This window comes from Saccoglossus kowalevskii, chromosome 7 (assembly GCF_978046115.1).
Source record: "Saccoglossus kowalevskii chromosome 7, keSacKowa6.1, whole genome shotgun sequence".
Lineage (NCBI taxonomy): Eukaryota > Metazoa > Hemichordata > Enteropneusta > Harrimaniidae > Saccoglossus > Saccoglossus kowalevskii.
This window is the reverse complement of record NC_140647.1, coordinates 30684998-30928790: the sequence shown is the minus strand read 5'-3', so window position 1 is coordinate 30928790 and position 243793 is coordinate 30684998. Positions and strand designations below refer to the sequence as shown.

Genomic DNA, 243793 nt, shown 5'->3' with positions numbered 1-243793 from the left:
GTAGGTGTTTCAAACAACTATCTACACACCCCTGTCAGTATTTTTGCAAGTACCCCCCTCCCGGGGTTCTTACGCGGTCTCATTCCTCCATTCCTGAACTTGAATCTACTCTTTTTAACAATTCCCACAAAAAATGCAATAACTTGATGGGAAAAACCCAACTCGCTGCTGAAAATGTTTTGCTTGTCACGGTTATTAACATAAACAGAGAGTCAATGCGAAGCTACAAGATCCTAACACCTAACAGTCAGACCTATCAGAAAGGGGATTGTTTTCAACTGTATAACTTGAAATTCTTCATTGTTCGACTCAACTGATACATAGACCACTTTATATCATATCATCTGTTACTTCGTGCCACAAATTTAATTTTGGTTCAGCAGCATTACCGGTTCATGCAAACAAAAAATGCCAAATACCAGGGGGGGATTGGCACGAGAGGGCGCCATCCGATCTGAATGGAACGTTTCGACGTCAGTCGTCCGTAGCCCATCGTCAAAGCAACAACGTCCCGTTTACGAACAGATGAAATAATTTCATCAATTTCTTTACAGAATAATCCTCAACAAAACTTAGAAACATTTCATAGACAACTACAGGCTCCAAAATTATTGTCTATTGAAAAACAATTCAACCGACAACCAGTTTGACGCCACAATTTCTTGCTGGAGCCCGTGTTCTACGCGTGATTTTATTGCGTTCAAAACTGTTCCATTTCAAACTGCGCATGCACACACACTGTGGTTTCTCGAAATGCATACTAATTAGGTAACTTGTCACTGATAAAAGTCACCGAAAACATTTTGAGCAATTTTGAGCAATAGTACTAGAGTGAAATTTAAACGTGCCTCTGCATTCTCCATGAATTTCGTAACTTGCTATGATCATGGTAAAGAGAAAATCTATGCTTACTTTCAACAGTTAGCTGGAGTCTGATCGAAAACGTGTCTCAAAAAATACCTTTACATCATTTTTCCGATTATTTTTTCAGCTCGTAACGATAGAATCAGTCAATTTAAAACTAACATGTATGCTATTGGAAAGCATTTTGGCACAATATTACTGAAAAAACGAGTTTTTCATTGCTCATGAATATTAATTTATGCAAATGAGACGATTATTTCAACCAATCGTGTCATGCAACTCCCCCCTGCCAAATACATAGTTCTCTTGATTTTTAATTTATACACGTGAATACAGAATACTTATAAACTATGTTCTAATTGGCTGAAGGCTTATACATCTTTTCCGTCTCATACTGCTATTTACAGGTGCGTTGTGTTCACCACATGTGCGTCGTAAGTGAGTGTCATTGACCGTCGACGCATGTGATTACCCGTTTATAGACGTTGTAAATATCTACCTGTCCCGAGCTTCAGCGTACTGTCTTCCTAACAGCTTCGTCATCAGCCCAGCTGTATAATAACAAATTGAAGGTAAAGACGAAGTCAGACGAGAACTTGGTTTTTGTTTGAATAATCTTCCTAACATTGACGCTGGGGAATTTCAGTTTGAAAGTGGTTGAACATTTTCGAGCTTAGAAACACTTGCAGCGCGTGTTCGAATTTCGTTTAAAAAAGCGATATATTTTACACGTGTTGTACACGTCGCATGGGACCCATGTTCAACAATGACATGCGTCGTTAAAATGAATTGTTGCCAAACACAAGTTTTGCACGAGTATAACAATGGAAATCCTATTGAATATAATCATGGAGAAATATAATCGCGTTGGAACGTTTGCAAATTCCACCGTTTTCGGGAAATTTAAATTCGGGCGTTGTCTGCATGTGAGATAAGGTGTGATTTAGGCTACACAACCATGTTATTTGTACCTTTTCCTCTGAAATATACTCCAAAGGGTTTCTGATTTGGGGATGAACTTTTAGTCGAGAGTGTTTGACTGTTCCTACGTCTTGCGCCCTCCAGTGACGAAGCTTTTATATGATGCAAATACATAGCAGTGAAGGAAGTTCACAACGTTGAAGCATATATACAAGGCAGAATTTGACATATTCAAAAAACCTGTAAACAAAGTATTCTGATTGGTCAGACTGTTGTGTAACCAATCAGGACCAATTATTACGTAGTTTCGCATTGTCTAAAATATTGAGTCTGTTAACTTGCGTTTAGCAAAGAAATTTTGAGCCTTTTTTTGTAAAATCCGGTTTACAGAACAAATTACTCGTATACAAATGAGATAAATTGAAACACCAAATTGAAATATTACTCTATAACGCGTTCCATCTTTAAAGCCATCCATGGCAATGTGCCACCACTTTTATATTTAGGTGACGGCATCAGCTGTCACGAAGTAACTGAAACTCAATAAATGTGAACTTGTTTCTTACGTTTATAGCCCTTCCGTTTACATTAGCACCATAGCAATATTTTTAGTATAATTTGTATATGACGTTGTCAAAGTGTTTTGTTATTTTCTATATGAAGGTATCAGTTTCTTGTATAAGCTTGTGCTGTGGTATTGACATTCCCAATTCCTCTGAATTTGTTTTCCAAATAATTGTTGCTTCGTTTCAGAGAAGGCGAGATACAAGATGAAGTCGGGTATATTATGGATGTCTCTCTTGTCGTGGTTGATCTACACGCCTTGTTACGAGACAAGACAAACAGAGGCACCACTGTATACACACGGCGGTGTACATCACAGCGTGGAAGGTGACGTGTTTATAGTTCAGCTCAAGGTATATGACCACTTCAAATAGTGGGAGAGCTTCCTTTTCAACGAATCGATTCATTCACTTTTGAAAACTCTACATGTGGTCTTGAAGTTACCACAGCAATTGAATTATCTCACTAAAACACCAATATAATAATATTTTTTGCATCTTTAGAAATATTTTCTATCAGTACAGTAGCAATAAAAGTATGACAAAGTATAATAGTAATAATGAAATAATGAAGAAAGAGAACATGTAATTATGTTAAGTATAAAAGTAAAATGGAATGTGTTAAATGTTTTACTAATACTACTAATAATATTAATTAATTTCAAAACTATCAACTATCCTTTTTCGAAAGGCTTTGTAAATAAACTGCGAAACCTTTTTTGTAACACTGCGCATGCCCTCTTAGTTTAGTTTCACTAAAGCTTGATGTCACCGAATTAGTAGCAATTTTCGATAAAGGACATTAGTCCCAGAAAATTTCAGCGCGACAACGACATTGTAGAATGATCTTATCGACCCCGCTTAGTAGTTTTTTTTTTTAATAGAAAATTTACTTGCAGGAGAGCTGTAACGAAAAATGTGTGATGGATTTTATACGTGACGTCACATCAGCTGCTGAAGAAAAGGATATGTTGGTGGAGCTGCAACACCTCTCCCTCTCAATGGGGACAATGTCCATAATCCTCTCACAGAAAGCCCTAACAATGGTACGTACTATATAAAGTTGTATCGAAATCCTAACGCTTGTATTGTTTTTTTTAATTTTCTATTACTGTAAAACATGTTGAAAAAGCGGCATGCAGTTTTAGCGAATTGTGGTAAAATGACGTAATAGCGAAATGTCGATTTAGCGAATCTCTCGCTTTTGTAGATTTCTTTGTTTGGCGGCCATTTTGAATTTATAATACAGTCAATTAGCGACATCTTGAATTAGCGAATCAGTTATCTCACTAAATTCGCGAAAAAGACATGTTTTACAGTATATTGTTTAGTATTTCGTTTTATTTTTATCCCATAACAATTATTCTGGGTTATTTCTGTGTAGCAAAACATAAAATGAATAATTAAAATTTAATATAAAAATAATAAATAAATAATATTTTAAGGAGTTCCTTAGGATGCACTCACCAATCCAAGCCTACCAATTCAGTGTAGTCCCTCCATTTTAATTGCAAATGCCTCTCTTTAGGACACGTATCTAGAAAAAATATACAATTACATTTGGGGGTGCTCGAGTGTCGAGGTTCAGGTTAGGGGGTGGAGGGCCTTAAAGAACTTAAAAAAAGTATGATGGTATTTTAGTAAAAAATGATATATCAACTGTCATTTTGAAGGATCTGGATAGCATTTCGCGGTCACGTGACGTATCTATAATATAGAATCTTGCAAGAATAATGAAATGAGTGTTTATTCTCTAAAACTGTAGGTTCGATGGTTGGATGAAGTCGAATATGTGGAAGAAGATCAAGTAGTTCAGATCTTTGATGGCCAAGCCATCATTGGATAACTTTTCTTCATTTGCACTCGATCTACCATTATGGTACAATAGAAAATATATACTTCTCATATGTGTATATTTTTGTTACTTCTGCACTCTCTGATTTTTTTATCAAAAAGTGTCGACATTTTCCGTCTCATTTCATTACGGGGACAAGCAAACATTGACAATTTTTCATCCATCATTTTCAGAAATTTGTGTAAATAAGTATAATTTGTATTGACGAAATATAACAATAAATGGGAATTTCGATCCCAAATTACGTGCTAAATTGTTTTAAGTGATTTCTACAAAATACAGTTTCTAGTTACCCACAGCTAATGGATGCGTGTTCTTCCTTACTGGTGATACGTTGATGTCAGTGAAGAAAGCGTAATTACTAATCTAAATTCCGAAATGAATTATTTTTCCCCGCCAAGAGTTTGAAAGCATTTCTATACATCGCATGTCCCTGCGACTGTACACATCGTGGACATATCACCATCATGCATATAATGAGCAATGTAATAAACACATTTAATTGACTATTTTGATGTATTGGACAATTTCACTGGGTTTTAAACTCATGAATTTGGCAGGGGATCAAATAATTCAATTGTTCACGTGCATTTAAATAAAAAACAGTGAATCGTTAGTACATTGACAGCACGCCCTTTATCTACCTACAATCTACGCTCAGGCTGCTCATGGTTTTCAGGGTTGTAGTAATCAACCTCCTCCAAATGGCTTCCCACCACGCAGTACAATTGTATGATTGCCAATGTTGCCTTGATGCATTCTCGCTTAATCGTATATTGGTCACGTCATATTCCAGAGTTACCTTCACGCAGCCTAGTTTTAACTTTCGTAGTCTAGGTTACACGCGCTCTCTGAATTTTTAAACGACATTCCAGATTTCATTTCCGATTTTTCAAGCAACGTTCTGACTTAACGGACAACTTTTCCGACCTTCCATCGTAACATTTCCACACACAATTTCATTGAGTTTGAAAACAACTTTCTCCTCATTTCAATCCGCCATTAATTTTTTTGCTGCTTTACATGCAGTGTTCAAATCCCATGAACGTTCCAGACATTTCGTTCATCTTTTCCACCTTTCCAGACGACTTTCCCAATCAGTCAAATCAACCTCTGCTGGTTTACATGAAAAGCCCCGGGAATCAAGATTCGTCAGCATTCCCTGCAATCCTTCCACCTATATTTTCTTACTTTTCTTTGAACTTTCCTTTCAGCAACTGTGCCTATATTCCGTGCAACCTTTTCGATTCTTGGATAGCTTTTTAGAATTTACATTTTTCGACTTTGCATGGGCGGCATGTGACATAAACCACTTTCTTGTCATGCGGTGATGTGGCAAACACTTCTTACCAGAAATTGAAGAGCCTCTACTCTACACACAATGGGCTTTTCCTTTGAGAAAGATAGTGTCTGTGGTTGAGTAGTGAATCCCTTTTATGCATAGTGGTCACTGCAAAAGTGTTGAGGAATTAATTCCCCTTCCACTTTCATGAGGTAGACAATAGTTGTGAAGTTGCATCTTGGTAACATTTTCCGTCTTGAATTGGTGATAGAAGTGCCTCTATATCAAGCTGAACCCCTTCCTGCAAATTGATGCGATTCGGAATTAGGTTCTTTGTGCCCGTTGGTTCATCGTATGCGCCTTTCATCCGATGCACCTGTCGGTCGAGGTAGGATAAGAGATGTCCTGACCACTATGTAGTTGGCACGTGGTTGTAGGGGTCGGCTCTCTGTCTCCATATAGGTGCCGTGCGCGTCTGGGCCATGTTGCATGCAACAGCAGGCCCTCACAGACGCTTCCACTTCCAGAAGCAAATTCCACTGAACTCGTTGATGCATGTTGAGACAAACGTGTAGCGAATGTTCTGATTTTGAAATAGTGTGCCTATATTCAATCCCAGATAAGATGCGATTTCCCAGCCTTAGGTAAGGTTGACTGAGTGCATCGTTATGTTTAGGCACAGTCCCTCTGCACTGTGGTTAGGGTAAGTATCCTTCAGGTTTTACCCCACCAGAAAAACATTTGATTTGATACACTATCTCATGACTTATCTTCAATGAATTTAGTTGAACCTAGTTGTTCAAATGAGGCAGATTCAGAACTGTTCTCGGGCTTTTGGCTGATGCTTCCATTGTACAAAATGTTAACGAGGGAATTGATAACACCCAAACTTAAGTGTCTTTTTGATTAAATCATAGACCTTAAATGTATCTACAAATGTACCAGTTAATCGTCTAGTATGCGTTTGAAAATGCCATACAGAATACCACGCATAAAATACATAGGATTACAAGTAAGAGGAACACTAAAAAACAGAATGGTTACTTGCTTCCAATGATTGTAGAAAGACGCGACAAATCAAAGACTTGCGTATACTAAATTTGCATTCAAACCTTTACGTTTTTGGCAATTTGCTGACATTGCAAGCAAAATAAAAGAATACCTTTTAAAAACAAGAAATGCGTGATTAATAAAATGCAGATTTAATGTAAATCAATGTAATCGAGACGTGTAATGTATAGAACAATTCTGTGACCAGTCGTTTATCTACATAATACCTATACCTATGCACAGATGAAGCTATGTGTGTGTATGTATGCTCGTAAAAATAGCTAGTGCCTTGAAACTTTACACACGTGTTCACCCATGTGACCTGAAAGACTGCAAGGTCACCATCACTGAGGGTTTATTTGCATTCCAGGTGCATTATTAGTCACTGTAACACATCAATATCATGTTTATTATGAATACTGTACATTGTCACATTTCTGCTGTCGCATACACTTACTATTTCATAATTAGGAAGTACTCAATTAGACGAAAGTCGTATTCACTGATATAATATTGAGTAATTTTTCCTGACACTGGAAATTAAAGTGATTGACAATATACTTTGAAGCATGGTGAACTATCTGCATCAAGCAGTCAAGACAACTTTGGCGTAGTGATAAATGGGTGTAATGGTGAAACAAGAATATCTAAAACTAGACAGCGCTGTGAGATGCAAACCTCTGCCTGATTTAATGTTTTAATAATCTCAAAACCATTCACATTTTGTGTACAAAAACAATACTACGTACAAATGAAATGAAAGAAATTTACATAATTAATTACTGTTCTTCAAATTGTTATTAGCAACTGAATACGGGTCAAGTTTTAACTTTCATCAAAAAAGCTGATGTTTTCTACATTTGTATAACTAGCAAAAATTCAAGATGGATGCCAAGGAAGAAAAATTCACACGCCACTTAAATGATAAAATATTCACTTTGCATGGCAAAAGTGAGAATAAAAGTTCTGAAATAATACAATAGTTTATCCAAGCACAATTTGGCATGAAAATCCTGGTTGAAATGAACAATTGTGACCAAAATATACAAGAATAATAAAATTATATGAAAACGAGCAGCTCTCGGCTGAGATAGCTCAGTTGTCAGCAATTCACATTTCAATTTGAAAATTGAAGATATCACAAAATGAACAAATCTGAGGTCAATGTACCTATATGTATAATATCAGGACTGAATAACCATTTATGGTTAGGTTACGTTTGAAAACAGTACTAAGAAGTTCAACTGAAATCACATATAGCATTGCCGACAGAAAACACGCTTGTCTGACGCCACGTGACATTTTTGATTCTCCACAGGCACATTCCTTAACATTCTTTGCGGTAATTAAGTAGTACATTTTAATAAGATACATTCAAACCCAGACTTAATACAGGACACATTGGCAATGGTGGCACAGCTATTTTTGAATCACCAAACTCTTGAAAGTACTATTTAATTCTGTTGTATTCATTGTACTTTACTGTAACAAGCCGTAGCCCAAAGTGAAAATTGAATTGAATGAAAAGAGAAACGTACAGATTAGGTTGATGTGCAATGTGCTTGTCATTTCAATGCTAGATAAATAAAATCAGCAATATTATTGGAATACGGGTAAGAGTAGAACAGAAAAGAGATATAAACTTCTAATGAGACTGGTAGGTTAAATAATACCATGGTATATACAACACGCGTAAGATTTCATACTATGAACATAAAAAAATAACTGAAATTGTAGGGACTATGGAAATGTCAACCAAGTTCAATTTTGGTGTAACTAGCAAATTACCTTTCAAGATATGGGGTGAAATTTGACTGATTTCGACGTAGTTTCTACAAAACTTTTACGATATTCACCATTTACGACAATTCAATCAACTTTTACGACTTCCCAGCCAACACTTGTGTATTTCCAGTGATCATTTACGACAAAAATAATTTAAGCTTTCCAGTAAGCGTTAACTACACTGACATACTTTCTATCTCTTTCGAAACTCTCTAACTAAACTCTCGTGACTTGTAACCTACATATACGGATTATCCAGGCAACTTCCAACTTTTATGATACACCTAGTAAATTTTACGACAATTCAACATTTTTGACATTTCATTCGAAACGTTCCAATTTCCATGAGACCGTCTAGTCCTTTTTTATTTCTCAACAATCAAACCTTTCGGCTTTATACACAGAAATTAACCGTTCCAACCAACTTTTTACGGCTTTCCACCATTTTCAGTGGCTTCCCCGGAATTTATTAATATTTTGCACATTTTCAAATTTCCGTAGTAATCAAAGTCAATTTTATTATCAAGCCTGTTGCTAATCCTATAGCTCAATGAACATTGCCAAAATTCAAAATGAGGGCGCACTACATTTGACCGGAGTACTTTGAACAGCAAATTTCGTATAACTGTGTTCTTGAAACGACGTTTCATCCTATAATTGAACAAATATAATTAAAAAAATAAATGTTTAAAAATATTAATATAAGCACAAAAGTAGACAAAAATAAATGAATAATACAGGAATAACAAAATTTAGAACGAAGAAAAGGCTAATACGATCTTAATTTAATCAAATTGCGTTACGCCCAGTTCTGAGTGAGGGCGCCGTTCCCAAGTCGGCACTTCAGAGCACTTGCCTATTGTCGTACGTATCCATGTGAGGCATTGGTATGAAATAATATGTCTCCTAGGTATGTCCTTTGACCCGAGGATATTGTGGGCGTCTGTATTTTACCTAAACAACAAAACAATAAAACTGCCGATAGTGGTTGAAGTAGTATTGTTCACTTCTACAAATATGTGAGTGTTTATCTATATGCACACAGGAAGGTGGATACGCCTAGAGCCGCGCCTTTCATTGAAGGTATTTGTTTTCGTACTCTCGTCTTTTTCATACACTTATTTGACCGTACATTTTGCGTTCTCTAAGCTATGCTTCGACGTCATCTCTATTTATTTCACTTAGATGTCGTACACGGTCAAAGTACACTGTTCCCATTATCATATACCTGCAATTGCTGGATGGACGCCATAACTTAATCATCTCGGAGTGGAAACACGAGGTTTTACGTCGCATATGAACATCACTTACTTATCCACAGAATCTTATATGTATGGTATAGCGCGTTATTATGAAGTCGACGATGTTGCGGCAATGGCGGACAGGCGTTTTCTGTGCCGTTCTCGTGCTTATTTCGTTGTCAGGTAAGGCGATATAAATTAACTGAGCATCGTATTATTCAACCACGTCATTTGAGATTCAACTCGTATTTATTTATATATACTAGTAGTAGGGATTTTTTGCGTAATTGCGTATTTTAGGAAGCCACATCTATACAGCTGTGCTACTATTTTTTTACGGGGAAAAGGCAATTTTCGTCGAACTTTTATTACAGCTATTTCATAGCACAATAGCACAGGGTTTTTTTGCGTTATTTCCTGTGTATCTATCTGAATATCGCGGAGACAATATAGTTGTTTATGTACCACTTTGTGTAGAACAAAGATTCACAAATTCAAATTTATACGTTTGAAAAATCACAGAAAGGGGCCAACTAACCGGAAAGTATGATCTTTGCATGCAATTGTATTGGGATCTAGACTTCATCGTACTAGTATATGACAGCATCGTGAGTTGAACACTCGTTACGAGTAATTACGTGAAATATTAGTGCTCGAAACGATACCTACACTGTACGCGGGGATTGACTTTACGGCAGCACTTTTTTGACAATATACTTATATAATCTTTGTACTTCAGAATATTCTATATGTATTTATGTAACATATGGGCGGTAGTAGTGGTGGTGGTGGGGGTTGGGGGAAGTCGAAATCTAACTAAGCCAAATTTAAATTGTAGAGAATGTAAGCAGGTGATGGCAAACGTAGTCTTAGTAAGTGTGCATGAATATACTTCCCCTCCATTACCCATTACATAAATGTACTGTGTTAGCAATGTACAAATTAAGACCAACATGAAATGAACCATACAACAGCAACAACTATGACAACAAGATGGATGGACATAAATACGCAATGTGTGTGTAATCGACAGCTATTGATAAACATAACGGTAAATTGCACAGTGACAGTGTGAAGTAAAATAAACGAATCGCCTATGCCTGCAGGCCACTGAATACATACGTCTCAATTACTTGCCGTCTTTCTATAAATGTCAATTAAATGAAAACTCGATATTCTTGATGTTTAGTTACGTGTTCTGTATCTTAAATCAGTTTCTTTCAAATATCTGCATCCCGACCGTGAGTGACAAAGGCACGCCGTTTGGATGGTATTGAAATGAATAACATAAGTTATACTTACAAACTGGACAAGCACATGACACTAAATAAATTAAAAATACCAAAAATAATGAAATGAGACGAATTTTGGTCGTATCGTGTAGAGGTTATATCGTTTATCTTGCTTAATATAAAACTAGCAAAATTCTATTCGGAAATAGTCAAGGATCGCGTTATGACATTTCCTAGAAACCATGAATCTCCTTACACGAAGAACGTATTATACCCTAGGACAAACACTAAGGGATTAACTTCGTTATGATATCGTTATCGAAGCATATGAATCGGGGGTTTGGTTTTAGTTGTCCGGCCCATTACAATACACCCTTTTCTTTCGATGTACAGAGAATTTCAGAAAAGTGTGTAGGTTTCGTCTTATCCTTGTTATTCACTGAACAAGGTAGCACGTATCGTGTTATAAATGACGCCATAACTTCACAGTTGTAATACACGCCATGCTCCATATACCATGGAGGCAAAAACTTCTTTTTTTTTTACCTCCATGCATATACAAACTGTACAGATCAAACATAATAAATACATTGTTTATATATTTCAGTGACTGTCGTGGAAGGTCTTAATTGTTACGTGTGCTCTTACAGTCTGACAGCAGAAGGTGAAATTGGTACAAGCTGCAGGGACGACCCTCCAGCCACCGGTAAACTGTACACATGCCCCAGCGACGACGACGTGTGTGCGGTAAGTGTTTCTACGTCGATCTAGTATATATTAGTAGTTACAAAGCTCAGTTTGTTTTTGAATTCATCTACTAGTATATAACTACGAGGCAGCGGGTTACAAACGAGCAAAACGTTTACTTTCGTAAAATCTCTAAGCGCCATAGTCGCCCGGCATAGTCGTCGCGAGGATCGCCACGTGGTGTTCGATATGGTACCCATACGACGTATAAAACAGATTGGTTTGGGTACAAACATCTAATTATCTGTACTTTATATAAATAAATAACCCTCTCTATTGTAGAAATAATATACCTTTTTACAACATGTTTTGAAGCCATTAGCAATGACACGTTCTTGTTCAATTTACGTACGCGATATTGATTCCATTAAAATGTATTCAGTTTAAAGCTAAATTATATGTGTTTTTACTCATAATCGCCGACTTATTGAAATTTGCAAACTTTTATACCGAAATAGAACACAACCAGAGAGCGAGTGTGACAGGTTGTCATGACGACGTGGAGTAATTGGACAACAAGTCTATTAGTATCGTTGGTATTGTCCCCAATACGACGAATATTGACTAAAGATCTCTTTATTTAAAGTCGAGTAATAATGTGTTGTGCAGTTTGAACTGTGCTACCCTGTTTGTAAGATATGCAAATTGATATATAACGGTTTTGTACAATTTGGAACGATCTCGACTTTTGTGGATTGCTGTCAAGAAGTCATGTGAAGCATAGATGTGAACGAAGAAAAAATGGGGGGGGGTATTGGAACAATCTTTTGAATATTTAACATTATAGTGTTCCACGGATTGTTGGCGATTTTTTTAAAATGGTCCATCGCTAGAGACATTATCGCTACGGAGAAAACATAAATTCATTGTTTCCGTTCTTTGCCTTTTATTTAATGGAAGATTTCGCAGAGGGAAATATCAATGATTTGTGTTAATTTCACAGTTATTCTAATTTAGAATCATCTAATCATAAATACTTATAGATTTCACTGGCATTCATTTGATACAATCAGTCAGGTAATGGGCGCAGTGCAATGACATCATTTGAGAACGCTCCAATGTTATTTCATCGCTCAACAAAAATCTATGTTTCTGTTTGAATTGTGAAATTTATAAAAATGAAGGAAATGAATAGTAATACTATTTATTAGTTTTAATGAAAACAGTGCGTGTGTTCATAACGACAATTGCTGCTCTGCGAAATACTAGTATACATTGTATTTTATATAAACCCCGATATTTTCTCCTTTTTTTGGATGATATTCCCCAATGCCTTGTCCCTCGCAACCCTCAGATCAATCAATAATTAATTTCTTAATTAATAAATTAATTTCTATTTATTTTTAAATTTACATGCTCACAGCTGAGAGTCTCCAAAATCAACGGTCATCTTACTGAATTGAGACGGTACTGCTCCATGAACTGTATCAGTGCGGACGAGGAATGCAATGAAGAGGACTACCAGACAGACTTTGACACAATGCATGATGGGATATGTTACCGTTGCTGTGAGGAACATGGATGCAATGGCAGATGGGCTGATACAGCCAGCAGCGTATCGGCAGCAAAACTTGTAATACTAATATCGGTAACCATGGCAACATTCCTGAGCTGATGAACAGTGATTTTGAAATGAAACAAATTTCACCTTTATAGTGTTAATTTGTCAGATATTTGAAAGTTTGAGTCTGAGGAATATTGGGAGGGCACTATTTGAAAAGAGTGAAAACCATAAAACACGTAGCTGTAGCAAAGTTCAAAAATATTGATCCACCATCCTCACCCCCCATGCTTTTAATGGTCGATCCCTTACTGGGTTACAATGAAAAGGAAACACACATCAGTGTTGTACCGGACATTAACATGATGTGCAATTCAAATTGATTTTATATTGTTCATTACAAATACAATTTCTAAATACGTCTGAATAGATACAAACATTTCTGCCCATTTCCTAGACAGGCGTAGTTTTCAGACATTTCCTGTTCTTAAACGAAAAAATATTGGCCTTATTTAAACATTGTGAAATGTACAGCAATTTCTTTTTAGTTTTCATATTGTGTTCGAAATATACAGTGTTTTGACAAGTACTCATTAGTTAAAGTTGAAAACAGCCTGACAAAGTAGGTTGTTATTACGCCCTCTGACGATGGTTAACATGTTGACGTAGAGGGCGCTAATCACATAAATTTACCAGACGAGGTAGAAGAAACTGGAAAACTATTTTTTAATTTCTAAGATGACAAATATTTATGGTTTTTGTTAAAATATATTGTTATATGCAAATTTTGATTTTATATTTCAGAACAGATTATTGAGAAATATATAGAAGTTAAATTTTTTATGTAAATTTTACAAATGTTTTAATATATTTCTGATGACAATAAAATTGAAATCATTTTAAATTGTGTTACTTCAGTCAGTGGAAAGTTTACATTCAAGTTGATGTGCATTTGCATATATAGTTTCTATTGAGCTGAAGACATAACTGCTAACTGTAAGCATGTACACATAGTTCGTAACTTTTCACCACCACTTCCCTCTTTTCATAAAAATTCACAAAATAGTCCCGTTTATAGTCTGCACTTTCCATCAGACGATTGGTACAAAAATAGCCAATTTTTTTGAGTAAAAACCGAAAATTGAGTCAGGTTTTGTCTGTTGGTTCCAAACGTGGGATTCATTTCAAGAAATATTGAAGAATATACCAGTAAGAAAAAATCACGGAAAAATGTGGGTGAGAAATTCAGAGGTTGAAAAAGTCAAGTACAATATCAAAATAAAAATTGACAAATACTTTCAAAGTATTGCACACATCCCTTTCCTTACCAGGTTAACTTGCAGTGTAGCTCTCTATATTTCTCAAGGTAGAAGCCAACTCATAAACGCAAATACCGGGCTACCCAGAATTTAATCATTTTCCAATAAATAGTACTTAAGGACATAAGAATATTTACTTTAAAAAGGTTGAGGGTCATTAGCCTAAATTTTAACGAAATAATGACTGTATTTTGTGTAGATAGTGGCCATTTATTCAGCATTACAACACATTTACCATAGCTTCCTATGGCAGAGATATGGCATACCTTAAATTGTAAGCTGGTGATACAGACTGAAAAAATCATATAACGTACTGTGAATGATGGAGTACTTTTTGTGTTTCTGAATTATTAAAAAAAAAAAGTGTTGAAAAATGCAATTTTTTTTCTTTAACATACTCTATGGAATTGCTCAAAACTAGTAATTTTGAGAGATACGAGGACAATTTTTGCAAAAACACACTAAATAATTCAGAGAGTCATGTCAGGTAATTTATTTGAGTTGTGGGGATGACAGTGAAATAAGACAAGTAGGACATATCTAATTATGTGATTTTTATTTCACCTCAAAAATAAAATCTTGACAGTTGTAAAACTTCATGGCGAGAATACAATAAATCAAATGAAAGCAGTCAAATTAATACAAACTTGATATCCCAAATTCAATTTTGCAACAGTCGTGCAACATCGGGTGTTCAATACAAATGCACCCCTTTTCTTTTTTGCTGAGCATAATATATTTTTTTCTGTCTGCACTTTATAAAAATGTCATCTGTGTTTACTTTTCCCATGATGCAACATGCTGAACATAAACACTTGAGGTACTAAGAACTGAAACACTGATAAATTGTTACATGTGTTAATCAGTCTAAATTCATTTCAACATGAAAATAAACAGTAACATTTTTCTGTGTGTATTTTTTTATTCTCAGATATTGTACAAATCAATTAATTTAACTGAAATGAATAAGACACTTACCCCGACAAATACAAAGCTTCAAATTGACTAATGTCATATCTGCTTTTCTGAAGCTTCTTGAAATTAAGAAAAACTTATTTGTGTTTCAGGATATACACTAATGACAATAAATTCCTAATTGTACTACTGTAAAACCTTCTAAATTAGGAAAAAGTAAATCCTTTTTCATTTAGATAATAAACTAAATAATTGAACGGAGAAAAAAATGTTAATGCCAACAGCCATATTATTCTGAAAATACAACATCAATATGATGTGAACCAATTCACCTGTAATCAAAATCAGATACACAGTCTGGAATAATTTACACAGCGTATAAACAAAATAAACAAATGCAAACTATAGAGGGCAGTATATACATTTTTTGCAAGAAACTTTCATAATAGTTAAACAATAAGTAATTGCTTTAAAGACAATTATAATTTGTACAATATTGTTATTGTAAGTAATATATATTTATGTTACAATATATATTTACCAACAAATTTTCTTTAGGTATCTAATTTTCAACTCTGTGTAAAGGAGTACAGTATCCATAAAGAAACAATAGAGGAAGCATTTACTGTTAGACAATTTAAACATAATTTTGTTGATCAAATCCTGCTTTCTCCGAGAACTGTCACCATCAATATCACATGTATATTTTCACCAGATTTCTGAGCTGCTTATTTATTTGTAGGAATTTGCACGATGTTTGGGAAGAAACTCAAAACCACTGGGAACAGGACCAAGTAACATCTCACTGAAAAAAAGAAAATATTGAATATTAAAAAGATAAAAATATGAAAAGTATATTAATATGTGATACCTACAAAGTGTAAAAAAAATGAACGCCCCCCCTCTTTACATCTGCCTAGATTTTTGTCCAAACTGAGGCAGGATCAAACTGAATATTTGGTTGAATAATTCAAGCAGTCCGACCCAGTTATGAGTTGCCAACCCATGCACACTACTGACTAGAAAGAAACATTCTATTGTTGAACTTAGTGATTGAAACTGAATATGCTGTATTAGTTTTAACTACAAACACTGACTTGAACATATTATCGATGGTTTATCATTTACTGTTTATTTGTATACCATCTGAGCTTTTTTTATCTGTTTATTTGGGTAATCCTTTTTTATAATTAGAATTATAAAATTGAGTTACCAATTAAGGAATTGTTCATTTGAGTAGTTTCGGAGTACGACATTGTCACCATTCCTCAAATTAATGCCAAATTGTTATTTAAGAACCAGCTTTCCAATTTGACTTTTGTTTTTGATTTTTTGATTGGACTGGGCCAAGAATAAGTGACTTTGCAATATACCAAGTACTTTAATATAAATTATTTTCGTTTGCAATTAATTTTCCCTACTTTCGTTGAAGGAATGATTCGATGAAAATAAAATCCAGCGAATATATCTTTTTTCCTATATTTTACATTCAATTCATCAAAACACCCAAAAAAGTCCTTTCAGCAAAAATTAATTCTAGCTAAAATACAGTTTTTTACAGTAACACTTGAACTCATGAATGACCTATTGCCATTAATTTTCTCAGTGAGAAATAAATGTGATTGTAGAAAGCATGAAACAAATTTATACACATACAAATACATAGTTACCATAGTTACCTGATTTTGACCCAATCACCACAATTTGGGCTGGCCATTAATGTCTCAAGATCATCCCTGCCGAAATAACATGGCGGGCGCTGATTAATTTTCTGGGGGATGCTCTCTAATATACCAACGGGAATGTAGCGATATAAAAATGACAACCATTCCAGGAGAAATCTGCGAGTTCTGTCAACTCCCTGTGAAATAAAAATTTAAACAATTATATCTTAAAAATTAATAATACATATTGTTGAGTACAACTACAATTTTATTTAATTTCACACCGGTTGATCAATAACATGAAAATGTTGAAACTGAAAAATAAAATTTCAAATTTTTTTTAAAAACAAAAATAGTTCTTCTTAAGAGATTTCTACATCTAACTAAATTTATTTTCTTTCCAACAATGCGATTATTGTCAATAGAAGTCTTGCAATATTGAGATTTAGATGTACACACCTGTTGATCTGATCCCCAGTGTTCAAGTCCATAATTTGTGAAGTCTCTAAGAATATCAAATCTCTCAGAAGAGGAGATGTCCCAATGTCTGTTGAGGAAGTAAAAAAAAAAAACTATGAAAACTAGTACAGATGTTGGTATAGTTTTTGTAATTCCTTTGCAAATTTTCCAATAGACTAAATTCTATCAGAACCAAAATTTAATTTTTAATAAAAAACAGGTAATATTCTTGAGTAGAAGATTACATGCTGCATGTGTATGATAATTGATTGGTTTCAGCTTAAAATCATCAGTAAGGGTTTAATTGGCTAAACTCAGGGGTTTCATTAAGAGCCGGCCGCCAGCCATATGGCCTGCTATAAGCCCAAATTGGCTGCCTACTTTCTGGTCTCCCCTTGACCGCCTACGGCGGTCGCACTGCTGAGAGCCTTTTTATTTTTTGCCTGTTGTTACAGGATGATGGCCTGTTATTAAATGTATTTGTGAAACCCCTGTAAACTTATGTTTGTTTTCTGTGTGTGTCTGTAACCAAGGTTTTCGCACTTATTTTTTAATGCCATCATTTTTTTGCACCAACAATTTTTGTTGTTGTAAAAGCTATTACAAGTTTAGATTGTCATGCAAGGGTGTTAAATCTGATGAGATATCTTCTTTGTACCTTTGTTCTTTGATTTCAGTGAAGACCCATGGTTTAATTAAAGCACCCCTAGCAATCATGACACCTGACACGCCAGTATGTTGTCTTTGTCTGTTAGCATCTTCATAAGAAAGGATATCGCCATTACCTAACAAATACACAATTAAACATTAGATTTGCATCTCATGTTTCGCAATTCACTTCAACATACTGCATTATACAATAATATGCAAAAAAAATCAGATACATTTTTTTGATAATTTAGCATTGCTATTTTTAGGTTTTGTTAAAATATTTATTTGTTAATACATTACAGCATTGAAATGTGTCAATATCCAAAAGAGGATACGATTTCAATAAAGACATTACATTGAATAGCAATCATAGCTCGAGTCTCTGTCAGTGATCTGTTTTTAATCACCTATGTGGCTTTTCAACACATAACTATGTCATTATTTCTTTGATTTTACATCATAAATACAGCTAATACATTACTGTTTCCCTAAAACTAGAAGGCATGTGCAGAAATGTAGCCGAGTCATGACATCACAATCACGGGATAGCAACAAGTGCATTCTGGGTAAATTACGTCATCGGGGAGAACCCTGAGGTTTTCTGCGCACATGTTTCAATTATCCATGTCAGCTCAGCACAATGAGAAAGTATCAAAAAAAGAATTAAAAAAAACAATTTTGCAAAATCAGATCTTTTCTTAGAGTTTACTAGAACTAACTTGACTCAATATTCTAATACTCACCATATAGCGGCATTGGCTTAGCTATCTCTGCACATTTGGAGATATAATCCCAGTCTGCTATTTTAGTGTAACGTTGTTCACGTGAACGACCATGGAGCTAAAAACAATGCAAGTATACAAGTTACAAGTGAGGAAGATGCATGGACATGCAACTGATAAGTGCACAGCAGGATAATCATTTCCAGTTTCCATTCCATTTCCAAAATTTTGTGCTTTCAATAAAGGGCTGTTGCACTCTATTTGTACTCACCGTTACCATGGAAACTCCCCAATCTCGTAGTCTGGGTAAGACTTTATGTGCTGTAAAGTTGTTGTCTTGGATACCAGCTCTCATTTTGACAGTGATCGGTATATCCATCACCTGTGTAGTTTTGAAAAAGAAGAGAAAACGAGTAATTGCATTTCATAGTCCCAGGAGTTATATATCAAGTTTGCTCCAAAATGCATTCACTAAAACAAAATGGCCACCAGTTGGCCATTTTTTTTAGTACAATCTGACAATCAAAGTGTTGTGCATTATCGTGCTATAAAGTCTGATGTACCTACCAAACTTGAACAAAATCTGTCCATGAACGACTGAGATCCAGATACTAAATTGAAAAAAATGCAATGAATTTTTAACATTACAACTGCAATTTGATCACATATATGATGTATATTTAAGGTTTGAACAAAATGACTTGCATCAAGATCCCATAATGTCTGATGTTTGAACAAAATCCATTTATATGTATAAACAAAAAAATATAAAATGGCTGCCAATTTGACATCTTGAATCTTATCATGATACAATTACATGTGCTTATGTGCGACATGGTGTCAAACATGTATATTATCGGTATGTTTGAAAATAATTCGTCAAAGCATGTTAGATAAGGCCCTGGGAACAGCATACATTAAAAGAAAAGTAGCTTCCAGCATGGACCCTCTAACAGAGTTAGAGGGTCTATGCTTCCAGTCAGCCATTTTTAATCCAATCTGAGAAACAAAATGACATGAATCAAGGCCACATAATGTCCAATGTTTGTACCAAGTTTGAACAAAGTCAGAGATCCAGTTCCAATTCTGATGAATATTTAGCACAAAAATAACCGCCATTTGGTCATCTTGAAAAGGTTTATGAAATGAATGGACATGCATATGGCACTTAAGTCATTGGGTGTATTTGTAAAGTTTGAATGTGATCAGACCAGCCATGTCTGAGATGGAGACACTCACACATATATGGACACATGCACACACACATAAGTCCCCATTTTCAGACTTTCAGACATAACTTCATTCTTTCATATTGATTTCAAAACCCTGGCCATTAAAGCAGATTTGGTTAAGCCAATGGTGAAAGGTCACTGTGTATAAAACCAAATTTAACATGGCTGCCAATACAGATTAAATTCTCAAAATACATACAAGACCAAGTGTAAATTAATCATAATTTTAGAATAAATATAACCATTGTGTATTGATCATTTTTTATCAAACTGCAGTCAATGCTGCTAAGTTTAATTTCCGGAATACAGTTAAATATGCAAACATTCTTGTTGTGAAGGCAAAATCATCACCCTGGAGATGAATGGTTCCCTGCTTGAACTTTGACCTTCACAAGTGTGATGCACCATGGGAATACCACAATAACCACTCTCGCTTCACTCGCTATAAAACCAGGGATATCTATTTTAAGCATGCAAATTTGTATGCAAATTCTAAAATAAAAATATAATACATACTGATGACATTCCTGTTATTATGTGTTCAAATCTGCTGAGTCTACCCATGAGGGCGCAACCACCACCCTGTGAAAAAGGAGGGGAAATCATAAAAAGCTTGTCTACCAGCAAAAACATGCATGGATGGCAGGACACCTGGAATTATTCAACAAATTAACCTTATCACATGCATAGGATTGTATGTAGACTCAATTTCCAGTCTGTCCCCTGCAGTGTTTTCGCTATGACTGGGAACATAGTATATGTAAAACCATTGGGAAAGTATGCTAGTATTCATGCAGGGAGGGCAGGTAGCAAAATTGTTGAACATCATGGAAGCGCTTTACTAGCATTTATGCGCCGTGTCAACAGCATATATTTAAATGAAGCTAGTCGGACTAAACGTATACATTTGTCATAACAGGTAGTTACAATCTCGATGAATTATAAATGGCAAGAGCGTTATGTTTTAGTAAGAGATAATTTACCTTCTTAAACACCAGATCTATTGGACATCCCACATTGACATCAATAAAATCAATATCCATCTTGTCATTAAGAATCTCAGCACATTTAGTCATTGTATCCGGGAAAGAACCACATAGCTAAAGAAAGGAATATTATTATAGGTATTAACCTTTTCACCACCAGACTTTTTCACCCAATTTTTTTTGCACTTTGTTCTTATACTATTCCATATTTTTGGCAATGAACCCAAATTTTGCAGCCAAGAGTAAATTTTGCTATTTTTCCCCCAATCTTCTGAAGGAAAGTGCAGACTATAAACGGGACTATTTTGTGAATTTGCGGTGAAAAGCGGGAACTGGTGGTGAAAAAACACATATAAGTAAACATTACATGATAAAAACAAATAAACATTATTGGTACATCAGTGCCTTCATTATCAATCTCTGCAATCCCCACCCCATACCACCATCATTGCGTCTTCCAACCGACATAAATTTCTCTTACCTGAACACCAAATAAATCCTCAGTATGGTGTCTTTTGACCAAAGCCCACTCAGACAGCTGACCTTGCAATAGATTGGTGCACATAGCCATTTCACCACATGTGATATCGGCTCCATATCGTTTACATATACGTCTGAATGGTAGGTTTCCAACCTGATTATCATTATCAGAAAATAATAAAAGTGGTAATGAGTAGATAATGAAAAATATGACAAGCACATCATAGCTTAGGTAAAGTTGAATCTCTTTGAAGTTTCAAAAGCGCATTGAGTATATTTAGTGGCAACAGAATCACAAGTTTCCTATAACTAAGAGGAAATGAAAGGGTTGTATCTCGTAATTATTGACCATACATGCATTTTGTTGATATGAACATGTCCATAACACTGAAATGTCAGATATTACCGGACCCTAAATAATTCATCACAGGGTGATAAAATGTTAAATATTGTTTTAAGATAATAACTTACTGTCGTCAACGGAGCTAAGTAAAGTTTATTGGAAAAGTCAATTTTCTTTTTCTCGCATATTCTCATCTTTACATCTTTATCTGGAATTGATTCTGAGAGACTTGGAGATGAGTTAACATGCATGTTATCCGTCTTGTTCTTTAAATCAACTTTGGGTTGTGATTCAACAGTAGTCTCTAAACTGCCAACAGGTCCTGCATCAGTTACACCCATAATGCCCTCTTCATTTTGTCCTGCGGCTGTAGTGGTTCCGTCAGACTTAACTTCATTGCTTTTATTCAAAGTTAGGTTTTCAACACTCAGACGCTTTTCTATACTATCTTTCAAAATAGAATGATTTTTTCCTTTCATATTCATCAGAGTATCTATAACCTTGCCAGCTTTTTCATACTTGTATTTTTTCTTCCACAGTAACCTTTGCAAATCTTTAGAAAGGACATTTTTGCTTGGAACATAGTCCTTAAATTTGTCATTGTCAATTAAATTTGTGTAGTCCTCACCGAGATGACTGGTACCAAAACGACACATAAGACTATAAAAACATTTTCCATAAGTCTCAAATGCATAACATTTGTCCCCAATATCAGGTGGTTTTGTAGTCATGAATTCTTTAACATTGTGCTCAAAGCGACATTTTTCACCGAAAGTGCAAACTTTTTCTGTAAGTATGCTAGGGCAGAGTCTGTCTGAGCAGTCTATTTTCTTGTCTCGAGGACGGTGTTTGTTTTGACCACGCGATTTTTCATGCTTTACTTTTTTCAAAGGCGGCTCATCAGTTTCATTATCCTTATTCGTCTTTTCCGTTTTCTCAGCATCTTTCTTCGTTCCTTCTGATTTTTCACGAGATAGTTTGATTTTTTCCCAATCAATGAATCTATAATCAAACCAAATAAACAGGTGATGGAAGTTTGTGTGCAGAATAAGCTCTTAAATCGTGAATTTAAATTCTGACTAAAAATGATTTATTAAACCCTTCAAGAGGGGTATATTTCATGTTACGTCACAAACCATCCAGTACGAGATGTTATAACATAATGAGTAATTTCAAGCTTTGTCTCCACAAAGGCTTTTATTTCTGAGCAACACCGTGAAATGAAATGAAATAGAAACAAGCAGCCTGAGATAGCTCAGCTGTTGGCAATGCACATTTCAATTGAAAATATCACAAAATGAACAAATCTGAGATCGGTTCACATGAGGTACTTATATGTAATATCAAAGCCATCAAACTAGCAGTTTTCAACAAGAAGTCAAAAATGGCACTTTTTACCAAAAATATTCACCAAAATTAGAGAATTTAAGATATCATCATGAAGTGAACAAATCTGAGAAAGGTCCACCTGAGGTATATGTATACTATCAAAGAAATTGGAATTGTGGTTTTCAACAAGAACTCGAAAATATCACTTTTTACCAAAAAATAACAAAAATATTCATCAAATTAGAGAATTGAATATATCTTCATGAAATGAACAAATTTGAGAGAGGTCCATCTGAGGTATCTATATGCATAATATCAAAGCGAATGGACTTGTGGTTTTCAACAAGAACTCGAAAATATCACTTTTTACCAAAAATTACAAAAATATTCACCAAAATTACAGAATTTAAGATATCATCATAACATGAACAAATCTGAGAGAGGTCTACCCAAAGTACATATACACCAAGTATCAAAGCATTGTAGTTCTCAGGAAAAACGTCGAAAAAAGTAAAATGTTGACACAGATGGACGACGACAGACAACGGTGAACAATCACTCAGGTTATAGAATATTATACATGTTAATTTTGTTATAATATGAATACATCACAGATGTGTTGGTAACTTTTGACAATCACATGTTAAATTCATTATTAGTCTCAATAATGATACTACTTTTAGTATCAATGTGGGTTCTGATAGCAAAATGGATATATAATAACAGCAACTTTGGCTACAATTTGAGCAACAAAGTGAAGTTCTAGCAATTCTATCCCTTTCCAAGACTGTTTCAAATGACGACATCCATATTCCTAAGTTCCTCAAATCTTGATGTTGATTACAGCATGGGAATAAACGTTGTGATTGGTGGAGCCATCCCAGCCATATACCTATTTTTATGTGTTGGCAATGTGCAATTATGGGAACAGCTCACATTAAGACAAAATTATTTTTTCAAATTAAATCAGATTTTGAGTGAAGTAACTATGGAAGTAAGCAATTAAACTACTTAAAATAAGTGAATATTGTCAGTTTGCTCAATGATTCATATTTGGTGCAATATGATGTTGGAACTGTAAATGTGAAAGAAAAGACAACACATGAATATTAATCAATCAGAGCCCTAGTAGGTTTTCCTTCCTGAATTTGTAACCACTGTATGTCGCCTAGTTTTTTGGTATTCTTTCTTCAATCAGTTGTTGGATAGTGATAAGTTTTTTCCCCCAGCCCGCACAAATTTTCGGAAATGTCCTGTGATGGCGCTATAACGTCCACGATGTTTCACATTGGCACTGACAGATGAAAACTTACTTGTCTTTTATTTTTGCCAATCCATCATTCTCGGTGGCTGCTACATTTTGCTGTCGCTGTTCCGTCAATTGTACTACGCTTGCACTACAACAACCGTCTGTGTTTGCTGTTGGTGGAGCTGCTGCTGCTGGACTTCTTTCGACTTCAAGTTCTTTCTCCATTTCGTCTTGGTGCAAACCACCCAGGCCACAACAAGCATCAAAACGAACACGAAGTTACAATATAAAATATATTCCTCCGTTGAAATATCTTTGAAAAACTCTGGAACTGCCATTCAAGTAGTAAACAACACTGTCATTAGCAGCGTAAAACAACCTCAGCCACGTACCAATAGCACGCACCAGTTGCAACTCACCATTAATCTGCAGTAAAATGTCGCAAACACGAATTGTGTAAGTGGTGGTGTCGTAAACTTGCAACACTTCTAAATTTACGTCATCGTTTTTTTGTAGAATTCATGCAATACTCGCTACATGTATAAAATATTCATATTACAATCACGCTCTAACAGTTATGTAAACATAGTACCGTAAACAAGTGAGTTCCGTTTTGCGCAGGTCATTCGCCCCTGTGCAGCTGATAGTCACCTGACACAACCACCCACAACTCACCGACATTTCATGTTCATTTCAATTTCTTCCCAGTTCTTCGATAATCTGCTTTGCCGTTTTGCGTATTCAGTGACCGTTTGGTAAGTAATATTTTTCTAACGCATCATCATTGTTCTAAAAAGTCAACTGAATTGGGCACAGATCTAGAAGCAGTACCTACACACGAATTGGTGACGTCATAAAATACATGACCTTCAATCGGGGTCGTTTCCTCGGTATATACGAATTGGTATATACAAATTACAATAAAGATACTTAAGACATTACACATAAGGTAAAACAAATCACGTGACAATATAATGATAATAACGGTAATAAATCCTAGCTTAACAGTTGAACAGAACGCTCATATAGTCAGTCGGGTGACGCCGAGGGTCACGAACTGTGTTGCAAAATGGCCGTGTGGTTGAAACTGGGTCATGGCATGACGGGTGAGGAAGACATCATTAAACACTCAAAATCACAATAAAACGGGGAAGTGGTTGCATATTACGGCGTAGCTAACATGGAAAATAAAAAAACGCCCAATACAAACGACATGGGTTCGAATCACTCTAGATACACACTCACCAGAACCGAAGCAATCAGAAACCAGCAATCGTTTTGGCTTTTCCGTTCAACTCATCGGAACACTGGACACCACTTAACGACCAACGTCGTGGCGTGGTACACAAGCGTGCCATCAAAATAAAACAAAATTAGCTTGAAAAGACAGTGGGTTCGAGTCCCGCTCAGAGCTACCGTAAAAACGTAAATCAAATAAACTGAAATCTCTCAAACCGTAAACAAGTAAACAAAGAACGTCGCAAAAAAATAATAAACCTCACAAAACTCCACCATACAAAACTGAATGAATAAATAATAAAATAACTAACGTCTTAAACTGGACGACGCGCAATTTGTTCAACAGTTTCCAGATTGTGACAAGAGATAAACAAGACCCAAGTCAAGGTAAGTTTTGTTAAAGTGTCGATGGCGTTCCCTATATTACGAAAACAATTCAGGCAACAGACGAATATCTTCTGTGGTGTTGTGGAATTTATACCGTGTCTGCGGAATTGTTGATTGAGGGTTCGAAGCCAGCAGTTAACATTTTGTTAGAAAGTTTCACAATTAAATCAAATATCCAATGATACCAGTATATTTATTTCATTATTTTAACAACTTGCAATGGTGGAAGTTGGTCAAACACGAGTTCTTACACCTAAATAAGTATCAAATATTTGTTGACACATTTATTCTCTCAACCTTGTAGAGGTGGAAATTAATTAAACAACAGGTATTTACTCACAAATATAATGGTCAATATTTGTCCATACATTCATTCTGTCAATTTAAGAACTTGTAATTGTTGGAATTAATCAAATGAGAGTTGTCTACACCAAAATAAGTTTCAAATACTTGTCCATACATTTATTCTCTCAATTTAACAACTTGTAATGGTGTAAAATAATTAAACGAGAGTTGTCTACACCAAAATAAGTCTAAAATATTTGTCCGCACATTTATTCTCTCCATTTAACAACTTGTAATGGTGTAAAATAATTAAACAAGAGCTGTCTACACCAAAATAAGTCTAAAATATTTGTCCGCACATTTATTCTCTTAATTTAACAACTTGTAATGGTGTAAAATAATTAAACGAGAGCTGTCTACACCAAAATAAGTCTAAAATATTTGTCCATACATTTATTCTCTCACATTAACAACTTGTAATGGTGTAAAATAATTAAACGAGAGTTGTCTACACCAAAATAAGTCTAAAATATTTGTCCGCACATTTATTCTCTCAATTTAACAACTTGTAATGGTGTAAAATAATTAAACGAGAGCTGTCTACACCAAAATAAGTCTAAATTATTTGTCCGCACATTTATTCTTTCAATTTAACAACCTGTAATTGTGGGAATTAATCAAACGCGAGTTGTTTACACCAAACTAAGTATTAAATATTTGCTGAGACATTTATTCTCTCAATTTAACAACTTGTAATGGTGTAAAATAATTAAACGAGAGTTGTCTACACCAAAATTAATCTCAAATATTTGTCCACACATTTATTGTCACAATTTAACCACTTGTTAATAGTGGAAATTACTTAAATGCGACTTGTTTAATCAGTTGACATCAATGCAACTTACTGTAAATGGGGTAATTATTCACTGGGTTTTAATTTAGCTTATTTCGCTGACTGGAAAATGCGTTAAATTAAAACACAGTGAATGTGTACAATTTAGCATAGAACACATTATCTAAATGACGAAACCGTGAATTTAAAACCCACTTAATATGCCTGAAATGGTAAATCAGTGAAAATTAAACCCAATGAAAATTAGTCATTTTACAGTACCCGCAGACAGTGCACAACAGAGTTGCATTATTGAGCAATTATAAACAGGAACGTGTCTTGGCATTAGGGTTAGGGTCGGGTCAGGTATGGGCAACGGAATTATTAACAGGAACGTGTCTTGACATTAGAGTTAGGGTCGGGTCAGGTATGGGCAACGCAAATGCCAAACACCCAATTGGCAAGATGTACACTAACGGGTTATGGCATGCATATAGTTTACACAAATAAAAACACAAAATTGGCAATTTTTTGGACAATTGTAACTCAATAATAGAAATATGTTGTATTTCTATATATATACACACTATATAGTCTTATCAAATGCAAACACATCCAGTTAATCCATTGTGGTCTTGTGGGTCAGTTCTTTACATAGTGATCAGGAGGACCTGGGTTCAATTCCCTTGCCTGCCCATCTTTTTCTCGCAAACACCATTTGGCAATAAAGCTAAATATGACAACAAATTATTTAATTTGCATGACCACCCACATAGCTCAGTTGATTTGTACTATGTCAGCAATGTGAGCGATCGCTGGTTCGAATCCAGTATGTTTAGTTAGATTTTTGAATGCTAGTGAAGACAGTGCTATTATGAATAGGACTTAAATCCTAACTCCTGTGTGAAGACACTCGTGGTACAGTGGACAAGACAGTGCGCTGGGAACTCAAAGATCGCAAGTTCGAATCACGGATTGGACACTCCTACAAAAGACATGAAAGACTTTAAAAACATAAACAGCGGATTCAAAAACTCAAGTCAGGAAAACAGAACACAAGAATACTACCCCACATGGAAGCCAGTCGAAATCGTCGAAGAACGAACACAGTCGAAGAACGAACACAGTTGACAGCTGTAGGTCACGTGCAACAACAGACACGACGAGCATGGCTGCTCTCCAAATGGGTCCCTTCTTTTGTATTGACCCCCTAAGGATTGCTAATCCCCCTTTCTAACTCTTCCCCCAAAAATAATATATCGCCCCTTTTAAAATGTATTGAGCCACAAATTAATGAATATTCATGAGCACAGAAACTGCAACGTCATGAATAAATTAGCATAATTTTAAAAAAATTTGCATAAAGTGTAGGTACTCCTTCTGGAGCTCTGCCCTGAATTGTACTACTTTTGTTACATTTTTTTAGTATGTCTCTTTTACGTTTGTAAATTTTTACTAATAAATGAACACAAATAAAACATGGATTCAAGACACTAAAAGTAGTATATGATTTTCGTTATTTTATTGTGAAAAATAAACCTTTCAATAAGCTGGAGTCTTTTCAACAAGTTTTAGTAGCTTTTCAATACTTCGTCCAGACATCCAAAAGTACTTTGTTAAACACTATATATCTTTTTTTTCACCAGCAAAATTTTAAGATATTGATATATATCCATTCCATAGAAAACAATGGTAAAATGTCCTAAAACATACAAAACATGCTATTTTCACTCTATTTTGTACATCGGTTTTGTCTGAACACTGTATGGTATAATGACCCTATATTTGAATTACAATTTTTTCATTCTCGTGTAATATCAAATATGTAAAAATTTCAATATTTTTACTTTTGTGTAGTGTTCTACCTTAAAGTCAAATTCCAAAACAGATTTAACATGTCCGATGCTATTTGTTTTTAAACATTTCTAAACTTTTCTTGTTTTCTTCATGACAGTCATAGTGCGACGCAAATTAATGATGATCCTGTCGCTATTAAATCCTACTGTTTTGATGATTGTACTAAGTTTTCGCAGCTTTGAAGCCAATGCGAGGACACCACTAAGTACCATTTTCACAGAGAACTACCCTCACCATGTTAGTGACGGGGAAGATCCTGGAAAACCACTCTTTCTGACTCCTTATCTTGAAGCTGGAAAAATAGAAGAAGGTAGTGCTTCATTGTATTTTAATAGTTTTAATTTAATATATATTAAATTTTTTGCAATTCGCAATAAGTTATGTGATGACCATAGAATCTGCAATAACACAAAGATGTTAGTGCATTGCTGTCAGTCTCATTGCTGTTAATCTCAAAATGTTATATTTAAATTAAAGTACTTACTGACATGGTAATACAGATGAACATGCCTGCTTTCAAACTTTTTTTCTTGGTTACCTGATGTCAGTTTATCTCATTCAATGTTTTTTTAAGATAAATTTTTTTGTCTTGTTTTTCAGCTCGTAATCTTAGTTTAGCAGGCAAGTTAGCAGGTGCTGAAGGCACTGATAGTTACACAGGTAAGTCAATTTAAATTGTGTTGTGCATGAGAGAATGAGTTGGTCAGTGAGTGAGTGAATGAATGAACTATGATTGAGTGTCAATCAGTCAATGACAAAAATTGTAAGTGAAAGCACAAGTGACTCAATGAGTTAGTGAGTGAATAGGTGAGTGTGTGAAAGCATGAGTGAATTAATTAGTGAATGAAATCATGAGTGAATAAATGAGTTAGTGAGTGAAATCATGAGTGAATAAATGAGTTAGTGAGTGAAATCATGAGTGAATAAATTAGTTAGTGAGTGAAATCATGTGTGAATCAATGAGTTAGTGAGTGAAATCATGAGTGAATCAATGAACAGTGAATCAACGAGTTAGTGAGTGAAATCATGAATGAATCAATGAACAGTGAGCGAAATCACGAGTGAATCAATGAGTCTGTGAGTGAATCAATGAGTTAGCAAGTGAAATTATGAATGAATCAATGAGTTAGTTAGTGAAACCTTGAGTGAATCAATGAACCCGTGAGTGAAATCACGAGTGACTCAATGAGTCCATGAGTGGGACAATGAGTCAGTGAGTGAACCAATGAGTAAATCAATGAGTTAGTGAGTGAGTCATGAGTGAACCAATGAGTTAGTGAGTGAAATCATGAGTAAATCAATGAGTTAGTGAGTGAAATCATGAGTAAATCAATGAGTTAGTGAGTGAAATCATGAGTGAATCAATGAACTAGTGAGTGAAATCACAGGTGAATCAATGAACTAGTGAGTGAAATCACAGGTGAATCAATGAACCGGTGAGTGAAGTCACAGTTGAATCAATGAGTTAGTGAGATCATGAGTAAATCAATGAGTTAGTTAATGAATCATGAGTGAATCAATGAGTTAGTGAGTGAAATCATGAGTGCATAAATGAGTTAGTGAGTGAAATCATGAGTGCATAAATGAGTTAGTGAGCGAAATCATGAGTGAATCAATGAATTAGTGAGTGAAATCACACAAGTGAATCAATGAACCGGTGAGTGAAATCGCAGGTGAATCAATGAGTTGGTGAGTGAAATCACAGGTGAATCAATGAGTTGGTGAGTGAATCAATGAGTTAGTGAGTTCTCATTTGACATTAGTTTAGTGTAGTGCTCATGCCTAAATTAGAACATGCTTGAACAGCTCACATCACTGCACACATTCATAAAATATGTAATTGTCATTCAAATTTAGAAATATTGATGTTTATATATTAACCCGCTTTAGCAGACTTCACTGTGAGAAAATGAATTGAATCAGTGAATGTATTGTTATTAATTTCAAATAATGGACGCCTATCTGATATCTGTGATGTTTCATTGCTAGGTTTTCTCACTGTCAACAAGAAGTACAATAGCAATATGTTTTTTTGGTTTGTACCAGCCAAGGTAGGAACATGCAAATAATCACAGATACATTAACATTCTGTATGCAATGAGATGATACCAAACACCATTATACATTATTAGTGTATACCGTTATATCATAGAATTATAAAAACAGTTGAAAAAGTATTGTTTAAATACAAATAAACACCAGTGAGCAGTTTTTAAATGAATTTGAAAACATGTTTTGTCTCTCTATGTTGTGGAATCATACCTTACTGGGAGCGAACTTTTTACACAATGCTATAATTACATAAATCTTAAATACCATTTAAGATTGTAACAAAGGCTAAAGTCATCACTGCCAAATAGAATCAAATGAAATTTATATTGCCAAATAATTTTGATCTCTCCCAAGAAATGAAAGATGTTTATTGGCATGACAAACATTTCTATTTTAGGTTGATTCAAAGAATGCTCCTGTTTTGCTGTGGTTGCAAGGTGGCCCTGGTGGCTCTTCACTCTTTGGCTTGTTTGTTGAGAATGGACCATTTAAAATATCAAAAGACTTCAAATGTGAGTAATTTGTGGTTATTCCACAACGAGTCACATCACAGTATACAATTTTTTTCCTAATTTTTCTATCTAACTTGAGTCTTAATATCACAATTATGATGTTTCCAATTTGTTAAATTCTGATACGAGTTTGAAATCATTTCTTCGAAATGAACAGGGCGATTTAATCAAAACTGTAACAGGATCATGCATATTGGGATAAAAGTGCATATCATATTTTTTTCTGTCAAGATTAAAAAAATAGTAGCCATTTTGTTTTCACTTAGGTTTATGCTAATTCCTAGTTGTTGGTCTATAGCTCTTAATAAATAATAATAATAATAACTTTATTTAATTAAGCGCAACAATTCCAACATATGAAGATCAAAGGCGCTGATACAATAAACAATCAGTCAAATATTAAAAGCACATTTAAATAAGTGCGTTTTCAGTCTGGATTTAAAAATGTCTACTGAAGGACTAGAACGAACAGACAGAGGTAATTCATTAAAAAGTTTAGGACCTAAATTTTCAAAAGCACGGTCTTTGTATAACACCTTGGACTTTTTACTACACACCTGACGAGTTTTAATAAGAAACTTCGATTCAGATCTTAAACTACGACTAGGTACATAAAATTCGATTAATTCACATAGATAATTTGGGGCAAAACCATACAAAGATTTATACACTAGTAAAAGTAATTTGAAATTGATTCTTTGTACAACTGGTAACCAATGAAGTTTAATAAAAATGTCTGTAATGTGGTCATATTTTCGAGCACGAGTGACAAGGCGTGCTGCTGCATTTTGTACACGAATAAGAGGTTTTATCTTAGTTACAGGGAGACCAGACCATAATGAATTACAGCTGTCTAAGCGAGAAGATATGAATGCATGTACCAACTTTTCAGTATCAGATTGGGATAATGATTTACGAATACGATTAATATTTCTTAGATGGGAATATCCAGATCTACAAATAGTAGAAATGTGTGTTTCCATAGATAGCTGCGAATCAAACAAGACACCTAAGTTTCTAGCACTTGACGAAGCACTAACCAATTCTTCACCAATTGCGATACTAGACAAAGGACACGAGTCTTGTGAGAATCTCCGAGACGAAATGCACACAAATTCAGTTTTCGACACATTCAAAAGTAGGAAATTACAAGACATCCAATCGCTAACATCTTGAATACATGTCTGAAGTATCACCCGGGCGCGAATTTGATCATCTTCAGAAACCGATAAATAAATCTGTGTGTCATCGGCGTAAAAATGATATTTTACGCCGTGACGTCGCAATAACTCGCCCAATGTCCGCATGTACATTGAGAACAATAATGGCCCTAAGACGGAGCCCTGTGGAACACCGGTTTCTAATATAGACGTCATATCAGAAAATACATTTCCAATTTTCACTTTTTGAATGCGGTTACTCAAATATGACTCAAACCATTTGATGATGAGACCATTTAAACCAAAATTTGATCTCAACCTATCGATGAGAATCCTGTGATTCACAGTATCAAAAGCGGCTGAAAGATCCAAAAGTACGAGAGCAACTGAATTCTTAGAATTATCAATACTGCATAGTACATCATTAGCGACCCGCAAAAGAGCCGTTTCAGTGCTATGTGCGGTCCGATACGCTGATTGAAACTCTTCATACAACGAATAATTCTCTAAATGTTGTTTCACTCTGGATGCAACGACACGTTCAAGGACTTTAGATATAAAAGACAAATTAGAAATCGGTCGATAATTTTTCAGCATGTTTGAATCCAACGATGCTTTCTTGAGCAGAGGTTTAATCAGCGCACATTTCATTTTCTCAGGAACACTTCCAGTGCGAAGTGATTCATTTATGATATCTGTTATAGGTGAAAGCAGGATAGAAAGGATCTTTTCATCTTTTAATATATTAGTGGGTAAACAGTCCAAATCGCACGAAGCCGACGACGATTTTTTTATAATTTTAATTATTTCATCCTCCGTGGCTGGTTCAAAACATTTCAATTCATCACCAGAGAACTTGTGCAGTTCGTTAAAACGGTTTCCATTCAATAAATTTAGATTTAGTCCTTGATTGATTTTCTTAATCTTATCCACGAAAAACATGCTAAAACGATTTGCTAAATTTATTTTGTTATCGTGAATCGGCAACGCATTCAAATTAGCTCTTCTTGATCATGGCAAAATACTTATAGTAACAGACGACCATTTCCTGATTTTTTAGCTGTTTCACAGCTGTTTGTGTTACGCAAGTCTATGGGAGAAACCATAGCTCTTCTGTGTCAATAAAAATACTATCTAAAAAAAAACTGTTTCAGTTCTCAAACGTTGTTTGTCATCGCTATTTCATGCTTGTCCTGAAGTGTGTTGTTACACATTTACAGTAATCCAAAATTGTACACAAACAAAATGAAACCACAAGAACATAATCAAGTCACATTAACAATAATTTGTTTGTGGTCTGAATTGTCTTGGGATAGCTTTGTGACCTGGTAGCAAAATGGTTCAACCCATGGAGCGAAATGGTTCAACCCATGGAGCAAAATGGTTCAACCCAGGTAGTAAAATGGTTCAACCCATGGAGCAAAATGGTTCAACCCAGGTAGTAAAATGGTTCAACCCAGTTAGCATAATGGCTTTAAAACCTTTTTTGCTAGTAGCAAACATCATGAGATAAACTACAGGTAAAATCACATGGGTCAGTTTCAGAAAATGTTTCACTTATTTTGTTTTTCAGTGAGTATGAGACCTGTCACCTGGCAGACAAAGTATTCTATGCTGTATATAGATAACCCTGTAAGATATTGTTTTCTACCTTCCACCTCTGTTTCATATTGTAATAGCTTTCACCCCTATGTTTCAAAGAAGTCGTATGACCAAGTCATCCAAAACAATACCAATTCATGTCTGGTCTATATCTTAAGCTTTTATCAGTGTATTAAATGACTTCCTCATGTTTGTGAAAATATTACATTGTCGTTTGAAAGTTGACACAGTCAACAGTAGATAATAAATTGTATGTCATGTGACATATGCCATATTTTGTAATACTGTAATATACTTTATTTTCGCTTGGAATTAATTTTAGCTATTTTCGCTGAAGGGATGATTCAGTGAAAATAAAATCCAACGAGTATACATTTTTTCCTATATTTTACATTCAACTCAGTCAAAAGTCATTGTCAAAACACCCAAAATGTCTTTACAGCGAAAATTAATTCCAGCTAAAATAAAGTATTTTACAGTATGCTATCACTGGTATGTTGAACTGTCTGTAGTGCTTGATAAGCAATGAGATGCATGGCATAGGATGGCATGGCTATACAATTATGTGTCAGCTGGGTCAGAAACTGAATAATGAACTCTGACATCTACTGCACCCTTATCTTGTAAAGCATTTACTTGTCAGCTGTATTCACCACTCTCACCTTTCATTTCTTTATCTATCTACTATTCTGTCACTTTCAGGTTGGCACTGGGTTTAGTTTCACTGATAACGACAGTGGGTACGCTAGAAACGAAACTGATGTTGCTAACGATTTGTACAGGTATGCCAAGCGAATGTCATATCATAAAATATTAACTAAAAACTGATTCCTTTGTAATATCATAAATTTATTACCAATTGAACAAATTCCTTCCCGTTTTATTCTGTCAGTTTTGTAACTGTACATACTGTCAACAATTGTTTTGATGCATAAATTATCACAGTCTGATTTTTGAATTTCACTAAAAGTCCCATTTACCCCCCTCCCCCCTCCATTGTTTCAAATTCATGAATATTTGTTTGTCATATTAATAAAGCCATCCATTTCACACTTTAGTTGTTGGCTTAGCTAACTTTATTTAAATGTATTTCTTTATAGTGCTTTAACCCAGTTCTTTCAGATTTACTATGAATATCAAGACAATGAATTCTATGCAACTGGAGAGGTATGTGGATATTTTAAAGTGACAATAGCTGTAATTCTCAATTTGTTTTCTCAAATAAACACATTTCCTGTGTCATTAGTGTAGAAACGATTACTGTGAAATGTGGACAATGGAAGAATAGCATATAGGATATATATTTACATTGTCGATTAACTCACTTGCATATCACCAGCAAGTGAAATCAAAGAAAGCTTAGAAAGAACTCCCGTGTGCTGAGAGTATTGAAGACACATTAAAAATTAATTCAAAATTACTTGTACATGAGATATTGATAGAAAAGCTGAAAACTAATTATGTACATCCGGTAACTAATATGAACAGAACAGAACAAAAAAATTATGAATTATTATGCTAATTAGAGAATTAATATGAACAAATTTTAACCCAAAATTAATCAGGCCTGTCTATTGTCCTAGAGCATTTATGTACCAAATTTTATTCAAATGTGATGATCAGTAATTGAGATATCAGTGTTAATTAATTATGTTAATTAGGAGATTAATAAGCATAAATATTTACCAAAAACTGATTGGGTTTCTGCATAGTTCTCTTTAAAAGTTTCATTAAAATTCAATTTGTGGTTCTTTATATATCAGTGGAACATTATGCAAATTAGGTAATTAATATCCAATTAAAACTAATTAGGTCTCTGCATAATCCTAGAAGATCTATGTAGCAAGTCTCATTGAAATATGATGATTACTACTTGATATATCAAAAGCTGAAAATTAATTAATTATGCTAATTAGGTAATTAATATCTACTGATATTACCCAAAAAACTATCAGGTCTGTGCAGTGTCCTATGACATCTATGTACCAAATTTCATTGAAATGTGATGATTACTACTTGAAATATCAAAAGCTGAAATATAATTAATTATGCTAATTAGGTAATTAATATGTACTCGTATTACCCTAAAAACTATCAGGTCTGTGCAGTGTCCTATGACATCTATGTACCAAGTGTCATTGAAATGTGATGATTAGTACTTGAAATATCAAAAGCTGAAAATTAATTAATTATGCAAATTAGGTAATTAATATGTACTCATATTACCCTAAAAACTATCAGGTCTGTGCAGTGTCCTATGACATCTATGTACCAAGTTTCATTGAAATGTGACAATTACTACTTGAAATATCAAAAGCTGAAAATTAATTAATTATGCTAATTAGGTAATTAATATCTACTGATATTACCCTAAAAACTTTCAGGTTTGTGCAGTGTCCTATGACATCTATGTACCAAGTTTTATTGAAATGTGATGATTAGTACTTGAGATATCAGTGGAAAAGCCGAAAATTGATTAATCATTATGCAAATTAGGTAATTAATATTGCACAGATTTTTACCCAAAACTAATCAAATCTGCGCATTAGTTTGGAGCATCTGTGTGCCAAGTTTCATCAAAATCCAATGAGTGGTTCTTTAGTGGAACAGTGGAACAGTCATGAAACAGCCAAAAATCAGCTAATTATCATGCAAATTAGGTAATTAATATGCATGGATTTTTACCAAAACCTAATCAAATCTGCGCATTGGCCCAGAGCATCTATGCACCAAGTTTCATCAAAAACTGATGTATGGTTCTTGAGATATCAGTGGAACAGACGGACACACATACACACACACACACACATACACACATACAGACACACTAACTGCAAAGACTCCCTTTTTGTGCTTCGCACACGGGAGTCAAAAATTCAGTTTTGTTAAACAAATCTCAGGGATTACGATACTAAGATGACAACTACCGGTGACCCTGGGCAAAATGTCAAATACATCACCAGCCTCTCAAGCCTCTCTCTGAAAGGCTCTCATCTTTATATGGTAAAACCATTGTAAATATACAGTAAAAAAAAATTCAAAATCACAGATCTTGCCATTTTAATTTTGTACAACAAGTGGTCAGTGCTGTAGCACTAATTTTATAATATACACATGTGTCAGGGGTATAATGCTACAAGATCTATTATGTATCACTGAAATTCTTGGAGGTGGACATCTGGGCATTATCACCGAGTGACAACCATCAGTGAAAAAAAAAACTCTCAGAAATCTGTACTTTGGTAAAGTTGTTGAGACTCTCCTGAACAGTGAAACAAGATTACCCCTACATGTGCAACATATATAAATTTGGTTGCTCAGGTTTGAGTCAAAGTTGAGTTTGTGCCATCTTCTCGACTTTAGCTGTTTTCACGGGCTCTTCGAGCAGCTTGCAGAGCCCGTAAAAATACACAGTAGAGTGTGGCATATCTTAGCAACTTGGAGAATAGGCCTTTTTTTAGCAGTAATTGTACACTTGATGGAAATATTAAAACAAATATATGAGGTATTTATTTTGTGAAAAGTTATAAATGTGACATTAATCTAATTGGATGTTGACAATGTAATCTTCTTATAGTCTTATGCAGGTAAATATGTTCCTGCAATATGTTATAAAATCCATATAGAAAATCCATATTCCAGATTCAGGATCAATTTGAAAGGAATGGCCATTGGGGATGGACTCATAGATCCAGAGAATGTGAGTACAATTCATTAACCTTTTCACAACCAGACTTTCTCTCCCAAATTATTCTGCACTTTTTTCTTATATTCTTCAATATTTCTGGAATAGAACCCCAATTGTGTCAATTTTTGTTTTTTATGAGTAGGCTTCTACTTTGAAAAATATAGTATCACACTGCAAGATAACAGGGCAAGAATGTGTGCAATAATTGGAGAGAGGCACTTTAGTATTTGTAATATTCCCCACACTTTTTTTCAGTTATTTTGATATTGTACTCAACCTTATCAACACCTGACTTTCTCGCCAAAATTTTTCTATAATTTTTGCTTACTAGTATATTCTTCAATATTTCTCGAAATGATTCCCAATTTTGGAGCCAACAGATAAAACCTGAGTCAATTTTCAGTTTTTACACCAAAAAATTGGCCATGTTTTGTCCCAATCTACTGAAGAAAATGCAGGCTATAAACAGGACTATTTTGTGAATTTGTGATGAAAAGGTTAATGTACCGGTATATAAAATGTGATTAATGCTTCAATAAATGACACAAGACACAAGGTTTTGGCAAAAGTGGAAGGGGGAGCGAATTGCTGACGCAGGCGTCGCAGCGAACAGCTCCATGATGCGACTCGCCTGTGAATTGCATCATGACGCTGAGCGCGTGGTACCTGGTTGCAACCTTCCACCAGCAGAGACTGTACAGGCGGGCGTCATGGCTGGCGTCCCCCAGGCGGGAGCCTGCAGATAGACTCACAACCCCAGGAGGATGGACAGCGTGGGTACCCGTGTAAAGTCTGCTTGGTCTGTGGTGGAAACCCCCTTACCTGTTTATTGCTAAGGTTGTTCATGAGCAGATAAACATGAGTTACACTTGAGTGAGATCGGTAGTGGTATAGAAAGTGGTTATATAGAGACCTTTGCATGAATGGGTGGGTGGGAGGTCTGCTGAGACGATGTGTATCGTACGGTGCGGCAAAACGAACTGATGCTTGAAGAGGATGCGAGCACAGATAAGCAAATGAACAGTCTGGCGTTAATTAATGTAAATCCGTCTGAAGGACGAAATGTGAGCAAATATTGCATGAAGTACAATGTGGCATGGGAGGTGTCAAAATATGAAAGGGGGATGCCAGCTTGGTCAATGCATGTCATAATTGAGCATTAACACAGATTATAAATTATATTCATAATCATACTATAAATATAAAAATATTATCATGTATTCACTTTCTCATAAATCCGATACATGGTTTGTATAGCTGCCACCAATTGTTCTCTTGATGTTGAGGATTGTATATTATGTATTGGATGAGATTTGGAATAAAATATTCCATAATGGAACTTCCTACAGATGTTCCCTGCCTATGGCGATGCTATTTTCAATATTGGTCAAATTGATGAGATTCAGAGAGATCATTTTAATAATCAGACCAACATTGCCAGCAAATACATACAAGATGAACAGTGGACGAAGTGTTTTATGGTAAGTGTGACAATAGACAATAGTTGCATATTCACTGATTTTAAAAACTAATGATAATTTTATTTGTAACCAGAATTAGAATCATCTTGAAAAATTTTGGAAATAGATTATTTTTTTTTACTGAATTAAACTTATTTATTAAATTATCTACAAATTTGAAGAGAATTACTTTAGCTGAGTAGTCTACCTCCTTAGAGTTTGTTATTGTTATAGCGCCCTCTTGACACTTCTTTCACAAATCTTTTGTTTTGTGTACCTACCCTTGTTTAGCATGTTTAGCTAATATCCCTTGTTTAGCATGTGTCATCATAAATAACCAAATTGTTGGTTGAAAATGCAATGTACCTTCCAGTAAGAAATGACACTTACATTATGAATGGTTTGATGGATGGATCCATAGATAAAAAATGTTTTTGATAGATGGCAGTTGTAGTCTTTTCTGCTAGCGTTTTAAAACACTAGTTTGAGCAACGTTATTTCGCAATTTCGATCTTTAGAATACCTGGGATGATGTATCAAGGTCTAAAGTAACCGTTTTATCAATTTTTGAAAAATCAAGAAAAAAGTGAAAATGTCCCTTCTTGCTACCTTAATTGCAGTTGCAAATCACTGAAGGTAAAGAGAAGAGTGTATTACTATCCTTATTTCTGTATAACTGTAGTTCACCATATTGTATACTATTTAATCTGTAGATATTTGATGTGTTATTAAATGGAGATGTAAGCAAACAACCATCATATTATTACAATGCCAGTGGAGTACATGATTACTACAACTTTCTCAGAACTGAAGTAAGTGATTTTCAAATATTTTCTATTTCTCAATTATATTCTTTTAAACCAGGACATCTATTTGTTGATTCAGTTGTAATTGCATGCATGCTTGAATGGATTTGGTTGAAATATAGCACCTATTTTCTTTGAGGAAAGCCTGGTGAAACATGAGTGTCTAATCAGAGACCTTAGAAAACAAAAGCTCTCTAAGGTCTATGGTCTAATTTACTTAACTGTCGGCAACATTGTGCATTCAAATATTTGTTTATGAATGATGTGCTGTGAAATGCACATACTTTTGTCAATAATATAATCACCAACATTTTGTTGAGTTGTTCGGTACTCAATACCCTGCGATCAAGAATATATCTGTCATGTCATGTTTGTTTGTGGCACATAGTTATAAACTTGTTTGAACCAAACTTTGCATAATATGATCAGAATTGTGTGTTAAATACTTAAAGAGTCGTCACATGCGCATGTTCAAATTTTGTGTAAACAAAGAAAGAATTTTCGTGCGTTGAATATGCGTTGCTACGGAACCCATATCAATCATGACGAAGAGCCGCAACAACAGTTTTTCCTCTAATTAAAACATACTCTGGAAGGCAAGAATGAAGATCTAAAATGTAGACAATATTACATACGTTTGTATTGATGGTAATTATGCATACATTTTTAGGCTCCCAAGGAGTTTGGTTATTATAATACCTATCTATCCATGGGTGGTGTACGTAAAGCAATTCATGTGGGTAATCTGACTTACAATGACGGTAGCAAAGTGGAACAGAACTTAATTGAAGACATATGTAAATCAGTCAAACCATGGCTTATAGAATTATTGAACAGTGACTATAAGGTAAGCATCAGTGTAAGTTACACAGAATTTATGCTAAGAGTTATTTTATTTTTGGTATGTATGCTTGGTTAATGTTAAGTTTTTGCTATTTTGTAAGTATTGCTTGAATTTGTATAGTTACCTACCGGGTATAGTCCGACTTTACTACGGTAGAGCAGATTTCTACTAAATTCTCTAAGGCTATTGCTTGAATTTTTCTTTTGTATTTTATGACTTTTTATTGGGTAATCTTAAATGTTTACATTCCAGAGTTTTATAAATGTTACATTTCTATATATTTGTTTTCAGTTTGCTTTTCTCCAATTTATTATAAATTGTATTTGTAGGTTACATTTTTTGAAATGTTGTAGCATTGTAGCATTTTGTTGTTTGTTTTTGCAATAGCATTGGTATACTTTCTTTACATATGGTAGCAAACCCTTAAAGTTGAACTATTGCTTAGATTTGTATTGTAGTTATCTATGGTCAGATTTCACTAGAGCAGATTTCTACAAATTTGAGTAGTTTATATTTAATAATAATAACTTTATTACGCAACTGAACCATCTGTGGGGTTTAGTACAGTAAAAAATGATTACAAAAGACAAATAAAATAAGACACACTAAAACACTAAAATTAAAATACACTGAAATTCAACAAAAGAAAGAAATACAAATTAGAAAATCTCTGAAAAATTAAACAGCAGCAAGGTTCTCCCAGACCACAGTGAGTTACATATTTAACTTTAGAAAATTGGATTTTTTAAATAATATGATAAAGCCATATTATTTCCCATTATTTTCACGAAGCTTTCCATTCTGGACAACTCATTAATTTTTATTTTAAAATACTTCAAGACATGTTTTCTCTCTACTTCATAGAAATTGCAATCTAAGATGAAATGCATTTTATCTTCAATTTGATCTGAATTGCATTTTTTGCAAGTTCTTTCATTTTCTGGGGTTTTTGGTTTCCTCTATCTTCCCAATTCAATTCCAAGGTTGTGGTCACTGAGTCTGAACTTTGCTAACACTCTACGTTGCCTGAAGTTTTTCATTTCATATAGATAGTTTTCCAATTCAATGTGATGGCTTAAGTGATTTTATGTCATTAAAGGCACAACATCTGTGCCATGGGACACTAGTGTGGGAAGGCATCTGAGGTGATTACCTAAAATGCTCATTACATAGGACAGTAAGTAAGTGAACAGGTGATTTCTTTTGTCCTTAAATGAATAAAAAAAGTTAGTTCTATGTAAAATGACCCCTAATGGTCACAGATCCTGACATTTTCTGGAGGTATAGTTGTCATATAACTGCAATCATTTCTCAATGTTTTCTAGTTGAACTGCTTTTGAGCTGTAATGTTAAGTTGGAATTTGAAATAAATGACATTTTCTTTCTGCCAAAGGTGCTGCTCTATAGTGGACAACTGGACATTATTGTCTCTGCTCCATTGACAGAGCGTTTTCTATGGATGTTACCATGGAAACATCTGTCGGATTACCAGAAAGCTGATCGCAAAGTGTGGAAAGTACAGAAAACAGACACAGAAGTGGCTGGATATGTCAGGGCTGTTGGTCCTGGAAATGGCAATTTTTTCCAGGTAAATATATACAATTGATGTCTTGAGTGAAATTAAATTTATTTTAACAGACATGTAAAAAAATCTTTTCTTTATTGTATCCTTGACTTTACCTGCACTTCTTGAACTGAATATATACTCCAGTCCAGTAATGCTTGTCAATCAAGTAACCTCAATCATTTGTAAAACTGACTACCTTGCTGCATAGAGGATTTCTGAATATACAACGAAGCACATAGTTGCGTGAAATTAGTTTGGAACTGTCGGTCCGTTTGATTGATTGTGTGTGTGTGTGACACCTGGTGCCGTCGATTGCTCATTGGCCGGTATAACTGTAACAACAAACAATCAGCGACGAAAAGGCGGAGGTTAATGAGACAAACCATTTTACTTAGGAGTGGTAACTGTGATCTCATTTGTGCCGAACAAACCCGGAATGTGACAATTTCGACAATTTTCGAAACATGCCGATAACTGAATTCTGTAATAAGCTGGAGCTGCCTGGCACCCCGGTCTGGCAACCCAGTCTGGCACCCATTTGAGTTCAGGAAGTGGATGTTTCTCTGAACACGCGTTGTGCGTGTATAGTCATCGTTGTTGTGAAAAGCATTTGTGTGTGTGTGTGTGATAAAAAGGTGTTTAGAGCATCCACCACTGTCTTGAATCAGCTTTGAAAATTTTCCGTATTCTATATACTCCTCCGTTGAGGAAATTACACCAGCTGACACTAGATCATTCTTCAGTGCAACAAGATATCTGTTCGTTTAGCTTAGAAACTGTACAAAACGGTACTTTTTAGGGCCACCACATTCTCCAGAAAGAGATATACCGTGTTTTAACGAGTGTAACAGTTTGATTTAGCTGTGGGTCCGCTGTTCTTTTTGTGTTGACGTTTAGTCTTTGTGGTGTTTTTTTATTTGGTGTCATCAAATTTGTTATTTTCAGACATTAAGATTTTTATCGACACAGAAGAGCTATGCCCCCCTATAAACTAGCCTAACACAAATGTGCGTCACCAATACAACATTTACTGTCACCTATTTATATTACGTGCAGTGGACGGTTGGGCGTTATGTTTGCTACAATGTATTTGTGTATCATAAATGTCAACTAACAACTCAACTAACCAAAACATAACAGTTTACAAAGCCTGTCGCCGACACTGGGACACGTTTCGATCTGACTATTTTCACGCAATTGTGATGTTTTAGACTCATTGAGCAAAGCAAAACAAATGGTTGAAATTCCTTATTTTCAGTTTCTACTTTAGGGAAGCCTATACCTTCGTTAAGACCTGAAGGGACTTGTCTTTGACCATATTTATATTCTCCAACTGCCCATGAAACTTTAAAACATTGCTGTCACACATAAGTGGTTGACCAGGCGGTGATGTTGTTACACTCACACTCTAAGTTTTGTGTGCAATGCGCCAGTGTGGGAGGGGGTGACTCTCTGTGTTCTCAAAATATGAAGGAACAGATTGCAACTTCCATTTCCATGCTTGCATTCAACCAAAAATTGGTTCAGATTGAGAGACTGTTGATCTTTTCCAACTGACTGACATCTATGAAAACATGTGTGCATGTTTCAAGATCATGGCACACCAGTACGTGCACCAGTCGGGTGTACAACAAGCCAACATAAACATGTTATATTAAATACCTATTAAACATACTAATTGTATTTCGTATTAAAAATAATGAACTCCCAACAGTGTCATATTGGATTCAGAGACTATTCTATGCTTGCCTGTGGAATTGATCTAACACAAATGTACTTGTTTTGTAGGTGATTGTACGAGGAGCTGGTCACTTGGCACCGTTTGACCAACCAGAAAGAGTCTTGAATATGCTGAACAGATTTATTGAAGGAAACTCATGGAAATAAATAAGCTTAATAATTATGAGTCTCAGTAATTTAAAATTATGTTCAACAAAGTATTTGCTTATGCACCAGTCATTGTCGAAAGTGTTAGCCATGTAAACCTGAGTTATGGGATTTGAATGCCACATTTTATACTGAAAATAAGTTAGATTCACAAGAATAACACCTTCTAATGGTGGGTTTCACATAACAATTCTTAGGAGCCATTACATGGTCACACAGTATGGATTCCAAGCACATCAACATGTGGGCCAAATGCATGCAGCCAGTCTTGGTTACCACCACACTCTTTAAAATCTCACACTCATACTTCAAGTTTTCCATGTAACCATGGTGTATTTTTGTACAGGCAGACATACAACTACAAATCTCTCAATACTTTCTGTTAATCAAATATTGAGACATTTACTAAAAAAAAAATTTTTTTGCTATTTACCAAGTGTAATTATTTTTGCAACAAGGCAATGAAGTTGCAATATCAGGAGAAGCTAGGAATCAATGCTAAATTGTTCGAGTTACGCAAATCACCACGCTCAAATTGTAACCATGTTAGATTAACAAAACTTTGAGTTACGGGCAACATAGATTTATTGTTTGGTTTAACGTTCTAATTTACGAGTTGCGTTAAACAAAATCAAAAATTAATGCCCATAACTAACAATTCAGCATCTCTTTCTGAGATCTCTAGAATGTAGCAGTACAGGGGGAAATAATTACATGATCCTAAAATAACACTTAACAGCAATTTCAAACAGCTAATCCCACCAAAGTTCAATCTAAAAACAATTATTGTGATTGAATCAAACCTCACTGTGATGAGTAGACAACTTATTTAAGACAACTTATTTAAGACAACTTATTTAACCTGCTGTATATTATGCTCAGTACAAAGACTAGAAGACCACATGACAACTTGGTAGTCAGGTATTTTTTATCAATTTGTCTGTTAATTATAGTAAGCATTCAGCCAATGGTACTTGCTCAGTAACAATATCACAAATTTTCAACATGGGAGGGGGGACTTATAAGTTACTACTATAACCTGAAAGCTTAGATATACCATATTTGTCATAGCTTAGAGATCGAGTATAGGCTGTCATGGTAGCATGCTTGGAAACTTTTAGTGAATATTTGTATCATAGATCATTTTGTCGCTGGCTTAATATTAGTAATCACCAAAAATCACCTTGCTGAATGCCAAATAGTCAATTTCATTTTTACAAAATCCTCATGGGATCAAAACAACTTCACACCATCACAAAAAAATTCTAATTTACAATAATCATTCATAAAGACAAGAATATGTTCAGCATTATTTATTTCATTGTAAACTGCATCAATATGATGAAGTAGCACTTTCCACAAACCTTTACTGACCACTTCAAAAAAAAAAAAAAATACTGATTTGAAAAATCGAAATTGGGAATTCACACTCCAGTACTATTCTAGCTGACAACATGTGGAAAACCTCTAATATATTAAATACAAACTTGTAATTGGCATTCTTATTTGTTTTAGGAAATCCCCACTTCTGTAATGACATAAAATTCAATACAAATCATCTGCCCCAGTTCCCAAATGAATTATTCAGAGAGAAAATCTACCGCCATTACAATTTTGCCTAGATAGTTTACTCTATCTGCAATTTTGTTTCAATATAATTAATACTAGGTTTGGCAAGGCTCTAGAAAGATCTATGAATTGCATTTAGAAGCATGTACATTCGGCACAAACAAACATGCGTTTAATACAGGTATGAAAATAGTCATTTTAAGCAAATTACAAATGAGCATTTCTATTAAGATTTGATATTGGTTAGGGGGAAAAAATGCACACATGGTTGTAGATGAAAGAATGATTATCATAATCACATTTTGTTTTTGATAATTATTAGGGATTAACACTCCAAATCATCTACCTTAATGAAATCAAATACATTTGATTGAGGTGAAAATTTATAATAATACGAATCAAATGACAATTCACTGGAATTTCCCAATAAAGTTAAATACAAATTCCTGCTTTGATTCTAAAACTATCAGTTCATCGGAAGGTAATACAAATGTGGGGATGAAATAGCTAAATTTGGCAAAAACTGCGACTCAAAATAAAAGATCCAATACATTTTCCTCTTGTAATTCTAAATTGATTGTAGTTTGTGAAACAAAAGTAAAACTCCATTAAATTGTATGAACGTACATGTACAACAGTAAAAAATATAAACATTGCATCTTCATTGCACGAGACAATTAAGATTCATAACTTGTTATCAGGTATGCTAATTACCCGTGCCTAATAACTAGACATGAAAAAAATAATAAACAAGTTCTCATAGCTCATGTGTTTGAGGGCGCCCTACCACTGGGAACACATCTGGAGCAAAAATTGCGTTTCTAACTGGAAATACTGCCGAGTCAATTTACTTATTTGTTTTCATGGATGATTTTCCCATCTTGCAACATAAAAATAATACAACTGTTAAAATATTTAAAAAAAACAACTAGGCAACAGATACACAAAAAATGGTGGGAATAGAAATTATTTCTCGTGAAAACCACATAGAACATATGCGGGACGGGAGCAAAAACACAGTATGGATTTAAGTGCAAATAAGTGAATTAGTTTATTTTTCAACACTAGGTATAAAATATCCAAACTTTAGCACTGAAAGGAAGCATATTTGGCAATTCCTATTTTTTTAGGTGACTCCCTGTTCTAGTAAATCTGGTCATCTTTATTTTCAAATTGCTTTGTATTAAATCAAAATAATACAATCGTTTTAACACATTATCAAATACATGTACGTGTTCAATGTTGAAAGCTGTATTGGCAAAGCATGGGGCTTTAGAGTACGACCAGTTTCCACGAAACACCACAGCCTAGAAAACTGACAGGTAGGATGTGTCATCACTCGACAGGATTATCCACGCTGCATCAGTGGCTCAGATTCTTCGCCCGCTTTTCTTTTTTTCAATTCGCTTTGTTAGATGGGCATTGGCTGTTTCAAGTGCCTCGACTTGATCGTTGGCTGCCCTTAGCTATATCACGACACCACACAGGGATGGGTACACATACAAAAGTAAGAAAAAGTGGAAAGAGAAAGGTGAATATAACATCAGTAGGAAATTGTGGGAGTGTAGCTATTAGTGGAATAAATATAAAGGGTTGATGGCGGGGGTTTAATGACACAATTATGTTAGATAAAAAATATATAAACTTTATGATTAGAAGAACAGCCAGAACACCTGGGAATAGCTATAAAAATAAAATGGAAGAAATCCGCTGGAATTGGCTGTACAAGTAATTCCATTTGCTAAATTAGAAATATTGCCTAATGGATGAAATAAAATTATGGTGACAAATATTAAAAAAAAAAAGGTGAGTGGGTTCAGGGCTACCATTCTCAGCTTCTACTTGTTTATCTGGATTGTGAAAAGCCATCTCATGTGCTATGTAAACCAATTACAAATTATTGAATATGGATTGAGTAATTTATGTCATCAATCTCCTGATATTGGAGTTTGTATTATTTGCACCGTTGGAAAACAGCAATATCCCAAGATAATCTCAAAGCCTTAATGGAGAACTGCACATAAGATTGGCATTCCACCTCCATTGCACAATGCATGCTTCCCACAGCTACATGTATATCCAAGAACTACAGCTGTATCATACAACCATGCCTGCATCTAACTGCATTGCACATAACAGTTAGCTTGTGTGTGTCAATCACAACAAATATATCATTCAGTTTGTCTAAAATATCAACCTGGTCACAAATCCAAGGGCTTGATTTATGCAAGCGAAGGGTTGTTTCAGAGCAAAGCTTGGTTCCGTGCGCTTCGACTTTTCAGGCTTTCAACACGTTTACTAAGGCGACTATTGTCTAATTCCAGTTCCATTATTCGTTCCTGCACTTTCTTCAGCTGTAGTAAGGTAATGGTAATAGTAGAATGACTAGAGTTATTACAGAAAAGAGATTGTAATGCATTGTTGCATTGATGAGAGAAAACCAGTTTGTTTCTGCATCTCATATTTTACCAGTGTCACAAGTATATCCTTGTCTTTACTGCAATACAATTGAATGAGAACAAACTGGTTTCCTCAGAATATGAAGAAAGAATGAAGGCAGGCAGATACAAAAATTGAACTGGCAATTCTAAAGTGAACAACACAACACCATGGTACCTCACCAGCCTAGATTACAAAAAAAAAAATAAATAAAAAATAAGCAGTGTTTAATGAATGAATACCGGGGTACTACTGGTACAAACACACACACATTCATATCTACAACTAGTGGTGCACTATGAACATAGAATTGTATTGCACATATACACATTTATTTTATAATGCATGTATATTAGCTTACAGCATGGGAGGGGACTACTATTACATAAGTGCAACATATCTATGCATGATTCTACAGGTTGACATATTCTAGCACTTTTTTTTTATTATAACCTCACACTGAATTCAGGAAAATTAATGAGAAATTCTCATTGACAGTTTTCCTACAAAAGTACCAGGATGTGTGACCTGTAGGGGTCACCACAGATGTGTTCAGAGCAAACATTAGTCAATAGTTATACATGACCCCTATCAAACTAACTGAAAACATTTAGAGAAGACCTTGTCAAGTACAAGTTTTTCCAGACAAGCTGATGAAGATGTCAATTTCTAACATAGTAATCTTTTTTCTCCCCTCAATTTACTGCCCACGCCATATTGTTACGAAACGACAACATTGCCAATATAATGTGCATCTTGAGATCCTTACATGATAAGAACTGCTCAGTTCAAACCATTTTCACGAGGGTGCGCCATTCGGCTATAAAATGCACTCATTTATGAACCAATGACTGTATCCTGACATTTCATACTGTATCAGTACATACATTTTTCTTTGTATAATTTTACTGAATGAAATAAATTAAAAGGCAATCGCATCGTGATCCTCAATACTCAATGTGTCAGAGTCCCTCACTATTAGTTTGACTTCTCTTATTGAGATTGGTTTAATCCAACTTTTTCTAATCATGTAACAATCCTAAGATGCACATAGCAAACTAGTCAGCAATTTAGCTGGCAATTTTGCTGTTCTGGTGTTATGGCAGTAACAGTAATACCAAATATCACCTAAGATTTGAACAGTGGTCATGTGCCAATTGATCATTGTGATTAATACATAATTAACAATGAATATCATTACAGACATAAACATAAAATAAAACAATATGATATGCAATTAAGACTTATCCATGTGACAAGTTACAATGAATTAATTAGATTTCTACTGGCAAGAATCCCTCACCAATAAGTTGAATCCTAACCCTGTCCCTCCCATGCACATTCCTCCAATTTTAATTTAATATGCCTCTCTTTTTAAGGACACATATAAGGAGGGCATATATAACTAAATTGGGGGGAGGTGCAATGTTAGAGTTAGGGTTCAGTTTAGAGGTGGAGGTTCCAGTCAGACATCTTTGCGCTGATTGTAACAATGTATTGTCTTTGTACAAGACGGGGGTAATACATTTCTGAGAAACAGGAGTGCATGAATGAATAACTACATGGACGACCACAATCATGGACGAGTGCAAGTTTCTTCTCCATGAAAAGTAAAAACAACTTGGCAGAAGAACTGAATACAGTGACTTTACCTCTCTTTGAAGTTTCCGTTTTTCTGCTTTCAATTCATCTTCTGTTTTTTCAGCATTTTCTGCTGCTATTTTGTATCGCTTCACTTGACTTTCTAGCCTAATAATCTGCAATGAATCACACACAAATATAATTACACATGTTCCACATTTCGGACAATTTTTAAGAATAGGAATGAAGTCAGCCATTTTGAGCAATGCATTCTGGGAGAAATGCAAATATTTTCAAGACCAACTTCCAAATATGGAAGCAGTTGTTTTTTCTACTACCGGTACTTCTGATTGGTGGATTGGAAATTATCCACTTGGTATGATCAGTTGTCCTGGTAACTTACATTGCCTTCTAGAGTTGATTTATCTTGTTCAGTTTTTTGTAATCGCATTTTATATTCATTGACTTGTTTACCAGTTTCCCCTGCAGACAAAAACAGAAATAGCATGACGATGTGATACTGTTATACGTTAAATTTTGTCACAAACAACTTTAAAGCAGTTTGTACTCACTCTGTAATTCCAGTAACTCTAAATCTGGACCATTCATGGGAGATAGTGGAGTATTGCGCAGTCTATCGCCTTGATTATTTTTACTCTTTTCTTCTTCAAGTTCAGCTTTTAATTTTTTAATCTACAAGTGAGAACAACGTATCCTTGAGTGAAGTTGTAAAAACAGATTTTCCCTATACTGTTCAACATAATTTAATTAAGCCACAACCCATGGTCTGGTACATAATGAAACCAATATTACACGAATGCCCTGTTGTGAGAAAGCATAAATTTATCAAAGAAAGCTTAGAAAGAACTCCCGTGTGCTGAGAGAATTGGAGACACATTCAAAATTAATTCAAAATTACTTGAACTTGAGATGTTGATGGAAACGCAGAAAACTAATTATGCAAATTAGGTTACTAATATGAACAGATTTAAGTGTAAAACTAATAAGGTCTGCACAATGTAACAAGTTTCATTGAAATGTGATTAGAACCAAAATAATATTAATTATTATGCTAATTAGAGAATTAATATGAACAGATTTTAATCCAAAATTAAGCAGACTGTCTATTGTCCTAGAGCACTTATGTACCAAGTTTTATTCAAATGTGATGATCAATATTTGAGATATCAGTATTAATTAATTATGTTAATTAGGTGATTAAGAAGCATAAATATTTACCAAAAACTAATATGGTGTATAGTCATAGGTTCATTGAAATGTGATGGGTAGTCTTTAAAAGTTTCATTGAAATCCAATGAGTGGCTTTTAGACATCACTGCAACAGCCATAGAACAGCAAAAAATTAACTAATTATGCAAATTAGGTAATTAATAGGTACAATTATTTATCCCAAAATTAATCAGGTCTCTGCAGTCCTAGAATATCTATGTAACAAGTCTCAATGAAATGTGATGATTAGTACTTGAGATATCAGGTGAAAAGCTGAAAATTAACTAATTATGCTAATAAGGTGATTAATATGCACAAATATTTACCCAAAAACTAATTAGGTCTCTGCACAGTCCTCAAGTAACTATGTACCAAGTTTCATTGAAATATGATCATTACTACTTGAAATATCAAAAGCTGAAAATTAATTAATTATGCAAATTAGGTAATTAATATGTACTGATATTACCCTAAAAACTATCAGGTCTGTGCAGTGTCATATGACATCTATGTCCCAAGTTTTATTGACATGTTATGATTAGTACTTGAGATATCAGTGGAAAAGCCGAAAATTGATTAATCATTATGTAAATTAGGTAATTAATAATATTAACAGATTTTTACCCAAAAATAATCAAATCTGCGCATTAGTTCAGAGCATCCATGTGCCAAGTTTCATTGAAATCCAATGAGTTGTTCTTAAAAAATCAGTGAAACAGTCATAAGAACAGCTTAAAATCAGTTAATTATCATGCAAATTAGGTAATTAATATTTATAGATTTTTACCCAAAACTAGTCAAATCGGCGTATTGGTTCAGAGCATCCATGTGCCAAGTTTCATCAAAATCCAATGAGTGGTTCTTCAAATATCAGTGGAACAGTCATGGAACAGCTTGAAATTAGGTAATTAATATTCATAGATTTTTACCCAAAACTAATCAAATCTGCGAACTAGTTCAGAGCATCCATGTGCCAAGTTTCATCAAAATCCAATGAGTGGTTCTTCAGATATCAGTGGAACAGTCTTGGAACAGCTAAAAATCAGCTAATTACCATGCAAATTAGGTAATTAATATTCATAGATTTTTACGAAAACCTAATCAACTCTGCGCATCATCCCAGAGCATCTATGTACCAAGTTTCACGAAAATTTGATTAGTGGTTCTTGAGATAACGGTGGAACAAAAAAAGTGACATACATACATACATACATACAGACATACAGACATACAGACAGGGTAACTGCAAAGACTCCCTATTGTGCTTCGTACACGGGAGTCAAAACTTCTGACAAAATTTGTTGATTTGGTCCTATTTCAATGGAGCATTCAAGCCTCATCCCCAAAGACATACATTCTTGCCATTCCCCTGAAGGAGAAGTGGTCGTTGATATTGGTCCCATAAATGATGTACCGTATATAGCACTTTTACTGTCACCACAATAATAATCCACAATGACAGTAAAATGACATTGTTCACACAAAGTTGCATGTAGTATGCATTGACCTTTATTTTCAAATTTAATCATTTAATTGAGCAAGGAGAGCACGTATTAAATTTTGCAAATTGGCAAGGTTTCCTAATCACCAGTACGTAAAAACCACTGCAATACAGGAGACTGAAACACAGAAATAAGTACTGTGGAATACTTTATTTTCGCTGAAAAGGCTTTTTGGGCATTTTGTATGCTATTTATTTTCACTGATTTTTGATGAGCTTAATGTGAAATATAGGAAAGAAAGTATATTCGCTGGATTTTATTTTCACAAAATCATTCCTTCAGTGAAAATAGCGAAAATAAATTCCAAGCGAAAATAAAGTATTCGACAGTAATAAACATCCTTTAAGTATAATTTTACGAGACTGTCACAGTTGCATAATAATCACAGATTGATACGAGACAAATCCAAGATAATTACCTGCTCTAAAATTTCCTCTTTTTCTTCAACAAGTTTTTTAAGTTTAAAATCTATACTGCCATCTCCTAATTTTTCTAATAACTGGGCCCCATCAGGCGTGACCAGTGCAGCAGGGCTTAATACTGGGTCTTCTCCATCTAAGACATCAACGTCTTCCTCTGTAGTTTCTCCTCCAACCAACACTAAACCATACTCCTGTAACAGCATGAATATTTCATGGTCAGTATATACTTAAAGTTGCAGCATTCCCTTTTTGCAAATTTATGAGGCACCATTCAATGACCAATTTATACAACATCAAAAATTGTGAATGGGTGATAGAGAAATTAACTGTAGAATATGAATTTAGGTGATCCTCTTAAATTCACCTTCAGAAACTTAGTTAGTTGACTAGGAAAGTAAAGCCAGGATATCTACTTATAGCATATCAAATGATACTAACTCAGGCATGGCTGAGAAACGGTTGATGATATGTTCAAATGTTGACTACCGTTAAAATCCTATTATAAACCGCATACCTAATAGTAACCGCACCCTCGATTTCGGCTTCAGTATTAAAGAGTTCTCAAAAAAAATTGAAAACATGAAAAGTATCTATTACTAACCACACTCCCAATTCAACAAGACCGTGACCGACTTTGTTTCAACCAGCTGGTACATTGTTCCTAATCCTATTCATTTGTTTGTTTATATAGTACCTATATACATGTATGTAATATCAAAGCAATTGGACTTGCGGTTTTCAACAAGAAGTCGAAAATATCACTTTTTACCAAAAATGACAAAAATATTCACCAAAATTAGAGAATTAAAGATATCATTACAAAATGAACAAATCTGAGAGAGGTCCACATGTAGTACCCATATATGTAATATCAAAGCAATTGGACTTGCGGTTTTCAACAAGAAGTCGAAAATATCATTTTTTACCAAAAATGACAAAAATATTCATGAAAATTAGAGAATTAAAGATATCATTACAAAATGAACAAATCTGAGAGAGGTCCACATGTAGTACTTATATATCTAATATCAAAGCAATTGGACTTGCGGTTTTTAACAAGAAGTCAAAAATATCACTTTTTACCAAAAATTACAAAAATATTCACCAAAATTAGAAAATTAAAGATATCATTACAAAATGAACAAATCTGAGAGAGGTCCACATGTAGTACCTATATATGTAATATCAAAGCAATTGGACTTGCGGTTTTCAACAAGAAGTCGAAAATATCATTTTTTACCAAAAATGACAAAAATATTCATGAAAATTAGTGAATTAAAGATATCATTACAAAATGAACAAATCTGAGAGAGGTCCACATGTAGTACTTATATATCTAATATCAAAGCAATTGAACTTGCGGTTTTTAACAAGAAGTTGAAAATATCACTTTTTACCAAAAATGACAAAAATATTCACCAAAATTAGAGAATTGAAGATATCATCATGAAATGAACAAATCTAAGAGAGGTCTACCCAAGGTACATATACACCAAGTATCAAAGCATTCAGGCTTGTAGTTTTCAAGAAGAAGTCGAAAAAGTAAAACATTGACACGGACGACGGACAATCACTCATATGATAAGCTCCACTCGACAAAGTCGACAGCGAAGCTAAAAAAAGTCATGTCGTTTTCCCATGGAAATCAAAGCCAAAAGATTGCACTACATTATTGGTAAATCGCTTCTGGGTTTCGTTCACCACGAAGTCGGTGACCTGTCATTAACATATTTAAATGAACTAAGGTAATTTGAACACGTGGGCACCATCCAGCATTTTGATTGGTTAATTGACCTACCCGGTCAAGTAATGTCTCGTGTGCATTCAAACTACATAGCGGAAGTCGTGTCGCATCGATCGTTTACATGTGACCGAAATAATTCGCTTACTGTGAAACTAAGTTGAATTTTACTTGCATTTGACAACAATTCAACGAATTTATTTTTCGTGCGTTATTATAATCACTACTGAGTAATAATCAACAATTTCAACAGTTCGAAAACAAGTAAGTTATTCACTTGTGAGCCGAAGCATGGCCGGATTGCGTTACCGCACCCACGGTACCATACTTTTTTAGTGCCGTACCATGATCATTTTCTACTAAGCAATGTAATAATGTTTGTTTTTATTTGAAACTCCTGTCAGAATATACTTTCCGTTACGAAGAAAATTAAACAAGCAGCCTGTCGGCTGAGATAGCTCCGCTGTTAGCAATGCACATGGCAATTAAAGAACAGAAGATATCATTAGAAAATGAACAAATCTGAGAGAGGTCCACATGTAGTACCTATATGTATAATATATCAAAGCAATTGGATTTGCGGTTTTCAACAAGAAGTCGAAAATATCACTTTTTACCAAAAATTACAAAAATATTCATCAAAATTAGAGAATTAAAGATATCATTATGAAATGAACAAATCTGAGAGAGGTCCACATGTAGTACCTATATATGTAATATCAAAGCAATTGGACTTGCGATTTTCAACAAGAAGTCGAAAATATCACTTTTTACCAAAAATTACAAAAATATTCACCGAAATTAGAGAATTAAAGATATCATTACAAAATGAACAAATCTGAGAGAGGTCCACATGTAGTACCTATATATGTAATATCAAAGCAATTGGACTTGCGGTTTTCAACAAGAAGTCGAAAATATCACTTTTTACCAAAAATTACAAAAATATTCACCGAAATTAGAGAATTAAAGATATCATTACAAAATGAACAAATCTGAGAGAGGTCGACATGTAGTACCTATATATGTAATATCAAAGCAATTGGACTTGCGGTTTTCAACAAGAAGTCGAAAATATCACTTTTTACCAAAAATTACAAAAATATTCACCAAAATTAGAGAATTAAAGATATCATTACAAAATGAACAAATCTGAGAGAGGTCCACATGTAGTACCTATATATGTAATATCAAAGCAATTGCACTTGCGGTTTTCAACAAGAAGTCGAAAATATCACTTTTTACCAAAAATTACAAAAATATTCACCAAAATTAGAGAATTGAAGATATCATTACATCAAAGAAAGCTTAGAAAGAACTCCCATGTGCTGAGAGTATTGGAGACACATTAAATATAATTCGAAATTACTTAGCTGAAAACTAATTATGCAAATCAGAAAATTAATATGACCAGATTTGAGTGTAAAACTAATGAGGTCTGCGCAATGTAACAGAAAATCTATGTCTCCAAGTTTAATTGAAATGTGATTAGAACCAAAAAATTATGAATTATTATGCTTATTAGGGAATTAATATGAACAGATTTTTACCCCAAACTAATTAGGTTTGTACATTGTCCTAGAGCATCTTTGTACTAAGTTTCATTGAAATGGAATAATTAGTACCGTGAAAACTCCAAAATTTCGACCCCTCTAAAAATTCGATCGCCTATTTATTTGCCGGGGTTCGGTGTTTTATTTACCTCCAAATTTTCGACTCCACTAAGAATTGCCGACTCATTCTTATTCGAAAATTGCGACCAGTTTTAGTTTTCCCCCAAACGAAAAAAAAACCGATGTGAGCGTTCAAACGGGACCTTCCTCGAAGGCATGAATCCGGGTTTCTGATTGACTGAGAGATTTTTATTTTATTGGTAACGAAAATATATTCTAAATAAACGAAGTTTCAAATAAAAACGAACACAAAAATCTCGGCATGCTGTGTTTCTGAATTGTTGATTATTACTGTACTCAGTAGTGATTATAATAATGTACACAAAATAAATTTGTTGAATGGTTATGAAATACAAATAAAAGTCAACTTAGTTTCATCGTAAGCGAATGATTCCGGTCTCGAATAAACGTTTGATGCTGTAGGATATCCGCCATGTTCTCTTAGGTCAAATAGGTCAAATCGCTAATTAACCAATCAAAAAGCTGGATGATGCCAACGTGTTCAAATTACCATAGCTTATTTAAATATGTTAATGTTATTGAACGCAATGCGGAAGAGATTGGTGTTGTAGTACGATATTTTGGCTTGGATTTTGATGCGAAAACGGCATGATTTTTTTTAAATAAAAAAATTAGTTGTTTTTAAAAAATAAACTGGTCATCTGAAGAATAATTTAACATTGTTCACAGTGATAACAGCTCATTCTCGAAAGGAAGCTTACCCGCTCACGCTAGTCACGATAAAAATCATACACGTGTACTCTTGAATAGACAGACGTCAATGACTACGGTAAAACTTACTCTATTTTAGCCGGCAGGATTGATTGAAATGTCCAAAAAATGACGCCAAAATACACCTTAAAAGTCCCATTTTATTTTCTTAAATCCCATTTTATTTTTTAATCCAAGGGCGAATTTACGGCAGAATTTGGTCCCTCAAATAAGGGACACGTGAGCTTTGATTCTAACCGGATACATTGCACTGGGTCGGGGAGATAGTTTGCTAAACTTCCATGTATCTTTTGTCCAATGGGTACCTGTACTTCGAACATTCGCAAGTTTTCCTAGGTAGTGCGAGACAGCTTTGTCTTTTGACCTATTAGTTTTGTGCTGACCTCTTCTCCGCGTCTTGATGTTTTGTTTTGCTTGTCATAATACTCACTGATTGATGACTTTGTTTAGATTTTGAGTTACAACTCGGCCACGACCTTTGCTTTTACCGTGAAACATGAGGAAGTTTACGTCAATTGACGGACATTGCATTTTTTAAAAACTAATGAAGCACACTGTCTATCATCCCCATTTTTTCATTTGCTGATTTCTATTCTGAAAAATTCGACCGTCCGAAAATGCACCTTAATTTTGACTCTAAAAACACGTCACATTTCTAACACCAATTATTTAAAACCGGTCGAAATTTTGGAGTTTTTACGGTGCTTTAGATATCAGTGTGAAAGCTTAAAATTGGTTAATTATGCAAATTAGGTAATTAATATGTACAGATTTTAACCCACAATTATTCAGGTCTGTCTATTGTCCTACAGCATCCATGTACATTCATTGATATGTGATGTATAGTACCTGAGATATCAGTGTGAAAGTTGGTTAATTATGCAAATTAGGTGATTAATATGCACAAATATTTACCGGAAACTAATTGGGTCTGCATAATTCTAGATTCATTGAAATGTGATGATTAGTACTTTAGATATCAGTAGAAAAGCTGAAAATTAATTATGCAAATTAGGTAATTAATATGCACAATTATTTACCCTAAAACTAATCAGGTCTCTGCATAGTCCTAAAGGATCTATGTACCAAGTTTCATTGAAATGCGATGATTAGTACTTGAGATACCCGTGGAAAAGCTGAAAATTAACTAATTATGCAAATTAGGTGATTAATATGCACAAATATTTATCGAAAACAATCAATCTCTGCATAGTCCTTGAGTATGTAAGTACCAAGTTTCATTGAAATGTAATGCTAACTACTTATATCAAATGCTGAAAATTAATTAATTATGCAAATTAGGTAATTAATATGTACTGATATTACCATAAAAACTATCAGGTCTGTGCAGTGTCGTATGACATCTATGTACCAAGTTTCATTGAAATGTGATGATTAGTACTTGAGATATCAGTGGAAAAACCGAAAATTGACTAATCATTATGCAAATTAGGTAATTAGTATCCACGGATTATTACCAAAAACTAATCAAAACCTAGCATTAGTTCAGAGCATCTATGTACCAAGTTTCATCAAAATCCAATGAGTGGTTGTTTAGATATCAGTGGAACAGTCATGGAACCACTAAAAAATAGCTAATTATCATGCAAATTAGGTAATTAATATGCACGGATTTTTACCAAAAATTAATCAAATCTGCGCATATGTTCAGAGCATCTATGTACCAAGTTTCATCAAAATCCAATGAGTGGTTCTTTAGATATCAGTGGAACAGTCATAGAACAGCTAAAAAATAGCTAATTATCATGCAAATTAGGTAATTAACGAGCATGGATTTATACCAAAACCTAATCAAATCTGCGCATTGGCCCAGAGCATCTATGCACCAAGTTTCTTCAAAAACCGATGTATGGTTCTTGAGATAGCAGTGGAACAGTCGGACACACATACACACACACATACACACACACACATACACACATACACACATACAGACACACTAACTGCAAAGACTCCCATTTTGTGCTTCGCACATGGGAGTCAAAAATGAACAATCTGAGAGAGGTCGACATGTAGTACCTATATATGTAATATCAAAGCAATTGGACTTGCGGTTTTCAACAAGAAGTCGAAAATATCACTTTTTACCAAAAATGACAAAAATATTCACCAAAATTAGAGAATTAAAGATATCATTACAAAATGAACAAATCTGAGAGAGGTCCACATGTAGTACCTATATATGTAATATCAAAGCAATTGCACTTGCGGTTTTCAACAAGAAGTCGAAAATATCACTTTTTACTAAAAATGACAAAAATATTCACCAAAATTAGAGAATTGAAGATATCATCATGAAATGAACAAATCTGAGAGAGGTCTACCCAAGGTACATATACACCAAGTATCAAAGCATTCAGGCTTGTAGTTTTCAAGAAGAAGTCGAAAAAGTAAAACATTGACACGGACGACGACGACGGACAATCACTCATATGATAAGCTCCGCTCGACAAAGTCGACAGCGGAGCTAAAAAATAAATGCATATTACATTAAATATACCGAGTATTTTTTTTTATTATGTGAACAGTTTTTTTGTGACGTGACGCTTATCACTCTTCCCTGACATCTAAATTGGAGTTAGCTTTATTCAAAAGATTGTACGGTGTATTGTTTGTTTTGTGCAAGTGATGGGGAGTGGGGAAAAAATGACCATGCCCATTTAGTGATTGCAATATGTCCCTAATATAAACCGCACCCCGAACTTGAGCTGATGATCCCAATTTTTTATTTGATACATTGTAATATAAACCGCGGTTTATAATAGGATTTTAACAGTATTTGTTGTTTTGGGGACCAAAACAAAATACAAATCAAGATGTACATATGTGTATACCATTGTGACTTGTCATTGTACCAACTGTTGCCCAGGTCAGGGCATATCCGAAAAATGACAATACACAGAGCTCAAAATGAAAGTCCCTGTTCCTGACTATGCTCTGACAATTTTTATCATCAGAGTCTACTATATTTTGGCAAGAGGAATACTTTTATATGTACAATGTATTCAATTGTACAATGAGAAACAGGGTCCAACTAGTGAAATGGAGTAAAAAAGAAAAAGAAACATGTATTGCTATCAGCATATGATTATGAAATGCCCACATTTTAACAAATTTTCATACTATTGAGAAATAAAATATTAAAATATTCAATTCAAACTCCTGGAATTTCTACAACTACAGGAAATATGATGATGCCATGGAGAATTGCTGAAAAAAGAGACTATACAACCTAATACCATCAAATAGACTATGACCAGCTATCAACATGTACACTCTGGTTTACACACCTCTATAAGGTCATCTCTTTGTTTCAACATTTCTTTACATACTGATACATCATATGTTAATTTCATCTTCTCACGTTTGCATAATTCTAAATCCTGCAAACAAATGAAACATTATGATAAGAAAGAATGAGAATTAAACAAATTATTCAAAGTGAAAAATATTAAATGAGCAAATGTTCACAAGTGAGAAATGCAGTCTTGCCATACAGGTCAAATTCTCATAGTACATTCCCATTCCCAATACAATACAATCCCAGTACATTTCCCCTAAATTAATCACAGTACATTCCCTATGTTCTCAAAGTAAATTCCCAATAACTCACCCTTTGTTCTCACAGTACATTCCTAATAACTCACCCTTTGTTCTCACAGTACATTCCCAATAACTCACCCTTTGTTCTCACAGTACATTCCCAATAACTCACCCTATGTTCTCACAGTACATTCCTAATAACTCACCCTATGTTCTCACAGTACATTCCCAATAACTCACCCTATGTTCTCACAGTACATTCCCAATAACTCACCCTATGTTCTCACAGTTTATTTCCAATAACTCACCCTATGTTCTCACAGTACATTCCCAATAACTCACCCTATGTTCTCACAGTACATTCCTAATAACTCACCCTATGTTCTCACAGTACATTCCCAATAACTCACCCTATGTTCTCACAGTACATTCCTAATAACTCACCCTATGTTCTCACAGTACATTCCCAATAACTCACCCTATGTTCTCACAGTACATTCCTAATAACTCACCCTATGTTCTCACAGTACATTCCTAATAACTCACCCTATGTTCTCAAAGTAAATTCCCAATAACTCACCTATGTTCTCAAAGTAAATTCCCAATAACTCACCCTATGTTCTCACAGTTTATTTCCAATAACTCACCCTATGTTCTCACAGTACATTCCCAATAACTCACCCTATGTTCTCACAGTACATTCCCAATAACTCACCCTATGTTCTCACAGTACATTCCCAATAACTCACCCTATGTTCTCACAGTACATTCCTAATAACTCACCCTATGTTCTCACAGTTTATTTCCAATAACTCACCGTATGTTCTCACAGTACATTCCCAATAACTCACCCTATGTTCTCACAGTACATTCCTAATAACTCACCCTATGTTCTCACAGTATATTCCCAATAACTCACCCTATGTTCTCACAGTACATTCCCAATAACTCACCCTATGTTCTCACAGTACATTCCCAATAACTCACCCTATGTTCTCACAGTACATTCCCAATAACTCACCCTATGTTTTTCCCTGGCTTCTCTCTGTAACTCCTGCATACATTCCTCCTGTTCTTCAAGAACATCTTTTAAAGTGTCCACTTGGTAAATAAGAGCTGCTTTCTGATTGTCCAGCTGTGCATTTGTCATCATAGCTTTCTTATATTTGTCCTCTAGTTCATAAAGTGCATCCTAAGGGGAGCAAATAAAAAAACTGAGAACTCTTTTCTGGAGCTTTGCGCAACTTTAACCTATTTGAACACTAAAGTCAGCTTTTGTCACCTATCCCAAGTAAAACCTGCCTAAATGTTTGCATTTTTTTCATAAAAACTATAGACTAAACTTGTAACTTTTTGGGGGAATATGTCTATTTGGTCCAAAATTAACAAAGGAGTTACAGAAAAAAATGCAATATTGCACACATTAAATTTTTGGTGAGAAAAATTGAGAAAATTCTTAGGGTTAAGAGTGTCCATGCAAACATAGCAATTTGCTGACATTGATAATATAATAAGTGAGTACCCTATATAAACTGGTTTCTTAGCAGCCATTAAAACTCTGCAAAAGGCAAAATACTTGCATCTATTTGTTAGTGAAAGCAGCACATTTACCATATTTATCCGATAAACCATCCATTCAAAACTTCACCCATGGACGATGTTTTGGCAAGGTGAGTGATCTTTTGATTGCACATAAAACATATAGTGTAGAGAAAAGTTTCAGAAATATGCCGTAAACACATTTCAATCTTTCCTGCGCTTAAATGAGAGTCTAATTTTTTTTTGTAGTCACTCTCGCCGATTCAAGAATATGATGAATAATGAGTGTGAATAGATGTATTCTGTATAACAATGAGCTGTTATCACAGTTGTTGAATAAGCAAAAATCCTAATTTCTTGTTTTCAAAATGTGATAAAAAACATAGTTGAACTCTGGTGACCTTGCCCTTTGTTATATAACATTATTTCCTTTATCATAGTTTGTTTCAATATGAATATGCATTGTCATAATTAATTTTGAATACAGACAACTTTTGGGAAACCGAATGTCCTTGATAGATGTAAATATCTTACAAAAACAGTACATTTGTTTTAATTATTATGACGACGACAACGCCAGATAGAAATTTGTCCCTTAATATACCTTTCCCTTACATCTTTGATGGTACGAGCAATGTCAAAATGTGCCAAAAGATCACCATGGCCCAAAAATATAACCCCTTCTTCAGGACAAATACAGTAATGGTAAGTTTATGACAGTGGTTGAGTGAACAATACAGGAAGCTACATAGCTAGTCAGCAGTAGTAATGTAAAATACTTTATTTGCGATTGGAATTTATTTTCGCTATTTTTGCTGAAGGGATGATTCAGTGAAAATAAAATCCAGAGAATATACTTTTTTTCCTATATTTCACATTCAACTGATCAAAAATCAGTGAAAATAAAAAGCTGTTTCAGTGAAAATTAACTCCAACGAAAATAAAGTATTCCACAGTATATACTTGTACACCTAGCCATTAGTAATATCAATACATCTGTTTCACGTAAATTGAGTGAAGAATTAGCTCTGTGCATTTTTGATCACCTTAATGTTATTGTAAGATGGACACAATCAAAGCAGGGATGTGAAAACAGTTACCTGTTCAGATTTTCTCTCAAACTTGAAAATGAAAAAATTGCAAAAGAAGAGAAAGAAAAACGAAGCACCAGATTACTGAGATGGAAATCCAGTGCTGTGACAGGAAGTATGAATACAAATAACATGAAGTCAACGCATCACACAGTACAAATCATGTCCCATTACAGTCATACATGTACAAGATGAGAATATACCATAGAGATTATTTAAGTTTGCTTATATTGTATGCTATTGTGTTTCATCATCAATATTGTCCAAAAAACAGTAACAATTATCCTTATCAATGATAGATAAAGATATGCAATCTCATAACCATTCTTAGTGATATGAGACGAGGACCTTATTGAAATCATACAAAACAATCTGGTATGGAAACTCAGATTTCCATTTCACATCACATTTTTACTTATCAATCGCATCATACAATATAAACGTTGAAAAACAACGGAAAGGTATGATTATGGAAAAAGAAATGAGTTAATGACATTCCAATTTTGCTATATTTTCAGTGTACAGTAGAACGTCGATTATCCGGACTGTCGGGGGGACATGCTTTAGAACGATTGACATAATAAATTGTTGTAAAAATCCAGGTTGGATACTGTGATCATCGGACGTAAACACTTCGACGATGTGAACCATCAAACAGCCCGCCGACTGTGGTCATTGGTTGCCGTTGTCTGCTGATAAACCATCAAAGAGGCACACCAAGGGGTTGTCGTTTCGTCTCTCTTTTTCACTGCACTATTAAACTGGCGTCGCTTCTGTGGCAAGACATCCCAGAAGTTATTTTCTTTCTTTTTTTATTCCGAAAAGGATGTGACTTCTAATACTGGACATTAAAATTAAAAATCAGAAAAAACATGGGATCGGCTCATTGCCGCGTTTCTTTGACGGCAGTGGAACCCCGTACAATTTTCCCGGGAAACGTATCCGAACTGCGATGACTTACAATTTGGTAAAGTTTAGGATCTGACTGTAAACAGTGGAGAAGACATTTGATGAAGTTTGTGTTTTTAGGACATTTTTTATTTACAGTGGAACACTGGTGTGGCGTAATAGGCTTGTCTGAATTTAGAAAATTATTGGATACTGTAATTCGTTTCATTGTTTGCGCTGACACTGTAAACAATAAACGTACACGTGAAAGACGTCGGATTACATGTTGATAACAGCTTTATTGAAAGTGTTGCACCAGGAAATCACACAAGACGACTGTAGTTTTTATTGTTCACAGTTGACTTTTGTATTATACGGAACACAGCCAGACCTGCATACAAACTTTGGGGGACACACAGTAGGTTCGGATAACCGAACATTTCGGATAATCGACGTCCGGATAATCGACGTTCCACTGTATGTCATTCTTTACATATTATACCTTCGACCATATACTGTAAAATACTTCACTTAGCTGGAATTAATTTTTCGCTGAAAAGACTTTTTGGATCTTGTATTGAGTTCGAAATATAGAAAAAATGTATATTTGCTGGATTTTATTTTAACTGGATCATCACTTCAGCAAAAATAAATTCCAAGTAAACAAAGTATTCTACAGTTTGTAATAATGTACTTTTCATTTAAACATTTTCAGTTACAGTGGAATCATGGTCACTTCTTATTTTCTAAAGGTGCACCACTTTCTCACTGTAAACTTTAAGTTTAGTTTTCAAAATACTGTAAAATCTGTAATAGAAGCAGCGACTTCTATTAAAATGGTATAATGCAACAGAAGGGATGCGGCTTCAATTAGAGCATGTACACATATGAGAAATGAGAAATTTTTGGTTCTCAAATGTTTTCTATTAGGGATGTGGCTTCTAATATAGATATTACAGAACTCTTAATTTCCAATAAACATGAGCATATGTGGAAACTGTTTTATTGACATCCATTCTTATCTAACCTTCAAATCATCTGATGTAATTTCCTGTATGTTTTCTTCATTGTCTCGTTGTGACGTCCCACTGCTGAGACTGCTCTGTGAAGACGTCATCATAGATCTGGCATTAATTATTGCTGTAGGTTGCTGAAGATAAAAGAACAAAATGATGTGATAGAGAAAAATAAACATGACGTGAACATAATCAGTGGACAGGCACAGTATGATATTGTCATGTAATCTCTAAATGTACCCCTATTTGAAATGCCACAGCTAAAAGAACAAAAACGCGGTATAACTATCAGAGTTAATCAATGAATATAAAGCTACTTAACACTTTTACTGGTGGTGTTAACATTCTTATAAAAGCTGAAAGCTGGCCTTATGTTATATTTGAAATGACCACCAAGACTGAGAGCAGTTATAGCACAAACAATACAAAAATGGGAAAGGCACATGTTGCATACAACAAAATTATCATTGCATCATTTCAAGTCTAGTGTGAATATGACTTTCAGTACATTTAACCTATTCACCACCAGTTCCCGCTTTTTATCACAAACTCACAAAATAGTTCTCTTTACAGTCTTGATTTGAGACAAAAATAGCAAAATTTTTGGAGGAAGAACTAAAAATTGACGCAAATGTTGCCTGTTGGCTCCAAAATTAGGGTTCATTTCTAGAAATATTGAAGAATATACAAGAAAAACATGCAAACAAATTTGGTGAAAAGGACGTCATAGAGTAATATGGACATGACGTAATTATAATCAGTGGACAGGCACAGTATGATATTGTCATGTAAGCTCTAAATGTACCCTCATTTGAACTGCCACAGCTGGAAGAACATAAATGCTATATAACTACCAAGAAAAGTCAAAAGATAGTGTTGTCCAGTTCACACTCCTTGCATGGTAGTAACTTTGATTATTACATCCATATTTATCACCATAGCAACTACTATTGATACTACCCTCATGACAGTTTCAACATAATTACCTTGGCAATATTTTTGACACCAACAAATTTTTCATCACTGATCTGTGCAAATTCTTCATCCATTTTCTTCTCGGCCTGAAAGAGATAATCCACATCACCGGTATTTATTTTTTGATATAAATCACTACTAACAACAAGTAAAATGAGCTCTAGAAGTACCAACACTTGGCATTCGGTGACCATTACAGTTTTGAAAGAATGGGTGCAGAAAACATATGCGACAGCAACATTTTATGAAGGTATCTTCTGCAAATAAATATATCAACCAAGCTCCTCTATTTAAGAATGAACATAGTTATTAGAACACTGAATAGTTAAATAATCTTGATATTGTACTTTTCTGTGATTTTACTGTCATTTTTTTATGATTCACAAGGGAGTTTACTGCATGGATAAAGCCATTGCTAGATTACTTCAATGTCAAAACAAAAACATGTTACAAACATCACAGTTCCATTTTTAACAAGTTTTCCACCTGTTGCCACCTTAAATTACTTCCTATGAGTGGCTTTGCAATCTTAGTAATGAAAAGTTCCTAAATCACATTACATTTTGTAATAATATATCATTAATTTTGCACAAAGTTGTTTGATTTAGACAAACAAAACAATGGTAATTCCTTAGACAAACAGTGGTACTGTAGTACTACATGTGCAATACAATATTCGTCTGTATCTAAGTTTTTAGGATGTTGTATAGGTTGTTTTAGTAGCAAACTTAGTAACTTTTTAGACAATCTTCAAATCACAGATCAATTACCTGTACTAACTTGTTTTCCCTGTTGCTATATAACAAAATATTAGATAAATTTGTGTCTCAAAAGTGTGTTAGCCATCATCATTAATACTGTAAAATACTTTATTTTAGCTGGAATTAATTTTTGCTGAAAAGACTTTTTTGGTGTTTTGTATGGAATTTATTTTCACTGATTTTTGACAAGTTAAATGTAAAATATAGGAAAAAAAGTATTTTCACTGAATCATCCTTCAGCAAAAAATAGCGTAAATTAGTATTTTACAATAATTCTCCATCTTCCATAATACATTTAATATGAACAGCATGTGAAGCAGCTTTAACATAGACAAATCATTCTACACGCTGACCACCCAACCAGTACACTAAGATTCCCCTTTCAATAGGACTCATGGGAATAGGCGCATCAGCTGGAGATCAAATCAAATTTAATCTATGACCTATGACAGTAAAGGTGTTATAAGTACACAAATAAATGACAACAAGTCTATAATGCTGGTACCAGTATTGTTACTGATAGCAAGGGACAATATAGCCATTACGTGTCTTACAGGAATCATAAATACATGTAAATAGTTAAAATTGTCTCTTTATACGAGACAAAGTTCATGAGTTCAACTATAGTGGGAGCACATGTTAGTGAACTAGAATAAAAATTACTACTTTTGTTAAATGTATGATTATTAGTTTCAGACTCACAGAATGGTAATGTTTTGTCTGAACATAGGTATTTTAGGACACAAGTGTTGTAACATGTACCATATTTGCTCTATCAGAAGCACACCTCCAATGTTTCCATCGCAAAATAACCGATTGTAATATGACATATTTTAGACACATGTCAGACATTTACATAAACTGCTAGTGCTATTCATGTAGAAAATACTGTATTATTAAAACCCAGCTGATAGTTAATTAACTGATGGAACTGTTGTGACTAGAAAGGACAGTTCAGACATTGCTTCAGGCCAAGGTTCATTTCAAATCAATAGCAAGAAAGAAAAAATTCAGTTTCCCACAATACACGACTGATTCTTCTGATTTCCTACAAAAAGTTTCCAAAAGCTGAATGTTTTTAATGAGTTCATCAATTTGAAATCTAATCAATATAATTAAAGGAATGAATGCACTAAAATAGATGAAATGTTAACGATTGTTGAATAAAACAAACGAGAAAAGAGAGAATCAACACGCAATACTCACCTCTTTTTGCTGTCGTTCCAGTTCCTTCATCCTGATTTCCCTGGCTTCAGCCCTCGCCGATCGCCTCGCGGCGAGTCTGGCCTCCGCCTGAAAATTCACCAGACCATACAGCATGTTACAAAGAAGTACGAACGTCACAATGACATGAGAGGGAATCACCAAGTAGTAAGAGATGAGATGATGATGATGGTCTATATATAAATACATGTACCAGTAAATAATGCAGGTAGGAGAAACAATACATAGATGTCATGGGGGCAGACCTAGGGTCCTCCATCAAATTAGAAATTGAAGCATATAATTTGCATAACAACAGAGCTTTGTATATTACATTGACCAAGGAGGAACCCTGCTGACATGACACCATGTTGAGTTTCTTCTAATGCCAAATAAGGTTAATAAAACTTGATGCTGTCTATAATATATAGCCCAAAGGTGCAGGATAGTAATCATTGCAAGCATCAATTAAGAGTTGACTTGAAATGAACACATACATAGTCCAGCAATCAGCATTATGCATGACCAATTAAGGTCCTGGCACTTAAATAAGAATTACCGGTACTGTTAAACCATTTATTTTCACTGACATTTAATTTCACTATTTAGCATATTCCCTGTGATTTAATTTCACAAATTTGTTATTTTACATGTAGATTTAATTTCAGGGATTTTATTTTTCAGTGAAAATAGCAAAATCAAAACCCAGTCAATAATTAATGCATTTACAGTACTCAATTATTTCTTTCAATGAAATTCAGGCAGTTGTTAATGTACTAGTAGTTCAAATAAGAGGTAGAAATAACTGGTGTTATACATGTATATCCACAGAAATGGCTAACTGGCAGTTCTGTGAAAATGAAAGCCCCACTAAACCAAATAATATTGTTCACTGGTGAATTTTATTATTTTTTACATCAACTGACTATACATATACATATACATGCACTGGTTCTTGCCATCTTCAAAAACTACATGTATTGTTATGATTACTTTTGTTATTAAGATATCAAAACCACCCAACCCTCATACATTGTAACCTTTGAACCCTTCATCAGAGTGTGACACAGGGAATCTATCCTTTAGTGAAACTTAAATCCAGATATTTGCAGTGAAGTGTTGAACTACATGGTCAAGTGAAACATTTATTCGTCATGTTACACTAACCCTGCTGCCACTGATCACATTATGTACCCTTTCATTTTAACAATACACATAATAAGCCCACAAACAGGTGGTTCATATGAGTGCATTAGTCCAAAGGTTAATTACGGGGTCAAAGGACAAATTGATTCACTGTGCTATAAATAGAATTTTTTTTTATATGGTTATAGGTGAAAATAACAATGTTATTGTCAAATTGTTAAGATACTGTAAAACCATTCATTTTCACTGATATTTCATGAATTTATCAAGAAAACAATGAGTTTTATTGTTATTTTACATCAGTGAAAACAGTGAAATTAAAACCCAGTGAATAATTAATGCTTTTACAGTAGTCATGAATTTGGGTTTGACCTGCAGGCGACCTTTGGGTCACAAGAATTCAATTTACATTTGTCCTGACATTCATTTACTAGCCTCAGTTATGTCCCATGGGATGGGCCGAGCTTAGTATTCTGATTTGACTGATTATTCAACGACAGCAACTGTCAATCGTTCCTTGTATGCAGAAAGTTGACGGCTGCGCTTGCCTCTTGTTTATGTGTATAGTTACTGATCTGATCTGAGCTATGTATAATAAACAATTCATTTCTGATGATGAGGCAGTGGGAATCAAATTCAAGTCAAATATGCAGAGTCTTCAAGAGTGACATTGTCCATGTGGCAATGTTCAAAATATATATTCACAGACATAAACCATGTTGCGTAGAATATATAAATACGACAAGCGTGAATTCTCAGACCGAGGTGAAATAAAACACATCCGTTCACGTATTTTACTTATTACCTTTCATAGGCAACAGCTGCTTTGAACATACTATTTTTTCATTCTACAGGGAAATCGTAAGTTTAGAGTCATATATTGTTGCTATCATTGCTAGTAACCAGGGTTTTTTTTGCTTCTTATATATATCAATTGGTGTTTTCAAACCATAAAATAAAATATTTGATTTAAAAATACAAAGTCATAACATTAACATGCGCAACAAATTATACAATGTATTCAAGATCCCTATTACATTTCCTGTTTATATGACTAATTTTCATATCCGGTCGCAGTTGCTGTAAACTCGTTAGCCTATATTTTGTCGCTATCTTTATTTCAAGGATGACAGAGCGAAAGTAACCTACTTGTTTTACAATCAAGTTTTCTGGTTCTTCGATTCAGCAAAAATTACATAGTGTGTGGTCAACCCTTATGGCAACCCATGGAGTAATCTAGAAAATGTTTACTAAATGCAAAGTCTTAGAAGAAGTTTGTGATTTTTGGTTGGCAAATAATCAACAACACGACTAAAGTTCATTTCATGTTCAGCCTATCATGTCACATACTGGTATTTCTTGAAATTATGTATGTAAATAGGTACATTGTGTGGGGATACTGAGTAGCAAATGTTTATAACCACTGTTTCAGCTATAGTGAACCTTGTATGTATGTAAAACTGGAATGAGAATGTTGATCGACCATACACCAGCATACGAACAGGTGTTCAAGAAAAGGTACATCAAGTGCACTTATAACCACAGGCAAAATTGTTGGGATCGGCTTATGAATGCCGTTTATTGATTTCAAACCAAATTATGGGCGTTCATGACTTAAAATAATATACCATACATAACAATAACATTTTCAGACACATTACATAATATTCTGCCTGGTTTTGATTCCTGCCCCTTGTTGCAAAAAGGCTCATCCATGTTTACCTTTTGTAATGCATCCTATTGTAAACAGAAACAAACAACTGGTGTTTATTTCACCTCGTATGATAATCAGACATTTTCAAAATGAAGTGGGCGTACACAATGACAGCAAATTTAAATCTCCACGGTTTTGTAACACATTTTATTGGCAAAAGAAAATGGTTGTGCTGTCAAATTGACTGCTATTTTTATTTATGGCTTCCCTGAACATTCATGGTGCCATTCACGTCTGAAAAATATAAAATATATAATGCAATGAATCACTGTTTCTCGTGTTTTTGTGGAGCTTACATTCACTGTTGTTGCTGTGGGTGAGGGCGACTTCATTTGAATAGTGACTCCGACAGCACATGTTTATATACCATGTCGGTCTTTAACATTCTGTTGTTTCCATGCATTTCTGATTTGTTACCATTTATAATGGTTTGTTATCTGAAGTGTTAAAATGTCAGCTCAAAGTTTCTGCAAAGATTTTGTACAAAATGTGTCTGAGAATATCCTATAAATTAACAAGGACAGGCAAAATACTACGTACAGGCATGGTGGTAATAAGATGGTACAGGTAATAACACAAAATGGCCACCAATAGGCAATCTTGAATCAAATTGGCAAAAAAAAAATGTGCATCAGTAAATCGAATAATAATCAAATCAAGTTTGAACAAAATTAGCCAAGGTACATCTGAAAATACTGTTGGGGAAAGCACCACACATGGCAGAAGACAGAAATGTAAACATATTTATCCAGTAATCAACACATTTCCAGCTTAGAACTTGTATACATGCAGTGTTCTCCCCACATAGAACAAAGCATGGCGGCACCGCCATGCTTGGCGACCCGGCCGCCACGCTTGAGCTCGGACCGCCATGCTTACAACTTCACCACCATGCTAATAGGATGCATTGTTTACATCCATTTGACCCGCTCACACGTAGCACTGCATAAATTATCACCTTCTACGCCACGGCGGTTTGAACTTGCCGGGGCAAATTAAACAGTCCCATTGTTAAACACGTGTGAAGTACAGACGCTGTCAATGGGGAACAAATTGTCACTCAAGTTGCAAACACCGAGATGCTATTTGACACAACATGTAAAGGAAAAAAAGGTGATGCCGCCCGGCTAAAACGTACAATCACCGCTAGCACAGCACAAAAACGGAAGCGTGTAGAAACACGAAAACGGCGCGAGGCTGGTTTTGATGAGTCGTCGAAAAAGACATTTCCCTGGTTAAGGTCAATTGTTCAGGTAAAATTTCGTAATTTTAGAAATAAAATGCCAGTGTGTGTATGTTTTGCCGATCGTAAGAACACCGAACATGGTAGGCCTACACCGATTTCAATCAACATCTTAGACACGAGGCTGGTATAGACACGACATGAAAAAAAAAAAACATCACTCGTTACTGTCAACTTTTTTTAGATTATTTATGGATATCTTCATAGATTAATGGGTACGCGTATGTTATAATTTGTCCAAGCAAAAAATAAATCGAATTTTGTAATCTTCCGGTCACATGTTGACCTGTGTAGGTATTTCCAAGATGGCGGCTTGTCAACGTCTTGTGAACGACAGCTGCTATCATCACGCGCTATGATCGATGGAATCCCGATTTGTATACATAATTCTATCGTTACGTTTTAATTTTAATTGAATAGTGACCTCATGTTTTTTTCCCCGAAATTCCCGAGTCTCCGTGTCGTTGACCTGGCAAAACCAACATGTAAACAACATGTTTTGCAGACGAAATGCTATCCATATGGCACTGGGTTCCCGATCGTGGCACAATTCAATCGTTATGTTTACATTTATTTGAACCTCAATCCTCATTGTTGTTTTTTTATTATTTTTCATTTTTTTCCCACTAGGAATGTTGTGCAGTTAATGCTCAAAGCACAACATGATTGCAAAGAGTGGATCTTCTTTATGGAACAAAGTCCCGTGCACGTCTATGACGAGTTTAACTACAGTAAGGCAGCCAATGTTTGGAGCACAACAAAGTCAGAAGGAATAGTTTAGACTAAGTTTTATGGAACAGTTCACATTAAATGACGATCTTGTCAAATTATGGTACATTATGTAAAGTATTATGTAATTTAAATAAAGTCTCTCATACATTTTAATACTGTCTTGTATGTTTGTTTTTGTGAAAGTGAATCCTGAAAAGTATGCAAATTAGTATGCAAATTAGCATGCAAATTAGACCGCCATGCTTGCCTCCGAGCCTGGGGAGAACACTGACATGTACTGGTTAATATAGGAAGTATAGTGTACGCATAAAGTCAGGAGATGATATTATCCACAAACAGGAATTTGTAGTAATTTTGATCTTTTTCAAACCACTTTGCAGTTAGATGAGCTTTATTATTAATTAATTGTTCAAATTCTTGTAATTTTGAATCTACCGGTAGTTATTGATGCCAGATACACAGGGTAGCATTTCAGGATCATTTCTTACTTTTTTAATTAAATATTTGCTATCACTTTATGACCTGTGATTTTAGGACATGAGTGGCAGCCCTTGAAGCTGGACATCATGACAAGTGGAGACATGTAGTTGATGCTGATATATAATACTATTATTGTTATGACAACTCAGTATTTTCACCACCAATTGCCTCCTTTCATCACAAATTCACAAAATAGTCTCATTTATAGTTTGCACTTTCCTTAAGAAGATTGGGACAAAAATAGTCTAATTTTTTGAGTAAAAACTGAAAATTGACTCAAATTTTATCTGTTAGCTCCAAAATTAGGGTAAATTTCCAGAAATATTGAAAAATATGAGAAAAAAGAATGGAATACAGTTACCACTATGGATCAAGAAGCGGATTGGAATTTTTTAAGAAATTAAAGCATAAAACAGACATTTTTACAAGTATTTGTAAACAACACAAACTATGAAGAATCTTGTATAGAATACTTTATTTTCGCTTGGAATTTATTTTCGCTATTTTCGCTGAAGGGATGATTCCGTGAAAATAAAATCCAGCGAATATACTTGTTTTCCTATCTTTCACATTAAACTCATCAAAAATCAGTGAAAATAAATTCCACACAAAACACCCAAAAAGCCTTTTCAGCGAAAATAAATTCCAGCGAACATAAAGTATTCCACAGTATACACATTTGATCGCACATAAATTATCATACCAATATCAAGTATGATTTAAATAAAATGACACCCAGAAAATTCTTGAACTAAAAATATATATCTGAACACCAGAGCCGTATAAATTACTACCGGTATTCAGAAATAAAAAGCACACATATACCATGAATGAACGGGTATTTGTTTAGTGATCGCATATAGTGTTACCAGTAGGTGTGATAACAAAGTGACCATTCAGAGATATTACTTTACAAACTAAACAACTTCAATGTTGTATTATTAATCTCAATATGAAAAGAAAAAACTAAACTATGAGGCTATAAGTTTTCACAACAACAGAGCACTGTGTACCTTTGCTTGCAAGGGTCTTGTCCCAGGTCAAACGTACTTTATTTTCCAGTGACACGATCTCGGGCAATCCAAACGATCAATATGACTGGTAGTACCAACCATGGGTACCTGGTAATTTACAATCGATTTGAATAAAAAAGGTGTCACTTAACACAAAGGGCTATGTTTCTGTATAGTAAACATATCTCACAATATATATATATATCACCACACGTACAAAGTGTATACTGTACACTGTATACAGTGTACCTGAAAGAGCAATGGTAAAAACCGCGAGAACTTAATTTTCATCTTAGTCATCTTTTTTAAGTTGAAGGAACTTCTGCATCATGCTTTGATTAATTTCTTTAATTCCAGGATAATACAGACCATGGCATCACTTGTGTATCAGGTGACACTGAGCTATAATAATACACATGTGGTGTACTTACACACAGGGCACTGTAATACCATACACCACAGATATGACCTTCTTCAACATAAAATACAGACTTGCATCTATTTATAATCTAGTATGATGGAATTGTTTTACACAGTACCCCAATGTAACAGCATAATGCACACATTACTATTTTCAAATTTAATTATTGTTATGATAATAAAGTTTTACATGATATTATACTTTAAATGGTGTAATTTTAATTTCTTGGGTGCCACACATTTTTTATCACAGAATATTAAAATTTGTTATAAGTGCCCTCTCTCTCCTTCCCCAATATTTTAAAAGTTGTTTGTTTCCAAAAAAAAAGACCTGAAATGGGGAAAAATTATTTACACTATTTGGAAATTTCAACCCAGAACAAATCGTGCATATTACAACTGGTACATTGCACAGGTGGAAGAATGAGAAAACGTTGTTCATACCCAGGGAGTTAAATCCTGGTCAGCTATGAACATAAATAAACTCATTTCACACTCATGGGACCATACATCAATAAACATAACAGAACATGGAAGTCTATCCTATCAAAGGTCATTAATATAGGGGCACCACAGTCATGATACAATTCAAGCAAGATCACATGCCAGATAATGCCACACTTTTACAAGTAATCCACCAAGCAGATTAACTTCCTACTATAGCTCAAGATGAAGTTCATTCCATTACCATGAAAACTAATTCAAATGAAAACTATTTCAACAAAAAATTACACAACAATTCCACTTGTTATACAATAATATAGCAAATAATGAAGAATATTATGTACATACATGTACAAGGAAGTGAAAATAGATGTACTGTGTACATTTCACACTGCAATAGTTTCAGTTGTGCATATTTTATTTGAAACCAAGCTCCTGGCTTCACATTTACCGTAAGCACAGTTTGTTTTTAACATTTTAGAATTGTTTTACTCATTTTGTTTGTTCAGATTGTATTCCTGTTTGTTGGAGTTTATGCGACATGTATTGTGCATGTATTCAAAATATCCTACCCCATCCTATCCTTAGTTATTTCCTGGAAGCTCATCTTCACTATGGGAATGTGCATCATAAGATTGTGTATGTTTTGTAATCATTTTTAACAGTGCCTTTATTACTCTACTTCCTAGCCTCATAATTCATGGCCATTCTTAGTTGTTTTTTTACATGACTCCCAACTTCTACACATTATTTCTACTCTACACTGACAACCTAGAAAGGACTCAAATAAAATCCAAGCAGCCTCTCGGCTGAGATAGCTCGCTGTTAGCAATGCACATATCAATTAGAAAATTGAAGATGTCATCACAAAATGAACAAATCTGAGAAAGGGTCACCTGAGGTACCTATATGTATAATATCAAAGCAATCAGACTTGCCGTTTTCAACAAGAAGTCGAAAATATAACTTTTTACTAAAAATGACAAAAATATTCATCAAAATTAGTGAATTAAAGATAACTCTAAGTGAGGTCAACACCAACAAAATAAGCAATCAGACTTGTAATTTTCAAGAAGAAGTCGAAAAAGTTGACACAGACGATGACAAACAATCATATGATAAGCTCTGCTCGACAACGTTGACAGTGGAGCTAAAAAAAAGGGAGATTTAAAAGCTACATGACTCTGACCCTGCCCAACACAAATCAGCTACTGGTAGTATTTAAGGATAAAACCAGGCTTAGAAATCTACTGATAAAAGAAAACCAACTTGGAGGTTTAATATTCATTAGTGCGTCGCAAAGCAATATATTAAGCAAACAGGTAACGATCACGACAACAGTTAACGACAAAATGGTAGTATTCAAATGTGGATTGGCAAGAGGTATCAGGTTTGGACTAGTATGGGTCAAAGAACCCACACAGTACACAGGTTATGTGTACACAGGACAGCAAAGAGTCATACTAATGACAGACATCATAAATCAAAATATCATCACTTGGATTACGTAACATACTGCATAAATCACCAGATATAATTACACAACAAACTATGAAATAGGTTAATATTAAACAAGTCGATCTGTTTTACTGCGTTTAGACAAATTACTACTATCAAGCTAGGTCATTCATTATTGTTAGATGGCTATACAGTCCAGCACAACTGTTTTGTCCTCGGTTAAAAAAATACGAGAAAACACCTACCACCAGAAGACAGACAATGGCCCCCATCAGTAAAATCTCTTGTATTACACGTAACCTCTACATGATTCAAATCAAAATATGTAAACCTGATCCCAGAGATAAAAAGTCTACTGGCGCTTCCTTATGTTTCAACAGTGGTAGTCGCATAGTCTTAATATAGAATCTCAGTGTGAGTGCTAGGGGCTGGTCATTTCTGTACTATGCCGAGTATGCATTCATGTAAATGTGTCTAGTGTTGAATGTTTCAGCCATGACATTTGAATTAGGTGGAATTTACATTGCATCAAGGATGATTAGGATTTTAAAATATCAATATTAAATAAGTGAATATTTCTTTAATTTCTAATATATCATATATTCATTACATATTACATGCATAGTGGTTGTAAATGTCATCCAATATAGAATACGTAGACATGCTATATGACACGAAATGTACAATGTTTACATACCAGTATATCATGCGATGTAAATCTTGGATTTACAGACTGCTTTGTGGGAAGTGGAATACTTCATGGCACAGTCAAGTAAAAATATTAAGTACTTATTATTAATGTGTTAAAATATAAACTTGTAACTTTAGTAAAAACATAAAATTTTAGGATGGCCTTGGTATTTCTGTAACAATTACTGGGGTAGTTTTAGGATAGTTTGATTTTCAAAAATCCTGAAAACATCATTGAAGTCTATCATACATTGTATGTGTACAAAAATGGCTGTACGTAAATGGCAGTCATGAAAACTACACGTACATGAGTGCGGGCATCAACAGGGCTGGATGTCAAAGGCGGGCATCAACAGGGCTGGATGTCAAAGGCGGGCATCAACAGGGCTGGATGTCAAAGGCGGGCATCAACAGGGCTGGATGTCAAAGACGGGCATCGACAGGGCTGGATGTCAAAGACGGGCATCGACAGGGCTGGATGTCAAAGGCGGGCATCGACAGAGCTGGATGTCAAAGGCGGGCATCAACAGAGCTGGATGTCAAAGGCAGGCATCAACAGAGCTGGATGTCAAAAGCGGGCATCAACAGGGCTGGATGTCAAAGACGGGCATTGACAGGGCTGGATGTCAAAGGCGGGCATCAACAGAGCTGGATGTCAAAGGCGGGCATCAACAGAGCTGGATGACAAAGGCGGGCATCAACAGAGCAGAATGTCAAAGGCGGGCATCAACAGGGCTGGATGTCAAAGGCGGGCATCAACAGGACTGGATGTCAAAGGTGGGCATCAACAGGACTGGATGTCAAAGGTGGGCATCAACAGGACTGGATGTCAAAGGCGGGCATCAACAGAGCTGGATGTCAAAGGCGGGCATCAACAGAGCTGGATGTCAAAGGTGGGCATCAACAGGGCTGGATGTCAAAGACGGGCATCGACAGGGCTGGATGTCAAAGACGGGCATCGACAGGGCTGGATGTCAAAGACGGGCATCGACAGGGCTGGATGTCAAAGACGGGCAACAACAGAGCTGGATGTCAAAGACGGGCATCAACAGGACTGGATGTCAAAGGTGAGCATCAACAGGACTGGATGTCAAAGGTGGGCATCGACAGGACTGGATGTCAAAGACGGGCATCGACAGGGCAGGATGTCAAAGGCGGGCATCAACAGGGCTGGATGTCAAAGGTTAGCATCAACAGGGCTGGATGTCAAAGGCAGGCATCAATACGGCAGAATGTCAAAGGTGGGCATCAACAGGGCTGACATAAAGGTGGACAGCAAAAGGATTGTCAAAGGTGGGGCATCAACAGGGCAGAATGTCCAAGGTGGGCATCAACAGGGCTGACATAAAGGTGGACAGCAAAAGGATTGTCAAAGGTGGGGCATCAACAGGGCTGACATAAAGGTGGACAGCAAAAGGATTGTCAAAGGTTGGCATCAACAGGACTGGATGTCAAAGGCAGGCCATCAATAAGGCAGAATGTCAAAGGCTTGCATCAACAGGGCTAGATGTCAAAGGTGGACATCAACAGAGATGGATGTCAAAGGTGGGCATCAACAGGGCTGGATGTCAAAGGCGGGCATCAACAGGGCTGGATGTCAAAGGCGGGCATCAACAGGGCTGGATGTCAAAGGCGGGCATCAAAGAAGCAGAATGTCAAAGGTGGGCATCAACAGGGCTGGATGTCAAAGGCAGGCATCAACAGGGCTGGATGTCAAAGACGGGCATCGACAGGGCTGGAAATAAAGGTGGACAGCAAAAGGACTGTCAAAGGTGGGGCATCAACAGGGCAGAATGTCAAAGGTTGGTGGCATCAACAGGACTGGATGTCAAAGGCAGGCCATCAATAAGGCAGAATGTCAAAGGCTTGCATCAACAGGGCTAGATGTCAAAGGTGGGTATCAACAGAGATGGATGTCAAAGGCGGGCATCAACAGGGCAGAATGTCAAAGGTTGGCATCAACAGGGCAGAATGTCAAAGGTTGGCATCAACAGGACTGGATGTCAAAGGCAGGCCATCAATAGGGCAGAATGTCAAAAGCTTGCATCAACAGGGCAGAATGTCAAAGGCTTGCATCAACAGGGCAGAATGTCAAAGGTGGGCAATAACAGGGCTGGATGTCAAAGGCAGGCATCAACAGGGCTGGATGTCAAAGGCAGGCATCAATATGGCAGAATGTCAAAGGTGGGCATCAACAGGGCTGGACATAAAAGGTGGACAGCAAAAGGACTGAATGTCAAAGGTGGGGCATCAACAGGACTGGATGTCAAAGGTTAGCATCAACAGGGCTGGATGTCAAAGGTTAGCATCAACAGGGCTGGATGTCAAAGGTTAGCATCAACAGGGCTGGATGTCAAAGGTTAGCATCAACAGGGCTGGATGTCAAAGGCAGGCATCAATACGGCAGAATGTCAAAGGTGGGCATCAACAGGGCTGGACATAAAAGGTAGACAGCAAAAGGACTGAATGTCAAAGGTGGGGCATCAACAGGGCAGAATGTCCAAGGTGGGCATCAACAGGGCTGACATAAAGGTGGACAGCAAAAGGATTGTCAAAGGTGGGGCATCAACAGGGCAGAATGTCCAAGGTGGGCATCAACAGAGATGGATGTCAAAGGTGGGCATCAACAGGACTGGATGTCAAAGACGGGCATCAACAGGGCTGACATAAAGGTGGACAGCAAAAGGACTGAATGTCAAAGGTGGGGCATCAACAGGGCAGAATGTCCAAGGTGGGCATCAACAGGGCTGACATAAAGGTGGACAGCAAAAGGATTGTCAAAGGTGGGGCATCAACAGGGCAGAATGTCCAAGGTGGGCATCAGCAGGGCTGGATGTCAAAGGCGGGCATCAACAGGGCTGGATGTCAAAGGCGGGCATCAACAGGGCTGGATGTCAAAGGTGGGGCATCAACAGGGCAGAATGTCAAAGGTTGGCATCAGCAGGGCTGGATGTCAAAGGCAGGCCATCAATAAGGCAGAATGTCAAAGGCTTGCATCAACAGGGCTAGATGTCAAAGGTGGGCATCAACAGAGATGGATGTCAAAGGCGGGCATCAACAGGGCAGAATGTCAAAGGTGGGCATCAACAGGGCTGAATGTCAAAGGCAAAAGTGAGAGATACAAGTGCAATGATATAGTGAACTGCATCCATGTGTGAAAATACATGTAGGTACAACTTTAGAAACTGACCATGCGACTCAAATTAAGAGAAATATTATCAGTTCTTTGATGCACAGTCTCAGTGGGATTAGAATGTTGATTAATTTTTCAAATCACAATATTTCATTTCTGCCAATAGCCCAAGGCATACAGCTGCTGGCTTAGAGACAAGGTTTACAGATAAACATACAGCGCTACATTCACATCTAGTTTATTCTTTCTCTTAGTTGATACGACAACAATGAACAGAGAATTAGTGTGTACACTACTGAAGGTGTATGTAGAATCAACTCTGAATCCAATATGGCACTGTTGGGAATTCATCATTGTTATTATAATATAAAATCAGTTAAATCTGTGGTGATATCACTCATTTTGGTTAATTAAACCCAACTGGTGGGCAGAATGATGCATAGCCTCATAACCCTGGGACATGCAGACAGGTATTAACTCTACATTGAAACACAGATTCAACATTTAATACAAGCACTGTACTGTATTTTAGAGCCTGCAATGGAAATATTGCATGATATATTTCCTTATTAGAAGCACATCTCCAATAAAAGCACATATAAACCCAAAATGACATGTGTTGTATACAAAATAACTAAAATATTACGTATTTTAATGCACTTCTAATACAGCAAATACAGTATCTGTGAATAAACATGAGAAACCAGACAAATGTACATATAAATCGATATAGGAAACTATGGGAGTTCCTACAGACAGGGAAATATCCACTAAATTTAACTAGTATATTTATTGATATGCAGATCTTCTCTCTACTCTAGACTCAGATTTGAAGCAAGTATGAAGAAATATACCCCTGAAAATACCAAGTTGACAAAAGTGTGTTAACAAATGTATGATGGAAATGGACGTAGTTCACCACAGACTGACAGATGTGTGTGTATTAGATAAGCAGATTTTGTTTTGCAGATAAATGTATTATTTTAACAGGGTTACAATTTAACTTGAGTGAATACAATTAAAACATTTAAACCATATGGAAGTACGGTAGTGAACAGAAAAAAAAATGTACTGAAAGCAGATACAATTACATGGCTGAAACTACATGAAAACTAAAAACAAAAATTTCAATAAAACACAGCAAATACTTCATATAAACACAGAAGACATTTTAAACCAACCCCCCCCCCCCCCCATCATCTCCTTCAATCTACAGTATAGAATATGCACAAAGCAAGACCAGAAACTTCAAGTATTTATAAATTTAGAGAAAACGTACATTTTTAGAATAAAAGTTTAATCGTAACAGTTCAAGGGATATTGAATCAACTTTAAATCAAGTTTAGTCAGAATTGAACAGTTCAGTCAGAACAGTTCTTGTTAAGCTTAAAAACTACCAGGGTTCCCAGCATGCTGGCTGTCCCTGACCGGCACTCAATCTCAGCGACCACCACTGAGAGGGCCGACCATCAACATAAGAATAAATATTTGAAACACTGTAGTACTAGTATTTTTTATTTTGAATTTGATAATATGAAATAAACAAGACTAAATTGCACCTGGAAATGATTTGTGATGTGTGTAATGAGTTCATTAACTCATCAATATTGGTTGGGTTGGGTTGGGTTGGTGAGAACATTGAACTACATACTTATATTATTAGGTATCTAAGCTTACCATTTTACCCATATGCATATGCATGTATGTATTTGTTGTTTTCTTTATTGGACTTTATTCAATATTAATTGTACAATCATGTAAACAATTGTGGGAATTGTGAAATAGAGTAACTTCAGAAATGGATGAATTAGACAACGTAGGAACTGTTAACAAATTCTGATCTGATATATTGTCACTTACTTAAATACAACAATTTGCATTCCATACATTTTGACAGGAAGAAATAATGGTGGACGGAAGTTTTGACTGCAGCTTTTTTCAATGGGCGAATGTTTTGAGTGTTTTTAAAATACTTTTGAGTGATATATTCTTGAGTTGTTATATTTAAACACCAATTAATAAATCCTTTTAATTTGCACTCTACGAGTTACAAAATGTCGCAAACCCAGATCACAAGACAATGTACCGACAACAGTGTCATATGCATGAACTTCTTGCTAAACCTGTCAACGCCAGATAAAGTTTATATTTATATGCTAATAACATACGATATATGAATAAATAAATATAAACACGTCACTCTTGTTAAAATACAAAACCTCCGTGGCCAAAACTTCCTATAATCCTATGAGAAGACATGCAGAGCTGAAACATTCACTTTTGAAAAAAGCCAAGGCCGAAGCATTCTATGATTAAAATATTAACTCGCCAAGGGTTAAATGGAGGTTGGCCATCCTTTCACAATCCCTTCTCATTTCTCTTCATCTGGTTCTGGTATATTTATCTTAAGCACTCTTATTTGTTTCTGATGGACAGCTGTTTGGAAGATGTCACAAGATTATTGAGACCCCTAGTATAAAACAAGTGTCAGACAGTGTCATCAATGTTTGACAGGTCAACTTTCACTCTGGGAAAACTAACTACCTAGATAAACAAACAAAACAATGGCACACAGGAAAAATTATTGAAACCTGCAACACGCCAGATTACACTGATGTGTTAGTGCCAGTCAAAAACAAATTCCAGCATCTTTTTATTCGAGACAATTTCGAGTTAACAGCTTTTTAAGATGGGAAAAAGACAGTGACAATATTTTTGAATTCAAGCTTTCTCTGTCTCTTGTCTCACTCAGAAATGTTATTTCGTGTATATGTTTGTATAATTGGAAAGCCATTGTTTATATCATCACCATGTGAGAGCTAAAATGAACCTTGTCATAATGACTAATCTCAAGATTGCTAAGGTCACACTGAAATTTGAGCAATGCTTTGTCTGTAATAAAGTTCATTAAAAGGTGTCTCCATTATTCCTAAGAGCTGTTTCTAAGTGTGTTTCTCTGCTCACTGATTCATTCATACTTAATACCTTTAACACTATTATTATCATTGTGATGTAAACACCCAGTGCACGTTTGGGTGACCTAGTCCAAACATACGCAATTTGACAGCAGTCTCAATGAGTTGTCCAAGGAAAACTGCTTCCATTTTAGCCCAGCACTGCTGTGGACACAGAGAGCCATGGCTTCCATTGTTTTGCAAACAAACCAACTGGGAATAATCAACAAACAAACATTGCTGTCTCACTATACACATACACTGGCTGTTTACAAACAAGCTAATCATTCAAGTGTCTCTGATAAGAGATTAGTTGAAATTATAAATGGTAAAGGCAAATAGTTGATGTGGTAGGAAACAAATTGCTGAACCAAAACAGTTGCTTCTTTAGTTGCTGCTTGTGAAACTTTGGTGAAATAAACACAAAATACATGAAATATGTTTTACTTGGCCTAAGCAATTTTCACCGATTTAAACCCCAAACTAATTGTGACTGCTGATTATTCCAGATTACAATTGTATTGAATTGAATTCAAACATGATGAATGATTTATTTTAAATATTGGTCGAACAGACCGTACACACAGAGACTGGGTGGGTGAAATGACAGGAGACTATAATGATATCAATATTATAAAAACCATGTGACAGGAATGATATCCATAGATGACCTGACCTGACATGACCCAAGCAAGGAATACATTCCCTATCAGTATTGAATTAAATGTGTTTAGTGTTATATATAAAACCTTGGGTGCCTGTTCGTTTCAGAATACCAGTAGTCATTTCTACTGGGTGTTTAATAGAGTTCAATGTCAACATCATTCTACTACTACTCTGGTACTACCTTCAGGATTGTGCTTTTATTAAATTCAAAGTCACCCTCCGCTTTGATTACTATATACTTGATATTTGCTTTGGAAATTAACCAAGTGTGACTTAATTCTACATATCACTTCCAAATTCCTTTCAAAGCCTCTTGCCTCCATGTCTAGTCTGGTCGGTATGCAATTGACGTATATTAGACAACTAAATATCTTTTAAATGGTACAGAATCTATCTTGAATTGCAATTAATCCCAGAAAAGTCAGGATAAGAAAAACATTTTGAGTTTTTTTATTGACAGTGGAATGCGACAATGAGATTTCCATCTTTTATGTTATTATAACCCTTTGAACGCAATCATTGAGTCAATGTGAAGCTAATTACCCGATTTTACCTGATTGGCTACCCAACCCTAACACCTAACAGTCGGACCAATGAGAGAGAAGCTTGTTTGCTGACAGGTTTCTTCAACTAAGAAAAAAAAACATTGTTCACTGGAGAACTTGAAATAAAGATACCCCCTAAAATAACCATCACCAGTAAAAATATTGTTCCATATTGAGCTACAGCTCAAATTATCCATATTCAATCTAAACTTACTGAATGAATTAATGAGAGTCCATTAATTAAGGATGGTAGACAGCAACAATGAGTATTTACAGACTGTATCATTTAGGTTTCAGATTAGCCAGACTTGTTTCCATAGAAAGACCTTATGTAGTAATAATGTGTCCTACTATGTGCAAACCTAGGTCACTTTGTAATTAGAGTGTACAATGGGTGAATTCAAGACAGGAACAGGAAATGAAATACATGAACCACAGAACTAAAATTAATACTCAATTATTCCCATATCAGTGTAACATGAATTGTCTCTATAACATTAACCATGCTTTTTAATTAGCAGTTGGTTATTGGCTAATTATATGACCTTGCATGACCCCTGCAGATGTGGTGTCATTTCATAGACTATGTATGATGTCACTTCCTGTCACATTATAGTTTTCTCAAATTAATTAATTTGACATTATTATAAAGCATACATGTACAAGTGTATGGTGTAACAACCATAAGGTCATTAAGAGGATAAACTTTATTATAATATACCTTCCTGAATACAATACTTCTTTTTTAGAGAGCATCCATAATTTAACTTTAAGCAAAACATACTATAGTTTTTAGTTGTGCCTATTTGTTGGGAGTACTGAGAGAAGAGAAACAACTACTTAAATATAAGTTGCCATTGTTGTCAGTGTTAGTGTCAGTGTGCAAGCAACTATGACAAGTAGATTGGGAGTGGCAGCTCATAAAAATAAAGAAGTGGCAATAAAAGAAGCAAATGTCATTCAATGAATTTAACAATTACTATCATAAAAAACTAAGGAATCCCAAGGCTGACCTGGATAGTTACATTGTGCTAAAAGCAAATGTCAACCAAGTGACAAAGTTGAAAACAATAACTGGTACTGCATAGTGACCTAGAACACCACGGGCACATGACAGTAATACAACAGACACAAATGAGTGATTGTATAGTCTCTCACAATCATCAAACAAGTGAATAATTGTCTCATAAAATATTAATGGTATTTATCATAATACAAAACTCACAATAACTCAGTATGACCTGTAGACACAACGGACACTTCTGCAGTGTCTATGACAAGACTGACCCAGATTAAATGGTGTCATTGACTTTTTCTAAGCTATAGTGTCTTGGCGAAGATTGAAGCACCAAAGCGGCACAGACTTGCAGATTGCAGATTGGCATTAAAAGTTTCATCGCTGCATGTAACATTTCATGAATAATATTAAAGCTGCATAAATTACCATTTTGTATTTATATGCAGAAAATCTCACTCTGATTATTTGTGAAGACAATAAATAAATTATAAAATTAGTTGGTCTGGCAAAAACCCTGAAATATTAGAATATTGGAATACTAAATCCAGCCTGCACATATTATCAATACCAAAGTTGTAATCACTCATAGTTTTGATTTCTGGATTCTGATTGCCCATAAACTTATGATGCTTAACAGTGGAGGTGGGGGGTCGGAGTCGGGTGCGACTGCGAGTGAGGGGTTGTCAGTCACAGCTTTTCTGCAGATCATGCAAAGTGGGATTGTCACCCAAATGGTGAACTGTCAAAAAAAAATGATATATGATATCACATTTGGAGTATGGCAAGGTTTTATACTTATTTATATCATAGCTTAGTCTAAAGATGATTGGTTTACAATTATGAATTATTGCAACCACAAACCTAACAACTTTTGATTTAAAATTTCTATTTTTTAAAAAAATAAGCTATAAATAATCAACCAAAAATAGAGACAAACTGTTCGCTTGCACTTCAAAATAGATTTTTAGGCAGTTTTCATTATCTGAATGTAAAGCTGGTGTCACTTAAATATTTTCCTGTTATAAAATCTTGTCTACAAGACTACATCCTACCATAAATAAACCTACTAATCTTCATTACAAAGAACAATAATAATTTATTGTGAGCTGGAATTAATTTTCGTTAAAAAATTTTTTTTGGGTATTCTGTATGAAATTTAATGGCCAGTTAGGGTAAAAGTTTGTTAAATCTAGAGGGTCCCGCTGTAAAAAGAAGCACCTTTATTTTCAGTGACTCAACACACTGCACTATACAAATAGTTTCAAGATGAATCGGATTCTATATATAAACAGCCTGCCTCTTTTTAACACATTGAAGCATTGTTGAAATCAATTACTACACATCAATTGTGGAAGAGAGAGAACAGTGTGTGACAATATTAAAAATAGTAAATTAACAAGGTTTTACCAGACTATCTAGGTTTGATTGACAACTTGTGATTCGTGCATTTTACAATGGGTTTAGGTGCCCAGGGTGTATTCATAAGAAGTTTTTTTTTCTTTAAAAGCATTGTTGGGTCTCACTCAATGTAATTCTAAATAGTTTAGGGGAGGGATCAGGGTACGAAAGCTATAAATAAATTGGACTTGCAAGCACAAGGTGGCTGGTTGGTTAGAATCTAGCTGGTTCATGTTGCACTTTATTTCATGCTTCACTCAAGCAGATCTGTATGTTCCCTAGAGAGTTGAAGATGGTTTACTGATTGATTATGGCCCAGTGACCAGTGATAATAATGTTTTCTAATATATGGCACTATCTCTAATTACCAATGCATATAATTATATTTTGTATCACGAATACAATCCTATTCAGTATATTCAAAATATTGGTGATGGAAATTTGTAATAAAACAATAATTTATGAAAATTGAGAAATGCTTATATATTAATATAAAAATGTCAGTGACCCCTTTACTAACTCCATAGAAACGCATTGACCGCATCTAGATTTGCCTCAACTCGTACACTTTTAATACACTCTAATGTTTATTACTCTTTAAAACATATTAGACACAAGATGAAAGACACCTATAGAAAGTCAGATCACAGGTTAGACCAATAGTCACTGTAATTACTTTAATTCATTGCAATGTCTATCAATTTCAATCCAACGAACTCAGCATGCCTTGCATCGATGACTCGCCTGCAACGTACCACTGCAGAAGGGTAAATGTTATACCCAGCCTACAGTTCTCAAATAACCCTTGTTTCAATAACCAATATATTTGAATTGACTACCACTGAACAAAGAGTCAGTAGCCCTTGACTGAAACCACAGCATTTCTAGAGTAGACCATGAAGCAGTTTTCACCATTGGTTTCTAGCCAACCATGAAATGAACATCTAATACTCTGGTAAAACAATAACAACACTTGGTAAGCGCAATCAAGATAAATGTATACACCTGCTCAGGAAAAAACCAATGACTCAATCCAATGCAGACAAATTATTTAATTCAGCAGATAGGAAGGTTACAGCTACTTGCAATAATTTGATACTACATGTACCTCTGTTTTTATAAAAATTCAACTTGATCTGCCGCTGTAAACAATACAGTCGAGATGTCAGGTAAACCCAGGAAAATATTTGAATTTTAGCAATTATTCTCCCAAGTAAGTATGCATAGCTGTTAAATTTGCATATAACATGCCTGTATTTTGCAACAATAGTAATATCAATACTCTATTAACAGCAGGAGGTGAGCATGCTATGAGATCATGATTTTCAAGACTAACCAGTTGTCCTTTTATAACGTCAGAACTGAGATGATCATTGCAATGACCATTACTTTATCACAGTACTCTTACTATTTCTTATACATTTTGTCAAGTCAAAAAAAAAAAAGCTTCATACACTAGACAGTGTGATGTGACAGAACTTATGACAATAATCAAATGTCACAAAAGAATCTTGTAGAAACTTGCGTCTTACAGGGCAATCTTATCCATATAACTACTGACATTTGTTAGCCAAGTCTTTATTATAGATGCATTCTTTAGAAATACAAAACTGTCCATCCTCCTACATACTGGCTCATCTCAAATCTTCAGGGTACTATTATTAAATAACACTGTCAATGCAGTATAATACTACACAATTGAATGACTCATTAGGTCAACGCACTCTAAATCAACTTAGGTCAGTTGGTCATGCAAGCAATTTCTTTAATGAAGTACCCTGTCCTAGGGACTGTTAGAGAGGAATGCATCAACAATAGCACCTATTGTCAAGGTGTTTGACTGAAATGGTGTTTTGGTGTATATTTCTGAGATGGGAGTATTGCCTAGTCAGGAGACTTGATTTTCAGTGGCTCTAAGTGATACTCTCGACAAACAAAACACAATGACATCAATTAGTAAACAGATTTTAAATTGTCATTTAAATACACTTACAAGCCTAATGTGCAGTAAAGGTATCAGTAATGGCTGTACAGTCAATGTACATCTCAAAGAATTTTTAGCAGGGCAGGAACCAAATAACTGGTAGACCAGGTAATATAACACAATTTGATGACTAAATCAAACAGAAGCATTACAGGGTATGAATTTCAGGGTTGAGAGGGCTCTTAATGTTCACTTTTTCACCACCAGTTCCCTGTTTCATCAGAAATTTGCAAAATAGTTCCAGTTATAGTCTGTACTTTCCTTCAAACGATTGGAACAAAAATAGCCAAATATGTTGAGTAAAAACGAAAATTTGTCTGTTGGCTCCAAAATTCTCAGAAACATTGAAGAATAGAAAAAACAGTGCAGAAACATTTGGGTGAGAAAGTCTGGTGGTGAAAAGGTTAAGACCAATTGTCATATATACTATCAGTGCTTGTACGAAAAGAGCAATAATTTTACTAAACATCTATTTATATTTTGTCAGTTTAAAAAAATTTTTATAAATTTAAAAATTTCATGAAATTTGTTTACAGCTATAACATTATCGTAGGATTAAATAAAATATATGATTAGATTAGCCTTGCATACATGGGCTGTTTTAAAAGTGATATAATTGCATTGGAACTTGCAGCACCACAACACAGCCATGTGAATGGTTGTTAACATTTTCCAAAACACCATATACTCAGTGAAGATTTCGTACGTTCTTACATCAATAAATTGCATTGATTGTTTCACTGACATTCAAAAAACACTTGGTTTATACACATACATTTTTGTATGCATGTCTATATCAAACTGAATAAAAAATATTTGTTGAATCGTCAGATCTGCAATTGTCAACAGAACATGGCAGTCAACTTGAATCACGTGCAACAAGGCAGCTATTTTGAGCAGCAGCCATTTTCATACGAAAGCCGAGCATTACGTAAAGTGTATTGAAGTAATCGATAACACTTTTGGTGTACTGAGGCATGAATTAACCCCGAATCAAGACACTAAAAAATGTATGATACGTATAGTGTTTTCGAAAATGCCTTATAATGTTCACAGACCTGTGTGTAAAGGTGCTGGCAAGGTCCAAATATAATGAGCCCCTCCCCATTCACACAAAGCTGATATAAATTCTAAGATGCTCCTTGTTTACAAGGCCTGAAAGGTCATTGTGGTAGAACACTTTCTGATTTTTAATATTTTTAAGTCCTCACATCCCACAGATATTGGCAGGTGTTTATTGACACATTAATACTGATAATAAACGTTATAAATTTTCAGAATGAAACTAAAGAAAAAAATGTTTTTTAACTTAGTGACCCCAAGCGCATTCAACGCTGAAATTATGCAGAGTGAACAGGTGTATTCAATGGTACCCAGTTATAAATCAGTATTCAGTTTTGACAGCTAAAGTGCGAGTGCACAGTGTCTGTGGTATAATGAGGCCGCAAGAGGCGAGATTCTCGAACATGTTCTTGTACTTATCGTCATCACGCCACGGTGATGTTGGTAAACGGAAATGCAAGTGAAACTGCGGAAATTTCTCAACATGAACAGATTATCGTTCATTATGTGATACTACACGATACAAAAAAATGTGAAGATTCGACAAAATGACGAGTATAATATTATTTCAGGAATTCTGACATGACATGACACAACCGGTTAATTATGTATCGCTTCACCTTGCTATAACTTACCTCTTTTGCAATGTGGGTCAATGCTTCGCCCTCTGCCGTGTACGTCCGACTCGAAGCCCCAGTACCAGTGCGTTTCCGGCCACCAATCGGAGTGCTCATTTTGATGAATTTAGTGTATAGAATGTGAAACGTCGTAAGTTTCCTGTGCGTTGTACACTTAATACAGCTGCTGTGAATGTCAGTGTTGACGATTCGATGAGATCAATAATCAGTGCGATCAACGTACGTGAAATTGCCTATCTTACGCCATATATGGAAGACCGTTTGTCAGGTGATAAGTGTCCGAGTTCTTGTGGTCAGAATTGAACTACTCCGTGACGATCCAAGCAAGAAACTGGACTATTTCTGATGTTTATCGTTCAGGACATGCTGAACTTTCTCACTGAGTTCCGCCATGGAAGTTAGCGAATACCCGGATGAAGCCTCGGTCTCAGTGAAAAGGATGGGTGGGACGATAGAGGGCAGTTTCTACCAACACTGTGCACTGTGTTAACGTATCATTTACATTTTCCTAGCACCAGCATGCAGCATATAGCTACGTGCACAGTCATAACATTGTTTACGTTCGGATGTATATCCCTTTTGTCTTATATGTGCGTGATACGAACCATATTTCCAACAGGCAGCTTGTATAATTATATTTGTTGATTTCCCCCATCGGAACTTATGCCAATTTAGAAGATCTTTCATCAGGTCGTAGTTGGGCTTTTTTTCTTTTCTTTTTTTTAATATTATTTAATTATATTATTTCTCATATACCTTAGTTTTGCTGTAAATTTTTGAAGTGTTGGTAATCACGAAAGTCCATAAGGCTTGTATGTGGTGATAGTAACAAACAAAAAAATATGATGTACGTATTAATTCATATAAAAACTACAAATTTATAACAAATATAAGTCTAATAATATAAAATATATGAAATTAAAAAAAAAACACGCTGTACAATACATTAGATTTTAATCAGAATTAAATGCGGTGTTTTAATTATGCAAAGGAATTTATATAAACTTGTTAGCAGTCGGCATATTCCGAGTTTTTTTTTAACAACGTATACATGTTAATATAAATATAAGTAAACTGCCTGAAAAATTGGCACATATTGCGAATGCCGAATTTGAAATGAAATACACGTATTATACACTGATCATTACAGTTGACCGTGTCAATTTCATTCAGTCATGGAGGTATAATACCTCCATGATTCAGTCTTCTGGTGTAATAATCGCATGTATCGTGCATGATGCAATTTATTTTAAGGGCATAATACACCACGTGCGCTTTTCATCACATGTGAGCAGATTTAGTGCAAGTATAGAACTAACAATCCTTCTAGTTTCATTGTGCAAGATAATGGTGAACACAATTTGAATAGTAAAACAAGTCAACACAACGTTACTCATCGGATCAGATAAAAATGACCTCAAAATGAAATTGAAACGTATGAAATGGGTAGAAGAGTTTTGAATATATGAGGTGGGTAGAAGAGTTTTGAATATATGAGGTGGGTAGAAGAGTTTTGAATATATGAGGTGGGTAGAAGAGTTTTGAATATATGAGGTGGGTAGAAAAGTTTTGAATATATGAGGTGGGTAGAAGAGTTTTGAATATATGAGATGGGTAAAAGAGTTTTGAATATATAAGGTGGGTAGAAGAGTTTTGAATATATGAGGTGGGTAGAAGAGTTTTGAATATATGAGGTGGGTAGAAGAGTTTTGAATATATGAGGTGGGTAGAAGAGTTTTGAATATATGAGGTTGGCAGAAGAGTTTTGAATATATGAGGTTTATACAAGAGTTTTGAATATATGAGGTGGGTAGAAGAGTTTTGAATATATGAGGTTGGTAGAAGAGTTTTGAATATATGAGGTGGGTAGAAGAGTTTTGAATATATGAGGTGGGTAGAAGAGTTTTGAATATATGAGGTGGGTAGAAGAGTTTTGAATATATGAGGTGGGTAGAAGAGTTTTGAATATATGAGGTGGGTAGAAGAGTTTTGAATATATGAGGTGGGTAGAAGAGTTTTGAATATATGAGGTGGGTAGAAGAGTTTTGAATATATGAGGTGGGTAGAAGAGTTTTGAATATATGAGGTGGGTAGAAGAGTTTTGAATATATGAGGTTGGTAGAAGAGTTTTGAATATATGAGGTTGGTAGAAGAGTTTTGAATATATGAGGTGGGTAGAAGAGTTTTGAATATATGAGGTTGGTAGAAGAGTTTTGAATATATGAGGTTGGTAGAAGAGTTTTGAATATATGAGGTTGGTAGAAGAGTTTTGAATATATGAGGTTTATAGAAGAGTTTTGAAGATATGAGGTGGGTAGAAGAGTTTTGAATATATGAGGTTGGTAGAAGAGTTTTGAATATATGAGGTTGGTAGAAGAGTTTTGAATATATGAGGTTGGTAGAAGAGTTTTGAATATATGAGGTGGGTAGAAGAGTTTTGAATATATGAGGTTGGTAGAAGAGTTTTGAATATATGAGGTGGGTAGAAGAGTTTTGAATATATGAGGTGGGTAGAAGAGTTTTGAATATATGAGGTTGGTAGAAGAGTTTTGAATATATGAGGTGGGTAGAAGAGTTTTGAATATATGAGGTTGGTAGAAGAGTTTGAAATATTCAATATGGGTAGAAGAGTTAGTCGGCAGCTATATAAGTTTTTTTTATTTTGAAAAGTCACCTTCTGATTGTATGTGTAACATCATTGTATCGTCTTGCTGATCCTTGCTTACACCACGGTTACTAGGTTTAGTAACCGTGCTTACACTGAGAATTGTGCTCTCCACCATGTAGTCGTTAATCGCATATGCCAGTGACATTTGATGAAAAAAATGTCTATTTAATATTTTAATTATTTTAGTATTAGTCAAAATCACCCGACTATCGTCTGACACATTTTGTTCAATAATTTAGTTCAATTGCAAATTTATTTTTAATGCATAGACTTATAACAAGGGTTTCCGAAGCCCACTAAAATAGATCACGTTATGTTATCATTTAAATTTTTGAGTTTCGCACCCTAATTTAATGTTTTAACACTGTATGCCAGAAATAGATGTCTTTTCTGTGCAACTTTCTGAATTCGCCTACCCGGACTCGAACTCGCGTATTATCAACAAGAATTCCACGCTCCCAATTAGTCACCTTTGACTCGGCAAGCCACGTGTCTCGGACATGCGCACTTTGGACAAAGGCTTTTGATCCCTTAGGCTCACTTGAACTATTCCAAATAATAATCCTTCGCCTGACTTCACATGATAATAAAAACAGTTACATGTAATCATTTTTATTTTCTGTAAACATTATCATTGTTAATCGACTGTACGCTCTCCAGCATTGTAAATAAATGCAACCAATCAACTGCAGCTTATTTTTATTATTATTTATCACTATGTTAAAGGGCTTAAATTAAAAGGTACTAAGATGGCGTCTGCCTGATGTTAAAATTTCGTTTTGCTGCCGGAAATTATATCGATCAAAATGTTTAAGAAATTGAAGCAGAAACTTGAAGATACCGACAAATCGCCGGTTAAACCACAGTCCCCGAGGAGTAATGCTGCACAGGTGGGCATATTTGTCTCAAAATTGTCGGGTGAATGTACAATGTGGGCGTTCTGCAGAGTGGACAAGATTCAGGAATCGAACTTGTCAACCTAAGGCTGAACCATCACATTTCTTATATGGATGCGAATTTAATTAAGAGCCACAAGAAGAATAACGCGGAATATAGAAAACATGGATATTTTTGGGACACGGTAGATGTCAATGGGCGGGGCTATGGAATGACATAAATTGACGTTAAATAATGCAATTTCTGTGGAGTGCAGCGAGAAATTATATTCGAATCGTTATTGAAATTTGTTATCGACGTCGCGTCATGGTTGCGTCCCAACCCTAGCATGTGTATTTAATAAAAAACTAATATACATGTATTTATTCCCACACATCCATCTCATACAAAGTAGGTATTTTCCATTCAAGTAAGATTAATGATTAGGTTGACCGGAATGCATATAAACAAAATCGTTCATTTTGTAATGTGTTTCATTTCAGTCCCCTCGTACAAAATTCCCCTCTGGGCCAGCAAGAGATTCTGTTAACAGCAGAAGAGCCCCAGTAAGTAAATATTCACAATATGCATGAGACAGACACGAAAAATTACACCTCACATTTATTTTTATATTTTCCAAATTCCATATTTTGTATCAGAACCAGGTATTTCCCCTGTCAAACATGCATGCAGCTCTCTCCCTCCCCAATACATTTGTATAAACAGGAAAACTAACTGCATTTCATATTGCATGCACTTATCCACCAATGCTGTATGTATGAACTAATTGTCTAACATATTTCATCTTGTTTTAATAGTCTTCAGCCACTCCTAAAAAAGAACAGGATACTGTTCACCAACATGAAGGACAGGACAAAACACAAACAGATTCTGGTAAAAATGATCAGTTGGCAGCTGGGGATGCAGGGGCTACTGCAGAGGGAGAAGAATCTAAAGAGATTGTGCAACAGGAACATGGGGAACACACAGAGGTATGAAATAATTCACTTCATTCATTGATTCATTCATTCAAAAAATGTGGTGGATTCTTTGAAGTCATGTTATCAAATATATTTTGTTTATAGCCTTTGACATACGGGGTAGTATATGCCGACTACTACAATTATGATATATACGCATGATATGCAGGCCAGAAGTTGTTTTTAAATAGCTAAACACTACACATATTTTGGCTTTGCAAGGTTCATTTGAGTAGTTTCTTGTTGATATATGTAAAATATGCAGATGTCAGTATTTTTTATCACAATCTTCTTCATTATGTTCTATGTCCGTTGTCAGCAGGATTTACCCCTACTGTATGCTATTTGCATTTGGGGCCTACATTGCACTTCTGAACGTATAGCTTGTATAGTGTATTTAACAATTGCTTGCATAATTAAAAACATGCTCTCGACCAATCAGAAATATGTATTCAGACAATAAAATTGCTGGTATTCTGTTTTCTCTGGTAGGACCAGGCACATGCTGACAGTATTCAGAACTCCACTGCAAGCACACCACTTCTTTATAGTACTCCGATGAAGGACTTTAACCGTTCACGCAGTGATTCTCAATCCTCGTCTGTATCCGATAGCCCCTTTTTTCCGCAATATGAAACACCACAGAGAATGTACCAACCCTCGGATACTGAGAGTGAGATTGATGAACCGGTGGCGTACCTGGATCAATTTTCAAAGGAAGATCTTTTCTATAAATTTAAGAAAACGGACACAAGACTGCATCGATATAAAAACAAATTCCTGGAGGTATGTATTCAGTCTGTCATAGATGTTTTCATCATAACTTACAATTTCACTGATTGGAATATGCAAGTACAATTCCTGAATGGAAATGTATTAGCAATAGTTTCATTTACATATAATCATAGAAAGTGGTTTGTCATAAAATATTGTACATGTAATAAATTTATTATTCAATTTAATTTATTTATTCACCAGATCAAAATATATTTCAAATAATAATAACACAATAGCAGTATAGTATAATGGGGTAAATTTATAATGATAATAGTATGCAAAATAATGTGATATTCTTATTCCCATGTTGAGTAATTCAAGTAATAAACAATTGTATACATAGTGGTTTGTAAACTAACATGACCTCGATTGTACCAGTATAATATTTCTATGTTTTTTTCTTTTACAGGTGGTAGCTGCTTATAAAGACCAACAGAAAGAAAATGAAAAGATTAAGGTCAGTTTCAAATTGATTTGTTCTGTTTAATTTGTCTGTTTTTTACATATCCATTGGAATGGAGAACATCTACTGCAAAAGTAGTAGTTTTAACATTTGATTTCGCTATTTTGATTTTAGAAAATATTCATTGGGTTTTAAATTCAGAGGTTTCTATAATGAGTTCAAGTGAATTTAATTTAGCAGGTTTTTCTTATCGATAAAAATAAAAAAAATTATAACTCAGAATAATTAGTGAGTCAACAACAAAACCCCCATCCTACCTTAGCGATAGTCAGTGGTTAAATCTGATTTGCCATCAAAATTCATAAACAAATCAATATTAAATGTTTTTTTCCTATCAATGAATATAGAAAAATTTAAATGCAGATTAATTAGTGAGTTAACAGTGCTGTATTTTATTAATGCAGGTTGACACCCCCATCCCACCTGAGCGACAGTTAGTGGTTAAATCTGATTTTCCATCAAAATTCATAAACAAATCAATATTAATGGTATCAAAATGTAATGTGGGAGTAAGGGTTTTTAATTAGTATGGGTGATAATGCATTTATTAAAATGTGTTTACATATAAACATTTTCTATCATTTGTTTTTAATTATATTTTATGTCTCAAATGCATTTCCAGAAGTGTGGGCTTGTATTTTATGGCTATTCCAATATTAACCTTTTAATCACCAGACTTTCTCGCCCTTATTTTTCTGCACGATTTTTCTTATATTCTTTAATATTTATGGAAATGAACCCTAATTTTGGAGCAAACAGACAAAATTTGAGTTAATTTTCGGTTTTTACTCTAAAAAAATTTGGCTATTTTTGTCCCAATCTTCGAAAGAAAAGTGCAGTCTATAACGGGACTATTTTGTGAACAGAGAGAACTGGTGGTGAAATTTATTTATTATGTAGTGAAGTGTACCTTGAAATGATATATTTGTAAAACACAATAATTTTATAATAATTACAGTAAAAATTAGCCAGAAGTTGTGTTATGACCATTTGTATGAGTACACAATTCAGTAAATTATTTTATTAGTCGTTATTTAACCAATTACTGTTAATCATATCCTAACACAATAATCAGACATTGTACTCACTTATTAGGATTATTGGATTATACAAGCAACAGTTTATTAATATATTATTGCATTATATAATTTATATAGAGAGATATGCATTAATTAATAACTAATGACAGTGAAAAAAAAAAGCTTAACGTTTGCAGAGTTGATTTATGGAAAGTCAAACATCTCTGAAAGCTAATATAAGTCATTTATTCCTCATCTGTTCCCAGTAAAGCAGGCTTTTCAGTATACATATCTTATATGGTACATGTACATATATTGGCATTGTGTGACTGTGTGGTGGTATAACATATGGAGTGCACCTGCTTCTATTAATCTCTTCCGGTTATGTTATATCGTGATGCATATTTAAGTGTATAAAAATATTGTCTGACATGCAACATGTGTGCTTTGGGTGCATCGCTAATTTATAAACTATTTCACCACCAGACTTTCTTGCCCAAGTTTTTGTAGACTTTTTTTCTTATATTCATCAATATTTCTGAAAATGAACCCTAATTTTGGAACAAATAGACAAAATTTGAGTCAATTTTTGGTTTTGACTCACAAAATTTGGCTATTTTTATCCCAATCTTCTGAAGGAAACTGCAGACTATAAACAGGGCTATTTTATGAATTTCTGATGAAAAGAGGGAACTGGTAGTGAAAAGGTCTGTCTGAGTGACTTTCTTTAAAAACATTTACTTATTTAGATGTTTTTAGTCCCCGTTCAGGCGCAGACTGAAAAGGGGAGTATAGTTTATATAATAATATTTATAGTAGTGATACTGAAACAAACCCAGGTCCTGGTAATATACAAAGACCTGAATTAACAAAGAAGTCACATTGTTATTAAGGTACATCAAGGTTTACTCAGATTTATGAATGCAGTTTCTTGAGCATGTATGAAACATAGCTTGGTTGCACTTGTGTACTCTGAGATTTTGGACCCGGGTCAATGAAAGTTTTCACTTATCAGTACAATACTAAATTAAGAGAAATCACTTTATGATGAGTTGTACCCTCATAGAGTACATATTAATTCACCTGTTTGCAGATGTTCCTTGTATTATTTTAACATGAGTATTTTATAATTAAATGACAGGGACTGTGACATTCATGTCTTGTTTATTTCTCTTGTCATTATCGTCTCCATAGATTTGAATAAAATGATTTTTAAAATTACACACTAAAGCACTCATATGCATATACTTGTTGTCTGTTGGTTGTACCATGAAACATATTATTTTGAACACTGCATGTATGAACAATAATGATGACACATGCTTGAGTGCAAATCCTGCTGGCATTCTGGTGAATTGCAACATGTACAGCTTGTCTTGATTAGGAGTTTGCAGTTTTTATGAATTACTTAGGCATTAATAGTATGATTGCCTAAAAAAAAATATTTCATATAATTTTTTAGTGTGTGGGGAAAAAAAACACTAAATAATATTTACTAGGCAATGATTTGTAGGCCATTGATAACAGAAAGAGAATAGCTGCTAACACTAAATGAGATTAACCACAAGTAACCAGAATTACCTTAGTCTTACCTGTACAAGTATATTGAATGGAGCCACTTGGTTATTTCTAGTCTTAGTAATTATGATTATAATAACAATATATATCAGTAAAATGTACATGTTCATATTTGTGTATGACTAATGTTGAATATATTGCATCTGTCAACTCATCTTCACCACTGTAATTCATGTTACAAATGGTTATAACGAGGAATAGCACTTGTAGTTTGTATTTGATTTTCTTTTTTTAAAATTCTGTATTTTGTTCCAGTCAGCTGGAAATAGAGTCTGAGTGTCTATTAATTAATCCAACACAGTTGTGACACTTCTCATTACTAAAAACATAGCACATACTTTCACGCTATTATTCATTCAGAATTACCAATTTCCTTTTAAACTTATGTTAATTGTCATAAATTACACTAAATGTGACTTGCATCTGCATTAATTATTCATCGCATTACCAGTACTATTGGCCATGCCCCATTAATAATGCATTTTCACCCTTTTTCCCCATGTTGCTGTCATGTGAATTAGTGAGATTAAGTTTGCATACTCACAAAATAAATTTGACATCAACATTTTTCATTTTAGGGCATTATGGCACAAACGCAGGACAAAGCATTACGAAGGATATCTGAGTTAAAAGAGGTAATGTTCTTCTGTATCATTTACTCTGCATGTGTGTGACCATTCATTTAAATTAAAATAAACATCTTCTGTCTGTTGTAACTCATACCAGTGATTGCAATGCATTTGACTTCCTCTTATGGTTATTTATTAGGATGAAATTTCAAATTCCTTGTGTTTTGACAACAGAAATCTCCACTTGAAAATATCAACATAATCCTTGTTAATGTTGTCCCATTTTGAGTCCTGCATAATTCCAGTACTAGTATGTGAATCTTTGCAATCCCTGTCTTATTTGACTGTTTTATAGTTTTGCAACAGAAAATAAATTAAATGTGATTTTGGCTCCTGTGTATTCTCCTAATTTGCATATTAACTATTTTCATCATGTTTTGTTAGTATGGTATCTTGAGATCAGTTTGCTGAAATGAATTTCAGCTTTTCACATGCATTGGGTTTTATAGTTGAATAGTAATCTGCATATTTTAATTACCTACTTTGCATACTAAATAACTACTTTTCGCATGTTTTATTGATATGCAACCATTGATAATTGTAGTTTGTTAAAATGTTTACTTAACATTGCTGTGTAGATGAATATCTGACACTAAATATAAATTTTATTTTGTATAAGAACGGTAGATTGTGCAGCTTCAGTTTTGAATCAATCTATAAGCATGGGGAATGGTTGTAATACGTTGGTTGTCTAGTCAACATAAAAGAATATTGAATTCACTTCACACCAGAGCACTTTCTAACATGCAGTGATTTTTGCATATTTATCTGCTTTTCAGTGCTATTCATGACTTTAATATCTGTACAATGATAACTATCGATACTCAAGCACACAATATAGTATAGTATGGTATGATAAAAGAAGCAATATTCACTTTAGGTTTAATTTTAGTCAACTGATTGATGTTGCAGGGATGTTAACTAGACTTGAGATTCACTGGCGGAGAAAACATCATACTCCATTGTTAACTTTGCATATTCACAGGGTTTTAATTTAGCAAATTTAACTATGTTGGGTTTTAAAAATCATATACCTTTGATTTTTCAATTTTTTTGTTTTACCAACATAACTAAGGTGATATGTTGAGGATGAAAATTCAATTTATGCATTTATTAAGTATGGTTAAATATTATGAGATGTTGTCATTCATATTGGATTACAACTGTTGACTAGCCCTATCTGAATCATATTGCAGATAGTGCTTGTGGACGGTTGATGTGTGTGTAATGTTTCTCTGTGAAAATTGTTTACAATATGATTTTGAGCAAAGGAATTGTGTAAAATATTACTAAAATGGAAAATATTTGCATTATATTCTGAACTTGAACACAATTATTAATAATTAATACGGGATCACAAGTGTACAATGTAATTTCAAATTCAAATATAGTGATACATTTGGTATGCAAGTTTTCAATGTTTGAATAACAAACACTGCTATGAAACATCCGAGCGATATTTGAATCTTCTGATGGAAATTAATAGGGAAATAGCAGTTTTCATAATCAGTTTATTTTGATACCTGCTGTATGCTTAGCCCTATTCACTATTCCAATATTTCTTCACTGCCGTGCATATCTTTCAGGAATTCTGTCATGATCTATAGAAATGTATTTCTATTAACCACTACTAATCAATCTTTTTAACATTTCCCCAAAATGTTCTTTTAATATGATTTTATTAACAATTACTAATTTTTTTAACATTTATCAAAAATATGATTTTATAGCTTGTTAATATCAGCACTGTGAATCAGGTGAGATGTTTGGAGTGATGGATGTATTTTACTAGCTTAGCCACTCACTGCTCCTCTCATAGTCAACCTTGTAATATTTATTGTAATCTGTGTGTCTTGATGTTAGATTTCATACTGCACTTTACGGTTGACATTCACTGTGCCAGTAAGATCCTGTCAGCAATTCTGTACTTCATTGAGAATTCAATCCAAGACGATTTGCTATTATGCTGATAAGTATTGACATCAGTCAAATTATGAGCAGGGTTTCTTAAGTTGACTGGATAAGAATTCTGAAAACTGAAATATTTGTGATTTTGATGATTTATGCATCACACATGATACAAAATTTAGTGTTTCCTTGACAACAATGAAAGCAGTTATGAGGTTTGACTTCATCCCTTCCTTTATTTAATCCCTCCCTGGGGCAAGGATCTAAATGTAGTTAATGATTTGCTTTGCATGTAGGCTGCTCAGTTAGATCGGCAAGCTAAAGTTCACTTGGAAGAGAATTATCAACTAAATCTAGAAGAAAAAGATGAATTGATAGGTGTATTACAAACACAGGTTAGTGTGTATGACATGTGTCTTTAATGTGGTCACCAGGGATTCAGTCATGGATCCACTAAAGTATTCCACCATACAGTGTCTTCATTGGGATAAGATTGTAGCCACTGGATTATATTTTAATGGTCTGCTGTCAACTCTTTGCTTCCATTTCTTGTGGTTAAAGCTCAACAGTTCATTGTCAGTGTGAATCAGTCATGGTGGTGTAGCTGCTCAATTCAAAATATCACTTATCTATCCTTCATCTCTCATATTCAGCCCCAGAAGTTAGAGTTAGAACTGTATGTGTAAGCTTTTGTACATGGACAGCCATGTATGTTGTATAGGACTTATGTAGGCGCTACTGCATGTCTTTTTGCACCGTAAGTGATTATGTGCTTCATCTCATCCCCTTCACTTCTTTCACAGATTATTTGTAGTTTATAGATGAGACAGTTTACACAGTGTAGGTTTAGATCTCTAGATTGAAAGAGATATGCATGTAATAGTATGAGAGCCACTTGGCATTTTCAATCACCATAAAAATTATGCTGATTATCATTTCTGAAACCATGTGTGTTTTGATATGACAGTGATCAGTGTGTGCTGCATGTGGTCTTTCAAACATTTGTTGAATTGCCCTTTACAGTTGAAAATGTTGTTATGCATTATGTGTACTTAAAACGAAACCTTGCATTTGCTATGCTGCATGAATATGTGTCTGTTTGTTGTTCAGGTTCGTCTTTTGAAACAAGGTATCAGTCCAGATGATATTGACAAAGCCGATGTTATGAAAGATGAAAGGGATGAAAAAATTAATACTTTAAAAGAGAAGGTCAGTGTGACTATATAACCTGAAATTCAAGTCTGTCAGAGTTATCGAAACAGTCCTTCGTGAGACACAGAAATTCATGAAACTTTCTCATGAATCTTAGTTTAGCTTTTTTATGTCATCATGTATCCACTCAGTTGAAAACAGGTAACATCTGCTAGATACATTAGTAAATAGAAAGTGGTAGTTTGAAAGCATAGACATTGTAAAATATTCAATATAACCAGATGCTATAGTCTTTCCGTGCAACAACTGAGTGTTCTTTGGTCCAAATGTTGGGTATATATGGAAATTGTTACTCAGTACTTTACTGTAATAGGTTAAAAGACAGGAAGGTTTGTTGAATAAATGCAAAGAGACCATCAGAAACAATAAAGAGAAGACTGCGCAACTGAGTAAAGAGAAAGAAAATCTTCAGAAACAACTCGATGATAAGTCAAAGGAGCTTCAGAAAGCTGAGGTAAGAAAATACTTTTCAATTAAAATAAATTTGTTTTCTTCTCTGAATGTCATCTACTAAAATGTAAAATTGTGGCATCATGGCTAAAATGTGATGTTTTTAATTGTCAGGAGTTGCAGAAAGAAGCCAAGTCTATGATTGAACAGTTAGAAAGTGATAAAGCCATTGGTATCGCCGAGGTGAAACGGCAAATGTTTGAAGAGATGGAGAAGAGGGATTCAGAGATCAGTGATCTCAGGAATAAACTGAGAAAAAGTGTGACTGAAAAAGATGAGATCCAACAACAGAAAGAAGCAAGTGATAAACTTGGTAAGCAGTCCATACTGAGAGCTCAACTTTCATGAATTTAGGGAAATTGTGTAAGGTGATGATCTCACTAGGTTTCATTACACAGTGACTTTCATGGAATTTTACTGTGAATATTTTACTGTGAAATCTCAAGTAATCGACTGTAATAGGTTAGAGTGATTCAAGATACATTGTTTCACAGTAGATTGACTTATGTTGACATGTATTATATGCTGGGTATCAACATTTTTTTTTCTAAAGTTCAAACATGAAAAATAATTAAAAACAGATTGATTTTATATCGCTGTGTCAAGAAATGCAATTCCAAAAAGTTAGTTTGTGCCAAATAAATAGAATAGAAATACTATGAGACAGATTGGTTGAATGCTCGATATTAAATTATTTATGTATAATATTTTCTTTGGGTGGTAGTGTTCCTTGAGCCAGCCTTGTTTCTTTATCAGACAGCTTTATATATTGTATGATAGTGAACTGGTCATAATAAAAATGAACTTGAAAACTTCACTCAATAGAGTTCAGATAACATTTAAAATTAATATTAATGTTTTATTGTTCTTTCAGTACTAGAAGTTAAGCAGCAGCTAGAAGCAGCTGAGAAGAGAGAGGATGAGGAGAAAACCAACCTAGTACAGGAATTATCTAGAGGAAAACAAGCTGTAATCTCTCTCATGCAGGTATGGAAATATGGCATAGTACAATATATGCCAGTGTTAAACCTTTGAATGCCAAAATCAACTGCATTCGACTGGTGGTCATTTTTTAAACAAATGGCATTCCAGAGCCATATTTGTGACATGCCTTGACAAATCAAGTTCAAACATCATGTTGAACATATGCACATATATTTGTTTGGCAATCAGATTCAAGATGGCCTAATTGCGGCCACTTAGTGTTTCTTACCGTTGAGCATGGACACACTTTATGATATATTTATCCTGAAATGTTGATCAATGTTCATTTGGTCTAAAGTAAACTAAGAATTTATAGAAAGATAGATATAGATAGATAGTGGACAAAATAATTGTGACAAAATATCACAAATACACTTGTGCTGCCAAGTCAGGAATTGAAATTGGAGTGATAACTGGCATTGTTAATGAACTGATAATGTTGTTCATTATTCTAGCAAGAGCGAGAGAAAATGAAGGAAGATTTATTGAAAGAAAAGGAGGATGCCTTGATGGAGAAGGACAGATTACAGCAAGAAGAACTGACAAAGAAAGATATTTTCTTAAAGGAAATGATTGCTAAAAAGGAACAAGAATGTAAAGAAATCATAGAATCCAAGGTAAAATGAATAATTATTAAAAATATAAATGAAATGTGTGGTAAGGTCAAAATAAGTTGTATTTGAATGATCCAGCTAGTACACAATAAATGCAACAATGTTATTAGTCCTCGTTCGGACGAAGTGGGACATATGCACATGCAGTGGTTTAGCAATTCGATTCAAAATGGCCGACTGGCAGCCATCTTTTTTTTGAAAATTTTGTATTTTGGACATGCTTTGTCAGTTGTCATTGATACTTGGTACATAGATTATACATGTTGGGATACATGTCCATGACGATTTATTTCGCAATTGGATCAAAGATGGTCGACTGGCAGGCATCTTTTTTTTTTTTTATGCAGTATCTTGGACGTGCTCTGACAGTTTTCATTCAAATTTGACACATACATGTACTTTTATACATACAGGATCTTGGTTGTGTGTGGACAGATTTGGTTTGGTACAAACATCAGACTTTATTGAAACTTTGATGCACATTAATTTGTTTTTCAGATGAAATTTAAAATGGTAAATTAGTGGCCATTTTATTTTAGTGAATGCAGTTACTTGTTAACATTATGGAGTGTTTGATGCCTACAGTTTATTGGAGTTTATTTAGTTATTTAATATTTTGATCAAGGTCTGAAGCCAATATAAAGCCACGCCTCTCAAATAAAAAACAAAGTTAGAGAAAGTGAAAATATTTAAAAAATACCAATAAAAAGCAAGTGAGTGTAGCGTGACCCTCAACTGTAAAGTATAAAGAATAATTCTAAATCAAATTCACTATTAAACAGGTGGCGGAATTTCAGATTGTTTTAATGTGCAGTTTTAGACTGATATTTAACTATACCAAAAAAATAACTAAGGTATTGTTGATGTTGCTTAGTGATTTAGTATTTTTTTCATCACAGGAGACGGAACATGAACTTTCATTACAGAGGAAAGAAGATGAATACAAGAGATTTGTAAAGGAGAAACATGAAGATATGATGATGGCGATTGAGGAGAGAGAATTACAAAAGACTGCTGCATTGAGTGCACAAGATAACAAGAAAGATGAATTACAACGAGTCATTGATGCATTAGAAACTGTGAGTGTCTCACCAGTATTCATTTTAGCTTAGTTGGTAGGATATCACAAATCATTCTCTGGCATTCAGTTGCTCCAATGCTAATCTCTTCATGCATTCTTTCATATGTCAGAACTTGTGTAATTATCAGTCATGATCTGATCCACTAGCAGCCATTTTTTGTTGTTCTTTATATCCATATCGATTTCACTGGTGCATGCCATATGACCAATTATGTTCAAAGCTTGTGCACAGACAGTAAATACACCATCTCTACAAACATTTCTATTACATGTATATTTGATGATGATATATTGTTACTGGTAAAGAATGCACTTTTGCTTGTTGTCAATGCTGTACGTTAATCCTTTGAGTGCCAGTCAACTTTCGTCACCTTTTGCAAATCCAAACCTCCATAATTTTTATCATATTTTTTCCAAAATTGTCATCAAGTCTACCAAATAGGAAATTATGGCTATTTAGTTCAAAATTATTAAAACAAATTATAGAAAATATTGGACCAACATTTTGTCACAGAAAATTTATGTTACCCACAGAGTTAAACATGTTTAAATATTAAATTTCTTACCATATTCTTCATTCTTTTCAGGAAAAACTTGAACAAGAAAGTTATATGCGTAAACTGAAAGACAGTCACGCTGTTGAGATCAAAGAGTTCAGTAATAAAATTGAAGAAATTTCCAAGCGGAATAAGAACACCTTTAACAAGCTGAAAGACCAATATGAGAAAAAAATTGAGGAGCTGCAGGAAAAACATGATAAGGAAATAAAGACTAAAGATGAAGTTACGAGGCAAGAGCATAAACAGTACATTGAAGAAATTACTAGAGCACATGAGGAAAAAGTGGAAACTATTACAAATGAACTAGAAAGTCAAAGCCAGGCACAGAAAGAAGAGATCAATCGGACTCATGAAAACGTGATTATGGAGAAGATGGATCAAATAAAGAAGCTTAGTGCATCTATTGATGGTCTGAAACGTAACAATGAAGGACTAACTAAAGATCTTTCTGATACAGAGACAAAGGTGAAGGAACTGGAGCAAAAACTACAGACTGAAGTGAATAACCATGTTGCGGACATACAGGAGAAGGTGGGACAGTTGCAAGAGCAGGTTTCTCAGAATGATCAATTCAAAGAGCAGGTTAATACACTCAAACAGAACATTGAACAACAAATGCAGGAGCATGAAAATGAAAAGGTTGTGTTGCAGCAGAAATTAGAAAAAGAAACAAACATTCTGAGTGATCAAGTGAAAGAAGGTGAATCAAAAATAAAAGAACTGGAGACACAACTAGAACAGTTGGGTGCATTGAAAGAGTCATTAGAACAAAGTCTTGCTGAGAGTTCTAAAACTGGGGATGAAGCAATAGGTGTTCTTCATTTGGAAAAACAGGAACTTGAAACAAGCTTGAAAGATCTTACGAATGAGATTCAAAAGCTGAAAGAGGTGAATGAAAGCCTTACTGTGAGTGTGGAAGAGAAAGCAAAAGAACTTGAGTCACAGCAGGATAACAATGAAAGACAGGTACAGCAGTTCACTGAGGAAAAGAACATGTTGCTGAAAAATCTTGAAGACAGAAGTAAAGAGAAAGAGGACCTGGAGAATCAGGTAAAGCTACTCCGAGAAGAACATGAAGAGGCGGTAAACAAGTTACATGGAAAGATACAAGAATTTGAATCTGATCTAATAAAACTGCATGAAGTGAGACAGAGTGAATCAGAGCAGAGTGATAAGCAAATAAAAACTCTTCAAAATGAGTTAGAACAAAGATCAGAAGAGATTAATAATCTGAAACAACAGACTGAGACCCTTGGAAAAGAGTTAGATGTGAAAATTAGAGATTATGATCATAAAGTGTCAGAATATGAACAGAAATTGCAGTTTCAAGAAGAACATCACAAGCATGAGATGGTTAGGAAACTTGAGGCTTTGGAAATCCAGAAACAGAGCTATGTTGGCGAAATTTCAACAGAGCTTGGAACTAAGTTGGAAGAAGCAAATGAGACCATTGGACAACAAGAGACTACAATCCAAGAACTGAAATTGAGGCAACAGGAATTAAATAATACTATAGAGAATCTGACTGCTGATCATGAGAGATTGATTAACGAGGTTGGTGAAAAGCATACTTCAGAGATTGAAGGTTTGCAGCAACAGATTGCTTCATTGCAAGAACAACTGCATCAGATGAATGAGAAACTTGCAGATCAGGTGAAATATCTAGAAACACAGCTTGAAGAGAAGAACTCTGAAATGCAGGCTGTCAATGAACAGCATGCAAAAGAAAAAGAACATTTAGAAATTCAGCTTGTAGAAAAAAATACTGAACTCGACAACTCACACCTGCAACACACTGAAATTGTAAACAGCCTAGAAACTCAGCTGGGAGAGAAGGGTACTGAAATAGCACAATTGATGGAGACTGTTGCTAAGAGACAGGAGGAGATGTGTGCTTATCAAGAGAGTGTTGAGAAATTAGAAAATGATTTAAGAATTAAAGAGGATGAGCTGTGTAATCTACAGCAGGAAATATCTAGTCTTAGAGAACAAACTGGTGTAAGTGAAGCTAAGTCAACTGAAAAGATTTTAAAACTGGAGGAGGATATAGCCAGAAATATGGAGGAATTGTCGAGTTTACGTCAAGAAATGTCAGCTACCGAAGGAGGGCTGCAACAAGATATTCGTGTTTTGAAAGAACAGGCAGAGACCATGGAAAAGAACCATGTTGAAGAAGTGGAAAAACTGAGGGCAGAGTATGAAGGAAGATTGCAAGAGGAAAAAGAAAGTGTTACCAGGAGACTCGAAGAAGTGGAGATGGAGAAGAAGAATAGTGTTGATGAAGTTACTTCTGAACTTAGTAGTAAGATTAGTGAACTCCAAAGTGCATTGCAAGAAAAAGAAGCCTTAGTTGAGGAAATGCGACATATTGAGCAGGAGCTTAAAAATGGCATGGACAATCTCAGAACAACTCATGAAACAAAGATGCAAGAGATGATGGGATTGCATGAGGAAAAAGTGAATGACTTAAATCATGAACTTGAAAAACTTAATCAGGAATTACAAGAGGCTGCTCAACAATATTCTGACGGTGTTGTGAAATTTGAACAAGAGAAGCATGGCAAGGAAATGGAACTCCGAGGGCTTCTTGAAGAAAAGAATAACAGACTTCTAGAAATTGAAGAAAGTGAGAAACAGCTGCATGAGCAGATTGAATGTTTAAAAAATACCCAACAAGAAGAAACTTTGTTGAAAGATAAAGAGTTTGAAGAGAAGACTGAAATGTTGACAACTGAGCATGAAAAAAAAATTAATGAACTTAATGAATCTCATAAAACCCAGTTCATGGAACTGAAAAACCAGGCAAAAAGTAAGATATCTACATTGAAAAAACAGATAGAGGACATCAACCTTCAGTTTCAACACAAAGTTACAGAGTTTGAAAAAATGGAAAAGTCCTTTCAAGAAATAAAGCATGAAAAAGTGTTGGTGACCAAAGAGAAGGAGGAACTCACTGAAAAACTGCTGGGTAAAATTACTGAACTTCAAAACAATACTGCAGCAGAACAGGAAAGACACGAGATGCTTATGGTAGAAAATGATAATAAACACAGAGAAGAGGTTACAAGGATTGAAAACGAGTTGCAGACTAAGATGAATCAGAGGGAGGAAGAGTTCAATAAAAAGTTTACAGATTTGCTGCAGGAGAAGGAACTGGGAATTGGAGATGTCACTGCCAGGATGGAGACTATGAGAAAGGAAGAGATGGAGAGGATATCTGCTCAGTTTGGGAAGAAGTTTGTAGAAGCACAGGAAACACACAAAAAGCAGCTACTTGAATTGAGGGACCAAGCCAAAGCAAAGATTGGAAGTGTGAAATCTCAGTTGCAGGAACGGGAAAAAGAATACAATGCAAAAATGGATGAAACTATAAAAGCTAATGAGGAGAAATTTGAAAACTTGATAAAAAAACATTCTGAACAAGTGCAATCGCTTGAAACTGCCCACCAAGAGAAAATCTTAGCATTTGAGAAGCAGAGTGAGGAGCAAAAGGAGGGTTTGAGAAATGAGTTTAAAAAGGATGTGGAAAATGTCAAAAGTGAATACCAAGAAAAGATGGAGAATCAAGAGAAAGATTATGTGAATCGCATCAACATTTTACAATCTGAACTAGTAGAACTAAAAGAGGGGAATGAACTTGCAGAGAGATTAAAATTACAGTCACAAGAACTCAAAGATCAGTCCAGGATCGAAATTGAAAACTTGAATAGTGAACATTGTAAGAATGTTAATGCTTTGAAAGAGGCACATGAAAGAAACATTGATGAATTAAGGACTAAACATAGTAGTACGTTGAAGGAAGCGAGTGAACAGCTAGAGACAAGGATACAAGAACTTGTTGATTCTAACCTTGAAATTCAGGCAGAATTGAAAACGTCACATGATCAGTTTGAAGATTTGACTCAGAAACATCAAATGCTGAGTGAAACATACAAATCTGAAATCTCAGAATGGGAGTTGAAACTTGAAGAACAAGAAAAAGCATTCTTTGAAGAGAGAGAGTCGCTGATCAAGCAGATGAAGGAACGAGAGCATCAGGCGCAGATGGATTCACAAGAACTCCAGGGACATTTGCAGAGTAAGGTGTCTGAGAGTGAACGTTGCATGTCGGAGATGGCTGTAAAACACAGCATTGAGCTGGAAACACTGAAGCAGTCATATGAATCAAAGCTTGAAGACTTAATTCAGGAGCACACATCAAAAATACAGGAAATTGAGTTTCAAGGGACAGAGAGAGTAACAGAACTAGAAACCACATGTCAAGATTTAATGCAAGGGAAGGAGCAATTAGTTTTAAGCATAACTGCTAAAGACAATAATATTAGTGATTTAGAGAGCCAGGTTAAGAATCTTAGTGAAAAATGTGATATTACTGAAAAAAATAACTTTGAAATTTTGGAAAAGTTTGAAGCCAGACAGAAAGAAATAGAAGAACTTAATAAAAAACTTAACACTGCCAATGAGAGTATCCACCAATTTACACTTCAGAATACTGAAGATCTGCAAAAGAAAACTGCAGATGTACAAGATTTACAATCTACAATAGATGCCTTGCATGCAGAGAAGGTGAAAGCACTTGAAGAACAAGCAGCTCAGTTGCAAGAAGAAAGCAAGACAAAGTTAGCAGAACTGAAAAAGAAAGCAGAGACCATGATGGGTCAAATTAAGAGGCAACTGTTGGCTCAGGCTGAAGAGAAAGATAAAAAACTGTCTGAGTTTGAGGGCAGCGCTGATAAGATGAAAGAGACAATTGCAAAGCAGGAGAAGGATTTAGATGAGAGGTTATGCTCTGTAAGAGAATTGGAAAATAAATTAACTGCTGCTGAGCTTGAAAAAGAACAGATACGGATAAGTTTAGCAGAAGAACAAAACAAATTACAAACACTAGAGGAAAGACTGAGAGAAAAGGACGCCCTTGTGCAAGAAAGTCTGCAAGGTACAGAAGAGAAACAGAAAAGTGACGTTGAGAAACTTAAAACAATTATAGCACAGTATAAGCAGAAGGAAACTGATTCAGAGAAGATTGTGTCTGATTTAAAAGCTGACAACAAGAAGAAACTTGAAGAGTTGGAAGAGAAATACAAGGAAATAATTGAGACCAACAAAAAGGAGCAAGAAATAGAAATGAAGAAATTGAATGAAGATGTTGTGTCTAAGAAGGAAGATATTGAACAGGATCAGAATTTGAAATTGAAACAACTGCTGAAAGAGTTTAATATACGAATGGCTGAGAAGGAAAGAGAATTTGAAGAATCGTTGCATAGTGTTATAGGTATGTTATGTGTTCGTTGCTGATTATGAAGGTAGCTTGAGCCAATCTCCAAAGAAATGATAAAATCATATAAAGTAAATTTTGATCTGGTTTTAGAACTTCACTTCCGCAGTGTTTTTTTTGCAATTGCCTATCTTCAGAAATTGTCTGCAGTATATAACAATCCGATTGGTTAATGAGATTTTTATATCCATGGTCGACTTCGTCACTGATTATTTGTCAACTGTCGTGGTGCATGCCAACTTTTTACATTTTCAACGAATTTTGAAAACTTCAATTCTGATTACATTCAGACAGGTTTATGTCAAGTTGACTTCTCTCACAATTACTAATTTCATGATGATAACATCAATTTTCTAATTTTGGGAAATATTATTTTTGTTGAAAAGTTATATTTTTGACTTCTTTTCAAAAATGGCTATTCCAATTACTTTGATAATTTTTAGCTACGCTGTCATCATAGATGACATAGCGGAGCTGTTCATGTAGGTGATTGTAGATCAGTTGTTCACATTTTCGACTTCTTGGAAACTAGTAGCTCAATCGTTTTGATACTTGGTATGTAGGTACCTTGGGTAAACCTGTGTCAGATTTGTTCATTTCTGACGATATCTTCAATTCTTTATTTTTGGTGAATATTTTTGGTAAAAAATGCTATTTTTGACTTTCTTGAAAACTCACAGCTCAATTGCTTTGATATGTTGTGTGGACCTCTATCTGATTTGATCACTTTGTGCTGATATCAAAGATGGGCAAAGAATATTAGATTTAATTGAAATTTAGTTTAAATCCATGCTAAATTAAAAGTTATTTTGAGTATGGGAGTTTTACTTTTTTCTTTTGTGCGCAAAGAAAATGAACTGTTGCACACTGTGGGCATATATCATCTTTAATAGTTTACAGGAAAAAGGGATTGTGTATGGTATTTGACATTATGGGCATAATATATATAGTTTATACATGGTTACTAAATTAGATTTCCCAATGTACAGTACACTATTGCTGGTATTGTCTGAAGAGAAAAAAAAAACAATATACACAATCTTCGAAAATTTAAAAAAAAAACATTTTGCAGTCAGTTAAATTATTAATCATTTGAAAACATTGCCATGAATAGAAACAAATTTACGTTGATGTTTTTTGCAGATTCCAGGAGTTGGAAATAACCTTTGTTTATACTTTTCTTGTATTAACAAACATAGAAGCTAATCCTCATTAACACCTACTTGAGCTTGTTGTTTGACAATTATGAATAATAATGAAACAGTACTTGCACAGAGTGCCATGACCGAACAAAAACTTGCGCGTTTACTTCTTTCAAAAAATAGGTATGATAGTACATAGAGCAAATGCCACAGTGTTTTTTAATTTATATAATTTTTGAGAACAAAAACGAAAGCCCCAAAAGACTATCCTGCTACATAAACAACAACAAAAGTATCTAATAATGTTTTGACGTCATTGTAAAATAATTACAAATTCATACCTTGATGTGCCAGTTTCAGTACTGCAATCGTCCTATGATTCAACACCATCTAAATACTCTGCAGGTTATGTAGTCCACCAGCAGTCACTGGCATCAGCGTTACTATGAAATTTCACTGGGGATCGAGGCAATATTCGCGAAATTTCATTTAAGTGTATTTGCAAGCGCCAGTGAAACTTGGAAAAATAAATTCCTACACGTACACGTATATTGACTCACATGAGGTAGCAGGCTTTTTTCTGGGCCATTAGTGACATGAACAAAAATACTGGTCATGTTATGTATGTAATGAAAAATAAAATGACCATTATACTGCCCATCAAAAAAAAATGTCATCAACTCCATCATTTAAAAAGCAATTGTAATTATTCTGACCAGTATAAAAAACATGGGTCATTAAAACCACCATTTTAAAAACACTGGTAAATATTTTGGCCACTTAAAAATTTCTGGTCAATATTCTGGCCATTAAGAAAATAGTGGCCATTATAATGGCCAGAAGCGACTTTTTAAAGGGGTCTGAGGGGTGAAAAAAACAGAGTTAAAGTGAAATGAAAAATTATTATAACCTCCTCACTAACCTAAAAGCACAAATAAATATTCAAAAGTTGTGAAAATTAAAACTTTCTGAAACGCGACGGAATTTCCGAAAGTAATCCGGACGCTGTTTCTCTGTTTTTGGCAAATATTTTTTTAATTTTTGGTAAAAAATGAAATTTTTTTGATGGAGTTAAGTTTACATCCTCTCAACAGCCAAAATCAAACTACTTCTTTGTGGGTGTGCCTTGCTCGAATTAACTACAACAATGTTCTTGTAGGACAATGGAACTATTTCGACTGTCAGGTTCCTTGTTTATGTAGACAACTTGGGTGGACCTCAGTCAGATTCATTCATTTTGTGATAATTCTTTTATTTTTGTCAATATTTATGTAAATTTTGTAAAACTTTTTATTGAAAATTGGTTGACCTCTCAGATTTGTAGATTTTCATGAGGATGATTTTTTTGAAAATCACTAACTCGATTGTTTTGATATTTTATATGAAATTACTTTGGATAGATCACTTTCACATTGATTTGATTCTGTTCTCTATCAGATTATTTCATTTAATTTTCTCATTTTAGGGAATATTTTTGTTATCTTGAGAATGGCTATACTGATTGATTTGATATTCCCTTCTCATAATGCAACTGAAATAGCAGAGCTATTGGCTGATAATAATGGCTGATCAACTATTTTGAAGCAAACATAGCATATCTGTTCATCATAAAACATTGGCTGATGATAAACTAATATGAATTTTCACATACATTTCATCGCAAACCAAAGTACATTGTAATTGCATTGTCAAATTTGTAGTCTAAGAGTTTTTGCATTTACCCAATCTGTGTGTATGATGAATGTATGTATGTTTCACTGATATTTAAAGAACCACTCTTTGGATTGCAATGAAACGTGGTACACTGATTCTTTGGGATAATTCACAAACCTGATTAGTTTTGGGTTGATCTGTGTCTACTGTTCACCTACAGTTTCTTTCAAATAATGTTGGATACAGCTAAGAAATGTTTTCTGGCAATGATACTTTTTAGATAAAGCTGAGAATCAAGAAGAGCAGCTGTCAAAAGAAAACAAACGTCAAGTTGATGATTTACTCAAGGAAATAAAACAACAAGAGAATAAACTTGATGCTGCTGTTAGTAGATATGAAACACAAATGAAGGTTAGTACTTCAACTCTTTACTTTGTCTTTATTTGTATATCTCCATGCTTTGGGGTTTAGACACCTTACCCGGACACCATCAGGTACATATAAAGTTGTGTTGTCTGTTGTCACCTTACCTGGACACCATCAGGTACATATAAAGTTGTGTTGTCTGTTGTCACCTTATCTGGACTCCATCAGGTACATATAAAGTTGTGTTGTCTGTTGTCACCTTATCTGGACTCCATCAGGTACATATAAAGTTGTGTTGTCTGTTGTCACCTTACCCGGACACCATCAGGTACATATAAAGTTGTGTTATCTGTTGTCACCTTACCCGGACACCATCAGGTACATATAAAGTTGTGTTGTCTGTTGTCACCTTATCTGGACACCATCAGGTACATATAAAGTTGTGTTGTCTGTTGTCACCTTATCTGGGCACCATCAGGTACATATAAAGTTGTGTTGTCTGTTGTCACCTTATCTGGACACCATCAGGTACATATAAAGTTGTGTTGTCTGTTGTCACCTTATCTGGACTCCATCAGGTACATATACAGTTGTGTTGTCTGTTGTCACCTTACCCGGACACCATCAGGTACATATAAAGTTGTGTTGTCTGTTGTCACCTTACCTGGACACCATCAGGTACATATAAAGTTGTGTTGTCTGTTGTCACCTTATCTGGACTCCATCAGGTACATATAAAGTTGTGTTGTCTGTTGTCACCTTATCTGGACTCCATCAGGTACATATAAAGTTGTGTTGTCTGTTGTCACCTTACCCGGACACCATCAGGTACATATAAAGTTGTGTTATCTGTTGTCACCTTACCCGGACACCATCAGGTACATATAAAGTTGTGTTGTCTGTTGTCACCTTATCTGGACACCATCAGGTACATATAAAGTTGTGTTGTCTGTTGTCACCTTATCTGGGCACCATCAGGTACATATAAAGTTGTGTTGTCTGTTGTCACCTTATCTGGACACCATCAGGTACATATAAAGTTTTGTTGTCTGTTGTCACCTTATCTGGACTCCATCAGGTACATATAAAGTTGTGTTGTCTGTTGTCACCTTACCCGGACACCATCAGGTACATATAAAGTTGTGTTATCTGTTGTCACCTTACCCGGACACCATCAGGTACATATAAAGTTGTGTTGTCTGTTGTCACCTTACTCGGACACCATCAGGTACATATAAAGTTGTGTTGTCTGTTGTCACCTTATCTGGACTCCATCAGGTACATATAAAGTTGTGTTGTCTGTTGTCACCTTACCCGGACACCATCAGGTACATATAAAGTTGTGTTATCTGTTGTCACCTTACCCGGACACCATCAGGTACATATAAAGTTGTGTTGTCTGTTGTCACCTTACTCGGACACCATCAGGTACATATAAAGTTGTGTTGTCTGTTGTCACCTTACTCGGACACCGTCAGGTACATATAAAGTTGTGTTGTCTGTTGTCACCTTATCTGGACTCCATCAGGTACATATAAAGTTGTGTTGTCTGTTGTCACCTTACCCGGACACCATCAGGTACATATAAAGTTGTGTTATCTGTTGTCACCTTACCCGGACACCATCAGGTACATATAAAGTTGTGTTGTCTGTTGTCACCTTACTCGGACACCATCAGGTACATATAAAGTTGTGTTGTCTGTTGTCACCTTATCTGGACAACATCAGGTACATATGAAGTTGTGTTGTCTGTTGTCACCTTATCCGGACACCATCAGGTACATATAAAGTTGTGTTGTCTGTTGTCATCTTATCTGGACACCATCAGGTACATATAAAGTTGTGTTGTCTGTTGTCACCTAATCCGGACACCATCAGGTACATATAAAGTTGTGTTGTCTGTTGTCACCTTACCTGGACAACATCAGGTACATATAAAGTTGTGTAGTCTGTTGTCACCTTATCCGGACACCATCAGGTACATATAAAGTTGTGTTGTCTGTTGTCATCTCATTTGGACACCATCAGGTACATATAAAGTTGTGTTGTCTGTTGTCATCTTATCTGGACACCATCAGGTACATATAAAGTTGTGTTGTCTGTTGTCACCTAATCCGGACACCATCAGGTACATATAAGGTTGTGTTGTCTGTTGTCACCTTACCTGGACAACATCAGGTACATATGAAGTTGTGTTGTCTGTTGTCACCTTATCCGGACACCATCAGGTACATATAAAGTTGTGTTGTCTGTTGTCATCTTATCTGGACACCATCAGGTACATATAAAGTTGTGTTGTCTGTTGTCACCTTACCTGGACAACATCAGGTACATATGAAGTTGTGTTGTCTGTTGTCACCTTACCTGGACACCATCAGGTACATATAAAGTTGTGTTGTCTGTTGTCACCTTACCTGGACACCATCAGGTACATATAAAGTTGTGTTGTCTGTTGTCACCTTACCTGGACACCATCAGGTACATATAAAGTTGTGTTGTCTGTTGTCACCTTACCCGGACACCATCAGGTACATATAAAGTTGTGTAGTCTGTTGTCATCTCATCTGGACACCATCAGGTACATATAAAGTTGTGTTGTCTGTTGTCACCTTACCTGGACACCATCAGGGACATATAAAGTTGTGTTGTCTGTTGTCACCTTACCTGGACACCATCAGGTACATATGAAGTTGTGTTGTCTGTTGTCATCTCATTTGGACACCATCAGGTACATATAAAGTTGTGTTGTCTGTTGTCACCTTATTCGGACACCATCAGGTACATATCAAGTTGTGTTGTCTGTTGTCACCTTATCTGGACAACATCAGGTACATATGAAGTTGTGTTGTCTGTTGTCACCTTATCCGGACACCATCAGGTACATATAAAGTTGTGTTGCCTGTTGTCATCTCATTTGGACACCATCAGGTACATATAAAGTTGAGTTGTCTGTTGTCATCTTATCCGGACACCATCAGGTACATATAAAGTTGTGTTGTCTGTTGTCACCTTATTCGGACACCATCAGGTACATATAAAGTTCTGTTGTCTGTTGTCACCTTATCTGGACAACATCAGGTACATATGAAGTTGTGTTGTCTGTTGTCACCTTATCTGGACACCATCAGGTACATATGAAGTTGTGTTGTCTGTTGTCACCTTATCCGGACACCATCAGGTACATATAAAGTTGTGTTGTCTGTTGTCACCTAATCTGGACACCATCAGGTACATATAAAGTTGTGTTGTTTGTTGTTACCTTACCTGGACACCATCAAATACATATAAAATTGTGTTGTCTGTTGTCACCTTATCTGGACACCATCAGGTACATATGAAGTTGTGTTGTCTGTTGTCACCTTATCCGGACACCATCAGGTACATATAAAGTTGTGTTGTCTGTTGTCATTTTATCTGGACACCATCAGGTACATATAAAGTTGTGTTGTCTGTTGTCACCTAATCTGGACACCATCAGGTACATATAAAGTTGTGTTGTTTGTTGTTACCTTACCTGGACACCATCAAATACATATAAAATTGTGTTGTCTGTTGTCACCTTATCTGGACACCATCAGGTACATATGAAGTTGTGTTGTCTGTTGTCACCTTATCCGGACACCATCAGGTACATATAAAGTTGTGTTGTCTGTTGTCATTTTATCTGGACACCATCAGGTACATATAAAGTTGTGTTGTCTGTTGTCACCTAATCTGGACACCATCAGGTACATATAAAGTTGTGTTGTTTGTTGTTACCTTACCTGGACACCATCAAATACATATAAAATTGTGTTGTCTGTTGTCACCTTACCTGGACACCATCAGGTACATATAAAGTTGAGTTGTCTGTTGTCACCTTACCCGGACACCATCAGGTACATATAAAGTTGTGTTGTCTGTTGTCATTTTATCTGGACACCATCAGGTACATATAAAGTTGTGTTGTCTGTTGTCACCTAATCTGGACACCATCAGGTACATATAAAGTTGTGTTGTTTGTTGTTACCTTACCTGGACACCATCAAATACATATAAAATTGTGTTGTCTGTTGTCACCTTACCTGGACACCATCAGGTACATATAAAGTTGAGTTGTCTGTTGTCACCTTACCCGGACACCATCAGGTACATATAAAGTTGTGTTGTCTGTTGTCACCTTACCTGGACACCATCAGATACATATAAAGTTGTGTTGTCTGTTGTCACCTTATCTGGACACCATCAGGTACATACAGTATCATAGTTATTTATATGTATGCTGAAATGTGCACATATATATATATATATATATATATATATATATATATATATATATATATATATATATATATATATATATATATATATATATATATGTATATTATTTTCCGAAACCATGTTTCTTGTACAGGACAAAGAACTTGAGATGGAGGAACAGCGGAAAGAGTATGAAATTAAACTGCAAGAGCTGGAAAACGATTTCAAAACAAGAGTTGGTGAACTAGAAAAGAAAATGGCTGACAATGAACGCAAGTTAAAAGTTGCTTTCAAAAAGAAGATGAAAGATCTTGAGAACACGCACCAAGAAGAAGTAGCTGGATTAAGTAGAGAATGGCAGATGGAGAGACAGGTAAGTAGGTAGATGTATAAGACGGTTAGCAATATTCCTGGTTGAACCTGTTGAACCTAACTTCACATCGTCAGGTTCAAATTATGCAAACTTTCTGAACCATTAAATCTGTAAGGTCTGGAAATAATGGGAAAACTAATTTGTTTAAAACAGTTGTTATCCTATTTTGATTGAGATACATTACGTAGTACATTTCATGTTTTCTCTGTGAACATCATATAGAACATGCTGACAAAAGCAGCCAAACATTTACATTTTGGACAAGGTGAAAAACATTTTCATTTTGGACAAGGTGAAACAAATTTTCATTTTTGGACAAGGTGAAAAAAAAAGTTTAAATGATAGCAATCAACAACATGAATATAGTACCTCTTCCATCACGTTTAAAACCCAACAAATTTAATATATAGATTTGAAATGGTTGTGCCAAATATGAATGCTATGTGGCTAGTATAGTGCTGTATAATTCAGAACCTTGTTACCTACCTTTATATTTAATAGTCTTGTTACCTTGCATGCGTGTATTCTCCATGCATGATTCCCAATGTTGTCTGCTATTGTGATTTTTTGTAATATTATTTGTTTACTTTTCTATGTTGCAGTTTTCCAGTGGCAGTCATGTTACCTCCCAAGTTCCACCCTCGCAGGTAGATAGAACCCCGTCCATATAATACACGAATGAGCAGTTGTTTGAAATGAGTTTTGGGGGGAGGGGTATTTGTCCAACTAGAACCATTAGTACTTTTTTACTCACTGTCAGCATATACCATTTCATAACAATATCAAAACTAATATTTTTGACATTTTCTGTAATGTCTGTTGGATTATTTGAGGTTCACACCTTAAAAGAAAAGACTTACTAACTCCTTTGAAAATGCCCTGAATTAGAAGCAGCTAATATAATATTCTCGTATATTCTTGTAATTAGGTCTTGAAAACAACCGTCCATCCAGTAATAGAGCAAATGTGATAAGTTTACTCTACAAAACAATCACAAAGTTGAAATTTATCTCGACCAACTGCTGTGTAACAGTACGTACATGTGACACTGGTCCATACAAGCCTTCACTGGACAGCAGTATACCCCTAATTTTCCTGTTGTAAACTATGTATCTTATTTGCATGGAAATGAAGGCATGAAATAGGATCTTGTTTTGAATGTAGAAACAAACCCATTATTTGTATTAGAAACAACATGGGATAATGGAGGTTTCCAGATCTACAATGTAAACCCTTAACTATGAGTTTGTATCCAAGAACCCACATGCCCAGAGTGAGTGTTTCGGACTTGTACCATGAAAAATTATAAAATGGAAGGATTCAGCAAGCAGCTGAATTGCCTTATGGGCAGCGCAAAAGGTCAATTTTATGCTTGGTCTTTTGTTCATGGATATATACATACCATGTGACATTGAAAGGACCATTCTAATGCATTCATCCAGATCTAGTCCAGTTACCACAAAGAGTAGTGATTTCTGCAGAACAACTGATATATTCTTCACATTGCATGTATTTGCTCGAGTTGTGCTGTCTCTCATTTCTGAGTCTGTATATGGGATCAAGTCCATTGACAGAAAATGATAATACCATCGTGTAATATGCATCTTCAATCCAGTGAATATACTGGCTGAATAAATAAATAATAAGCGTTTGCTAATAACTGCAATAGCACAGTGGTTAGAGGCTCTACCTGCTGTGGGCAATGTTATGGGTTTGAACCCCACTCGTGACCAAAGTTTTCAATAATTGAGGAAGAACTCTTCTTGTCAGCTCCAGGTGTTGCACCTTGACTAAAGCTGCACAGTCTTAACCAAGGCCTGACTTACACTCCTATTTTACAAGTTATGTACAGTTATCTGTAGTGATTACTCTTTGTGTTTGAATACAACTGCGTTTACAATCTGCATAAAAATAAAGGAACTTGTGTATTTACAAAAAATAAACTTACGACCAGAACAATGGGTCACATGACCTAGAGTAATCAGATAGTTAGATTAATCTTGATGTTGTAACTGTGTCAGTCTTCTGTATACCGTGCTTTCGATAAGTGTGTAATTTCTAAACTGTAGGAACTCGTCAAACAACGAAATATAGCTGTGGCTGCTTCCCAAGGACAAGAGTCATCCTTGAGTATGCTTGAAAAACAGGCAGCAGAGCACAAAGAGCAGATAGAAGATATAGAGAAAAGGCATAGGTAATGTTATTTATATACAGGTTTATTGGTTATGTCTGGCATGGGTTTCTTTGATATCCAACATTTTCACATCACTCACAGTAGTTCCAGAAATACATGTGGATTTGAAGCTGTGGCTGTCAATGTGTTTTAAGATGGAATATAGTTAGTTTGCCATGTTACTTGGTTAACTAACACATGCAAAAAGATAATGTGTATACAACAACATTTTTCCTTTAGTGTCCTACTGGCGTTATTACGTATTTTTTTCACTGAACAGCTGCATCATACGTTCTGAGCAGTGCTTGAGTATATAATTCATTGCTGTTTCTCTACTTGGAATACAAGTATTGCAATTTTTCCGGATTTCAAAAACAATATTTTGAACTCTCCTGACATTGACAGCATAATCACCACTGCTGTTATATTTTTTTACTGGTGATTTTTCTTACAGAATTGACTTAGCTCAGATGCAGGAAATGACGCAAGGAAGTCTTCCACCACCTTTAATTCAAGAAGGACCAATCACTCCGGTCAACTCATCCAAAATTAAAAAGGTCACCTTTGATGAAGACTATGAAGAGTCTCAACTGCAGGAGTTAGAATTCAGGAATTTGGATCTTGAGGTGAAGATTTTTGATTAATTTATACTAAAAAACCCTTTTTGAGTTAACTGTTGCATCTTAGTTGGAAACACTAAGCTATGTTGATAATCTTGAAATTTAAACCTACCTTCCCAGTACCACCCTCTAAAAGAACTAGAAACTCTACATTTCTACTGGATACATTGTTTTTTGTTGACTTGTGTTATGCTTCCATTTCTCATAGCTAAATGTTTTCCTTCATGCCTATTGATTGTGCTTTGTTACTCATACCAATTTCTTGTGCCCATGCTCATTACTCATGTCCATTGCTTGTGCTCATTACCTGTGTCCATTACTCATGCCCATTACTCATACCAATTTCTCGTGCCTATGCTCATTACTCATGCCCGTTGCTTGTGCTCATTACCTGTGTCCATTATTCATGCCCATCACTCATACCAATTTCTCGTGCCTATGCCCATTACTCATACCAATTTCTCGTGCCTATGCTCATTACTCATGCCCATTGCTTGAGCTCATTACTTGTGCTCATTACTTGTGTCCATTATTCATGCCCATTACACATACCAATTTCTTGTGCCCATGCTCATTACTCATGTCCATTAGTCATGCCCGTTGCTTGTGCTCATTACTCATGCACATTACTCATACCAATTTCTTGTGCCCATGCCCGTTACTCATATCCGCTGCTCATGCCTATTGCTCAACCACTTACAAGAGATAATTTCACGCGATTTTTGTGAAATGTTACCTAATGCAGTGACGATTTCACAGCATATGCATATTTATGTCATTCTATTCATGCTACTAGGCGGAACTTGCTCAGACCAAGGGAGAATTGAATGAGATGCAAATGGCATTTAAAGCACTTGAAGCCAGATTTGAACACACAATGAATTCAGCGAAGAAAGAAGTGTCTATGGCTTACCCAGGTACATTTTATTTAGAGTAGTTATTAAATGATTTGCCTAATACCTTTTAACATTATTACTGTCAATTCAAATAATTTCATATTCCCATCTGTTCATGACTTGTTGGTGCATTTTATTTTGTGGGGGCACCAATATTATCAATTTTAAACTGAAATGCACAATTGGCAACTCAGATTTGTGCATTGGAAACGTGTGAAGTAAATAGTTGCTCTATGTGCAATAATTTATGTATGTCTTATAGGATCACCATATACTGGTAACAGTTCATCGTTACCATCAAGTCCAGGTGCCTGTGGTCCTTTGCTTACTGAACAAACTGAATTAGAGGTAGGCTCATAACATAAAATATGTGATCATACTCTTTATCATTGTTGTATACTGGTTTTAAATTCTAGGTCAGGAATGGGATGCAGTTTATAAATTTATATGTATATTGAATATTTTGTTCTGCATTATGCGTTTTTGTATATTACAACTACATGTGCATTTCTAATTTTGTTGCTTATCACACTTATTCTGTATTTTTATTCTTTCAGTATTTAAGAAAAGTGTTGTTTGCGTATATGACTGGTAAAGAGACTAAGGTGAGCCTTTGTGTTACATGCCGCTTTCTAGAATGTGTGATATAATTGGTTGACAAATTCTGTTATAGGAGTTTGAGGCATGTGTACACCACCAGCTATAAAACTGTAACTGTAGATTAAAGGCAGCCAAAGCTTCTACCTACATCAGATTTCATTCCCATGGCAAGTTTGAGTCAGAAGATGATAATAATAATAATAATAAAATTTAATGCAATGAACGATGTACATTGTATCTATCACTGAATACAATTTCTCATCATCGGCTCTGAAAAGTCACATACCATTTTACAGTTTTTGGCTTTCATAATATCTGTTGTACCACATTTTGTTGCATTACCTCCAGACCATGGCCAAAGTTATAGCAGCAGTAATGAAGTTCTCGCAGGAAGAAACAGCCCTGATTATTGCCAAAGAAGAGAACAGACAAAGTGTATTGGTAGGTTTGATGTGAAATTTTATTTTATCTGCTTGAACATTGCTGGGTAGTAGCGTGAATAGGTTTGATTTATGTTTCAGTTTGTATATCTCAACTTTATGTATACACTTGAATATGTCTTCTATTTTTCTCACATCATTGCATGCTTTTTAATCATTTTGCAACATTTCATGTTAAATAAAACCATCGTGAACTGTTTGCAACCATCATACCCATTGCATTGCTTTGGAATCCATTATTGTGCTGATGACTGAAGCAGTTGTAAGAATTGTCATTTTAGTAAGTAATCCAAATCAGGCAGGGTTCATGAGTTTGAAGCATTTGGCATTTCAATATTATTTTCATTAAATTTCATGCAATGGCAAATCTGATGCATGTATTTTGAGAGTTAAGATTCTATGATTTCTTAGTTTCTAGCTAGGTGGTCGATTGGACAGAATTTTATTGCCAATTAGAATTATGACAATGCCTTCACTGTTATGCAATTCATTTACATTTCTAATGAAACTCACAGTAAACTTCTTCTGTGGTAAGGAGAAACGAATCAGTAAAATGAATCAAAAATCATTTCTTGCCTTGAGTGATGTGTTTTTTGTAATAAATAAATAGTAGCCTGAACTCTGCATGTATTTTGTTGTATTCAGATATAGAATGTCCAGTGATGGAATATTTAGACTAGTTTTACAACCCATAGTCAGTGTTAGTGCACGTTCTGTTGTATCTCATATCCAGTTTCTTTCCTTGGGTTCTTTTAACATGGTACTAGTTATCCCTTTGATATATCTAACTGCTTGTCATTCCAACCATCCACCTTCCTTGCTTTGCCTATTTTTCTGCCTGCTCTGGGCTAGATTAGTAAAAACAGGATTGGAGAGAGACTTTGTCACCATAATGAGTAAGTTGTTTTGGCTTCTACCATTTGATGTATATCCTTACATTTTTCTTGGCAGCATGTTTTGCTCTATGCGTGCTGAGAGGTGTGTATTTACCTGTCACAAACACATGGCTTTATTCCTAGAAGCACTGTAATCTGCGGTAGATTATAAGTCTAGACTTAAGCTTAGTTATTTGTGTGCAGTCAATTGAATCACAGCTCCAAAATCTGCACATGTTTTTCTGTTATGATCACAATTTAACAATGAACAAAGCCATTTGTTTTGAACGGGTAGATGATACTCATTATACTTGCTAACAGGCAGTTATTTTCTTTCAGGCTCCATTGCTCGGCAGGTTCCTTGCACGTAGTGTCTTTTAATCCTAAATTTATTTCATACTTTAATCACCGTCATCGTGGCTTCATTTTTGTGCATTTCTATTATTTAATTTTTATTTAGTTTCCATTTTTCTCCTTTTCCTTGTTTTTTTTGCAGCCTCCGATAAAAGCTTAGTTCACGTTGCACGTACTAACACTAATTCCTCAAATGGTATGTGCCTAATTTACCCAGCATTTGCTATAGATTTTAAGAATATCAATCAACATCTTCCTTTTCATTTTAGTTTCCAGTTTTCTACATTTCCTGTCACTGTTTTAATCATTCTTTAGAATCATTCATCTTTCTTTAGAGCAAGAGCTACTTTCACAATCTTTGCAATAGTGGTTATAAAATGAGTAATTTTATTTACTTAGAAAACATGTACTTTGTATGAGTACTGCTGATGTTTTGCTGACATACTATATGACAAATCATCTTCTCACACAACATGTTATAATTTCAAGGTTAAACTAGTTGATTTGAAGGGCTGTGGTTGTCATGATGTATCGTGTTTGATATGGGTCCCACGTGATGTAAAATACATTCTGTGTTTCCATTCAAGCACGTGCTTCATGATGAACACCGCCTTTGAAAGTTATGTTTTTAAAATGTTACTGAAATCAAAATGCATGTATTGAAATCAGAGGGACAGCCTCAATGAATCAAAAAACATGAAGCTTCAAAATAGTGGATGTTTCAGTTCATTTGGCAAGAACAGTTGCAGTTACCCTGTCTGTCTGGTACATACAATGTAGATGCTCTTAGACAATGCACAGACCTGATCAGTTTTTGGTTAAAATCTGTTAATATTAATTATCTAATTTGCATAATAATTCATAATTTTTGGCTCTTCCACCAATACCTCAAATTCTAATTACATTTCACAGATGCTCTGACATTGTGCAGATCTTATTAGCTTTATGTTAAAAGCTGTGCATATTAATTACTTGACTTGCATAATGATTAGCCAGTTTTCAGCTTTCCATCAACATCTTAAGTACTAATCATCTTATTTCAGTGAATCTTAGTATGCATATACTCTTATTTGTTTTGAATTTAAATAGATCCATAATAATTACCTAAATTATTTTTTGGCTTTCCACCAACTTTTTAACATAATCATCATATTCAAATGAAACTTGGTATACAGTGTGAGGGAACAATGCACAGAACTGATTAGTTTTGGGTTGACAAAATAATTAACCAATTTTCCACCTCGTATTCATAAACCAATTATTGATTTTTAATAAGACTTAGTATATAAGTGTTGTGGGATATTGCTAAAGACCTGACCTAGTTTGGGATTGAAATGTTAGCATACTAATTGTCTAATTTGTATAATATGCATAATCATCACGTTTCATTGAAATTTGGTTCATAGATGTTCTGCGGTAATCCACAGACATGATTTAGTTTAACGTTGAAAACCATGCATATTGAGTATCTAATTAAATTCAGTTTTAAATTGAACTTAATAATATAGAATAATTTATAATTAAAACCACTGATGTAAAATCAAATTTATTTCCTGTGAGCATTATAAGCTTCAATTCACTGAATCACATTGTTTTCATGTTGTACATCTCAAATACAATGTAGCAGCCAAATATTAGTTGCCGAGCTACTTGTTTGAAAGAATAATCTTAAATTTTGAATTAATTTGTAATATGCCACCAGTACTCTCAGCACAAAGGACTTAATTTGTATTTTGCCAAAATATTGTGAAAATGTAAGAATAATAATTCAACAGCTAATAAAATATACGATGACCAAAAATAAATTGTTCAGGAATAGATCTATGTTTTGACACTGTGGAAATGTTTGTTCATTTAAAGAGGGGATGCCATCACCTGCGCATATGGCAAACCTCCATAGTGTGTAGTTGTTTACAAATGAAACAAGCATTTACCCTTGAGCTTTTGTGTTTTTAGCGTGCGTTGTGATCGTCGCTTGGGACTGCATGCAAAGTCCTCTCCACTTTAAATTCTGGTAAATCTGACTATCACATTGTCACAAATGGGCTTCTGCCTGAATTCACCCTTCTAAGGTATTTTGAAACCATTCCTTATGTTAAATTTGAAACATAGTAGGACACAATATTTGTTCAAAAGACAACGTATCCAGTAATACATGTACCATACCAAAGACACTTGGGCTGTGATGTGAAATCAACCTTAATATCATACTTTTAAGAGCATTGTTAGTTGCCTCTTGTTGTATAAACTCCTTCAATACTGGCTTATCACAGAATGACAAAACTCTAAAACTAAAATTGTTATCATTATTATTGTGATGTTTAATGCGACCTCGTATATCCTTGATATACAACACTGCATGTTAGGGTAAAACTACTCAGATGTAAAGTTATATTGTCTCTGCTGTTTAATTAAAAGTCAAATTACAGCATTCATGAGTAATGCTTGATGAATCCTGATTGGTTTTGCTGCTCAGATACTAAATGATTTGTTGTCTCAATCATCTAGTCATGTCGAGCATTGCTGTTTGAAAATATGCTTCAGATGCTTGCTACACTTAACCTAGAAAGTATGATTCACTCAGATGCAGTAGCAACATTAGCAAACAAGTTATAAAAGGGCGAAGAGCAAAATGGCTTTACAAGAAACTAATCATAAGTTGGGTGTGTGCATCACAGACCAATCTTTACCATTGAATTTTGATTTTGTTGTGCGATATCTCTTTCATCAGAAAATCTCATTTGTGATTCAGTAACTGGATAACTTTCACCTGAAATGATGAGAACTCAATCACTAAATAATCTATATGACAGTGTTTGGCAAAAAGTTTGTTATAATGGCTGTCATTTGATTAAATAGTTTGACAATGTGTACTTTATACGAAATATAGGAGACAATACATAATGGCACAACATAGTTGGGGTTATTGTTAGTTGCTACTTTATAAAAGTAATGTAAATGTAATTTTTATGTTTTATAATACTCAGATCTTGTTGACTATGTTTTTTATTAACAATAAACACTAGAACTGATCACTTCATTTGAGAGTGTCTGATGTGAAAATGTAGACTGGCCCAGAGAGGGCAATTTTATAATATTTTTTTCTTAAATTACGACGACTGGTCTATTTTGAGGCTATTCATTGTTATTAATTATTCGTGATATGCAGTCTGTGATGTTATGAAACCCTGGACAGGGACACTTCCAAAGTAAGAAAATATTCATGTGTTGCGCAAATGATTCTATGCGTCATGCCACGCATGCGTTATAGTTACATGGAAGAGGTCAGATCGAAAGCTGCCTTTCTTATTGGTTGGCAGCTTACGAGTCATTCTATCCATTAGCATATTTTTCACCACAAAAACATGGTGACAACTATAGAGGGTGCAGCAGAACAGACCAGTCGTGTTAATTTTGCATCAACGCAGAAGTTTCTACAAACTGGTTTTAAGGGAATTATCATGTAAAACAATAAAATTGCCTTGACTGGCCCAGTCTTGTGAAAATGATGTGATTGTGACAGTTTAGAATTTCTCACAGTCCTAACTTCAATCACACCTAAATCATAATAAATAATAGTTTCTGATTTTTCAATCCTCTTGATTCGTGTTCTTGATTACTATTTTGTCTTGTTTTTGTTTTCCCCTCCGACAGACATGGATTGCTTCTCCGTAGCACACACCTGGGTTCACCCGTTAAATGTGCAGAACACAAATCGTGGTCATCATCATCTGACGAGGAATCTGATTATGATGGTCTTGATTCACCCAAGTTTTACTCTCTGACCAGAAAGGAAACATCAGTGTGAAATCTTCCAGCGGTTCCATCTCCCACCATGTAGCTACAATCGGTGTATTTATTTCTGTCACTATGGTACTGAATGCTTGTGATTCGTATTCCCTGCATTGTATTGTATTGTGAAACAGATTCTGTGCAAAAGACATTGATTTATTTTGCCATTAACACACGCCTGTTGTTCAACCTCATTTATCCAAATTTCTGTATTTAAACTTTTCATATTACTATGTGGTTTGTGGTGTCAATAATATATAAACACAAATAGCTCCATCTCCAGGATAATTGAGGTCTAATTGCAATCTTAACATCGTAATTCTGTCTATGCAGGTCAGATGTATATTTTTGTTATATTCTAATGTGTCATCCTTAGAATGTAATACTGTAAATGTTTTTTTTTTTTTTCATTGAATTATCATTGTACAATGTTTTTATTCTGATTACCGTAATGTACAGAGTGTATGCAAACTCTTTCCTATACAAGTCATTTCTGAAATAAAGGTAGTTCTGTATGTCATTATGATTAAAGCTATAACATAAATGCATGCAAGTATATTTGCATTTACCAAAAATAGCTTTATTCAACAACTTCTAGTTTATCTCTGTTGTACAGTAGCTTGTGAAATTATTCGAAAAGATTCAGCTGTGCGTTTCAAAAATTATACTTTTCTTCCAAAATGTATTCCGACTGTGGTCTTCTCTTGTTATAAATTAATTGTAATATATTTCAAATGATGGTCAAAATAAATATATTATTTCTCATTGGTGCTAATTTTCATTACATGCATAGGTGATGGGTTTGTATGGACTTGGTGTGTAACATCTGTACAATATGGCACTATTCAACCCATGCTTGCAGCCCTGCATAATTGATATATATCATAATATGATAATTTATTTTTTAAATTAAAAGTATTATATTCTATGATATCATGCAGTTCCATGAAGAGCAGATTTAGTTCAGGATTGTTGACCTGATGAACATACATTTCCAGTTTCATGTTAGTGCCATAGTAACTTGGATGCTAGTTTCCATAATTGTGGCCAATTAGATGTTATTAGGGTAATTTAAGAAGTGTGCATAACTTGTAGAATTGGTACCGGTAGTTACTGTTTATTTGTACATCAAAGGCAATTCATACCCATAATTGTTCACAATTGTGGTTACACAAAAACATATTCTCTGAATTGCCGGTAATTATTACATTGAATGGTAATTAATTCTGTACATACATTTTATGATAATGTTGTAGCAAAAACTAATACTAAGCTAGGCAAGTGTGCATGTCTTATGTGTAATTAGTTACTGAACTACTCTTGTATTTAAAAATAAAACACTTTCATATCATACAAATGTTTGCCTTGAATCTCTACGCTGCATAGCATTGATGGTCAATTTGACCGTAAATTTCCTAGTTGATATTGAAAATGCTGCCATCGTAAGCATCTGATGATCGTGTGATTAAGGGTGTATTTCCTGTATAAATGGAGAATATTTTATTTCAATGGCTCAGATTTGACCAGCTGATAGTAAATAACTCTTGAATACATTTAGATGGCTAACTATCTATGATATGCATTTATCGCAGAGTTCTGTTTACCTTGGAACGTCCATGGATTAAATCCAGTATTTCTGTCATACAAATTTTATTATGTAAATGCATGTACTGGTGAAGGTGGTTTATAGCTGTCTGTGCCATTTTATTTATTCAAATTAAGAATTCATTATACTTTTAGAAATGTTAATATGATCGCTGTGGATGAGAGTACATGATTGCATACCAAAGTTAAACGTATTTATGAACTTGATTTGTCACATTTCTATGAAAGTAATTTTTGTACCCTTAAACTTGGTTATAAACTAAATACATGCATTTGAAAAAGTGGCATGTCTTCAGAATTGCTTTTTTAATTTGAAATTGAAGCACTTGCAAACGCATAGAGTCCATCCCTCAATGTAGTGCTTTATTTTTTTACTATTCATAGTTGCGGTATAGATTGTAACATTTTAAAATAATTCAAAGATACTGCAAAGATTTTTTCTCTAAAAATATAATTGAACACAACTATTGTGTTCCCTGATAATTTAAATAAAGTGTATTATAACGAATTAAATGTGTAATCTATTGACATGTTACATGTGTATTATTGTACCTGGGTAATATCAGTGTAAGAATATGTGCTTTGCTAATTCAATTTCTCTTTAATACTCTTGGTGCAACAAATAAATTTGCTTTATTCTCATAAATTGCAATGGCAGTTGAATTCAACAGAGTGCAGCAAAAATGTTTCAGTGTTCGACCAATAGAAAGCTCATGTTTCAGTTTGAATTATGAAGGTTTATAAATATTTAGAAAGATGAAAGAAATGCCTTTGCTGAAAGTAAACCAAACTACCCAGGAGAAAATTTTATAATTTGGTGGTATCATTTTTATTACCCTATCGGTAATCATAAAAGCCCATGCCCTCCCTGTACCTCTTGAATAAAAAATAAAATGAATTTGACACTATCAGCAAGCAGATTCGTTGTCTTGCAGCGACTAACGCCTGGGCGAAAAGACCAAAACCGGACTGATTTTCGTCCTAAAAAAGTTCACAAATAGAAAGTAGACGTAGAACCAAATTTTGGAATGTAAATCACTGCAGCAATGAAGATAAAAAAAAATCAGTGATAATAACAGAGGGTGCAAGGAACTACATTACAAAACGTATTCTAGCATGGTGTACAGGTCTGAATATACTACGGTGTATATTTATTTATAATCTGCATTATCAGCAAAGATAATTTTGTTTTTTCTGATTATCTAGCACCCTTGGTGCATTTAGTCTTTGAAATGTGTGCTTGATCATTTACTTCTGACTGCTGTGTCAGTGAACAGTCAGTTGGCTGGATGGTTTGCGGCAAGGGGTGATACAAGGACTTTTATCATAAGGCAAACATAATGAAAGGGGTTTGTTTACATGGAAAACTTACTGCAAGAGGGTCTGATTATCAGCTGGGCACAAGACAACTGCAAAGCTGGGTGTGAACCAATCATAATTCATAGCCTACAGATTAAAGAATTGAAACTGCCCAATGGGGATTCAGAGTTTTGAATACATTGCTTGCAGAGTGTTGACTTTTGAGATGTACAGGTTTACTCCAGACTGTGGACAGTCCTAATTTGTTAGTATACTAAATCAGCAAACGCCAAAGTTGTTTACAAGAAAGGAAATTTGCATTTTAGCAAACAAAGGCATTTCTTGACCTTCCATGATTTAATATACTAACAAATTAAACCAGCTGACTGTCGAGTTTACTCCTACTCTTTTAGAATTCAAGGTCTAAAATAGTTAGTGTGTAAATTTGTTTTGAGTAGGACTTGATTTAATAAAATATTTTATAAACCACTAGAAAATTAATGTTTCATTATAATATCCTGTATTTTTTTTTGTCAGGATAGCAGGTTATTAGGAAAGTATAAAACGGTCAATATTATTGGTCAAAGTGATCACATTATTGTTTGATGAATATAGCTTGTTTCTTGCCTTTGACATAATTTTGTGTTATTGGTCTTGGATGTTATAACCAGGACATTTGCGGACTATAAATTGGCACAATTTGCATTCAGGCTCAGTTTCAACAAGTTTTTCTCGTCCGGGATAACAAAACAGCTATTGTCTTTGGCTTCAACAATTATCATGAATTGGCACCCACCTCAGGCAAGGCCAATAACTACACTTTACACTATTAAATTAGCCATATACATGTTATTGTACAGGGATTCTGAAACAGCTGCATGCGCGTTTACATACTGGTAATTGATATGGATAACCTTTGTTGCTAGGTCACTTAGTGGTATCGACAGTCACTAGCATATCTCCAACTGACACCACAGTTATTTAAAAAACAATTAGACGTTTACATGTACCCGAAATGACCAATATTAGCAGCACGACAATTTTCCAACCGTTTCCCCTGTTCATACAACAACTTTACCCCCCCCCCCCCCCCGCCTCCAGTTCTCTTTTCGGAGAATTTGGTGGCCCTGAAAGGGCGTTTGGCTTGTGTGTGCTTTTAACAAAAATTAAGCTCGCTCGCCAAGAATACGCCGGGCCAGTTTGATAGCACACACGTTTGTGTCTTCAAAGAGACCAACTAAGTAAGCTTCACTAGCTTCTTGTAGCGCCATTACAGCTGAACTTTGGAAACGGAGATCAGTCTTGAAATCCTGCGCGATTTCAGGGACGAGACGCTGGAATGGAAGTTTACAAATCAAGAGCTCTGAGCTTTTCTGGTCTGCAACGATGGGGTTTCTTCACTCTTCCAGTTGCTGGAGCACTCATACGAGCAGCTTTGGTCGCCAACTGCTTGCGTGGAGCCTTTCCATCGGTAGATTTACGTGCTGTTTGCTTGGTACGAGCCATTTTGAGATACAAGTTCAACTGGATGACGACAGAGAAAATAACATTTCGATTTCGGCGCCAGAATATTTATACCCTTGTTCCAGACCTCCCATTGGTTAAATGCTGCAGCTATTATGCTATGTAATTAGCCAGTTAACTCGCTTTGCGATTGGTCAAAATTAACATTCTATGATTGGCTGATGCTTTTCTTCGTGTATCCCTTTTTAACACTAAGCTCGGTACTTCCGGTATTTATTTACCGCCCTTTTAAACTTTGGTAATCGGCGATCAAACGCATAGTTTGTTATAAATCACCTTTAAGAGGTAGATTTCTATGATAGGTAAGTATGCTTTTGATGTCTTAGTCGCAAACTGTGGGCAAAATAAACTTTAACGCCCAACAGCATCTTATGCTCAACTTCGCCGACCATGCCGTGGGTTTTAAAAAACATGTGATCGAAGCGTGAAATGATACCCTATTCAGGTGCAGATTTCTTGGCAGTTTTTGTGACGATTGTAATGCACTATTCCGGATCTAGGAAGCTTGTCATATTTAAATGAAGTTATCCACTATTTACTTTTATATAACGCGACTTTATGATTGCTGTAAACACAACTTTAGTAGTGTCCAGTATACGTGGATATCTTCCTGTTCTGTGCTTCCAACATGGCCGTCACTTAGTTGGCGTTCACCAATTTGCACCCTATTGTTGTTTATATACCATTCCGATCACTTTCCCCGCGTTTTAAATTTTTAAACCAAGTCAGTAATAAACTTAGACAGTTTCGCGTTGCTGTTGGCAAATTAAGCATTCACGTGTTTCCTCTCGATGACTGCTCTTCTGGTGAACTTAGTATCTACATGGCTTCCTGCCCAGGCCACTGTAAGATCGATTGTCTATTCTCTTTCTCGCGTGGTCATTTTTGAGGAAAAAAATAATTTTGTTTCTGACAACTCTAGCTACCCATATTTTGTATGAAACGCAAACATTTATTTTATGCAAATTAGCCATGTTCCACCCACAAAAATCATTTTGTTGATTTTCTCCTTTGATTTTAATAGTGGTAGACTCAGAGAAAATTCCTTATTTCGCCTAATGTAAACGCGTTAATTATTCACTGGTTTTTAATTTTGCTATTTTCGCTGGCAAGTTAGATTTGCTAAATTAATTCCATGCAAACATGTAAAATGACAATAGAACTCATTGTTTAGAGTTTAGACACTTTTAAATAATACCGTGAAATACTTTATTTTCGCTTGGAATTAATTTTCACTGAAGGAGTGATTCAGTGAAAATAAAATCCAGCTAAAATAAAGTATTTTACAGTAGTTTATGCCAGACAATGTGACTTGTTTCTGATTTTCAATGTTTTCAACAAAAAAATTACATCTTATTAGAAACATTAGGAGTAGGCACTTCACGTGAAAAAAGGAAAATCTTTTATTATTTTGGATGGAAATTGAACAGTGTTTAAGTTATCTGACTGGCTCATTTGCATGTGAGGGTGGTGTGTTCTTAGTTGCATTTGTTCAGCCATTAGTGGGAGTACATTAAAATGTTTCTGGGGAGTTTTATCACATAGAATAGTGCACCACACACCATGGAAATCAATGAGCAAGGTTCAGCAATTATGAAAATTTGCTACAGTGAGTACTCTTCAAAGTGCGGTGGTCGCCGCGCAGCGCGTGTTCGAATTTCATTTAAATAAACAATGTATTTTACATGTGTTGTATACTTCGCTATGAGTCCTATATCGAACAGGACGCGGCACGACGACTGCCGCTCTTTAACTGAATAAGCATAGTACATGTACATTTACCATGTCTGAAATTGACACACAATTCTGGGCATAATAACCAAGGAGGCTCTCATACTAATTAAAATTATAAATACATTGACTTGTATGTTTTTAGTAATGCTAATTTTGTTTCATTTCAGGAACTGTCGACACTGCTGTGGATATGGCCATTGATGCATCAAAAATAACACCATTTAGTGGTAATCAAAAACAGCACGTTCCTGTTAAATTAGAAATCAAATCTGAACATAATGACGACAACACTCCTATCACACGTAAAATAGGTGTTCGCAGGTATAACTTCCGGTGTAAATATTGTTGGGTCTCCACAACAACAAAACCGGCTTTGGACATCCACATGCAGCTACATACACAAGGTCAAGATGTCCCCAAAAAATATGGAGTTTTTCGATTCCGTTGTGACAAGTGTCCATCTTATGGTGTTTACAGAAGGTCTCATGTTGAGCGACATGCAAAACATCATGAATTACTGGAAAGTAAGAACTGGGGAGAGATGAATGTGGAGAATGGTGTAGAGTTTTTCTCGTGTAATTTCTGCAACTATCAAACTCGAAGAATTTTTAATCTGGTCAAGCATGTTCCCTGCTGCAAAGTTTTTAAATCCAACAAAAAGAAAAAGAAGGTAGCCATACAAGCAATAAAGCCCAAAAAATCAGGTGAATATTCAAATTTTCATGGGATTTTGAGCCAAATTTAAATTTTTCATTACTGAACATGTCATAATATGACTTTATTTGACCATGGACACAGCTCTGTTATTAACCTGGTGTTAGCACTACTAATAGAGAACACAATGATAGAGTGAATATGTCATTGTCGCCAGGGATTTCATTAATGCCATGGCCACATTCTGCTTCCCGGAACTATATTTAAGAGCCACTTCAATTTTTGGAAAATTAAGGACGTCAAATTTATGATAAAGATACACTGAGTATATTCGCCAATTCCCCTTTCTCATGACATAATCCCTGATCACCAAGCAACAATTTCAGCTTGAAGTCAGAGTGGATTATTGTAAGCATCATGTGACCATGATTTATCAAATTTACATCACGTTAACGATTTGTAACAAATTGTTGAGTTTTTGACTAATCTGCTATATTATATATGGTGATGTGACCTCATTAAATATGCATAAATGTCATATCTGAAAATGGAGGCATTCAATCCATGCTGTGTTGAAGACACTGGTCTCATCAACACCATATATGGTCATGTGACCTCATTAAAATGCGTAAATATCAAATCTGGAGTACTATTGCAGATAGACTTTCAACCAGTGCTTTATTGAAGACATGGCTCATGATCTGATCAACCAGATATATGGTCATGTGACGTCATTAAAATGCATAAATAAACTGAAACACAATTGCAGATAGATCCATTCAGCCAGTGCTTTATTAGAAACATTTGGTTTATCATCGGATCTAAATATTTAATCACCATATACAGTGTTCTCCCCAAAGCGTTTTAGCGTAGCGGGGCCGCTACTCCATTATTTATGCCGCTACTCTGAGAGATTGCCCGCTACTCTGTGGCATTTCCTGTTACTCTTTCTTTTAGCTTGTTAATACACGTGCGAATCTGTTAGTCAGCGTCCGGTACTGTGAGCCAAATCAGGTGTGAATGGAAACATGTCAGTGCTTACGCAAAGACAATGGACTAATACAGCTTCGTACTTCGACAATAAACACTTTCGCCCTATTTAATTGGGGTAATAGCGAGTATTTTCTCAGTAGCATATTTGGCTGGAAGAAGCAACGATGTCAAACAGCAGAAATATTACGTTGTGGTTCCGCGTAGAACGCCCTGCTGGGCCCCTGGTTGCGAGCGATAAACCCACCAGCAACGCGGTCACCGGTACCCCTGTCGGCAGTGGTACTAAACGTGTCCAAGATGATGTTACAACGAAAAGTGCAAAAAAATAAACTCTAGATTTGATGCACAATGGACAACAAAATATACGTGGCTGAGAGAAACATCCGATGGCAAAGGTAAAAAAAGTATTTATTTGTAGCGTTTTACTTGGAAGCGAGTTTTGACCTAGTTTAGTAAATTTTTGTATGGCTTCATTTTTTGCCGATCGTCGAAAAAATTTTTTGGAAACGACCTTCTTTCTGGAAGTTCAAAAATTGTTGGCTACGATTTATCAAAGTAACTAATACTAGTATTGTGTTTTGAAATAGTTGGGTAAAGTTTATCGTGGCAATTTTTAAGTTTAGCGACTTTTCAAAATGGCGGCAATTTGTTTATTTTCGTGTTGATCGTGACGATATTTTTTAAATACAAGTATTGATTCGCTCCTATTTCTTATCTTTTAGGAATGCTGTGTCACATATGTGGAAAATTCAACTTAAAAACATCCAGAAATAGTTCTTTGGTATGGAATTCTATGCCATGTATAAATATTACGAAATATGCTATCAATAAACACGCACACTCGGAGATGCACAAGAAGGCCATGTCATTTAATAGAAGTGGGAAGCAAAGAAAATCACGGCGTTCTCAAAAGCTGCAGATCACTGGGCTTCCATGAAAGTCCGAAGAATCAACATTACATAGAAATCACACAGCAGCAGATTCATTTAATCTTCTACATAAATTTGTTAAAAAATAAAGACACATTTTCATCCATGCAAGCCTGTCATTATTGTTTTCTTTATCTTCAGACAAATGCTAATGATATGTAAATTATATGCAAATTAGCCGCCACTCTGATACATTTTTCTGGGGAGAACACTGATATATGGTCATGTGACCTTATTAAAAATGCATAAGTATCATATCGGGAATACTATTGCAGATAGAATTGTTCAACCAGTGGACTCTACAACTTCAAATACAGTAATAATATAATATTCAGTAATATTCAGACATAATAATTAGTTTGATTAATTTCTTAATTGGGAATTGTACACATTTTCTGTATGACGTGAACTCTCAATGGTTGTGATCATGACTGATATAAGCACCCACTCACGGCAAATGTGATATCCCAGAGTTCAATGCGTTTTGTACCATCCAATATACACTTTATCTCCGCACGAGGGCGCAATTTCAAATTGAAAGAAAAACTAGCATACACGCTATTACCATTCTATGACCTCAATTGACCCACCAGCCTCATTCCCAACTTGATACTGGAATTCTCATTTTTTTGATGTATTTAAAGTTTTTTACCCGGATCGTTTTAACCATTTCAATAAATAGTTATAGACTATAATTGATTATGCGAAATTACTGCATTTTTGGTGGTTTTTGGCCTACTCCTCTCACTGTTATGTTAGAATTACCGCGAGAGTGCCTCCTATGGATTGTCAACATGGCGGGTCACAAAGTTATGTTCGGTAAGTCCTTTTTTTACGTTTTACACACAAAAAAAGCAATTTTTAGAAAATAACGTTCGATTTCTTCAATTGTTGGCGCCTTTTTTGTTGCAAAAATGCTGGTCGTGAAAATGAAAAACGTAATTTTGTTGGGGATTTCGAGAGCTTTACAACATATGTAGATCGACCATATACACGTTATGTCCCTCATAGGAGTAGTGAATAAAGTGTCATAATGTATTTTGTCATTAATTTGCATACCATATATTCACTATTGAGATAATATATACACTATTGAGATACTATGGGTATAGGGATAAAATGAACATTTTCCATGTATCTGTTTTTGATACCAATGCATTTCATTCGTTTCTCTCAATATTATTTTCTGACATATTATTCATAATAAATTATGTAATATTAAAGTGAGAATATACTAAATATAGTTAATAACAAATGATTTTAAAAAAAAATGTGCCACGCCCCCTCCACTTGCCCCATTTTTTTACAGTCAAAGACTTCATAGAAAATAGTGTCATTACAAATTTGACAATTTAGGCTGACTTTGGAATAGTTTTACCAAGTGTAAATAATAATTTATTATTATGACAGATTTTTGATATTAAATATTGAGATTAGTAATGCATCTTGTGTTTTGTTTCAGATCTTTTGTGCTGAACTTACCATGGACAGTTTGCATGTGACGAGTGATACCTGGCTTGATTTTATATACAACATGGAGATGTGATGCACATAGTGTGCATTTGTATTCCTTGTGTGTGCCAAATAAAATTTCAAAATGTGATTCAGCAGAATCCAACAAATTCACTTCAATGTGTTCAGTGTATTTAATTTCAAATGCTAGTGAAGCTACTTCAAGTTTCTTATCAAGTTTGTTAAGTCATCCTTTTTAGTAACTTGAAGTAACTTTGCTGAATGATTTGCTTCATTAATTTCAACCTTGGTATCAAATTGGTCGACCAGTTTTGTTTCATATTCCTTCACATCATGTTTTTGATCTTCAGATAACTTTGCAAACTTTTGTATAAATCCCAGTTGTTGGTCGATCTTTTGAGCCTCGTTGAAGAGCTTGTCAATTAGTTTACCCACGTTTCTCAATTTAGCATGAAGGTGATCCATAGTGTATTCATTTATGGGGTCATACTTTATAAGAGGATGATTACTCTGACCATTACTTTTTTCTTCTGCCCATGAATTCATATCCGCAAGAGTGATAGACATATCCCATTCATGATTTGGATTGTGACATTTATGAACTGTAGCCAAACATAAATTGCAGAAAAAACTGGTATCCTTTCTCTGCAAGACCAAACTTTTATACTTTTCATCTCCTTCAGTTTTGGGCAAATTTTTCAGTGCATGCCAGAACAGGAAGAATATCAACTTCTATCAGTGCATCACTCTCTGGGGCATTTATAATGGCAAATGGAATGTGGCTTGCATCAGAAGACTGGATTTGGATTTCTCCATACATCATTACCATTATATTTTATCAGACGTATAGCACCACTGATGGCAAATACTTTGAAATTTTGGGACACTTCCTTGAAATCTTGGAAAGTGTGGCTACCCTCACCTACAACTATTTCTAACTTCTGTCTCTCATTTTCATCATCAAGGTCATAATCCAATTTCTTTTCAGTCAATATGTTGAGGACACTTCTCCAAACCAGGCCTTCAATATCATGAACAAACCAGCCCTTTTTATTTTGAGAGGCAGTTTCTGACACCATAGTGTGGAACCGTTTCAAATTATTTCACAAAGTGGTTAATTTGAGAATTCTTGAAACATTTTCTTGTGTTCTCAGAGATTTCTCTAAACCATCATTGTCAGATTCAGATAGACCGCCCCCTAGATGGATAAATATGTGTTCTGATTCAGAATCATTCCATAATTTAGCGTCATTTGTAGTCTGATCTAATTTCTGGGAAAATGGTGCTGCTAATAAAGCCAATTTAACAGGAGGCAGAATATCTGATGTAATGGCTTCCTTGAAAAATGATACAGATAATACTGATTTGGCAAATGTTTTATCTTTATTTAATCGTAATTGCCAAAGGGCACTCTCATCAAATCCAGACAACTTTTCACCTACTGCCTGGTGCTGATTTAAGATTTTACTGATGTAGGCTCAACTCCCAGTGGCTTTGTTAGAAATTGCTGATCTTTTCGTGCTAAATAGAACTGCAAGAGAGACTTCCAAATATTTCTTTGAATCATCCCATTCGTGACCCTTTAAATTTTCCAGCAAATTTCTCACCACTTGTCTTACTTGAGATGGCCCTTTTTGAATGATCAAATCTGAAAGTTGCCCTATTTCATTAGCAACGAGCGATCTCGCCTTCATCAGCTTAAATCTGTGAAAAGCACGGCTGGCAATAGAGCTTGCCGTCATTCCCATAATGAACAAATCATTTGACGCGATAGCATAAAATCGCCTACAAACCATTCGAAGTGAGCACATCGTTTTAACTTTCTCGAACTGTGAACTATAGTCATCACTGTCATTAAAAAAGCAACAAAACCCGAATATTCGAGTCAAAATCTCGGAAGAAAGATCAGAAAGCGAACGACCTTGTGTGCCGACGGACAACATCGGCGATCGAGTGAGCAGTTGAAGCCAATTTCCCACGTAATTTTGCGGCTAAACTTGCCTGCTTGACTCTTTTGGATACTCTTAGCATGATTGTGTAGGAATACGTCCAGAAAATGTGATATTGGTACAATAAATCGCACGATAAGCACATGGAAGGCTAACCCGGAAACAACTCAAGCACTAAAAACGTTTTTTGCGCAGAACGATGCCAGAATTTCAGTTCTGCGCATAGCAATATGCGTTGGTACAGAACGTGTTGAATTCTGGGTAAAACCTCGTACCGTGCCACTCTCATCACCGAGCAGCTTATATGTATATTTCTTCATTTCATCCTTTCAGACAACCACGTGCTGGGGATTCCTTTAGTTATCTAGGAATTATTCTAGTATGTTTATAAACTAAGTTTGTTTACACTGACAAAAAACATCAATACTCTAGCAAAACATCAAATTACTAGTATTCAGCAATTTGAAGAAATGGAAAAAAAATAATTTTAAAATGCATGAAGCAATATAGTAGGCAGTTGAGTACTTTTACCAAACATTTACCAACTGATATTTGTTATTTATTTATGTCACCCACAGTAACTGTTGCACTTGTTTTTTTTTACATTTTCAACTGTTATCTCATTTATGCAAGTGCTACTTAGATAAGAATAATGGAATTAACATCACTGCCATTATATTGCTGAATATGCCAACTCATTGCCATGTTGTGTGTGCATTAACGCAACGCTGACATCACACTAATTAAATGTAATGAATCTCCAACAGGACCATATTAAATGAGATAGAGGATATCTATGGCAAAATAATACTTGAGGTGAAGCCTCCTTGTGACGTCACAGGAAGACTGCCTTCCGAACCAGACACTAGCAGCATAAATTTATTGCAAATTTGTGAAATTTTAGGGCCAGTTTGTTCATACAATATTTCTAAATTTCATTTATCATTATTTAGTAAACATTCCCTTGAAACGATTTAATATATTCATAAAATATGTGACGATTGACTTTGAAGCGTACAAAATTTTGAACAAGCTCCGGGCACACCTTGCGCGATATGCGTCTGATCACTGTAGATTAAAACGCCAACCTGCAGCGTCAATGGGCGAAGCCTGACACATTATCGCAATTTGACCCTTAACCGATTCCAACACGTTGGGGGTAATTCATTATTGTTATAAATCAGAAAGTCACAAAATTAGTTAAATTTGAAAGCTTTTTATTGAAATAAATTCACTTATATAGGTGTTAGTACAACGATACAATTTTGGTGAACAAGTTTTGAGCTGAGTGTACCACCAATGGTGTGGGTAATGGACCTGGATCTCATTTACTGATTTTGATTTTTTTTGGTACTTTACAGCTGTTAAACAATTATTTGGTGGCACCGCTGTGGCAACCTCAAAGAAACTGGTAGAGAGAAGCAAGAAGATGATGACCGGTAAAAACCAGTATGCAAATCCTCGCAAGAACACAATATCCAATATTGACAAGATGAGTGCGGAGCAGATTACGCAGAAGTTTTTGGTTCTGGGTTCTACCAAACGACACAAGTGTAAATTTTGTGGCTACGAGTCTGATAACCTTGGCCATGTCATACGTCACATGCCAGTACACCGTGCCAATGCTCATAAATGGCCATATAAGTGTACTCATTGTAGTGCTAGTTTCAATATCAAAGGTATTTTGGTGTCGCATATGAAAGTCCACCAGGTTGAGCCATTGCGAGATAGCTACGCATGTGATCATTGTGATAAAGTGTATTCGACCAAAGCTGGGCGTCACAAGCATATGACTGTACATCATGGTGAATACATTAAGAAGAGAGTGGCGAAACTTAAAATCAAAGTGAAGACCCCCAACAAATTATTGGGTTTAAAGAAGAAGGAGGAGGAATGTACACTGCAGATAAAAACAGAGCCTGCAGTCCCTGTCCAGGAAGCGCCTTTGATTTTAGATACATTCAACTGCGCACAGTGCAATTATGTTGCCCAGACAATGGTCCTTTTAAAGATCCATGTGCGAGAGTTCCATTCCCCTCAGAAGTCTCTACACTGTGCTCACTGTAGTTACTCCACAATTGAGACGTCTGACCTCGCTAGCCATAATGATATGATGCATGGTAGTAAATTAAATGTCAACAGCACTGATATGATGCAGTGTGTACTCTGTTCATTCACCACAGTGGAACACAGCGCCCTCACAGCTCATCTTAAGGAACACATTAATGGTAAGCCGTACAAGTGTGAAGAATGCCACTATACAACTTTAGATGGCCGTGATCTTCTGGAACATTCCAAAATCCATATCAAAGAGAATACATTCAAGTGCCTTTCTTGTCCCTTTGAAACAGCATGGAAGCCTGACCTTGAAGCCCATTTAGTTGGTCACAGTGCTCAAAAAGCTTACAGCTGTCCGTACTGCGAATACTCTGTCAGTACCACCAGGAATCTTGAAATTCACATGCGGCTGCACATCAAGGTAGAGCCGTTCAGATGTGAGTTGTGTGACTTTGTATCTGGCAATGCTAAAACATTTGAATGGCATATGCGCTGTCACACTGATGACTCGCTTTTCAAGTGTGATTGCTGCGAGTCTTACTTTCAGAAGAAGAGTAGTCTTCTACTGCATATGAAAATGCATAGATTGAACACTGTTCAAGAAACAGACGTGACAATAATCAGCATCCCGCCTTCTACACTCTTGAATGAAGACATGAAAGTATGTGATTTGTGTGACTTCCAAACCAAGGGCTCGCTTATCATGGCCCAGCATCGCAGAAATGAACATTCAGATGCTTTGCCGTTCAAGTGTAATATGTGTGTGTACTCCGCCTCTAAGCTGACCAATTTCAGACAACATATTCGGCGCTACCATATGGATCACAGCACACAGTACAAGTGCGAACAGTGCGACTTCGTGGCAATTCAAAGATCTGATTTGGTCGTCCACGGAAGAAAACATTCAGGACTAAAGCCGTACAAATGTGATCAGTGTGATTATGAGACAGCTCGGAAAAGTCTTTTGACGCAACATTTTCGGCAACACTCTGGTGCAAGACCCTATGTATGTAATATGTGTCCATTTGCTACTGCTACCTACAATAATCTTATGAGACATCGACGATGCCACAGTGGAGAGAAACCTTACCAGTGTAAGGAATGTGATTTCTCTACTTCACAGAAAAGTCATCTAATGAGACACATGCGAGTTCACTTCAGCTCAAAGCCATTTGCGTGTGACAAGTGCGCCTTCCAAACAGCTCATCCATCAGAGCTGAAGCGACATGAATCGCAACACAACTTTGAGAAAAAGCACAAGTGCCCATTGTGCTGTTACTCATCCAATAAGCAGTATGCAATTAATCGACATGTGAGATCATGCCATGGCGATTGCAACGTTGAATCTCAGATGCGTCCAAGTTGGGGAGAGGATGTACCACAGCCATTGGAACACTTAAAACCTGTCTCCAAACTATCGTTAACTGACAACATGCTGTCTACAGTTCTGGAACCTGAATATCCAACATTTGACACCATGCTGGCTGACAGTGGTATTGATACTCCTTCAATGCACATTTGTCAGTTCTGTGGGCGTAAATTTACAAATCAGGAAGACTGTAATCATCATGCAAGACGCCACTTCATGCAGTGGCCAGAAGCCCACGATCCTGCTCAGCTACTAGCTCAAATCCAGGCCTCGGTCGAAGAAGAAGTAGGACAGAAAATAACACAAATATTATAATATAATATTTTTTGTAAATGAATAACCACATTTCAATATTTGATGAGGAGCCTATGTTATGTCAGAAAACGCACAAATAGGCTGTTATTGCACTGGGAGTGGGGTCTGGTGAGCATCATTTTTAGTCTGTTCAGATGAAGGCCAAACTTAGATTTGCAGTTTCACTGCTGTGCATTTATGTATCGCACCTGTATTTTGTCTGGACCAGTCATGCCTAAAATTCACATATATATCATACATCTTTGGTTACATCGGAACATCACATCTGATTCAAGATGGCTGAATGGGGTGGCCTTTTTAGTGCCAACAATTTTTCAAAATGCATTGATGCATGTGAATTTGTTTTGTTGATCAGAGTCAAAATGTCCCAACTGGTTCCAGTTTTGTTTACTCTTGTACAACTGGGACTATGTCATATCAATCTCTTATTAGTGTCAAGAAATACCATCAATACGTGTGGCGTGTTAATCTGAGATATTGGTGCCAAACCGTGCATGTAGTGTTCAACCCCCCTGTATCTTTAAAGCTAGTCCATGCATATTGGGTTACAAGACCAAAACTCTTTTTTGAATTAATTAAGAGTTTTATTTTATTTTATATTATTGCAACATTTTAATCTGATACATTTCGTGTTATTTAGAATATACAAATTATATTTTATTATGCTTAATGTTGAGATGCATCCTGTACTAAATGTATCTTCTTTTGATCTGATCCAAGATGAAATATTTTACTAGTCTATTTTGGTGTACGAGTCACTGTTCATTTTTGTCAAATTATTTGGGATGTAACTTCTGTCTTTTCAAGAAAATTTCAAGAAACTTTTAATTTAGTGTATATTTTTTTTACTTTTGCATAATTTGTACATTTGATCTTTTTTGTAGAGTGAAATGAACAAATGTTTCCACATTTTCCTAATCCCTGATACGTAATTTCATAATGATTAGTAAATTTTCGGCTTTTCTGTTATCTCAAGTACAAACATTTCATTACAATGAAACTTGGTACACAGATGCTCTAAGACAATGCACATACCTAATAAATTTTGGGTTAATATTGATGCATATTTAATAATATAATTTGCATAATTCATAATTTCTCTGCTTTCCCATTGATATCTCAAGTTCTAATCACATTTTTATGAAACTTGGTACATTGATGGTCTGTGACATTGCACAAACCCTATTAGTTTTACATTAAAATCTGTGCATATCAATTACCGGCACCTGATAACCATATAATCAGTTTTCAGCTTTCCCATCAATATTTTATCATCTTTTTTCAATAAATCTTGGTACATAAGTACACTAAGACAATGCAACTAATTATTAAATTTATCTTGTAGAGGTGCTCTGGAATAAATTACTAGTAGACTTAAAACCACAGATTTAAAATCAAATATATTATAAACTTCAATAATGTGGATCACATTTTTTTCACATTGTACATCTCAAATAGCAGACAGATAATAGTTTCCAAGTTTCTTGTTTGAAAGGCTAACCACTAGACTTTCTCAACCAAATTTGTCTGCACTTGTTTTCTTATATTCTTCAATATTTCTGGAAATGAACCCTAATTTTGGAGCCAACAGACAAAATTGGGTCAATTTTCACACAACAAATTTGGCTATTTTGTCCCAATCTTCTGAAGGAAGATGCAGACTATAAACAGGACTATTTTGTGATAAAAATAGGGAACTGGTAGCTAACTAAATGACTGCTTGTATATTTTTATACTTTATTTTTTTATGTAGGTTAACATTATGTATTTTTTTAATTAATGAATTTACCACAAACTACATTTACTCAACTTTCTACACAATATAGTTATCGCTGCCACAGTATTGTAGTTTCTCTTATAATATTCTTAAAATGTTTTTTACGCCTTGAACCTGACTGAATATAATAATGCATTTTATCAAAATTTTAAAATTCTCATTAATAATTTTTATAGGTGAAGTAAGATAGATTTCATGAGACCTGAAATTATATATCTCAGTCTCACAATAATTAACTTGTCAATTGCATTTCAAATTTAAAACAAAATACTTGGAGCACCATACTTTCTGATTGATCTGATTATTAACTTTACTGCCATTGTTTATGGCTATTTTTGTCTCCATGTGGATTATCTCTTTGGCTATTTTAATTTGTGTCACATGATAGCATATGTTAAAGCTTACAGTATACCCATAATTTGCTAAATTTTCATGATATGACAGCATGGTGGATAAAATAATGCAATTGTCACTAACTGTGGTATTAAAGATCGCAAAGAAATGTTGACAGGGAAATTTTGCGGTTCACAAAAAAAAATACTGTAGCATTTTACAGCAGTTTTGATTCTGCATAAATTTAATTTTTTAAATTTCTTTCAGCACAATTTCAATGAAAAATGAGAATTGCTTATAAATAGGTGATATAACCAGGTCTTGTCTCCTACTTCCAATACTGATAACCATGAGATATGCCAGATTAAACATCAAAATGACCTGACTGTGTTTACTAGTGTTCAGATGCCATAAAGGGGTTTGTTATGTGGGTATGATTCTTGAGTGTTGATAAATGTAGCTAGTAAAACGTATTCTATACATATTTTACTTTTATGTTCTTGAGATATTTGTATATACATCTACACACTTGTATTACCGGTACATTTTATTCATGATTAATTTTGTACCATAATATTAAATTTTAGTACATTTGTAGTTGCAAGCATTGGTTGGTTAGGAAGAGATGGGCAAATAAGAGGAGGGGTGTTAAATAATCGTTTTTTAGTACAATTATATGTTACAAAATGAAATTAAACAATTGCGCCTTGTGCAGTTTCCTGCAGTTGTACATTCCATGATTTGAAATTAGGATTTAGATTGACGTCTGTTATCTCGCCCTCCAATGCTTTCCACTGACACATTTTTCTAGTCTTTGTATATTCAATCACAGTAGTTATGTTCAGTATAATTCCATATCCATATTTGTTTCATAAAAACTGTTTATATTAATGTTTGTGACACTAAATAATATCAGTACCATTATTTTGCAAAAACTGAATAGATATTTTTGTTGTTGATTTTATCAATATGTACTATTAAGTACATAGTATTAATTAGTCGTAAATTCTAAAGTATTAAGTAGTCGTAAATTCTAGTGTTTGTCCACATTTTTTTTTGCTGGATGTTTCCTTGTTATTCCATCTCTCTTAGTTTGGACATCAAAGATTCCAATGAGAGGCTGCAACATTGATTGGTTGATAGATATGCTAATAAGCTGAGTATGCTAATAAGCTGAGTATGCTAATAAGCGGAGTAGGCTAATAAGCGGAGTATGCTAATAAGCTGAGTATGCTAATAAGCTGAGAATGCTAATAAGCTGAGTATGCTAATAAGCTGAGTATGCTAATAAGCTGAGAATGCTAATAAGCTGAGTATGCTAATAAGCTGAGTATGCTAATAAGCTGAGTATGCTAATAAGCTGAGAATGCTAATAAGCTGAGTATGCTAATAAGCTGAGTATGCTAATAAGCTGAGTAGGCTAATAAGCTGAGTAGGCTAATAAGCTGAGTAGGCTAATAAGCTGAGTAGGCTAATAAGCTGAGTAGGCTAATAAGCTGAGTAGGCTAATAAGTTGAGTATGCTAATTTTTGTCACCTGTGTATGGCAGTTACTGTATTCGCTCTATTATTAGTGCATGCTTTTACGTAAACTACAGATGTATTTTCAAAGTAAGATGTTTTTTTAAAACGCCAAATGCAGTTCTATGTTTATACCTATGATATAGAGTTCCAATAGAGCAAATACGGTACCACGTATACAAGGATGAAAGTTAGATTTTCTCTTTTGAAGTTGCAATCAATTTGTATGGTTTATAGCGAGAAATCTTGGCTATTGTGGAGAGGAGTTTCCTGGTTATCCTTTCCAGCACTTAGTATTTTTTACACAAAACACAGGGTTTTATGTAGTCAATTTTCGTGTATGTGTAATGAATTCATTTTTAAATGACCTTATTGTGAAAACGTTACTTAGGTTTATTAATATTTTGTGACTACTATGTGATGTATTTGAATACATGTGCAGGAAATGTATCCTAAACCTCAAAGTTAAGAAAAGTTTCCAGTGATTTTTTGTTTCAATTTCATCTTTCAAAGCATTCAAATTGCCTTTGGATTTCTGAAGATCTACCCTCGTTTTACAATAATTCAAACTTTGGCAAATCCTCAAATATTTCCTGCAAATTTGTGCATACACATACCACCAAGTAGTAGAATGTAACAGAAAAAATGAAGATTTTAAAACTATTTGTAATTTTCTATGAACTACCATAGAATTATGAATACTGACAATTGCTGAATTTTGTAAATAAAAAATAAATAAATCTGTAAAATGTGATGTAAATTTAATGAGAAATGAATGGATTGTGTCTATATATATAATTAGCATTGAGTATGAACTCTACCAAAATTAGGAAGCACAAAGAGTGTAGACTTCTGCTAAGCAGCTCATTTCTCCACATACTCTAATTAATGCCGCTACTTTCTTTTATCTACCGGTACACTCTTGAATTCCACAACCCTGAAAACATATACTTGTCATTTGGAATTATAATTGTATTACTGCTGATTCATTAGTTATTCACAACAATATTTTCCCAATGGCTATATTATTCCTGATCTGTGTAACTGTTGCAGATGTATCAAATATGTTGATACAGAACTGATTCAGTGTATCGGTGAGTTGTCATTTGTTTTGTTTCTGCATGTGTTTGAAAATACCCCCCCCCCTCCACCCATCAGTATTTTTTCTGTTTTGAGTCATAGTATCTGGAATTATATCTGGATCAAACTTTGATATCTTATAGAACTCATCAGTATCTTATTGTGTAACTTATTGCCAAACCTACACTTGGAATCAATGCAAAGCTAGTTGCAAGATTGTGCCTGATTGGCTGCTCAACCTTACCACCAAACTTTCAGACCAATCAGAGAGCTGCTTATTTTGCTGACAGTTTTTTTCGACGTATCAAATTCTTCCTTGTGTATGCCTTGCTTCGACTGGACTGCACATTTGTTAAGGAGTAAATATTTCCCAAATAGACAAATCTTCCAATGATAAAAACTCCATTCAAAAAAATCTTGGATCCAGGGATAATTTAATGGGTTCTTCCTTTGGTGTAAACCCAGAGCAGTTTGTTCTAATGTTGCTAAAAGACAATAACTTTCCTGGGGGAGATAATAATGAATCTATTTTTGTTATGGTTGTATGATTTAAACCGCTACTATATGTAACCATAAGATATTTAGTGCATTCAAGATTGTGGATTCCTGTATTGCATTATGGGTAAACAAAAGATCATTTTCCCGGAAGTAGCAGGACTGGGGTGCAAAAATACTCCTGCATTGTCATGGCGGAAAATACAAACATTTCAATTTGCTGATAGTTGATAGAAGGTAATTTTATTTTTGTGACGTGGATTGGTACACCCAGATGCACAATACCATTCATGCAAGTTCACGTGACACCCCAAAACAGTATGTGGTAACCATTGGACATTTGGTAAATACAAGGTTTTGGATTTCTGTTTGAAGAGTATTGTATTGTGGGTAACTGTTGGAGATTTAGTTAATATTTTTCTCGTAACTTGATTCGAGAAATGGGGAAAATAAAGCTTTATGACGATTTTTTCCAATCATATTTTAGTAATTAAGAAAATATCCCCAGATCAGGTGACCCTAAGTTTCATTTCATGGATTTCATTAATTAATCCATTTTACAAACTATGTAACTGCGAATTATATACCAATATTTCAAATAATACAAAGTGTACAACAGTTGGAAATAGTGTTTTGTTGTCATTCCACCATATTCTAAGCATCTACTGAGTTTGCCGTTGGTGGCGTTGTCGCGAAACATTCAACCCGCCGCAAATCGGTCTCGGTCAATGGTTAGGACATGAGATTCTTTAATACCACAATTTCATGGTGTTTGGTAAATAAAAACTGCGAATAAGGTTGCTGGTATACAACTGTCAATGTGGGTGTACTACATTCATAGCCTTTACACATATATGTTAAGCGAACATAACGTCACTCACAACACTTGTTTCTAGACCTGTTTTGTTGTCTGGGGACGTTATATACATACGACTACATCCACACCAGTGCAATACCCGGATAGTGCATCGCTACGATCCACATAGATAAACATTTGTGACTCTTGTTCTAGAGACCTTTACTAAATTAACTATATAATTTCAAAAATACGTTGTAAGTGACAGTACGAGAAGCAGGGTTACTGGTTAGGGTCGAATTTGCGACTCGAGGCTGTTCTTTGATCTACTAAGAATTTTCATTAGATGATTATGCAGTGTAACTTGTCTGCCTGCAATAACTTACCTGTAAATACATGTAAACAAAACACGTGTACTAGTAAACATTCACACAATCATTCGAACGTGATCGGTCAGTACATGTTCCAGGCGCGGTTGATAGGTTACTGAATGTTATTTTCGGTTCGCTCCTTTGTAAAAAACAAAATTAATATTGATCGTCGCGATTGCACTTCTATTTATACACTATCCTGAACGCATAGACTATGAATTTACGTATTTATATATATGTATCATCAAACCACGGTCACTAAAATAGACTAACCGTGATCTAACGATGCTCACCACCAATTATTATCGATAGAGGGCCTCATTTATAAGATCGTGGTTTTCGCGCTTCTCATAAAGTAAATACGGTGTTAGTGATAATAGTCATCCATGTACGAAATTGTGTCAGTGTAATCACTGTAAAGTATATTGCTCAGTAATAAAAAAGAAACAAAATATTATTATCCATCAAAGGATCATGGTGAAGTTTAAAACAAATATATGTACCAATAAATCCGCAACGTTTTCAATATATAAACTCAAAGGAAATAGTACACATTAATTTGTTCTAAACAGCTGCTCGCGTTTACTAGTTTATTTGTTCTAAACAATGCCTGTTTACTAGAGGAAAACTGTTTTCTTTGTTGAAAATTGTCCACATTTCATAGTTAGCAGACTGTTTTTCAGAACGAGGCTGTTCTCACATATTCCAAATCGAGTTTGCATTGGTGCAATCCCGGGGTAAGCAGAGCTGTGACACAGAATATATATAATGTACATGTTAATAATATTCTAATTGTTTTTACCAAGTTCTTTACCACGAACATATTTCAAAGGTTGTTGCAACAGCCACATTCATTTCATATTGACTAATGTGAACAATCAAATTATTAATAGTGATGTAACATAGATTGAACATGACTGAAGGCTATAAAGAAAATATAGTACAATGTATGCAAGCCAGTTTTAAACTTTATACATTTTACAGTTCACTGTGAAAATTATCGCAAGTCTTGAAGGTGGCTTCATACAATGATGGTTTGAAGTTTACTGTAAAAGCATTAATTATTCACTGGATTTGAATTTCACTGATAAGTAAAATCTGCTAAATAATATCCACGTGAACATGTAAAATAACAATAATTTATTGACAAATTCGTGAAATTAAAACACAGTGAATAAGCTCAAAACATCAAAATTAAGTGTCACTGAAATTAAATGGTTTCACAGTTAGCTCAAATTCGATGATCAATACATTGATGTTGAAATGTTTCTTTTCTCAGATGGAGAAATGTTCACCCACACAAGTCCACTGTATCATTTATGTATGGAAAATTGAGACTCACCTAATTTCATAATTGAACAAAGCTCGGGCGGCAAAGCCGTAGTTGAATCTCACATTGACCCTCATCCTTACGTCTTCTCACGAAGACGAAATTTCAGAATCAGATGATGGGTCCATCTTGCATTCAACTAACCAAGCGATATATCCAAAAACAGGCATGACACTATTTCTGTTAGAGGTATCACGGGAATCTCTCTCCTCTGGGTTCTCCACACGTGTCAGGGGGAATCTCGTCTGGATTCTATATCTCATCTGCTTGAGGTGCGGGATCGGGAAAGTCATTTAAGCCTTACAGTCAAATAGACACACACAACGAAATACGTTTCAACTCTCGTCTTTAGTCGGTCAGTCGAGTACTCTATAAGACACAGCGCCCTGGGGAAAAGTCTCCAAGACTATCGCATGGATGACCCAAGACTGCCCCTAGACTGCCCCAAGGCTGCGTCTCTCCCAGTGTACTCGCCAAGACCAACTGAAACAACTTTATTCACTTTCAAAACCTTAACCAATTACAAAGCAGTTTAAAGACTCTAAGGCGTGGCCTTCACACATACAGCCAATCACACTAAGTACTGGACACGTCATATCTTTTGATTAATCGTTCACTATATTACTAACTGCGAATACCCAACTGTCAGAAATAGTAGTCCGGATAGCGACGGTTATATCGTAATTAGTTCTCAATCACTGAGTCGAGTTCCGTCCAGGACCTCGCATGAGCCTAAATGATGACAGATATAACACATCCATTCGCTAGTAACTAGCTAAATAAGTCGATCAACAGATACGCACAAACAAATTCATGACAGAGGTACAACCCAAAACAAATTATGTATGCTCCTAATCTGAATTGTTCAAATTAGACACAAAAACAAGAAAGTTATACATACACATAGTTACCTTATATATTTGTCCCCCATAAGTTCAGACCATCTCCCATACATGAATACAAATAAATTAATAAATATAAGGTGTTAATACGGCGTGTTGTAGACATTGCAAGTCGTAAAATGTAATCAGATATTATATTCGTCCGTAATTTGTACAACGATCTTGGGTATTTGCTTTATCTGTAAAATGTAAAAACTGTTAATGGAACTTTCCATTTTATTCTCTGTAAAAAAGTAAAATGCATTTTTTATTTCCTGTAACCTGTGGCAGCTACCCCCTTGCCCCCCCCCCCCTTTATTAAGTTTTGTGGTCGACGCAAGAGTTGGGTTGGTGCTTTTAATGGATTTTCTATATTCAATGTCAGAGACAACTATGGTAGGTGTACTGATTCATACATTGTCAAAGAAACCATGTTTTAAACACTCGCCAGTCAATTTATTTAATAATTAATCCACTATCGTTATCATCGGAATTCTCTCCATCATCATCTGTACCAAAGAAACAGAAAGTTCAACTGCCACGGAACTCTCCTTTCGAGCGGGAATATCAGTCAATGGCAACTTTCTTGGTGATCTATATTAACTTTGGTAGCTATCAATTGATTTGAATTCTAAATCAATATGGTCAAGGATGCTCATTGTTTAAAACTGATACACAGTGTTACTACATATGGATTCCGCTCGATCCACACGTCTATCAACTGTCAGGTTGAGCCTGGAGAGGATTACAGTTCTGTGATACCAAATTATCACAAATTAAGGTACCAGTCCACCAATGACAATTACGATTTTGCAGAAGAGAGGGTCCAAGGAATGCACAACAAGCATACCACACCCCCATATACTATTATTAAGCACAGCTTTGATCTATTGATTAAATAATGTTGCCTACCAATCACCTGTGTTTAGAAAAAAACAATTTGACAAAAATGCACCAAACGAGAGCTCAAATCTTAAATTCGATGTCTACTTCTGTAAAGATGTCATTATAAATCGCATTCAGGCGTTGGTACAATGGTGTCAGCACAATTCCTGAAACAATGTTCTCATCACTAGATATGCGACTAGCTACATGTCTTTACTGGTTGTGGTGTCTGACTGCAGAAACACAAGTGTTATTGAGTACTTTCATACAGAATTTCCTACCGCATTGCTAGATTTGCCAATCACCGCACTAAAAGTGACACATATGAAGTGAAAAGTGAGTAGCCTCCCATGAACTTGTATAAAAATGCACTACCAGCTAAATTCATACCTTGCACTGATCTTAGACTCGAATTATTCACAGCTGCAGAATCAACATTATATATATATGCATGTGTTCTTTCACATTCACTCAAACACTTACATAATCTATGTATCTGGTATCAATACCTGGCACAACCGTTTAGGTTTTTGTAGTGAGTTTTTACAGTATTGACATCAAACGTACCCTGCGGGGACTAGAGGAAATCATGTCATGCATGCCACATCAGAAACGTCCAATTTTACCAGACAAGTTATTATCAATGATGCAGTACACATAGACCTTAAAAACGAGTTTCATATAGTTGTATGGGTCTGTATTTTGTTTGTAGTTTGTGCTCAAAACCACTTCTATGGTGCATTACATATATACACATTACATATTTTACACACATACACATCACACACAGATATACTTACACACTAGACATAAAACATGATTTTTGGCAGTTGTTTCAATTTGGCCTCAGGCTGTATGTTTTGGTGCTTTTTTCGTTGTTCACAAACAAAGCACCACCTTTTCCGTCAAGATGTTGTCTGTGTATTATGTTTCAGCAATTCTTGTAATTTATATTGAGTGGGCACCATTTTAGGTAACAGCATCATCGATGTCAATTGCTTAGTTCATTGCATCGACACACAAGCATTACAAACTGGACTATACTGTTGTTTATTTGGCAACTAAACCAAGCAACCAACCAACCAACCAACCTACTACAGATAATCTAAGTGAAAAACAATAAACTGCTTATATTTGTGTGCCAGATACTTCATAAGGTTAATAGAGCAGGCACTACACTACACTATTTTCATTCCACTGAATGTAGATCATCATTATCATAATTGTGAAACTTGCATCTACGAAAGCATGAGATATTTAACGATATTTCTTTTACACTATAAAATGAACTTCGGAAACAAAACCTGGTTATAATTTGTTTTCAATATGAGAATAATCTTCTTGCTAGGGAGGTGCCAGAGAAATGAATCCCTGTCCTGTGCCCAAACGTGAGGTTGACAGTTCCGGGGATGTTACCCATTTTGAGTAAATATAGGTTCTACCAATGTGAACAAATGTATCACATGTTTTTTCTTAATATATATGATTAAATCGTGAATGTACATAATATATTGGTAAGGTACTATTGGGAAAACCGTAAATACAGTCAAATACATGTAATAATAAATTGGGGATTATGAGATACATCTTTGTAATACGTTTTAGGACATTAGATTAATATAATATGGAACAAAAGGCCACAATTCACATTTCATTCCCATTACGACTTGTCCGTACAGATTATGACCATTTTATGCCTTGTCATGTGACTTGTCCTAACTAATAATATCATACGTAGCAACAGGGGTAGAAGAGACTAATCACAAGGACTCAGTTCAGGTTTCTTTAGCAAAGTCTTCAATATCTTGAAATACTTCTCTATCACACCTAGAAAAAAAAAAACAATTTGAAAAATAAGCCCCTCATTGTGTAATTGAACGTTTTGCTGACTGTATACACATTTTTGAAGTGTCGCGCCTGCTTTCGTTGCACCTGTTGCAAAATTCATTGTTGTGGACATCCTGACATAACTTATTCCGTTTCTGGTTTGGTTGTATGAACAGAACAGTTCTATAACAGCTTTATTTGTATCCCAAATTTAAACAATGTCATACCTGATTTGGTAATATTCACGAAATAGTTATACCTTGGATTGTATCTTAGTCAAAAACATACCTGATTTGCTTGTTCCACTGACATAAATAAATGCAAGATTATGTCCATCTTCAGAGCTGAAGATTACATCACCGGATGTACACAGTGGCTTAACTTCGCTATAAATTTCCGCTTGTTGAAAATCTAACAGCTCTTCAGCTTTACCAGTTCCGAAGGTGATTGCGTAACCAAGGAAACCATATGCATTATTTGGCACCAGTGGCTGCAGCTCTTCTTCAAACTGAGCTTGTAAAATAAAACTAAGTGGATTTCCATTGTCCATGCATGTATGATACAAAGGAACTGTGACACCAACTATTCTAGGATTTACTTCAATCAGTCTAATTGTTCCATCCAAAGATAAAAACAATTCCACATCCAGGCACTGATTGTCAAATCCATACTCAATCATTTTCTTGGCAGTTGCATCAAAAACCTCCCAAATACGAGTTTCATCTGTGTGAGTAACTGTCGCTGGATACACAAATCCAATGAATGCCAGGGGATGCGATTTCGATGGATAAGATTCACCAATGACCCAATGGTATATTTTACCATTCACAACAGCACCTTGGACATCTATACATTTGTCATTGCTCATCAAATCCTCTAAGATGACGCAATTCTTGTATAGGTATGGATAGATTTCAGGATTTGCCCACTCTGACAGGATAGATGCGACTGAAGTCAGGACACTTTTGGTAGAATGTGTAACCAATGCTTTCTTTAAATCTATTTCAGACTCTATGTTCCTCAGACCAATAGATCTGCTGTCTGAGCATGGCTTTAACAATGATGGCGTTCGCACAACTTGTAATTCTTTTCTCAAGGTTGCATCTTCGAAATTCTCAACATCAAATACAGCACATTTTACATTGGTAGTACTACCATCTAGATACATTCTCGTGTAGTATTTATGACAGGCCAAGGCAACCGATTCCACTGATGGACCTTTTAGGTGTGAATATACCTCACATAATATTGATTGAACAACTGCAGCTGTATCGGTGAATGCGAAAACGTGGGCAATGTTTTTACTAACCACGGTTTCCTTACACATTTCTATATACGTCACTAAGTTCAAGCTGTCTTGAGAATGCCACAACAAACGATGGAAACTAAACTTTTCTTTTAAACGTTCTGGCAAGAAGTCAACCATTGATGCTTGCCATTCATCAAATTTAGTTGGACATAATATTAAAATAGATTGCTTGTGGTTTTCCATTGCTTATAATTTACTAAAATAAAAACAAAGATTGAAACTATTAATTATTCAATCAAACGTTGGTTGGTTAGTTGTTTTATGGCAGTTTATTAAACATCGCCACACTTTGGGTGAATGTAATAATATTTTATTTGTATGTAATTACATTATAAAATGAGCATCTGGCTGTACTGATAAAACGTGACTGGAATATTGTTGTAGGCGTCATATTCTGCCGTCATAAAATTACACTTCTAGTTGTTATCACCCACTTTATGCTTCTTGTTAATACAGCCAAGAGGCACAAAGAAGAGAACCACGAAATCTGTACACATTCCCAAAGATATACATTTTTACTATCTTGCTTTATTTACCACTCATTAATATACGCTCTGTAAATAATCACTAATCTTAATATGCACTAATTGTTCTCTGAAAATATTCCATTTCAATAATTGTGATAAATTGAAATTCGAACTCAAAAAGCTACTGGGGTCAAGTAATCGGGCTAGCTGTTTTTAATAATAAGTCGAAAATAGCATTATTTTCACTAAACTTAACTAGAAGCTTCGCGGATTTGTGGATTTCGTAGCGGATAGATTTCGTGGGGGAGTTGGGCTTTGATGCAGTAACTGGTCCTTGTTAAGAATTAAAGTTTTCTTTGTCTTTGACAACAGGTGCTATTCTGGGAATACCATCCTTAGGAGCTGTTAATTTGCCCTTATGATTTGTGCAGTTGCTCTGGCAGGAGTTACTAAATAATACCCATGCTCTGCTAATGCCCATAGTTTCTAAGACCAAGAAACATTTGACCATTTATAGTATCACGGGGGAAATTCTTTTACTCTCGGGTTCTCCACACTTGTCAGGGGGGAAACTCGTCTCGTCTCTCTATCTCGTCCCCTCGTCACTTATACTTTAGTCAAATAAGGCACACACAACGAAATACGTTTCAACTCTCGTCTTAGTCGATCTTTTGGAGCACTCTATAAGACACAGCGCCCTGGGGAAAAATACCCAAGGCTATCGCAAGGCTGGCCCAAGACTCGCCCAAGACTGGACTGCCTCAAGGCTCGCCCCAGGACTCTCTCGAACTGCCCTCTCTCGACTGCGTCTATCGTGCTGTGCTCCCCAAGACCAACTCAAACTCTCTTTATTCATTTTCAAAACTCTAACCAATTACAAAACAGTAAAAGACTCTAGGGCGTAACCTTTAATCATAAAGCCAATCACACTAAGCACTGAATACGTCATATATTTTGATTAATCGTTCACTACATTACTAACTATGGATACCAACTGTCAGAATCGCGACGGTTATCTGGTAATTAGTTCCAAATCACTGAGCCAAGTTCCGTCCAAAACTTCAAATAGGCCTAAACGATGACAGACATAACACAGCAATTCGCTAATAATCAGCTAATTAAGTCGGTCAACAGATACGCAAAAACAAATTCATGACAATAGAATGAGCTTTTCTCATGCATTCTTGTTATACTGCAAGTAATAGTGTTGCAGAAGGATAGTTGAACATTGTTTATGAAAATAATAATCCCCAGAACAATTTTTCACTACAGATAAATTATATTACGAAACAAATCTATAACGCATTCTCAGCAATGAGATAAAGAAATGTATATATATTTTAATATTATTATTGCAATAAATTATTGCAATAAAACTAATTAAACTTGAAAAAATTGCAATATAAAATAATCCATCAGTAACACTTCTCGAGGACGTATTTCGCAGTAAGCGGTGTTTACGAAAATATTTGTTCATTATTTTATAAATTGGCTTGGCAAATTCACACCACCAATTAGATATAATGTGTACATATTTTTATACAGTACCCTAACAAAAATGAAATATTAATTAGAGAATTTAATATATAACCTTGTCAAATAAAGTCGATATTTTTCCTTGCCATAATGATGCATTTGTGTTTGTGTAACTTCATGCGGAGATTCTAATAAATAAAATTTAAAGTTCCCAACTGGCGATTTAGCAATATCAGGGATTGTCAACTTGCTCATGTTGGCTACAAGATTTTGTAGTCAAAATATTGTATTCACTGACATTTATTTTGTAGTTACATTTTTATGTATACCATAGGGTCCATAGTTTCCATTTCCCCACTGATTTGACTACATTGCGTACTTGACAGTTTCCTTTACTGTATTCCCTAGCATAAATATCGGATTATTTGTAAGCATAAGATTGTAATGTGAATTTCGTTCATTAATGGGATAGTGTATGATGACGCTATCTTCAGGTCCTACATGTGATTCAGAGTCACATATTGACATTGTGCCAGACCGTTTAGTAGTACTTACTTACGTGTCAGTGCCTGACTGGTCTATACAAAATGCGACTAAGAACACATCTGAATAGAAACGTAGAAACTAAACAGTCTGTCAGCCGTTGCCGTCCACAACAGCGTTATGATCCTACATCATTTCATAGAAATGAACACTAAATACAACTATCCCGGCCAGCAATCGAATCATCAATCTATATGATTGTTGTATTAATCTTCAAGAGTGATGTAACTGGTATTGCCATTTGTCAAGTTCGAGACTGTATTCAAAGACGCATTGAAGAGGAAGTCCATTGTCAAATTTCGGAGACTACAGGAGACGTTCCAGTAAGGAAATGTTATGCATATCAAAATCTTTTATTGGAACAGAACATGTTCTATTTCATCAAAAAACAACGTTGTTTCTAGGCATACAATGAAATCGAAACAGGAGAAACAGTCCGATTTAAACGTCCTGCGTCCTTGATTGGCTATTTATTAGATGGTCCAGGGGTTCAAAATGTGGAACGTGCATCACTCCGGCGACGAAAAATCAGTGAAAATAACCAAGAGGGGTGAGACTACTAGTATTTACTTCGGTGATAGCTAAGGTAATTGCGACCCAATCGATATTGGCAAGATTCCAAGAAACGCGGTGACCAGTGGGAAGCAAAACTACACAAACGGTTGTGAAGATTTAGGGAGGACTCCCGGGAACAATTCTATGTCAAAACAAATGAGTAGTTGGGGAATTTACCGACGACTGACTAACTATGCCGATCCCACTTCAGATCATTTTTTTATTATCCAGGAAACGTTCCGAGCGCCTGTGCATTAAGCTAGACGGGAGCATACAGATTGAACGGGCTCACAGGACTCCGACTTTTACGACTAGGAGCGATAGAGTTCGTCCCATTTATGTGTCATTTCTACGTTTCCAGTCTAAGGAGAATGTACGCCGTAATGCGGCAAAGTGTTTGTCAAATAAGCCGTATAAAGGAAATAGTGTGTATATATCAGAAGATTCCTGTGCTGCCACTCGGGCCGCTCGCAAAAAATGTGTTGCCGATGCTACGAAAATTGAAAAGTGAAAAACCAGATTTGCGACCGTTTATCGCCTATCCAGCAATAATGTACCAAGATGGACAACTAAAGATATTTAAAGAATAAAACATTCATAACTTTATCTGTGTAGCGAGAAAACTATTGAGTATTTCATATCCAGCTGTACGCTATGTTTTCAGCACTTACTTATGCAGGTGACAACAATGGAGTTCAGCAGTTGACCAACATGCTTTGTGAACTTGATAAAGGTTGATCGGGTGCAACTGGTAGTTGGAAGATTAAGATTAATATCCTTTTTCTCATTGAGTAATATTAAGTATACATATACATATATTATTTAACCTACTTTATGTTACTTTTTAGTTACACGCTCTTTCTGTTTTATTGGATACGTATTATGCCATATTTGTACAACAAAATAGCATAGTTGTTGGGTGTAATATTACACGGAATCACGTGATACAGTATGTCATTGTTCTATGCTTTTAAAATGCTTTAGTTTGGAAAGCAGCTTTGGCTGCAAAAACAAAAGAAAAAGATTCGTAATGCGTTCTAAAATCTGTTTAAACTTTTCAGAGTAAAACTTCTCGTGAACTTGGTGAATCAGACATTTTAGTCGCAGGTTTTATTAGATTAAGTTTTCATAGTGAGACTAGCAACAACAAAACAACTTGATACTGCTCTTATTTAAATTTGAGTCTTTTTTCAACCAGCAGTGCGTTTTTGTTTTTTGTTTTTTATTTTCATCTGCCTTTTTGGTGAAGGGGGAGGAGAGTTTTCTCCCTTTCTTTTCCTACTGTGTTCAATTTTACTTTTTTGTTTCTTTGTGTTTTTTGTGAGTGGATGGCTTTAAGTTTTAGTGTGGAGTTATGTTATAGGAAAATACCATATGTAAATTATAATGAGTGATTTGAAAGTATTGTCGTTAAACTCCAGAAAAATGAAGGGATGTTTTCTGTTGGTTAAAAAACAAAGATTTTAATATTTATTGTTTGCAAGATATACACTGCAAAATTGGGGATGAGGATATATGGAAATCGGAATGGGGGCAGAAATGTTTTTTTAGTGCGTATCGTAGTAATTCCCGAGGTGTGGGAATTTTTTTTTTAACAAAGTTGATGAATATACGATACATAAATGTAGAGGCGACGTTGGTGGTAATTTTCTATTTCTTGATTTAACTTTTCATTCACAACGGTTCACATTGGGTACCATTTATGGCCCCAATGAGGACAATCCAACTTTTTACCAAAAAATACAGAATATCCTGGATGACTTCGGGAATTTGAGTATAATTATTTGTGGGGACTGGAATGTCTCACCCAATTTTAATTTGGACTGTAGTGGGTATGTACCTTATAATAACCCAAAAGCAAGCCTGGAAATTGACAATCTAAAGAAAGCTTTTGATTTGATTGATATTTGGAGAGTCACCCATCCAGATTCTAGAAGATTCACTTGGCACAAAAAAACAAACATCTAAAGCAAAGTCGTCTGGATTATTTCTTGGTCTCCCCAGACATTTCCTCTTTTGTTAAAAAATCAGATATTTCGTACGGGTACCGTTCGGATCACAGTACGACTACAATTATTTGTAATTTTTACTTACAAAAAAGAGGGAGCGGTTTCTGGAAATTTAATACTTCACTATTGCAGGACAATGTTTATACACAAAAGGTTAAAACGTCAGTCGAAGAGGTTGTTGAGCAATACAAAATTGGGGAGGGTGACACCGTATCGTCAGACAATGACTGGAATTTCTCTATTAACCCCCAACTATTTTTTGAAATGTTAAAACTTAAAGTACGGGGTACGACGATTGCTTACAGTACTTATAGGGAAAAGGAAAATGTGAACAATTTTCAAAAAAATGAGAATGAAATAAACGCCTTGGGAACAAGAATTAAATATACAAAACTCAAATGATTGGTTATTAAATTAGAGAATAAGAAGCAAGAGTTGGAAAATATGCAGAAAATTAAAACCCAGGGTGCAATAATGAGGTCGAAAGTTCAATGGGTTGAGCATGGTGAGCGTAATACTAAATTTTTTCTAAACTTTTGGGTAAAGTTACAATGATTAAAAATCTTGCAATCTCACAACTAATCCATTTATTGACTCCCGTGTGCGAAGCACAAAAGGGAGTCTTTGCAGTTACCCTGTCTGTATGTCTGTGTGTCTGTATGTCTGTATGTCTGTATGTATGTATGTATGTATGTATGTATGTATGTATGTCACTTTTTTTTGTTCCACCGTTATCTCAAGAACCACTAATCAAATTTTGGTAAAACTTGGTACATAGATGCTCTGGGATAATGCGCAGAGTTGATTAGGTTTTGGTAAAAATCTATGAATATTAATTACCTAATTTGCATGATAATTAGCTGATTTTTAGCTGTTCCAAGACTGTTCCACTGATATCTGAACAACCACTCATTGGATTTTGATGAAATTTGGCACATGGATGCTCTGAAGTAGTGCGCAGATTTGATTAGTTTTGGGTAAAAATCTATGAATATTAATTACCTAATTTGCATGATAATTAACTGATTTTAAGCTGTTCTATGACTGTTCCACTGATTTTTGAAGAACCACTCATTGGATTTCAATGAAACTTGGCGCATGGATGCTCTGAACTAATGCGCAGATTCGATTAGTTTTGGGTAAAAATCTGTTAATATTATTAATTACCTAATTTACATAATGCTTAATCAATTTTCGGCTTTCCACTGATATCTCAAGTACTAATCATAACATTTCAATAAAACTTGGTACATAGGTGTCATATGACACTGCACATACATGATAGTTTTTAGGGTAATATCAGTACATATTAATTACCTAATTTGCATAATTAATTAATTTTCAGCTTTTGATATTTCGAGTAGTAATGATCACGTTTCAATGAAACTTAGTACATAGTTACTTGAGGACTGTGCAGAGACCTAATTAGTTTTTGGGTAAAAATTTGTGCATATTAATCACCTTATTAGCATAATTAATTAATTTTCAGCTTTTCACCTGATATCTCAAGTACTAATCATCACATTTCAATGAGACTTGCGACATAGATATTCTAGGACTATGCAGAGACCTGATTAATTTTGGGATAAATAAATGTGCCTATTAATTACCTAATTTGCATAATTAGTTAATTTTTTGCTGTTCTATGATGTCTAAAAACCACTCATTGGATTTCAATGAAACTTTTAAAGAGTACCCATCACATTTCAATGAACCTAAGACTGTGCACCATATTAGTTTTTGGTAAATATTTATGCTTCTTAATCACCTAATTAACATAATTAATTAATACTGATATCTCGAGTATTGATCATCACATTTGAATAAAACTTGGTACATAAATGCTCTAGGACAATAAACAGTCTGATTAATTTTGGGTTAAAATCTGTTCATATTAATTCTCTCATTAGCATAATAATTAATATTTTTTTGGTTCTAATCACATTTCAATGAAACTTGGTACATTGTGCAGGGGTTATTAGTTTTACACTTAAATCTGTTCATATTAGTTACCTTATTTGCATAATTAGTTTTCAGCTATTCCATCAATATCTCAAGTATAAGTAATTTTGAATTAATTTTTAATGTGTCTCCAAAACTCTCAGCACACGGGAGTTCTTTCTAAGCTTTCTTTGATTTTCCTCCTTGCCATCCCCTCATAGTGCACTTATGAATCGTCTTAATGCAATTAGTAATCGATTTATTTGGAGTGGTAGGCGAGCTAAAATATCCAGGGCTACTCTTAATCGTGGTGTTGAATATGGTGGTTTAAATTTATCTAATTTAACACTATTTTCCAAGGCGTTAAAATTGACTTGGATTAAAAAGTCCCAAGAAAAAAGTGCTCACCCGTGGAAAATACTTTATTTTAATATTTTTAGGAAATTTGGACATTATAAGATTTGGGAAGCAGATGTAAATTTTATTAAAAAGTTTATTACTTCAATTAAAAATAACTTTTGGTCGGAAATAATGGACATTTGACATTCTTATATAAATCATAAAAAATTTAATTATTAAAGTCAGGTTTTGAGGCATAATTCAAATATTGCTATGTTGTGGCAGGAAAAGAATGTTTGGTATGTCAATGATTTACTAGAAGATGATGGCCATTTTTTAAGTTATGAAAATTTCAAGTGTAAATACGACTGCAATGTTAATTTTTTTGAATTTCAATCTGTGTTAAAAGCTATTCCCAGGTCATGGAAAAAGGAGTTGCAGGAGAATCCTAAGAAATTAAATTTAATTGACAATTATTTTATCCTTAATGTTAGAGACAAACCTAAACCTCACAAAAAATGTATTCGGATTTGGTTAGGAAAAATGTACCTCCTTTGGGCTGTCAAAATAAATGGGAAAAACGGCTTGAAATTCAAATTCCGGACGAAGATTGGAAACCCATTTTTAAACTACCATTTCTCTGTACATTTGATTCCAGGCTGCAGGCATTTCATTATAAATTTTTACATAGGGCAATTTACACAAATAACACTTTGTGTTTATGGAAATTAGTTGATAATACATTGTGCACTTTTTGTAACGCTGATATTGAAACTCTTGAGCATCTTTTTATTACATGCACTATTACTAGGAGATTTTGGGGAAAATGTCAGCAACTCTGGAAAAAATGGACAAACGTTGATATTTTATTGTCTGACAGGGATATTTGTTTTGGAATACACGGCAGTTTTTATTGTAATCTTCTCAACCTTTTTATTTTAATTTGTAAACAGCACCTCTATTCTGAATCGAAAAGAGGTTCTGTCTCAAAGGTGGAAGTCGTGGAGAGTATAATGTTAAACACTCGTATTGTAGAACGACAAATAGCTATCAATAATGGTTCAATGGAACAATTTCAATTATGAGTAAATCACTTATTAGCCAGATTTGTCAGCTTATCAATAATGTTCCCCCACTTCCATTTCCTTTAAGCCATCCACTTTTCATTTTTTGTAATTTTTTTTTTTTTTTTGTAATTGTATTTATTTTAATTAATAAAAAAAAGTACTTAGTGTGATTGGCTGTATGATTGAAGGTTACGCCTTAGAGTCTTTAACTGCTTTGTAATGGGTTAAGGTTTAGGAAGTGAATAAAGTTGTTTTAGTTGGTCTTGGCGAGAACACCACGAGAGACGCAGTCTTAGAGAGTCTTGGGGCGAGTCTTGACGTAGTCTAGAGGCAGTCTTGGGTCAGCCTTGCGATAGTCTTGTGGATTTTTCTCCAGGGCGCTGTGTCTTATAGAGTGCTCGACTGACCGACTAAGACGAGAGTTGAAACGTATTTCGTTGTGTGTGTCTATTTGACTGAAAAGTTTAAGTGACTTTCCGATCCCGTACCCCAAGGGGACGAGATATAGAGACAGAGACGATATTCCCCCCTGACACGTGTGGAGAACCCGAGAGTAGAAAGAATCTCCCCGTGATAATTATACGAAACAGAGCAGACTACTTTGAATGGCGGGCACACAAACCTGAGTATGTTGTTTCCAGATCATTATTTGACTATCGAAACCATTACATAAACGGTCAACAGTGTTTCTTGTAGCACGTATCTTAATGTACAGTCCAATCTTGTAAAATCTGTGTACAAATGCTGCGAACCTAACAATACATCGAATACGTCTCCGAGTTTCCCCGGATTACATTGGTTTGAAGAGACTGTTCCTCACCTAAACGTAAACTTTAAACATACACTTATTATATAACGTAATGACTGTGTTCTATTTTATTCCTACAGTAAATTATAAGTAATCTTGGAATTTAGAGATTTGACATGTAAAACACTGCGTTATGGCAAAAGCAATTTCAGATATGTTACTTCATTACTCAAGGTGTAAGAATGAGGTCACGGAGGCACAATGTCGATAAGTAGGTCAACTTTTTTTACCTGAAGTTCCAATGTTGACATCCATTATTTCAAAACTGTTGCTTGGTATTCTCTGCTTGCGTGCCTCAAGCGTGAGTTTTTTGTCCAATTGTTTCAGACAAGATGAATGGTTTGTTTTATCAGTATTACTTAAATTGAATTATTAAACATGATTTTAAGTTACTGACGACACTGTAATTGTTTAGATAGGCATGGACTAATTTGTGATTTACTATTCTTGTCTTGTTATGTTATGTCTGTAATTTGTGGAAAACCGACACCTGGACGTTTCGCACTCAACATTCTCGCCTGTATAAAGAAAGCATTAACACTAACCGTGGAACTGCCGCACAAAACGTGTAGATATGTGTAGTCACCAATCGCTTAAAACCACTTACCGTACTGTTGACAGTTTGAGCCAAGTAAGACGTGATAGTATTAATGATTCAAATAAGCATGTACCACTAATTTGACAGGGAAGTGATACTTATAATACAGCAAACTGTTTTAATTGCTGTTGTGATAGAGTTTTTATATTACCCTGTCAAATGCATTTATTGATCCACTGAAAAATCAAAATAATGTTTCCATATAAAACTTATTGATCAGGACATTTAAAAAAAATCGTAGGTGTTAACTGCCCTCATGTTATGACCCGTGCTCTCCCATAAGATAATCCAATGTTACAATAAAGATGGCGGACAATGTCGTTGAAAACTGCTTTAGAACATCTGAAATTAGGTCAAATTAGGTCATAATGAAAGTCTCAGTCCCTCACTATTGTTATCATTGTTTGATAAACTAATAAAGCCAATTCTTATATATGGATGTGAAGTCTGAGCTGAGAAACGTTCAGTCAACTCTACTATAGAACATTTCAGCTTCATCGTTTCAAAAAACACTTCGAAATTGGGTATTTATAGTGAGTTGTGTAGATGTCATATCGATTCATTTATTAAAACAAGTTAATAAAATATAGAAACCACCTAAACAAAACTCAAAACCCTATAATTAAGGAAGCCTTCCTACTTAACAAGACTGTAAAAAGTAAGTGGTTCAATGAACTTGACTCATTACTGTAATCCACAAATACAGAGCTATGAGATATTGACAATAATGAGCTAAAATCATCACAAATGTTATAGATATATTATAAAATAAAACATGTATTTATAAAGCATTATACTACCCAAATTAATGATGATAACAGACAATACACTAATACAAAACAATTGAAACCATACAAACAAATTAAAACTAATTTTATTTTGGAAAATTACCTAATTAAGCTAAAAAATAAAGAACTGAAAATAGTAAATTCAAACTGAGCAATCAAAGTTTAAAAATTGAAAGAGGAAGACACAACATAATCTGCAAATTGTATAACAAAATTGATATTGAAGATGAACACCACTTCCTCATAATATGCCCAGTGTATAATGAAGAGAGGATCATTTTACACAAAGAAGCTGAAAAGAATATCACTGACTTTATAAATCTGACACCTGAAAATAAATTCATAAAAATAATGTCAAATGATTCCTTTGGCACAATATCTAAAAAAAATCAGCGTTGTTATTAGACAGAAGCACCTACTAATTCATTGATTTTTATTTGTAGTTTTCTTTTGTAACATTTAACCTCCCCGAGTTAGTTGTTATTGTTGATTCATCTCTTTCTACAGTGGATTACTTGGAGAAAATAAAAATCATAGAAAGTTAGTATTTATATGAACGTGTGTTTTGGGGTATATTTGTGCAACGTCCTTGACTTTTCTAATGTGTTTGTGGCTATTCCTTGTAATGCATATTGTCTGTATCAGTGTTCGTGTGGGTTTGTGATGTAAGCCGTGGTATCTGTGAACAATTCAGTTCTTTGCAATGTTTCAGTCAATCTTTGTTTGACTATCCATCTCCTCGTCGGCCGATATGTGGCAGGTATGGTATATTTAAGGTGGGTTTAACCATCTAATTCAGCACAGGGAGTGAGGTAATTGTCACATTTAGTGCTCCAAGAATATATTCTCTGTCCATGTGTATTATATAAATAGATGCAGTTTCTTTGGTTTGAACCAAATTCACTGGCTTCATACGTACATGTATTCAGATTTACCTGTTTCTGGTGACAATTTAGCCGATTTTATTACCCAAGACAGTTGGATATTTACCATACAACACTCATTACCACGCATTAGAACGGGTAGTCAAACTGACATTGGCTGGAGCTTTTGTTTATATGGAAATTGCCATGGTGAAAAGGTGAACAACAGTAATAAAAAAAACCATGCATGACATAGTCCCGTCGGTTATCAAATTTAAGATATATAGTTTTTGTTATAGTAATACAGATGTGGATTTAGAAGCTAATGATTATGATTTTTTAACGTTTTAACATTGCATCTGATCGTCCAACGAGTACTTGTATAAATTGAGAGATATTGCTTTGGAATAGCATTAATGAAATGAAATGGCCACTGGTTGGCCATTTTGAATCAGATAGTCAAACCAATACATCTGTATAACTATGACAATGAATAATCATATTTGAGCATTATCAGTCAAATTCAGTCATTTTGAATCCAATCTGAAAAATAAGATGAAGTGCACCAGGGACCCATAGTGTTTAATGTATGCACCAAGTTTGAACGGACTCCATCCATAAAAGACCTAGATCCGGTTCTTGTATGCCAGAAATACTTTTTTCGATGATTTGTTAGCACAAAAAATGACCACCATTCGGCCATTTTTATTCGGATCATGAAATCAATACATCTGTATATCTATGACATGATGTATAATGGATATACAAGATTTGAGCATAAGCAGTCAAAGCATGTAACAGAGATATGGCTCTTAAACCGCATTCATGAAAACAAAATGGCCGCTCTATTAATTTGAAGTGTAATATCATTTGATGTCTCCTGCAAGATAGAAACTGTGTAAAACGTTTAGATTAGAAAACAATTATGTATCTCACCTTACAATATCCAGTTACTAGGAAATTTGTTTGTGTACTATAATACCTGGGTTTTAGATTATAATTTAGGTAATAGTTAATTCAGTTCTCTTCATACATGTATATCTTTAATATGTCTTGGGAAATTAGATATGTGGATAATTAATAATAATAGCAATATGTTGCATGACATTATTTACAACAAAATGACATGACTTGTTAATATATTATCGGAATACCTATATTAAGTGAGTCAAAATTGCATATCGTCACAGGGTCGGAAGTTGGAAGCGCCGAAATGTCATTATTCAGAACTGTTCCCACATGTGTGAGATCTTTAGCACTAAATACTTGTCATGCATCGTATACAATTCATCAGTGTTATAAATGATAATAATAACTAAACATATTTCAGGTGTATGTAACATGACGGGCGCAAATATAAGCCTACAGTATTTTACAGTCAATAAAATTAGAGTCTACCTTCAATATAGAGATTTGCAGTGAGCTTGATACAATTTTCGCTTATCTTGAATTATAAATGTCACACATAAATTAAGCATTTTGCGTAAGGGTGATTTGACACGTATTTATGGCCCTGTTACGTGAAACAGATGAAAAGATGGAATATCGTAGACATTTTCAGAGATGTTACCCCTTTGACGTACACAAAAGTCCCGCTGGCCCTGCACAGCCTCTATCACAAAGGACGATAAACTCGTAGATCAATTACAATATGAACTAAAAACAAATGTAATACATTTTCCTTTATTTATCTCTACGTCCATGGGTCACGAATTATATATGTCTGTAAGACAGTGAAATACACGTAATAAAAAAATGAAGAATCTGTGACACATTTCTATAACTGGTTTCTGAAAATTAGATTGAAATAATTTGTTGTAATATTTGTTTAGAATCAACATTATTCTACGAGGGGCGTTCAATGAGTAATGCCCCTGACCCACTTTCATTCGTCTGATCTAGATGAAATTTTGCATGTGTAATGAATAACATCTTCATAGGTTATGTTGTAAAAGACAGCTCTGAACTAATTGTGATCCGTTTTTTGTATTTGAAAAGACGCACACTAAAGGAGACTTTTGATGAAATGAAAGACTCTTATGGTGATGATGCCCCATCATATGACCTTGTAAAACGCTGGCATCGTGAATTCAAACATGGCCGGAAGTCTGTGGAAACAGCTCCCAGACCTGGTCGTCCCTCTTCTGCCATTGATGAGGCATCTGCCCGTCAAGTTGAGGCAGCCATTTTGGAAGATCGATGCATCTCTGTTCGCCAAATAGCCCAAGAGGTCAAGATTAGTACAGGGTCTGTGGAAACTATCATTCATGACCATTTGTATATGCACAAGGTGTCTGCCAGATGGATTCCCGGGTTGTTCACACCTTTCCAGAAGCAAGAACACTTTGAGTTCTCGAGGATGAATTTGGAGATGTGCCAAGAAGATGAGTCAAAGTTTTTCAAAAGACTGATTACACAGGATGAAATGTAGGTCCATCACTATGATCCAGAGACCAAAGCACAGTCAATGCAATGGAAGCACTTGAACTCACCACCTCCAAGGAAGGCAAGGGTGCAGCCTTCCGCTGGCAAGGTCATGCTCACAGTCTTCTGGGACCAGAACGGAGTAGTGATGACAGATTTCCTGACAAAGGGTACCACAATTACAGGAGCCTATTACGCTTCACTTTTGATGAAATTAAGAGAAGCTATCAAAATCAAGAGGCGGGGCAAGATCAGCAAAGGTATCCTCCTCCTGCAGGACAACGCCATATGTCGCCAGATCAGAAGCACGAGCACGTGGCTATGAAATACTCCCCATCCCCCTTACTCTCCTGACCTTGCACCCTCTGACTTTTATCTCTTTCCAGCCATGAAGTTTTTTTTTGAAAGGAAAGCGTTTACGACTTAGTTGGAGGACCAACCTGGGGTGTTCTACAAAACGGTGTCCAGAGCTTCATAAAATGATGGGAGAAATGCATAACTCTGGGTGGTTCCTATGTAGAGAAAGACTAATAACTGTGCCAAGTTACATTAATCTCCTGCTATGGGAAATAGGTCAGGGGCATTACTCATTAAATGCCCCTCGCATGTCATGTGACTAGTCCTAATTAGTTATAGCATACAACATCTGTATATGGACTCAGCTCAGGTTTCTTCAGCAAAGTCTTCAATATCGTGAAATACTTCTCCATCACACCTAGAAGAAAAATACAATTTGAAAAGTAAGACCCTAATTTTTGCATAATGTATTGTTGTAGTCGTTCAGATATTAATGCTGTCTTTCCTGGTTGTATTAACAGAACAGTCCGATATCCAATATGTGCTTTATTTGTATCCCAAACATAAACAATGTCATACCTGATTTGGTAATATTATCGAAATAAATAGATTTGATTGTACCGCAGTCATAAAGAAAGTCATACCTGATTTGCTTGTTCCACTGACATAAATAAATGCAAGATTATGTCCATCTTCAGAGCTGAAGATTTCATCGCCTGGTGTACACAGTGGATAAACCTCGCTATAATTTTCCGCTTGTTGAAAATCTAACAGCTCTTTAGCTTTACCAGTTCCAAACGTGATTGCGTAACCAAGGAAACCACACATACCATTTGGCACCAGTGGCTGCAACTTTTCTTCAAATCGAGCTTGTAAAATTAAACTGAGTGGATTTCCATTTTCCATGCAGGTATGATACAGAGGAATTATGACACTGATTATTCGGGGATTGACTTCAATCAGTCTAATTGTTCCATCCGAAGATAAAAACAATTCCACCTCAAGACATTGATTGTCAAATCCATGCTCAATCATTTTCGTAGCAGTTGCATCAAAAACCTCCCAAATATGAGTTTCATCTGTGCGAGTAACTGTCGCTGGATACATGTAGCCAATGAATGCTAGGGGATGTGATTTCGATAGATACGTTTCACCAATGACCAAATGGTATATTTTACCATTCACAACAGCACCTTGAACATCTAAACCTTTGCCATTCTTCATAAATTCTTCTAAGATGACGCAATTCTTGTATAGGTATGGATAAATTCCAGGATTTGCCCACTCTGACAGGATAGATGCAGCTGAAGATAAGAAGCTTTTGGTAGAATGTGTAACTAATGCTTTCTTTAAATCATTTTCAGTCTCTACGATTCTCAGACCAACAGATCTACTGCCTGTACATGGCTTTAACAACGATGGCGTTCGCACAAATTGGAAGGCAATTTCAATGTCCGAGTCTTTGAAATTATCAACATCAAATACAGCACATTTCACACTGGTAGTACTACCATCAATATACATTCTCGTGTAGTATTTATGACAGGCCAAGACAATAGATTCCACTGATGGACCTTTTAGGTGTGAATATACCTCACATAATATTGCTTGAACAACTGCAGCTGTATCGGTGAATGCGAAGACGTGGGCAATGTTTTTACTAACCACGGTTTCCTTACACATTTCTATATACGTCACTAAGTTCAAGCTGTCTTGAGAATGCCACATCAAACGATGGAAAATAAACTTTTCTTTTAAACATTCTGGCAAGAAGTCAACCATTGATGCTTGCCATTCATCACGTTTAGTAGGACATAATAGTAGAATAGATTGCTTGTGGTTTTCCATTGTTCACTGTGAACTACCAAATTGAAAAAAAAAATGATTTAAATACTAATTGTATACATATATATATTACCGACTTCTGTGTGAATGTTGTGTGATATTCAAGGTTTCGTTGTTCTCGATAAAAACTAAAATACCGATAGTTTGTTTTGTTGACAGATTTGTCGTCTGTGAATCGGAATTGACCATGGCATTTTGTACCCCAAAACCTTGTCTGCGAATGTTCTAAAATGTTAGTATTCGCTAATCGTTATTGCTTGGGTATTTTAAGGACTGCGATAAGAAACTAATTTTAATTGTAACTTTAGAAAATAACGCGTTTTATTGAGGTTAGCGACGCCAGTCATTTTGTTTTCTTTTAAGTTTGTCTAAATTGTCATGATAGTTGCTTAAAAATCGGATGGAATTATATTTTAGTACAACGCATTGGTAAATTAGTATTTATTGTTTACATTGTTACAATTTCTGTAAGTTAAGTTGTTGTAGAAAATTGGAATCATTGGAAACTATGATAGTTTAAACAATGTTTGTTTGATTCTCCCGAAGTTTGCAGACATTTTTCTACCAAATATCAATGTCAGTGATCATGCTGGAAGGAAGTTGTATGGCTTCATAGTACAGTTTTAATCTGAATCAAATCCTGGAATTGCTGTATAAATCGTGAAAATTTGAAAACCAACAATTGATGGAATCGTCTTCGAACGAATATGTAATTTTATTCAAATTACGAACACCGCAACGTCGGCAGTATGCTAATGCTTTTGTTTGAAATGTTTACCGAGACACGCATTCTAACAAAAGAACCGAGAGATTTTCCTAACCGTTCTTCTAGTAACCGTGTTCGCACTAATGACGTGTCGATGTCACCTGCCCACCACAATTGGTGTTTGTCCGTAAAACTTTATAACAACTATATTGACAGCACATGGCAAATATAAACCACTGACTACCAATACTATTAATGATTCGCTCACATACACACACACACACACACATACTTGTATTGTTATATGTTCCAAGGACCTCATTGAACTAACTGTTAATATAGTTGCGATATGAACTCGATTAAAACGCGTTCCTATATAGGGTTGTGTTTTAATTGAAGTTTAATTAAACTCAATAACGATGCAATTCAACGTAGAATTGCGTTTATATTAAGTTTAATCACAGTTCCTCTATGATAGAGGGACTGTGGTTTAATTAAGGTAGCGGGACTATTATTGACATACTTGTTTTCAGCTTCCGATTGTGACTAAATGACTACAAATAGACCCAGGAAAGTATTTATTTATGGAATCGCCAGACTTCAAGCTTTTCAAAGGTGTGTTTGCCATGCCCGTATCTGCATTCTACGATGCGTTACTTAAGGTAGCGGGACTATTATTTGCATACTTGTTTTCATCTTCTAATTGTGACTAAATGACTACAAATAGACCCAGGAAAGTATATATTTTTAGAATCGCCAGACTTCAAGCTTTTCACAAGTGTATTTTGCATGCCCGTATCTGCATTCTACGACGCGTTACTCAATCAAAGGTGAAAAATTACTTTTTCTGTAAAAAAAATTACCCATTTATGCTGGCCATAAGAAGTATTTTTTCACTTTTCCTAGTTGTTCAATAGTCTGGTAAATTGAATGTGTCTGGGTAGTTTTATTCAAGCAACGCGTTTTAAAAAATAGTGTCCTGAATTTCAATTACTGTTTTAGTCGCATTGCCCCCAACTCAAACCACAACTCGTTGGTAAATAATCGATGAAATAGTTTGTCTGGACACATTCAAGTTCCTCTCATTGTCACCTTAAAGCTGTGAAAATTTGGTGTTAATCCGACGACAATAAGTATACGTTATTTTTTGTTAAAGACCTTGTATTTTGAAAAACATAAACTCCTAGAAAACGTCCATGAAGTAACAGCAAAGATTTTCAAGCTTGTTTATCGGCACAATCAATTTGTTTTCCCATCAAGGTCTGTTTTACCATGTGTAGGGACATCCAAATGTGTAAGGCTATTGGAAACAAAAAAAATAAAGGAATGGGATAGCTATAATTGGATAAATTCGGCATATGAAAACACCAAAATCAATGATTTTTTTCAGTGGCTGTGTGACCTTGTGTCTGACACATTCATATGCAAATGACTAATCTGTGAAACAAACAGGGGCGGAGACAAACCACTCAAATGTTTGGAACCACTCATTGTGTGTCAGATAGCTACTGATAACACATCCTAACATTGCTTTGTCTTGAGTTTATCTTTGAAACTTATAGGCACACAGATTAAACCTGTGTTGTTGATTTTGGAAAACACTACTGAAGCTGCCTTGCTTCCCTTCAGAAAATCTACATTTTAACCAACTTACATGACATTCTATGTTATATTGACTTTATCATATGAAAGTTTATGGTGCATTTCATCAATTAATAAATAAATATGAAAATCGTAATTTTCAACACAAATAATAGTCTCGCTACCTTAATCAAAAGTGAAAAATTACTTTTTTTTTGAAAAAATATAATTACGCATTTATGCTGGTGATAGGAAGTTTTTTATTCACTTTTCCTAGTTGTTCAATAGTCTGGTAAATTGAATGTGTCTGGTCAGTTTTATTCAAGCAACGCGTTTTGAAAAGTAGTGTCCTGAATTTTAATTTCTGTTTAGTCGCATTGCCCCAAATCAAACCACAACACATTGGTAAATAATCCACGAAATAGTTTGTCTGGACACATTCAAATTCCTCTCATTGTCACCTTAAAGCTGTGAAAATTTGGTGTGAATCCGACGACAATAAGTATTCGTTATTTTTTGTTAAAGACCATGTATTTTGAAAAATATAAACTCCTAGAAAACGTCCATGAAGTAACAGCAAAGATTTTCAAGCTTGTTTATCGGCACAATCGAATTTGTTTTCCCATGAATGTATGTTTTAACATGTGTAGGGGCATCCAAATGTGTAAGGCTATTGGAAACCAAAAAAATAAAGGAATGGGATAGCTATAATTCGATAAAATCGGCAGATGAAAACACCAAAATCAATGATTTTTTTCAGTGGCATTGTGACCTTGTGTCTGACACATTCATATGCAAATGACTAATCTGTGAAATAAACAGGGGCGGAGACAAAACACTCAAATGTTTAGAAACACTCATTGTGTGTCAGATAGCTACTGATAACACATCCTAACATTGCTTTGTCTTGAGTTAATCTTTGAAACTTATAGGCACACAGATTAAACCTGTGTTGTTGATTTTGGAAAACACTACTGAAGCTGCCTTGCTTCCTTTCAGAAAATATACATTTTAACTTACTTACATGACATTTTATGTTATGTTGACTTTATCAAGATGAAAGTTCATAGTGCATTTCATCAATTAATAAATAAATGTGAAAATCGTAATTTTCAACACAAATAATAGTCTCGCTACCTTAAATAAAAGTTGAATATCTCGAGAATGAACATAGAAATGTTTGCGGCGAAACTTAGGTTTAGTAAAGGGGAAGATATAGTACAATTATATTAGCAAAGTGACCTACAATTCATAAAGTCATATCTATTCAACATCTCAAGTTGAAGACATATCAATGCGTAGTAACATCGTGACGACCGTACAGCGTTGACAAATTATTAAATTAAAGCCAGACTATTCGGACGAGATCACGATCTAACCTTGATAATATGTACATAGTTGTTGTACTACCAATCACTGATATTTTATTCGAACTAATAAATTTGAGATGGTATATTATTTTTTAATTAAACCGTTTTTAAATTCGACAAGTAAAAATATTCTGAATTCCATGGAACTCTTCCTGGTTTATGAACGTTCAATTTTGTGGTCGACCAACATATTATGTGCAAGAAATTGTATCAACGTCACTCATGCTTATGAATTGACTAAGCAAAGTACTTATCACAGATTACAAAAACAAGATAATGGTTGCATTCATTTGAAACTGCCACATGAAATAATATGCGTCTAATGTGCGTCTCAAATAGCAAAACATTGTATTTATGTTTTACATTGACTTACCGTAAAATAAAGGCGGACGAATAAAACTGAGAGAGATAGCTACAGTAGAGGGACTAACATATACGTGCGGTTACAGCAAACAATGAAGTCGTCAACGATAGCGAGGTAAAGGACTTTGTACTTTATATGTTATGTGAATGTCACATTCATCACGATATACCTTGATATAAATGAGGGCGATTTAACAGATAATTCAGGTGTCCATGTGATGTTTTTTTCAGAAGTGTTATTATTCTGCATCAAATATTACTTCTATATTACAATATCACATAACAAATTTAAGATACGGTTGAAGCATCAATACCACATTAAAGATACTGTAAAGGGGTTAATTATTTACTGGGTTTTAATTTGGCTTATTTCGCTGACTGGAAAATGCGCTAAATTAAAACCCAGTGAATATGTAAAATTTAGCATAGAACATATTATCTAAATGATAAAACCGTGAATTTAAAACCCAAAGAATATGCCTGAAATGGCAAATCAGTGAAATTTAAACCCAGTGAAAATTAGTCATTTTTACAGTACCACATTGAAAATGCGCTTTTTTCAATGAAAATCTCTCACATCGTATAAAAATACAATTAGCGTCATAATTGGGTGGATTTTGCTATTTGCAATGTTTGGTAATCATTTCCTCTGTAGAATGGCGAGTACTAAACGTTGTTATGAGATTTTAACGACCAGCCTTGCATTGTTGCAATTGATTCGACTTGTACTACCAAGTTTTATAGAACCGTTGTTGTCGCCAAAAAGTAATGCAAACAATAATTTTAAATACACATCTCACAAATTAGGTCAAATATAAACACATAATATCTTTGTGAATATAACATGATTTTAGATTACTATTTTACCACTGATGTTGTTTACACCAAATGGGAATGGATATATTAATAATAACATCATCTCTTCCTGTGTTATGAACCATGGGTACTATACTGGTTATTTCTCGGTCGATAGGGGGGTGCGCCGTGGGGTCCCTCTATCCCCGTACCTTTTTGTAGTACATGTAGTTATAGAACTGCTTGCAATCAATATCCGTAGAAACCCACAAGTAGTTTGTTATGAATTTTCAAAAAAACATATCAAGTTAGCAATGTATGCGGATGATATCACCTGTTTTACCAATGAAAAGTCAATTGAAATTTAATAATTATGGATTAGGTTCGGGTCTAAAACTTAACGAGGATAAGACAGAAGCCCTGCTCATGGGTTATGGCCATAAACCCCAAACAAATAAGTTGGACTGATGGAATCAAAATTTTGGGAAGTTACTTAACATATGATGCTAAGAAATTTATTGAAGAGAATTTTAAGAGTAAATTAAAAAGACTAAAACAAATCTGTGGATTATGGTCCCAGAGGGCGCTGTTTTGTAATCGGGAGAATACAAATTTTGAAGACGTTTGGAATATCACAATTTGTGTATGTAGCAACAATGGTTCAAACCCTATGACTGTTATTAAGGAATTGAAAAAATAGTGTTTAATTTTATATGGAATGGTAAAGATAAAGTAAAACGCAGTACAATAATTGCAGACATTGAAAAAGGTGGACTAAAGAGGATTGAAATTGATTCGTTTCTGAAAGCCCAGAAGTTTAAATAGATTAAAAACATTACCATGGGAGGTCAAGCCGGATGGCAGGTGGTCATGCAAGACGAAGAAATGTTGGTGGTAAACATTACTTTTTCTCTACACTTACGATGTACAGGAACTGAAAGAAATTGTCTCGCCATTCTTTCTGGATATCTGCCTTGAATGGGCAGCATTTGCACAAGTTCCCCCTTCATTCAGTTTATTTCAAATCACTGGCAATTAAAAATATTACTAGAATTATTGATTTATTCGATAATAAGGGTAACCTTCACATCTTGAATTACTGGCAAACAACTTTAGATTATTTACATATTCAGGGATTTAATTCTGCAATACCGAAAAAAGGTAAACTCAAATTCATAATAACAGTTACAAGTGGTTTGAACTAGAAAATTTAATTTATTTTAATTCATCATATATACATATTAATTCATTAACAAGTAAACGCGTATATAAGCATATGTATAATAATATAATAGAATCTCCAACTATTAAATCTAAGTTGGAGGAACTGTATGTTGTATCTTCAGTATTAAGACAATTTTCAATCTACCTTACCTAATAAAATTTCAACAGATCTTAGATCCTTTCAGTTTCAAATTATCCATAGATACATTCCAACGTTTTCAAAACGTTTTGAATGGAAGTTAGTAGCCTCCCCTCTCTGTGTTATGTGTCATACAGAAATTGAAACCATAGAGCACTTGTTTGTGGAATGCCACTGTGTACAGTCATTGTGGGAAAAAATGCAGCAAAACTGTAATTTAATTTCAAATACAGATTGTAATATACAAAATATTATATTTGGCATTTATGAGGTGAAAAATATTATGTTGAATCATTTATTTTATTTAAAAAAAATACATTTGTAGGGGAGAAGCGAAAATCTTATTATTTTTTAGTTTCAAGTCATACACTAAAGACCACAATATAGAACATCAACTGACTTTAAATAGAGGCAAAATATTATATCATTATCAGAAATGGGAGCCAATTAGGATTTGAATTAACGAGTAGCCACTCATTCAACGCCTGCAGTCAACACTGCTTAATTTCAAAGTTTATAAATACCAACGAAGCGAACTGGTTAAAAACGTCATTTTGTAATTGTAATTTTTTTATTATTATTAAAATAGCACAAACAACACGTGACAGCTGGCCTTGAAAGGTAAACAGTAGAAAACACAATAGCCAACATTTCATGTTTTCTTTTTGGTTTCTCTGTCTGTGTACGCGTTTGTTATTATGTTAATATTGTGTGGAAAATAAAAAAAAATATAGATAAATATAAAAAAAGTATGGTATTTATACATAATAGAAAGATATGACTGTTAATGCCCATTTAAGACTAGCTCGAACACATTTGAATTCAGGTCCAAGCTCGAACATTTTGATATCGTCAGTCAGCTATTTGTTGTTAGGGATCAGACATTGTGTTCACGCCCTCTACGGACATATATTAGCAAGTCATGTTTTGACCTCCACACATGATAGAAAAAATAAAGCCCTTTTAAAACATGTAGCGTGTGACAGGCGAAACAATGGTAATAAACATGTGTATAACAAAACCACAACAGGTTTATTACTAACATGACTGAAGAAGTAAAAATAACAACGAGAGTGTATCCTCGGGGGCGGAGCTACGTCACAAGACGTTCCACGTTGCAAAGACGCGGACCACTGTACATGTATTTCCATGGGCTCTGTGAGCGCTGCTGTGGGACGCCGGTCGAGCCGGTGAAAATTCGAGAAAACAACACAAACTCAACTTTGAAGTAATCCTGAACAATCAAATTTATATATGTTACACACGCAGGGCAAATGTTGTTATACTGTTCAGAAGAGTCTCAACCACCATCCCAAAGTACCGTTTCCTGCGAGTTTTTGGCCTTTGTTTTCGCCGCCAGGGTTGCCAAGCGGTGAAAATGCCCGGATATCCGCCCCCCGAGGATACGATGACAACATAGAACCCAAGAGGGCGCCGCCTAATGTAAATCAAAGCATCTCAATAATAATAAAATAATAATCAATATACTAGGACGTAGCGTATATGTCACGTAGCGTAAACGTTTTATAAACACCGGCTATTGTTAAATATATATATAAATATATGTCTTGCTGCAATCTAGCTATATAATTCAACAACGTAAATTTGTCATAGTAAAAAATTACGAATTCATTGTAGTTACGTGGAATACGACCGCCATCATACTTTGCGAACAGTAATAGTAGTCCAATATGGTTCACGGAATGGTGGTGGTGGGTCACATGTCAATACTGCGTACAATAGTGAGACACGGAATGGTGGTGGTGGGTTAGATGTCAATACTGCGTACAATAGTGAGGCACGGAGTGGTGGTGGTGGGTTACATGTCAATACTGCGTACAATAGTGAGACACGGAGTGGTGGTGGTGGGTTAGATGTCAATACTGCGTACAATAGTGAGCCACGGAGTGGTGGTGATGGGTTAGATGTCAATACTGCGTACAATAGTGAGGCACGGAGTGGTGGTGGTGGGTTAGATGTCAATACTGCGTACAATAGTGAGACACGAAGTGGTGGTGGTGGGTTAGATGTCAATACTGCGTACAATAGTGAGGCACGGAGTGGTGGTGGTGGGTTAGATGTCAATACTGCGTACAATAGTGAGACACGGAGTGGTGGTGGTGGGTTAGATGTCAATACTGCGTACAATAGTGAGGCACGGAGTGGTGGTGGTGGGTTACATGTCAATATTGCGTACAATAGTGAGACACGGAGTGGTGGTGGGTTATATGTCAATACTGCGTAGAATAGTGAGACTCGGAGTGGTGGTGGTGGGTTAGATGTCAATACTGCGTACAATAGTGAGGCACGGAGTGGTGGTGGTGGGTTAGATGTCAATACTGCGTACAATAGTGAGGCACGGAATGATGGTGGTAGGTTACATGTCAATATTGCGTACAATAGTGAGGCTCAGAATGGTGGTGGTGGGTTACATGTCAATAGTGCATACACATGTAAGGCACGGAGTGGTGGTGGGTTACATGTCAATATTGGGTATAATAGTGAGGCACAGAATGATGGTTGTGGGTTACATGTCAATATTGCGTACAATAGTGAGACACGGAGTGGTGGTGGTGGGTTAGATGTCAATACTGCGTACAATAGTGAGACACGGAGTGGTGGTGGTGGGTTAGATGTCAATAGTGCGTACAATAGTGAGACACGGGGTGGTGGTTGTGGGTTAGATGTCAATACTGCGTACAATAGTGAGGCTCGGAGTGGTGGTGGTGGGTTAGATGTCAATACTGCGTACAATAGTGAGGCACGGAATGATGGTGGTGGGTTACATGTCAAAATTGCGTACAATAGTGAGGCTCAGAATGGTGGTGGTGGGTTACATGTCAATAGTGCATACACAAGTAAGGCACGGAGTGGTGGTGGGTTACATGTCAATATTGGTTATAATAGTGAGGCACGGAATGATGGTTGTGGGTTACATGTCAATATTGCGTACAATAGTGAGACACGGAGTGGTGGTGGTGGTTTAGATGTCAATACTGCGTACAATAGTGAGACATGGAGTGGTGGTGGTGGGTTAGATGTCAATACTGCATACAATAGTGAGGCACGGAGTGGTGGTGGTGGGTTAGATGTCAATATTGCGTACAATAGTGAGGCCCAGAATGGTGGTGGTGAGTTACATGTCAATAGTGCAAGGCACAGAGTGGTGGTGGTGGGTTACATGTCAATACTGCGTACACAAGTAAGGCACGGAGTGGTGGTGGTGGGTTATATGTCAATATTGGGTACAATAGTGAGGCACGGAATGATGGTGGTGAGTTACATGTCAATATTGGGTACAATAGTGAGGCACGGAATGGTGGTGTTGGGTTATATGTCAATATTGGGTACAACAGTAAGTCACGTAATGATGGTGGTGGGTTAGATGTCAATATTGCGTACAATAGTGAGGCACAGAATGGGGGTGTTGGGTTATATGTCAATATTGGGTACAATAGTGAGGCATGGAATGGTGGTGTTGGGTTATATGTCAATATTGGGTACAACAGTAAGTCACGTAATGATGGTGGTGGGTTAGATGTCAATATTGCGTACAATAGTAAGTTACGTAATGTTGGTGGTGGGTTAGATGTCAATTTTGCATACAATAGTGAGGCACGGAGTGGTGGTGGTGGGTTACATGTCAATATTGCATACAATAGTGAGGCACGGAGTGGTGGTGGTGGGTTACATGTCAATATTGCGTACAATAGTGAGGCACGGAGTGGTGGTGGTAGGTTACATGTCAATATTGGGTACACTAGTGAGACACGGAGTGGTGGTGGTGGGTTACATGTCAATATTGCGTACAATAGTGAGGCACAGAGTGGTGGTGGTTGGTTACATGTCAATATTGGGTACAATAGAGAGGCACGGAATGGTGGTGTTGGGTTAGATTTCAATATTGTTTACAGTAGTGAGGCGCAGAATTGTGGTGGTGGGTTACATGTCAATACTGTGTAAACTAGTGAGGCACGGAGTGGTGGTGGTGGGTTACATGTCAATACTGCGCACAATAGTAAGGCACGGAATGATGGTGATGGGTTACATGTCAATACTGTGTAGAATAGTAAGGAACGAAGTGGTGGTGTTGGGTTACATGTCAATATTGCGTACAACAGTGAGGCACGGAGTGGTGGTGGTGGGTTACATGTCAATATTGGGTACAATAGTGAGACACGGAGTGGTGGTGGTGGGTTAGATGTCAATACTGCGTACAATAGTGAGACATGGAGTGGTGGTGGTGGGTTAGATGTCAATACTGCATACAATAGTGAGGCACGGAGCGGTGGTGGTGGGTTAGATGTCAATATTGCGTACAATAGTGAGGCTCAGAATGGTGGTGGTGGGTTACATGTCAATAGTGCAAGGCACGGAGTGGTGGTGGCGGGTTACATGTCAATACTGCGTACACAAGTAAGGCATGGAGTGGTGGTGGTGGGTTATATGTCAATATTGGGTACAATAGTGAGGCACGGAATGATGGTGGTGAGTTACATGTCAATATTGGGTACAATAGTGAGGCACGGAATGGTGGTGTTGGGTTATATGTCAATATTGGGTACAACAGTAAGTCACGTAATGATGGTGGTGGGTTAGATGTCAATATTGCGTACAATAGTGAGGCACAGAATGGGGGTGTTGGGTTATATGTCAATATTGGGTACAATAGTGAGGCATGGAATGGTGGTGTTGGGTTATATGTCAATATTGGGTACAACAGTAAGTCACGTAATGATGGTGGTGGGTTAGATGTCAATATTGCGTACAATAGTAAGTTACGTAATGTTGGTGGTGGGTTAGATGTCAATTTTGCATACAATAGTGAGGCACGGAGTGGTGGTGGTGGGTTACATGTCAATATTGCATACAATAGTGAGGCACGGAGTGGTGGTGGTGGGTTACATGTCAATATTGCGTACAATAGTGAGGCACGGAGTGGTGGTGGTGGGTTACATGTCAATATTGGGTACACTAGTGAGACACGGAGTGGTGGTGGTGGGTTACATGTCAATATTGCGTACAATAGTGAGGCACAGAGTGGTGGTGGTTGGTTACATGTCAATATTGGGTACAATAGAGAGGCACGGAATGGTGGTGTTGGGTTAGATTTCAATATTGTTTACAGTAGTGAGGCGCAGAATTGTGGTGGTGGGTTACATGTCAATACTGTGTAAACTAGTGAGGCACGGAGTGGTGGTGGTGGGTTACATGTCAATACTGCGCACAATAGTAAGGCACGGAATGATGGTGATGGGTTACATGTCAATACTGTGTAGAATAGTAAGGAACGAAGTGGTGGTGTTGGGTTACATGTCAATATTGCGTACAACAGTGAGGCATGGAGTGGTGGTGGTGGGTTACATGTCAATATTGGGTACAATAGTGAGGCACGGAGTGGTGGTGGTGGGTTACATGTCAATATTGGGTACAATAGTGAGACACGGAGTGGTGGTGGTGGGTTAGATGTCAATACTGCGTACAATAGTGAGACATGGAGTGGTGGTGGTGGGTTAGATGTCAATACTGCATACAATAGTGAGGCACGGAGTGGTGGTGGTGGGTTAGATGTCAATATTGCGTACAATAGTGAGGCTCAGAATGGTGGTGGTGGGTTACATGTCAATAGTGCAAGGCACGGAGTGGTGGTGGCGGGTTACATGTCAATACTGCGTACACAAGTAAGGCACGGAGTGGTGGTGGTGGGTTATATGTCAATATTGGGTACAATAGTGAGGCACGGAATGATGGTGGTGAGTTACATGTCAATATTGGGTACAATAGTGAGGCACGGAATGGTGGTGTTGGGTTATATGTCAATATTGGGTACAACAGTAAGTCACGTAATGATGGTGGTGGGTTAGATGTCAATATTGCGTACAATAGTGAGGCACAGAATGGGGGTGTTGGGTTATATGTCAATATTGGGTACAATAGTGAGGCATGGAATGGTGGTGTTGGGTTATATGTCAATATTGGGTACAACAGTAAGTCACGTAATGATGGTGGTGGGTTAGATGTCAATATTGAATACAATAGTAAGTTACGTAATGTTGGTGGTGGGTTAGATGTCAATTTTGCATACAATAGTGAGGCACGGAGTGGTGGTGGTGGGTTGCATGTCAATATTGCATACAATAGTGAGGCACGGAGTGGTGGTGGTGGGTTACATGTCAATATTGCGTACAATAGTGAGGCACGGAGTGGTGGTGGTGGGTTACATGTCAATATTGGGTACACTAGTGAGACACGGAGTGGTGGTGGTGGGTTACATGTCAATATTGCGTACAATAGTGAGACACGGAGTGGTGGTGGTTGGTTACATGTCAATATTGGGTACAATAGAGAGGCACGGAATGGTGGTGTTGGGTTAGATTTCAATATTGTTTACAGTAGTGAGGCGCAGAATTGTGGTGGTGGGATACATGTCAATACTGTGTAAACTAGTGAGGCACGGAGTGGTGGTGGTGGGTTACATGTCAATACTGCGCACAATAGTAAGGCACGGAATGATGGTGATGGGTTACATGTCAATACTGTGTAGAATAGTAAGGAACGAAGTGGTGGTGTTGGGTTACATGTCAATATTGCGTACAACAGTGAGGCATGGAGTGGTGTTGGTGGGTTACATGTCAATATTGGGTACAATAGTGAGGCACGGAGTGGTGGTGGTGGGTTGCATGTCAATATTGGGTACAATAGTGAGACACGGAGTGGTGGTGGTGGGTTAGATGTCAATACTGCATACAATAGTGAGACATGGTGGTGGGTTAGATGTCAATACTGCATACAATAGTGAGGCACGGAGTGGTGGTGGTGGGTTAGATGTCAATATTGCGTACAATAGTGAGGCTCAGAATGGTGGTGGTGGGTTACATGTCAATAGTGCAAGGCACGGAGTGGTGGTGGCGGGTTACATGTCAATACTACGTACACAAGTAAGGCACGGAGTGGTGGTGGTGGGTTATATGTCAATATTGGGTACAATAGTGAGGCACGGAATGGTGGTGTTGGGTTATATGTCAATATTGGGTACAACAGTAAGTCACGTAATGATGGTGGTGGGTTAGATGTCAATATTGCGTACAATAGTGAGGCACAGAATGGGGGTGTTGGGTTATATGTCAATATTGGGTACAATAGTGAGGCATGGAATGGTGGTGTTGGGTTATATGTCAATATTGGGTACAACAGTAAGTCACGTAATGATGGTGGTGGGTTAGATGTCAATATTGCGTACAATAGTAAGTTACGTAATGTTGGTGGTGGGTTAGATGTCAATTTTGCATACAATAGTGAGGCACGGAGTTGTGGTGGTGGGTTACATGTCAATATTGCATACAATAGTGAGACACGGAGTGGTGGTGGTGGGTTACATGTCAATATTGCGTACAATAGTGAGGCACGGAGTGGTGGTGGTGGGTTACATGTCAATATTGGGTACACTAGTGAGACACGGAGTGGTGGTGGTGGGTTACATGTCAATATTGCGTACAATAGTGAGGCACGGAGTGGTGGTGGTTGGTTACATGTCAATATTGGGTACAATAGAGAGGCACGGAATGGTGGTGTTGGGTTAGATTTCAATATTGTTTACAGTAGTGAGGCGCAGAATTGTGGTGGTGGGTTACATGTCAATACTGTGTAAACTAGTGAGGCACGGAGTGGTGGTGGTGGGTTACATGTCAATACTGCGCACAATAGTAAGGCACGGAATGATGGTGATGGGTTACATGTCAATACTGTGTAGAATAGTAAGGAACGAAGTGGTGGTGTTGGGTTACATGTCAATATTGCGTACAACAGTGAGGCATGGAGTGGTGGTGGTGGGTTACATGTCAATATTGGGTACAATAGTGAGGCACGGAGTGGTGGTGGTGGGTTACATGTCAATATTGGGTACAATAGTGAGGCACGGAGTGGTGGTGGCGGGTTACATGTCAATATTGCATACAATAGTGAGGCACAGAGTGGTGGTGGTGGGTTAGATGTCAATACTGCGTACAATAGTGAGGCACGGAGTGGTGTTGGGTTACATGTCAATACTGCGTACAATAGTGAGGCTCAGAATGGTGGTGGTGGGTTACATGTCAATAGTGCAAGGCACGGAGTGGTGGTGGCGGGTTACATGTCAATACTGCGTACACAAGTAAGGCACGGAGTGGTGGTGGTGGGTTATATGTCAATATTGGGTACAATAGTGAGGCACGGAATGGTGGTGTTGGGTTATATGTCAATATTGGGTACAACAGTAAGTCACGTAATGATGGTGGTGGGTTAGATGTCAATATTGCGTACAATAGTGAGGCACAGAATGGGGGTGTTGGTTTATATGTCAATATTGGGTACAATAGTGAGGCATGGAATGGTGGTGTTGGGTTATATGTCAATATTGGGTACAACAGTAAGTCACGTAATGATGGTGGTGGGTTAGATGTCAATATTGCGTACAATAGTAAGTTACGTAATGTTGGTGGTGGGTTAGATGTCAATTTTGCATACAATAGTGAGGCACGGAGTTGTGGTGGTGGGTTACATGTCAATATTGCATACAATAGTGAGACACGGAGTGGTGGTGGTGGGTTACATGTCAATATTGCGTACAATAGTGAGGCACGGAGTGGTGGTGGTGGGTTACATGTCAATATTGGGTACACTAGTGAGACACGGAGTGGTGGTGGTGGGTTACATGTCAATATTGCGTACAATAGTGAGGCACGGAGTGGTGGTGGTTGGTTACATGTCAATATTGGGTACAATAGAGAGGCACGGAATGGTGGTGTTGGGTTTGATTTCAATATTGTTTACAGTAGTGAGGCGCAGAATTGTGGTGGTGGGTTACATGTCAATACTGTGTAAACTAGTGAGGCACGGAGTGGTGGTGGTGGGTTACATGTCAATACTGCGCACAATAGTAAGGCACGGAATGATGGTGATGGGTTACATGTCAATACTGTGTAGAATAGTAAGGAACGAAGTGGTGGTGTTGGGTTACATGTCAATATTGCGTACAACAGTGAGGCATGGAGTGGTGGTGGTGGGTTACATGTCAATACTGCGTACAATAGTGAGGCACGGAGTGGTGGTGGCGTGGTACATGTCAATATTACATGCAATAGTGAGGCACGGAGTGGTGGTGGCGGGTTACATGTCAATATTGCGTACAATAGTGAGGCATGGATTGGTGGTGGTGGGTTACATGTCAATATTGCGTACAATAGTGAGGCACGAAGTGGTGGTGGTGGGTTACATGTCAATATTGAGTACAATAGTGAGGCATGGAGTGGTGGTGGTGGGTTACATGTCAATATTGCGTACAATAGTGAGGCACGAAGTGGTGGTGGCGGGTTACATGTCAATACTGCGTACAATAGTGAGGCACGGAGTGGTGGTGGTGGGTTACATGTCAATATTGGGTACAATAGTGAGGCACGGAATGATGGTGGTGGGTTACATGTCAATATTGAGTACAATAGTGAGGCACGGAGTGGTGGTGGTGGGTTACATGTCATTATTTATATCAATTAAAGAATCGTGCAATGGGCTCTACATTTCCCGTCACAGAGTAAAGCACGCAGGTCAGACACCATCTATCTATCAAAACACAAGCTCAAAAAAAGTTAAAAGATAAATATCAACGTTTGTGGCGCTACATATAACATAGGCTTAGTTTACTGCATTAAACGGCACCTACAAAAATAACCTTCGATAATTAAAGGAAAATCCACCATTAACTTACCATTCTTTCACAGAATCACACTCTATAAACATGACTTTATTACAGTAGTTCGGTAAGGATGCACATAATTAGGGCATTTATGTATCACCTTCATAAACGTCTAGTGCACGGATCATGTGCGCTATACATGTCCACGTTAAATATTGTTGAGAAAATAGCCTTTGCCGACCTTCTTGTAAGTGCATATTAAAGTTTGATATGCCAAATTTTACGCATTTTGAGGAAAAAATGAAGATTGCAGTCACACTTGGATATGTAAGAGTATATTTGTTTTCATACTTACTATATAAAGAATGCACAGATTTACTTACGTTAAACTATGATCTTTACATATTTTAAAAATATGATATTAAGCCCAAAATGAGGTTCAATAAATATGTTTTCGCCTGTACTAAAAAAATCATTGACTGAGTGATTTTTTTCACACTTATTAAATAAAGTTTATGCTTTTTGAAATACAATTGTGAACTAAGTTGTTATCATTCGGTACACACATATGTATGTAGTCAGTTTGCAGTAAAACATTTAGCTACACGTGCGTACCAGTTCTAGTACATCGCGTCCATCTACCTGTATTTTACATTAATCACAATTATCAATATTGCCCTCTATTGCCTCAACCGACCTGTCACAGTGGCGTCCAATCTATTACTAACTAAGTGTTGCACATTGAGGTCTTTTCTATACAAGGCATAGTCGTAAACGTTTATGGGCGAATATTTAAAGATTTTCTGCACTTTGTACACATCGCACTAACAATTATTCGTACAAAAAGAAACAAACTGTAAGAATCGTTTCAGGTTACAAATTTAATATACCAAGTCCATGCTTCCATTTTCACTACAAATCTGTTTGATAATCTGTGTGTTTTATTGTTTCTGTTGAATAATTTGGTAATCCCTCAAAAAATCATATTCCCACTGTACTGTTAAAGTCTTATGAATGAATTTATCTTTGTTTGCAATACTTTTTATTCACTGTTCTTTAATATAATAATGTTATAAAATTACAGTACCAAACATACCTACACAAATAGTCTCCTGGTGGCAGTTGTGATGTGGAAAACCTCAAATACCCTATTCGAAATAAAATAACTTTACCATAACTTGTCTTACAGGCATAATTTGATTTTAAAATCCATTAAGATATCAATTTTTCATGGAGTGTTTTTGAACCAGAGTATAATGAAAATTGAATTTCTCAAAGCACGCATGCGCTGTTTTGTAGCTTCCCGGCATGCAATGTGAATATAAAGCGGATCCGTAGTTTTGAGTTAACAGATGTACCAAAAAGAAAAGGACATCAACAACGGACATAGAAAATATTAAAATCCGAAGATTTGTTTTCAAAAACGTTGTGAACCATTTCAGAGCGATGAAAACACTTGGTGGCTGATTCAAAAAAGGTCACTTATCATTTACTGAGATGTGTTGTTGCAATCTGTAGTTGTTGCTGACAGACCAATCCACTAATCCCATCAAGTGTACTACGGCTAGAGTATAATCCCGTAATCTTGTTTTAAGTGCCAAAAAGGTCCCTTGTGACACGTCTTTATTTCCCATTGCCTTTAACACGTGCCACGTGTTAGTCCCAAGGTCCTATGGCTTGATTTCGATTTTGAAATTGTCCAGCCTGCCCAGTGCAGTTGTAATCATACCGAAATACCATCAATAATCTACTGCCCACATTGTGTTTTTCACTCGCTATGCTTTTCTGAGTTTAAAATCTCAAGCAATTAGGAACTTTCTTTTCAGGGTTTTTGGAATACGAAAGTTAATTGGTAAAACGGGGAGTGGCGTTGTAGGCTGGCCTTGAACTTCAAACAGTTCGATGTTACCATAAAGCAGATAATTTGAGGCATAATCCTGTCAACAATATGGGCGAGTGTGATAAATGTTCCCATCAGACACGGCGATTACATTCAAGTGGGTACGTACGTAGGTACGTTGCTATTATCGGATTTATGTATCCCGTACACATCGATTTACGTTTGCCGTTAAATAAGCTGAAGCAAAACGTGATGATCATTTCGTATATGGACGAAATAAGACTTTCGATAAGATAAGATACTAATTACCGATATATGTTCACTGTCACCAATTGTTATATAATATGTACCATACATGTACCAGCCCGATTAATATATGGAATAGATGACGTGTTGTGACAATTACAAGTTAAAGTTCAAGTTGGCGGAACTTTGAATGAAACATCAACTTGAACTAAGAATCCCAACATACTTGTTAGTCTTTCACTGAATCTCCACATCCAGGTCGTTCATCCACTAATTATCCCCACATACAAGTCAGTATTTCACTAACAACCCCCATATACAAGTTCACTAACAACCCCCACATACAAGTCAGCATTTCACTAACAACCCCCATATACAAGTTCACTAACAACCCCCACATACAAGTCAGTCTTCCACTATCAACTCTCACATACAAGTCAGTATTTCACTAACAACACCCACATACAAGTTCACTAACAACCCCCACATACAAGTCAGTCTTCCACTATCAACTCTCACATACAAGTCAGTATTTCACTAACAACACCCACATACAAGTCAGTCTTCCACTATCAACCCTCACATACAAGTCAGTATGTCACTAACAACCCCCACATACAAGTCAGTCTTCCACTATCAATCCCCACATACAAGTCAGTCTTCCACTATCAATCCCCACATACAAGTCAGTCTTTCACCAACAATCCCCACATACAAGTCAGTCTTCCACTAACAATCCCCACATACAAGTCAGTCTTCCACTAACAATCCCCACATACAAGTCAGTCTTCCACTAAAAATCCCCACATACAAGCCAGTATTTCACTATCAATCCCCACATACAAGTCAGTCTTCCACTATCAATCCCCACATACAAGTCAGTCTTTCACTATCAATCCCCACATACAAGTCAGTCTTTCACTAACAACCCCCACATACATGTCAGTCTTTCACTATCAATCCCCACATACAAGTCAGTCTTCCACTAACAATCCCCACATACAAGTCAGGCTTTCACTAACAACCCCCACATACAAGTCAGTCTTCCACTATCAATCCCCACATACAAGTCAGTCTTCCACTATCAATCCCCACATACAAGTCAGTCTTCCACTATCAATCCCCACATACAAGTCAGTCTTTCACCAACAATCCCCACATACAAGTCAGTCTTCCACTAACAATCCCCACATACAAGTCAGTCTTCCACTAACAATCCCCACATACAAGTCAGTCTTCCACTAAAAATCCCCACATACAAGCCAGTATTTCACTATCAATCCCCACATACAAGTCAGTCTTCCACTAACAATCCCCACATACAAGTCAGTCTTCCACTAAAAATCCCCACATACAAGCCAGTATTTCACTATCAATCCCCACATACAAGTCAGTCTTTCACTATCAATCCCCACATACAAGTCAGGCTTTCACTAACAATCCCCACATACAAGTCAGTCTTCCACTAACAATCCCCACATACAAGTTCACAAACAACCCCCACATACAAGTCAGTCTTTCACTAACAACCCCCACATACAAGTCAGTCTCCCACTAACAATCCCAACATACAAGTCAGTCTTTCACTAACAACCCCCACATACATGTCAGTCTTTCACAAACAATCCCCACATACAAGTCAGTCTCCCACTAATAATCCCAACATACAAGTCAGTCTTTCACTAACAATCCCCACATACATGTCAGTCTTTCACAAACAATCCCCACATACAAGCCAGTATTTCACAGTCTTTCACAGACAATTCTACATACAGTTCAGTCTTTCACAGATAATTCCACATACAGGTCAGTACTTCACTAAGTGACACACGTAGGGAAGTGGTCTGTTATAATGTATTGTAGAACAATCACTTGAGTCATGTATTCGCGATGAGTTAAACCCAGGAAAGCAGTTATTTTTTCACTGTAGTGAGACGTATAACTTGGGTTACGTATTTAGGAGTTGAGGCACACATAGAAATAATCGCTCATATTGTAATGTGGATCAATCACTTGGATTACGTATATTTGATGAGTGACAAAGTTGGCACTTATATTGTTTTGAAGAACAGTCATTTTTGTTACGTTTTATGGATGAGATTACACATAGAAATAGTTACTTCTATTGTACTGGAGAACAATCACCTTGGTTATTTTTTTGGGACGAGTGACACACTGGGAAGTAGTCACTTATACTGTACTGAAAAACAATCACTTTGGTTACGTGTTCAGGATAAGTGATACACTGGGAAGTGGTCACTTATACTGTACTGAGGAACAATCACTTGTGTTACGTGTTCAGGATAAGTGATACACTAGGAAGTGGTCACTTATACTGTACTGAGGAACAATCACTTGTGTTACGTGTTCATGATGAGTGATACACTGGGAAGTGGTCACTTACACTGTACTGAGGAACAATCACTTGTGTTACGTGTTCAGAACGAGTGATACAATGGGAAGTGGTCACTTATACTGTACTGTGGAACAATCACTTGTGTTACGTGTTCATGATGAGTGATAGATCGGGAAATGGTCACTTATACTGTACTGAGGAACAATCACTTTGTGTTACGTGTTCAGAACGAGTGATACTCTGGGAAGTGGTCACTTATACTGTACTGAGGAACAACCACTTTGGTTACGTGTTCATGATGAGTGACACTGGGAAGTGGTCACTTATACTATACTGAGGAACAATCACTTTGGTTACGTGTTCATGATGAGTTATACATCGGGAAATGGTCACTTATACTGTACTGAGAAACAATCACTTTGGTTACGTGTTCAGGATGATTGATACACTGGGAAGTGGTCACTTATACTGTACTGAGGAACAATCACTCGTGTTACGTGTTCGGGATAAGTGATACACTGGGAGGTGGTCACTTATACTGTACTGAGAAACAACCACTTTGGTTACGTGTTCGGGATAAGTGATACACTGGGAGGTGGTCACTTATACTGTACTGAGGAACAACCACTTTGGTTACGTGTTCAGGATAAGCGATACATCGGGAAGTGGTCACTTATACTGTACTGAGGAACAACCACTTTGGTTACGTGTTCAGGATAAGTGATACATCGGGAAATGGTCACTTATACTGTACTGAGGAACAACAACTTTGGTTACGTGTTCAGGATAAGTGATACATCGGGAAGTGGTCACTTATATTGTACTGAGGAACAATCACTTTGGTTACGTGTTCAGGATAAGTGATACACTGGGAAGTGGTCACTTATACTGTACTGAGGAACAATCACTTGTGTTACGTGTTCAGAACGAGTGATACACTGGGAAGTGGTCACTTATACTGTACTGAGGAACAATCACTTGTGTTACGTGTTCATGATGAGTGATACATCGGGAAATGGTCACTTATACTGTACTGAGGAACAATCAATTTGTGTTACGTGTTCAGAACGAGTGATACACTGGGAAGTGGTCACTTATACTGTACTGAGGAACAACCACTCGTGTTACGTGTTCGGGATAAGTGATACACTGGGAGGTGGTCACTTATACTGTACTGAGGAACAACCACTTTGGTTACGTGTTCAGGATAAGTGATACATCGGGAAGTGGTCACTTATACTGTACTGAGGAACAACCACTTTGGTTACGTATTCAGGATAAGTGATACATCGGGAAATGGTCACTTATACTGTACTGAGGAACAACCACTTTGGTTACGTGTTCAGGATAAATGATACATCGGGAAGTGGTGACTTATACTGTACTGAGGAACATTCACTTGTGTTACGTGTTCATGATGAGTGATACACTGGGAAGTGGTCACTTATATTGTACTGAGGAACAATCACTTGTGTTACGTGTTCATGATGAGTGATACATCGGGAAATGGTCACTTATACTGTACTGAGGAACAATCACTTATACTGTACTGAGGAACATTCCTTGTGTTACGTGTTCATGATGAGTGATACACTGGGAAGTGGTCACTTGTACTGTACTGAGGAACAATCACTTGTGTTACGTGTTCATGATGTGTGATACACTGGTAAGTGGTCACTTATTCTGTACTGAGGAACAATCACTTGTGTTACGTGTTCAGGATAAGTGATACACTGGGAAGTGGTCACTTATACTGTACTGAGGAACAACCACTTTGGTTACGTGTTCATGATGAGTGATACACTGGGAAGTGGTGGTCACTTATACTGTACTGAGGAACAATCACTTGTATTACGTGTTCAGGATAAGTGATACACTGGGAAGTGGTCACTTATACTGTACTGTGGAACAATCACTTGTGTTACGTGTTCATGATGAGTGATACATTGGGAAGTGGTCACTTATACTGTACTGAGGAACAATCACTTTGGTTATGTGTTCAGAACGAGTGATACACTGGGAAGTGGTCACTTATCCTGCACCGTGGAACAATCACTTGTGTTACGTGTTCATGATGAGTGATACATCGGGAAATGGTCACTTATACTGTACTGACGAACATTCACTTGTGTTACGTGTTCAGGATAAGTGATACACTGGGAAGTGGTCACTTATACTGTACTGTGGAACAATCACTTGTGTTACGTGTTCATGATGAGTGATACATCGGGAAATGGTCACTTATACTGTACTGAGGAACATTCACTTGTGTTACGTGTTCAGGATAAGTGATACACTGGGAAGTGGTCACTTATACTGTACTGAGGAACATTCACTTGTGTTACGTGTTAAGGATAAGTGATACACTGCGAAGTGGTCACTTATACTGTACTGAGGAACAATCACTTTTGTTACGTGTTCAGGATAAGTGATACACTGGGAAGTGGTCACTTATACTGTACTGAGGAACAACTACTTGTGTTACGTGTTCATGATGAGTGATACACTGGAAAGTGGTCACTTATACTATACTGTGGAACAACCACTTTGGTTACGTGTTCATGATGAGTGATACATCGGGAAATGGTCACTTATACTGTACTGAGGAACATTCACTTGTGTTACGTGTTCAGGATAAGTGATACATCGGGAAGTGGTCACTTGTACTGTACTGTGGAACAATCACTTATGTTACGTGTTCATGATGAGTGATACATCGGGAAATGGTCACTTATACTGTACTGAGGAACATTCACTTGTGTTACGTGTTCAGGATAAGTGATACACTGGGAAGTGGTGACTTATACTGTACTGAGGAACATTCACTTGTGTTACGTGTTCAGGATAAGTGATACACTGGGAAGTGGTCACTTATACTGTACTGAGGAACAATCACTTGTGTTACGTGTTCAGGATAAGTGATACACTGGGAAGTGGTCACTTATACTGTACTGAGGAACAACCACTTTGTTTACGTGTTCAGGATGAGTGATACATCGGGAAATGGTCACTTATACTGTACTGGGGAACATTCACTTGTGTTACGTGTTCGGGATAAGTGATACACTGGGAAGCGGTCACTTATACTGTACTGAGGAACATTCACTTGTGTTACGTGTTCCGGATGAGTGATACACTGGGAAGTGGTCACTTATACTGTACTAAGGAACAATCACTTGTGTTACGTGTTCAGAATGAGTGATACACTGGGAAGTTGTCATTTATACTGTACTAAGGAACAATCACTTGTGTTACGTGTTCAGAATGAGTGATACACTGGGAAGTGGTCACTTATACTATTCTAAGGAACAATCACTTGTGTTACGTGTTCAGAATGAGTGATACACTGGGAAGTGGTCATTTATACTGTACTAAGGAACAATCACTTGTGTTACGTGTTCAGAATGAGTGATACACTGGGAAGTGGTCACTTATACTGTACTGAGGAACATTCACTTGTGTTACGTGTTCAGGATGAGTAATACATCAGGAAGTGGTCACTTATACTGTACTGAGGAACATTCATTTGTGTTACGTGTTCAGGATAAGTGATACACTGGGAAGTGGTCACTTATACTGTACTGAGGAACAATCACTTGTGTTACGTGTTCAGGATAAGTGATACACTGGAAAGTGGTCACTTATACTGTACTGAGGAACAACCACTTGTGTTACGTGTTCATGATGAGTGATACACTGGAAAGTGGTCACTTATACTGTACTGTGGAATAACCACTTTGGTTACGTGTTCATGATGAGTGATACATCGGGAAATGGTCACTTATACTGTACTGAGGAACATTCACTTGTGTTACGTGTTCAGGATAAGTGATACATCGGGAAGTGGTCACTTGTACTGTACTGTGGAACAATCACTTATGTTACGTGTTCATGATGAGTGATACATCGGAAAATGGTCACTTATACTGTACTGAGGAACATTCACTTGTGTTACGTGTTCAGGATATGTGATACACTGGGAAGTGGTCACTTATACTGTACTGAGGAACATTCACTTGTGTTACGTGTTCAGGATAAGTGATACACTGGGAAGTGGTCACTTATACTGTACTGAGGAACAATCACTTGTGTAACGTGTTCAGGATAAGTGATACACTGGGAAGTGGTCACTTATACTGTACTGAGGAACAACCACTTTGGTTACGTGTTCAGGATGAGTGATACATCGGGAAATGGTCACTTATACTGTACTGAGGAACATTCACTTGTGTTACGTGTTCAGTATAAGTGATACACTGGGAAGTGGTCACTTATACTGTACTGAGGAACAACCACTTTGGTTACGTGTTCGGGATAAGTGATACACTGGGAAGCGGTCACTTATACTGTACTGAGGAACATTCACTTGTGTTACGTGTTCAGGATGAGTGATACACTGGGAAGTGGTCATTTATACTGTACTAAGGAACAATCACTTGTGTTACGTGTTCAGAATGAGTGATACACTGGGAAGTGGTCACTTATACTGTTCTAAGGAACAATCACTTGTGTTACGTGTTCAGAATGAGTGATACACTGGGAAGTGGTCATTTATACTGTACTAAGGAACAATCACTTGTGTTACGTGTTCAGAATGAGTGATACATTGGGAAGTGGTCACTTATACTGTACTGAGGAACATTCACTTGTGTTACGTGTTCAGGATGAGTGATACATCAGGAAGTGGTCACTTGTACTGTACTGTGGAACAATCACTTATGTTACGTGTTCATGATGAGTGATACATCGGAAAATGGTCACTTATACTGTACTGAGGAACATTCACTTGTGTTACGTGTTCAGGATAAGTGATACACTGGGAAGTGGTCACTTATACTGTACTGAGGAACATTCACTTGTGTTACGTGTTCAGGATAAGTGATACACTGGGAAGTGGTCACTTATACTGTACTGAGGAACAATCACTTGTGTTACGTGTTCAGGATAAGTGATACACTGGGAAGTGGTCACTTATACTGTACTGAGGAACAACCACTTTGGTTACGTGTTCAGGATGAGTGATACATCGGGAAATGGTCACTTATACTGTACTGAGGAACATTCACTTGTGTTACGTGTTCAGTATAAGTGATACACTGGGAAGTGGTCACTTATACTGTACTGAGGAACAACCACTTTGGTTACGTGTTCGGGATAAGTGATACACTGGGAAGCGGTCACTTATACTGTACTGAGGAACATTGACTTGTGTTACGTGTTCAGGATGAGTGATACACTGGGAAGTGGTCATTTATACTGTACTAAGGAACAATCACTTGTGTTACGTGTTCAGAATGAGTGATACACTGGGAAGTGGTCACTTATACTGTTCTAAGGAACAATCACTTGTGTTACGTGTTCAGAATGAGTGATACACTGGGAAGTGGTCATTTATACTGTACTGAGGAACAATCACTTGTGTTACGTGTTCAGAATGAGTGATACACTGGGAAGTGGTCACTTATACTGTACTGAGGAACATTCACTTGTGTTACGTGTTCAGGATGAGTGATACATCAGGAAGTGGTCACTTGTACTGTAATGAGGAACAACCACTTGTGTTACGTGTTCATGAGGAGTGATACACTGGGAAGTGGTCACTTATACTGCACTGAGGAACAATCACTTGTGTTACGTGTTCATGATGAGTGATACATCGGGAAATGGTCACTTGTACTGTACTGAGGAACAATCACTTGTATTACGTGTTCATGATGAGTGATACACTGGGAAGTGGTCACTTATACTGTACTGAGGAACAATCACTTGTTTTACGTGTTCAGGATAAGTGATACACTGGGAAGTGGTCACTTATACTGTACTGAGGAACAACCACTTTGTTTACGTGTTCATGATGAGTGATACACTGGGAAGTGGTGGTCATTTATACTGTACTGAGGAACAATCACTTGTGTTACGTGTTCATGATGAGTGATACACTGGGAAGTGGTCACTTATACTGTACTGAGGAACAATCACTTGTGTTACGTGTTCAGGATAAGTGATACACTGGGAAGTGGTCACTTATACTGTACTGAGGAACATTCCCTTATGTTACGTGTTCAGGATAAGTGATACACTGGGAAGTGGTCACTTATACTGTAATGAGGAACAATCACTTGTGTTACGTGTTCAGGATAAGTGATACACTGGGAAGTGGTCACTTATACTGTACTGAGGAACAACCACTTTGGTTACGTGTTCATGATGAGTGATACACTGGGAAGTGGTCACTTATACTGTACTGAGGAACAATCACTTGTGTTACGTGTTCAGGATACGTGATACACTGGGAAGTGGTCACTTATACTGTACTGTGGAACAATCACTTGTGTTACGTGTTCATGATGAGTGATACATTGGGAAGTGGTCACTTATACTGTACTGAGGAACAATCACTTTGGTTATGTGTTCAGAACGAGTGATACACTGGGAAGTGGTCACTTATACTGTACTGTGGAACATTCACTTGTGTTACGTGTTCAGGATAAGTTATACACTGGGAAGTGGTCACTTATACTGTACTGAGGAACATTCACTTGTGTTACGTGTTCAGGATAAGTGATACACTGGGAAGTGGTCACTTATACTGTACTGAGGAACAATCACTTGTGTTACGTGTTCAGGATAAGTGATACACTGGGAAGTGGTCACTTATACTGTACTGAGGAACAACCACTTTGGTTACGTGTTCAGGATGAGTGATACATCGGGAAATGGTCACTTATACTGTACTGAGGAACATTCACTTGTGTTACGTGTTCAGTATAAGTGATACACTGGGAAGTGGTCACTTATACTGTACTGAGGAACAACCACTTTGGTTACGTGTTCGGGATAAGTGATACACTGGGAAGCGGTCACTTATACTGTACTGAGGAACATTCACTTGTGTTACGTGTTCAGAATGAGTGATACACTGGGAAGTGGTCACTTATACTGTACTAAGGAACAATCACTTGTGTTACGTGTTCAGAATGAGTGATACACTGGGAAGTGGTCATTTATACTGTACTAAGGAACAATCACTTGTGTTACGTGTTCAGAATGAGTGATACACTGGGAAGTGGTCACTTATACTGTTCTAAGGAACAATCACTTGTGTTACGTGTTCAGAATGAGTGATACACTGGGAAGTGGTCATTTATACTGTACTAAGGAACAATCACTTGTGTTACGTGTTCAGAATGAGTGATACACTGGGAAGTGGTCACTTATACTGTACTGAGGAACATTCACTTGTGTTACGTGTTCAGGATGAGTGATACATCAGGAAGTGGTCACTTGTACTGTACTGAGGAACAATCACTTGTGTTACGTGTTCATGATGAGTGATACACTGGGAAGTGGTCACTTATACTGTACTGAGGAACAATCACTTGTGTTACGTGTTCAGGATAAGTGATACACTGGGAAGTGGTCACTTATACTGTACTGAGGAACAACCACTTTGGTTACGTGTTCGGGATAAGTGATACACTGGGAAGCGGTCACTTATACTGTACTGAGGAACATTCACTTGTGTTACGTGTTCAGGATGAGTGATACACTGGGAAGTGGTCACTTATACTGTACTAAGGAACAATCACTTGTGTTACGTGTTCAGAATGAGTGATACACTGGGAAGTGGTCATTTATACTGTACTAAGGAACAATCACTTTGGTTACGTGTTCATGATGAGTGATACACTGGGAAGTGGTCACTTATACTGTACTGAGGAACAATCACTTGTGTTACGTGTTCAGGATACGTGATACACTGGGAAGTGGTCACTTATACTGTACTGTGGAACAATCACTTGTGTTACGTGTTCATGATGAGTGATACATTGGGAAGTGGTCACTTATACTGTACTGAGGAACAATCACTTTGGTTATGTGTTCAGAACGAGTGATACACTGGGAAGTGGTCACTTATACTGTACTGTGGAACAATCACTTGTGTTACGTGTTCATGATGAGTGATACATCGGGAAATGGTCACTTATACTGTACTGACGAACATTCACTTGTGTTACGTGTTCAGGATAAGTGATTCACTGGGAAGTGGTCACTTATACTGTACTGTGGAACAATCACTTGTGTTACGTGTTCATGATGAGTGATACATCGGGAAATGGTCACTTATACTGTACTGAGGAACATTCACTTGTGTTACGTGTTCAGGATAAGTGATACACTGGGAAGTGGTCACTTATACTGTACTGAGGAACATTCACTTGTGTTACGTGTTCAGGATAAGTGATACACTGGGAAGTGGTCACTTATACTGTACTGAGGAACAATCACTTGTGTTACGTGTTCAGGATAAGTGATACACTGGGAAGTGGTCACTTATACTGTTCTGAGGAACAACCACTTGTGTTACGTGTTCATGATGAGTGATACACTGGAAAGTGGTCACTTATACTGTACTGTGGAACAACCACTTTGGTTACGTGTTCATGATGAGTGATACATCGGGAAATGGTCACTTATACTGTACTGAGGAACATTCACTTGTGTTACGTGTTCAGGATAAGTGATACATCGGGAAGTGGTCACTTGTACTGTACTGTGGAACAATCACTTATGTTACGTGTTCATGATGAGTGATACATCGGGAAATGGTCACTTATACTGTACTGAGGAACATTCACTTGTGTTACGTGTTCAGGATAAGTGATACACTGGGAAGTGGTCACTTATACTGTACTGAGGAACATTCACTTGTGTTACGTGTTCAGGATAAGTGATACACTGGGAAGTGGTCACTTATACTGTACTGAGGAACAATCACTTGTGTTACGTGTTCAGGATAAGTGATACACTGGGAAGTGGTCACTTATACTGTACCGAGGAACAACCACTTTGGTTACGTGTTCAGGATGAGTGATACATCGGGAAATGGTCACTTATACTGTACTGAGGAACAACCACTTTGGTTACGTGTTCGGGATAAGTGATACACTGGGAAGCGGTCACTTATACTGTACTGAGGAACATTCACTTGTGTTACGTGTTCAGGATGAGTGATACACTGGGAAGTGGTCATTTATACTGTACTAAGGAACAATCACTTGTGTTACGTGTTCAGGATAAGTGATACACTGGGAAGTGGTCACTTATACTGTACTGTGGAACAATCACTTGTGTTACGTGTTCATGATGAGTGATACATCGGGAAATGGTCACTTATACTGTACTGACGAACATTCACTTGTGTTACGTGTTCAGGATAAGTGATTCACTGGGAAGTGGTCACTTATACTGTACTGTGGAACAATCACTTGTGTTACGTGTTCATGATGAGTGATACATCGGGAAATGGTCACTTATACTGTACTGAGGAACATTCACTTGTGTTACGTGTTCAGGATAAGTGATACACTGGGAAGTGGTCACCTATACTGTACTGAGGAACATTCACTTGTGTTACGTGTTCAGGATAAGTGATACACTGGGAAGTGGTCACTTATACTGTACTGAGGAACAATCACTTGTGTTACGTGTTCAGGATAAGTGATACACTGGGAAGTGGTCACTTATACTGTACTGAGGAACATTCACTTGTGTTACGTGTTCAGGATAAGTGATACATCGGGAAGTGGTCACTTGTACTGTACTGTGGAACAATCACTTATGTTACGTGTTCATGATGAGTGATACATCGGGAAATGGTCACTTATACTGTACTGAGGAACATTCACTTGTGTTACGTGTTCAGGATAAGTGATACACTGGGAAGTGGTCACTTATACTGTACTGAGGAACATTCACTTGTGTTACGTGTTCAGGATAAGTGATACACTGGGAAGTGGTCACTTATACTGTACTGAGGAACAATCACTTGTGTTACGTGTTCAGGATGAGTGATACACTGGGAAGTGGTCACTTATACTGTACCGAGGAACAACCACTTTGGTTACGTGTTCAGGATGAGTGATACACTGGGAAGCGGTCACTTATACTGTACTGAGGAACAACCACTTTGGTTACGTGTTCGGGATAAGTGATACACTGGGAAGCGGTCACTTATACTGTACTGAGGAACATTCACTTGTGTTACGTGTTCAGGATGAGTGATACACTGGGAAGTGGTCACTTATACTGTACTAAGGAACAATCACTTGTGTTACGTGTTCAGAATGAGTGATACACTGGGAAGTGGTCATTTATACTGTACTAAGGAACAATCACTTTGGTTACGTGTTCATGATGAGTGATACACTGGGAAGTGGTCACTTATACTGTACTGAGGAACAATCACTTGTGTTACGTGTTCAGGATACGTGATACACTGGGAAGTGGTCACTTATACTGTACTGTGGAACAATCACTTGTGTTACGTGTTCATGATGAGTGATACATTGGGAAGTGGTCACTTATACTGTACTGAGGAACAATCACTTTGGTTATGTGTTCAGAACGAGTGATACACTGGGAAGTGGTCACTTATACTGTACTGTGGAACAATCACTTGTGTTACGTGTTCATGATGAGTGATACATCGGGAAATGGTCACTTATACTGTACTGACGAACATTCACTTGTGTTACGTGTTCAGGATAAGTGATTCACTGGGAAGTGGTCACTTATACTGTACTGTGGAACAATCACTTGTGTTACGTGTTCATGATGAGTGATACATCGGGAAATGGTCACTTATACTGTACTGAGGAACATTCACTTGTGTTACGTGTTCAGGATAAGTGATACACTGGGAAGTGGTCACTTATACTGTACTGAGGAACATTCACTTGTGTTACGTGTTCAGGATAAGTGATACACTGGGAAGTGGTCACTTATACTGTACTGAGGAACAATCACTTGTGTTACGTGTTCAGGATAAGTGATACACTGGGAAGTGGTCACTTATACTGTTCTGAGGAACAACCACTTGTGTTACGTGTTCATGATGAGTGATACACTGGAAAGTGGTCACTTATACTGTACTGTGGAACAACCACTTTGGTTACGTGTTCATGATGAGTGATACATCGGGAAATGGTCACTTATACTGTACTGAGGAACATTCACTTGTGTTACGTGTTCAGGATAAGTGATACATCGGGAAGTGGTCACTTGTACTGTACTGTGGAACAATCACTTATGTTACGTGTTCAGGATGAGTGATACACTGGGAAGTGGTCACTTATACTGTACTAAGGAACAATCACTTGTGTTACGTGTTCAGAATGAGTGATACACTGGGAAGTGGTCATTTATACTGTACTAAGGAACAATCACTTGTGTTACGTGTTCAGAATGAGTGATACACTAGGAAGTGGTCACTTATACTGTTCTAAGGAACAATCACTTGTGTTACGTGTTCAGAATGAGTGATACACTGGGAAGTGGTCATTTATACTGTACTAAGGAACAATCACTTGTGTTACGTGTTCAGAATGAGTGATACACTAGGAAGTGGTCACTTATACTGTTCTAAGGAACAATCACTTGTGTTACGTGTTCAGAATGAGTGATACACTGGGAAGTGGTCACTTATACTGTACTGAGGAACATTCACTTGTGTTACGTGTTCAGGATGAGTGATACATCAGGAAGTGGTCACTTGTACTGTACTGAGGAACAATCACTTGTGTTACGTGTTCAGGATGAGTGATACATCGGGAGATTTGGCGTTGCGTAGTTCAATTTTTTTTTTTTTCGAAAAATATTTTTGTGCCATGCGATAGTTCTGGACATTGAATGTCACCGTTGTTTCTCCTGACTTTTTTTTTTGTATGTGCAAATTGCAAGTGCTAGTGCTGACACGTAGTGCATTTTGCCACAGAAGTCATAATCATGTTTGGGACTACATGACAATCTGTGTGGCCATCTCTGTCAAATGGCAATTTTAATGCGCTATCCTGGCGTCAACCAGGCTCGGTCGAACACAAGCACCTGCGGACCTTAACACAGGTTCCCCCAAAGTCGCATTCGTTAGTGAATGAATCTGTGGCACAGTCATCCAGGGTAGGGGTTGACCGTTTGATGTTCAGCCTAAGGTAGGATTTGAACTTGGGTCTACCGATCATGAGTCTGGAGCGACAACCACTATGCTACCAGTGACGGTAGTTCAATTTTACCAGGGATCCATTATCACCCGAATGTTCAACTTACGAATGAATGAATTCTTGGCACATCGAATGAAATTCAAACTGTCTAACAGCCCGATCTTTATCAACGAACCCTCTTGTCTAACTATGATAGCAAATAAAAACAACTTTCTTCTGGATATTACCATATTTTATTTGAATTCTTTAAACATTAAACTTTAAAACTTGCACCCCTTCAATAAAAAATATAATAATATTAAGTCAATATTTGTCCCCACGGAGATGTTAAAATGTTCAAAGTTTTCCCAAATCCCTGTAGAACTGTCTTATGTTATATTATTCAGGCGATAATTCTAGTTGCTCTAGAATATTTACGTATTATCTTCTCTTCCTGTTCTACCCTCAAGGCATTCACAAATAAATATTGTGTTTCAAGGATTTACTCTTGGCCGAGCGTGTCAGTGAATACTTTAGAGACTCTGCGTATCCGACAGTGTGAACTAGTAGAATAATCGATACATGGTGTAATCTGCAGTCGGATGTTGTCTCTATATGCAACACTGACGCTTCGTGGTAAAGGGTGGACGATTAATTCCGACGGAGGAGAAGGATGATAATTGTTTGTACTGAATTAATTGTATATGGGAGGGGGTTCAAGTTCTGAGTTTGAACTTCATCCGATTTGTATGAAACAGCAAAAGCCACCTATCCGTTTTTGATTATTCAAAACTACGATCTGCGCACAAACCAACTTGTAAAGGAAATGATGTTTTAACCTGGATGATATAATCCATTAAGACGTAAATTCTGTCTTTAGTCTTTATAACGATTCCAGTACGAGAAGTGCGGAACATGAGCAGGCTACTATTAAATCGTACCTTCAAATTTAATTACGGTTATATTGTGCTGTTGCTTTAGGGGAGCCAGGAAAACTTTTTTAAAATGTACAATATTATTGGAAAGCAATTGACATGGTTGATTCGAACAATGGACATGAGGCAAGGGAGCAGTAACTTATGATTAAAATTATCTTATACAGCGCTCAGTGGTATCCACTTTGCATGTAAATGCATCCAGACAAATCGACTATTATAACTTTTGTTCCCAGGCTTTGGGTGACGAAATAATTACGTCAGCGAAAGTGACGTGTGTTGCCGTTTCGTTGCAAAAGCGCGTTGACGAGGAAAGTGGAGCACCGCACCTGTTTTCATCGTCCAAGTCACGCAATTACACGGGTATTCCCACCATTTGGGCTCCATGTTAGGTTCGTCGGGAATAGCAAGTACGGCATTAAGTGGAAGTGGCAGACGCTGTGAAATGAGAGGATAGCACGAGCCGGGGTCATTACGATGTGGAGAGCACCATAACTATTAAAAACGCCGGGAGACCACTTTGTCTGCGGATGATAGTACGGCACGACAGGAAACAAACAAAAAAGGAGTGGTCAGCGGAGCATAACGAATGACATAGAAGAATAATCATTTAGAAAATGGCGCTGCAAAGATGTTGGGTAATTAACTTGGTCCTATCTGTAGCAATACACAGGGCGTAACTATTGGAACTCACAATAACCACTGCATCCATTCTACGGGGGTTTGCTTAACATTCAAAGCATTTTACTATAACAACTGCCGACGCGGCCAAGCATGAATGATTAATACAGAAGACTAATGCGAAGTAATAGACGAGAACTTCAACTGAGTATAAAAAGATAGGAGACGCGAGAGAGTGAGAGATAGAGAGAGAAAGAGAGGGACGGAAAGGGGGAGAGAGAGAGTCGCATAATCCTTTTTCCATGTACCAATGAAACTGTGGCCAAGTAAAGTAGGATGGACGTTCGGTGTACTAATCCACTAACGTTGGCGTCGACGTCCTTTCGTCTCTCGCTAATCCCACTTCCATGCAATATACTTGGTTTCAAGCGCGTTCACGCTTTCTCGAACTTTTACCGCTCCCAGGTATTTACCTAGAAGTAACACGATACTCACGGATGTACGCGGTACACAAAAGAATCGAGCTGCAGGGTGGTTCAGCAACAATAAAAGAGTCGTGGGAATCCGGAGTGATTTCTTAATTCCTTTTACCTTGAATTCAAGAGTTTCGAAAACAGAATTGAACTCTAGCTTCATCATTGTCAGTCGAGTTTAGTATTATGAATATAATTCGCAATTTCAAGCCTTTGTTGTTGCTATTTACAACTATCGCCGTAAAAAAAGGCGTAATAGTTGTGTGGAAGATGCTTCCTCACAAAGCGTAAATCGAAAATGTAATATTCATTCGGTTGTTGACAAGCAAAATGGAAAGCTACATCAGCCTATAAAAAAGAAAGAAGACATCGCAAAGTTTCAATACACTATTTATATAGTAAAAAAACATATATACCTTAGTGCTTACCACTCATGCACTAGCTAAATGTTAATATTAATGTTTTGTTTGTTTTTTACAAAAACCTAGATAAACAAGTGTTTTTGTGCAGGCAGGTACACAGGAATGATGGTATCATCGAGGGACCAGTGTTTATCCCTGGGATTGAAACACGGAATCACGGGAAACTATTGTTTACATTGTTCATATTAATAAACTCGCTCTTTAACGATGTGGGGGTAGATTGGTGAGTGCGCCCTCCGCAACATTGAATGAGACTATTCTCCGAAGCAATATTTCACGCTTCTGTATATACTGTAAAATGACTAATTTTCACTGGGTTTAAATTTCACTGATTTACCATTTCAGGCATATTCAGTAGGTTTAAAATTCACGGTTTCGTCATTTAGATAATGTGTTCTATGCTAAACTTTACATATTCACTGTGTTTTAATTTAGCGCATTTTTCCAGTCAGCGAAATAAGCTAAATTAAAACCCAGTGAATAATTACCCCTTTTACAGTATATAACTGTTTTCACCAATTTTACTAGTAATTAAATACTAGGATATTCATTATTCGACGACTAGGTGGACCTCGGTGGATATCCTGATTAAAACGTTGTCAATCTATTGTATCAATGACATGATATGTATGTTTATTAAAAAAAAAATGTTTTAAGATAAAAGTAACAAGTAAAAATAACTAAACCCGGCAATTCAATATTGCTTACAGGAACTTGTCAATATCGGTGAAGGGTGTTGTATCGTCAAACAAGGTCACCAACGTAAATCTTATGTTTGTGCTTAGTTGTTTACAGTATTGAAAATGGTATCACCCTTCTTATATTATCGTGGTTCTGCATTAAAACATTCATTCACCTGATTTTTTTTCTAATTTAAAAAGGAAATTAAATAAAAGATAAATCGTAGTACGCGTCAGATGGCCATTGATCATGACCGGACCCTATAGTTAACACTCTTAAGAACTATTATAAGGCGCGTGGACGGCACGCCAACGAGGGTGCTAATATTGGCCTGGGGAAAAAACATCCATTCTGTAATGTATCAAACTTGAAGCCGGGAGACGGCCAAGATGAGACTTCAATTGTGTTGGAGGATAACAAATGCATACATTTAATTCCAAGGCCAGGTATGGGAGTTCCACTTTTTTTAAGTGAATGACAAGAGATACTATCAACGCAGAAACTAGCTTGCCCGATTAACAAGATATCATCGTAATCTATGGAAAGGACCAAGTCTTAACGGCCGATTGGCGTTGAATCAACAGTTTAACTGGTGCTTTTCCAAGGTACACGCCGCCTGTCGCAAAGAAGCTTGTTCGCCCATGTAATTGGCTTTTCAGACATCAGGAATAAATTTATCTCGGAGATTGCAGCTGGCAAATAAATGCGCGCGAAATAACTAACTCGAACGTGGTTTTATAACTTTGGAATCACGACAGAGTGGAACGTACTATTATTAAAGGAAGTGTATGATATTCTATGAAGTTTCAGGGGATGTCACTTTCATGTCACCGTTCATGTAATAGATTTGGAACTTATCAATTTAGCCTATTTACGCTTAAACAACTGTTTCAATGGCACTTAACCCAGCGGCTGGGTCGCGGTCTTCGTATCGTCTACGCTTTGTTTCGCACAATGGAGTCTGCCGCAAATTTCACCCATCAATTCAGCCATTTCCGTGTGCTGCTTTGTCTCGTCTCTTCTCTGTCACGTGACTTTTATGTGGACGTCGCGGGGCGTTCATCAGCAAAACGCGAGGCGACGTCAAGTGTCAGCCTCTGAATTGCATATTAGTCGAGGCGCCCGTCAGACGGCACTGTCTTTTAACAGCGCACAGATCGAACAAGGTGAAACAATTCTTTCTATTATTCAAGATTGCGAACTCTCTCCATCGCCCAGCAGACACCAGCTCAGATATCTCGGTAATCACTTGGCTTCACCGCCCCTGATCGACAAGAAAATGAGTCCATGTCTTCAATGAAATCACGTTTGTTGGCAACTATTAATGACATTAACTGTAGTGTTCGGTATAGAGTGTATTTCAATTATCGCCGAACCACTCAACGACAGAAGAGAATGATAAATGTCACGATAAACCTATTAATGTTTGCTATTTGTGTTGAATTCTACATGTCTGGGAAATATAGCAGATATAAAACAACTGAAGCGTATTCTAGAAGGGAAAATCGCGATCATTTCATTGGGGTCATCCTTTGGAACAGGTTGCTGTTGTAATCAAGGTCACATCCGTGTCTACCCAACGCAAAGCAACGTTATTATGAACGATCCTCGCGGAAAAGGAATATTCTGAGATTGTCACACATTGAATCGAAAGATTTCATTTCTGAATCTCGCAATTAGAAGAGGGTCAAAATTCCAATTATGCCCGGAGTGTGTCAGTTTTGCATCAAACGTGCCCACCAATGAATCTGGGTGTAAATTTCAAGCACATGCACGGTGCCACTGAGCTAGTTGAGGACAATGGCGGTCTGCACGAACAGCAAAACAATCGATCCATCATATCGTAAATATGCCGTTTTGCTGAGTACCACCGGAGGTAAAACTGTCGTTAGATATGTTAGTTGGCATCCGCTTTGGACTTCAAGTGAGGGACCACCCCAGTATATGCAAATTTGTACATATCACCAAACACCGAACATATCCCGATAGAAATAAAAAACAAAACAAAAATAAAACATACATATATCGAAATAGGTGGACATCAACAACAAGAATTTGTGTTGAGAATGGGGTCTCTTGAAGATTTTTATACAGTTTTGAGAGAAAGGGCATTCGCATTGGTTGCACTGTATACATACAATGTGGCTCAATGCACAACAAAACTGGCACGTGATGAACAGAAGGTGGGGTGTATGTGATGCGTATGACGTAGTAAAACAAGACTACGCCGCTGACGACTGGTGCGAGAATGGGAAAGGATTCTAGAAACGTGACAACATTAGGACATGATCTGCAAAGAAGAATTGTGACCGCCAAGCTAATTTATGTTCTAGATTTATTTCTCTGTCCCGAATTTTAATGCATTATTATTTTTATCTGTCTTCATCATGATTTATTTAGATTTCTGAAAAAATAAAAATAAAACAAAATCTTTTTTTGTTCGGAAATGACAATTCTAACTGCAGTAATGGCAACCGTACGGGACCCTACGAATTAGTCTGTGATTGCCGCTGACAAATAGAATCCGCCAAAGTATCGTCCGCCATTTCCGGATTAGGATAAATCAATAATTTGGTTCGTCAAACAAATATTAGCAACAGAATAATAAGTCTGAGTCTCATTTGTCCCAGCATTCCCTGGAATCGACTACGTAAAAGTCACGTGGTATATTTGGTGCAATTATACACCAATAATTATTCTTATCACGTGACCCAAAAACAGTAGAGTAGATATGAATGGCTTTGAATGGAGGTTAATTTCCAAACGATACAAACTATTGGCAAACAATTCATTTAAATATGTATTTGTACATTTATTATTAGTATATATAAGACCCAGTTGACATTCAAATTTAAATATGCACTAAAAAAAATGAAATTGACGACATTTTTAAATTGTTGACAAAACATATATGGAAACAATAATCACAATTTATTGCGAAACAATTACGATTATAGTACCACAGACAAGAAAACAATACGTTGTGCGATTCGAATGGACTGAACTTCACATCTTTTGCGTCCGTGCCTTAATATCGATTCTCGCCACCAAAATTAAACCATTAGAAGTTCAATATTTGATAATTTTTGGTTACGTCATGAAAGCACATGGAGAGTTAAAACAAGCTTGTTACATTGATAGTATTATCTCCTCCCTAGGTAGTCCTGTGACGTCGTCGTCTCTGTCACAGTATTATTAATAATCTGTAATAATACCAATGTTATGACTTGCAAGACCTTAAATCGTTGTCACGGTAGACATAAGGATTTTGAGAATACCTCATAGGGATAACAATTCCATGAGACGACTGTGCACTATACTGTTAATCATTCATTATTTATTAAAAGTATAATTCACCAAAATCTTATGTCGCAATTATTCTATATGCGGATACGTAACTTAAATAAATAAATGAATAAATAAATAAATAAATAAATAAATAAACAAATAAATAAATAAATAAATAAATAAATAAATAAATAAATAAATAAATAAATAAATAAATAAATAAATAAATAAATAAATAAATAAATAAATTAGTGTGTTGCTGATGTAGATAATAGTGATGTCAACTGTGGTAGTGGTGTAGTCAGTGGTGTTGAATGATGTGGTGTTTAGGGCAGGGACAGTGAGTTTATGTGCGTGTATGTGCTTTAGTCCGAGTAAGTCAAAAAATGTTCGTTTTAATAAGCATGGAGTTCGAGCAGCCAGTACGGGCCAGTCATAAGTACCCGTGTTGTAGTAGCATGGAGAGTGAGCAGCCAGTACGGGCCAGTCATAAGTACCCGTGTTGTAGTAGCGTGGAGAGTGAGTAGCCAGTACGGGCCAGTCATAAGTACCCGTGTTGTAGTAGCGTGGAGAGTGAGCAGCCAGTACGGGCCAGTCATAAGTACCCGTGTTGTAGTAGCGTGGAGAGTGAGTAGCCAGTACGGGCCAGTCATAAGTACCCGTGTTGTAGTAGCATGGAGAGTGAGCAGCCAGTACGGGCCAGTCATAAGTACCCGTGTTGTAGTAGCGTGGAGAGTGAGTAGCCAGTACGGGCCAGTCATAAGTACCCGTGTTGTAGTAGCGTGGAAAACTAGCGGCCAGTGCGCCCAGTCAGGAAAAAGCTTTTTAGATGGGTTCGCATGGACTATTGGCACACACGCGAGTCCGGCCTGAGGATGTATACACCCAATTATGCGCCATAAACACTGTACCCATTTCTCACACATACGCCTCCTCCGTATCCTTTCTGTAAATTGTACTGCCCCAGGGTCCATTCACTGTCTCTCACCAACGTCAAGGCTTAGTCTCGTCACGGTGTAGCACTCTTCCCTGGAGAGCACCCAGTGTCAGTACTGCCCTCTATATTCTGTCGCATTATATTCGTTAATAATTAATTCCTGTTATAATTAGCTGGGTTAGTGACATATTCAATTACACTTCCTCCATTTGTTACTTAAATAACACGGGCAATACGAAACATAGCAGTCCTAATTATGTATTTGCATGTATGCCACCAATATGCCTTTTACAGACAGGACGCAGTATTGTCGAATTATTAGCTTTGGAAGAGAATGAAACTTTATACTCTGTATAACAAAATATATTCAGGAAGATTGGAGTTTGCTCGCTTACAGCAACCGACCCAAACCCCTAAACACGATGACATTCACCGGATCTAACTTAGCGCCTTCTGTCATGTTTTTGACCGAGGTCACATGTATTTGAAATATACACACACCGCACTACAAATATTGAACAATAAAAAAAAAGAAAATTCGATAAAGTGCATGTCGTTTTACGTTCAATTATTGAGCTACCTATTCATTATTGGTGTTTATGCGAATTAAAAGGAAAACCATCTCGCCTAGCTTCCCCCATCTGTCTTCGCGAAGGGGCGATCGCTATAGCGGTTTTTAATGAACACACCTGTTATAAGACCTCTAAAAATCACTGTCAGTCACGTGATACAATGCCTGAGATGAACCACTATCCAGCTATCTCCATTTCGGTAGAAATCACATATTTAGAAAAAAGGGTGGGGCTTAGCCCGAGGTTGTCATCACGTGATCAATTTGCCATATGCCACAAATTCAGCGCAGTTGCCTACTGGATTGGTGGAAGCATTCGTTGGTTTAGTGATGATGTTCAGTTGCCTAAACTACTGAGTGGCTGCGTAGCTAGTGTGTTGCTGAACTATTCATACTTTAATATATATAATGTAGTCGTAAATAAGTATGTTATTTTCACAGATCTATTCCCTGTGTCCATCACTGTCATAGCACTGCACGTGGTTTGATGTGATTGAGAATGGGTCAATCGGGTGGCGGGAGGGTGGAATGTTGGTTAAACCCGGCGTTTTCTTACACAGTGTAGATTGGCGATGAGAAATGGTGAACAACAATGGATGCGAACTACTTTGCTAAATGTTGGTCTATATTGACACCGTTATTACGCACCGCAGTTAATTGACTCTACACATGTGTATGCTCTCTCCGCGAAATCAAACTTTTCAATATATTCTTTAGTGATATTTACCACGACTCGCACTAGTTGAGTACTCGCTGCAAAGATTTATTGTACTGTTTGAGTTACTAATTACAAACAAACAACTCCGTACCAGTTGTAATTAGATTAATTATTAAGTAAATTATTAAATAATAAGTCACACAATAATTGGGATGCCAGTTACTAGTAGTACACATGCGTGCTATTGTCTTTTTGATGCCAGATATGGTTTCCATTTATGAAAATTAAGCTTTGGCAGTGTTGACAAAGGAAAATTTAAAGCGCAGTGGTCGTCGCGCAGGGCGTTTTCGAATTTCATGTAAATAAGCAATATATTTTACACGCGTTGTGTACGTCGCTATGAGTTCCAATGGACGCGACACGACGACTGCCGCCCTTTAAATGTACGCGTCTCAGGCAGTTTTCTCCGCTGTGTTTGAAGGGTCTAGTAAGAGGCGGGTGGACGGTGAACCTGGGATACCCGAACACTCTATATGCTTCGATCTAATGCCACGTACGGAATGAATGTTGGCGACTTATTGCTATATAAGGCAGTATTACAGCACAAGAAATACATTACTGTGTAAATATTGAACGAAGTCAAGGGCAGTGCACGAGTATTATGTTCATAGTCGGTGGCACGGCTTCGAAGGGAGGGAGGGGGGGTGTGTTGGTGAGTACAGTTACTTAGGATTAATCATGACATTAGACTAGTTCTCAATATTTTGACAGATTCGAGTGTGATGCGGGGGAAAACAGAGTGCGTAATCCAGCATGATGTAAATCGCTATCGATCGTTTGTTAGTTTTACTTAAGTGGAAGAAAGAAGTGAATTGCGCGCCACATTTTTGAAATGACGCAATTGTGACATGATGAAATCTGTAATTACACACATGCACATACATTATATTTTGGAATATATTAAACAGACAAGTAGACAATTAGTCCAATAGTATGAATAAGTATATTTTATTGGCATTTGTCGCATATAATAAATAGACTCGCGCTTGCTTCTCGCGAGATGCTGCAAAAATACAAGAATTTACACAGTTGTGAAGAGGTTACAAAAGAAAACCATTTTCTAGTCAAAATACAGTCACTAGAAATGATTTATGTTCGTTTTCTGTAAAAAAAACATAATAAAAAAACAAAACAAAAAAAACAACAGAGAGAAGGTGTGCAAAAATATACATGCACGGTTTTACCGTAGCAAGATAGGATGTCATAAAATAGATTATAGATTATATATATATATAAATTTTGTGTATGTCTCGGTCTCGGTGCCAGTTAGCGACAAAAATATCATTTCAAAAAGTGTCGATTTTTCCTTGATATTGCTTATCAATATGATTAGTTTTAGAGTTTTTTTAGTTTTTTTAAAAATTTGTCTAAGACATTGATCAGTCAGGCACCACTGGTGGGCTATTGTTACGGTCATTCAAATGTGATCAAAACAAAAACCCGAAAAGAAAATACGTATATCTGGGTCATAAAATGCTCCGCCACCAAAAGTTGGAAAGCGAACAAATGTATTAGAAACTAACGCGTTGTACACGTGACTAAAATATCATTATAAAACAGGTTTGTAAAAAAACTAAAAAAATAAACAAAACGATATTGTACATTAAAATATTGCATATTTTGATTCCTATCGCACGCAGGTGTCTATTGCACTGAAAAGTCACTTCCTAGTAACTTTACAAACTTAACTACTACATCATTCAAGTTTAACTTGTTTTGACTGTATCATATGATGCGTCGTTTGCAACCAAAAGGTTGAAACTGAGTAAATATATGAAGAACTGAACTAAGTTGTAGGACAAAATATGTTCTAGACGACTCCCATAACCTGGGTTTCAGTTTTGAAACAATTACAACAAATCTTCTTTTCAAGGTGACCTCAAATGCACTGTTTAGTAAATACGCTTAAACACATTTAAATAAATAAATAATTATATAAATACAAATAATATAAATACTGTTAAAACTATCAAATCAACAACTTTCTATTAAAAAAGGGATCGTGATTATTTGTGAAATAATCCCAGAATATAAGCAACGTGTTATTGCTTCCGTAAAACACTGAGATTAACCATTTCGACATAAACCAATTTGTAACTATAGTAACACAATTTCATCTTCTGAGTCACTTTAAATCCCGTTCAAGTAAATCCTTCAAAAATTCGGGTCCGAATCGGAACAAATAGTTTTTATATGACGGAGTCATATTTTAAAAATTTAAAATGTTATCTACATCACACTACACCCAGTTAGGCGCCCTCGTATTGTGTTACGAGGATGGGACCTACTCTTTTTGGTATACAATAACATTGCACGGAAAACAGACAACCACGCCGGTGGCGCAAAGGACAATAACATACATACTATGGAATATATGTATATTTCTGTTGCCGAGTGATCAGTTTAAGTGTCCCTGGTCGCTACTGTGTGCGTTATCGACCCTCTACAGAAAAATACAATCTAATGACGTCGGGCTACTTCGTGTGACGTCACAGATAAAACGATAATATCCAACCGGCATTTCCTTGTATTGAAACTCTCCCCACGTGTCGGGTACGTTTCACAATATTGACGGGCATATCGATGCGATAAAAGTAATGAATAACAAAGAGTGGGTGAAGGACTGCTCCAGGAATAAGTCAACACATCCGATTGTCGTTAGTAATAAAGAGACACCCGTTGTCATGCACAATGGGCGGCCATTTGAACTGCAACTCTTACGAAGCTGAATTGCATGGTTACTGTAAAGTGATACGTTAATATGCCAAACGTGTAATAACTGTATTATTAATAAGTACAATTTTTAGGGGGAAAAGAAACAAATTAATTGACGCGTTTAAACATCGTGAAATTCGCGAATTTTACCGGCAGGGGATGTCGACAACATGGCCAAAACGACAGGGGAATATATGAATAAGTGGCGTATTAACAGGTGCATGCGAGTGAGATATATTGGGGTACCGTTCGTATACCGCCCCTCTTATAATACCGTTTTTTTCAAGCGATATTTAAAAGTTGGGGATATTATTCAGTTACGTGTTTTGAATAACTGCGCCGGTGTTCGACGATGGCATAATATTTATGTCGCCGATGTGATTAAGCAAAAGCGCGGAAGGCTCTTTCTAGCATAATCAAATTATGGTCTATTCATGTTTATTCGCACCAGATACGACGCTGGGAGTTACAACCAATTAAACGAGAGTTGTACACACCTGGGACTAGGTCTCGGTAAAACCGCACCGAGGTCTGGGGTTCGAAGTCGAAACCGACAGATGGGTCCATCACCGTCAACTAATTTCATGTCTTTTTTTTGTTCTCAGTCATCGCCTTTGTAGTTTCCAACAAAGACCCTAATTTCTGTCATTAGAAATGACAAGAGGCGTTTAGCCCAACCCAAAATTCCACCGTTTTCTAAGAACCACGCATCTAAAATGATCGTCGTGTTTGATTCAATTTTTATGATCCGTTGCGAATTTAGTATGATTTGCATGAAGTTAATGTAATTTTATGCACATTTGAAATAATCTTCGGTAATGCAAATCGTTTACAGCCGGGAGGAGCAGTACACATTTAAACAAAATAACTATAATAATACACCAGGGAGAATTGCGCCAATAACACACCGAATTCTAATTGATACACACATATTTAAAATTTACGCTTCCATGGCTCAAAAAATTGTCACGGTCGGATTTCATGTCCGCTATTGCAGAGTGCAGCACACAAGTAATCACCATAGTTACCATCAGTCAAATGTGAGAACATATACTATTGACTCACTTCTGTTTAAATTCATCGCTCTTGAGAAATAAAAAAATAACAACGCCCGAAGGTTTGATTTGATCAATCATTCGGCAAAAAATGTTCTTTTTAAAGCATTGTCCCTACACCAGGCACGACGCGCTTTTTTCAAATGTCGTACTGGTACTAAACAGAGCAGAAGTAACGACACCTATGAGCCCCGATACGTATTGAAAGTCCCATTGTCCCATCCACTGGCTGAGCTCACTGACTTGATTTTAGTATGAAACTGAAAGCAAATGCATTTGTGTGGTTACAAAGTGCAATGTCAAAGGTCCCTTCTCGTTTTGTTCAAGGCACTCGGGAGAAGTTTATCGTCAAATTAACTTAAAAGAAACTATATGCTTTCTCTAGAATAGCGTTGCTTCACAGAGAATGTGATTAGAGGAATTCGCGTACCGTGAGAGAAATTGCACTTGGCAACACATGTCCTTTCGACAAATGCTTGTAGTCTGCAGCTGACATATTTTTACGTGTAGTCTGTTCATTCAAGTGAAAAGTTCTAGTAAAAATAAAGTGTGAAAGCCACATGTATGTATGTGACATTTAGTTATCAAAAACTCCGTCAGCCGCCCCTTCCATGAGATAGCCTTGGTCAACCAACGACGAAGGGCTGTCATAATGTACGAACTCGTCCAAAGAAATGTCGCAATGCGACGAAGAATCTTCGGCTATCTTTCGTAAAGAGTTCAGATTCAATCCCATGTTTTGGATGAAATGGGCTGTCGGTGATGCCATCAGGGCGGCCATGTTTTGAAAAACATCTTGATGATTCATCGACAATTGTTGAGGGTTGCGCACGTTTTCCAGGTTTTCCTTCGAAACAGCAGGAAAATAGCTCATTCGACCATGGTAAGTGGTGGGGGTTGGTGAAGTAACGGTACTGTCGCAACTACTGTATGCTGTTCCGCTACCAGCATCACTGTCCATGCCGGCACCAAAGGTGCCGTTGATTTTAGCCTCCAAAAAATTGAGAATGACGTTGCTGCCACTGTCCACGGTTCCTAAAACTGCTGGTTCGAAATTAGACTTCTCCGGCCAGAAACTGAAATTGAACTGTTTACATGAGCTTGACTCCGGTAGCAAAGTTCTTGGGTTTAACTGCATGCATCCTGCCACTAAGTTCGTTGTCGGTTGCGATAGACCTTTGGAAAGTGTTTGCGCAAATGAAACCGTGTCTGGCACCGTATCTGATTCTAAGATGTTGGACAACGCGGCGATATAGTTTTTGGCCAGTCTCAGAGTCTCGATTTTGGATAACTTTTGTGTTTTTGAATAACATGGTACGACTTCTCTCAAATTATCCAGGGCCTCGTTCAATCCATGCATCCTGTTACGCTCTCTGGCATTGGCTTTTAGTCGTCGTTGTTTGAATTTTAATAATCTGGCTTTTGTCATTCTTTTCTTCTTAGGACCGCGACGTTTCGGTGTCGGTTTCTCCCCTGAGTCTCGCTTCTGTTTTCTTGGCTGTCTGCGCCGGCGCAATGTGTAATCGCGTTTCGATGATTTGGAGCCGTCTCCGCACGGATCCCCGCAGTCGTCATCGGTAAGCATTTCCTCACCTTCAGAAGTCTCCTCGATCGCATCCGATCCGTACACGTCGATGATCTGATCCTTTATCTTAGTCATCGTGTGTACAGCACTGGGCATAATTAAATCCACTCCAAGCTATAGTAATTCGATCCCACTGCCAGTGGCGATGATACCTCTTGTTTTTTCTCAATTATTATCGATTGATCTGTTAAAATAAGAAAAAAGATGATATTAAAAATATTACATTTTAACAAGTCGAATATTGAACGCCAAATTTAATGAAGTCTATTAAGACTATCACAGCGCGACAATGCGCAATCGAGCACTCACACATACGTCACGTGACAATTGGAAGAACTTGAAAAGAACTTGAAAAAATTAAAAGGATTTAGTAATCATCGGCTTAGAACACAAAGTGACGTAATAAAGGCAGGTAATTGCAGACGCATTAATCATTTCTTAGACTCGTTCATTTCACGCCGTCGTCAATAGCAACGGTCGTTAAGCGACTATCTTTACGGTGTCAACGATATTAACTTCGCTTAACATGAGCACCGTTAAGTTCTTTAATTTGAGCTGCTTATAGTAGTTGTTAACTCTAACGGGGTGTCGAAGATAAGGTTCCCGTCAGAAGGCCACCTGACTAGTTTACCGACAATAATAGCTCTTATCGTCCAACGAGCTGTCAAAATCAATCTGCATCGTTGCCATGGTACCACTGACAGATAATTAGGTTTGTGTTCAAACCAGTGACGAAAACATTTGCTGTTTTCTAAAGAGATTAATAAATAAAAGAACTGTTTTTTCCTCTATAAATCCTTGCTTATAAACCTTAACGCACGAATATATAAGATGCCAGTAAATCTTTCCCCCAATCGTTAGCATAGTCCATTCAATTAGAGCAAATTGTAGTCCTAAATTTATGATGGTAACTGTCACCAATGCCTACGGGACAGGTACGATCACGCTGCCGTGAATGATGGAAGCACGACGCGGAAAACACTGACAACCGTGTTCCCATAGTGTATGCCTCAGAATGACGTCATTTTCTGTGGGTATGACTCAAATACAAATATACGGACCATGGTTGCCATCGACTCGTTACTGTAGAGTGAAATTCGCGGCTTGTACCGCACTATTGTGGACAAAGCCGTATATGCAGTTTTAGAGAACGCTATTTCAATAGAAAGAAAACGTGGACGCGCCGTAAATTGTGGAAAATACAGTTATTGTTAGTAGGTGGAAAATAAACAAGATCCGTGAAACTTACTGTAAACCGATGCAAGCAGGGCGTGCGTGTACCGATGATAGGTATAGTACTGTATTGATGAATTATCGCGACAGAGCACATGAACTTCACCTAGTATCAAACACTTGTTCGGGTGTGTACACATACTCCAAAATCCTGATGAATTTATTCTGACTCAGTGAAAAGCCCAATTACATGGGCGAGCAAACCTCTTTGCATTAAGGGCGACGTGTACATTGGAAAAAAGCACCAGTTAAGCTTCTGATTCAGCACCAACCGGCCGTTAACCAATCCGCCAATCTCATCTTGGACCCTCCTACTTAAGCGGATCATTTGATTTTCGTATAGGGTTTTCTCGTGTCCGTCAAAGAGATGAGACAGTAGGCGTGGCCGTGTTTGTGACTTAAAACACACCCAATATCGCTAATTAACAAGCATAAGAACTGAATACATTAACAATCTTCCCCAATTGTTGTCGATGATCTGAAACGCCAAGTTGACACCTCTGTTAGACACGAGCCCAAGTCTAAAGCCTGGTCGCATGCCTGGCACGTGCCTTCCCATAATTCAAAATAAGGACAAAGACCCGCGGCACTCGACCAATGAGAATGGAATTTCAATACGCTTTCTTTACAACATTAAATCACTTTTCCCGATATGAATTTGTGCAACACTCTTTGTTTTTGTTTTCTGTAACCAAATCCACATTGTAAGCAAAATTGTACGCATTTGACTCGATTTCACCTCTTTTGTGTTATAACTGGTCAACTTTCTAGTTTATTAATGTAATTTTATTTGGCATTTCAGTCATTGTTGATATTACTCTTCGAGAACACGCGGTTCCCGATACTGCATCCCCCGCAGGCCTAATTTTCTCTCTATACAAACTTCGCAGGTTGTTCGTCTTAGCGCGGGGATGATTCCCTGTACGTTATTAGTTCATCTGTTTACCCACCGGCAAAGCGACTATGGCGAACAAAACTGTAAGTCTCGCGGAGACCGGATTATCAAGTGCAACGCGACAAGAGACGCAATTACCCACACACATTGCTTATATTAAAACAATAGCAGTGTATTTATGATTAATTCATCTATAAACAATTGAACATCAAACTCGGTTGGAACTCGGTCTCATCTGACGGCAATCCCAACTCTTGCACCGTCTCTGTACACCGTCGTGATAGGGAAACATTCCCCCCAAAAACGTTGTAGTATTGATGACCATCTATATATTTTTTTTACTGCTTTTTTATGGCAACTGCCCAGGGGATTAATACCCGCTCAAATCACGAGGGAAACAATTGTTATTATTACGGCGAACAGTTATAAACTGCATCATAATAACCCAAATTGTTGATGTTCTCCAGAATAATGACCACGCCGTGTAATACAACTATATTCCAAATATTCTCCCTAGCTGTGTGAGACCATTTAAACACGGCGCAAAGAACAGCATTTGCCGAGACATTTTAATGGGCCAGTGTACGCCGGCCCAGTACTATCAAATCAATTTAAAGCGCCCACCCTTCAACGCACTCAATACTTAGCGAATCCACCTTGAAGAGAGCATGCACGAGAGAGCACAAACATCAAACTCTTATCACAGATCCATCTTAACCTTCGTTTGGCGAACAGGTAGTTTGTGTGCCGAATGATACGGAGCACTTTTAGCCACACTCTTTGTTCCTTGTGTAGTAACCCAAATAATGAGCCGAGATAATTAAGAATTAGGCATTCCGTCTATCGGATTAATTATCTACCCTAATTACCAACCCTCTTGTGACGATCGCTGCAAGGCACGTCTCCAATCACCGCGAATTAGGCAAATAGAGCCAGAACATGTTTATTAGTCAAATTACTAGTCGCCGTGACAGAATGACTGTATTCTACCAAAACATTTGTATTGTAAGTGCTGATATGCTCCAATGCCCCACTGGTGACACTATGTCTTACAGTTGTAGTCGGGCGGGGTATTGAAGTTATTGGCCGTTTCCTCTCACACAATGTTCCATTACCAGCACTATGCGGATCGCCCACGTTCCCATATTTATTTTTGAAGTCATGATGTACTGGTAAATATCCGATAGACGCACAACCACGAAACACGTGCGTCTTAATTTGGGATAGTATTGTTACGTGACGGTGAGTAAAGTGAAAACGTTTTATTTTAAAAGAAACATTGCAAGGGAAATACGCGTTTTATTTGAGGCATGTTTTACACCAGACACGCCGGCGACTTGCCTTTGAGGGCGGACTCATAAACAACTTGACGCGTGCACGTCCGTTTAATGTATATGTAATAGTATTCAGCGAACTTGACACACTATAACACAAACGGTCTTCTGATTGCCCATCTTATTGATCTTATTTCTTCTAAATGCGAGCGATTGTTTTGTAACCACGAACAAACATTACAATGACAGGGCATGTACAAGTGGGATCCCACAGAGCAAGGTAACTGTTCCTAAATGACAATTACATTCGACAACGCTCGTCAAACAGCGGGGGTGCGAGTGTTCCGCAGTTTACACTCAACCGGTGAGACGATAGTAGATCAAACATGAATACGGAACTAATTACACGGGGCAGTGTGCATCATATTCCCATCATTGACATTCGATACCAACACAAACTAAATTTGGACTAAAAAAACAAAAATCGATAATTATTATTTCAGATACAATTGTTTCGTCAATACAAATTGTTCTGTAACAGTTCTTTCATAATGGTGTAAGACTTTCGGATTTTTGGTCTGGCTGTTTTGCTCCTCGTGACTAGGAACCCACGACAATAGCATTTTGCGTGGGGAGCGAACGAGTAAATACGTTACTTACCAAAGGGGAATACCGTTAATAAAACAATCGATCAAGTGTAGGAAAAAAGGTTTTAAACTACGTTACCGATTTGTTAGCTAGTTATAAACGATAAAGTAATTTAATTTCATTCAGCTAAAATGCCATTATCACCTGGCCTCACGTTTACGGTCAGAGGACAGCAATGAGTACATTATTGACAGCGTTGACGAGCTACGCAATAAAACCTGCTCTCAGCGGAGTGCTCGGGTGTATGGTCTCTGTTTTTGTGATATTGCTAAACCGGGTTATGCTAATTGGGCAACGTGACGTGGCAGCGGTCAGGAATTCTTGAGGCTGTTCGAACAATATTGGGGAGGAGGGGGGATTGAGGCGGCCGTAACAGTGATTTATATGTTGGGCTTGAACCTGGGAATTTAAGGTCGCATATCACCCTAGCCATTTTATTGAGCATGTTGCTACTATTAACAACAAGTAAATTGCCCCCACTCCACGCACTCGACCGCTTTCACAACTACAGTGTCCAAACCTTTTGTTGCGAATCCTTTTCAAAAAACACAGAATGGAGACGGCGGGGGAACTTTTACTTGAGTTTCTACCGTGTATTCATTGTGTTGCCGTGTCATTGTACTTGGCCGCGCAACGGAAGGGGTTCATCAACTCCTGTCGTTTGTTTCCAAACATTTTCATTTAGCTCCATTGAAGAGGGGTACAATATTAGCGACTGTGCCTACCTGCGCGGCTAAATGAAATGACGATATGGACACGTGTAATCGAACAATGGCGCCCTTTGGCGGCCGCTAAGTCGACAAAATTACCCGCTGTGACGACAGTGAAGAGGCTCATTTTATCATGAAATCGAACTTCAAATTAAAATAACAGTCACGTGATCAACAAACAAAATGGAAGTAGCTCTCTTTAGTGGTGTGACAATAGACGAGTTATCTATTCTTGGTGAGTGTAATAATTAGCATCAACATTTCGAATATTGAGTATATTTGTCATTATACAATATCTCACATTATTTGAATAGTTAATTATAAATATAATGCTTAACTCCCCCTTAAAATATGCACGGTGTTTATGAAAACACAAACTGCATTTCAAATGTATATTGTCGAGGGTGAGCGACACAATCTATACGCCATTTTTTGCAAAGTTCGATCACCTGATCTGAATTGGCTTAAGATATTTTAGTTTAAATTGTACATGTTACAGATAGATCATTATAATGAAGACTGTAACAGAAAGCACAAATTGAGAAGAGAATTGTTTTGGGTGGTGTCTACAAAGTTAATTAACCTTTAGTTTAAGGTGCACTTCATCTTCGCTCATTTTGGTCGCCGTCATATATTGAGTTGAAGACATTAATATCATCGCCGCCTCTGTCACCCGCAGCACATTGCATCCTCTGTGGATGCCTTACTCATATCATTTTTCCCTCTGCTTTATTTTCTGGAATCTTGTTCTTCGGCGTGTTGGGTGTGGTTCATTTTAAAATGTCGTATCTTTTATTTAAATCCATCAGACTACAGTTTTACAGGTGACCGCTTGTTTCTCTACTACGCCCAGACCACCTCTGCTAATGAAATCAAATTACTGTCCGGAATTTACACTTGTGTAGATATATTTTTTTCTCGCTCGTAATGCATTTATCGCGATCATAGTGTTACTGTTTAACATCTGGTATAGACAGCAACATTGGGGTCATACGTCCAATGTACTATCTATACGCCCAGTAGTATACAGTGCGATTCGATATGCCACGGTACCTTCCGGTTACTATTTAATGGTGACTAGCGTTGGAGGCGTTTCTTCTTTTACCGTCTGTTGGAAACCACTTTCAAGATGGGCTGAACCGTCACAAATTCACGAATGCGATTACCTCTACTGTAGTAGTGTAGTGTAGTGTAGTGTAGTGTAGAGTAGTGTAGTGTAGTGTAGTGTAGTGTAGTGTAGTGTAGTGTAGTGTAGTGTAGTGTAGTGCAGTGCAGTGCAGTGCAGTGCGGTGCGGTGCGGTGCGGTGCGGTGCGGTGCGGTGCGGTGCGGTGCGGTGCGGTGCGGTGCAGTGCGGTGCAGTGCAGTGCGGTGCGGTGTGGTGCGGTGCGGTGCGGTGCGGTGCGGTGCGGTGCAGTGCAGTGCAGTGCAGTGCAGTGCAGTGCAGTGCAGTGCAGTGTAATGTAGCCGTTTTGGCTACTCACACAAAGTGTACTAAAAGAAATGGAGTAAGAGCAAGACTATCATTTCCTAGCAATGCACTTGCAGTGTTTAGTCTAGCTGGCTCCCAGCTTATTACGCCACATTAATTTACGGGACAGAATTCTCCCCAAGAGAACTAATATGTAATTTTGGAGGAATTTACGACACAGTGTAGTCGATAGCAAGGCATGTGTAGCAAAATTAAAACTTTATTACGACCGTCTAGTGGGCGATTAGTGGCAGTACAGTCAATCTATAAAGGAAAGATTGACTGCTCAACCGTTCACACCTGATTACGTTATCGCCTGGAAATTATGGTAAAAGCTTCATTTATTGCTAGCGTGGTACGACATGTATTGATTAATTTGTTTGTTTGTTTGTTTCCATCAAATGCACTTTCTAACTAAGCATTCATGTCTGCTATACGTTTCTATAATATTTTTGATAAACAGATGTCCAACTGTCAATATATTGATGAAATCACTAGATAGGAAGTAATATTCTTATTCGATTTACATCATGCGCATGTCTTGTTTGGTATGATTGGTATGGTGTGACGATCACTGACAGTTTGCCGGGTTACTAAGTCATAGATTAATACAAATGTTTTGATGTACTTGTGCTAGTGTAGTGTAGTGTAGTGTAGTGTAGTGTAGTGTAGTGTAGTGTAGTGTAGTGTAGTGTAGTGTAGTGTAGTGTAGTGTAGTGTAGTGTAGTGTAGTGTAGTGTCTCCTCGTGTAGTGTAGTGTCTCCTCGTGTAGTGTAGTGTAGTGTAGTGTAGTGTAGTGTAGTGTCTCGTCGTGTAGTGTAATGCAGTAGTAAAAATTATGATTACTAGAAAGATATCTAATAGGTCAATTTAGTTTTGGTTAGATGTAGATATACTTGTAGTCGAACGCTTCCATAGTCACCTGCGACTGGATGGATGGAGGCATGTGTAGATGATTCGCGAATAAGATTTGATTAATTTGTACCTCGACGTTGTTGCTAGTGTGCTGCGTTCTGGTTGGACATAGCTAGTGTACTAATTGTGTGGTAGTTGATATGTTCGGATAAGTAGACAGTACAAGAGTCCTGTGTACGTAAGGAAGAAGGGAGGAGTGATGATGGTGGTACATCATCCAACAAAAAATGTTGTTGAACTGGAGTGAGAATATACGGCCGATGATGTGACGGGCTATAGTCAGTTGTTTTAAATAATATAAATTGTGGCAATATAAATCGGAAAATACTGTATCACGAGCAAAATGGGAGGAGAATGACTCCTACATGACTAAATATACACCAGAGAACGTGTCTCATAAGTGCGACGTTTGTGAAATATACATATATCTACTAACCTGCCTGAGAAAATTAAAGTTGACACGGGTGTATATTACTGAGACGTAGACAATAGCGTGCTGTTAAAACAGGTCAAATAACCCCAGAAATAAGAGACGGGAAGGGAGATGAAATAACAATGAACTGCCATACAATTAATTGCTTGCATATCAGGACCATGTCCCTTCTCAATAAAACTGGAATGTCAGACAGACAAACAAATCGAATTTTGTTCGCAAATTATGAAATTATGTAAATTAATCCAATTTTGCCTTTCTATTGTTCATAAGATGAAATACCATGGAAACGGATGAGTAACCACTCTGAATCAAGTGTTTGGGGCGAGTCATCGTCCCCTAATCTCAATGATTGATTGCTGTATCTTTTTCCACAACAAAGACAATGATGCTATTCTGGGTATCAGCGATCCCTTGAATCGAACCGCATTTAATTATCAACAATACTCAAGTCTGTTAAGAATCACCAGCGAGTGCAAACTGGTGCCTTTGTCACAAAAACGCGTTCTCTTCTCGGTGAAAACAAATACTCACCGACCCCGCCTCGTCATTGTCCAACAGAAAAAGAGATAATAGAATACCACGTGGCCAATTGAAACCAGGAAATGTTTAGCAAAATTGGACACAAAACACACAACATTATGATATAGTATATATTCGGACTGGAGACAAGACCTTGAGGGGCATTCATCGCTGTATTATAGCCTAGCTTAATCTCTTAATACAGGGAAGCAGAAATATTTATGTGAGTTGATTTTTGTGATGAATAATTTCCGAGACTTTATATTAGCCACTCTCCTCAATTAGTCACCCAAGCGCTTGAGAGAAGCTTAGCGGGCGATCTCCTCCGCTAAGTAAATGCCCATAAACAGATTACTAGTCACTTTCTGGACATAAACACTGCACAAATATCCTCATATATTCAAAATATTCCCATACCCTCAAAAACAGTGTTTCACAATCATTGCCCAATGAGAATACCGTGATTAGTGAGCAATTGTTAACTTTGTTGCATTGTCCGCTACACGGAAACGCTATCACTGCCCGTAATAACAAGAGTGTCGATCGCGCCATCATCTTTATCTTCACGACGACGCACTGCCAGTGCACGTGGGACTTGCACATGTTGGCGCCAAAACAGATACTACTCAAATTCGCAATTTCGCTTATACGTGTAGAGCTGATTAAATCGTGTTTAAAAGTCTCCTGGAAAAGAATGACTTGCTTAAATTTACCGTGAAACAACTCGGGTTCGGTGTCTATGAACGCCTTGGGCATTTAAAACTACTACTACGCGTTCAATGCCAGGACCGTATTTGATGCAATACTATATTTGGATCAGGTGGTAACCACGTTACACCCAACATTTCTACTCTGATCCGAGTCTTTATACAGCAAATCCCTTGGGATGGAGTGCACGATTCATTCAGAAAGGCGGACTGAGTCGCGAATCAAGGGATCAGATTTTGTTTCTTTTTTTCCCCGAGTATTATTAAGAATGGACGAAACGTATTTGATGGAAGTTGCTGTGTATGTGTGTGTTAGTAATTTATTGGTATATCACGGAAAAGGGAGATCATTTCGACATTCGCGAAAAACAACTCTCCGATGCATGACATTTTACGAGTTTTTTTTACTTTATCTATTTTTCCTACGACATTAAGTCGCCTGCCGTATAATAAACTAAAACTATATGCAATAGATATGGTCGCGCGCACAAGATGGCAACATGTTAGCGTAACTTAGGATAGACGGAGCAAATGAAAAACGCACATACATGCAGGGTCGGAAATATTCCGGAACTTCATTCGTATCTCTCGCATTACTAGCAGATGACAATCATGGAATCGCGGCACAAATACGCTACATTTTTCATTAGAGCACTTTAGGCTGCTATATTAGCAATATTGGCAATATCTATACATGTGCGTTTTCAAAACGAATGTCTCTCCCCTAGGGAGGTTAAATAGGCCTACCAATTACCGTGGAGGCAACAAAATTATTGTCGGCTGACGAAGCGGTCTCGTTTTCGTGTAACTAAATATAATGAAGTCTCCGCCGTACTCTTTGTTGGTGTTAGCCTCTACTTGGCATAGACATAATCTGTAATTTCTTTTCAAATATATACATATATATAAATGTATATATGTCGGTGGAGCCCATTTCCATTTCCAACTATTTATTGAAGACGAAAACTGTGTAAAGTACTACGCTCGTATCGTACAATTTCTAGCCACATATATCATTCATTCATTACATCTTTCCTTTCTGGCTGGGTCAGCGCATGTATATCTAAAGTGTTTGTCTGCTGCGCCTGTGGTATATTTCAGTCAATGTAATTGATTACGATGGAACGCGTGGAATACTTGAGAGGAAATTTACCCGATGAAACACAAGCTGTACAACGCGGCGAATTAAACTGACAACAGCGCAGACACACCCACCATACATTACTGCGGAGTATTATGAAATTTACAACTGATTGTTAAAGTTTCGAAAATTAATATTGGTAAATGATTAAATGCATTTACATTATTCCCGCTCTCCGGATGTGCAATTTGAGTTTTGACGTTTTATCTTTTACACACAAGTATTGCGTGTGTTGGTCACACTTAGGAATCCAAGCGCACTCTAGCACTTGAAATTATCTAAAACCTGATAAAATAGGACTACACAAAACGCAAAAGTTTGTTTTTAGCACTCTTTGCGCTGAGTTGAAAATAACTTATTGACAAGTTTCAGGAACATTCACCGTACTGATCCGCGTAGAATTATTAATCACAACTAAAAACAAAAATCGTTTACTTGGAACTGGCAATAACTCTGTCTTCTCGCAACTAATGGGGAATTCGTTGACGATGTTAGACATATTACAACGAACTGAACCTCTATAACGAAGACGCACCAGGAACAACAAATATATGAGTGACAGAAAATGTATCTTCTTGTAGTTAGCAAAATATTTTTTTTGTAATTAAATGTTTTTGCGACAAACAACCGATCGATTCGAAGTGCACGAAAACAAATTACAGGATGTAACTCACCCCCTCCATCGCGTACACCACCGACAAACTTATCATGCCAAGCGTGGATATCACAATGAACGAACGTATCCGGTTCAGACATTTCGCATACAATAACGTACAAATACAATATTTGTAAACTTACCTGAAAAAAAATAGGTCGAAGAAGAAGATGTGGAGAAATTTCCGGAGTTACTGTTGTAGTTACGTGCAATAGGGGCACTAGCGGTTGTCAGTGCGCACAACGGTGGAAATAACAACTTCCGATTACCACCACTTGACGTTTTGCGCGGATTATTTAAAGAGAGTTGTTTGCTGTTACTATATCTTGACGGTAATGTGCAATGTAAACTGATAAAAGAGGAGAACGAAAAAAAAACAGATTTCGAGTTTCGAGATGGACAGAATATATGGAGTATGAGGCCATATGCCGCATTTATAGGGTTTATACCGACAGAGCACTCTGTGCTTATTAGTATGCTGATTACATTCAAATTTTATGCCATTGATGTTCCTTTCTCGCTGCCCATCTGTCGCTTTTTGCGTTAGCTTGGCACTCTATAAATGTATTTCTTTTATTAATCTTTTATGAAATAGGACATTAATATAATACAGAAACGCTACATTTCGCCTCGGAGTCGACTTTAATTCATAGTATGCTGAAAAAATTCAATGTTTAAGGTGATACGCGCTGTCAGTGTTTTGTGCGACACTAGCTCACTTTTTAGAAAAAGACAACGGTTGGATGGTTGATTGCCTCTGTTCAATGGTAGTATGGGCATCTCATGCAGTCTCCGTTTTACAGGAAATCATAGTTATACGTGTTAATCAACGAAACAAGTGCCGTATACAAGCTTTGGCAATTGACTTTAGATCGGAGCAGTCAAAGAAAAGCACTATTATACGAAAACACTGAATTGATCAGGTACTATGCCCGGGACGCAACATTCGCAGTAAGGCGGTGTTCGGGTAGTGATTTCTGGTGCCGTGATGAACCTCCACGCCCCGCAGTATGCAATTTTTTTGACAGCGCATGCAAGTTGCCATAAGCCGGAATGTAATTTCATTAAGTTGTATAGCCACATATTAGATGGCGTAGTAGTGTAAATTGGTACGATATCGCGTCGCATACGATAACGTTTGCGGCGCAGCTATCTGACGGCTGTTGTACAGCGGTTTTCACTTCTTTGGTTTCTTGCGAGGACGGAGCGTACACCTCGTCACTGTTAATACCGAAAGTGCATCAATTGACACACTCGAGATCATACATCGGTGACATTATCGGCCGTGTTGCTTCATTCATCTCTCCAACGCCCTCATCGTCTCGTCTCAATTTCCACGACGTCCTTCAACTTGAATATTGTCGGTTTATGAAGGTACCAGGGTGGTTACATTGCGCGAATTTACACCAATATTGTGTATCTAATTGACAAACCGTTCTTTTTAGAGTAAACTAATATACACTGGTATGAACGAAAAATTGTCCTCGGAATACGTAAACACATATTATCAGTGGGTACATAGTAAAAAATGGTACAGATTTGCCGTTTGATTGCGGCTTAGATTCTGTCCTTTCGCTATGACCTGGAGGCTGTCGTTTTTTTGCAATTGGGATAACCGATCTAGAACAGTTTACTATTGTGTTGGCGGAACGGGACTACGGCGAGTAACGTCTGTCACGCAACTCCTCACTGCTAAATGGGGTAACGTCCTGCTAGATGTTTGAGATAATTACCGCTTGCAACATGGAGTAAATGGTATGTGTTGGAGCCAGGCCACGTGACTGGCACGTGACATCGTAGGACAGTCACAATATACGTATCCATGTTCAAACTGTTGTGAAATGACTAGATTATGTGCGAGTTACGGACAATGGTGTCATGTCACCCAGGTACCCTGATTCACTGGGAGTTATGAACAATGGCGTCAAGGCGCTCAGGTGCCCCAAATCACTATAATGAGTTATGGCCAGTGACGTTAATGTATCCAGGTACCCCGATTCACTGTGAATGACAGACAATGACATCATGGCACCCAGATACCGTGAACGGAAAGACTGTACGATCTAACTTGGCTATGATTCATCTTTATTTCCCATATACATAATGATACATAAACAAAAGGAATGCCGGAATGATATTTGATGTCTGCCACAGTATCCCGCACATATGCACCATCAATATTGAATTTTGTAAAAACAAAACAAATCATAGTGCCTTTTACTAAATTGCAGATGTCATATATCAAACAATATTTGTATGGGTTATTGTTGTGCGTCATTACAATCCTCAAATATCGACGATAATAGTGCACACTCATGGCTGCGACAACGGCGCATGTACCGCCGTAAAGATATTATTTGTTTAATTGTTGGTCGATTTCTTTAATTTAATACTTTTTATAAAGTCAGCAATTTAAATTTCAATTTTTTTTATAGAGGGAATGGTAGGGAGCATGCGCATGATTCTTGACCACGTGTCGTGCCTCTGCATAACTTGTCTTTTTAAAGAAATACTTTATCCTTTAATATTAAATTTGTAAAACGTCGCTTATCGTTTTCGATATCTGGAGATACCCATCTATGACAAGGGTAGGAAATCAACATACCCAGTGACAATGGTACCAGAAAATCGGAATAAAAAAGACATTCTGTTCGCCACGTGTGCTTTTAAGTCAAGTTTTGAGCAACGAATTCGAATTACCGTTTATTGCAGCCATAATTCACACAAAAACGTCACAATTACACCCAAAATGACAGCAAGATAAGATTCGTTTTCTGAAAAGGACTAACATTGTTTTTTCCCTACGCCAGAATCATTGTATCCAATTGTACACTCTCAATGACGTCATGATGGAAATTTGCATAACTATATTATAGGATATCAGCGAGCAGCCCCTGAAGATTCAAGAGAAGGTATCGTCCGTGATAGTTATCTGAAATTGAAATTATTAACACGACAACTCTTTGTTGTACAACCTATCAGATATCTTGGCCACCTCATTTATAAGATCATTCGATACCGAACCCGTTCATCGATTTTTGTTTGAGAATTATTATTTTTATTATAAAATAAATAAATAAATAAATAAATAAATAAATAAATAAAACAAATCGAAGCTTGTATTTGTCTTAACACGCGACGAGATTTTTAACCGGAGCTGAATGTTTTAGATGGAATGAAAACAAAACCGATAAATTTAGAAATATTTCAGTTTCGCGGAAGCAATCGGGGTTAATTCCTTCATGGCATTACGCTGCGTGGTGTCGGTTGACAACATCCAACACCGTCACCACGGTAGCGTTGATTTCAATTCTAACAAAGATAACAAATATTAACGAATGTGTGTCGCGAAATTGCGGACCATTTTTTTCGAGTAATGTATGAACAAACCCCAATTGAAATACACGGCATACTTTGCGACTTTCAAACCATTTACGGTAAAACGGAGAGCACTCAGGTCAGAGCACTCCAAGTTTATGTTTGTTTTCGTTAAATGGACGGACTATGTACACCTTGATTTTCTGGGTTTAGCGTCGATGTGTTTGCGTGGTACTTGTAAGTACCATCTAATGACTCCCGACACTCCCGCACTACCATGACGACCGGAAATAGCATTGTCGATCACTATGCGACGAAATGAAAGCTGTGTGATCTGCTGGACTCCTTAGCTGAGTCAAAAGTGGCTTCTCTGAACTATTCTCATACATTTTGTCACAGTACATTTCCGACAATGTAAATATACATGTACGCACGGGTGTGACATTTGTCCCGGGCGAAGAGAGAAGAGAAGTTGGTAGCGTACATTGTATATAAATGTGTACGACACTGAACGATTTGGATACACACACACTTTACTCATGGCCACTAGTTATGTATATTAGTATAATGAACATGCTTCCGGTTCACGAGCATTTTTTCAGTAACTGCTGTGAAAAACATACTTTACCAAAAAAACAAAAATCATTCATTTACCACAAAATAAGCCTTTGAAATTCGTAATATTGACAAAAAAGGACCCGGAGGAATTGTAAAACAAACATTTTGTCCACCGGGCATAAATATATTTATTTCAAGTCAAAAATATGGTGTTGAACAAGTTTCGTTCAGTTGGTCGTTTGGTCACGTGGTATTCGTGTCAGACTACTTCATATAATCCGCCATTTTGTGTTTTATAATAAATTTATCTACAATATTTCTCAAAATATATATCTGGCACATCACGGCTTGTAACTACATGTCGGATAAACTGTTAAATCTATGTGTCGGAAGTACTGGAAAATCCTAACAAAATTGTAAAGGTTCTGTTCAAAAGTGGGCACGCATGAATTGATTACCAAAGAAACGAACCAATATCGGAGAAACTTACAAGTTACTGACACCATTCGAACTAATTTTGAGACATACACATAAACTACAGAAGTGTCGTCTGCTTCTGACTCATCTATTGGGTCAAGTGTATTCAAATACAAACCCTATTGGGTCCACTTTTCAAAGATTCTAGTGGTAATTATTTTCACTGTAAGAACTTGTCTGAGCCCTTGTGTGGCGATTAAGTGGGAAGATTGGGGGTCGAATTGTTTTTACTTTAGTCAACGTGGGATGGATCAGGTAGCGTGATGGATTTACCAGGCAACGTAGGGTGGATCAGGCAAGGTGATGGATTTACCAGGCAACGAGCTGGTGGACCAGGCAGCGTGATGGATTTACCAGGCAACGAGCTGGTGGACCAGGCATTGTGATGGAAACACGGACATGAGAGATTACCTAAATTATAAATCAGTGATGTCTCCTAATAGTATATTTATTGACAATTTGCATTGGGAGAAAATCACTAACGGTTGATATAAAAAAAACGCAGATCGATGAAAATGAACAAACTGAAAACAAACAATTAACAAACAAAATTTACCATGGGGAGAAGAGGGTTAAATGACACTATGAAGATTTTGTTATGTCTGAATTTGTATTATTTAGCGGCGTGATATGCTGGGCGTAATGTTGGTAGCGACTCAACAGAATCATGGTACCAATCGAAATATATTACAACGAGATAATTAATCGAGTAATGTAGGTATATTGTACAATCTGATTACAGTCCGATGTAGGTATGAGGCTCAATTTTTTTAGATGACTGGGACACAGTTCTAAGAACTGATTAACGGCGAGTAAAACTAAAAAATCGACATGTACAAATAAAAATACGACTACAAATTGGAGCCTACATCGGATTTCAATCCGATTAGTATATTGTACACATGGTCCTCTAAAAAACAGTGTTCATGCAATTGAAATGAACAAGGAAGAGTGATACTTGTTACGTTATACATTAGTCGATTGTTTGGTAATCGTTCTTCTAATTACCTTTTCGAAATAGCTAGACATTTGGCTCTTCATCATAAACTTTCGTGTACGAAATAAAGATTAAAGATATTCAGAAAGTTTACTTGTACTAATCGTCTTGGTGATGTCACTCAACAATGAGTTACTTGATATTATCTTGGCGAAGTTGAGACAGTTCAAGAGATAACAAAGATAATTCACATGCAATTGCTGTTTAATTTTCCTAATATATAGCCATTTGTTTTTCATCGAACTCAGTGCTAAACAACGTAGCATTTATTTAACAATTAGAAACTGAATATGTGAGATTTATTATCGATAAATTATTAGTTATGAGAAGCTCTAGATTTGCTATATAATACTGTGTAATATTCGGTGTTTGGTAATGTTGGCCATTTGATTCACACTTCGATTTACGCCATAGAGGGACCAATTTCAAGAATATCATCCTAAAATATACACTCCTCAAATATTCCTCTATTTCAAACTTATCTGATTTGTATTACAATCGGTAGACAACTGTACACTCCACAATTTTGGTTCACTGGTATTTTGGATTGAGGTCATCGAGCTTCACAAAGATCCCAGATTTCACATTTTCCAGGAAAATAAATAAATCGCTGCCTGGGGATAAATACAATTTTAATGGAAATGAGTTCGAAAGGATATTATTCGCATACGTCACGACTTGGCAAAATTTCCAGGATTATATCCCATAACGGAAAATCACAGAATTACTTAAAATTATATAGCGATTTATGGGAAAATATGATATTGAACTTTTCATGGAAAACCGGAACTATTATAGTAATACAGCAATTTAGACAGTCCGGCGAATAATGCTGAAAATAAAATTTACCAAAAAACACAAATGAATTCACCGTTACAATCATGGCCATTTTATTTTGTATAAAAGTTTTTTGCTTCTAATCTGTGAAGAAACGGACGGAAAATAACTAGAATCCAAACTCTCATTGACAATTAAATTGTCATCATAGAAGTGAAAGTTGGTTTATGTATATTGTTTGTGGGAAAGAAATACTGGTGTTACATTGAGTTTGACATGATATTTGTACTTGATTTTTAATGTATCCAAGAGCCTAGCTTGGTGCCAACTCGAGTGGGATTATAAAACACTACTAATACGACGTAATATTTCATTTAAAACCGTTGCCCTTGACTTCGCTATGCGGAATAGATTTTGAGTTTAATCATTGCATTAGTGTCGGGCAAAGCACCTGCTCTTTGGCGGACGTTTTGTCACTACTCTATTTTATTATTAATTTTTTACAACACTCGAGATTCTATGATGATTTTTTTTTTTCATGAGTGGACATTTTTATTTTCTCACAAAGGCTCTGGTGTTTTGAATGATTTGTTCGTCATTAACCGCTACATTCGGACACGTTTTGCGGAAACCGCTGTTCATTTCCTTAAATTCACGATTATGGTATGCGCAGAGTGGATGAATGGCCAACGTTGTTATCGACTACTTGTTTTCCACACACAGCATAGAATATAAGAATAATTTTCATCGAATTTTTTTTTTTCCAATTTCTACGCGAGTAATATCTAGATCGGCGAGGTAACATTCACGGTATTGATGTTGGAGATTTATTATGCCGCACCCAGTCTTATCCGATTCTTAGTAATTACTTCCTCCCAAGTTTGAGTTGCCACAACTCAGAGTATTCATTGTGCACGTGTGTCCATTGCATTTCATGACCGACCCTGGTCGCTTCTCCACCGATTTCACTCGTATCTAAACTATATGTAATACACAGGGCAACAATGAAGGGGGGAAAGGCACGTAGGGGTAATACTCGTAATAAAATATTGGAATACGTGATTAGAGGTCGGATTTTCTTGATTGCCTTTTCTCTTTCTTCTGTCGTCTTTGTATGTGGAAGAGAGAATCGATGCACCAGAGATAAGCATATTCAAAGTCGCTAATCGAACACTTTCAGGTGGCTATGCACCCAACCAATCTCTGTGGAAAGAACATTATAACAAAACCTCGTATGTATAAGGCCGGGCGCAGCCTTTTCATGCCGGACCCATAGCTATAATAGAAGTAACATCCCAGTTTTCAGAATAGAAATCCGTGTATTGTGGCGAGGAACCAGGCATGCTAATACGCCGTCGGAGATTGACAGATAAGCACCCATCCCTGCCTGGCACTCCAAAAAAAGTGAAGGCAAAGAAATAAAGAAAAGAGAAAAACGTGTCTGCTGAAGCATCCTAAAAATAACAACCGTAACACCATTCTGGGGTTTATATGCACAAAAATGAATTATTCAAATGTAGTAGATTTTTTGTAAGTTGTTTGATTACAGTATACGTTACGTTGTGGCCCTGAGTTGAAAACGCGGGACTTGACGGAATAGTAGCGCCCGCGATGACAGGACACGCGTCACAATGCTATCATTTGGTACATCCCTGCCACGTGAAGAGCACCGACTGAGAAGAAAAGACGGGGATCGAGTGTTGACGCCCTTACACGCAATTTTCAACCACTATCGTGTACTGCAGCGGTGTGGGTTAATTCATGTAACCAAGATAAGAACGCAATAAGCAGCATACCGGAGATCCATGGGGGAACGTGCTGAAGTCAATGGAACCGAGGAAACGTTTACGCGTTTGGCCTTCTGAACAAATAGCATGAAGTTATCAATTCAAACTACCAGGCAATGGTTCAGATATAATGTAAATACGCACGGCTTTGCGTTTTTCCTCCTACGAAATATAACTGGGAATGAAATAGAAACCTGTCTATTTGTGATTTTGTCACGTGATCGCCTGACACTAATACTCGTCAATATCTTTCAACTTAAAATAAAATGCTGATTAAAAGTCAGGTGACTATAAACTTGAACATAAAACGAGATTATTTACAAGTGTAATAATTGTGACACAGTTTCCCCACAGTCGGTTGTGGGTATCGATAATACTTTAAGGGATGACACTTTTATAACACCCGTTTCCATGGCATCCTCCTCCTGCTGCAAGATCGTAAGCTAAACATGCAAATATGGACGAGAAAATTTAATTTTTAGCATTGTAGTTTCATACTGTATATTGACGCACTATGTTGGACTGTGATTTATAACGAACTGGAAGCGCTGAGTAGTTGTTCAATGAAACAGTGAAATATTCTAATACGCATGTGCATTAGTTTTTTGGTACGTACAATAACAATCGCTGCACATGCGTATACATGTTTTTTTTTATTTTCCATCCAACGTCTATTTTTGTGTGTCCCACAAAAAACATTTTTGATTTATGATAAATTATAATCTGTTTTTGTGTACAGTATAATGTGTCGAACATTGGGTTGGGAGAGATCTGAGTGTGTCGAACATTGGGTTGGGAGAAATCTGAGTGTGTCGAACATTGGGCTGGGAGAGATCTGAGTGTGTCGAACATTGGGTTGGGAGAGATCTGAGTGTGTCGAACATTGGGTTGGGAGAGATCTGAGTGTGTCGAACATTGCTTTGGGAGAGATCTGAGTGTGTCGAACATTGGGTTGGGAGAGATCTGAGTGTGTCGAACATTGGGTTGGGAGAGATCTGAGTGTGTCGAACATTGGGTTGGGAGAGATCTGAGTGTGTCGAACATTGGGTTGGGAGAGATCTGAGTGTGTCGAAAATTGGGTTGGGAGAGATCTGAGTGTGTCGAACATTGAGTTGGGAGAGATCTGAGTGTGTCGAACATTGGGTTGGGAGAGATCTGAGTGTGTCGACCATTGGGTTGGGAGAGATCTGAGTGTGTCGAACATTGGGTTGGGAGAGATCTGAGTGTGTCGAACATTGGGTTGGGAGAGATCTAAGTGTGTCGAACATTGGGTTGGGAGAGATCTGAGTGTGTCGAAAATTGGATTGGGAGAGATCTGAGTGTGTCGAACATTGGGTTGGGAGAGATCTGAGTGTGTCGAACATTGGGTTGGGAGAGATCTGAGTGTGTCGAACATTGGGTTGGGAGAGATCTGAGTGTGTCGAACATTGGGTTGGGAGAGATCTGAGTGTGTCGAACATTGGGTTGGGAGAGATCTGAGTGTGTCGAACATTGGGTTGGGAGAGATCTGAGTGTGTCGAACATTGGGTTGGGAGAGATCTGAGTGTGTCGAACATTGGGTTGGGAGAGATCTGAGTGTGTGAACATTGGGTTGGGAGAGATCTGAGTGTGTCGAACATTGGGTTGGGAGAGATCTGAGTGTGTGAACGTGTTGTTTTTATTTGGCTATTTAGTCGCTGAATAGCGTGCGTTTGGAATACTGTCAGGTTAAAGCAAAATAAATACTCATCGAGGAATCATCAGGAATGTGAGCTTTTACGTCACTGACTGAAAGCAGACATGCAGATTTTGCATTGCATCCGACCACTTATGACGTATATAGTTATAATGGGAGCAGTTATCGCCAACTCTCTACCCACAAAGCTCTTCACATTGACAGACAGACGTAATTTACTGACTTCTAGGCTATCCATTTATTGTAATGGCGACAAGCTACTAGGCACTTGTCTTGCTTTGAAATGGGAGACACGTTATTGCAATTAGTTCCAGTATCACACGACATGTGAAAAGGGTGTCTTCGATGATCGCGTAAAAGCAAAACACCTAAAAACTATGCGCATGCGCAGTGATGATTTTTCGAATGTTTACTGCCAACAAAGTTTTTCTGCAAGAAAATTGGCACAACGTACTCGTTTGTATTCATCGAGAAACTGAAAATGCGAAGTTCCTTTGGTACCAGCGGCAAAATGTGGATCTAATTTAAGAAAGAAATATATGACACCTGCAATACATTTAATGCGACACTCGCTGTCAAGCTCTAAACATACGACAATAGCAAAAAATTATAAATCGTATGAAAGCTTGGATATGGAGAAGAGAATTCGCATCATTATTTGTTTAATTATTCGCAAACCGCGAATGCATTATCACGCATATGTAATTCCTTAGATCATACGGTATCTGGTCTAGAATGTTTGTTTATTTAATTGATTGGAGAACTTTAACCGAAACACGCTTTGTTTCATTTGTCTATATCAAAGACCCGGATATGGATAAGTTTTGTAATTGGTAAAGATTGCCTGGAAATATATCACACAACCGTTCCCTTTGTTTTGAGCACGAACATTTATGTCCAAACATTTAATAAGCATAATATGTGTAGTTTTGATTACGTGGCCTAAAGAAACATTCAGTTTTCTTTTGAGAATAAACAATGGATTCTTTAAAAAAATTATGTTTATTTTTTTTCCCTATTTCACAAGACAACTAAGTTGATATATAGGACACTGATTCTAAGCTCCATTCTCGCAGTGGCGTATTTACAAATTTAAAAAAAATAACCCAATACGGACAATCGCGATGAAGCGAACTTCATCAAATAATCATCCCGTTCGACGGAACAACGCACGGAACGATAGTAAAAACAAACAATTACAGAAAGATGTAGTATCAGTGATAATATCAGAAGCCGTATCATCGTGAAGTTCACGTATATATCAATAAAATAACTATTTCAGAACTTGCCCTTTGACAGTTCCTATTCACAGCAACGCGGCCCTGGAAACCCGTTATCAGAGAACATGCTTCGAACGTCATGTTCTGTGGACAAACTAAAGCTAATATTTTCAAAGTCGGACAAGAGCTTGCTGGACACCTGCTTAAAACAAACATCGCCTCCATTGCGTTTGGATGTTCCCGCTTGTATATCACGAAGATCCCTGAACTTGAACTTGAAACTTGAATGACTAATAAATATAATGCGGGGTGATAATTCAAAGCACTTGACGCAATTATAAGGGTCGGGGATATGGAAGAAAAGTATTTTAAATCAGATAGAAAGCATAATAATATCATAATTGAAAGAAATGTGATGTTTCCTCATACTACATAAATCATTTTTACGAACGGTTAGTTCACTGTCAAATGCTTGGAGTAGAAATAGTATGCCGACACGCAATGCAATCATCAATGTTCTTCGTGCAAGCTTCCCGGGCAAGCCTCTCTAGCACCCAGCATCATTGCGCGGGCAAAGGAGCGAACAACGAGTATTTAACTACACATAGACTGTATGTAGGCCAAATTCCCTCCAAATAAAGAAGGGAAGTGCCCATTCTCGCTAAGACGTGATCAAAACGAAGTACCCCGCTTGCCGAAGTCGTTAAATCCAAGGCTAATTATAGCAACAAGCGAGCGGACATTTTCTCTCCTAATCAAATGCCCATCTCCAGGGCGGATCGAGCACGATTTACGAGACTGTAGAGACCCGTACCGCTCGACATTTTTACGTTCGCTTCTTTGTCGTCGCTTTCCTGTTGCCTGCAAAAGCTAATTTACTTTTATTAAACACTGCTTGTTGCCCACTCGTTAGATGTTTATAATATAACTGAGCGGTGTTCGGGACACTTTTTTGCTGCAGGTGCTCTATTCGAGAAGCTTGCTGTATGATAATATTTTACTTGGTGTTCAACCTAGCGAATCGGTAACAAAACGTGAGACCAAGATACTTCTTCTCGACAAGATTTTCACAATAATTTTCAACACAATAATTTTCAGTGGAAAGTTAAACAGCATGAAAATGCAAACTACAATGTTGTGCCATAAAATTGGCGAGAATTTATTTTTCCCCAAAATCAAATACTAATTTTCTCAGTCAATGTGTATGAGGCCAGGGACGTCTGGTCACTGTCATTTACATAATTATCTCCCATTAAAACAACAATTAATTTAATTTAGCCTATGTTCTATATCACTACGTCGATTAAGTGCACGTGAACTTAATCGTAGTGTATTAGAGTGGTAGCGTGGCGAGCGTGGTGTGAATGAGAGTGGTTTGTTGGAGTGGTGCGGCGTGCCGTGGCATGGCGTGGTGTAATTTGGAGTGGAGTGTGTAACGTACACGTGGTGAGTGGTGTACATGGAGTGGCATTATTTGGTATGGGTAGTGTGTGATGTGGAGTGGAGTATGTGGCGTTGTGTATTGTGATATGGAGAGGCATGATGTGGATGTCGTGATGTGGTGAGTTGTGTAGCGTGGCGTGTAAGTTGCATGGTGGGGAGTGGAGAATGTGGTGCGTTTGGTGTTGCATGATCTAGCGTGGAGTGGGGTGCAGGGATGTGGAGTGGAGTATGTGGCGTTGTGTATGGAGATGTGGATGGCGTGATTTGGTGAGTTGTGGAGCGTGGCGTGGAGCGTAGGTTGTATGTTGTGGAGTGGAG

General features: G+C 36.4%; 8 protein-coding genes, 2 long non-coding RNA genes and 1 pseudogene across 18 annotated transcripts; 7 read left to right on the top strand and 4 right to left on the bottom strand.

Annotated features, from left to right (window-relative positions):
- Positions 1-1248: 1248 nt before the first annotated feature.
- LOC102802608 (uncharacterized) lies at positions 1249-4456 on the top strand. 2 transcript variants are annotated; one of them, XM_078005527.2, is made up of 4 exons: positions 1249-1436; positions 2544-2702; positions 3248-3394; positions 4114-4456. In XM_078005527.2, the coding sequence occupies exons 2-4, from the start codon at positions 2556-2558 to the stop codon at positions 4192-4194; spliced, it is 375 nt and encodes a 124-aa protein (XP_077861653.1). In that variant the 5' UTR covers positions 1249-1436; positions 2544-2555; the 3' UTR covers positions 4195-4456. The 2 variants fall into 2 exon arrangements, with proteins under 2 accessions (XP_077861653.1, XP_006824614.1); XM_006824551.2 differs by having other exon boundaries at positions 1252-1436; positions 2539-2702.
- Positions 4457-9567: 5111 nt separating this feature from the next.
- LOC144342254 (uncharacterized) lies at positions 9568-13208 on the top strand. Its single transcript, XM_085501739.1, has 3 exons — positions 9568-9744; positions 11401-11540; positions 12904-13208. Exons 1-3 carry the CDS (start codon positions 9672-9674, stop codon positions 13153-13155), a joined length of 465 nt encoding a protein of 154 aa, XP_085357865.1. The 5' UTR covers positions 9568-9671; the 3' UTR covers positions 13156-13208.
- A 1691-nt stretch (positions 13209-14899) lies between these two features.
- Positions 14900-25753, bottom strand: LOC100377501 (tRNA-dihydrouridine(47) synthase [NAD(P)(+)]-like). 2 transcript variants are annotated; one of them, XM_085501450.1, is made up of 12 exons: positions 25636-25753; positions 24455-24816; positions 21941-22814; positions 21471-21623; positions 20987-21103; positions 20520-20585; positions 19043-19153; positions 18793-18889; positions 18057-18183; positions 17399-17486; positions 16955-17136; positions 14900-16080 (listed from the first exon to the last, which is right to left on the bottom strand). In XM_085501450.1, exons 2-12 carry the CDS (start codon positions 24613-24615, stop codon positions 16008-16010), a joined length of 2049 nt encoding a protein of 682 aa, XP_085357576.1. In that variant the 5' UTR covers positions 24616-24816; positions 25636-25753; the 3' UTR covers positions 14900-16007. The 2 variants fall into 2 exon arrangements, with proteins under 2 accessions (XP_085357576.1, XP_006824619.1); XM_006824556.3 differs by lacking the exon at positions 25636-25753 and adding an exon at positions 25066-25177.
- Positions 25006-44587, top strand: LOC100377805 (putative serine carboxypeptidase CPVL). Its single transcript, XM_006824552.3, has 14 exons — positions 25006-25145; positions 29088-29300; positions 29591-29650; positions 30980-31041; positions 31440-31554; positions 34288-34346; positions 35019-35098; positions 35417-35483; positions 37894-38016; positions 39354-39485; positions 40178-40276; positions 40941-41117; positions 42508-42702; positions 44470-44587. Exons 2-14 carry the CDS (start codon positions 29108-29110, stop codon positions 44566-44568), a joined length of 1461 nt encoding a protein of 486 aa, XP_006824615.1. The 5' UTR covers positions 25006-25145; positions 29088-29107; the 3' UTR covers positions 44569-44587.
- Positions 44588-45866: 1279 nt separating this feature from the next.
- LOC100377949 (leucine-rich repeat flightless-interacting protein 2-like) lies at positions 45867-91644 on the bottom strand. 4 transcript variants are annotated; one of them, XM_006824553.3, is made up of 13 exons: positions 91230-91644; positions 68498-68584; positions 66542-66616; positions 65567-65689; positions 63661-63681; positions 62043-62213; positions 60769-60861; positions 53308-53502; positions 50730-50850; positions 50561-50640; positions 50229-50333; positions 48335-48491; positions 45867-47603 (listed from the first exon to the last, which is right to left on the bottom strand). In XM_006824553.3, exons 1-12 carry the CDS (start codon positions 91326-91328, stop codon positions 48381-48383), a joined length of 1281 nt encoding a protein of 426 aa, XP_006824616.1. In that variant the 5' UTR covers positions 91329-91644; the 3' UTR covers positions 45867-47603; positions 48335-48380. The 4 variants fall into 4 exon arrangements, with proteins under 4 accessions (XP_006824616.1, XP_077861651.1, XP_077861649.1 ...); XM_078005525.2 differs by lacking the exon at positions 91230-91644 and adding an exon at positions 77390-77466; XM_078005523.2 differs by lacking the exon at positions 48335-48491.
- A 2984-nt stretch (positions 91645-94628) lies between these two features.
- Positions 94629-131947, top strand: LOC100378247 (uncharacterized). Of its 4 annotated transcripts, XM_085501447.1 has the most exons (25): positions 94629-94790; positions 95280-95342; positions 95595-95768; positions 96249-96542; positions 96943-96990; positions 100172-100228; positions 102427-102525; positions 103241-103339; positions 103656-103796; positions 103907-104105; positions 104667-104779; positions 105232-105393; positions 106290-106469; positions 107059-112303; positions 115382-115512; positions 119861-120079; positions 120682-120726; positions 122149-122273; positions 122707-122878; positions 123669-123789; positions 124031-124116; positions 124326-124373; positions 124717-124809; positions 126180-126233; positions 129692-131947. In XM_085501447.1, the coding sequence occupies exons 1-24, from the start codon at positions 94707-94709 to the stop codon at positions 126195-126197; spliced, it is 8016 nt and encodes a 2671-aa protein (XP_085357573.1). In that variant the 5' UTR covers positions 94629-94706; the 3' UTR covers positions 126198-126233; positions 129692-131947. The 4 variants fall into 4 exon arrangements, with proteins under 4 accessions (XP_085357573.1, XP_085357572.1, XP_085357575.1 ...); XM_085501446.1 differs by lacking the exon at positions 126180-126233; XM_085501449.1 differs by lacking the exons at positions 95280-95342; positions 126180-126233.
- A 1952-nt stretch (positions 131948-133899) lies between these two features.
- Positions 133900-134239, bottom strand: LOC100378399 (histone H3-like; annotated as a pseudogene).
- Positions 134240-134431: 192 nt separating this feature from the next.
- On the top strand, positions 134432-136736 carry LOC146740933 (uncharacterized). Its single transcript, XM_085501905.1, has 2 exons — positions 134432-134559; positions 136159-136736. Exons 1-2 carry the CDS (start codon positions 134553-134555, stop codon positions 136734-136736), a joined length of 585 nt encoding a protein of 194 aa, XP_085358031.1. The 5' UTR covers positions 134432-134552.
- Positions 136737-137884: 1148 nt separating this feature from the next.
- On the top strand, positions 137885-138678 carry LOC146740932 (uncharacterized). Its single transcript, XR_014930016.1, has 2 exons — positions 137885-138033; positions 138361-138678. It is a non-coding gene; the product is annotated as an uncharacterized LOC146740932 (long non-coding RNA).
- A 321-nt stretch (positions 138679-138999) lies between these two features.
- LOC146740931 (uncharacterized) lies at positions 139000-140193 on the top strand. Its single transcript, XR_014930015.1, has 2 exons — positions 139000-139386; positions 140030-140193. It is a non-coding gene; the product is annotated as an uncharacterized LOC146740931 (long non-coding RNA).
- A 79420-nt stretch (positions 140194-219613) lies between these two features.
- Positions 219614-220717, bottom strand: LOC100366425 (neurogenic differentiation factor 1-like). The gene has a single exon (XM_002741007.3). It carries the CDS (start codon positions 220715-220717, stop codon positions 219614-219616), a length of 1104 nt encoding a protein of 367 aa, XP_002741053.3.
- Between the last annotated feature and the right edge of the window lie 23076 nt (positions 220718-243793).

Excerpts from the sequence above, each read along its gene's own strand:
- LOC102802608 (XM_078005527.2), top strand. The coding sequence starts at position 2,556 with ATGAAGTCGGGTATATTATGGATGTCTCTCTTGTCGTGGTTGATCTAC. Across the intron at positions 2,703-3,247 it reads TGTTTATAGTTCAGCTCAAG|GAGAGCTGTAACGAAAAATG; the intron begins GTATATGACCAC and ends ATTTACTTGCAG. Across the intron at positions 3,395-4,113 it reads CACAGAAAGCCCTAACAATG|GTTCGATGGTTGGATGAAGT; the intron begins GTACGTACTATA and ends CTAAAACTGTAG.
- LOC144342254 (XM_085501739.1), top strand. The coding sequence starts at position 9,672 with ATGAAGTCGACGATGTTGCGGCAATGGCGGACAGGCGTTTTCTGTGCC. Across the intron at positions 9,745-11,400 it reads CGTGCTTATTTCGTTGTCAG|TGACTGTCGTGGAAGGTCTT; the intron begins GTAAGGCGATAT and ends TATATATTTCAG. Across the intron at positions 11,541-12,903 it reads GCGACGACGACGTGTGTGCG|CTGAGAGTCTCCAAAATCAA; the intron begins GTAAGTGTTTCT and ends ACATGCTCACAG.
- LOC100377501 (XM_085501450.1), bottom strand. The coding sequence starts at position 24,615 with ATGGAGAAAGAACTTGAAGTCGAAAGAAGTCCAGCAGCAGCAGCTCCA. Across the intron at positions 21,104-21,470 it reads AGGATTTATTTGGTGTTCAG|CTATGTGGTTCTTTCCCGGA; the intron begins GTAAGAGAAATT and ends TCCTTTCTTTAG. Across the intron at positions 18,890-19,042 it reads GGGGAGTTTCCATGGTAACG|CTCCATGGTCGTTCACGTGA; the intron begins GTGAGTACAAAT and ends CATTGTTTTTAG.
- LOC100377805 (XM_006824552.3), top strand. The coding sequence starts at position 29,108 with ATGATGATCCTGTCGCTATTAAATCCTACTGTTTTGATGATTGTACTA. Across the intron at positions 38,017-39,353 it reads GACTCATAGATCCAGAGAAT|ATGTTCCCTGCCTATGGCGA; the intron begins GTGAGTACAATT and ends AACTTCCTACAG. Across the intron at positions 39,486-40,177 it reads AGTGGACGAAGTGTTTTATG|ATATTTGATGTGTTATTAAA; the intron begins GTAAGTGTGACA and ends TTTAATCTGTAG.
- LOC100377949 (XM_006824553.3), bottom strand. The coding sequence starts at position 91,328 with ATGAGCACTCCGATTGGTGGCCGGAAACGCACTGGTACTGGGGCTTCG. Across the intron at positions 63,682-65,566 it reads TTACATCAGATGATTTGAAG|TTTGAGAGAAAATCTGAACA; the intron begins GTTAGATAAGAA and ends TTCATTTTCAAG. Across the intron at positions 50,641-50,729 it reads AGAGTTACTGGAATTACAGA|GGGAAACTGGTAAACAAGTC; the intron begins GTGAGTACAAAC and ends TTTTGTCTGCAG.
- LOC100378247 (XM_085501446.1), top strand. The coding sequence starts at position 94,707 with ATGTTTAAGAAATTGAAGCAGAAACTTGAAGATACCGACAAATCGCCG. Across the intron at positions 103,797-103,906 it reads AGGAGCTTCAGAAAGCTGAG|GAGTTGCAGAAAGAAGCCAA; the intron begins GTAAGAAAATAC and ends TTTAATTGTCAG. Across the intron at positions 105,394-106,289 it reads AAGAAATCATAGAATCCAAG|GAGACGGAACATGAACTTTC; the intron begins GTAAAATGAATA and ends TTTTCATCACAG.
- LOC100366425 (XM_002741007.3), bottom strand. The coding sequence starts at position 220,717 with ATGCCCAGTGCTGTACACACGATGACTAAGATAAAGGATCAGATCATC.